Raw genomic sequence first — 288,358 nt, 5'->3', positions numbered from 1 at the left:
GCAGCCAAGAAGAGGAAAACCCTGCCATGTGCTTAGAAGCTTCCCAGCAGCTCTTTCATGAGAAGCAGACTTGTTGCCAGCTGTTGGGTGCACATTTTTCTCGCTCATAAGAGAGGGACTTGCCCTTTGTGTGGACTCTCTGCTTTACCTGGCTCACTGCCTTCCAGCTGCTGAAGGGTTCTGCTCCTCACAAGCTGATCTGCAGGGGAACAGCCACCTGCCCTTCCCTAAAGTCAGAAAACAAGGCACCACATACACCTCGTTAGGAAAGAGGCTCTGAACAGGCTTTTCTGATCCTTTTGTAGATTGAGGCCTCATATTGTGGATGGCCAAGGAGACCAATGTGCTGCTCAAACCTTGAGATAATTTCTCTACTCTCCTTGCCACGTAAACCTGCATGGCCACCATGGAATACCTGCACAATGACCCTGCCAGCTGCACCCAAAGTGCTTATTCCACTCTCCCAGCAAATTCTCTTCATCCATTCCGTGCATTTGCTATTTAAATACCTGATGATTGGAGATTCAGTGTGCTGAAACTACCTTATCTAAAAAATAATAAAAATATCCCTAGTAGTGAGGTGCCACATTTGTTTACTCTCAGAGAATTTTCTTTTGAACATTATTTTGTTCAATACAATTAAGCTGATGCATTTAAAAGTGAAACCAACAAAAGCATATAGAAACAGAATGCTAATAATTCGCCACACAGAAGAGAGGTCTTTGAGAGATTTCCAAACTTACAGGAAAGCAACTTTCCCCTTTAAAGTATAAAAAGTTTTCAGGTCAGCCCCTCCAACTCAGGTTTGCACAAAGTCACTCCTGCTGCAGTTTAAATCTTACTCAGCTGCCTTCTGGACCAGTGATTCCCCAGAGCTGTGGGAAGAAAGTGAGTAAATTTTTCTGTAGATCCTAAAACTGAAGATTTCAAAAGCCTGAATCTCTTCAGTGGACACACTATTAATTGCCAACTGACCACTTGGTGATAACCATTTTTCAAGGTATCTGCACACAACTTCAGGGTTTATTTTTAGACAACCACATTCTAGAAGGTTTTGGATACAATACGTCAAGAATATGAAACCAATCCCAGCAAAAATAAAAAGCAAAGCAAACGTTACTGAGCACAACAATACTAATGATTGTGTATTGCATGGTGATGGGTCAGAACATACAATACCCTGGGCAAGATCTTCCTCGATTCTTTTAAAAGAACAAGCTATCCCTCTTGAATAGAACATTCAATACATTCCCTGCAAAATCTGTGGGATTCATGGGATATGTCCTGCATCTCCAATGTGTCTGCAGAGCCTCTGGATTCTTCCTTGGATGTTTTTCATGGTTAAATCCCTAGTGCCAGACTCTTCAACTAATCAGATCATCACTTCCTAGTGTGCCTATTTCTGGAAATCAGAACAATTCTGTCTCTGAAATGCCAAGCTCCTCTCTCAGATGTTATGCCTCCTACTAAAACAAACAGAGATATTTATGGCAGACACCACTGAAATACAGCACAGACAAAAAAAAACCCAGAAAGATTTAAAAACGTGATTTAAAACTAAAATCCATTTTAGGAAGACAAAGCCATGCAGTGTAAGTGTCCTTTTCTTATTTCTGCTTTTTTAAGACTGCAGATGCCATGCATAATACAGATTTTTGGTTCTGTGCAGTTGATGGCATTTAAGAAAACAAAAATCTCAGAAAACTAAGAAATTCTTTAGATTTGAAATTCTGGGAAACTCACCAGATGGATGCCTTAGTGTGTGAGAGAAATATTCTGAGTATAAATGTCACCATTTGAGATTTGCCTCAAATTGAAAGTTTAGAAGCAATTGAATCCCTCTGCTTCCCTCTTCCAATCTCTGCTTCCAAAAAATAAACAAGGACTCATCAGTCCCCGTGGTTCCAAGGACAGTGGATTATTTCAAGAGTGGTGAATGCCAATGGCACAAATTCTTTCATTGTCAAGTGACTTAAAATACATGGAATACGAATAAACCCAGTGAATATCTGGATTGTGCAGGAACAGATTCCCTTGCACGATAAAGGCCAATATTCACTAAAAATGTGAGAGAGTAAGATTCTCAGCTAGCAACAATGAATTTGAAAATGAGAGAAGTGTAGGAGCAGTTTTAAATTCAGAGTCACGGGCATGGCTTGGTTGCTGTGTAACTTTAGGCTGGTGTTTTGGAAGTGTACATGGCAAAGGGTGCAATATTCCTTGTCTTGACAAAGGTGCAGAACTTTAAATTCTTCTGCTCAGCTCCCAGAAGGTTTCTCCAAAATCAGTCAGAGCAATCAGTGCCCAAGTGTCAGGGCAGGCTGGAGGCTGATAGCAGCTCCAGAGGTACTGCGAGGAGCACAGGGTCACCAGGGAGAGTGAATGTGCCTCAAACAGGACATCAGGAACATCCAGGACAGTGCTGGAGGCCTTCCCAGTCCCCAGAGCGCTTTGCAATCAAGAGTGAGGGAGGCAGTTTAAAGATACATAACCTTCTCTTCCACTGGGCTTCCAGTCCTTACAGCACAGGACAGAGCCAAGCCTGTTCAGCTCAAAATTCAGTGTTTAATTCATGTCTCACTTCAGACAAACAGTTACTTTAGCAAGTCATTCTTGCAACTTCTAAATAGATTTAAAGGCACCTCAACCATAAAGTCTGAAAATTAATGAGTTCAGGCAAAACCCCTTTTTTTTAAAAAAAAAAGTTTGTTTTTTTTTTTTTTTAAAAAAAACTTGAGCAAGGAGGCAAAAATTAAATGTGTTTCATGTACTTATTATTTTAAAACTTCACTAGCCTACTGTATTGAAATATCCCCCTCACTCTCTTTGATTTGGTTACATAATAATCATTCCACTGTTACCTAATACAAACATGAGTTCATCTTTATAATCCAGGTCCTTTTTCCAGGTATTCTGTAAAGTGAACAGTGACACAACACCTCAGAGTGTTGTCTAAGGCCCTTGATCTTCATTTCAGAGACTCAAAGTTCTATATTTGGATTTAATAATGGTTAATTATTACACATAACACTGTAGTTTTTTAACAGTCATGAATTAATTTACTTTAATAGGAAAAAAAAAAAAAGAAAAAATTCAATTACCCAGAAAATGACTATTGAGGTGGCAGGTTGTCATGGTTTAACCTGGCTGAAACCACTTTTCAGCTCTGCATCCATCATGGATTTGATGCAGCACATCCACCAGCCCAGCCCTGATGCCAGCACTGAGGCTGTGTCAGAGAGCAGGATGAGAGCCTGAGACTCTGCTCCTACTCCTGCTTTCTAAAGGCTCTCTGTACTGCAGCTCCCCATCTCTTCGGCAGGATAATACAGTGAGGAGAGCTGGGGAGTGCAGCTACTGTGGAAAACATGAGAGCAGAAACATCAGTGACACCAAGGACAACCTCTGATCCCAGCAACCCAGGGAGCTGCTGTCCACGAGCGCTGAGTGTCCTGTTAAGAGAAACCACGCTGAAAGAAAGCAAGAAAGCACTGTCCTTTACTGGCCCCTTTGATTTTATCACCTGCCACAGCATCAAGTGCTCCTTTCAAAATTTGTGAGACTTGAAATGTTATGGCCACACAACACTAGACTAAGAAAAGGACCTTTTACCTTTTTTTTTTTTTTTTCCCCCAGGTAAGCAGGATATCAGGAGCAAAAAAAGTATCACATTTGTGAAATCCTTATCAACACTAATTCTGAGGACAGAGATACTACAAGGAAAAAGTATTTGTCTCTGCTGATTTGATATGTTTTTGACACTGCTTCATTCTCTTTGAAGCTAATTTTAGGTATTAAATACACCAGTCTGCTGTCTTTTCAGGACTCTAATTTTGCCATTGACATGGGGAAAAAAAAATTGAGTTTCAATTAGTTTCTATTAAGAACCCAGACTCGAAGGAACAAAGATTAAGAATTTAAAGCCATGATAATATTAGGTTTTGCTTTATGCCTTTTCACTTATAAGCACCAGGCTTTTCATGAGACCCTTCAAGGGTATGTAAGAACAATCTTTTTTTTTTTTTTTTTGAGGTCTGTCTGATGCAATATGTATCTCCACAGAACTGCAATGTGAATTATGTGAAGAAGTTACTAAACCTGGGGTTGTGCAGTCAGCCTCCTTCAGGATTTATGAAAAAGCAGTGACTTTTCTCTATGGGCATTTTTGAACGCTGCTCATTTGCAGAGAAAACTTGCTTGTGGATCAGAATTCTGCAGTGCCAAGCCCAGAACAAAAGACAGCCACCATTCCACCACCCCAAAGACAGGCTGTGTTCCCCCTGCGCCCGAGCTGCTTGTCCTGAAACACGTTTCAAATAAAGCACTGGCTATTTGGAACTGTAGAAATGGGAGACAGAGAACAGTTGCAGTAAAAGAAACAAAAAAAATGCAGTGGAAGAAGCCCAGACACAGATGAAGACTTTGTTGTGAGAATGTGAAAGAACTGGACAGGAATTTTGGATAAAGAACTGCCTGGAAAGGTGTCAGCTGTGCATACAAGACATGAACCTCTGAGCAGTTCTCATCAATAATCAGGTTAGCTAGTCCTGTGCAACAAACACATTAGGTGCAACCTGGATGCTTTTCAGTGTTTCCACCAAGGAAAAGGAACTCAGAAGACCTCGTGTTTCATCTTAAATTTGAGGAGAAAAGGTTTTTTGACAGAACAAAACACACCTGAACAAAAGCCCACTCAGTCCATCTCAAGAGTTACATAAAGCAGAAATACTGTCTTCTAAGAAGCTGATTTCCATTTAATATATATACAAATATATATTTACATATATTTATATATTTGGTGAGAACAAGGACTGCCATCCCAATGGGACTACTGGCAATCCAGAAGTATCAGTATGTTCATGAGGGTGCCACTTCCAAGGAGCTGGTCTCCATAAGCACAATGCTTGTTATTTTATTAACATTTTGAAGACTTAAAGGCACATCACAAGAGCATATACTCACATTGGAAAGATGCTTCCTTTCCTAGCTTAAAATCAAATGATTCACCTGATAGATCTCCAAGCCTTTTACAGTACTTCAGAAATTCAGTTCTCTTAATGAGGATCAGTAATTGTAGATTCAAAGACTGCCCAAACCAGTCAGCAGGAGATAATATGTAATATGTAACCACAGGAAAAGCAAACTGGAAAAAGAAAGACCACTGGCTTTCATAAATCATTTTTTGACAGGAAGGTTATTTATCATGGGAAATAAGCTTAATCAATAATAGAGTGAAACAACCTTAATAAAAAAGGGAATCAAGCTCTGTTCTGTTAGAGCATTATAATTAATGTGGGTAGGGGGAGCGAGAAGAGGCAGAAAGAATTGTTACAGAGAATTGTTATTATCCTGTCAAATGGATTCTGGATTGTTTCTAAAAGTTCATTTTCATCTAGCAGCTTTGAATGAGAAAGGATCAAGGATTGCATTTTGTTTTCCTAGAAGTAATGAGAAATTTTGAGGGAGGTGCCCAACAAAGGAAGAGTTATTCAAAGGATGAATATATTTTTATTTGCTCTCAAGGGAATGATGTAACCAATGGTGACTATATAAAAAATCAGCTTCCTTAAAAGGTGTGGGAGACCATGTTTTTCTCAATTTATTTTCATATACAAACCAAGCATTACTTTTTCCTAAAGTCATCTTTTTTGTTCTGGGTTGATTAATTTTACAAATAGGGGAGGAAAGGAAAAGCACTCTAGAGAAATTTCAGAAGGTTGATGAAAAGAAAGGATTTCATCTACATTAAAACACAAACACTTGTGCATTATAGTTATTGTTTTGTTCAGTCACTTTTCATTTATCTTTCCAACTATTTTTACAGATAGATGATAATTCCATCAGATTTTGAAAACATTTAGCAAATTTTCTGAAAAATATTGCACAACTTCCTCTGCAAAAGGAGAAACCTACATGTAAGTGCAGTGGTCACAGGCATTCCAGAGGGAATATATCTCCTAACCATAAAACATTTCTCTCAATCCACATCATCAACATAACTATATAAAGGAATAGTGTTGTTAATGCTTAATTAAAAAATTTAACACAAAACTTCTATTTGAAGCAAAATCAAAAAGTGAAAGAAATACCAGTCCCTAAAGGAAGTTAACAAAGAAGCTGCTGTTTTCTGTGGAGGATATACAGTTACATTAACTTCAAAAATACATTCAGAGGGAGAAAGAAAATATGTGTAAAGGTAAAAATGATGAAAATGGGAATGGAGGAATGAACAACAAATTTGCTAGATTGACTCAGATTCTGTATTTCAGTTATGATATCCAAAATTCCTGAAACATGGAAGTAACTGTCTACCAACAAAAACCAAACAACAACAACAAAACAACAAAAACCAACAACGAAACAAAAAAAAAAACCCAAACAAAACAAAAAGAAAAAAAACCAAAAAAACTCCCCCCCCAAAAAAACCCCCACCCCAACACTGCAGAGGTTTTAATAATTTAATAATCAATATAATTATTAGCATGCCTAGCCTAAACTTTTGAATTTCAGGAGAGCGGTTCTTTTGCCTCTAAAGCAGACATTTTGTTCCTGCTCCCAAAGCCCTTCCGAGCTCCACTCAGTATTCCACTGACTGTTCACACACAATCTACAGACAAGCCAGAGGTCAGGGAAAGCAGCGTAGCAAAATAATTCTTATCCAGGAGATCATTTGAAAGCCTCCTAAAGTGTTCCCAGACAATTTGTGAAGGGAGAGAAAAAGATTATGAGCTATCCTACCTGTTACAAATTATTCAGCAGCTCAGAAAATCCCTCATTTTCAGAAGACAGTTGTTGAAAACAACAGAATTTTTGATGATTTATTGTGAAATTCTTTTTATTTTATCAGAGGATCAAAAAAAATTTTTTTTTTCAGGTAACTTTTTACACAAACCCCACTCTATACTAATTTCAGCTTTTATTCTGCTTGATCCCACCAGGATTAAACTGGCAATGTTCCTGAGAACATGGAACAAGCTGGATCAGGACCCCTCTTCATCAGGAACTCCTTATTTTTCCCACTTATGTCAATAAGGTATCTCAAAACTGGAGTGACTTAGACATAAAGTGTCAGGAAGGAAGTATAAATATTAGGTTTTCAAAGTGTTGTACCCTAGGCTAAATTCTTCTTCAGGTTCCACTGGGAGAGGGAATAACCCAGTATATGAAACCAGCTCAGAGTTCAGCCTGCTCCTGCTTCCCTATCCAGCATTTCCATCCAGCCATAGCTTCTCACCTGAAAGGAAACACTCAGCATTCCTTCCTTCATATTCGGTTCTGGTGCACACCATCAGTGAGGCAGAGCTGGGCCACTGTTAATTTAATTGCCTGGGGGAATGGAGAAGGGAACACCTCTCTCCAGTGTTACTGACCACCAGCAGCAGCACCTACTGGTCCCTCCTCCATTCCCTCGGGAGAATGTACCACTCCAGTCATGCTCACTGCTGCACTGCAAATGTGCTTCCTGCTCTTTTTACAGCTCCACATTCAGGTGTGTTCTCTCTGTCTCTTCCAGAAAGCATGCCTTGCTCTCCTCATTGCAAATGTGGGCCACACAGGATTGGAACTCAGTACTGTATTGATATGTACTTTTTTACAGAAGTCATTAGAGCTGCAGAAGAGGAATCCTTTTTCTGCTGGCAAAGACATGGCGATAGTGATTGACCATTCTTTTTCCTTGCTTGCAATAAAACATTTATTCATAATACATGTTTAGTGCTGCAGGTGGCATTGTAACTGTTCAAAGAACCCTACTCAGCACATAATGTGGTCGGCACTTCATCTTCCTGAAAATGAATCTTGAAAACTTCTTGAATTATATATCTCCTCCTGCTTTTCAGTAGATCCATAATTTCCTTCAGAAGATGGATTGCAGATAGCAGCACTGATGAGAATTAAACTAGCAAGGTTCATGTTAAGAACATAGTCAGTAAATCAAAAACTGAAAGTAATGTCAGAGATTCAAAATTGTAGACTGACAATATCCTGAGATGCTGCTCATGATGGAGTCTGGTAATGAAGTCATGAGGTTAAACATCAGCCTTTCATAGATACCCTCCTGTTCAAGTACCAGAAACCTGCACTCCCCTCCTAGGAACTGTGAAATCACTCTTGCTGCTTATATAGAGGAGAAGGACGCCTCAGTCAACTAATTCTAAAAGGAAGAGCCTGTATGCAGCAAAAGCCATGGAGCTGCTCCCTCCAAATGCCAATAAACTACGCCAATAACCACAAAGAGCTTTAGGAAGTTATTCTCCCGCATCACAAAACTATGCATTCAACCAATGGAAAAACAAAACCTTTATCTTTGGAATTTTAACTTTTTTTTTAATACCCCTAAAAACTGTCACTCCAAAACAATCATATTCACCTTTAAGAGTAATTGTATTGATCCTGAAAATTTAATTGACGTTCAACCGAAATAATTAGTTAGTGATACTTGGCACCCATATCAAGTATTGGATAAGCCCGTTCCTAACCCCTTCTGTTTTGCTGGTGAATAACCCTGCCAAAATATGTTTCATACCAATCCCTCCAGCTATGGATGTGAAGAAGATATTCTGCTCCAGGGCTTGTTTCCTTATCATATCTGTAGGATAGTAAAGACCTCCAAGAGAGGTAGAAAAGAGGATTCACATCCCATACATTTTATATTTCTGACATCAATTGCATGCCCACTCCCTTCCTTGTATCATAAACTGTTCTACTTCTCTGAACCACAGATAGGGTAAATACTTGTTTCAATAATCAGGCTGTTGATGTCAATGGGATCCTTGCAGCTCTGCCTCTGAGCATGCACAGACTCTTCACCTCTGTGCAGGCCTTTAGGCTTTCCGGAGTGTCAGGCTCAGGAAATTGATGGGCTGTATTCCCATCTCAGTGCATCCACATCTCCCTCTAAGGGATTGATGTGCAGAAACCAACATGTGGCAGGATAAGACACTATCTTTAGTTTATGGAAGCAACCACGTTAGCTCATGTAATGCTCAGCATTAGAAAGCTCACATCTACATGCAACAAGTTTCCTTTTTTAAAAATGACATGTCTGTATTTTCACATGAATTTAGTCCTTGTGGAAGCAGCTCTAAGCATCCCATTTCTTGTTTACCTGTGAGTGTCCTCCACAGAGTCCACCCAAACCTCTCAACCTTGGCCAGGATGAGAGGGTAATTCAAACTTTGTGTCAATAAAATCATCACAGGGCTCGCCGAAGTTTCCCAGTGCAGTGGTGAATTCTGGGGCATATCAAATAGGGGCTAAATCAAATCCAGCAATTTTCCACTGCTCTGATACATGCTTCCAAAAGAGGAAAAATTTAACAAACCAGAGCTTCAGTTGATATAAATCAGCACCATTCCACTGAAGCTAATGCAGCTGCATTGATTCACAGCCACTGAAGTCTTGGACTCTGGTCTCAGAAATATGATAGAGAGTTCCATTTGCTAATGTAAATGTATATTGATGGTTTATCGCGTAAATTTGTTCAGGAAAATGCATGAATCAGTGCTGCTTTTTTAGTAATAAATCGCTATAACAAGTAGGAATAAGTTTTGAGCTTTTAAAGAACCCGATATAGGTACTTCAGTCACGCAGTAATTCTGCAAGTACGCTCTCGCTTTGTAAAACACCTTTTTCCTTAGTGCCCCTCTCTTGCTGCAAGCCCAGAAATTGCACCACCACTCCTATGGCTGTAGACAACAAATTTAAAATACCCTTAATTGGAAGCTGAAAAAACTAAGCGTGCTGCACAATGGCTGAGACACAAGACTTATGGTTGTTTACTGTAACACTAAGACAGTCCCATTAACAAGAATGATGGGAAACTGCATCCTGGCATTATTCTTAGCAAAGGACTTGACAAATATGTTTTGTAAATGAAGGAACTACAACAGAGAAAACATATAATACACTTTTCCCCCTTTTTTCCCAGCGAAATGGTTGCATGTTTAATGCTTTATACATTATTCAAGGCTCCATTTTCCAGGGTTCATCAATACCCTAGTCTGCAGCAGCTAGAAGCTTGTAACAACTGACAAATGTAGACAAACATGCTGCTTAACCCAGGAACAGTGGGTCAGAGAACAAACAGGAAAATTTATTGTCTTTGCTATATTACTGTTGGAATGGAGAAGTAAATGAATACCATACGTTATAGCTTATCACTTACAGTATGAGTGTATCATGAACAGCCCAGCATGTCCTACTTAAATAATACTGATGGATAACATGCAGGCAGCTTTTGTTCGCTGCTGAGGTTTTGTCTTGTCTACATGTTGTTTATACTTATTTAGGGCTGGAGGAAGAGACAAAAGAATAGCAGGAGCCATGCTAGAGGCTCCTACAATCCCCTTCCTCCACGTAGCCATAATGAATCCAGGCTGTGCCTACCATGGAAAGCTATTGCAGAGAAATATAGAAGTCTTCTTGGGGTAAAAAGCAGATTCCACAATATATCCTTAGAGCAGACATTATATTATTTCCCAGCTGCACTTGTAAGCAGCTCTGCAGAGGACAAAGGAGAAAAAGCAGGGGAAAGAAGGTGGTGGCAGGGAAGAATATCAACCTGAGTTTTATTGCCTCTGCCTGCTGGAGAACTGTAGGGAGATTAGCAATAATTTTTATATTCAGCACTGTACCTCTGAAGGTGACTCAAGAACTTGTGTGAACTAGAATTCTAGCAGAGCATAAGCAAACCCCCAAACCTTTGCTGCTGTTTCTCTCCTGCCCTCAGCCTGTTGTTTGGCCAGACCATTCCAGCTGTGCAAGGCAGGCCTGCTGCACCTCTGGATTTCTGCATTAACATCTGCAGCACGATTTCTCGGGTGTCTGGTGCGAGGGGATCGCTGCCTGAGGATCTCATCCCGCACTGCCATCACACTATTTCAGACTTTATGTCAGCGCTGTGTGAATGGCAAATGGGGAGGAAAAGGCACAGCACACTCAAAGAATGGAATTCAGAGCCATTTGGTATTCATCCTGCTGTTGTGCCACAGAAACTGCTCGGCAATGTGGAATCAAGCCCCACATGAAGGAAATAATTTAACATCATCAGGGATCCTTTTAAATTAGGATTAAGCTTTTTGCTATTCAATGGAAAAAATAGATATCAAGCACACCCCCATTCCTGCCTGCCACCCCCATCCCCAAAAAATCTCAGTAATTTTTCCTAAATAATTGAAGGTAGTTGTGACTGAAGGGTTAGATTTATAATTTTTGGTAATTTAAGTCACTTATATTAACCACAGGAATTAATTTGGTCTGACACCTTTGCAAGCAGGTTTTTACCAAAAGAAAAAAGATATTCCCAGCCCAACACGAATTAAGGAGTGCTTGTCTACTCACAAAACTGTATCATTTTAATTAAGATTTTGCAGTCACCACTTATTAATTTAAACCTGACCTATATCTCAGTAAGGGAATTTAAACTAACAAGTCAGGTTCCAATAGATTGGAGCTCCTTACACAAATCACAGGGATTTTAATGAAGCAGCTCAATATTCCATCTGTATTTACTCTGGCATGATTTTGTGATGCACGACAAGCCTCCCATGAAAAGGATTTTAAAAAGAAACCCTGCTTCAAAAAGGAAACAAGATGGGATGAGCTCCAAATGGGACTCTGCTCTCTAGTTCTCAGTGGTCCAAATCTCATATTGGTCAAGATAAGCCTACTCAGCAAAATATCACATGGTGGTGATTGCTGTGTGTGAGTGAATCCGGTCTTTAATACCCACTGCTCATTTTAATTGGTTGATTTACGCTTGGTATAAATGAAGAATGCTGATATTTACTCAGATACAGAAAAAAAAATAACAAAGAATCCCCACAAAAACCAAAACAATCCAATCCTTGGAGCTTGTTTAGGTAAAGAGATTTTTCTTTCTTCTCACTACCACTTTCCAACATTAATTTTCATCCCAGTATCCCAGAAATCTGTGGTTCTTTAAGGCTGCCATTTGCTTATGCAGACCATGGTAAAATTCAGGAGCTGTTCTGGGATGTACTCAGCCTGGCTGAACATGGTTTTCCTTTTCAATATAAAAACTTAATTAGCAGGGCTGGCCAACTGGGCTCTATGGAATGACATGAGGAAACTGAGGCTATGTGCTGACCAGCATGGAGAACGGCTATTGGTGCTAAAAATTTTTGTTTACTTTGCTGTAAACTGAGAATAGGAACCACCAAAGCTGTTTCCTAATCTTGGGCTGATGATCCAACAACCACTGAATGAAAACCTCCAAAAAAGACTCTTAATCCAAAACCTGTTTCCCAAATTTTGGCAGATTTGTTTGGGCATCTTAGATATACTTCTACCTGAGATTTGTGCACGTGGTACCTAATGTGGCATTTCTTTGCACTGCAGCTCTCTCAGTGCAGTGTCTGTGATTAGGCTGACTATGACAAAACTCTAACTCCAGCTTTGCATTCCAGAAAGTCACCAGCCAGCAGTCCTGGGATATGACTGCTAATCAAGAGGCTGGTGACATCTGTAGCAGAGCAGATGGTGACGTTCCACAGGTCCTGCTGCAGGGGCTCTCAGTTTTCAAGGCAGTTCTTGTAAATTTAGAAACTTTGATCTATAGTCTTGGCCATCCTCTAGCACTTGGGAAGATGACACAGACAACTAAGCACAAAAAAGACCCTTCAAGCACAAAGGGCATGTAACAATCCCTGCAAAATAACCAAGTGATAAACCCCACACCATGCCCTAACGCAGGACCATTGCCCCTGGCTGGTCAAACTGAGTTTGGCTCTGCTGTGTTTGCTTGCCTCCAGTTAATGGTTATCAGATTTATACCAATTTAAACCCACTCATGTCCCTCATCCTGCATACACAGCTCATGCACCAGGCTCCTGGATAACTCTCTTCAGAACCCTGTCCAGTCTCTCAGCATCCCCCTACACCTGTGGGAATCAAATCATGCTCTGGCTAGGGAGACCAGCACCACCAAGAAGGCTGGGACAACTTTCCTGAACCTGTTTGCCACACTCCAGATGTGTCCATTACGTGGTTGGAAACCCAATATGACACTCCAGCTGGCAGTGTCAGACCTTGCAGGTTTACATGGCTACATTATCTTCTGCTATTAAATACTGCTCATGTTTCCCCCATGATGTGCAGCCACTGTCAGTGCACCTCATCTCTCTGCAAGTTCCATCTAGCTCAGCACTAAGAGCACCAAAATAGCAGCTCGAAAATAAACCAGCATCAATTTGGTTCAAAGAGCTGGCAAGCTTGACAGTGACCCAGGTAAATTCCCTTCTGCCCCTTATGACATTCTGATACTACCTCTGGCTTCTGCAATTCATTTGCCTCCTACTTGGAAGCATTTACTGAGAAATAACCTTGATCTTGACTTCTCACCATTCCCCAGGCAAATTATTATGTTTTCTTACTGTTCCTTCACCCCACGGTATTTAACAATTTTGGTTTCTTGCCTGGGTTCATGCAAAGCTTCAAAGTGCAAAACAAAAATAACCCCAGAAATGTACAAGTAATGTAATAATTTTTCAAAGATGTCCTATGTGGAACCCAGCTGGAGCAGGGTAGAGGAGGGAAAATTGAGAATGACATAAAACAGACAATGCTAAATGTAAAATAATAGTAAGAATACAGCTTTGCTTTATGCAATAATTCCTGGTCATTGAAAAACATGAATAATTTACAGGGTTAAACACATTTTCAGTTTAGAGGTTCTGAGGCTCAGAAGCATCTGCAACACCTAACCTTGCACAGAGAAAGAACCAGGAGACTGAGAGCACAGGGAGGTTCTGCTTTCTTGCTGAAATTCCTTTTTGAAGGGAAGTTCCTGCTCAGGATTGGGAGTCTGTTCTACATGGTGTTTGTGCCAGACAAGAGCCATCCTTTTGTTCATTAGATATCCAAAAGAGAGACGGAAAACCTTGGACTGTATCACACACAAGTGGACAGCAGGAAATCTCACACAATTCCTATGAAAAGGATTGGCTACGTGAAATAGAGGGTGGGGGAAATGCCAGGTGGATGATGGACACCAAAACCCCACACAATATCTGCTCACCAGCCAAGAGAAAGTAATGGCCAATCTCCTGCAGAACTGTAACGTTTCCTCTGATCCCATTAATCAAAGACAAGGGATATAATGAAAGCAAAAGTCCTTAAAATGAAACTGCTTGTTGGCTGAGAACCACAGCCAGATTCAGACATTCTCTGCTATGGAGATGTTTAATAAAACAACTATTTTGCATTAATTGCTATTTTAAAGTTAATTTATTCAATTATTTTGGTCCTTACAAATTTATTTGCTGTAATGTATATCTGGACAGTTTGAGAAGTGAGGAAAAAACAGAAGTATAACCTTAAGTTGCCTGAAGTTATGATTCACTATATTTTTGCCTCACTTTTTTACTGCACGTAAGTGCAGCCTTACTGTTGCTCATAAACAGGTGTGAATCTGTCCCTACTATCACACCTAACTATTCCAGGGAAAATAATAGAACCTCTGTAACAGCAGTTGCAGTAATACACCATTTGTTCAGCCTACCTAGTCCTGAGTCAGTTCAAGGGCTGCTATGAACAAAGCTAAAACCACTGAATATTGCACCACAGGACACTCTAGCCAGGTCACAATTGGAAGCCATGACTATTTACGCCTCCAGTTATGCATTAACAGAAGTGCTGTTGTTTCAAAAAGGAGCACTGGCTTCTCCTGCTTGCTCTCACATGATCCAAAAGCCCACCAGATGTTTTGCCTCTGTTTCCTCTGGCTCTCCAATAATTCTACAACTCTTCAATGCTCTCACAGTCCCTTAAAACCACTCCTGTGGACCTGCAGCTTGCGACGTACTTTACCTCTTAAATAATCCTGAAACCTTAACAGTCACAGCAGGTACCCAAGGCTTGCATCCTGCTAAGACACCTCCACCAAGCTGCAACAGGTTCCTTATGTCCTGAGGTGAAGAAAGCACTGAAACATTGCCCTGCTGCTCTCCCTCACCCCCAGGATGCTGTCAGGTGATGACTGAATGCAAGCCTTTGGCCACTATCCACTTAAAAAAACCCAAAAAATAAAGAGCATAAGTCACTAATTAATTTTTCAGTAGAAGTCATTCTCTTGCCTTCATTCAATTCTCTCATTCAAATCAAGTGAAATTCTTAAAACCAGAAAACTGTAGCTTAATTTTCCTGTTTTTCTGCCCTCATGACCTCTCCAGGCAGTGCCCCTGGAGCTGCATTCTGAACACATTGTGGTTGCCTGGTCTCTCCTTGATGAACCTTAGGCTGCTGCTGTCTCCAGACCTTGTTCAGAGGAACGCCAACAGGAGATCTGGTTTGGATATGCGAACATCAATAATCACAGGTCTGAGGGTTGAAAAACATTCATTACCCTTTTGGTCATGAGACTCTGCCAGTTTGATATCTGAAATTAATTTTTCTGGGACCTTATCATACCTTTGGATGGTATGCCACCCAAAGCCAGGGCTCCAGATGACATTATGCACTGATGAAAATAAACTTACTTTCTGCTAAGGATGCTAGAGACAGCCCAGGGCCTTTGCCTGGACACGGTGTTGTTTGGCACTTACTTCAGTACTTTAACCACCTGAACCTACCTGACTTTGCTGGTCCCAAAGCAACAGCCATGCTTCGTTTCCAAATATTCTGCTGCCTATGTGCACATGTGTCCAGGGAGTCTGGAAACTCCAGGGGTCAGATCCAGATTTCAGTAACACCAGGGTAAATGAAGAAGGAGCTCCATGGAATTATTGCACTGTTTGGGATTACTCTAAGTAACTCTAGAATAATTCAGTTCAAAAATGGTTTATTAAACACCAAAAGATCCCACAAAAAAGGGAAGATTATATGAGATGACTTGGAAGATGTGCTGTGGTCTTAGCACTGTGTACACGTGGTATACAGAAGTGTTTACCTTCATTAGCAAGAATCCTTACCCCAGCTTTGATTAGTTATTCTCTAAATGCAACATTCATTTTCCAAATTAATCTTCTGCAAATACAAGGGGCAGAACAGAAAAATTATTGGTCTGAGAGCTCCACTGAAGGCTATATGAAGGAACAAACTGATAAATATTTTATTAGAAAAAAAGAAAAAGGAAAATAAAATTGAATCAGAAAAAAAAGGGCCACCCCCAAAATCACAGGATAAACTCTTCATATCATGAGCTAAAATTCTACTCTAGCTTTTGACGGCTGCTGTTTTTGTTATTAAAGGTTTTGTTGAGAGTCTACATTTTGATGTTAACATCTGAAAATACGATGACTGGCACAGAAAAACAAACTCATAAATTTCTACTTTAAGTATCTGTTTTAATGTATTATTGTACTTCATTGGTAATATTCCTCTAGCAAAAGCCTTTTTATTATTGTATCCCCTCTTTGCAATAAAGAGGAATGCTGTTGACTGGCTTCCATTTTGGGAAATATGAAATCATTGTTTCTTGCTAGCTGTGGGCAAGAAGTAGTTTTCAAACCGTGCTAAAGTTGCAAAAGTGTGCTCACAAGAAATATACAGCAAGAAATATGTTAGTACCTTTCATAAATTTTCAATACAGGGATATAGCGAGATCATTTCCAAGCATAAACAGACCCAGCAAAGAAAATATATTATCTTAAATAAGGTATCATTCCCTGGTATGACAAAAGATCGGTTGTTTAACAGCATAAAACAAGCAGACTTCAGCCTAGTACAATATGATAGCTGAGAAAGTTTTAATATTTTACATAAGTAGCCAACCATCTCTGGCTAAATCTTTTATCCCTAACAGAAACAAAAGGCACATTGGCTTCTGAGAAATATTTGTCTGTCTGCGGGGGAGGTTGTTGAATTAATTCAAAACTTTTTCAGTAGCTGACAAAAAATGTTGAAGAGGGAATTGATGCATTTATCCTAAACTGCATAAATAGGACACAGCTGTGAAGCCTACAGACTTAGTGGAAGAAAGGAAGCAGGAAGGGCCAAGCATGGCCCCAAAACTCGTGTCACCCACGCAGGTGGCAGCAGAGCGTGGGGCACACAACAGGAGCTCACCCAGCAGCCAAGGGCCCCTGCTTTCCTTTCTGTCCTTTCTCCAGTTAATAATACACAGCCCCATCTTGTATTTCACCAAGCCAACCAATCAATGAAAAAGCTCATCAGAGAAATTCTGTCATGCCGGGCAATAACACCATTAACACAGGTGAGCAAACTCATTGGACAAATTCTATTGTCACAATGGTGTTTGTGAGTTGCTCCCTTGCACCAGCACCTCACACCTGCCTGTGTTCTGGTGAGCCACAACCTGCAGAAACCCACCTTTGAGCAGAGGGAAGACCAAGCACTGAGTTCTGACACAAAGCCAGCCTTTGAGCAAAGCAATAATCCAGGGCTCCCTGGAAAACAAGGTTTTACCTGGTGAGGAGCAGTCCTGCCGTCAGTCTGCATCCATGTCCCCAAACCCTTGGAAGCTGAAAAATACAAGACGAGCCTGCAATCAATGAGTTAGCAGTCCTACTGCTACAGATAGTCAGTAAACAGGTGGTTGAAACCCAGCAATTTCAGATAGTTGTGCCCTCTTCCAGCTGGTACTAAGGTCCATAATGGAATTGTGTTAATATTTCATATACAGGTCTAAGTTAAAGCCTAGATTCCTTTATAGGTAATATTTGCATCATTTTTAAGGCAGTACCTTTAATTTTTCATATGCAGTGGTTGGTATGAATAATTTAATTACATCCAAAGATCCTCTATAAAACTCAGTGATTTAATGACATACTGAAAATTGATTGTAGAAGGTGGCACTGTCCTACTCTAAGCAACAATTGATGGTTTCAGTCTGTTCCCAGTGGATTTGGGTCAATTGTGCCATAAAGATCTTTGACACCACCTGGTAAGCCTCAAGGTTTGCTTACAAGAGTCACCTATGAGGGAATTTGTTTTTTCTGGTGCTATGCTTGCTCTGTGGTCAGATAAAAACCTACATTTCGGAGGCTTGTAAATCAATGAAAGTTGAAATTCATAGGCTTGAAATACAAGCCTAAATTCAGACATAAATTAAGAGATGTGGCTGTAAAGATGAACTAATGGGAATTAGCTGTATTTATTCCTGCTACAGTCATTCCTTGGGGTTTTTGTGTACAAACTTTGCCTGCTGCTCAGGTCCTGATCCAAGGTCTGTGAAAGTAATTGGAGGCATCCAATTGACATGAGCAGATATAGGTATTGCTCATAGAAAACACATGCCATATTACTTTTTTGACACCTGCTTTGAAAATCGTTTCTCTTAAGTCTCCAGTGACACCATAACAATGAATGATAGAATAAGACAATTGTATCAAAAACAGGAATGAATTTTATATTTAATTTTTTTACAGGCAGGTATGTGGTCCACCACACATATAACATATAACAGTCAGTGATAAATTTGCGTGCATACATATGTGTGTGCACACATAAATTCTTAGCAAATACAATCTTACAGCAGAAGAGCTCCTTGTTTCCCAAGAATTAGGAACCAACAAGGAATTAAGGTCTAAAAATACAGTTTTTTAAAAATCTGAGAGCAGTAGGCAAATTCTGAGCCAGTCCTAATGTATATATCTTGATTTCAGCCATTTCAGATCCTAATCGTGTAATTCTAAGGAAATATAGACACAACATTCAATTTTGCAACACACATTTTTGGCACATTTGTAAAGTTTCAATTTTATCTACAATCTCAATAACAAGTGCTTTTATAATGCCAGCTGAAATCAAGAGAGAGCACTGGGGAGCTCCCACAGTGGTCGCTTATTACCTACTTTACACAAGCACCTTATCCCATGGTCTGGGATTTCTAACAAGCAATGTGACAGTACCTACAGGAGATGCAATATTTGACAAATTGGTAAAATGGTAATTTTAATGTTGTCTCAGGGAGTAGATGAAGAGTAAAAAAATCTCTACTTACAGCAGCCACTGGGAGGCATTGAGAATGGGGTGGAATCACAGATATAAACATCAAGGACTAGGGAGGATATTTGTTTAGGCACTGGGTTAGTCTGATTAGTGCTCCACTCATTTGCCCTCTCCAATTAGCAGGTCCTGTCCCAGGTTGTGATCCTGACAAAATCCTCTGTAATTCCATTCTGGGATCTCCCTTCTCTCCCTAGTCCAACATCTGATTATACACTAGGAAACAATCAATACATCCACACAACATTTTTGTGCATCTCCTTTTCTTACTGACTGACTTTCCTTACTGACTTTCTGAGGAGCACATCTCCAGCCTGCCTTAGCAATATGTGTTATTCATTAGCAAGAAGTAAAAAAGCCTTGTTATTCTACTATTTGCATTCAATGTGAACATCAATATCAGTGCTCAGAGCCATCATTAATTTTTTTTTAACTCTAGCCTGTAATAAAAATCTAATTACAGTACTACCATGCAAACACGTAAAAAAAGCCCTCACATAGTCCTTACTCCCTAAAACCTCACAGTCCAAACATGGGACTGTAATGAAGCATAAATAACCGAGTCTTGATCAGAAGCAGCTCTGAATTGTAGCTTCAGTGGGAATAGATAATAATAAACACATGGTAAGTACCTCAAGAAAATTTACATCTCCACCAGACATTAGCATAAGAGGCACAGCTGAAAAGACATGGCTAAACTCTCAACTCCTTGCATTTGCTTGTAAATCTGGAATTTGAAAAATGAGATTTGCCCTGACTTCTGAGGCATCCTTCTTTTCTAAATGGAAAGTCTCATCAGTTAACACTGTATCTGAGAGACACGAAATCCCTGCTCCCCACTCACACTCAGTTACACGCATTACTCCCACCACTTCAAAAGTGTTCTGAATCCAGATCCAATCCTGATGACTTCAGATCAATCATGTTATTCCCTGCTATTCGTTTTCCCAGTATTTTCAACACTCCAAGAGTCCCCATGTGACCACTGGGGGGAAAAGCAGCTGCTTTTTTGCTTGAGACCCATTTGGAAACGTGGATCTGCTTAGCAGGAAGAAGTGATCCACTTGTTACAGGCTGGAACAGTGCATAGGCTTAGCCTGCCTGGTGGTCTTCTCTTCCTGGCATTAATGAGAGAATCCTCCAGGCAAACCTCTTCTCCTCACAAAGAAAGTAAAAATACCCAGTCCTTCTTGGCTGGAATGTGTTATTTTCTGTCTGTGAGGGCTGAATGCACAATGACCTGCCTACATGGAAAAAAGGCTCAGACAAGTTTGCTCAAGTCTGTTCACTCAAAGGGCTTCACCTTGAGCTAACATTGTCCTCAGGAATTAAGGTTACAATTTTTTTTCCTTTCTATGCCCTTATTACAAAGGAGGAAGGCAAGGTCACATTAAAGAATAAATAAGTGAAAAAGAAACACACAAAAATCCCACTCAAATTCGATTTGCAAAAAGCCCAATTTTTAAGTGGACAGTTGCTGAAAAGACAAGCAGTTTATCCATTAGAAACTTCTAGTTTCATTAAAATTACTTCAACAGTAAGGATTGAGGTGGGGGCAATCTTAAATCCTGAACAATATACAGACTGCTTCCTTTCTGATCTGGCACATCCCACAGATGAAGGAACAATTTTGATGAAACTCTTTGCATGGTTAGATTCTGTGTTTGTCTGCTCTCTCCAACATTTTGGTTTTTAACAGACAGATGAATGGGATGACTTTATTTGATTCATTGGCACTGTAAAGCACTGACTTCTTTAACAGCAATCATAAATGGTTTCGAGATATGAAACAAGTGTTGCAGCATGGTCCGTTGAGCAGAATGGAGAGCAGTGCCTTCCCCAGTGTCACTGCACATGATATATTTAATGACTGCTACCCTATGTTTGGACCAAAAGTGCTTTTAGACATGGGATTCCATCTTGTTCATACTTTTTGAAAAGGCTACAAAGACAGTCGCAATTTGATTTTCTGTATTCAAAACTCTGAAATGCTTCTTTATACATCAAATCTTCTTAGCTTCTTTAATTTTCCTTTTAATATCTCTGTACAAATATATGATAATAATAAAGTGCAATGCTTAAGCATTAAAAAAATGTTAATTTTTGGCTGGAAAAGAACATTGAGTCTGCAACAATTTAAGTTTACTATAGCTATAAATGCATTACACCACCATTCTGCTTGCAGCTGCTCATGAAAGCCACAATATTCTACTGTCGTTCTCAATATCTTGAAACATTTTTCAACAAGCAGCGTTTAGAGCTGATAAAGAAAAATGGACTTTTGTTTACCAGAACATTTCAAAATTTTGGTTTCATTTGTTCAGAGATGAAAGCCAGTATTTTTTAAATTCCTAGAAAAATAGTTTTAATAAATTTTTACTTGTTTGGAGTGTTGCATTTGACTGTGTCGTAACATTTTTAAGGAACATGATTCATTCTGAAAATGTTAAGTTCTTCAGTACTGTATCAAGAAGATATTTATCTAAATAAATAAATTGATCTGTGGAGGTGTTACAATATCATGTTGCTTTCCTTGAGCAAATTGTTGGACTTTTTTTCCTTTAATATCTTCATTGGGCTAATGTAGCTGAACCAAAGCTGAACCCCAAAGTTTAAAATAGTAGTGAGATTTTAAATGTAATCTTTGCCCGCTAAGGAATATTAGGATAATTTCTCATCTGCAGGAAACAGTATCTTACCCAATACTCTGAGGGCTTCTTTGAAGAAATTCAGTAAGTAATTAATAGGAGGAGAGGACAAGAGAAAACAACCTCAGTTGCATCAGGGGCAGTCTAGATTGGATATTTAGAAAAAGGTTCTTTACCAAAAGGACTGTCCAGCAGTGGCACAGCTGCTCAGGGATGTGGTGGAGTCCCCATTCCTAGAGAGATGTAGAAGTGTGGAAGTGGCATTTAGGAGCATGGTTTAGTGCTGGATTCATGGTTGGACTCCATGGTCTTAAAGGGCTTTTTCCATGGTTCTATGACTTGATTGAATAATTGAAAACTGACCAGGAGGCAACAGTGTGGGGTAAAGATGTCTCACAGTGACCAAGACCTGACCAAGAGCTCTCCCTGTGCTGTCCATCTCCTGCCTCCCTGTCTCTAAACTTCACTGAGTTCTGTCTGCTGTTACTCCTGCACACCTGAGGCACAACTACAGAAAGAATTCATCCATCTCCCTCCTCTGTTTCCATGATCCTGGACTGTGTCTTGCAGCCTTGAAGCCAGAATCATCTACCAAACCATTTGGACTGCGACAATCCTAACCAGCCTCACCACTGGGTGACAGAAGGCGCCTCTCTGAACCCCTGGGGAGATGTTAAAAGTAGATTGGTTTTAAAATTGCTCACAGAAATAGGGAACAGCTTTAACAGAGCCACTTTACACCCCAGACTGCTTGGATTCCAAACCTTTCTCAGAGTTCTGTGCTCAACACAGGGTATAATCCAGAGTCTTACTCTTTTGAAACAGATCACGATCCAGTTTAAATCCCCTCCTCTGAGCAGCCATTTTCAGACTATTTCATGACTTTTAGAAAAAAAATTCCTCATTCCAAGTGAAGCAGATCACTTATTCCTGAATGATGGTTTCTGTTCCCAGATTATGTACTGTACCCTTAATTGTGCAGTTTCGTAAAGGTAGTTGATATCCCCAGGATTTCTCTAACCTTTATTTTAGCACACTCCAGGATAGTAACACTCTAATCAATTATAGCATGCTGATGGCACATGGGGAGCCCTAAATCTCCTATTGACAGCTCATCAGGGAAGTCAGCACTTTTTTTGTAATTTTCCATTTAAACAATTCCTTGGTACAAAGCCATCTCAAAGAATCTACACTGTTTGTTCACTGTCCCATGATCCTGACATGGAGGATACAGAATTTCATATAATTTTATGCCTTATTTATATATTTTTAGCTTGCTTGGTTCAGAATTTTAGGTATTTTGACTTCACAGAGATACACAGGCTCATTTTTAGACAAGAAAAACACTCAAAAGAAAGATAAAGGGGAATAGTACTCATTTTTTATTCCGCTCTTCAGCTTTGTACTATATTCTCCATGTTCAGGGAACTGATGGGAAACACAATTTACTCCTTTAAAAGAATTTCATTTCACGGGATGCAACCTATAGCAGCAATTCATACACAGATATACTGCATGAATTCAGCCAACAATCCATTTCAGTGACCAAATTAATTATATTTAAGCTTTCCAAACCATTAGGTAGTACCTGTGAAACCAGTTACACGACTTCCTCTTGATCAATGCTAAGTTATAGCAAATGTCAAATGAATTAGTTAAAGAAAAAAAATTCAGCAAAATTTAAATTATCAAAACCGCAAGCAAGGCACATTAACATAAGAAAAATGGCTGTGAGAGTGCATTCCAAATGCTGAACAGCATCGTGCAGAACACAGATTTTCCCCTATGAGGAAACCCCATCTCTGTGTATCAGATATACTTGGAAATAAAAAATGCTGTTGTATTGGATATTTATTACAATGTATTGTATGGAGAAAGAAAAGAAAGGTGAAGCCTTTTATTAGCTAAGATTCACTTTCCATGCAACTGTAGAGCTGTGACATTTGCAACAAAGCATAAGAACACAATAAACGTGATATACTGAGAGAGCTTTCAGACATACCTTTTCTATCCTTGAACTCTAAACAAGGATTTCTGCCTCCCTCTCTCCCATTATAGAAACCCTCTAAGTATTAAAATACAGCAATTTCAGATGGATTTAGATCATTGTCCAACTATGAATTGGTATTCTTTGGAAATAGCTATACTTATTTCAGAGCGAGGAATGTGAACTATCAATCCAGAGCATCTGCTGAACCTTATGTAAAGGTCAGTCAGTCCTGTTGTAAATGCAAACATTCATGGCACCCAAGCTTCCCTCTCACAACTGAAAATAACATGTTGGGCAGACAAGGAGGTTTCATTAAGTGAGAAAGGGAAGGAACCATTACAAAGAGAGCTGATATAGTAAGTGCTTTTTAAGACAGAAGAAGTCATTTAAAAAAATCATACAAATGCTGAATCCTTATTTCTTGTCTCCTTATGTCCAATGAAGTCTATAAACAGTCTGGGGTCAAAATGGTAGCTTCTTAAAATAGGTCCTGAAGGTTTGATTTTTCATATAGAGAGACTTAAGTGAATAAGATCTTGATTTCAGAATAGCCAATAGCTATGAATGAAAGAATTAAGGTGCAAACTGTACCAAGAGAGAAAAAATTGACCCAAATAAAAAATCATCTGACATCCCTAAGTCTTTCTCAGTTGAGGATTTTGGCACAGATTGCCTCTGTTTGTTTGTTTTTTTTTTTTGGTTTTTTTTTTTGTTTTTTTTACATCCAAAGATAAAAATTGCAGCCACTTCTGTAAAATTGGATGTTTGAAACATTTTGTCTGTTCTTCTGCTGTATTTGTAGCACTTTTAGCTGCTTCTGGTACACAAAAAGGTAAAAGAAATAAGGGGACATTTACAGACTGGGGCCAGCTCAGTGCATCTCATAAATTCACTGCTGTCCATAATTCTGATTAGTGAGGATATAGCCCAGTTTAATTCTGGGCAATTTCATTCGCAGCAGACTCCAGGGTGATGATGTCTGAGTTGTTACTCAATGGCTCTGCTGTAGCTCTGGGTAAAATACCCTGGAGGTAGAACAGTCCCAGTGATCCCATAGTCAGGATGTAAAGCCTGTAGATACATAGCTGCCACACCAGCACTGCCACAGCTGCTGCCAACACCACTCTACAAACTTTATTTTGAATCTCTAAAATATTCACAAATGTTCCAAATGTCCTTGCTACTCAGGCATCAAAAAATGCCCTTTCTGAGAGCTCTGAACATTCTAAGAGTTTGCCCAACTCTTGCTCTTAATCGCCATACAGTGTTTTCTGCCTCAAAACAGCTGTGTCAAATCTCTTAATCAAAACACACAAATTGTTACTAACTTCTTCACTATCAGGTATTTATGTTTTACCTTATAAATGTTGCCTCCAATTATTTACACAGCACTATCTGACACAAACAAGATGCTATCTGTGGAGCATACATTTTACCATGTGAAAATCCATTATAGCAATTTTTCAGAGAACAGTTTAAATATACTGTTCCCAAGGTAAACTTCTTTGCTGTAACATAAATATGAGTTTGTAAAAGCTCCCAATGATTTACTACCTTGCAAGGTTGGGGTGGTACACAGTTGTGCAGCAGTTGTAGCTGAAACACATTTAATTCCAAACCTACATGATGACATTATCAATGAGTTTTGTCCTTAACTCATGGCCTCAACTTCTGAAGACAAGCTTGCCAAGTTCCTGCTACGTATTCAGCAGACTGGAAGGAAAAGTAACATGGAAAAAGGAAATATCTAGGCATATATACTGACAAGGTACTAATAAAAGAAACATGGGTTCTTTGGGGTTCTGAACTGAGGGATCTACAAGCTGTTCATCAGTTATGAGCAGGAAAATCTCTACCAGCTTCTGGTGCTATTTTGGAAAACAAACGGGGAAGGAAGGGCCATAAAGAAGTGCATGTTAAAAAGCAGAGAGGCAAACAAATATAGCTTTTTAAAATGCTGTGGACTTTAACTCATGATTTCTTAGTTTCTGAAGCTCAGCAGTATGGGCTCCTTTGCCAGGAGTGGGAGAAGAAGAAGAGCAAACCTCTCCAAGCCCTGTCTCAGGAGGGTCAGCACAGACAACCTGCACACACAGCTCCCTTAGGGAAGAGAACAGTTCTCTCTGCTCCTTGATTCATTCCCCAGGCTCTTCCCTGCAGCACATCAGGAGCTCCCTCAGTCCCCAGTGGTCACTGAGCCCTGCTTTGTACAGTAAAGTACATGTTTTGCTTAGCAAAAGGAGGAAACAATGTTCACAGAGATGCCTGTTCCAGATTAGTGCCATAAATAAGAATAAAAGCTTGTTCCTTTTCTTTCTGGTCTGCAGGAAGCTGAACTGATAGAATACATTTGGTGAGTCTCTCTGCAGAAATCACAACATGAGCAAACGCACCAGTTCTTTGAAAACTGCAACCACCTTTGATGGTGCAAGCAGTAAATAACAAAGAATTCTCAGTCTCCTAATTAACATGAGAAATGTTTGCCTTTCTTCAGATATGCTATTGCAACGTGCCTCACAGAATCAGGAGATGAAGACTGAGTGGTTGAATATTCTGACAGTTTAATAGGAATTTATTACGAGAAAGTACTGCTGCATCATCCAGAGAATTCATCACAGACTGAAAACATGAAAGTGCCCAAGTTCTAAGTGTATTCTGAGATCAGTTAATTTCCCTATTTCTTTTCTTCCTGCAAATAAAAGTAATACTTATAGCAGCTACTTCCAACACAGATTAATCTGTATATTTGTCTATCAATTTTGCAGCACTGTGTTCACACAAGCAATAACACTTCTCATGTAGCCAGGGGTTCCTTATCATCATCAGGTAAGTTTTGCACAACACTTTTATGTGAATACCTATTGTTAAAGGCTGACCACTGTAAGTGACTAATAGCTTCACAACAACAAAAAATCTATATAACCTATTTAATAATATAAACTCATAGGGATAGAGAAATTTTATCTTGAGGCAAAAACACAGGTTTGGTTGTTTGGTTTTTTTTTAATTATATGAAACTTTATTCCTAGACCAATTTTGAGATTGAAACATTCAGTCTTTTTGATCACTGGAAATAACAGTCTTAGAAACAATATCAGATGAACAAAAGTAAACTAAATTTTAATGACATTCTGATTTGCAGATTTTTTTTTTTTTTAATCCTAACCTACTACTTTTAGTACTGTGGAGGAAGGACAGTCCATGCAGCAGTGCCTCTTTGTAGTTTTGCCACTGTAGTAATATCTTAACCAAACAAATTAATTCCACTGAACTGCATCTTAAAACCTTACTGCAAAACACAAGTAAGACGATGACAGAGGAATATTACTGACACACGAGGAGAAGCCCTTCAGGTCTCCAGGATGTTGAACCTGGGCTCCACATCCAAATCAAGCTCCAGCGATCAGGCCACAACTCAATTAAATTTGTCCCCATCAGCACAAAGAAAAAGCCCAAACAATCAACACAAACTGTTCTCCTTTATACCAATGTTTTGATCCTTAATTCTTTTAATCTGCCTGGTATTTCCCCCCCTTTTTATGAGGGATGGGATGGCAAAACCTTCTCCTTTCATGAATTGCAGACAATAGTCTTTCCCAGAGGCAGAACTGAGCGTGAAGCAGAGTTTTAGACTCTGAAGAATATTAAGGATGTCCAAACAGGGTCACTCAACTCATCGGTCACCCGGGCCCAAACAGCATTAGGGAAGTGCATTCTGTTAATTTGGTTAAGTAGCTTGAGCTGCAGGACACAGAATTCACAATATTGAGCCACTGGCATTAATGTGATAAAAGAGTTAAAGGCTAGCATGGTAGAAAGAAGAGAAAGCAAAGCTTATAAACCTCATTTAATGGATAAAAGAAAACCATCTTTAACATTCCACTTGTCTTTGCTTCATTGTATTGATTTAAAAAAAGACAAGATTTTGACTTGAGGTCTCTGATGGTATAAATAAATGCTGAGCTCTCAAAACATTTTCAGGAAAAAGCTTCTATGTGAGAGGGAGGTAACACATCCTAAGTTTGACAACAGCTTTGTCATTAAGTAAAAGCTAGTGAAATTTTTCATTTGAGTAGGCTTTTTCATTGTTTTACCATTTGCAATGAGGATTCAATGCCGGGCTAGCTTCTAAGAAAATTTCAAATTCTTAAAAACCCCCAACAAAATACCCTTTTTTTTTTTTCTCCTGGGTTATGCAGGTGTTCTCACACTTCTTTAAATTTTATGAAGATCACAGACATAATTTTCAACCAAACTGCAGTTATATCTCCTTCCTCACTGTAATCACAGAGGATCACTGCAGCCACACCACTGCCTTTGTATTACAATTTTTAAGTACCTCCATGCAGTATTTATTTTTAAGTCTTATTTTTCTCTCTTTCACCTACACATTAATTCACATCCCATTAAAATAAATGTAGTTAGGAAGTTCAGCCACCAAAGGCAGGACCATCAGGCTTCAGCAGGGTCAAAATTTTACCCAATGTGCTTGTTAAGTGAATTTCCAACAGGAATGGACTTATGCAGGTTAAATGAGTATTTAAAGATTTTGCTGAAGAGGGACCATTAAACAGGATAAGGAAGGAGTAAAGACTTCAGTAAGCTTTCAAAATTATAGTCTATCAAGATCTCCCCTCCTAATGATGTACATAAAATTATACAAAATAATAAAAGATAAAAAAAAATATGGGCCACCCTCAGAAATACCTCAGAATTAATATGTATGATAGTCAACAATTTTTTTTAAGCAGATGAGAAATGGAGTTTGATTTAAAGATGAAGGGTCCCCTTTGCACGTCTGTCCTGCTCCTCAAAGCAGCTGGCAAGTGATGCTGCATCCTGGAAGGGCTGAGACAACAAACACCAGCCCAGCAAAGGAGGAACAGGGCTGAGAGAAAAATCCATCCAAGCTGCCCCAACCATGGCGATGAAGCACCCAGGGGCAACACTAAAGAAAAGCATTCTCTCTGGGTGTTATGAGTTCCAAAATGATTTTTTGAGGAGGAACCATCACCTCTCTAGAGAGGAATCTATTTTCCTCATCACAGAGAACAGGGGCCAGCATGCAACTGCTGTCTCAGTGAAATCAATCCCATTTATGATGTGGACCACCCCTCAGTAGTTCAGCTTATAAGCTTTTTAGTACTATGAACCCAAAATCTTCTCACAACACTTAAAACAAGTTTATCTCTACTGTATGGCTAAAAGTGCAGTCACAATCAGATTTTAACTCATTCCTGAATATTTAATGGTATAAGGTGATTAAGGATTAGCTTGCAAGATACTGTCCAAGTGTGAGAGATTATTGTTGATGACCATTATTATATTTCAAATGAGTCACAATTTAAAATTACCTACATGAATCTCCCCTTAAAAACTTCAGCATCAAGCTAGCCTAGCTTAAACCTCTTCACTAAATAAGAACTATTTTCCTATTTCAAAATTAGTAACTGGAACATTGTTTTTCCTGGTCAGAAAGGTAAGGACTTCTGCATTTCTCACTTTCCCAAGTTTGCCTAGCTACATTTCCACACTTTATTGCTATGTAAGGTTCTTCTAGGAGGAAATGCTCAGACTGCTTAAAGGCTTTGAACTTAGTACACTTTCTTCCCTCTTTAGTGATAAATAAATACATACCAGGGTGGCAGCTGTTAAAGGAGGTGCCAGGTACATAAATCAAACAGACAGAGCCTAGAGGGGAAAAAGTCTCAAATGATAAATAATTACCAATTCTACAGAGCTTGATTACTGCAGAAGTAATGGCAAAGTAAAAAAGACCAGGATTAAGGCAGGGACCTGAGCCAAGTGCCTGAGTGCCACTGGGGCAGGAGGAGTCACCCTTCTGCTCAGTGGAGACACAAACCAGGTCCCTGAACTGCCCTGGGAACCTTTTGCCATCAGAGACCCCCTATGAGCAGCTGGGTGCTTCAGCAAAGGTCTCGAATGTTAAAGTTTCAGGGTGGCAGTTATTTCACAGATTTTCCACACCCCCTTTATTGCTCTGGTTCCCAAACTCTCTCCACTAACACACTGAGAGGCCCAACACTGAACATACTTGTAGCTCAGTCTCTGTGGGACTATCCTAACTCTTAAAATTTGCTTTTGAGGTGTGTTCGTTAGCAGCTGTTTTGTAGGGATTTTTTCCTTCCTTCTTTTCCCTGTTAAAAGAAGTAATTTCACAGTGAATACTGATATAGATGAAATTGTTTTCTACTCCATGATTTAATGAGAACACATTTTCTTGCAGGTTCTTCAGCATTTAAACTTATCCAAGTGATAATTTATTGTAATTACTTAGAGTTAAATCAGAGCATATCTTTCCAAATTCAGTATCTTTTTTAACTGTCAGAAGCTTAGTATTTTAGTTTTCAAGAAATGAATCTGTAGCATTCAACTTTATTTGGCTTTTCCAACACTGAACCAATAAAGCAAAATTATGACCCCATGATATTTTTGGTCAGGAAGGGCTCTGAATAACTCAGGTGTGTTTTAGGATGACAAAGAGTTAGCTAAAAGGCTGAATGGAATTGCTGATCTTAAAGAGAAAGACAGATACCACAATTCAAAACACGATCTAGAAGCTTTGGCTGCTGAATAGAATTTTCAACAACAATTAATGCTAAAAAAGCAAGTAGTCAAAAGCTACTCTGTGATCAGCTTTTTCACTCCTGACTATTTATGGAGATTCTTTAAACTAATCTTCAGTTATTATGCTCTTGACCAAAACTCCAGGGAAAGCTGGTGAGGGACAGCTGATGAAGCTAGACATATCAATTCACATAAGGACGCATAATTACCCCAAATTAATGTTACTGAAGATAATCATACAGACAGTGGATCATGAACTTTATGTCCATGTTTAGAAAAAACAGTGTGTTGATTTTCATGCCCATGTTGCCACAGCTGTAGGAGTGAGATAGAATCACATATTTTGAACTTGAAGAAGTCATACAAACCTCCCAAGCCTGCAGGTAAATTTGAACTATGCTTAATCAAACAAGAGATTGTAGTTCAGCACAATATTTCAGGCAGGCATTGGAGGAAAAAAATACCCCAAAGCAGCAAATTATGGAAGGGCTCATGAGCTGCCACGAGCAAATGAATGGATTGTTTCAAGAGCTGTGTCCAAGAGTCTGATACCCTCAGTCTGCTGTCTTGAAAGACAAGACAGTTCTACAGAAGGAAAAGAAAAATGCTGAAAGCCAAATAAATATTTAATGAGCCTACCTCCCTCTACATTTGAAATTTTCACCCCATTTATTTGCAGAGCTCTCTGGCCTTAAGAAATCTAGTATGGAGTTTACTGGGAAAGGCTGCCTAGAGCCTGGCCCAAGCATTCTGCTCTCCAGCTGGAATAAATCTATTTGCTGGAACATCTTGGTTGCATCTCTCTGCTACTAAATCCAGGCCCAATACCAATACAGGGGCATTACAGACATCCCAGCAGCCCTCTTTGTGTTATGTTGTAAATGCAGACTTTTTTACTAGTGGCTTTATAGATATTTGAGTATCCAACATAAAATATTCCATTACAAAGGGGAAGGCTAATAAGAAGCTATAACACAGCACAGCAAGGGCAGTCATCGGGCAAACGGAGAGAATTATGAAAGATATATAAATAAATTTGCTTTTTCACTCTGAAAGGTTACAGCACATACATGCAGACGATCTATAATTCTCCCATTTGCAGCACTGACTGCAACATTTACTGATCTGTGTTACTGCTGCACTCGTTTTAGGAAAGATGAGCTAAACTCATCCCTATTACAGGTAAAGCACAGTCTGTGTGCCAAAGATCCAGAGACTTGTCATCTATTTTGATACTGTTGTGTTAATGCTGGACTGGCAGAGTTTTCACTTCACAGGAATGGGTTACAGTGAAGCTCCTTCCTGTGATGCTTTGCCTGGAGTCTCAGCAGAATGGAAATCTTTATAACCCCATAAGGATTTTATGACAGATGCCTACAGGAATATGCACACATATACGGTGTGAGCTAAAGCAAAGCAGCCTCACGGTACCTTCAAATTCTGATCAGCTTTAAATGCTAACATATTCTTGTCTGGTAAAAAAGCAGATAGAAAACATATTTCCCCAGAATTAGCTGATATATTTCTAAAATTTTTAACAACAAAATTAGATACCTTTAGGCAGCTAAACCATGCTTTGTCAGTAGTCTTCCATGGTAAGAAAAAAAAAAAAAAGCTCAGCATTGACAGAGAATCATAGAGTAGTGGGAAAAGACCTTTCATTCTCATCTGCAATTTGGAGCCTCAGAGTACAGAAGCCCAGGAGGAACAATGTGTGCCATGGAACAGGCTTTGCCCCCCTGTGTCCAGCATGCACCCTCATGATGGGATTTATCATGGGAACATTACTGGATTGGTAAAGTTGGTAAAAACATAAACCCCATGTTAGAGGGGAACAAAAAAAAAAACCTGCCTTCAGCTCTTCTGTACATTTTCATCCCAAATGCCACCAGACTGACTTGCAAAAAGGACACATGGGACAAAACTTGTTCTGTATTATAATGAGGCAAAGAGTTGCAATGGATCCATGAAACAGAGCAGTAAAACAGCAGGAAAAGGAGCACCAAATTCTCCAGTGGAGCAGAAATCCAAATCCTTCCAGAGTTACACCCAAATGTAATTTGGTCAAAATCAGCATTCTGAGGTTCAGTAGTAATTCCCGCTGTATCTTTAATTAAAATGAAACCCAAGCAAGCACAATCTGTGAGCACAAAGTGAAATGAACCTATTAGTTTACAACGCAACTAAACTCAGTAGCCACGTTATCCTGAAGGCAGGCTGCCGACTCAGGAAGGGTCGGAAGTAAATAAATCATCTCTGACTGTGATAAATGATCAGTGCAGGATGTGTCAGAGTGCAGGCCTGATCAGCCATCGTGCTGAAATGCTCTCAGCTACCACGGGAGGTTTGGGGGCCTGCAAATATGAAATAGGCTCTTGTTAGTGTCAGAACTGGGCAAATGATTTGCCATGAATTAATATAAAAGCAGAGCTTAGCCCTCTTCCCATTTCTGAACAGTGAAAAAAGCAGGTAGTGTTCTTTAATAATGTGCTTGCAGAGGTTGTTCCACTTTCTTTCCCCAGAATTGTAAATTCCAGTATTTTTTTCCCATGGTTATCTATTAACAATATGTCATGAATGGTTTAACTCAAGACACATCATTTATCCTCAAAATCCCAATGCTTCATGCCAGTGTTAACAAAAATTCATGCTGAAAATGTTCTCAATCCAAAATAAAACATCATTAAGATGCCTATATGTCACAAAGAGCTATTAAGCAGGGGAACAGATCCCATTCCTTTTACGTTCCCAAGCTCAGTAATGATTGTGTCACATTTTGGTTCTTTGTCACCTATTGTATAGCCCTGACAGGTGCAGAGACATATGACACTCAGTTCCATGCTTGGAGGCATGTGCAGAAAACCATTTTGCTTTGTTTTGTTTTTTAATTAAAAAGAGATTAACAAGAAAAACTGTCAAACCAGAAAAAAACATACCATCAATATGAACGCTGAAAAACCCCAAACAGGTGACATTTCACAAAAATCCCATAAACATCAATAACAGAAGTAGATTGCAGAAGTGGACTGCATTTGTCTCAGCAAATACCAGGACAGCAGCAGTGGCACACTGCACTGGGGAGAGCTCAGCAGCCTGAGGGCCATGGGAAGCCACAGCAGTCACCCAGGGCTGTGCTGCTGCAGGAACTGGTCTGTCCCACCCTCTCAGGCGTGTGACAGCACCTGCTGCAGGTTACATGACACTCAGAGACTGTGAGAGGCATCTGAGTTTCTGAGAGGGTCAGGTTTCCCAGGACAATATCCCCAAGGTTGTGCAGAGAACACAACAGCAGCTCTCACAGAACCCTGGCAAGGTCAGCCTTTCCCTGAGTTTCCCTTTTCTCCCTCTCCGAAGCCAACATGAAAGCCAAACCTACTGGCAATGCCAATGCCAGACAGAAAACCCTACACAGGTACTAACTCTGCTGCTCCTGTGGGGTTTGCACCAATCTTTTTCAGAACCCTAATTTTGAGAAAGATCACATATTCAGGAGGACAAACCCAGTCCTCTAACACAAAGAGTCAAACCAGTTATGGGCTGTGGCTTTTCTTCACCTGTAGTAATGCATTTATGTGATGTCCAAGGCTAAGACTGTACAGTGGTTATTTCTAGAAGTAACTCATACTTGACTATTCAAAACATCTCTCAAGTCTCTTTCTTTCTACAGGGGTTCTCTGAACCTTCAGCCCAGCTGGGCTCTGAACTGGAGGCAGCCAGCCCTGCAGGGCTCTCACTGAGGGATCACACAGACAGCCACCTGTCAGCTCCTCTCTGCCTCTGTGACTCTGTTTCCTCCTCAAACACCAAATCTCCCTCTAGGATGAGACAACAGCCATGGGACTTCCCAGAGCCTGAAGTTAATTGTTTCACAGAGTGGCCTGGCTGCACCCTTGCTCCTCTGCAGCAGCATCCCCTGTTCCCTGCTCTCAGTGTGTACCTGAGATTTATTGTCCCCAGAAGCCTTGCTCTGGTCTCGTCCCCGAGCACAGCCTGAGCCCCAGGCCAGCAGCAGAAGCTGTCCCAGCAGCTCTGAGTGCACAGCCCCACTGACAGCTGGCACATGGCCCTGCCAGCCCTTCCCAGCCCCGCTGGATCACTGCTTCTCAGCGCCTCCACTGGCTTTGCTCCTCTGCTGCTCTCTCTACCTCATGCCTCCTTGGGACTCCGGAAAAACCAGCTCTGGTTTGGATGTGAATACATCCATAATGCCTTACTCTGAAATAACAGTTAGAAGATGTCATGTTTTTATTTTTAATGAGGTGAAAATACCCAAATTCTGTTAAAATTCCTCCTCCAATCAGCCTTTTTCAGGGTACCAGACAAAAAGCCACAAATAGATCTGTCAAGATCTCTTCCTGACTAATAATAATTAGACTAAAGGTTTCTCAACAGTTTGTCAAACTTACTATTATCGTTTGACTGTAAATTTCTCCCTTCTCTTTGATATTATTGGCACAATGAAAAAGTTAGAGCCACAAAATTAATTAAAATTTCAATTATGTGGAGTCTCCCTTGCATTCTGCAATTATATAAAGCAGCAAGTTATCATAATTCCATAAAAAAAGAAAAGAAGCAAAACCAAGAGAGAAACACCAAGGAAATGATGGGAAAAGATAAAGGATTTGATTTTTATGTTAGATACGTGGGCATGCAGAGCTGTATATCTTGTAGAATCAGCTAATGTAAATGCATTACCAATTTGACAAGACATAGCATAAAAAAAAGGTATGAATCCATTTGTCTTAGATGCCATCACTGATCCTGGGCTCTTTTTATCTATCCCTGAAGTTCCAAATTATTTAGACCTGGGGTACTGAAATGTATGAAATGTATCAGTGAAACAACATCCCCAACCTTTCCTTCTAAGTTAATATGAAAGAGGTTTTCCTAATCCTTTTGGGAACAGAGCAGACAGTCAAAACACATCAGAATATTTTTTCTATTTCTCACCTGGGCAAAAAATTGAAAATGCTACAACAAATAGTTTTGCCATCTCCTGTGACCAAACTGAAAGTCTCATTACTCTTGTTGCTGTCTAAAACTATCATTTTCAGATGCTAGTGATAACATGAGAACCTCAGTTTTCATTATTAGAAAATAAAAACTTTCCCAGCTATCCTATCGAGTACAGATCCATGATAACACGATCAATGGTTAAAACATAATGAGAAAAAGAATTATTAAAAACAAAATGGTGACTTCGATGAAGAATATTAATATTAAATGTTTATTAAGTATTGCTTGAGAACACTGAACTAAATCCTCAATGCAGTATCCAATATTCAAGAAATAGCATCAGAATAGTTAAAATTGCATAGAAATCGTAAAATATCAAAGGGTGGAGGTAGGAACAAAGCTACCCCCAGGGTTTTAGCTTCCTGTAACAGCAGGGGATTTGTTAGGCAAAGCTTCCAGGTCATGTCCTGTTGCCCACTTTTTCTGTAGAAGAATGGAAAAACCTGCAGCAAGTCCAGCTGCTCTGAGGGAGGGAAAATTCCTGTGCATTTCACATGCAGGTGTAAGCTTGAGCTCACCATTACACCCTTCAAATGGAGAGCACATCACACCATTTTCTTTGATTCTAATTTGTCTTTTGCTACCGTGTTTGGTGTTTCAGAGTTAGACGGAGAGGAACAAAAAACTCAGCCCAAGAACTCTGAGAGGCAAAACAGTTTGTTGCCCATTTATTCAAGTGTACGCTGCAAACCTCAAAAGCTTAGTGCAATATATGTGGTGCAGACAAATGGAATTTTATTTAAACCCCACGGGAGACACCAGCATGCTGAGTGCCCAAAGATTCCTATCCCACCCTCAGTTTTCTCCTTCCAAAAGCATACATTTTGTGCTATATAATCCTTTCTATACACTTGCCAAAATGTCTGTGGGATGAAACACCACAGTACATTGCCAAGGCAGTGGCAAGGTGAGATGCTGTTTGTTTTTTTTTCCATCACATCAAATCGACAATGAAAAGAATGAGAAAAGTGACAAAATGAAAATTAAAGGGAGCAGCTTACAGACAATTAAGAAAACATGTTCAGCTGTCATTTTGAACAACATTAATGCACAAACAGGCAGATCTTGGGGACTGCAAGGCAGCACTAAACTGAGCCCCAGTCACCCGCTAACAGCTCACCCTGCTCTGAACCTCAGTGGGTTTACAGGCCACTAACTAATATTCAGCTAAGAGGCTTTAGTAATGTAGATTAATGTTTCATGCTCTAGGGAACAAGCTTATCACAAACTGTGTTGAGAAACTCTCTTTCCCCCTCCAGGGAACAGAATTACATAATCTGTTAAGTACATTATGGTTTCTGGGTTCTTTCCAAGCCTTGGTCCAGCAAAAACTTCTGCTGGGGTAGGTGGGCAAAGGGTCTCTGTTCCAATACCCATTACCCACCAGGATGACACAAAATAAATACATTAGCAGCATTCCATCCATGTTGGCATTATTCTGTTTAATTCCATCCATTAGAACACAGCTCCTATTTTCTATCTGTGCTCCTTGACAATTGGCAAATGACCATGAAAGAGCCCATGTTTGCAATCACACAGCCCAGTGCTCCCCCAACCAACCAATGAACCCAGGAGCAAAGGCATATTTGTGGACTCCTACCAGCACCTTCCCTTTCTCATACAGGGGTGGAAAACAGAAAGAGAATTAGGTTCCAAAGCAACATTCATTATTAAGGTCATATCTTACAGCAGGCATGGCAACTGCAGCCAATTCTTGTTGCAACTTAAACTGAACGTGCAGCCATGTGATAAGAGATATAATGAGATTTTTAACACAGGGCTGCATCTGAGTGTTTGACAAAAAAGAATTCAGCTGGGGTACAATGAACTGTTATTTATTTCCATTTGAGTTTAGCAAAGGTTGTCCTACACAACTGTGAAACAATTTTACACTTTTTAAATGTATTAGCTTTGAACTGAAACAGTAAATAAACTATCTATTTGGATTTTTTTTTAGTATCTCAAAATGGATTAAGAAGGGTGTGTAGAGAGTATAACCACCACAGAGAACAATTTTTTGATGGCAGGCTAATGGGATTGCAAAGGGTTATTTTGCTGGAGAAGATATTTTCAGACGCTTTCTCTCTAATGAAGGTTTTGTTCCTCACTTACAAAGTGTTTTTTGCCTTGCTTTTTCACCCTTTTACTTCTTCTTCTTTTAAACAAGTCAGGGAAAGGTGAATTGCCTTGGAGAACCATGTTGTCATTGGACTAAATTAAACCTTAAAAGATCAAAGCTTTCAAAATCATGCTGAGATCAAACTGGGATCTTTGGAAGATTTAGAGGGAAGGCAAAACACTGATCTTTATGGTTTGTCTGAAAACATATTGCTCTTCAGCTTCTCAAATATGCAAGAGGAACTTTTCCATGTAAAAAACCTCCCAATCTTCAGTGATAGAAGTGCAGCTTTTTAGATAAATCAGTCTCTCTTGAGAATAGGTGAAATTCACCTTTGTTCCAAGAGTCCACAGGTCCTTTCCTTGTCATGTTCATTTAACTCTCTACTGGCTCAGTGATTTTGCCATATATTTTCTCTCATGTGACCTTCTAAATCTCGCACCTCCCACCAAAGACTTCTTAAGATAAAATAATGTTTAAATAAATTTTTAAAAATATATAAATCTTTCACCGCAGCAGAGAAAACCATTTTTAAGTCAAATACCTGCTTTCTTCAGAAAGCTTTAGGGACTAAAATGGCCTTTAATGTCCATGGGGCCTGATATAGTTTTTCTCAGGTTGAAAAAGTCCTGTTCCTGCTGCTCCTGGTAGTGGTCCATCTGTCAGCAGTGGCTGCCCCAGCCAGCCAACACCAGGGCTGCACTGTGCTCTGGGGGCAGGGGAGATGGGCACACACCTGCTGGGCAGCCCCATGGAAAAGAAGCAATTGCAAAGGTCACCTGTTTGGGATTTTGCTCTCAGGGCTGTTTTGATTAGCTTTTCCCCAGCGCCAGAGAAGGACACTGACACAGTGTCAGAGGCTGGTCTTGCAGTAAGAGCTGGTTCCTCCTACAGCCATTTCTCACACGCTTGACAGACTCAGAATTGCTGTGTGTGTCCTGTGGCACAGCTGTGATGGTTAAACCCACATTTTAAAGCTCATTCCCTCTCACCAAGGTCTCAAGGACTCCACCTGCCACATGCTTGTCTCAAACTTGCAACCAGCCAAGCCCAACCCACAGACACCACTCTGAACCCATTCCTGCTTTGGATGGTGAGCAGCAGTCCCTGAGGAAAGTGGGACACTGATCACAGCCCCTGCTCATCATACAACCTCAATATTTCCAAACTTTGGTGAGAAAGTGCCTGGGAAAGCCGCTGCAGCATGTAAAGGCACTAGATGTAAAGAGTAAAGTGTTTAGCTTTCCAAATGAATCAGGTTTCAATATTGTACAGATGCACAAATAGCACTGAGCCAAATTTAAATGTTTGCCGCCACCATATCCATCAGAATTTTCCCTCAAAAAACTCCATCCCTTTATGAATAGAATTAATGCTTCTGTGTGAACATTCAAAGATAATTTTCCCTGGGATTTCCTTTAAAGAACTGATGATGGCACACATTCCTGGAAAAAGCCAATTCTGAGGAGAAAGAAGAACAGCAAGAAATGTATTCATTTAAATCATCAACTTTTGACTATTAGTACTCACAAATCACTTTAAACCATTTACAAATGAGTATTTAGACTTTAAGATAACAAAGATCAATCTGACAGTTTATGCTGGAAAAAATATCTACATCAAATTATTTCAGCAATATCCTCAGTGGATTTAAATTGCCATGAAATTCAATACAGTGTGTGGAAGGATCACATTTTACAATACTGCAGCATATATTCTAAAAGGAATTCAGAGTTCTAGCAGTAGCAATAAAGAATTAAAAGTCTACATGGTATTAAAAAGAGCAATTCACTTATCTGTGTTAAGAATAGGACAGCAGTTCTACGCTATTTCAAAAGGCATAATCTGTAATATTAACCAGATTGAATCACAGCTTAATTCAAACTGATTGTGTCAGATGGGGTTACACCACACAATCACATTGTATTTGTTTCATTTCTAGAATGTTTTCATGTCACTTATAGAAAATTTTAGCTCAGTACCCTCCATAAGCAAAATGGAAATCCACATTATTTCTGGCAGATTAAGAGAGGGCAGAGCAGGGGACAAGTGGATCAACTGAGTATTTTTGAGATTTCAGCAGCCAGATCTTCTGCTTCCAAAAGCATCACAACTGTATTATGCTTTATTACAATGAATTCACAAATGAGTCCAACAGAAAGATAAATCCAAGTATCACTCATGCACGAACACGACTGCGAAACAGGATGAGAAAGCATTTGGCCTTCAAAATACAAAGATGGAGCATATAGAAAAGCAGGTTTACACTGTGATTTTCTCACAGTCCCTCTGAACCATGGCGCAAGCAGCGAGGCAAAAATGAACAAACAAAAACATCCTAGAAGCTGCTAAGGAATATTCAGCTTGTTCTTTAGTATACACAGAAATGCACTATTGTTAATACCAAAGAAAGCAGAGCTTACACTCCCAAATGCAGATTTATCAAACTAGAACAGTAGAAGAGACAATTTTCCTCACTCTGATTTTCAAGGAAATTTGCTTTGCTTCAAAATGTACACCTCGTTCAGAGTTTCCATCCATCTCCTGATGTATCCAACAGATCATGTTTTTCTTCCACCACCTTTAACAAAATGGCCCTGTTGTTGCAGCAAAACATGCAACAGAGCTCTCCTGTGCAGTATCACCTCCTTTCTAGGACGTGTTGTCAAATTGAAGTGACAAATGAGAACCATGCTGTATTTTACCCAAGGCTTCTGAACTCCCTGAGAAACATTCATTTATGTTCAGAAGTGTGACTTGAAACACTTGCACAGGACTTCAGCAACCCCCTTTAGGAAAAGTCCAACCAAGCCTTTAAACACATGCATGGTACATTTTATGCGAACATGAACATCTCCACCAATGCCATCAACTCTTCAGCAGCCTTAAAATTAAATATGGGCTTAAAGCATTTTCCAGATTAGGCCCTCTCTCCTTACTTCATTAAAATGGGACAGTGGCTATAAGCCAGCAAGAACTCTAGTGATAAAGTAGAAGACATAAAGTTGGAGAGAGATGTGATAAAATTCACTTCTATACATGAGGAAATGACTCCCATAACTCATTTCAGGCTTTACTTCTTGTAAATAGCCTGGCCCTGTAAAAAAGCCGCCTCCGTATCGTCTCTGGATGCACACCACACTGATTGCTGACTAGCTCTAATTCCACAGAGCAGGGACCATTCCTAAGGGCTTTTTGCCTTTTGTTTCATTATCTTTACTGGATTTGGTTTTTTTTTCCCCTTTGGATTAAAGAAGTGAATATAGAAAAGAAAGAAAGGGAAAAAAAAAAAAAAAGTAAAATTTAGAAGGAAGACAGATCTACTGAAGAGGCAAAATTCACACTGCAATTTCTCTTCTGTTCCACAGGCTGGATGGATGATCTACCTTTCTTTCAACTTGCCTTTGCTGGAGGCAAGAATAGTGACAGTATGTTATAGGACTAGCCAAGGTGCAGAGCAGCTGGATTCCCCAGCCTTCTATAAAAAGCCCAACAGGATGAATTTTGGTACGGTCTAAAACTATCAATTACCTTTACACAGCTCTTGCAACATTGACTGCTGAGATGTATAATCTGGAGGAAGTTCTGCTGGCCAAACACACGTTCTCCATTTTACTGTATTGTGTAGCTGTCAAAGAAGTATCTATCCAAATCTTTGAAACACATAGCTGTGAACAGATTTTCATAGGGTGCACAAAATCCCAAGGCCACAGTGACTTCTGTTAGTTTGGGGTCATTAATTATCTGCCATCCCCTCATATCAGACACTGCTAAAACAGAGGAAAAAAAACTACTACTTGGAGGGATCAAGTCTTTAGTGACAAAAAAGGCACGGAAGATAACTGGAACAAATTTATTTCTGCAATAAAAGACAGTGGGGACCTTACATTTAAAAGTGTGGTGCTCTGAAAACAAAGCTTTAAAAATTAAGAAAACAAAACAGCAACAAAAGTACTGTGTTTACAGAAAAGTCTCCTAAAAGCACATTTTACATTGCAGAACAATGGGAATGCACCCAGTACAGCACTATAATGTACTTTCAGTCTTGGTCATTTGTTAGGAGTATAAAATTTATATTCCCTGTGCTGAAATAGATAAGAAAGGTAAGCAAATCAGACACTACACAACACTCTGGTTTGAACTTGGCTCTTGCAATTATTGCAACTCAGTAGAAACTTCCTCACCTTATTATAGGTCTATCCCATAAATATTCAGGATAGAGGAGCTTGGTGTGCATCCGGCTTTACAGAGGAAATATGAAGATACAGTGAAATACAAAAAATGCCCATGTGTCCTTGGGGGATCTTAAAATGTCACAAAGCCTGAAGATTGTCCCCAGGAGAGGCCTCACATTTGCTGTGGAGGGCAGGTCTGAGAGAGGCTGGGGTGTGAGAGCTCCTGGCTGGATGTGCCTGTCCCATAAAGTACAGCACTGTGGAACAAACAATCCTCACTCCCAGTCAGAGAGAGCCTTTAAATCAGGAGCCAGAGAGCAACTCAAAATGAGCAGGACTGAGGATCACTTAAATTATTGGAACCCTCTGCTAGTCAGCATGCAAATTCTCAGTTGGTGCTTTAGGAGGATCTTCTGCAGGAAGCAGAGCCTGAACAGCAAGGAGAGACAGAAATACAGCCCAGGGCTGAGGACCAGCAGCCTTTTACACACCCACACTTTGCTATTTGGGTAATGTCCTGGGCAAATTTACCTGAATTTACAACAGCACTGGATTGGTAATAGATTGGGTACGAATCTTTTTGTCAGTTTAATGCTAATACAGCATTATAGATGTAAAATCCTTTATATTTTTAATATTTTTAAATAATTATTCTGGTAATTTTATTTTAAATAAAATTAAATAAAAAAAATTAATTTTAAATATTGTAGTTTATGCATACAGTCATGTTAACAAAACCTAACAGGATCCAGGAAATGTCTTGGTATTTATTATATTTATTATCAAAGCCTCTTGAATTTTTTAAGTCTACTACTAAATAATCATAATTATCACACTTCTTTTAATGTCAGAATTCATGATACATTTTTTAAGAGAGATATTCCCAGCAAGTCCCAGTTCCCTTCCTTCTCCTAGGCACCATTATTAAACTAAAAAGGAAACATGATGAGAAAGAATATGCATCTTCAGAACTGAATCACCGACATGAAAAGTTTTCTATTTTCAGGATATTACCCAGTGGAATACACTGACTTGAATTCAAGTAAAAATTGTCTTGTTGATTTTTATTTTAAAATTTCATTAATTTGATTTTTTTAACTATCTTGTCCCGATATCAGACGTGAGAGGCTGTTTTCTCATTCTACGGACTGCTGGTGTATCTGATGAGTTCAATGCATGCTTCTGTTAACCTCCCAGAAAAGACAAATAAATACCTGTTCCACGATGAAGATTCACCCTAGGAGACCCACACTTGTCATGAAGGATGCCTCCTGAGACAGTGCTTAGTCTTGGAGTGTCTTATGAGGGTCAGTGAACATATTGCTACTTAAGCAAAGACCCAGAAAATCTTTGTGTTAATCAAGAAATAATTGCTCTAAATATTGTAGTTTTATTATACATTTGCCTGGCTAAAGGTAACCCCGCAGAATGAACCAGCTGAGGAACCATAGCAGCCACAGATTCAGATACTGCTTCTTAAGAAAGAGAAAAGGAGAAATTTAGATAGATGAATCTACCTTGTTGATAGATGGCAAAGCTGGTTTTTTGATAGCCAGAATTTACTTTGAAAATAGATGGTCTGAATCCATCTTCACTACCAAAGAGCAGCCCTTTGCCAAACAGCTGAAGTCACAGCCTGATGGAGTGGCTGTGCCTCTGCAGGAATGCAAAAAAAAAAATATGGATAATGTGAAACTTCTGAGAGGGAAGAGATGAAGAGAGGATTCGGTTGTAGACATGTTGCAATTATTAACAGTAACAGGAAAAAGTTCTGCCCTGACCTCCAAACTAGCACAGCCTTTCAGACAGTGACACTGCAGACACAAACCTACTGTTGTTCAGTCAGACCAAAGCCCCAGCTGGAAGTGAGACACACAGAGCACTTGCTGTTATCCATCCTGCGCCTCACCACTAACAAGTCTGGGAAGAAAAGTTCCTTTCTGGATGCACACAAATCACCAGAAGTGCACACAATGGAAATGAAATCCAGACATAACAGCCCATTTTCTGTTAATGAAAATTTCATGTATAATTACTTGTATAATCAAAATCCCATTGATTTTAATGGGAGTCTCGGAATAAGCAAATGCCCTCTAATCACCTTCAAGGTATGCAGGTATGTATAAGAAAACACACATTGCCAGAATTTCAATGTGGGTATGAAGACAGTGTTCAACACCAGTTGTGTTTTTTGTGCGTTTAGTTGGCTATGAGATAGTGAGATTATTATTATTATCATCCAGATGACTTCCCCCACAACAATATCAATGAAAACCATTTCTTCCTGTCAGCCATGAAAGTGAGGAGTTGAGGAGTCGAGTCAATGCACCTGGGAAGAACTGATTGCCTGAAACCTTTGCCACGTTTGTGAGAACCTAGAAGTTGATGTTCATCAAACTCTCTTTTAAATGAGGCTATCTTATATGAATTTGTTTTTAAAAAACATCTTTTCAGTCTTGCCCTTGATATTTCATTACACTTTATATCAGTTCTAACTAGCGTATGATTTTCTTTTTCCAATTAATGCTCCTTACATCATCTGGCAGTCTTTACTATTCATCTTAAGAACTCCTTTTGGCATTTGGTGGAGCCAGTTGTGCCTGCCAGACCATTTTTAATTCAATAATAAAACCATGTGCTAAGGCAGTCAATTGACAACTGTTAATATTCAGTCCTTGTTCTTGATTTCTGCATTCTTAAATGGCCCTGAAATATCAGTGCAGCTCTGAGGGGGCAGGTTCTGGCTACCTCACCTGCAGACATTAGAAGCAACTTTCCATTAAAGTATTAATTGAACAAAGTTTAACTATGAGGTGTTTGCTCAGACTGAAATGACAGCTCCTCAAATCCTGCCACACCAGCCCATTCACTTGGATCTCCAGCACAGGTGGAAAAATCACCTCAGCTGGACCCTGGGAGGGCTGGGCAGTGCCCCAGAGGGAGGATGCTGCTGTCAAAGTGGGGGCTCAGGGAGTGAGGCCTCCACCATCAAAGACCTAAAGAACAGTAGTTTAATCTCCAATTTTTAAACCCAAATGTATCAGTAGAACATTTAAGCACTCAACCAGTTTTAGTCACTTTTCTCTATAGTAAGACTTAGAATTAAGGCCAAGTGCTTTAGGATTAGAAACAGACTTAAGCATGTCCTCAGAAGTTTGAATAAATAAAAGCCTTGACACTGATATATATATATATATATATATATATATAGATAGATAGATAGATATAGATATAGATATATATAGTTATATATAGATATATATAGTTTTATATATATAGATATAGATATATTGATAGATATATATTTAGATAGATAGATAGATATATAAAGTAATTCGCTTTATATATGACATTTTCATCACAGCCTCACAATAGATTTCAGAATAAACTTTAGAATTCCTCTCCTTTCATATTTGTCATCATAAGTCTGGTCACACTGCAGAAAGACTGATTTTAAAGATTATCCACATGCAGAAGCTCCCATTCCAACATCAAAAATAACAACTGCTACCATCTTTTTCTGCCGCTTTAGAAGGACTGAGTAGATGGAGTAAGGATTTTTTTGCATCTGACTGAAGTTTCCAGATTGCTTCTGACTAAGCAGTAACCCCTGTCACTCACCACACTCCACAGAGCAGCATGGGGAAATGTACCAGCTGAATTCTCTAGACTTGCTTAACACTGTCCATTATGAGAATACCCTCTTCAGACACGGGGAAAATGTTTATTTATCAGAAGGAACAGAGGCTTGCACCACAGTGCTGTGGAAAGGGGAGTTTAGGCCCAGAGCTGCCAGAGACTGCCAAAGGTAAAGGGGGACCACTCATGAAGCCTCTGCCTGGAAAAGTATCCAAGAAGAGGTCTCCTGTGTTGGAAGAACTTCATTCAGATTAGAAACTGGAACATGACTGAGTATCCAGAGCACACAACCAAATCCCACATTTGTGGTAAGTTATACCATACAGCATTAATAAAACACTCTCCAGAACACACAGCCACCGGTGCAACACATGGGAAAATGCTGTCTCCCTCCCTGGATCCCAGGCAATTTCTCTGCCTTTTCTTGTCTCAATCTACCATCCTGGGACTCCTTTTCCCACCAGCTCATGTTGACAGGAGCTGAGGTGAGCTGCTGGCTCTCTGGAATGAGGTGGTAACTTTGAGAATCGTCCCCCATATCCCTTGGCTCTCTGTTGGCATGAAGAGCCACTAGAATAAATAACTTTATTAATGTCTCTTGAAGTTCCAACTTGACCTGCCTTTTTTTTTATCAGTTCAACCTCCTCTGTTACAGAAAAAAATTGGCCTGAATAATTAGATAAAAGACTGCCAAGCAGTGATAATGCATAGTGATTTTTCTGTTTAAATTACAGGGCCAGTGAATAACAGAAACATTTGTGGCTCTCTTTAAATCCCAGCAGGAAATGAATGAAGCCCTCAACTTATACCTAGGGGATACAAAGGAGCCAGAAATTGCTTTCATGACAATAAATATCTGCATTGCCTTGTAGTTCTACTGCATTTGGAATTGATTTTCGGTCATCTCTTAGGTGCACTTTAAAAAGTCTGAATTTGAATCAATTTACATACTCCCTAATAGAGTGCAGATGAGCATAATTTCATTAAAAATAAAAGTGACTGTGGCAGTCCTCAGTCTTTGCCTGACATTCTCAACTATTCTATCCATCACAGGATATGTATAATCTAAATGTTATTACATTTGTAGAACTCCACTTAGGGGACTCTGGAAACATTTGTTATTTTGGAATTTTTTTTTTTGGGGGGGGGGGTGGGGGGGGTGGAGCAGGGGAGATATTTGGAGTTTTTTTCCCGTTCTTTTTCAATACTGGAAATACATTAAGGTAAGTATAAGTTTTGTTTTAAAACAGTACAGAGAGTGCAAACCTAACAGAACTTCACCTGAGACAATGAATACCATGGGTTCTGTAGGGCCTAGAAAGTCTCCTCCTGGATATTCCAAAAAAAAATTAAAGCACCTTTGTAGAGCAGAAAACAACCAACCCCCAAGACTCCAGACATGCCCAAATACATTGTAATTTATATTTCATTGGTAGAATAATTTGGTTCATCAGTTTTCCTGTGCCTGCCTCTAGTTAGAGGCTTTCAAGGATTTTTAGATGGGTTTGACACATCCATTGGAGAGCCCAAGGAGCAGATCCTCCCCAGGAAAGCTCAAGGCTGCAGAGTCTCTGTGCAGTGACAAAACCCTCAAGGTCTGCAGGCAACACCAGCAGATGCCTCACTCAAGAACAGAGTGCCTTGCCCAAGGCAAGTGGAACAGGGATGCTTTCTCCTTGCATTTTCTCATTCCTCCAATCCTCTGATTGCCACTAAATCTTCTTAGCCACACAAGCAAAGTAGCAATTTGTCCTTCCCCTGTCATTTTGCCACGTGGCTGACAACACATCGGTGCATTGAGAACCTCAACACGTGCAATGAAGGGGTCTCATACCCCTCTAGTCTTGCCCAATTTCTTTTCCTTTTTCAAACTGAAGGACATTTTGGGAAGCTTAGATAAATACTCTAGCAGAGCTAGTGGGTAAGGTTTTTTTCCCCCCATATTTCTGATTAATAATTGAATGCTTTTACTAACAGGACTAAATCAAAACCAGACCACCTAATTAACAGAATCATACAAGAGCTCTGGAGTATCATGACTGTACATTTTGGAAACAAGTTGGAGTTTCCTATCTGAAAGCTTGATGCAAATTCCAGCCTAAATCCAGCAAAAAAATGTGTTTATTTTAAGAGCCTAAAAACCCGTTAGATGTTTCATGCAGCATACTTCAGTAAGAAAAACTGTTGCTTTCATACTGCCTTTTTGCTGATATTTCAGAATACTCAGAAACTAATAACCAGCTTTGGGCTGTCAGGCAGATTCAGAGATAATTTAATGAGAAGTACTGTTAATCCAGAAGAAAACTTGACAGTTATGCAGATCTGGCATTCATTATTAGTTTATTAATATTTGATTAATCTTGTAACAGGAAGTAATCAGTAGTGCAGGAGGATATGTCTAGAGCAGCGCAAATTGCATTTTGGTAATATTTGAGCTGGGGTGTTTTTGTGGGTTTTTTTCCAGAAAGAAAAGCCAAGAAATGTTAACTTGGGAAAGAACGTACAAGACTTTTATGGTCCAAAGACATAGCGAAAGGAAAGAGTACTAATCACAATCAGAGCATCTATGAGATAAATTTTAGCATTCACTACCTGTAATGATGTGTGCACCTTTACCACATCAAATATCCACACAGTGCTGGCAGCAATCCTAAAACAAATTAAGTGCCCACTCTTTTCTAATTATTATTAACATTAGGATCTAAATGATCTGTAAAACCTGAGATACAAAAAGGAAAAAAAAAAAAAACCAAAAAACTACTCTGTGACTTCAAAGCATCAAAACTAAAATGCTGTGTTATGAAATTTTCATCTTTCCCTGACTCAGAGGTCTGTGCTTTCCTCACAAGCCTTAAGAAGCCTTTTACAATATTTAGCTGCCTGGAGGTGAAGCTCCACCTTTCTGATACTTTCAGATAATTAATACTAAAATCACAAGAATATTAGAAATGGTGCAGAAAAGCTACTGTCTTATACAGGAGGCACAGTGTTTCCTGCCATGTTTTATTACCAAGTCTTGCATTCTCTTCCAAAGCATTTTATAGGAAGCACTGCAGAGGAAGAAACAAACTAAAAGACAATATACTATTAATTAAATAAATAAATAATATGATCAGTTTGACAGCAAACTAATGCTGTGCCTGAAACTATCAAGACAAGAAGCATCTGTTAATAGCAGCAGGGTTTAAATGAAAACCAGGAAAAAATGAGAGTATATGATGGAGAAGAAAAAGCCCCTCTCTAAACAACTGTCTTTTCCATTTAGTATGAAGGATACAAAGGGCAAACAGAGTGTTTTAGATGAGATTTTTCAAAGCTTTCTTGGAAATCACACATTCATAGATTTTCAGAGCTGACAGAGGCCACCACAACCCTAACTTCCCATTCAACAAGCCAAAACTCATGCTCCACATTCACACACCCCAAAAATCTTTCGGAACTCCTGGAAGTTCTTCAGTCTTCCCTTCCCGTTCACTTCCACTTCAATAAAACCTTGCAAATGCATAAATGGTGAGCCAGCTCTGCTGCCTGTACCTGCATCCCCTGAGTGTCTAACATCTGGTTTGACCATCTCCTTCAGTGTACCAGTTGCCTGTGCCTTAATTGTTTTTTGAGGGCTCCCCATTTGTACAAGCATATTTTCCCTTTCCCTCGGGGTTTTCTCTCTCCTGCCACTGCTGCACATGCTCTCAGCAATATCATGGAAAGTGCACATGACTTTCAGAAGTCACCTATTCCATTCCTCCTATTCCAAGCCAGGGTATTCTGTATCTTCGTTTTAAAAACACCCAACTTAGAGAAGCACCATAACCTTCATGAACCTGCTGGCATCCTGCTGTGTCAAAGTAAATCTCTGTAGGTGCAGATTCAAATCTTTTGTCTTGCTTGTTTTATATGGATTGCTGTGCTTTCTTTTCCAGCCCTCCGATCCTTCTCATTACTCTGCTCCAACCTCTGTGCTCCACAGAAAGCCAGCTCCTCCTTCACCTGATCACACCAGGAAAGCCTCAGAGTCTCTTTCCCACCAGACCCACTGGGGCATTGTGCTGATCTTCCTCCACTTTAACTGATTAGTGGTAATTCCACACCACAGAACCCAACCCTACAGATGGATCTCCATCAGGGATGTTGATCTGTATCAATGACATTTAGAATTCTTCAAAAGCCCATCACACACACTGACACAATCTGTTTTTCATAAAGCTGTTCTGGCCTGCTTTACCACCTTCAATTCCATATTTATCCATATTTAGGCCTTGTATAATTCAAACCATTATTAACTTTGGAGTCAATGCTCAAGACAACTGTGTGTGTTGTTACAGGCTGTGATCTGGCCACCATGGCTGTAAAGCCTGGCTGGTAGAGCCCAGGGAAGGCCAGCTCCAGCACAGTGACCTTCCCAGCAACAGAGCCAAGGACAAGCAATGACAGACCCAGGGCAGGATCTGAAATGTCCTGAGCAAGAAGGGGACAGCAGCCAGGGAGGCTGCTCCACACATCCCACACTCTTTGAGAATTCACTTGAAACAAGTACATGACAAACAGTGGCCCCTGAATTAATTTCTTTGGGTAGTTTCTTGAACAGCATCTCATAAATCTTTCAATGAGCAACTTATTTTGCTATGCTGATCATGGGTAGTCTTTTATTAAATTTTGGTATAGATTTTTGTATGATTTTTGTATGATTTAGTCCATTTAGACCAAATTTCAGCTTTGTCCTTGCAAGAACAGAATTAAAACTCTGGCTGAAGCTGCCTCTGGCTTTCACAGCACTTTTTTAATGTGCAGATACAAAGTGCCCAAGAAAAGTGGCATATTGAACTGTTTTCTATTATTTTGTCAATGAGTGTGACTGTATCCCCCATGGAATTCTTCCATAGCCAACTAGAGTTCCTTTTCATGCAGCAATAAAAATGAAAAGTTTCTAAAGCTGGACATGCAAGAACCTTTTTCTGTCATGTTGGCAATTTACATTTCAATTCAAAATAAGAATTCCTTGGGAGCTTTTCCCCTCCCCCTGCCCCAGATACTGTACTCTAAGATACAACACTAAATTCCACTGATTCATTATTCCTATTAAAACAAACAATAACCTCCAATTGTTTAGCAAACCAAAAAATTGCAAACAGTAAATTTAAACAGTAAAACAGGGAGCACGTTGGGTAAATGTTATTTCCCTGAACAAGGAAAGCTTTCGGCAAAGTGCTTAACTTGAATACAACAAAAGGCAATTTAATTTAGTAATACAGCTGGATGAAAAATGGAAACCTCAGGTTTAATAAGAAGGGGAAAAAAGACAAGCATATATCATCCAAAAGGATAATTATGAGAAACTATTTTGTATGATCCAGCTAAATCAGAGCTTTTAATGCTTTCTTACTCCTGTCAAAGGAGGGAGATTTAGTGCTTTAAAAATGGGGATTTTGCAGACTCCACTGCCCAGAAAAAATGATTTGTCCCTTGATAAATTACTATTGGGTTTTCTACTTGAAAAAAAAAATACACTTACATTGAAATAAATGCCAAGGAATGGCTAGAGAATTTATATTATTCACTCGTATCTGTCACTGGATTGGTTGAAAAGCGACAGTGCTATTACAAATGTCTTCTTGTCTCTCGACAGAATGGCACAGAGGGGCCATGCCAGCATTTCCTGAATGGGAAGGAAATGTATATGGTAGGAAGAGCAAGCAAATCTTTATTCCCCTCCACTATCCTGACACACAAGACTCCAAAGAGTGACTCTGGGTGTCCCTCTGTGTATTTTATGTTTAGAAGCTGTCAATTCCAATGAAAATCCCCCTCCCACTGGGATGGAAATTGCTCATTCATTTTCCTAAGGATTTTCAAGGGCTCTTAAATGAATCCTAGAAAATTTCTCTCTCTTCTGACAGAGGAGAAGAACATACATGCATATATGATGATAACTGAAGAGCTGCAGTGCAGGAAAAGCAATCTTTCCCCAAAGAAACCCCTCTCAGGATCTGTGCCTTTCTCCCCAGTCTTGGACAAGAACTGTGGTTGTCATCAGGAAGCAGAAACACGGGGCAGTCACAGCCCCTGAGAAGGGAGTGGGACACTCTCTGGGGAGCAGATGTCTCTGGTGGGACAATCCAAAGGGATGGTTCCTGTGATGCATTTTGATACCCAAAAACAGAGGCCAGACAAAATTAAGGGAATAAAAAGAAGTCCTTCAGGTACATTTTTGGCAGATGAAGCCCCCCTCAGAGGGGCTACACCCAAAAATGTACAACGAGGTCGCAAGTTTTCACACTTTTATAAGTTTGGTCCATTTGCATATTGGGGGTTAATCTTCCAATTACAGCTTCAGCTAATGAAGTAATTAACCCCAAGTTTGCTCCCCCAGCTCACTTTTGTTTCCACCCCTCAGGCCTGAGGCAGTGAGGAGTCCTTGACTCCCAGGCCTGCAGAGGAATTGTTGTGTCTGCCCAAAATGGGGAAGCAGGAGCTGACACTCAATATGGAGTTTAGAGTTATTCACTAAAAACTGCAGGATTACAAATAGATGAAAAAATAGAAAGGCATCACCTGCAGGAATCAGTGCCTGGTAGTGGCTCCAGGTGACATTCCAGAAACACCTCTCTTCTCCAGGGCATGGCTGGGGACAGGAACATTCCTGAAGCCACCTGAGCTCTTTTCTGTCAGACTTCAAGAGCTGAAGTCCCTGTCAACAGGCTGCCTGTTTGCCACCAGGGCCAAAGCAGAACTTAGAGAGTGTGTGCAGATGGCAAAGAAAAAAAAAAAAAAAGATGGAACTGGGGTGCCATGGGCAAGGTTCATAGAGCCACACAGGTTTGCAGGGTGGATTTTAGCTGGACTGAGCACTCAGCTCATTGATTAGTGATAATTTTACATGGACTTTTCATTACAGTCTGAGAAGCTCCTAAGAATTACTTCATTCATTTCTGAGTTTAATGTGATCTCCATACACTTTCTGTTATTCTGCTCTATTTATAAGATTTCCTCTTTTTTTAATTATTTGTAACATCAAGTTTCTAGCACATGCAAGAAAACTTTTGCGTATTTAATCACTGACTGACGTTGACATTCATCTGTCTCCTGAGAGCAGTAGCAGCTACATGTTTTAATGTTTCTTTGGGCCCTGGACAACTTTTATGCCTACTAATGAAATGAGTATCAGTGGTAGAGCTCTGAATGCACAGCACATCAACAATCAAAAAGCAAGAATAAAAGCTTTCCCATGCCTGCACAAAGTTATAGTTCTTTGCAATCATTCAACGCTAAAATGCAAAACAGAGAACAAGCTGGAGAGAAATAAGAGAGGAGTTTTACTTAAATGCCACAGTTTTTCATTTAGAGTGCTTAGTCTATAAAATCTTTGCAACAGAAACAAACTTCTTTCTCCTTCACTCCCAGGAACCTGCCATCCCTGCCCTGACTCGTGAGCCCACCATTTAGAAACTGCCAGAATATGACGACAACAGCAAAAAAGGAAATTCTAACTTTAAAAGACAGTTTAGAAAATTTCCATCTAAACAAGGAAAACAGACTCTAGAAACCATCACTACAAATTAGCCAAAGTTAGAGGGATTTTATGCAGTAATTTCAAAACCATCTGGCTTACAGTCTTAAAGTGTCTACTGTTTAAAACCATATGGGGCAATGCCACCAAACCTGACCTCCAGCTTTTTAAGTATATTTTACATAGGTGTGCAACATTATCCCAGGTACTAGAGTACAAGAGTTTTCACTTTTACTTTCTTCTATCAAAATCTCAAGATGGTTTCACTGGAAAGCTGCCATTTGCTCCAGGGTTGTCTCACTTTTAAATGCAGGAAGAACCATTTTATTTTATTTTTGTTTTCACTTCAGAAAATGTAGTTCAGTTTTGCAGTTCGGCAAATGCAGCATTTGTTAACATCTACTGAGTTACAAAGAATATCCAAGCCTCTCTTGGTAAGAAAATAAAAAAAAACCAAACCAACCAAACAAACCATAATCAAATAACTGAAAGTCACAGAAAGTATGAATCATTGTCATTCTGATGTCTCAATTCTTTTTTTCATATGGATTATGCTAACAAAGCAAAATAAAAATTCAATCTATATTTTTCTTCTGACAAGGTCTTCTCACAGAATTCATAATTATATCATCTCTAGCCATTTATCTTAAGTTAATAATTCCACTGCCCTTCTAGAACTGGCATTTTGCAAATACACTACAGAAGCTACTTGAGGCAGTAATTTATTTTCAAATAACATCTTTATGTTATCCTCTGGTATGTAGGCTTAAGTAGATTGCCTATCTCTAAAAAATGAATGTAGTAGAAAGTGTACTTGCCAAAACAAGTTTCATGAGAAAAACAAATTTCTTCCTAAAAATTCAGTTCTAATCACTAATTAGCATGCAAATACTAATATTACATGGAGAAACAAAAGAATAAGTAGGGATTATATCAGAATAATCCTTCCAGAGTTTTTTTTCCTAGGCTATTGTTTTAATGTTCTTAAATCTTTGAAGAATTAAAGAATAAAGCAAGTCATTCTGTCTCTGTCTTTCCAAGGTGCTCCCTTACAGCAGTTTTTCCTTAGAACTGCTTCCAAAGAAACATCCCTCACTACTGGAGCCCAGCACTCCTTTCAGCCCGGCAGCCACAGCTTTGGTGGAGGGCACTTCAACAGGATACCTCTCAAAATGAGATTCAGGTGGTGAAAACTGAGAGCAAAAATTAAACAATTTTCAACTGTTAGCATTATTAACCTCTGGGAATTCTTTAAGATGAGATAGACTCTCCATCGCACCGTGTCTTTAACAAGCAAAGATGAAAGAGCACAGAACAAGGCCTCAGTTGGAATTACAAGCTGTGGTTGTTTGGTCCTTGTCATGGCAGGTCATGGAATCATGAAGAGCTGGGGAAGGGACCTTTAAGACCCTTTAGGCCCCTCAAGACCCTTTAGGCACCTCAAGACCCTGTGGTCCTTCAAAGACCTTTGGTCCCAGCTGTCCTTTCCGGGACACCTGCCACTAGACCAGGTTGCTTAAGGGCTAATGCAGCTGAGTCTCATTCATTTGCTTTTCTGGCTACACCAAACACCAGATCCACGTCCTTGGCACCCCTTGATCCAGGCACAGGGATGAGATCAGTGTCACCACGAGACTCCTGTGAGGTGTTGTGGTGACAGATCCCAGAGCTCTGTGCCACTGGGATCCCTCTGGCTGAAAGCACGTCCTGTGCAGCCAATCCTGCTTGTGCACAGCCCCACGAGGAGCATCTGCAAGGCTGGTCCAGACACTACAGGATGCTTGGGTGGGATCCCTGACAGGGCTCTATCACTTTTGGTAGAGGGACAGAGCTCACAGCACTTTGAAGGTTTCGATCAGTGCATCATTAATACAAATCAGCTGATGATTGCACTCTCGATTTAGTGATCTCTGCTGGAATTTATGGGGCTGCAGGACATTTTCAGTTCAAAGATGTTTAATCTTCAAACCTCTTCCCCTTTGATCTTAAACTGCTATGTCTTCTGACAGCCGGGACAAAGGATAAATCCACAAAATCAAAATGGTTTTCTGAAGCTATCTTTGTCAAAGGAGTTAAGAACAGAGGACATCGTCAGAGTTTCTCTCTTACAATCCAAGATCAATTCTGCAGGCCAAATCCTCAGCCAGAATAAATCAGTGCAACTTCATTCAGATAAAGTTGACAGGAGTTTTTACTACCTGTGGAACTGGTATTGAGAGTTCCACAACTTTGTGAGCCTCTTTAATGTCTGCAAAGGCCTTAATAAAAAAATAGCCAATAAACAAATGCTAATAATCTAGCCTGATATGCATGCAAACAAAGTAATCAGGTAAAGCAGGCTAGAATTACAGCTTTACAATGTAATGTAAGTCCAAGAAGAGATAGAAGATGGGTCTACCACTTGCCTGATTTTTGTTTGAAATTATAGCCTTGTAAATTTTTCTGGACTGTTTATTCAACATGCAAACAAGGCAGCCTGTGCATGAAGTAGCCATTGTGAATCTCCTCATTTCTATACCCATTAGCTGAAAGTATACAGCCAATTCTCAGCCTTGTATTTCAGGTCATAAATCTGCTCCCTCTGTTCCATGGGCAAATTAAAACCTATATATCTTTTGTCAAAGTCTTTCTGACACAGAGCTCCTACCTTCACAGCCTAAGGCTAGCTGTGTGTCTGGGAAAATTATATACAATAGGCACTGACAGCCATGGAGACCAGCATTTAGGCGCTAGTCAACATATTTTTATACATGTAAAAATCATTCTACCTTATAACCTGAGCACAATCTATACATATTTAAAAGGATTATGGAGGTATGAAATAAGAAAAATGCTTTCAAAAGGATAGGAAGGTGGTCTGAATTCAACACCCCAGCAATCTTTAAAACTGTTCTGCATTAAGCATATGCATTAGCCCCTGCATTGCACTGACACAGGCTGCACTGTCACAGCCATAACCTATTTCCTTGTGCTCTAACCATGGCCATGCTTCATTTTCTGATCAATGTGTGGGCACCTCTTTTGATTTCAGCCCAATGTGCAAACAGTGTATATATTTTAATTAAATGCATACCAAATTATGTTGTTTGGGAATGCCACTTTGTCATGTGTCACAGCAATGGCTTGTCTAGTTATATTGGAGTTTTATGGCCTTGAAATGAGCCACTGCAAAATGGCAATAGTTAAGATTCCCCACATGAGTTTTGGCATTATGGAAAATTTTCTAAACAGTGGGCTCCTGCACATCTTTTATAAGGTGCAAGAAGCTCACAAAGAAGTCATTTTAACTGTAAGACAGAGAAAGAAGAAACTGAGGGTTTCATCTACTTATTTGTCCAACATTTCTGCCCCTCTGCCCAAGGCAGCAGCTCTTCAGTGTGTCATTCTCCTTACACTGCAAGTAACCCTTGTTTCACACTTTTATCTGAAACACTGCTTGCCCTCTTTAGACCTCTTTGGTTTATAGCTGCCATTTTCACAATGTCATATCTCTTACACTGTGATCAGAGATGTTCATCTTTATCCTTTCCTAAGTGATATTGTTGTCACATAATTTACTTCCTCAGTTATTCTTTCTGGCAAACCTGGAAGGCTTCTTTCCATTTAACACACAGCCACAACATCAATGGAGTTGGTAGATTTGATCTGCAGTTTCCATTTACTGCTCATTCTGAAACAAACACAAACTAGTGCTACTAGCCAAAAATATCTCTTACTCCTGTTTTTGAATATGTGGTTTATATTCCTTAGGAGAACAGTTCACTTTCCAACTGTCATCTTTTGTCCTAAAGCAACCAGCTTTAGGATGCTTTTATGGGCCATGCAATTTTTCCTTCTCAATGCTGATGATGGTACTTAAATTCGAGGATGCGATGGTGCTGTCATCTCATTTCATGCAGCACTACAGGAAGGGAAGTCATACCTCACTTCAGAACAAAAGTCATTTACAGAATAAAAAGTGATAGAGAACAGCATTAGAACTGTTTGCAGAGAGTCTTGTAGTCAGGTTCCTCTGACTTCCCATGCTAGTTAAATACATGCCCAGGCCTTGCCAGTCTTCAACTACTTACAGACCTTTATTTTGTATTTCACACCAATTCAATTTCAAATCCCCAAGTCTGATTTAATTAGAAAGGCAACAAAATCTGGGAAAGCAACCAGGAATCTAAAACTGCTGCACTCTGTAAGTGAAGTAGATGATGTTTATTGGGCTCTCAGAACATATAAACTCCTCAGCATCTCTGGCACTCCCAAACTGATGGCAGCTTCCCTAAAGGATCAAACAGCACACTTTTAATAATCTAAGTCCCCAATAAATGAGGCTTCCCTGGCCCAAGTCATTCCCACACCTGCAAGGACGTGGGAGCATCACACAGGCAGAACAACTCTTAAACAAATCAACGCCTGCAGCGAGGATGGACAAATCCACAGCTCCCCCCAGAAAAAAAAATTAAAAATCATTGTAGTGCCAAGGATTCATCCTGAAATCCACCTCTGCATACACAGATGGAAGGCTTTAATTTGCTTTACAAAACCTGGTTATTTTATGCTCTTGCATCTTGTGCTGCACTGGAGGAATTTTATGCATTTCTTGTGAAAGTGGCATTTTACAATAAATGCCTTTCTGACTGCATTGTTTAGTGACCTGACATTGCTAATAAGCCTTGAGTGTGCTGGCCCTGTGACTTCCCTTGTCTGACCCACACTTTGTGTCTTCAGTAAACACATTGATCTGGGCAGGAACATTTAAGTAATAAACCATTGCTCTGTGTGAGGAGGCCTATCACATTGCAATCCCAAGCAAACAGAAATTGTTCTCTTTTTAAGCTGCTTGAAATGAAAAATACCACAACACTGGCATATCTGCTTGCATTGTTATTTTAAATTATATACACAACAGCATCTTAATAGAAGAAATTATATGCTCCCAAGATGACACATTTCACAGTTAGAAATAGATGTTAAAACATTTTCGGATAACAAATTGACAATCTTAGTCCTGTTTTCCATGTGTGTGCATTCCTTAAAACCACAACCAGAAGGGGGAGTAAAAAATCGGATTTATAATCCACTGCTTACAGAATTTGCAATAGTTGTTTTTGGTTTTGTTTTTTGTTTGTTTGTTTGTTTTGGTTTATTATTATTTTTTAATAATTCAGTTGAGAGAAACACTTTTTCCAATTTTTTTTTAAACTTCTCTTAAAAATCACAAAACTGAAGATAGGAAACTACAGGAAATACACAGAGGTGTTTATGCAGTTTAACCACATAAAAAAACCCCAACAAACATATTTGTGCTTCTAAATAGCTTCCCAATTTCAAATTTTTTTTTTCTAAAAGATTGCAATTCACATTCAGACAGAGTGAAAGTCTTCAGTGCAGCTCCACTAGCTTTAAGATCTCCAAGTGGAAAGGCTGTCAGCTATAGTAGTAAAAAACGCTAGGTCAGGAGCTGTCTTTGTGGAATAATTTCAGCTTAATATTGGAAAAGGAGTAAATAGATCTCAGAAGAAATGCAGTATACTGAATATCTTTCACGGGGAGGGAAGAAACCCTCATAAAGAGTGAGGTAAGTGGCTGAGGAATCCTGCAATTACAAGATGTAGTCCTACTTATTTTTGTTTTAATCTGTTCATACACAAGACACTCTTCCTCTGTCAGGAATGGAAAGTTTTCTTCTATCTTTTTTCCTTCCGTGTATTTCTATTTTCAGAGAATAGTATTCTCCTTTTTCTACCACAGCCACACTGCACACTCAAACCACTCACAGGAGGGACAGTGCATCCTCCAACTGCAATGTTAGTGTTAAAAAATCAACTCCTTTTGCAACACCACGGGAATTATCTCTGTCCTAACACCAACCATTTACATTAAACCCTGGAACGCTTCAGTGCCATTAATAATTTTGTTCTTATTTAGCAGCTATCAATATCCCTCAGCCAAGGAGTTGACTACAACTGTGCCAAGCACCAAGTGTATCACTCACAACCTATCACAGAGCTGAATTAAACAGAAGAGCTTTCTTGAAACAAGATTAATCTTCCCTTCCTCATAGATCAAATATGTCTCAAAGATCAATATATATTGAAATACTGAATAGTTATGATTAATCAGGGAGGAAAAACCAGATTCAGGTCGCATAATGTTAGGAACAGAAATGCAGTACTTCCTCGTGTACTCATAGGCACTATCCATTACTCCTGTTAGCCATATTTATATTTGATATAACACCACATACTGAACTATAAAATGATGATTTCCTCTACAAATTCTGCATAGAAATACTCCAGAAAGAAATCAGAACTGCTCCTGACTTATAATTCTTGTTACAGGAAGGAAGGAATGAATGAAAACAGAACTGGGGTACCTTCTCTTATCTCCAGTCTGAGGCGCTGAGGCCTATTCAAAGAACAAACAATAGCAAAATTCCCTCTGTCTTGCAGAAGTCCAGAAAAGAACAGCAGAGAAGGCAATTAGCTTAGGGAGCAATTATCTTCCCTGAATGTCTTTACAGGACGGAACTGTGAGACAAGGCTTGGAAAAAATCAGACTTTGATAAAGGTCAGTGGCATATAACCTATTTTGGCAATTACTTGTCAAATATAAGAATGGTTTAAAATACATTGAAGCAACTCAGGAAATCTGGTGACAGGGCTGTTTTAAGCAATGTACTTGTTACTCTTCAAAGGAAATTCTGAATTTAACACTGACAATACTGAAATAAAATTGGGTGTGGGAGAACAAGGAGAGAAGCAATATGCCATGCCCCTGAGTCTGAGGGGTTTCTGGCACAGCTGTGTGTGTGATCTAATGCCATTTGGGTTCTTGTGCCATCAGCCACTCCAGGCTCTGCTCCTCATCCTTCCCCGCTCCCAGACACGCGTCAGGCACCAGTGACCTGCTGGCACATGAAGAGGGCTGGCCAGCCCTTGTGTGCTCCAGGGCAGCTGGAAGCTTCCAGGAGTTCTGCTGCACACTCAACACCCCACTATCATGCATCCTTATTGTCTTCCACATTGACTTACAATTTTTCCCCCTGGAGATTCACCCCTCCTAGATCCCCATGAAAGGTGGGGGATGTTTGGGGTCAGATTTGAAATGCTGGACCCACCTGCTGTTCCAAAGCTACACAGGCTCTGTTCCCCCACCAGTTCTGACACTGTGTGATTTCGTCTGTGCCAGTGGTGGAGGCTGCTTGAACATCAGGAGGGAGAGAGAACATTCCATAAAACTGCAGGCGGAAAAGGTTTGCCAATTATTTTTCTTCTCATGACTTTTAGGATGCACAGATTCCTTTTGGCAGTTCCCCTTGTTTTGTGCCCATAAAATAAAGTTTAATAGCTGAATTTTCCTTAAGATAATCAGAGGCTGTATAATTTATGCATCTGAATAGCATTGTAGCCAGATGTAATTTTGCTTGAAGTTTCAGCATTACAGTTAGTAATGACTCTGCTGGCTGTGTTTTGTAGAATTTGCAATTTATTTAACAGTTGACTGAACACTGACCCCATTTAATATCGCCATAATCAAAATGTGGCAAAAATTAAAAATTAAAATCTAAAAAGAAATCTGTGCCTTCTGGGAAACAAGCAGCCTACAAGTGGACGGGGTAGAGAAGCAATCTCTAAAATGACAGGTAACTAACATGTCTTTAAAGTTTATAGCAGAGACAAACAAGCCAATCAGAGATTGAGCTGAATTAAGATTTAAAACATTCTCTAAGTAATAGTTATGGCTTGAGGCATTTGTTTTGTCAGCCTTTCTGCCATTCAAGTCTCTCTCCCTGATTTGCAAGAGTTGGTTGTTTTGCGATCAGGCAAGGGAAATATCAGAGGGTATCCTGTGCTTCCAAAGAGCCTGAAGTGGAGAAGAGCTAAATTCCAATTCCTGTCTGTTTCTGCCATGGCTTCCCAAAGAGCAGTGCCAGGTGTGAAGCTGGGACTCTCTGAAGCACACTGCACACAGCAAGGGAACCCCCTTGTTTTCCAGAACTCCTTCCCACTCTGCTGGGCTGTTCCAGCCTTCCCCAAGGGCTGTCCCAGACACTGACCATGTCCTGTTCACCTCTTCCACTACCTCCCTCATCAGATCTACAAGTCTGTTTGGGTCATTACTTTATTTTGGCCCTGTTTATAACAAGGTTTGCAGTTAATCCACCTTTTAGCCCACCCACCGGGTGACATTTAATAAATTGTATTCTTCATTAACATATCCTTCTCAAGCTTTATAGATGATTAATGGTGATAGAGAAATACAGTGTCATCAGCATAAACCAATGATTTATGGTGATAAAGAAAACAGCATCATCAGCATAAAAAAATATTAAGTTATTTGAAGAACTAAAATTAAGATGGGAAAAAGCAGATCCAGAATTTGCTGCGAGTTCAGTCTGGCTCTGCTGCATTCAATGTGTCCCAGGTTTGTCCCGTGGAAATAAGTGTGGCTGGCACTTTTCAGTGTCCCCAGCAAGGGTGACAGAGCCTGCTGGGAGACACTGCACTGCAGCCACAGCAAACAGAATGCACAGGCATGGAGGTTTCCTCTCAGACTCCCCCGCACTGCCTGTGAATCCTCACTGCATTCCTAAGCCAATTTAGATCACAGGCCAATATTACACACAGCTTGCAGCAGGCTGCACTACAGTTTGTGTGCTGTGTGGGATACAAAGAGCCATGAAAGATTTCCTTTCAAAGCACTCAAAAGGCTGAAAAGATTTCCCAGCCGGTTGCCATTTACACTAATAATCCAATTGGAGTGAGAGTGTTTCTAACAAAGTTAAAAAATGGAGGACAGCAATCAAGGACAGCAGCCCAAGATAGGAACAGCGCTTTAAAAATGGAAAAATAAGTGGGGAAAAAAAAGAAAAGAAAAAGCCTTGTGGTTCACAGACACAGGACACTTGATCCAGAGTGGAACATGCATTCATGACTACAGAGGTTTAAACCCCATACAACTTCCCAAAGTTTCTCACAGCAGTGATTTTTTTTCCCCAAAGGAAAAAAATCCTAATAACAACAAAAAACCCCAAAGAAAACTGTGCTAAAAAGTCATATTAATTTGGTAGTCCATTGGGAATGGTCATCTGACCCTCAGGATTCTCTGAAACAGGGATGGCTATACAGCATGATAGCTGGTTACATCTAGGCCTCAATGAAAAGCTAACAGCACAAGTTTATCACCACAAGTCTTTGTACTCTTCTCTAAGTGTCACTCATTCATAATAAAGTTTAAAAAAAAAAAGAAAAAAATCAAACACTTTCATAGTTTGGGGGAGGAGGGTGGTGGGGGGAGCTGAATGAAAGATAATCTACTCCTATTTTCATTCTATAGTAACATTCACTGCAGCTACAAAATCAGGTATGCCAACAGTCTAAGCAGTTACCTACTTGATAGCATTGTTCCTAATTATTTGCTGTTCCTTCCCATTAATTTTCAAACTTGATTATCTTGATTTCAACACTACTAAAAGAGTCATTTAGGGAAATAATGGAAAAGAATGGTTCCAGTGCCAATTCATGCTGTCCTCTTCCATAAATTGCTCTCCAACTTTAAACACTCCCATTTATAGCTACGATATTTTTGACCTTTATGATGTTTCCAAGCTTCTTTAACCATCAGCAGCTGACTGACTACTGGGAGATTTTTCCTCCTGCATAGTCTGAGTGTCCATATAGAAGAGCCACTGGCAGAGGAAATAAATCTGGAACAATTCTCCCCTCCTGCAAAAGTGAAAACCCCATGATTGTGTCGTTAGCATTAACACGGCATATTTAAAGCTACAGACTAAATGTGCAGTATGCAGCACTCTGACAAAAACATGCAAATTTGAGGCCAAAGAAGCAAGGATCCTGCTGTGCCCTCTGCTCAGGTACCAGCCCACAGGGAGGAGCCTCTCCTGAGAGGGGAGGAGGATATGGGGAGCAATGACCACCACACACACAGATGGATTCCCTACTTGCAGATGCACCTATCCACAGTGTCAGCAAACAGCTTTTAAACAGAAATGTCTCCTAGAGGCTTTCTGTATTTGGTTTTGCATGTCACAAAGACAAGATTTTCTCTTCTGATACAAATTATAAAACTCTCCATTCAAGTCAGGCAGCAGCCAGGGTCTTTCTACCAAGATGAGGAAATGCTCCCTGAAGAGACAGGATGAGTTTAGGACAGTATCAATAACAGAAGGGGAAGGGTAGTAAGAACTGCCAACTATTTTCTATACATTTGTATTTAAATATTTGAAACAACTTACTTTGACCAAGTTCATAGTGTTTAAACTGGAATATTAATGAGAGCAGAGAATTCTAAATGAATTATGGAAAGCGTGTGCACACCAAAAGTCATTCACTTCAAGAGTACATGATAGTACAGAATATGTGAAGAAACATTTCAGGTTGCTTCTGCATACAATAAAATGAACCAAGTTTCCAGATCAGGCACTGCCTTGTAGAATTGCTTTGAACAAAAAATTAAACTCCATTCTCTGTCCCACTGCTGTGTGGACTGTCTTGCGTGATCTGATATTTCTTAACTATTTTTTTTCCCTAAGCTGAGTTAAAGTATATTGCTCCCAAACCCACAGCTTTTACAGGTGAAGCGGAAAGAGAAAAAAAAAACTAAAGGCTGAAAAAACTTATTTGTTATTCAGCTGGGAAAGGCAGAATTGTTTTACTCTGCCTATCTCACTTGCTGGCTGTTTTCCTTTTCACCTGTGAAAGCAGTTTCTGTAATAGCAATTCAGTTCTTGTTCCTCAGACTATGTAGAGATTTGTTTGGGCTTGGATAAGTGCCCAAAACATGCTCCTAACTATTCCAGTTCTATCGAGTCCCTGAGAAAGCGCTACATGTATCTTTTCAGAATTTAGGTCTTTTTATTTCAGTCTCAGATGAAAGCACACAAAGCTAAACAAGGGGAAAGGGAGGAAAGTGATCTCAACTACACAGAGATAAAGAATGGCTCATTTAGAGCCTGGCTGGAGTTCTGGATGAATGACCACCTTAGCTTTTGCCTTATTCCAACAATTCTTCCAACAATATTTTAACCCTGGGTAACTGAAATTCTAACTTTTGCCAAGTAAATGTGGATTACGATGATACTACATTTTAAGGTAGAAGATGTATGTAAAATTGTTATTTTTTCACTGAAAGTCAACAGCAGCATATTAACATCAGTGCCATGAGAGATGGGAGCAGTCTCATCAAACAGAAAAGTTTTCACCTTGAACTTGATGTAAAACTTAAACCACTACAACATAATTCAAACTTTTTAAAATAAGAAGTCTCTCAACAGCTAGCATTTTAAAACACCAATAAGATTTTTTTTTTGTTGTTCCTTCATGGGGCCCTTCTCACTGAAGATATTTGGTGGGTGATCTGGGCTATCCCCAGTGCCAAGCCGTCTGTGAATGCAAGGCAAATGTCACAGGAGTCAGCAGCAAGCCAGCAGGTAGAGCAGTACATCATGGTCACAAACAATCACTCCAATATCAATCATTCTTCAAAAAGCAGGAAAAAATGCCTTGTTGCCATTAATAAACATGAGTTGGTTTTCAGATGAAATCCCCCCTTATTGCCTCAAAACAGCTTTCTAAGAGCCCCAGCCTGCTGTTCAGGTTAGCAGGCATGTCCTGGCTGTGAAACAGAGAGGTCTGCACTGTGATTGCTTGCATTTGAAACAGCTGAAGAGCAAAAGAGACCAGGCTTCGAGGACCATTCACCTTTTGGTAATGTTCATTCATGCTTTAAATTTAAAGTTCAGTTTGTTCTTGTACATCTTTCAGGTTCTCTTTTCACAAAATATCAGAGTGGTCATTTTTTCTGGATTTTAAATTATCTACTGCTGAGCAGGAGGCTCATAAAATCCCCATTCTCCATTTCCATGCCTCTACAATAATGGGGAGCAGAGGCCTACCTCCCCAGGATACCTGCTCCAGCACTTGTGATGGGAATAGAATAAAATACTCTGCTGCAGCAAAGGCTGGGCTTGAAAAATGCTCCTTTAACAGCCTCTTATACTTTGCTTGCTTTAATTGTTTCAAGTGGAAGTTCCACTGTATCATTTTCCAGAAACAGCAAATCCAACAACATTTGAATAGTCCTGTGTGACATTAGAAATCAGCAAGTGGAATAATAATGCATTTTATGCACCTCATTCACTGTATAAAAGTCATAGGAGGGAGTCGAGAATTTTAAAGCTCTTAAAGGTTTTTCTGAGCAAGTCAGCCACAAGCTCTACCTCATGCAATCACCACGCACAGGAATCTACTCAATTATGCTGAGACATCTGAAGCAAACATTTGACTCGTGTCATGTTTATGCCATGATTGAGAATGTGTTTGAGCATGGACCTGGAGCACTCCACCCCACTGAAACGTTAGTTTTTATAGCTTTGGTCAGCCCAAAGCTGCTTTCTCCAGCCTGAGCCCCTGGCAGCACAGCCATGAGCTACAGGAGCCACCCAGCCCTTTTCTTTCTTGCAGAAGGCACAGCTTTGCTATTGCCAAAACTAGCATTTTTAAAAGGCCTGTGAGGTGAAATAGTCACCTTTCTCCCTCAACTCCCTGCTATTCTGTCTTTTGAGAGCACCATAAGGTCATATTCACCTCTGCAGCCCAAAGTATCTCAAGTATCCTCAGGTGTTTTGGCTGGGCTCAGGTAACTCTGCTGCACCAGAAAGCCCCATAACCTCCAGCAGAGTGACCTGCTGGGGCCCTTTTAGGTTGGCACAAGGTTAAGTTCAAGGTGTCCATCATCTCTCCAGCCAATTTTCCTGTATGCCCTTCCCTGCTCAGTCTCCACCCCTCATGATCTTTTACAGGAGCTCACCCAGGGCTTGGTTTAACAGTGTTATTTGCTTTATACGGAACAGCCCATACCTTCATCTAACACAGACAACCAAGAGTTGTGCCAGCTTCATGTGTAAGGGAACCCAGTACAAGAGAGTCGATCAGCTGTAGGAATAGAAGGGAAAACCCAGAGCAGCTCTGACAGTTGCCTTTCTAATAGCTGGCAAATTCAAATGTAACACAATCCTCCAGGTGGTGTTCCAAGAGCTAAATTTGAGAAGAAGTTGCAACCAGAAATGTATTTACTGCTAATTGTGAATCCTGCCAAGGTACCAAAGATTGAGCAGAGACCTCAGGGAAGCAATGTAACCTTTGTTTCAAGTGCTGTGGGTGTATTGCAAGTCACTGAATGGGTGCCAAGGAGAGGAATGTTTTCAGGCAAAATGACAGGAAATCCCAACAGTGTTAGGTATTTGGTTGATTTGGAAAATTAGATCATTAAAAACTCGGGTGGTTTGAGTGATTTAAATATGAAAAGAAGAGAGGAAGAAATTAAATGCAAGAGGACACAAGAGCAATGACAGATACTGGAAAGGAGCAAGGAAAAGCAGATGCAATAGTTCAAAATCACACAAAATTGAAACAGGAACAGATGGATTTCCATAAAGAATAGAAAAATCTCTTTTTATTTTCATTTGAAGCCAATGGAAGAAAGAAGTCCTAAAGGCATTGGAATAGTTTAATTTTCAGAGCTGGTGTGGTTGGCATTTTCTTTTGAAAACCAGATTAAATAACACAACTCAGCTAACAGCATCTTTGCTATAAATGCTATGGGGCTAAAGACCAGATAAGCAGCAGCATTTAAAGGCTTTTCCCCTATGCAAATAAGTGCTGGTAAATACGATCAACATACACATATTGTGATGAAAATAAAAAAATTGTTGACTGCTCAAGTCCTAATCCTGATGCCAACACCTGACATACACCTGAGATTCATGAGATGATGATTCCAAAGGTGTCCTAAAAGAGACAAACAGAAACCTGCAAACACATTTAACTAACTACCTGCCGTTACTCATGACTTGCAGTAGTATTTGAATTTCTCTATGGTTTTCTCTAGGTTTTTTTCCTATGAAACATGAATACACTGACACAGCCATCAGGGTACTTGAATTTCTTCACCCAGAGCTTCCATTCTCAAAGGCAACACATTGATAAGAACATCAGTTCCCATACTAAGGTTGGACTACAGGCCTCAAAGTAATAAACAAAACCTTCAGAAAATACTCCAAAATTCAAGGTTCCTCAATTCTTCACAGGGAAGCATCAACACTGAAAATTTAGATGCACATTTCGTCCTTTATACATTTTTGTCTTTTAAATTATTTAAAGTTGCATTATTTTACCTTCTGAAGTTTGCAGTAATATAAGAGTGCACATATTGAACAACGTTTTCTGATTCGAAACCAAAATAAAATGTTAAGAAAAAAAGAGACCAAAATCAATCCACCAAACAAAAACAGTAAAAAAGAGCAAGGCCTGAAAGAGATTTTGGGAATGTCAAGCAGGATGTCAGAGCAGCACCGAGATCACCCCTTTGGGTACACCTATGCTGTACATTTGCAGCCTGGAACCAGAATATATCCAGCACCACACGTCTGGACACTAATGAAGCCCTGAAGAAGCTGTGGATATTCCATTGGGAAAACAGGTCCATAAAGAGCCAGTTCCATGGAAAAGGATCTCAATTTTATTACCATTTTTGAGTCCAGACAAGTTTTATACTCTAATATGTCTGCAATAATGTCTGATGTATCTGACTTAAAGGACAGAATTGTAATAAAGTTAGAAGCGTACAAAATTGCAGAAAGGACAATTTAAACTGAAGCTCTCAACATTAACATCCAGGTTTTGAGCATTCAAAAGTGAGCTATGAAACACCAGAAAATTGAGGCCTTTGGTAAATGTCAACCAGGGGAAATGTGACTTAGATTATTAGAGAGTCAAAGAATATAATCCACAGTAGATCACTTCAGCCCTGGCTAATTACTAAAGGCACCAGTTCATTACACTGCTCTAAGTGTATCTAATTCAGTTTGCTCTGCAGTTCATCTATTATGTCTTTTTTATGTGTTCCTGCCCTGGCTGTTGCCTGCACAACCTGCTCTGAAGGTGCTTCTCAACTCCTGCCATTTCCACTCAGTAAGTCCAGAAACCGTGGCTGAGGTTTGCTCAGTTTCAAGCTGATTTCTAATTAGCAAGAACAAGTAAGAGAGAAAAAAAAAATAAAAAAAGAAACCCACGGGTGAGGGATAAACTCATGTTTAAAAATCAGGACCACATTTGAGACATTTTGTGTAATAAGTTAAGCAACTGGAGTTGGTTAATAGGAAACCAGTGTCAGATGCAAATTTGAAATTCAAAAGAACAAAGCTATTTAACCTATGATCAGACCATTTAAAAGATACATTTCATTATAAAGAGCTACTGAAATTTATTCCCATGAGATTCTGTTGGTGTTGAAATTTTACATGTATTCAAGACTTAAGTATATTCATATATTCAGAGGAAAAAAAAATCTTATTCAGGGTTAACAACTACAAGTATCCAAAAATCTGTAAGTCACAGATGATTGGGGAAGTATCTTAAAAGGTGTTTGTTTTTTTTTTTCTCTCATGTATTTTTCTTGTTGTTTGCCCTGGACACCATTTATTGACCAGTGCTGGTTAGCTGAAGCTTTAGTATGGCTTAATATGTTCACTCAGGCAAACTCCTATCCCCTCAATCACTTAGCAAATGTTCTAAACACAACACTCAGTTTTTGCACAATTTGTACCTTTTCACAGAGCAAGCATAAGGTAGTCATAGCTACACAGACCTCACAAACCTCTACAGCATTTAAAAATATTTTAGGGACTTCGGAGCAGCAGCAAAACACTTTTTGACAGGAAAAAATATTTTAAGTTGGGAAATTTGAAGTGTCAGTTCATGAAAAGCTGTACTCCATATCCAAGAATATTTACTATCTATATCTGACTTTCCAGCAGTTAATAATAGTAAAAACATTTTTTTAAGTGACCATAACAAATTTCTTTTACACAGTGCATGCCATTCTTGTCACTTTTATGGTTTGGAAATACAGCAACATAATGGATGTTAAAACTGACATTCTCCCATATTTTAAATAGGTCTCATCTGCTCGTATTTTTTGTTTAATAGGGTTCTCAAAAGTCATTCACAGCTAATTGGTATTAGTTTTAATTGAGTTTTGTGTAGGTAATAGAAGGAAAACTGAAAAACCAGCTTGTAGTAATTTCCTATACAATGAATCAAAAAATGCATTATATGTGAAAACAGTGAATAAATTAAAAATTATTGAAAGGCACAAGAAACTGTCAGACAAATATGATCTGTGAGTGAAATGGGACCTGTTTTCTTTTGTTTGTGCAGTGGGTGGACAGTCCAGCTCTCTCTGGCACAGATGAACAAGACAGTCAAACAGCTTAAACCTTCCCTTGCAACAAGAAAAGCCCAGGCTGTTCTAGGGTCATGCTGGTCATACTGGCAGGGAGCAGCCTCTGATGACAGCTTCAGAAAGTTACCTAAAATCTACATTACCTGCAGCTGCCTGTTGATGCCTATGGCCTGCCACTACTCAACCTTCAGCAGCAAACTGCCAAAAATAACGTTTCCTAAATCCACAAGTTATCAATAACACAACCTGTTCCCAGCACCACACTTATCACATCAGGTGCAAATATGTCCAATTCCAAATTTTTTTATACACTTGGATTATGGAGGCAGTCAGAGCCTTTAATCTAGACAAGTCCTTCCTTCCAAAGCCAGCTCTGCCTGTTTTGACTTCGCAAGAGCTGCCAAGGCACATTTCCAGGGGGATGATTTGTACCTGCTGGCAGGATCTGCTCTGAGACATCATGATGGCTCCCTGGCTCTGCCCTCCCCAGATCTGCACATGGTCTGTTGATAAGTGAGGACAGCATTTTCAGGAATGTGATGGCAAATGACTGACCGAGCTTTAACTTGTGCAAGGACATTAATAGGTTCCCTGAGCTGCTTGCAGCCCCTAGGGGTTGCACAGCTGATGCTCCTGCTCTTGGGTTTTGCCTCCTTTTTAATCTGTATCAGCTGCAGGAGGGCAAGCTGACATGTGCCTGCTTGCTCTTCAGTTGCTCCTTTACCCAACGCACCACAGACGCATCTCTGTGCAGCAGCAAATACATCAAGCCTTCTTGTGCCTCAGAGCCTCTTAATCCAAAGGAGAGATAAAAAACCTGAAAAACCGACTGCGTGATACAGAGCAATACAGCAGAGTATTGGCTGTTATCACTTCCTCTCTCACTACAGCTGACTTTCATGGCTGTGATCACTTTTCCTCCCTTTAAGCCCCAAACCTTCACACTAAAGAAGATAAGGAACCAGGGAACATGGAAGAAAAAACGGAAAAAAAAGCATTTCATAGCCTTATTCTAGACCTTCTGCACTGCTAGCAAGCCAAATGCAACCATTGCTACCTGTGCTGGGAACCAAACCCCAGCAGCACCAGGCAGTGACCTCCCTCCCCTGCCCCAGCAAAACCAGACCTCACAGAGGCATCCACTGGTGTGCCACCAGCACCACAAGTCTGGGCTCCAACAGCCCTCTGTCCTGTCCCAAAGGCAGCCTACAAGCCCCCAGCAGTCACATTGCTTCCTGAGGGGGATGTCCCTGGAAATACCTCTGCAGCTGACATCTGGAAAAAAGCTGCATGGTCCAGGTATCCCCCTCACACTTCAGTATATAAAGAACAAATTACCTTATTATCTTCATTAATACTCCCCCAGTACATCATACAAGAGCAACACAGACACCATCGCACTGATTCCTGTTGTCCCCTTCGCCTTCATAAAGCTGCCCCTGTAGTCTGCAGGTAACTCATGGAGTTATTGATGGCTGTATATTAAATACAGCAGGATCATTTGTCCTCCAGGCCCTCCATTCAACACAGCAGGTAAAGCTCTGTTTTCGAAAGGCATAACTGTTGAGATGATGAAATAAAGACTTTTTATTAAGGCAAAATACAAAAACCACACTGACAGCTGAGGGTTGTGTTGCGAAAATAAAGAAATGCTCAAACCCTGGTGTTTGCACCAGACAGTTCTTTTACCTGTGATCTCAGTCCAGATTCCACACACTAGAGAAAGTAATTAGTTTATTGGAGTAATTTCTGCTAAAATATTAGCTTTCTGAAATAAAAACCTTGAAAAACTTTAGGGAGGCTCTATATCTTTCAATCCTCACAGGGAGAGGGGGTTTGCTTTCATGTCTTTTTTGAGTTTAATGTCATCTTTACCTTCATTTTTACTTTTGAAACAAATGTAATATTTCCTTTTAAAATTGAAAAACCCAATAACTTGCTTTCCACAGTGTTTGTCTCCTTCAGAGCTCCTGCAATCTTGCAAAATAGTTTTAGTGAGTAGATGATGGGTCATCACTAAGTCACTTAACAATCAGAGGACACGTGAGCTGGTGCATGTCCTATAAACTATGCAGCAATACTGCCCTTCCCACTTGAAAACTACCCAAATGCTACAAACCCTTGCTTTCCCAGGGTGGATATTTATCCACATATTTTTCTCAAGTCCTTCAGCTGCAAGACCACAGCAGCTTTAGTTCTTCACTTCTGTGGACTAAGGGAAACTCAGCTGGAAAGCACTGAGTTTCTGAAAATGACTGCAATTACAGGTCAGAATTAGAAACCTACTGAGGACAGGTTGCCCTGGAGCCTGCCATACCTGGATTTGGCACAGATTTTGACTGATGTCACCTCCCAGCAACAATGTTTACTGCTTCAAGGTAAAAAGGTGAAGGAAATCTGCTGTCCTTCCATTTACCATTCTAGCAGGTCTAGGGAAAAAGCCTTTTGACACATGGCCCCTTACAAAGAAATTGAATAAAGGTGCAATCTGTTAGAGGCATGTTACAGCACACTACTACTTGCAAAGGATAATTTTGTTTCTTTTCTTTTCTGACTTATGTGCTTGAATGACTGATCTCTCAGTGCTCAGAATTTTTATCAGAACTGTAAAACTGGGAAAGGCAGTGGCCTTTGCTCAGCAGCACAGCCCTTGTTCAGGAGCCCCAGTGCAGCTACAGGGCTTGTGACAAAAACCAGACATTTCCAGTGACCTCTCCTCCCTGCCCATTCCTAAATGTGCTGCCCCTGAGCCTGTGACAGGTGAGGAACTGCTCAAAAGGAACAAACTGGCAGGGCAGGTGGAAGGCAAGAAGGGAGATGGGGAGGCTGTGCACTGAATTAAATACACTGGAAAGGAAAGAGTGCAGGAGAGGGGAGAGCCAGGCAGGCCAATGCCCAGCAGGGCAGGGCAGCTCAGAGGCTCCCAGCCTTGGAAGTGAGCTAAGGCACAGCCTCACTCAGCATTTCCCTGCTCTCCATACAAGCAGGGATCAAATCCAAGGAAAAAAAAGTTAAAGCAGCTCTGAAACAACATTTCCCCAAACATAAAATATCCCATTTCTTCTCAAAGAACTATTTTTCCTCCCATTCAGGCATCAAAAAGGCAGATAAAAGGCAAAGAAAGTATTGAGAGCAGCCCTGAGGAGATGGGTTTGGACATTGGGGCTTGGAGCAACCTGGGATAGTGAAGGTGTCCCTGCCCATGGCAGGGGGTGGGATAAGCTTTAAGATCCCTTCCAACCCAAACAATCTGTGATCCCACAACAGAGAGAGAAAAAGGAGATGGGAGAAGACAGAATTTTGAAATCAAATTCGCACCAAAGAAACTTCAAACTCTCTGACTCTCTCCCATTAACTTTCACATAGTAAGTTTGATATTGGTCAAGCTGGTGAGCAGGGAAAAACGTAAATACAACATGAAGAAAGCTCATTCAACATGTGATTCACCCAATATCACCCAATCCCTAAACAGTCCTATTTTCAGCTGAAAATCATTTGTATACCAGCCATCTCTTTCCTCTTCAAGGAAGTTTTTTAATTACAGGTAGATGCCACAAGACAATATTTGAATTTAGTTTAATTTATAAATTAGCTTGAAGCAGATTTGTCTCTGCTGAATTTAAAACATTATCTAAAATTTCATGTTTTATCCACAGCTGTCAAGTGAGCAATTTCCCTACCTTGAAATATATATAAGGAAAAGTGCTAACCCTGAAGAGAAGGAAAAAATTAATCAAAATCTCTGTCCTCAAGAAAAAAGAAACCTGGTGATACACCTTTCCATCCCATACAATTGTGATATATTACTAATTCAAACTGTACCCAGTGCCAAGCATACGGGGTGGGTAACACAGATGTAACCATTCTGGAATGTGCATATTGCAATTAGCCACCTACAGCAAAGTGGTCATGGGATAAAGGATTGTTCCCTTACCATGAAATCTCCTACAAAGTGCAAGTTTGGGAGGAAGATCCAGCTGGAATTTAGCTAGTGCTAGCTCAGCTTTGGTCCCCTTTTTGCCTTAGGAACTGGGGAAAACTCCTGCCCTTGTCTCAGGAAGACTTTTTGTTACAGGTGCCTGACCTCAGAAGCGCTGGGGCAGGAAGTGCAAAATGTTAGTGTGGTTTTGGTATTAAAAAAACCTCAGGAATGGTGGAGAGACCAGGGAAATGGGTGGTGCCCAGAGCTTTGGAGTGTGTGAAATGCTCTGCTGGTGAGCACTGTTAAGTTAAAAATTGAGGAAGGCACAAGGATTTGCCAGCTACCTCCAACAGGAAATATCCCACCAAGTTAAAATAACAGAAAAGGCTGTTCATTCTATGTTTATAGAGATGAAAGTCTTAGTTTATGATTAGGACTTGATAGTAAAAGTAGGTGTATAAGGCAGTTGATAACGTTGGTAATGTGAAGTAATATTTGCAGTAGGAATCAGGGGATTTTGGTACTTAATTCTGCCATTGATTCAGTCTGTCAGACTTTGTCAGCACAGTGTCTTCATTTCTACTGTGATAAAATATGGCTGATAAATGTGCTCCTAAAGATCTAGTGGATTTTTAAAGATTTTGGGACTGTAAAATTTGCAGATGATCAGAGCGGTATGATCATTTGCAGCAGTATTTTTGATTTTTTTTCCCCTCTTCATAAGGAATTCCACTTCTTTTTCTTCTTTTGGAAGTTAATTTAATTAGGAGTAAATGTTTCATGATGCACCCACAGGAGATGTTTATTTACTTCTCAAGGTTTCATTAAACCCCAAACTGTTATGTCTTCTGTGCTGATGAGACAGCTTGTCTCATTCATGGTCAGCCACTAAATCATTCATGTCAACCCTTATGTTTATGTAACACCACTGCACACAGGACTGAAGTTGGAGTCTAAAGCAGCTCTCCAGTAACTTTTGTGTGAGTTGCTCTTGGGTTATTTCAGGGGTTTGGCACTACTGGCATAAATTACTGGGATTAACAGAGGTAGCAGCAGGGAGCATGGACCCAGCTGTGCGTTCCCCAGGCACGTGTTCCACAGGTTGGGGTTGCCAGCCTGCCCTCAGAGGTGCAGGGGCCCATGGTCTTATCCCTTGTCCTGAAACAGCTTCAAATGTTTCATTTAAAAGGAAAAACTAGAAATTGTGTGAAGGCTGTGGAGAGGAGGAGCAATAAAGATCTGCACGTGGGCTCAGACAGCCTGGATAGGCAGGCAGGAGTCCCCAGGATGAGGGAGGCTGGATCTGTGGGCAAAGTGTTAAGCTGGGGTTGAGACACAGGTTCCTCCCCTGGCAGGAGCTCTGGCAGGGCAGCAGCTCACGCTCTGTGCTCAGGGGGCCTCTGCAAAGCTGAGATAATAAAATTCATCTGCACTCACCCACTGCTGGCATGGTCTGGGAGGAGGCTGAGCTCTCTCAGAGACAAGCTGCTGTTCTCTGTGCCTCCTAAAGTGCCACACATCTCTATAAACATAGAATGAACAGCCTTTTCTGTTATTTTAACTTGGTGGGATATTTCCTGTTGGAGGTAGCTGGCAAATCCTTGTGCCTTCCTCAACTTTTAACTTTACAGTGCTCACCAGCAGAGCATTTCACACACTCCAAAGCTCTGGGCACCACCCATTTCCCTGGTCTCTCCACCATTCCTGAGGTTTTTTTAATACCAAAACCACACAAGCATTTTGCACTCCTTGCCCCAGCACTTCTGAGGTCAGGCACCTGTAACAAAAAGTCTTCCTGAGACAAGGGCAGGAGTTTTCCCCAGTTCCTAAGGCAAAAAGGGGACCAAAGCTGAGCTAGCACTAGCTAAATTCCAGCTGGATCTTCCTCCCAAACTTGCACTTTGTAGGAGATTTCATGGTAAGGGAACAATCCTTTATCCCATGACCACTTAGGTGGCTAATTGCAATATGCATGAAGAAATAATAAACAGTCCTTCTGTTGGCACAAAGACTTGAATCTGGACACCCACAAATTCATCTGAAATTCACTGGGGTTTGGGTGTTCTATGTGTTTGCTTTTTTTTTTTTTTCAATAAAACACTCAAAAAGGGGAATATTTGATTTGATGGAGTAGAACCAGAGGATATAAAACCCACAATATCTGATATTTCTTTTGCAATATGTTCACATACAGTGCTTTAAAGTGCTAAAAAACACTTGATGTGCCTCAAGGACTAGAAAACCTCTTTACTACAAATTCTCTGTATTGGAGAGAGCTGGCCTGTGCAATGCATCACATTATAGCTGGTGCACAAGTGAATGGACTGTCACTTTTCAAAAGTTTATCATCCAAGTAATAAAACATTACAATTCCATACAAACTCATTGCAGATGATGCAAAATATACCGATCAAACACAAATAAATATTCTATTCCATCCATGCCCATTCACAATTCAGATGAGAAAAACTCTAATATATATTCCAACTTCAGTCTGACTGGCCTAAAAATTCAATATTGGAGAAGAGGCCAGGGGAATCTCATGTGAGGGAGCAGCAGCATTCCCTGAAATACATGTTTTCTCAGCACACAAAAAATTGGCTAATATTACCTACAGTCAGCTGAGAAAAAATAACTGGGGAGAATATTAACTCAAGTACAATAAACTCAGTCATCCAAAAGCTGTTGGAGAGGACCTGGGACAACCAAGATGATCAAGACTTTGTTCTTGGCAGAGTTAGACAGGCAAAACAAATCTTGGCACCCATTGGTACTGATGGTGCTTTTTGTTCACGACGATTCCCTCTGTGAGCAAGGGGAGCAGTGCTGCAAAGCTCCTCCCTGCAGCTCACCCTCCTCACACCCCTGCCAGGGTTTCTTCCCTGGGCTGTGGTGGCCTCTGCTTGGGCATTTAGCATTGCCCCAAGCAGTGTTTGCTCCGCTGTCTGATGCTCAGCTAAAGTGACAACTCCTCTACCCCATTTCCACATCCCAGCTGCACCACGACTGCACAGACCTTGCAGTTATCACTGCAGTGAAATGGAAGGGGACAGTGATGCATCACCAGGAAAATCACATCAAATATTCCTTTCTGACTCGAACAAGTTTGAAAAAGTGCCTTATTTCTCCCCTGATCATGATCATTTCTCCCCTTATCAGTGCTTTAGACAAATTTACAAAGCACCCCAAAAAACATTGTTAGCAACAAATGCTGCTTCTATCCTCAGTACAGCTACACAAGCTTGGGGGCTTATTTTTCTCTCCAGTCTAAAGGCAAAAGCTATAAATTGATAAAGAAAATAAATGATTGTAATGGCTCCCATAGGCGTCAGTGGCAGAGGAAGATTTTAAAAAATGAAGTGGCCTGTTTGCTCCTTGGTATTCTCTCGTTATTTCACTGTCTATATATATTTTTTTAAATTAGTATTTTCATTAAATAAAAATTCCTAGTGCATAGCGTTAATGCTTCTGATTTTAGATCTGAGTGCTGATACTTCAATATGTTAGACCCATAAATGCAAATTGAAGCAATCGCACAAACATGGGAGCTGTGAGAAAACAGAGCTGAAAGGTTTTTAATCCAAACAAACCCAGTCACTTGATTGCAGTTCTTGAATAATTTGCCCTACGTGAAGTGTTGGGGAAATCTACTGATAACCAGGATATAAATTCTCTTTTCTTTGGGGTACCACCTATTCCCATGTTTACAATACAGTGGAAATACTTCCAAGCTCCCTGAAGCCTTGCTGGCTGTACTCAAGCTCACCTCATTTTGGGAGCTGTAGAACCAGATTATCACTAAGATAATCACTGAGCTAAGCCCAGCCTATTTTGGCCGCCTCACAGCAGCCTGCCACGTGTGCTGCAGGGGAATGTCCCTGCTGTTATGGCACAGTGTCCTCAGCAGCCACAGCAGCGGCCCTTCAGCCCCACACTGGGGGTGAGAAGCAAAGCAGCTGCCCTGTGGTGATGTGGGACACACAAACTGCTTCCTGTGTGTCTGCAGGAATACGGGTGCATATCCATGGACCACAGCCAATGCAAGCTGAAAGAGCATCCTATCCACGGAGAATTCCTACTGATCCCATCCACTGAGCATGGCTAGTGATCCCATCCACTGAGCATTCCACCACTGTTCACATCCACACAGCATTCCTGCTGATCCCCATCCGCTGAGCATTCCCGCTGATCCCCATCCGCTGAGCATTCCTGCTGATCCCCATCCGCTGAGCATTCCCGCTGATCCCCATCCACTGAGCATTCCACCACTGTTCACATCCACGCAGCATTCCTGCTGATCCCATCCACCGAGCATTCCCGCTGATCCCATCCACTGGCTTACACTGGAGCCCACACACCGGATGGAACTGCTCCTGCAATTTCTGTCCTGAGAACCTTGGACCTGACTCTTCTCACACGTTCCTAGTGATTAGCCTTTCCAAAACACTCACCCCATGAACAAAGTGCAATAAATTCTTCCAAGTCATCTTCCAGTGCAAGGTGCCGTTAATTCTAAGTGTATCTTGCAGACACAGGTGTTCACATATTATCATATAAACTTGTCACACTATACATTACCACCCTAAATCACTTGGAGTCTGCATATTAAGCTTCCTTTATTTTTTATTTTTTTCTCCTCAAAGCAAACACACCAAGAAACACTATGGGTTTATATTAGAGCAGGCTTTGCAGGACCACTAACTACTGACTTAAAATAAGTCAGTAGCGACTTAAAATACAGAGAGCTCAGATGTACTGGGGGAAACAGGTTAATACAAATTGCAAACAAAGCCACCAAGAGCCTATGATACCCCTACAGGGCCAGCCCTTTTCTTAAATCTTTCTTCCTGGAGGCTTCCAGTAGCCTTTTGAGTTAAATATTGTGAGGTCCTTTCCCTGTCCAGGGAAACCTCAAGCCTACAGGTTTGTTTTCTGTTCAGAAGTACCCTGCCTGCGCAGTTCTGGGAGCTCTGTCTGCCCAGATCCGTCCCATCCTTCCCCAGCAGGAATCCACCCTGCTGCCAGCTAAAAATGACTTATTGTTTTGGAGAAATACCAATTCCACCTCCTGTCCTACCCACCAACAGGGCCAGCATCAGAGAAAACTAATTCTCAAGAATATCAAATTTGGATAAAACAAATCTGGGGGGTTTGTAGGGCCTTTGCCATAACTTTCAAGCTGCAATAGAAACCAGGAGTCTTTTATGGCTGTCTGTAAAACACAAAGCAGACCTTCTGTCAAAAGCAAAGTAGTGGGCACCACTTTCTAAATCCAGCTCTTTTCTGTATTGACAAACCTAGAGAATACACACAAATGACTTGCAGGAATAGTTACACAGGTTTTGGAATTACCAATGCTCATAATTTTGCTTCTCTGGGATTTTTTTGGGGTTTGGGTTTGGTTTCTTGGGGTTTTTTTTTTTTGCTAACATTAATGCTAAAAGATTCTGTGATTGTCAAGGGTATTTCAAGACTATTTCAAAATGCATTACTATTGAATATTACCTGGAGAACTAGCCATCACTTCCTTCTCTGGTTGGCAGTACACAAGGCATTTCATGTTATACTGGGACACTATCAAAACCAAAAAGAATCACACAGGAGTGCTTTCATACCACGCAGATGCTGTTGCAAATCTATTATTTACTTAATCTGCTTATTTAAGAAAATTTGGATCAGTTATAGGGGCAGCTACATTGATACCGTGGCTTTTAATTCTACTTTTCATTAAGAACTTCTCTGTAAAATACAAACAAGACTTGGATTCAAAATGTAGATGTTAATAAGAAATGAGAACTGGTCTCTTTTCAGTCTTAGGTCAAAGCAAGAGCTTGGTCCCATATTATTGTGGATTTTTGTCCACAGTAAGACCACGTTGTGATTTTTATGCTGGTACAATTTTTTGCTGCTGCAAATCTTCGTGGAGTAGTAAATAGCAGAGGCAGGTTACTTTTACTCTTGCAGAGAGATGTGAATCACTTGCAACCTAAAAAATGCATTTTAATACAGCCAAATGCAACATCATACAACTGGGAGCACAGTGAGTCTACTAAATCTACAAACAAATCTGCAAAGTAAATCTGCAGGCTGAGAAAGCCTGTCTGGGAAAGCAGCAACACAAGAAGATTTAAAGGTCACTCTTTAGGAAAGTTTTGCAATTTTTGTGACAAATAGTTTATTTGCTGAAAAATACACCTAACTGCACTTTAGGGAAGGCAGAATTTGTTGGGTAATTAAAGTGAAATTTGCAATAGCTTTGAAAGGTGAAAATTCAGATTTTTTTTTTCCGTTGAATATCACTTCTGTGCAGGGTAATAATGAAATGTGTGCATGCCATGTCTGTGGTGATAAGTACACATTTAACAACACCTGAGTGCTCCCCTGCACACGCTGCAGCTCCCAGTGAATGTCCCCATGCTTGGAGCTGAGCTCTGAAGGACGCCACACTCTCGCCACAGCAGGACTCACCAGGACAAGCTCCTTTCTGAGGTGCTTTGGAAAGGGATTTCCGAGTTCTCATACAACTCCTCTTACATTTCAGCAATTTCCCAGGCATGCACATGCTGGGTTTTTTTTTTTTTTTTTTTTTTTTTTTTCAGTGACCTTAAATAATCTGTTTGTTCACATCTGACTTCCCTGGTATCACCCTTATATTGTCCCAAAGGATGGAATGCAAGATTCACTGTCTGCCCCTTAAAGAGAGACAGAGTTTCCTATCCACTCCCCAGCTCCAGTCAGGAGTTATTAGTGTTTGATGATCTTTTGTTTCAAGACCTCAGTCTCTTGTACTTTGAAATTGAAATTCCTTTGCCTGTAAGGCCCCCAGAATCTGATAGCTGACTTCTTGAACTTTCCTAAACTGCAACAGCAAAGAAACTAAATCTATCAGCTCTGCTTCTTACAGTAATAGCATTTGCTAGGGGAGGGATAAAGAAAAAAAAAAAAAGCAAGCAGTGCTGGCAGTGTCTACTAAAACTACTGTCCTCACCTTTTTTTTTTTCCCCTCCATTAGTTGAATTAAATCTTATCTATTTACAGACTCTATTGAACAGATCTGTAGAAGTACTGGTGTATCTTGCTTGGATTCAGCAACTCCAGATGTCAGAAAGATTAGAGGAGGAAAAGCACTTTAGCAGCTGCATCAGTTGTGGGAGGGGTTTTTTTCTCAGAGAAAGAAATCTCTGGCTTTGTTCTGTTTTGTCTTCTTCACACCATCTCTATGTAGCCCAAGCTGTGCTAATCCACTCCAAGAGAGGGAAAATAATCAACCAAACAAAGAGGAATGATCCAGTAAGGAAAAGTAAATATTCTTAGAATACAGAACCCTGATGCAATGAAGAGTTGTACTACGAGATCATTTCCTTCTAGGTTCAAAATTCACCTACCCCTTTCCATTGGTGGCACAGAATAAGGACAGATATTTACAGACACCAAACACTTTTAAAAGTGTCAAATCGCTTCTCCTTACATGTATTTGTCCTAACTGTACCACGAGCCTAAGAGAAGATCTTCTCTAGGAATTGTAGCTGAGGTAGGTGAGGATTAAAGGGGTCAGTATTCCCAGAGGTCCTAATGACACATGGCAACATTTCTGTGGCCACATCTAACAAGCAGTACCTTCCTTTTTCCCCTTCATTTGAGTGGCAGCATTGCATTCTCACATTAACATTCCCTTAGAAAAGCCCCTCTCCTTGTGTTCCAGGAATTACCAAATCTCCCTTCATCCAACAAAATAACAGAGTATTAAAGAAATCACATTTTTTCAACCAGAGAAAACATTAATTCAAGGGAATATTCAAGGGAATACCTAAGCTTGAGACTCTCCAGTGTTTTTCTTTCCCCTAAAGTGTTCAGCAGTATTTAAACTAATAAAGACTTGATAAAAATAAATAAATAATGAAATAAAAGCTCAGTGAGTGATACCTTTTAAAATATTTACCTTAAGTTAATACTGATTTACCTTAACCTTTTAAATATTTACCTCAAACTGGAGAGATATGCCTGTGTTAAGAGTTGTTAAAGAAAGATTCAGGCATCTAAAGGGTTTAGGATTTGATAGAAGAGGAAGGTTTTACTGTTCACAGAAGCAGTTATTGAGTTTTCAACACTAGTTAAAGTTAAAGAATAGTTAAAGTTTGGGAAAAAAAACAGAAACATATCTTGGAGAACAAAGAAAAGGTTGGGAAGTCCAGGAAGAAAAAAGCATCAAGGCAAAATAAATAGAAAAAGATAAGATTTTATGTCAACCCACAGATTTCTATTATTAGGCCAATTTCAACTATCCTGTCCCATTCAGAGTATCTCTGAAAACAATTACCCATAGTAACCAGAAAGGAAAGAGGCAACTCTAAGTCTAAAGCCCTCTAGCCAGCCTTCTTGCAGCACAGAAAATGTTAATATCTGACACACCAACAGGGAGCTGCACTCCTGTATTCTGGGAAAAAGATGATGGCTTTTAACATAAAACAACAGATCACCAAAATTTCCAGTACCTACAGTTTGTAAAATACCAGTACTTTTCTCTTTTAGTCACAAAGCTCATTGCTTTGAATCCGTCCAAGCACAGGCAGGATGCTCAGCCTGCCCTGAACACTCCCTCCTGTGCTGTGTGGGAGACAGAACAGTCCCAGCCCAGAGCCAGGAGCCCCTGCTAAAGCTCAGAGCAATTCCTTGGCTCTTGCATGTACCTGCCCCATCCCAAGCCTTTCCACAAAAGGATCTGCAGCTGTACAAAGGTTTAGGATATGAATTCTCCAACCCAAGTGGGAAGCCTCCCTCAGCTGAGAGCCAGGGAGCTTTCTGTTCCTGTATCCAGCACTTACTGTGTTCCTGTGTAGCAAATTCAAGAAGCTTATGCTGTATAACAGACAGCAACAAATAAAAATACAGGTACTTCTTTTGGGCTGGGCTTGAAGCCCATCTATTTCAATAAGATGGCTCTTAACAGCCCTCAGCACTAAATACTTCAGGAGAAGCAGCAAAATCTGTATTAGGCAGATAGCAGATAATCCTCCCGCAGTGGATCTCTTCTAAATTCTCAGAAGAACCAGAGAAAAATCCCTGAACAGTGGAGTTTAAAATCCTCAGGGTTAAATAAAATGGTTTTCAGGAAGCTCAGAGTTTGAAAAAAATATATTTACCAAATAAAAACAGTTTTTATTTAAAAAACAATCAGATTGTCTTGGGGGAGAGGAAGGAGGAAGGAGAGGGAAAACACATTACCTGTCTACTGATTCATGAGATCTACTGCTGATTTTTTTATTGTAGTGACAATAAGATAGAAAATTGGAAATTCTTTCCTTCAGTGCTAGTGTTTCTGTGTGTTCTGCATTGGTGTGTTGAGCCTAAACATATCAAATATGTTTGAATCATTAACATCATACCCTAAGCCACTAAGAACTGTTGCATGCCAAGCATAGGAGCACCAGTAGCCAACTCATTCATAAGCTGAAAGATTTTTTCTTCTCCCACAGATGCAATCAAAAGCTAGCAAGACAGCTAATTGTAAGTTAATCTTGTCAATTCTATGTGCAAAAGCAATTTTAGGTACGGCTGGAAAATGTGCAGAAGGAATAACAACAGGGTATATCTGTCCCCCTCTGGGATTTAAAAGCCAGATTCAGTGGTATTAAGTACCATAGCTACATTTGCTAAATCAGATAATTGGGCTAATAAGGACATCTGGAAACGGTTGGTATCAAACAACACTCAATTTGTGTTTCATTCATGACCTCAATGCATGGCTGAAACAGGGGCACTGCTGTTTGCAGCACTGGTGCCAAGCGCTGGACACTCGAGGGAACTTGGGGAGAAGAAGTGAGGGATAGAAGTGGCAAATGTATCTAAGCAATAATAATAACACTGATTCAAGGTCGGGACATTATTTAATGAGAAAAGATAGTTTTGTCTTTATTAGCCTATTAATTCTATATTCTCATATTTGACTTGATGGTTGGTGTTGCTCAGGGTCATTAAAGCCTCTTGGTGCTCTCAGGGTCCTGGCAATGGAACCCCTCTGGCTGGATTTGCACTGTTTTCTTATTATTTTGGGGGGGTGTGGGTTTTTTTTTATTTGGAGACAGATTCAGCTCCTAGGGTGTTACTGTTAAAACAAGCTTTATTCAGTTCAGTTTTGCTGACTGACTTACCATGGCCAAAAACTCTTAAAATTGAACACATCTCTTTCAATTCAGAAGTGCTTTGGTGGAATCTCAACAATTGCCAGATACTGCAAGATTAACCAATGGACTATTAAACAAGGACTCAAAGGACATGGGGTTTAGTGCACAGATCTGTTAATTAAAACCAAAAAAGCTGGATATGTAACAAATATATTTCTCCCTCATCTACTATATAAAAGGCTACTGTTCTTTGGAGTCTGTTTCTGAGGGCCTTTACAAAGGGAATAAAATATCCATGGAAGTAATAGCAGCAGAAGTCAGCTGAAGCTGGCTTTTATACAATGGGATCTAAGAAGAAATGGATAAACTTCAAAAGCAACTAAATTTAAGACAAGTAATTTAGTACACTTTGTTGTTCCTGTACTGATTTTCACAACATGCAATTTATTCCTTTTCCTCACAAGATAAAAAATAGGCACCTGTTAGTAGCCTGAATTTTCACAATTTCATTGCCCTGGGGTACCAGACTGCTCCTTGACAACTTTTCCATTAGTGTTCATAGGATTCTCTCCTTTTCTGCACAGAAAGGATCAGAACTCCAGCTAAAAGATCAGACTTGTTTTCTAAGAGAGCTCCCACAGATCACCTAATCCTGTCAGCAGTAACACTCAAGAGCATACAGAGAACATTCTGCATGTTATTTTTACATGATCTCTCCCAGCATCCAAACTAAATTTATGCAAGGGGAGAAGAACTGAAAATCCACAGGCAAAAGGAAAAGTCATGTTCTGCAACACATTGATAGCTCAAGTGCTACTTGAAGATGATTCAGTCACCTTGAGTTTTGACTTTACATTCTTTAGAGCTGTTAAAGAGACTGCAGTCTACATTGAGACTCATCTAAAAAGATTTCAACAGCTGCTTGAGAAAAAAAAAGATGAAAAAATGCAACCAATGCTTCCCTGTTAGTAAAGCAGATCAGTCTTTTGTAAGATTACTTTATCCCATATGCCCAGCCTTGTCAGATTGATAATCCTCTCTTTGTTAGGTACAGGATAACATCTGCTTACATTGCCAAATTCCAGGGCAGTGCCATGAGACTGGGGCTCCTCTCCTGCAGCCCTCAAACCTGATTAAGGGCACGAGCAGGTACAACTCCTATGGCTCTGCTCAGCCACCTCCCCTCTCCTGGGGCTGCCTCCCACACTGTCCCCACACACAGGTGTTAAACAGCTCCAATACCAACACATCTGAGGCAGCTGACTTTTAGATCACATCTATTTCTGATCTCAGCTTTGCTCACTCATTCCAATTCTGCCTGCATGTGCTGGTGTTCTTGCAAGCACGCTCTGTGCTTTGATGACACTCGGGGCTCTAGAGCACTGAAATAAAAGAGAGCATTTCCCCTCTGAGGATGTCGGGGATCCTGCCCGTGGCCACTCACAGCAACCTGTCCTGCATCTTGGCCCTGACACCATGGAAAAGTACACAAGGGAGGGATTCTTATCAAGGCCTGTGACGTGCAGCTTTCATTAGCAAGATACTGAAGGAGTTTAAGAGATTTAACAATTTCCATAGCATGTGATTTAAACCTGTGCACTCAATTCACCTTAGAAAGGAGAGACACCATAACTGTACAGCCTAGAGACACAGGCTGGATCAAACAATGTCAGGGAACATAGTATTGCTTAAGTAAAATTTAATGAAAAATATGAGCCTCAAGCTAAACACAGGAACCTGTTATCTCCTCAAAAAAATGGAATGCTAGGAGTTAAAACACAGTGAGGTAGAGATTTTCTGGTTGTTGCTTGTTTTAAATGTAACAAAAGACAGAAGAATGCAAAAGTGGCATCAAATTGCATGAAAAGAAGAAGAAATTAAGCAGAAATAATTTCACTTCTTTCCTGTGGAAGAACAGGCCAGTAAGACAGAGTTTTCAGTAAAGAATTGCATGGTGAAATCTTGGGGGACCAGCCTTACATTTGGGCTTGATAGTAAAGAACTGCAGTCTAGACAGCTGACTCCATTACCAAGGCTTCCCCAAAACTGAGAAGCTTGCAAAAACTCTGGCTTTGTCTACACAAAATGACTAATGATAAAGAAAATGAGGTGCCAGAGCAAAACAGCAAAATGGAACAGTTCAAGCCTGGAAAGGCAAATACTGAGGCTACTGACAGAAGAAAGGAGTTAACTTGGGATTCTTTCAGCTCTTTTGCTGCCTCATAATACACAAAGCCAGCCCCTTTGTCCACGTAGCCTTGACTGTGCACACGAGATCTGTTAGCTTCAACTCTTTACACTATAAACTCACATTAACTTCAACAGGGCATTTATCTCCACAGATGTATTCTGGCAATAAAGATTGCAATTCAGAGTTCCGGAGTTCTGATGACTCCAATAATGTATGTATTAAGTTTAGGAGTGGTGTAATTCTTTGTAGGATTGGGACCCAATATTAAAATCTCTTCGTGAAAAAGACAGTTCCTTCCTGTGTTTTTATACCAGAGCCACGGTCTTTATTGCAGCTTTTATGAGCCACTATAATTCAAATTTCAACTTCCCTAGATTGCAGCTTTTGCTTTTTCCTATTTTACTTTTGCATTTCATTTCACATGCCCTGCACAATCTACAGTGAATATGAACGACCGCGTTTGCCCTAACAAAGGAAAACAGAAAAGCACCCTTGTCTGCAGAGGCAACCATTTCTGCCTGGATTGCCATTGATCCAGTGATATTTTTTCGCATCCGTCCCCTGAGATTTATTCTTGAAAAAGCGATAACCAGTCAGAAGAGTTATCACCTTGTCTCCTTGTGGAAATGCATTGCCACCCGAGCCACAACTCATACAGCAAATATCAAGGCCAGCAGTGGAATATCTCTGAAACTAAAGGGTAGGAACATTTCACCTAATGACAAAACAAAATCCACAACAAAATCCCATTACATGTTTCTTGCTGAGATAGGTTTTTTCCTAATAATTTTTGCTCCAAAGGCAGTCGGAGTCCATGTTGCTCACACCTGCATAATGAAACAAATGAGACAAAAACTACTCTTTCCTGTGGCCATTATTCACCCACAACTTGTATTATGGATCACCACGTTTCAGCAATCAGCAATGTGCTCTGTGTTGAACATTTGTTTCAAATGGAAATAGCTAAACCAAAATCAAAGGAGAGTGTTATGTCTTTGATGTAGTTCCATACATTTGTTATGCTGCGAGGGCTGAGGCTGCTAGACCCAGCTGATGTCAAGGATTGGTTAAATCCTCTTTCAGACTTTGTGGAAGGAACAATTAAATCCCTGTAGATACGGCCACAAACGCTTTAGTGATGCCACATTTTTTCAGCTATTCCATTGCCCGGTTTGTTCCCATTGTGTTTCTGGGAGAAGGCCTAAGGAAACAAGCTGAGACCAGGATCCAGAGATGAGACAAAGTGAGTTCTTCCAAGGTAGATGGTTAATCACTGTGTCAAACTGAGGTACCTGGGCAAGGTGATTTCCGGATTGGTCTTTCCTCCTGTGACCAAAAAAACATCCTCACATGCTGTCCGTGGGAAGAAACCTCACCGTATCTGACTCCTAGATATCAAATTTTGGTGACGACTTCAGACAAATAACGAAGTTTTTAAACTACTAACCTTGTAATACAGCACAGCTCACCTAAAACTTACAGAATGAGACCAAAATATTTGCCAGCTCGTATCTGACATAGCAAACATGACTGTTTTCCTGGGCAGAAGGAGCGCGAAGCTTGGGAACCTGTAAATTCTTCAAAGGCAGACGAGTTCCTGTCAGTCACTCAGCATTATGATGGGGTAGAAAAAACAAAGAAAAAAACCCAAACAAACCAACAAATAACCCCAGCAAGCTGTGTAGGCTTTTCTAGGGAAAATAAAAAATCACACAAGTGGCATAATTGTGTATAATATGTGTAACCACAGGAAATAACTACTTGACCATGTTCATCCATTCAGAAAGGAGAAAATGGAAGGAAGGAAAAGCTAATCCTCTTCAGGCTTGCACAGGCTGCCTCCTGCTACAGCAGCTCTGGTTTTGTGCTGCCAGCTATGAGCACTGCTAAAGCACAGCCCTGAAAGCTGGGTTTGACTCAGGCACATGGGGCCTGTGCACACTGAAAAATGCAAAATGCCTTTCCCACACGGTGCTGCATTCACAGGGCTGGAAATATTCCAGCTCCAATGTGAGAATCACTCGTGTTTCCTCAGAAAGGAACTCCATAGGGGTATGTGCTATAATGAATGGTTTAGTTCAAGTTGATTAGGCTCCCCTGGTCATCCTGGAAAATGATAGCAGAATAAAGGGGAAACTCGAGCACATGAGCTGCACAGCAAAACAGGAAGAAAAGTGAAAGCATAAAAATAAATATGTATTGTGGAGCTTTAAAACCATTGACAACCCAGAAAAATATTTGAAAGAGGTTAATATATATAAATACAACTTCATTTTTTGTTTGGGTTGTTTGGACCTTTTGTTTTTGTTGCGTGAGTTTATTTGTTTGGTTTGGGTTGTTTGGGTTTTTTAATACAACTTCAGGGATATTTTGTTTCATTCCAACACAGAAGCAAGCCAATTTTGAAGCATAAAAATCTTTCATATATGGAACTTCCTCTACCACAGAGCTCTTGTCTGGAGTACCACATCACATCACAGTGCTTCAGAGCTTGGGATATCACTAGAGCATCCAGTAAATGGATTAAATGCATCCATTAAACAGAGATGGTTTTGGTGCTTCATAATCCTATCTAGGCAATCAATACACACTTGCTTCTGACACAACTACTTCATTACAGAGCCTGCAGCTGCTTTTGCACCAGGGCAGTGTTACCTACGAAGCCTCACTCACTGAAGCGTTTCTGCAACTCAGGCATAGCTTGTTAGGAGGGCCTTGATCCTGGCCCACAGGCTGCAGAAAATCCTGCCAGTAGCTGAAGCTTTCTCTACGAGATTTAAAGCCAGAAATCACTGAGCAACACGCCAAGAAACTCAGTCAGGATCAGCTTGAAGGTCTAGATTGCCAAGGGTTTTATTATTTTTTGTGCAATTTTAAAAGGGGAATTTATTATATAGTATTTTTAAGCCTTTTGTTTGTTTGGATGGGTTTTTTTTAAACAGCTTTTTTAGAAAAATGAAATTATAGCAGAGGAAAATAACTTGCAAAAGAAGTTAAAGAAATAATAATTTGAGTTTATGTGATACTATGATTTATAATAAAATTTAAAAAGTCTTCTTGACATGGGAGCAGTTGAGCATGCCATAACAGCCACACACTTTCTCAATTGAGTCAGCATGGTCTGATAAAAACAAGTCCTTTACACACAGAAAGAATGAGCTCAGGAAAACAGCTAGGCAAAATAATAACCTTTAAGATATGTACCCACAGGAGAAGTAGGAGGAAAAAAACAGACACAATCTCTCAGATAGTTGAGAAACAATTTGATTGTATTGCAGATCATTTGCAATACTTTGAAGAGAAGGTCATTTGGGCAATAGCTCTGTCAATGTATTGAAAGAATTAAGATGAACAAAGAATGCTGTTTTGCTATTCTTGTAATGCACAGTTCTCCATTTGAAACTCCATCTGAAAAACATTCACTTGTAGCTGTTCACAGCTAATGCATCAGCAAAATCCTGCAACAATAAATAACATGGAAGAGAAGATCAACTTCCCTCCCTTGAGAAACGTTTTTGGTGGGTGCAGGGGAGGAGTCCCTTCAAAGGCTATTTAATACTCCAGTGCATTTATCACTTTGAAGAGGATTTTGTTTCTAATTTTCTAACTGTGGAGGTGCAGCTTTTTTCAAGCTGGGGATCTTCTTACTTAGCTGTCTTCTCTGCTACATATTTCATCCAGAAATTTTGACTAGGCTACATCCTCAAGCCCCCTAAACGTGGCAGCACTCACGTGTCAATTCCTGTTGCATAATCTGAAAGCAAAGTTGGTTCCCATAAGAGGAGGTAGATCCATGAGAATCTGGATTTTTATGAGCTCTGCTAATGCACACTGGGAAGATGCCTGCTTTTCTGGTTTGGGAGTTCTCAGTGTGTGCATGCACACCAAGAAACAGGACTATTTCCAGCTTCCCTTTCCAAACCTATTTTCTTCCCCATGGCCACGTCAAAGAAGAAAGCAGCACTTTAAGTGTCAGTAGCACAAGGAGTAGCTCTCCAAACATGGATTCATTCCATGATTGACATAAACAAGTTCCTAGTGGTCATTATAACACATTTTACCTAGCAAGTGGATGACTTGTAATCACAAGGTTAGTTACTGTGGTTCACAAAAGTGATCAATGCCTATTTACCCTTAAATCTGAATCCAGAAAATAACATCTTGAATTAAGAACATATTAAAGTTAACCAGAGAATCATAATGTAACTCAGACTGGAGGGGACCCTCAAGATCTCGTCATGATCCAATCTCCTGCTCAAAGCAGAGGTAACTTCACTGTTGGATAAAACTGTTCAGCTTTCTTTCAGTTCAGTTTTAACTCCTCTGAGGATGAAGATAATTTCTAAGTATCCTAATAAAGTACATCAAGTGTATAAACAGCCAGGGGATTTTAACTAGAATTTATAAGTCAGAAGGTTTTTTCTATGTAGTAGAAAAGTCTTTTTGACTAAAGGAATTGACACCATCCTACACTTTGTTTTAGATGTCTGTATTGTGCTTACAGTCATTAACAACAGGAGAAAAAGAAAATCACATCCTGTCTTAAGTTTCCAAATCTGTGCACACCTATAATAATCTTATTTAATCAGATTTTCTTTATTGAGCTTTTAAAATTAGAGTAGTAAATGGTAGTAAATTATTGCATAAATCAGAGGTATCTATTTTTTCCTTTTACAATTAATCAACAATTGGGTAAATCTGATGAAAATAGGTTGGTCTTGTCATTTTTCTTTAGAAAATTATTTTGTAGACAAAGAAGCACAAACCTTCTGCCATGCCATGAGTCTCTTTCCTAGAAAATGGAAGAAGGTCCTATTGAAGCTGCATAGAAATGATCCCATTATATGTGAACCGTTTAGAGCACAGTGGTTTTCCTAACAATTAGAGCTTTATGTGTTTTGTTCACAGCTTATATAAAAATCCTCAATAGACTATTTGCCCTCGCCTTCTCCCACAGAAAGTTTGAAAAGACATCAGTAAAGATTCTTTATGGCATCTAATTTATTCTCTTGAAATTACCTGCAATTCCTTAGTAAAAGAGACATTTCCAAATGAATTATCACTCTGCCAATTACAACCTCTCTCATCATGTTCTGGCTCTGCAAGAGCACCAACACGACAACTTCTCCTAGCTAGGAAAAAAGGCAATGTGTTTTTTTTTTCTTATGGCAGTTTGATTTTGTTTCTAAATTCACAAGTCAGCCTTTGTGAACTGTATTCAGAACTCGGGTAGAAGTGCTTTGTTTTGCAGTCCTCTGTAATACACCTTTGAAGACCACAGAAGCGTGGAAATAGGGAGATGGTGGTGATCTCTCTCCCATAAAGCAGCTAATTACATGATCATCTTGAACTCTCTGAAGTCAATTACTGTAATTACTGCAACTGTTGTGTTGTCATATTTCATTTGGAACAAAACTGTAGCATGAGAGAAAGCTGCCAAATGTGGTGCTCCAGACTCTTCCCACTTCACGAAATGCGTTTAAAGGGAAAGCTGTGTCCAGCCCCTAAAGCACCCGGAAGCTCAAGAGGCACAGGCCCCTGTGACAGTGACCCTGCTGATGGGGACCCCTGTGAAATGGAGTAAATTCAGTACAGGGACAAGGCTGCAGCAAGAACAGCTTTGCACAGAATCACCTCACCCATTCCCTTCCACACCCTCCTGCCAGAGCCCAGTGCAAACAGGACACACTCAGCCATCACTGCAGGCAACCACTGATCCCCAAAACAGAAAACCCCACTGGAGAGAAACTTCTCCATCCTCAAGATGCTTTCAGGAGTTTGCTTGGCTTGAATAAGAAAAACATTATAATACAAGGTTAAGCTCAGCTTCATCCTGATGGAACTATTTATCTGTCATCCAAAGATAGGTATATTCTCCGTGGACTGCTTTTTTAAGGGCACATACACAAGCTATTTTCTCACTACAGTAAGGATGTCCAAATAAATCTCTTACAGGCAAGTAATAGGAAATATTTCAGCTCCAGATGACTACACTCGACTATTTCCCAACCTTCAGGAAAGCCAGTGAATGTCTGAAAGTATTAGCACTTGGAAAAGAACAGAGAGAGAGAAGTTTACAAAACACAGCAGTAACAACCTTTGCATTAGCCCTGTGTTCTAACTTCAAGCACAAACTTCTCTAATACTCATTATCACACAAAATGTGCCACACTCTATTGCAATTCTGAGTTTTGCTTCCTTGAAACAGGATACAGATGGTGATATAGGCAGTAATTTTTCTGTGCTTTAAGGCGCCATAAATATTTAAGCCTCTCTTCTGTAACTGCCTACGCCAGGAAAGGCTGAGCAGATTCTCCAAGGAGCAATACTGAAACAGATAAACTGTGAGCCCTGCTGAGGGACCTGCAAGCTGCATTTTGATTTTAACACAGCTGTGGTCACTGAAGTTTGCTGGGACAATGTACGTAGGGCCTGGCAAAAATTCTTTGGAAAACTGTTGCACAGAGCATCCTCTGTGCCCCATCAAGCCTTCTAAGCACTGATCCTTATTCAGGAATAACATGAGCTCCCAGGACAACTGTGTCAGACCAGCACAGGCTAGGCCAGGGCAGACACTTGGATTTGACACTGTTCACCTTCAGCATGTCAGACTGCTCCAGTCAATGTAAAGAGAGAGCAGGGCTGAAACCCTTCTTGTGTCACAGTTCACTTCCTATTCCTGTCTTCATGTGCAGCAGGTGTGTCAGACAGGCAGGATGAGGCAAGAGATGTCAGCAGGGCTTCACTTGCAGATGGCACTGTCCAAGACTAATGAAGAACATTGTTTTGTAAAGAATTATTTAAGGAAACCTCAAAACAGATAAGGATTTTTTTGTGCTGACACCAAGTGATTCAGGATTTCGTGCCTAAAGTCTCAAAGATAACATAAAATATTGAGAAAAAAAAATCAGAACAATTGCAAATTAAAAAATTCTGTCTGTAATTTAAGTGAGGAAGGCAGCATGATCACTTTTCCCAAGAAAACTCAGGAACTTCATCTGGTTTTTTTCTACTATGTCCTGATACTGTCCTTTTCCATATCACTCTTGACATCACCTAACTGCTAAAGAGAGCATGAGAACAGCTAAGGACAATGCAGCACCTTTATACTGATATGCATGATAAAATAAATAGTTTTCATTCCACAGAGTTAAACGTATTCCATGTTCTCACAATGCCTGCTTAATAGTTTTGGGACTGTGTGTGTGTTTCCCTTAAAAGAGAAAAGCAGAATGCACTACACCATTTTTTCTCCTCCTGGATCTAATTATTCTCTAATTTAAATGCAAAGGCCAATCCAGGTTGCTCCTGAGACACTGTGGGACTCTATTAGGATCTTTTACATTAAGACTTTTTATGATAACGATTATATGATAAAGAGCATCTGGAGTCTAACACAATATTAACACTATTTCTTAAAGGTATAACCCTACTTTTTTTCCCAATTTAACACTCACCTTGGCTGCACTTACACAGCCTGGCTTAAGGGAACAGGATTATTTCTTCCAAGGAGAATGTATCAGTTATGGCAATATCAGAAAAGCCTGGTGCAGGGACAACACCAACTTGAACATCCACTAAACGCCAAGTTCTGCATCCTCAGACTCACTTGAGCTAATTCCCTGCTGTTCCAGCATCTCCTACAGAGAAATGACCTCCTATTTTGCTTATGTAATTTGAAAGCTGATACCATTAAAACCTGGAGACATCCCCAAAGAGAATTCCCCAGCACATGTGCTGGAGCATAGCATTATATTGCAGCCCTCCCTAAAACCTCCACGCCAAGCAGGGAGACACTGATGACAACTGTCAAGTGGACATGGCAGAGCATCCTTTGTGAGAACCTTCCAGCTGTCCTGAGGAAAGCTGAGCATATCCACAACCTCAGAAATCAAGGAGACAGCTAGAATGAGGGAAAGGCGAGGTCCTGCTTTCATTAAGCAGATTTCCCTGAGCCTGAGACCTGAAAGGCCACACTTTGTTGCTGACTATCAGCTGAGCTTTCACTCTGCTGTACTGTATTACAATTCAATGGAAATGGATTCTGCTACATTAAGAACAATCTCAATTTTTTATTTATAAGTAGGAAAAACGCCAGAATTATGATAAGGTTATGATCTTCTTCTGCACACAAGTAGCTTACAGATAAAGAAACAAAACATTCAAAGAAGGCAATGAAAGACAAAACCCAGGATTTTCACCTGTAGTGTTCAAAGTCCCAAAGGCTCATTGATTTATCCACAATTTGCTTCTTTCCATAATTCTCTCATATATTTCATGCCATTTCCCAGGTACCTATCTATGTACCTACCCAATTAACGGAGACGAACACTTAGAAGATTAGATTTTGAAAGATCCCACTTCAAAAAGAGCTTGAAACACACAGTTTTTGCTCTAGATAATTGAAAAGAGCTAACCCTTACTCTTTTTTCAAGTGTAGTACAAACTTTTTGTTTCTCTTTTTGATGAAATATTAAACACACATATGAAGGAAAGTATCAGGAATATGAAAATGCTTTCAGAATTTTTTCTAATTATTAGATTATACAACTTTAATAATTTTATTACACTACCACACTACTGCAACTGCACCACAGCTGTAAAGAAATCAGCAGGCTAAAAGAAAACAAAGCCACCTTGCATTTTCCCATGCTGAGCTATTTGTTAAAACGTTTCATTTGAGTCTTTTTGTTTTACCACTAAACCAGAAACCTACACACCTATACCCTACCTGTTATATCAACATAGATTTATCACAAACAGAATAATTCCAATGATTACTAAGTGCAGTGTCCATATAGGAAAGCAAAGTGCTTTTCTCATCACTGTAGCTCTCAGATGAGCTCCACAGCCCACAGGCTGCACTACAAAGAAAAAAAGACACTTTCCAGTGTTATGTAGAGTTTCAATCTATAATTAATGTACACATGAATGCCTCATTATTTCTGGACAGACTTGCAGAAGACATTTTAACTGCACATTTTTAACCAAGTAGAGCCAACAAGCCACCAAACTGAAGCACAACAGCAAGCAACTTTTATCCTCAGTGTTCTGAAAACGCTCACTGAGGCCACCCCCAACAAAGGAGCCAAGCTGAGTGTTTCCTGCCACGAGTCTCTTGTCTCATGCTGCCTTTTCCAGTTCTCTTGGTGTAAAGCTAATCATACAGTCTCAGGTTCAAGTGCTATATTTGCACTTCTTATGTTCAGCGAGTGAAACCAATAATACCCATTTTGGTTGTTCTAATGTTTTGTGAGTCTTTTCATCTCTTCCCAAGAAATTACATGTAACTGGAGAGGAGCAAGACCAGTAATCTCTTAGGAATGCTTTCAGAAGGTATAAGCTATCACATGAGACCAAAGACTATAAAAGATTACTGAAATAAAATCTAAAATTCTGCTATCTTTTCATTTAAATCAGCAGAATAAATTTTATTGGTTGATAGGTCTAACTTATTCACTCAGTTCAGAGTATTTCCATAGTCCAAGACAGTGCCAGGAAAGAAAAAAAAAATAAAACAAAACTTTAAGCATCCTGACAATATCTGACCATCATTTAGATGCAGCCATTCTCTAGAGAAATTAATGTAGCCTCAAGAAAAACAAGAGTGCTCAAATTTATGTTGTAGGTATTCTTTGCTTGCCAAAGTGAGAGCAGACCATTAAATGTGACTCTATAAAACCAACAGCCAAAGTTGCATTGCTTCTTAAAAAACAAAGATGGAATTTTGCACTGGAAAAGGAAAAAACCCCACTTTTATACCTTCCAATTTTCCATTCCATTAGATGTCAAAATGAATATAGGAATCTTTCAGAAGCCAGTTTTAACATATAACTAAATTGAAGCCCTGGGGGTAGAAGTAGGCCAAGGACCAGCATTATTAGTTTTATTTTTAGTTAAATCACATTTTTAATAGGATTTCCTGACACTGAAAATTTGGATTCTTAGATAAGCTTTGTATGTGACCTGTCTGTTCACTGTGATATTTACATAAACTACTTAAAAAAAAAAAAATTAGAGACACTAGAATACGTAATTGATCTATTTATATTGTACTATTAAACCAGTCTTTATAAAGATTATAAGAAATATATTGAGAATAATTACCCATTTTTCTCAATATGTCCATTATAATCCAGGTGAATAAGGATTTACTATTCCACTGCCACCTATAGTTATAGACAATCTGCTTCCCTGCATTGTCCAGGAGCTGGCTGATGCTCTTTGACAGCATTCCTACCCTTAGGATTGATGAAACACCTGACACAAAACAGATCGAGTTAATTTAACCAACTGCTTCCTGATTTTGTGTTTATTGTTGTTTTTATACTGTGCCGTTTCATGAAACAAAACAAACCTATGTTTGTGTGATTTTGGTTCAGGATTTTTGAGTGAAGGAGAATCATAGAAGTCAGAATGTCAGCTCTGTCATTCAGGATTCAAAACTGCCAGTGCAAAGCATCTGAAACTCTTTCTATGGTATGGTGATATTCTCAGGCAGAAAATCTCAGGGAATTTTAGATATGCTTTTACTTGAAATGCTCATTATTTTTAACGTTATCTTTTTCAACAGTTTGTTCTTTCCTGCATACAATAAACTGCAAGGTCATCCAATTTAAGAATCAATTCTCAATGTTCTTGAAAAATTTTAAGGAGCTTTTTTTATGTCTTCACTTTAATCCTGCCTGCATAGGGAAGAATGACAAAACCTAGAGAGTCCCTTCCCAAAGGAAGCCAAAACAACAAGAAGTGCTGTGAAAGGCAGAGCCTCTGGCTCAGAGTCTGGTACATCCTACAGGCAACCAAGGGAAACCACATTCCAGTGCCACGTGTGTGACTGGGGACAGCCAGGCACAGCCTTGACTTTCTCTGCCAGTCAAGGTAGGAGGCAGCCCAAAGCAAAATCTTGTTCCAATTTCACACCATTAGGAGTGGGGCCAGTGCTATATCTTTGCAGTGCCCTACACAAGGCATTCTCCAGGTTTTGTCATTTCCGACAGTTTCACATCACAGGTGGCATGTGGACAGAGTTCTAGGTTGTGAGGAGGCAAGATCAACACTACATTAGGGAGCTAAATCTAAGTCCATGTTTAAGGAGTGATTATATTGTATTTAAGGTAGAGCCAAAAGTATCTCTGTTTTTTTTTCAGCAAGTTACCAGTTGATTTCACAGGATCAGCCCTCAGAATTTCAAGACAATCCCTCTCTCACATTCCTGTCTCCACGACCCTTCACAGCCCACAGCATTCTGGAAAAACAATCACAGATTTGCTCAGGTTGGAAAAGCCCTCTGAGGCCACGAGCTGACCTGTTCCCCAGCACTGCCAAGGCCATCACACACCCGTGTCTCTCAGTGCCACATCTACAGTTCTTTTAAAACTCTGCAGGGATGACAACTCCACCACTTCCTTGGGCAGCCTGTGCCAATGATTGATAATCTGCTTGGTGAGGAAATATTTCCTAACAGCCAATCTAAACCTTCCCAGGGAAATCTTGAGGCCATTTCCTCTTGTCCTATCATTTGTTACTACGTACAAGAGTCAGACCTACACACCTTACCTACCACCTCATCTCAGGGAGTTTTAGGGAGTGATAAGGCCTCCCCCAGCCTCCTTTTCCCCAGGCTAAAGAGCTCCAACCTGCTCAGCCACTCCTCATTAAACTTGTGCTCCAGACCCTTCACTGGCAGCATTGCGCTTATGGAACAAGAAACTGTGAAAAAAGACACATGCTTATTAAAACCAAAAGGGATCATTAGACCATTTTAGTCTGACCTTTCATAAGCCATGTCAAATATTTTTCACCAGTTGCTCCTGCACTGGGGCTTAATAACTTGGTTTTGATTAAAACAGGCCATCTAGCAAGTACACACATGGAAAAAAACTGACCAGCTCTATGAAGTGATAGCAGTGCTTGAACAGTTAGTGAGCCTCGTTGTTACAGCTATGATTTATTTCTACTCAGAGTCTTTCCAGCTTTAATGACAACTCCAGTTTCCATGGCTCTGTGCTTCAGTGTAAGTAGAGGTTTCCAGAACAAAAATTCATTTAGGACCACAAAGTAAATGGTACTGCAGTAAAATTGAACATCTTCTGACATGTGGTTAAAAGTACCAGTGGGATGGAGAAGCTTTGGGAAGTAGCAGTCAACTCCTGGCCTCTTCATTCCTTACTACGTGATTACATGTAGTAAGAAATGATTACATGTAGTAATTACATTTAGTAATTACATGTAGAAATTACATTTCTTACTACAAGGATTACACATATGTATGGCAAATGCCTAATGAGCCTCTAAGGAAACAAGCTGAACATGCATGCATAGCCCTCATGCACTAAGCAGGGCTTATGCTGGTGGACACCATCAGTCTGATACAGATTTAAGCAATTTATGCTGTGGGACATTTCCAAAGCTGCTGGAGACCATCACACAGACCCATTCTCATTGCCCTATAATCCTATCAGAACTACTCTACCTTCTAACAATGCTACAGAAAATCCTGTTGTTGTTTGGTCTTGCCTTTATTAGACCCTAAAGTACAAAACCATTTTTGGTATTGAGAAAACTTTCTTCTTTGTATTTTGTTTATTCAGTTCTTAAATAAATGAAAACTAGGTTAGAGTAGTGTGGTGCACTTCTTTATTTTCTGGTTGGGCAGCTATTTTCACAGCTATCAAGACTTTATTTCATATTAGCACAGAAAACAGCTCTCATGCAGTCAGTGCTCTGCAAAATTGAGTAACAGATTTTTTTTAAGCATGGTCAGGCAAAGTCCAAAACCCAAGACTGCTGCACATTTTCCATATGAGGATTTATCACTTGTGTGTGTGCCTTTCCATGCCAGTGGTAGGAAAAAAGGGTAAAGAGCAGCAATCATGTAAAGGAAGTACTTGCACTAAACAATGCTCCATAAAGACCACACACAGGGCTTTATGTGAAGCAAGGTTTTACAGATAAGAGCTAAATATCCAACAACCTAAAAACTTTCAACTTTTTAGGCTTTTAAAATGAAAACCAAACAAATACAAACCCAACATCAAGTTCATGAACTTCTTTTCCTCAGTGAAACTAACAACCAGTTGATCCAGTGCAGCTATTTCCCTTCCCTTTTGGACACAGTGGCTGTTCTCCCACAGCTGAACACAGCTCCTCAACTGCCTCTAACCCACTAGTTAGACTGGCATGGGGGATTAATGAACAAAGGTGTGATCAAAGAGCTGTTGTTACATCCACAGAGCTTTCCTACAGACATCTGAAGGGTTTGCTACAGGTACTACAAAAAGCACTGCTAACAGAAGTACTTGTCCCTCTCCAAGCCAGTCACTACCAAAGCACTGCGGAGTGGAAGATTAGAGAGGACAGCAGAGCACTTTCCTCAAAGGCCCAGGTGTGGGGTTTCCAGCCCCAGATTGGGGTGACCCCGAAAGATGGAAAAGTCTCTCCTCCAACCCGTGCCTTTAAAGAAAGACTCAGTAGTCCTCTGTTGTCTGGTCTCAAGGTTGTTTATTGTTGGTTATCTAAAAGATTCTTTTCCCTGAGCTGCTGTGGCCCGTTCAGCAGGTCAGACAAAGGCACACTGCTCTCCCACGGGGCTGGTGCCATCTTTTATATCATACATTACGTGTTAGATGTTTATACCTTTTCCCCAATGCCTACTATCTATATTGAATGGTGACTTTCTACTCTAAATCAATCTGTGAGTGCCAACATCACCAAAGACATGGAGGCTAGGAAGGAGAAAGAAGGAGCACAGGGCACACCCAAATCCCTCCATCTTAGAACCCCCTGACCCCCATGTACAAAACCTGGACCCCTGCATACAAGGCTTAAAACCCCCCCTGTGCAGCACTCAGAAATCCTTCCTTTCATTTCGTGACTACTTCTACCACAATACCTAAACTTGTGTGTGTGGCTTGTAATTCTTCATACAGAGTTGGTAATTTGCTCCATGGGCTAAGATTGAAACCCCACATGTGTCTTTAGCTGCATGCCAGGGTCTCAGAGCCCCCTGCCAGCAGCTCTGGCCATCCAGGGCACCCAGAGGGATGTCCTGGGTTCCCACACCCAGGGAACAGCAACATCTGTAAGGAAGAAATCTAGTCAGAAAGGGAAAATATTTGTTCGTCACAGGGAGTTGAAGAGGAATCATCAAAGCTGCTTGAACCAATTTCTCAGTGTTAACGAACTATACTCAGGAAATAAAGGTTTTTGGATACCATGGACATCCAAAGAATATGGGGTTTGACTGGACATTCAGAGGTCCTGCAAGCACTCCACTTCTCCCTGACATTTTCTATTCCTGTAGGACTTGTAATGACAGAGAATTCCTGCCTGGTAACCTATTTCATTGCTTCTTTATCCTTAAAATTAGGGGGTTTCCCCAATATCTGGGCTGATACTTTCTTGCAAAAATTTACTTCTTTGCCATCCAAGTACAACTGAGACTATTCCCTTCCCTTTCCAGCACCTTGTTATCTATTTGAACACTGTTTTTATGTACTCTTCAGACTTGACAGTTCAAAATAAAAGCAGTCCTTGCTTTCTCAAACAAGCTCCCATAAAGGCAACTCAGCATTCTGGTGCAGCACATGTGGCCAAAGAATAAATAAATAAATAATAAAGACATTTGCCCAGCCAGGTCTTCTGGTGATTCTGCAGGGACGTGCTGCCCTCATGCACCTTGGAGGGTGAGGTTTTATTGTGGCATCAGGCATGTAACTCAGAATTATTGATACCAACAAGATGCTAAAGCCATTGGGTGCTGAAGGTACCTGGAAACGTCTATGACAGCAACATGTGCCCTTCACACCTCGGCTCTGCTGGCTGTCCTGTCCCTTTGCTTGAACGTGGACAACAAAACAGAAAGGTCTTTTCTGCTCACCCACAGCAGGGGCTACAAGCAAAGCATGCTCCTCCTTGCCCTGCTCTTCCCACTGTCTGCTCCCATAGGGCAGGAGCACATCCCCGCAGCTCCAGGGAAATGAGGGAACCACGCTGGGGCCAGGGAGAAGCTGTGACCCTGGCTGGTGGCTCTACCAAGGGGTGGCACCAAAATCATGAATTATTCAAATGCTTTGTCCATCAGGGCCTAACATCAACTCATTTTTTTCTCTAACACCAAGCTTGTCAGACTACCCATTACTTAAAATATTCCCAGAGCTTACAGAATTACTAAAAATGTCTCTGATTGAATGCCACTACTAGATTATTCATTCTCCAGTTGAAAAAATATTTTAAAAGTACCCTTATGACCAAAATCAAAACTTTTTTTTTTTCTTTCCATGCTTTACATCTAAAAATTTCATTGAAAATAGCATTTGTTTTCTGCTTATGTTTATTTGCTCTTTTGCTTAAGATTTTGTTTCCATTTCACTTTCTATCAAGATGAACGTAAAAATGTGGTCTGAGGTAAAATTTAATATGCACAATAAAATTTATCATGTACCTGAACAAAAAGTCACTGCACCAAAAATGGTCCAGTCCAGCAGTTTTCTAAATGATGTAGGAGAAAAATAATGGGGCAGAGTAGCAGAAGCCTGACCCTATTCCCATAAGACTGTAAGATTTATCACCTACATAAGCAGAATGCTACAGAAAAGAGATCTATTGACCACAGCAATAACTCACAGCCCAGTAAAGCTAGCTGAGATGCTAGGCTGGTATTTGCTGATAGTACCTTTATAATGTGGCACTCAGATTCTTTTTTTAAATAGCTCTGCTCAACAAGTTACTGTTTTTAATATTATGCACCACCTACTCTTTTTTAGACCAGCCACTTATTTACAGTACTGTTATTCAGGAGAGGGGGGAGCTGCAGGGAAGGATTTATAGGAGTGGGGATTTACTGTTTGAATTAAAAACTGTGTTGTCGCAGTTGTGGATTTCAGGAGAGGGGGAGCTACAGGCACATGCTATCCTGGCATAACAGAAATATTACTCAGACAGAAATATGTTTGCATAATACCCTGTATTTGAATAGAATATTTACTGGGGAAATGGGAAAAAAAAAAAAGGCAGAAAACTGCTATCACTGGCAACGCATGGGTTGAATTTTTGCCCTTTTGTGTAGATGCAGGGAAATGCTCAGCTGGCTCTGTTTAGCAGAGCATTTCTTCAAGGGCCTGCAGAGCAAGGGTCCAAGGTCCTTAAGCCATGCTCCAACACTAGAAGATGACATGGGGGCACTGTCACAGGAGAAGTTTGTGACAGAGCCCTGAGTGCAGTGCTCCAGGGACTGCTGCTGCCAGGCTGGCCCCCAGTGCTGTGAGAGGAGCTGTGAGAAGCTGGCACTGGCCACCTTTAACTCAGGCCATCAGCCCCTGACTGCCACCTGAGCTCCTCCTGTGCCTGCCCCTGGGGACCCCCACCAAGCCAGACCCCAGCCACAGGCTATGCACCCTAACCCATCCCTAGGATTACCCTAGAGAAAGGTGATTTTCTTCCCTCAGCCTTCACCTCCAGTGTAGCTATTTTAGCCTGGCAAGAGAATAAAACATACACCATGGACTGAAGAAACAGCCCAACTCTCCATTCCCTTCTCCATCTTCAGATGTGCTCCCTGTATTCTCTCAGGATTTAAAAGAAAATGTAATATCATTTTGAAGTCCTAACCAATCCCAAGTTGCAAACAAAACATCTGTTTATGTTTCTTTAAAAGCTATTTAAATTATTTGTGCAAGTACCAAATACTACAGAATCCTAACAGAAAGAGCAGCAGCTTTATTTATCCAAAAGGATTCTTAGAGTTAGCTGCATGAAAATATGCTGTCACCAAAGCACAGCTGAGGACACAGTCTAAGTGAGGACAAAGACAGAAGTGTCAGCAGTTCAGTGGAAGCTGAGTCCTGGATCTATTCCTCAGCTCATGCTCTGGTCTGAAATTATTTTGCTTTCCTACACGAAGCTCTACTTTCACTTTCCTCTGAAAGAAAGAAAAGCAGAGCAACAGGATGAAATAAGGAAAGCTCCTGGCTATCAAAGGTAGACTGCTTTCTAAATTAGGAACAACACCATTTTCATTTCTAGCGTGGCCTTGTTACAGACATTTTGAATTGCTCACAAATGTTCTGTACAGTTATCTTTACTATACACCAGGAATCCTCATCAAGAAACAAACCCCGGGCTCTGTTCTCTGGAACTCTGAAGATCCACTTGACAACCCAAGTCAGGTATGTGAAAAGATCGATGCTCCCTAAAGGGTGCAGCAGAGTAATGGCCCAGTTTTATTTGGGCCTATAACAAGGTTTGAGACCAAAATTTCGTTCAGTGTAGATGTTCATATTTCACACCAAGGAAAAAAAAAAAAAAAAGGAAAACAAAACAAAACCCCAAAAATCCAAAAATCAGCAACCGATCTTTGCTCATGAACATGTAATTGCCTCAGGTAAAATCAAGTTACGTAATTAGAATAACAGAGGAAAATTCTAGCACACAGGTTCCATCTGTTGCCACGTGCATAAATTCTCTATGACTTGCCAAAGTAATTTATCCACCCAGAACACACATCCAAGCCGGCCAATATCTAGTACTGAGCAGAAAGGAAATTTAAAGAAAGGCACATCATTTATCATTACAGACAGCTCAGCAATATTGTGAACAGGGAGCACAATTTCAGTGGAGGGGGAAGAGGGAGTGGGAGAATGAAGATTGGAAATGCTTGCTGAGTTCAGAGCCTGCTGTAACAGCCACCTGACATCAGGATCTCAAGGGCTACTTCCTCTGAGAAAAGAGGAGCACAGAAAGCCATGTCTTAACCATTCAACCCTGTCCCAACACATTTTGTAATTCAATGAATTGCTATTTTGTGATGGGAAAACTTGCTGTCGGAAAATTTTCGACTGCCCTTGCGTAGCTTGCAGTAGAATTTAATGTGAAGAATAAACAAACTCACCACTCTATGGCAGTCTTACATTAGGCCTGAAAACTTCCAGAACCAACAGCTACAGAAAGCTCACTTCCACATGCTGAACGTAAAATCCTACCCTTTCCTCACTTAGAGGAAAACCTTGATGCGGTTATCAAATACAAAAGCCTCTCTGCTAAATTTTTAACATATTATTCAGCTTTTGAGGCTCCAAAATGCCACAGAAAGGGTATATTATTAGTGCAAATTTCACTGCTTGCTTCACCCCCATTTTGATCAACAATTCAAGTTTAGATTAGAGACTATAACAACACAGGGGTACAGACTTCACCCTCCAAAATCTCATTTTACTTTAAAATGACAGGTGGTTTTAGCTCCTGGTATCACAAAAGCAGTTGTGAAGCCCTGAACAGGCTGTAAATAGTGTCTTTGTGAGGCTTCAGGCTCCCCAGGGCTTACACACAAGACAGCATTCTGTTGTTCTTGATGGCGCATCAGCAGCGATGCCCAGTGAGATACTTGGAGGCAAGGAGGACGTAAGGCAGCTCCAGACAGAAGAGGTAATAGGAGCTGTGGGGAGTAAATTTTACTGGAGGCAGATTTTAAACAAGTAGTTTGGGAGATGTCTGTATTTTCAGGAGCTATTTCAACTGAACTGCCTCCAGCAGTCCTGGATGAAAGCACGGTTACAAAGCTGCTGGATGTGAGCCCTGGTTAGTCTGTTCTTAACACACTTCACAAGTTTTATTCAACTTCCTAAGTGAGCACAGACCCTTCTGCTTCCCCCTTCTTTTGGAGATGCTCTGGCAGAAACCACCCTTGTGCAGTGAGCCACTTTCACCTATCCTGGGCTTGGGAGGAAGAACCAGCAATGGTGAAACTGTGTGCACAGTCAGGGATGCAACAACAGAGTTCTGTCCTCCTGCACGTGTGCCAAAGGAGCATGTTTGCAGTTCATTTCTGGGAACTCCTTGACTGAGACACAGCAATGACACAGTCATTTCTCTACCACAGAGCTAAGTGCAGAAAAATCAGCCAGCTGCACAAGAAAAACTAGATTATTAAAATGCATGTCTTCAGTCATGCTGGAAAACTTAAATAACTCCACAGTAAATATTTTAACTATCATGAGATCTTGAAAGCCTACAGTACCACAGTGAAAAAGAGACAACAAATTAAGGACCAGAAAAAGAAGAGGAGGAAAGAAAAGCAGAACCCAAAAATATTCTAACAGTGGAACAACAAGTGACATACTGCTAATCAAATGTTTCAGTACAAGGCAAAATAAAAGGGCAAAGACTGAGTAGGGTCCTGATTGTTCCCAAACCAAGACTTACATCTGCCATTGCTGAAAGGTAAGATCCATTCTGCCTCATCCCTCACAGGCCAGAAGTATCTCAGGAACCAAGATGCTCCTAGCTACCATCAACCTGCATCCAGCAAAATGCAACGCTGCTGCTTATTTCTGATCAAGAAGGCACATTAAGGCACTTTTCTACCTAAAGTTAAAGGAATTCCACTCTTAAGATCAGAAAGATGTGATTGTACAGAAAATGTTCCCTTGCTAAGGGCAGTTTATCAGAGCACATTTGACTAGTGAGACTTGAGTCAATCTGATTTAAACAGAAACAAAAAAAAAAATCACCAAAAATCCACAAATAAATGAAAAACCCAACCAAAAAAAAGCCCCAAAGCAAAAACAACCTAAAAACCCCAATCGAACAAAAAAACCCCCCAAAAACAAAAACAGAAAAAAGAATCCATAAAACCCAAAACACTATAAAAATTTTAAAACAAAAAACAGCAAAGCACTCCCCCACTACCAAAAAATGTAAAACAAATCCCAACCAAAGGAAAAAATAAAAACAACTTCAAGTCAGAAAAAAGAACCTATAGCTCTTTTCCTTACACCTTGATTCCTTTTTCAATGGGATACTCACAAAGCTGGTTAATTTAGAAAAAAACAAGCTCAGAATACTGCTACTGGCATACAAATAAAACTGCTCCAGAGTCAAAGGAACATTTAACATGATGGAGGCAGAAAAGGCCTACCAAAAAGAGAAAAAAAAGAAGGAAATATTTGTTTGTCAGTGGCTTTCATAGAGAGTCAGAGATCAGCCTGGCTTTCCTGAAATAGGCTGTAAGTTTTCACACCACTGACACTCTGTTAAAGAACACATGGAAGGGTTCAAAGTGAAATAACGCCTGGAATGAAATAACTTGACACCATGTCTGGCCGGTGTTTTAAATAGTTTGCACAGTTCTAGTTAGGACTCTTTCAGCCATGTTTGCTGTCTGAGGGCTGATTAAATGACATGTTTTTAAAACATGGAGCATTGGCCATTTTGTGTTTCTGGTGCCATCCTTTTCAATTTCATGAAAATGGAGTGAAAACAACCCAGACTGGGTTTGAAATTCCTATCACCACCTGTACTTCAGTTACCCAACATATTCATGCTATAGTTAAATGGGATAATTTTCATCAGGGATTGTCAGAGAACTATAATTAAGGGAGCGAAGAGGTGAGACTCACAGCTCATATGACACCTACCCCAAGGAAAGGGTCATTTTACAAGGGGAAATTGTGCACGGCTTCATGAAACAACCATTCCAAGGGCTGACTGCACCAGAGCTCTTGTCCACTGGCAGGGCAGATCTGAAAAGGTTCAGGGAGAAAAGGCTCCTGTCAGAAATCAGATTTACTTTAAAGAATCACACTGTGGGCCAGCAGGCTGGAGGCACATCAGTGCTCATTATGGCTGAGTCTCTCCCAGAAACATGTGTAAAATGTGGGTTTTTTTCACCCCTATTAAAGCTAACTCATTTATTTTGTGTATATCAAAGCAGGTCTTGGCCTTTTGGACCTTGTCAATAGTGCAACTTGCACTGTGCTCTCCAAAAGCCACACAGAGCCAGCATCCTTTTTTTATTATTAGAGGGAAACTGGTGCCAGTCAAACACAGACATTGCAGAGGCTGATCTCCAGCTCAGGAATTTCTCAGCCACTGACACTTCTATAACAGAATTAATTACAGCTCTATACAGTCCAATTGACAGAAACCCTGGGCCCTTTGACAGTGACATGTCAAAACACAATTCAGCGTGGATGTAGTAACACATTCTGAAACTGGCCTCAACTAGAAGTAGATCAAACATCAACTTAAAAAAAAAAAAAAAAGTAAGCCTTCTCTCTCTTGGGCTGAGTCACATTTTTATCTTTATAAAAGAACAGTCCACTGAACGTCACCTAAAATAAATTGTCAAACGAATCATTAATCTATTCTAATGAAAAATGCACAAGTCTAAACCAATGAGTATTTGAAATAAAGAGAGCGAATTTAAATCATTCCTCCAGAACCTACAGATGTAGCGAGGCTTAAGCATATCTGCTCACTTGAGTCATTTTACAGAGTGCACAGCCATAGACTGTCTTAGCTGGAAAGTTAATTTTTATTTATTATGTTTAGCCCTAACATATTTGAGCACAGGCTCATTCTTTGCTTTGGATATAACTGAAATCATAAATGGAGATGAAGAAACTTTGTTCTTTATAAGGTTCCTAGGAACAAACTCAAGAAGCTGTTCTGCAGGGAAGACTCAGACTCTTAACAAGAACAGCTTTTGCACAGTAATGTCTAAAAGCTCGAAATGAACGAGGGGCAGTATTTTAACATATTTTCAGAACAGATTCCTTCTATAAATCTGAATTGCTGCAGTTATCTGAGACAAACTTTGGCAGATTTTTAGCAGACCAGATGTCCACAATAAAATGTTATTCAATGTATCAATGAACAGTTTCCAATATGCAAATCACTCAGTTTCTGCAAACATCTTATGGACAACTGCCAATATGATGGGTGTTCTTTTCAGTGGAGCAGAAGTGGCTGTAGAGAGTCCTGGGTTTCTGACAAAAGCACCACTAAAAATTATTCATTTCAGAATAGTGCATAAGGAACATGTTTATTTCTAGCAACTAGTCTAAAACCATAATAAAGTTACAATAAAATTGGGAATAAAATCAACAATGCCTTCAGCAGCAGGAAGTTGAAGCAAGAAAAAGCAAATTATCCACAGGACTCTTAGCAATTGCTTTCCACATAAATTGTGTGAGGTGGCAGATTGCTAAATGCCCTGGAAATTTGCAGTGCTTGGTTTTAATGCTGCTTTCTGTGACCCCCCGTTGCTGACAGGCCCAGTGACCCGGGCCAGCAGAGCAGCATTGGCCTGGTGACAAACTTGGTTTCAGGAACAAGAAAGCGCCTGGGCGTGCTACACCCCATGGGCACGGCACTCCTCAGGGCTAGGAGAAGTAGCCAGCCTGGAAATCCTTTCCTCCACAGCCTCCAAAACATCAGCAGCCGCCCCATCTTCCCCACATTTCAGGACATAAAGCCAACACATCTTTGATCCTGAGGTGAAGCACAAGGATTTACAGCTCCATCCCTCTGTCCAGGCTCTTCCACTTGAGTTACTATTTCCTCATTTCCTTAAACCATTGAAAAAAAACCACTCAGCTGAAGGGCCTTTTCAGCTTGTGGTAATTTGATTTTTAAATAACCATCTTGCTGACATATTAAATTATCTATGGATTGTTTTTTTTAATCTTATAAGAACATTACAAAATCAGTTAGGTATGGTATTTACTACTGTAAATCAGGAGCGTGTTCTAATTTATGAGAAAGCCCCTTTCCCTCTGACTCCAAAGGAAACATGATTGACCCTGACACAGTTATGTGCTCCAGAGGGGAGACAGTCTGTCATGTTCAATCATTTCTTGATCATATCCAAAATGGCAAGTTAATTGTTTAATTAAGGCAACAAGGCCCTTAGAAACTTTCACTTTCTGCATAATTTTATAATGGGTCTATGTAAATAAAATAAATAAGATCTGATGGAACAGAGAGAAATTTCATAAGAAAAAACAGTGCTAAATATCTGTGCTACTAACAAAAAGCTATCAACAGCTAACCTCCAGTGACTAAGCCCAACAAAATAACTTCATCTTTTAAGTATTTTGGAATTTGCTCGAAAAATAACTGGCACATTTGAACACAATTGTAGCACACTCAAGTTATACCATGTTTAAGACAAGAATGAACCACAAAGCCAGAAATAAATCTTCACTTTGAGGCAAAACTGAAAAAAAACCCCCAGGAGCAACAGAAATAAAATCAATTTGTGGGAGATTGCGCTACCAATGTTACATCATTTAGTGTCTTTTGCATCTTAGGAGATTTTTGCCATCAAAATTGCTGTTGCTTGTATGGAGAGGTCACTTGTCACAGCCAATCAAAGCTTACTTTTATAATGCAAAACTCCGCATTTGGAACTGCACCAGCTCCTCAACCATGCACTGATTTATTTATCTGTGAATGGGCCCCCACACGTGATAAACCCCATTATTTATAAGGCAATGTGAAAAGCACTGGTTCTTTTTGATACATTATTCATTGGGAACAGCATACCTGAGCTTCTCATTAGTGGGATTTCTTCCAGCATTCTGTGTTCTGAGGAGTTTTCAAAAGTCTCCTTCTCTTTCCCAAGATTCTGCCATGATATTTTTTCTCTTTCTTTAGCTTAAACTATCATGATTTGATTGAAACTCAAAACTAACTTCATCATGAACTTCTGAAGAACCAGAGTTTTGAATTCTGACCACAGCATGGCTAAAACATTTCTACAGTTCTGGCAGCATGACGCATTTGAGGTTTCCAATCATGTTTCTAAATACTCAGGTATTTGGTAGCAAATTCAGACAGATTAAAGCTGGCTTTTCAGGAAGATTTAAGCTTTTACATTTCACATCATCTGTGAAACGTCAGTTAATGGATGTTAAACAAGAACTGTTTAAGATCCCAAGTGTTAAAAGTGCTCTGAGACTGCCCATAAGTCACAGCCATGGATTGGAGGAGACAGGGCAGCCACAGAAATGTTGGTGCTGGGACCCTATTTTGTGTGTGTTGGGTTTAAATTCATCGAAGCCGCATCTACATCCAATAGCTCTACCAAACACAGAGGATTATTTTTATTTTTTTAAAGCAAGGCATGGGATGGGATGCTTGTCCCTTGTTTTAGATTGACAATTGTTTTAGGAGAGGGGGGGAGGAAAAGAAAAATGGGAAATTAAAGAGAAAGGAAAGGAAAAACACAGAGGAAAAGATGTTAAAAAACCAAAACAAAACAAGGATAGAAAAAGAAGATAGAAGAAGGTAGAAAGCAAGGAGAAAGAATAAAAAAAATTAAGTCAGATACATGAGTTAATTACCAAGCCCCAGGGATTATAGGGAAGGCAGCTGTCAGCTCAGGAATAACAGGGTACACAGAACATTTCCCCCCCCCCATTTTACTTTTTAGTAGAATCTGAATTGTAAGATTCACTCAAAAACTTGAACATTGCATAATGGGCTCCCTAAACTTCTCTAGTGGAAGCTGTGTGCTTTCCAAAACAACAACAGTTAAATTCTCATACTCTTACATTCTTTTCATTGTGATATAAGTATCTTGTCTTCTTATCTTAATTACATGTGAGAAAGTTTCTAAACTTTTAGCATTAACTCAGTTTTATGAAGAGAGAACTTGAAAAAGACAAACCATAAATAGTTTTAAATTCACGAAGAAATAAGTTTAACAAACTTCACCACACACAGATATCTAAATTCTCTTTTTTTTTTAAGGCAATCAGCTTAAAACCACATGACTAAAATGCCCCTGTTGTAAAGGGGGCCAGATGGGGTAAGAAAGCAGCAGGAACACAGAGCGTGCTCTACCAGTCCTGGCTCACACAGCGCAGAGGGAAATGAAATAATCCTGCCTGGATTCATCAGCATTTAATCAAAACCTTCCTTTCCCCTCCCATCAATTAAAAGATTTGCAGAAAGCAGCAGAGAGGAAAAGGTAATAAGTCAAAAAGTGATGAGGGAACCGGAGGGTCACATCAATAGACACATTTTTGTAACAATTGTCTTTGCTCCAGAATGAACAGAGAAGCACAAAGAATCTGCTTTCTCCAGCCATGCTGAGGAGCTGTGTTAAATCTCTGATGAGACAAAGATTTTCTTTAAACTTTTATAGGAATGAGAAGGTCTTCACTAATGAGAGTTTAAGGGAATTTCTTAAATCTAAAGTGAAGGATACCAGGAGTTGAACATAACCTGAGGGTTTTCCTGTGCATGTTCGCTAATATTACAAAGAGCTTTCAGAAAACCCTCTGAAGATCCTGTTTCCTGCAGGAAGAAAAAGAAGCAGGGCAGAACGGCTTCAGGGAGCTGAAAAGGAAGGAATACGGCAGAAAAGGTACATACACAGGGTGTTGCTAGAGGAGGGAGAGCCATCCAAATGCCACGGTATAATTCCGGCATCTGGGAGGTAATTTGAAATGATTTAAGAAGTTCTGTCCTCATCTCTTCCTACAACAAACTGCTCAAACCCACAGAACCAGTGCATCCTGAACAGAAATACTGTACTTTGACTGGGATAGCAGCTCCACTCATGCATAGTGCTTGTGAAAACCTACAAAGTTTCATTTCACAATCAATAACAGAACCCAGGCCTTTCGGGATTATGCCCAAGGAAGAGTTGTGGAAGTACACAAGAGGATTTTTCTCTCTTCCAGAGATGCCAAAGTCTTCTGTCCTATTGCAATGAAGAGTAAGACAAGCCCCATTCACACCTAGACTACAAGTGAGCCACTTGACACTGCTGCCTGACAGGTGTCCCCTTGGTGATAGGGAACATAAAAAACAAAACACCCATTAGATCATTTGAAAGATGTAACTTTCCCCCCCTTTTTGATGGGCATATCTCTAAATACAGCAGACTCGCACTGTGCTGATCCTCCTGGGTCTCCCCTGTTGCAGGGGTAATTGTAGCATGTCAGAACATGAAACGTTTAAGTTGCACCTACTCCATGACCTATTGCCGAGGGGAAGAAAAATAAAATAAAAGAAACCCCAAAAGCCCCGACAGCTATGCCAGATGTGCCTGCCTTTATTGTATTCAATGGAAGCACTGTTTTCTAAATAGCATATTGCTCTAAAGCACAGACAGAGGGGAAGATTTAACCTTTGTATAAATGGAGAGCAGTCAAGGGCAATAAAAGCTCACGTCAGGTACGGGAGGCTTATCGATGCTGACAGGGGGAGGAATGAGGAGTCGGAGCACTTGCTCCTGAGCACGAGGTGTCAGCCTCACCGAGACCTTTACAAAGCTCTGCCCTGCTTCTGTTTCATTACAGAAAACTCCTTTTATGCTGGAAGACCTGCCAGGGAAGGGAGCCACCTTTCCAAATCCTAAGGAAGGCAGTAGCTCACCCTTCCAAAACAAGGAGGCTGAAGTAGAAGATGCTGCTGTGCCAGCTGCCACAGCCCAGGAACTAACAAGGGCAGCAGTCAGAAGTTTTCTTTGGAAGACAAGGCAATCACACAGCAGCTTTTGGGGTCTGTAGAGAGCTGGTGTGAGGTCTGCTCCGATGGATGGGAGCATCCCTGGGGCAGTACACACAAAGGATGGACCATGGGCACAGAAGAGATGCAAGAAATCCTCACTGAGGTAGAAAACTGGCAAGAAGAGAACCACATGACAGCCAGGTGAATGAACAGCTACCAGAAATAAAGCATATGAAGGGCTGCTGTGACCAGTTGGACCTGAAAGCTTCATAACTGTCCTTAAGGAAACACATTTAAGTTTAGTGCAGGAACTTTAAAGCTCAGGTGATCAGAAGGTTACAACAGAAATAAAGTAGAAAGAACAGCTGGGGAATTGTGTGGCATGTGGGGGAGAGACAGAAAAACTTTCAACGTAGTGAACTTTTCAAAAAAAAGCTACCCAAACGCCCAATAATAAGTTTTTAAACCTTGAGGGAACTCCTGGGGCATCAAAAAGTATTGACCTATAGAAATTAGAGTGAAGAGGTCAAAGGCAAACAGCTGGGACAGCCTGCCAGGAGCACCCCCTGCAGCAGCTGAAGGGAGCATGCTGTAGCAGAGGAGCAATGGTGGATGTGCAGCTGGATTATCTAGGGGCTTTCCGAGGCCAGGATTTCTTCCTTCATCACTGGCTCTTCTCCTTCATTTGGCGTCAGCTTTCCTAAGCCCCAAGTCAGTGGCTGACACAAGATTAATTTATGAAAATAATCCTGTCCCCAGTGCTTTTCTTCCCCACAGACACTCAGTTCCAGACCCTCGTTAGCATCTACTGTGCTGCTGTGCTACTTATCCTGAATCACATTTAAAGTTCTCTGTTTCCTCCCAAACTGAATTCTGTTTTCTCATCACAAAATACAGGAATAAAATTTTGTTCAATATTCAAATAGCAGCACAAGTGTTGTAGGTTAAAAAAAAAAAAATTAAATACTTGGAATAATATTAGTTGCTGGGAGGATTGTATTTGTGGACTGTTTGTTATTATGCTACATGAATTGCAGGAAGCTGCTCCAGTGAATATTTGTACTCGTGCAATCTTATTTGCTCTGTATATAGTGGCTCTTGCAACGTGGGCATTTGTGCAGCCTTGGTATTTTACATGACTTCCCAAGAGGAGAAGCAGTAGTGAAACCAATAAAGCAGGCAATAAAGCAGTATTAATAATGTATGCAGAGCTATAGATGTCTATTTATATGATACAATATTAAAGTGTAAACGCTTTTTGTTTTTTAAGATGAACATGAATGACCAAACCAATGTTCTTAGTTTTTTTTTCCAACAAAGACATCACCACACTGCTGCATGTTAAGGAACTCTTTCTATACACACACACAAAAGCCCCCAAAGTTTTACTACTTTGTATCTAATTATAATATTCATTTTAAAAAAATTGAAACACGGGAAATATAGACATTCATGTGCTTATTGGTTAGGAAGATTAACTGATTATACTAGTTCAGTGATTTAAAAACAAAATTACTGAAATATGCTGATCTTTGTAAAATTCAAATCTAGCCACCAAGACTTCTAAGAACTTGGTTTTATTACTTTGCTATTTCTCATCTAAGTGATGATGTTGACACTGAACAACAAACAATGAAATCTATCATTTCTTCTTTGAAACTGCAGCAGAAATAGTCTTATTTATACCTTAGGCAAAGATAATTTTAGTTTGTTTTTTGTTTGTTTTTTTTTTTTTTGTGACAAACATCAGTAAAACCTATTTTTGAGGCTCTTGTTCACATCACATGAGTCCTTTTAGGTCTTTACAGTGGCTTGGAGTGACACCTTTTATTCACACTTTACTGAGGTGGTTTGTGACTTGCCTCTCAACAAGGAGGAGGTGGTGGGGCCACTGCCAAAGAAGACATCAGATTTCACTCCAGAACTTCAAAATTTCATCTTGCTGAGAGCCTCTTTGGCTGCATATTTTGTTAACTGATAGATCTGAAATATCAATACTAATGGATGCAGTAAGTACTTTAATTGTAAAGCAGTAGGTATCATTGTTACCATTTCTTATTCAACCCAAGGTATTCCCAAATACTTTAGCAAGCCTCAGATGCCCCAAATTTTTTAACTCAAAGACAGAAAAAAGTAGAACAAGCAAAGCTTTCTTTTCTTCTGTTGTGACAAGACTACAAAGTAGTTTCCTCCTCTGCTGGGGCTTTGGTGTGTATGAAGAGAGACCAGAGGTATTTCTGTTTGATCAAGTGCTTAATATCATAATAGGATCTCAGTTTCTCTTTTTACCATTTTTTGCAGGTGACAACTGCGCACCCAGATCAGCAGTGTAGAAACCAAATTAAACTTAATTCTCTGACTGGAGTTACCTGCATGCTTGCAAGCTCTCCTGGAACTGGAAGCTGCTCTGGCTTTGCTGTGTGTCCAGCCAGCCTGAAGGACACAGGTCCCAACCCCAGCATGTCCATGTCACCACATGCCCGTCCCTACAGCTGATTTCTCACCAGCACTATTATAAAGTAATACTTCCCCATCTATTTCAAACCAAATTCTCAAGGTACACTGAGGACAGCCTGAATAAGAGTGTTTTAGCTTTGTGATTCATGCCCCAGCATAGATCCAGTGTTTTATTCCACACATGCCCAGTGACAAAGGTCTCTGCTGCCCCTCACCTGGAAGGAGGACACCTTTGCTCTCTGCTGCACCAGGTGCTGTTCAGTGCTTGGCATAGCTGGGAACTCCACCAGAGCTCAACACTGAAAACAAGATCTCTGCACTGGAGCTTCACTGGAGCTTTGTGTCTTCACAGCCTCCCGAGCAAGCCAAGGCCACCTTGTCCTCTAATCACCCCTATTTCCATCACTGCCTCAGCTCTCACCTGCACTTCTTCCCTCACTCATTGCAAAGGTTGGAGGAGAGAAGCTTTACCTGCTGCTCTCAGACAGGAGAGCTGGGAAGTTTGCAGGTACAAAGGAAATGCAGGATTTCAGTGACTGTGATTTAAAACACATTCTTTAAAAAAAAAAAAAAAAAAAAAGAGAGACCTGTCTTGGTCTTTGGGAATGACAGAGCACAATTTTCTTATTTTTGCAGAGAGGACTGCACACAGCAAGGGAGAGCAATATCCACCTGAGATTTTTGGTGTAGACACATCTTCGAAGAAGCAGCTTCTGGCATAAATTCTACACGTTACCAGGGGACAGACAGGTAGTGTTTCACAGGAGGAGAAAGAAGAGGCAAAAAAGAGTAATAAACAGAAAAAGTCAAGTAGTTAGAGAATAGAAACAAGACAAGAACAACAAAACAAAAAAACCCAAAAAACCCCCACCCAAAAATAGGAAAAAAAAAGGAGAGAGACTGACAAAATAACCTGTCTAATGTTCAGAAAGTTCCTATATTTTTGATGGATGCTTGCAGGATTGCTGAAAATATTTGCACCTCTCTGCAGTGAGAGATAGGTCCATGAAGAATTAGATATTCATGTTGGATGAAGAGACAGGCTTTCAAGCTCTCTAGGGCTCAGCACTGTGACAGGCAGAGTGAGGTGAGTAACTGCTCAGTCCTACAACACTAAAGTACCTTCAATTTAACAGAAACCTTCTATTCAGGAAAGGCACTGAAAACATACTGGGTTTGAGCAATATCAGGATTAAAACACATTCTGATAAGTAGAACTGAATCAGGTTCCAAGGAAAGAACAAAAACATTTATGCTATTTCACCCATCCTAACTGAGATGATATAACTTGAACTTTATAGCTTTCATTAATACAGAAGATTGTAAATAAATGTGAAAAGGTGATGACTACAAGAAGAGATGCATCAGAATTTTGAAGTAAAGTTCTTAGTAAATATAAAAGAAGCTGCACCAGAGAAGTAAAATGTAAGCTGTTTGACCTGCAGAAAAAAACAATCAGCGAGAACCTGAGGCTCTCCCATCTCTGGCTGTTTATCTTTGTACAAATCACACCATTGCTCTCGGCTCTTACTTCCCTCCTAACCTTTGTCATTCTTGTCAAATTGGCCTGTAAAGATCTCCAGGCCCAGGCTTGTTTCTTACTATGCTGGACCAAGCACAGCCTCTATCAGGCCTTGTGGCAGCCTGGTACAGAAATACAGATAAATACCCTGTTGGATGTATCTGAGAACATAAAAATGTCTCTACAGGGTCAGACCAAAACCCAGTGCAGGGTTCAGTGACCTCCCTGTTGCCGAGGAATGCTCCAGAAAAAGGTGTAAGCACAGGGATATGTCCTTAAATACTCTCTTCCCAACTCAGCTTTGTCACTCTCAGTTTTTCAGCCTGCAGCAGTGGTAGCAGTGCTGGTTGTTTGGATGCTGCAGGGCCCACGTGCAACACTCCAGCAGGAATTCAGGGCCCTCCTCCAGGTGGGGAGTTAACTGATAAAAACTCTTGCTTCCTAAGCATGTAAGAAGTAGCAGAGTTCGTGTCCTGAGGAGATTACACGATGACTGGTACATGTAGCCAGTGAATCTGTGGGGAGAAGTTTCTTCCATGATGTGGGAGTGATGTGGAATTGGTACCAAAACTCCTCAGAGCCATGAAGGGGTATTATCTATTGCTTTTCTATTAGGAGCTCTGTGTCAGTCCTGATGACTTCCTGGTAACCCAGACTCATATATAAACTACTTTTTTGCTACTTTATGTCTTCCCTATAATCCTTTCATTCCAAATAAATAGGATTTTGCTTTATGGAAGCTGGTTAACCTTATGCTGAACTAAAAATCAGACTTGCAGTTAATTACCAGGATCTGCAGTATAAAGCCCTTCAATCTGAGCATTTTGTATAGAGAAGCACAAAAATTGAAGCACAAAGAAATGACTTAGGCCAAACCAGAAAATCTAATCAGACTTTGGCAGAGTTCAAAACAACATTAAATCTCTTATTGTAATTGCAAAACATATTCCAGCAAAAACTGATCATCAAATAGCAATAGGAAATAGCAAAGGTATTAAGAACTAGATAAACAGTATGGCATTTGAGATGCTGTATTTCAAAACTTCATCAAGTCATTAACATACCTGGTAATAGACTACCAATTATTTCTTCTTTATAGGTCAAAACTTAACAATATACCCTAGAAAAAAACTCTTGGTTAGGAAATGGGGACATAAAAACGTCTGAGAAACATACACAGTATGTCTTGAATGAATAACAAAAGCTGCTATTGGAGTGCAGCTTTCCCAAATGCCAGAATAACAGACCCCTTTCTCCTCTCACTGCCATCATTTTAATTCTATACTGACCACCTTGCCAAGACTGATAAAACAATATTCAAACACTTAGCCAATTGCTCTTACATGACCATGTTTTGTCCAAGCTGATTGTACCCCACAAGTTTGGATTCATGTCTGGTCAGTCATTTGCTGCTTTTGAGAGCAGTCATTTATTTATTATATTCCACATAGCACCCCTCTTTGGTAAACTGTGCCAGCATAGACAGCTGATCCAGAGACAGAAGATCTAGACATAACATACTATTTCTTCATTTGGAGATGTTCCAAAATTTCCTGGGAAACACTAGAATCCTTTGAGATATTGCTGCAAATGTAGTGTGAAACTTTTCCATTATATGTCAGGTCAGCCTGCACATAAGTTGAAACTGCACAAATGGGGATCTGAAGTCCCACAGAAAACTTCAACATTTACTGGACAAAGACATCAAACTCTTAGAACATTCTTACTCACATGAGCTTTACCTACATTTTCCAGGCTTTAGTACTGCAAAGTGTTTTTAGGGTGAAATACACACTCAGGTGCTTCAGCCTCCTTTCAGTCTCAACAAGAGAGTCCCAAAAAGATGTTCAGACTTATATTGCCAGGCACAGTGATTCTTCACTTGCAGTGCCACTGCTTGGACTCATCCCTTGTCTGAGGGATCCTGCAATGTCTCTGTCCCCACACACTGGATCAGCACCAGCTACAGCACTTCAGTCTCACACCTCTTGGGGAAAAGGGGTATGAGGTAAACAGCCAAGACTTGCAAGGTTAAAGGAACAGAGTCTCCAGAGTCCATATCTCTACATGAACTGCTCACTGAAACCAATTTGGAATTCTCTTTAATTGATTTAGCACCGTGCCCTTTACAGAGCAGCCAAGGAGGAGCGATGCCAGCTGTTGATTAACTGTCAGCTCAACCCACTCCCCCCAGTCACCTGTGCAAACCAACAGCCCCTGCCAACAAAAAGGGGGGGAAACAGCCTCTGCTCAAGCTAAGAAAATGAATGAGAGAAGAATCTATCTCAAAAATATCCATGACAGAAAGCATTCAGCAAAGCGACCAACAAAAGTTTGCTACCAGATTACTTGGGACAACTGAGAAAAAAGTGTTACAGGTGTGGGTTGGCTGAACTCCTAGGGCAAATGATAAATAGCTCTTTGTGACTCTGAAAGCAGCTTCTAACTTGCAATCTTGTGTTAGTCTGTGTTTTTTACTGATAAACGAGTTAAAGCCTTTATACTATTAATTTCTGAACAGGCCAATAGAGCAATCTGCTTGCAGGGCTCCTCCTCCTGGCCTCAGCCTCACCACACAAGGCATTTTAAAAGTGACTTGACAATATTCTTCTCTAAAGTGCTACAACACAGGATCTGCCATGGTTTGAAAAGGCCCCAAAACCTTCCCTGTGATATGCAAAAGCAGTTTCACATACTCTTCCCTCTGTTGAACTATCAGTGACATCTGAGGCACCAATCCTGTAAAACAGAGTGGCAGAATCCACAATCCTGAACACAAAGTAAATAGATGGTGTTCTTGGGAACATCTTAATAATTCCCTTCCCTCTAGTTCCATGGGTTTTCTGGTTTTGCTCCACTCAGCAAATTTTCAGTGCAGGGGGGCACTGAACATGACCTTACAGAATTAGCTACCTGCACAATTCCAACATAAACTGTTCTCTCTGCGGAGCGATCAAAGACACTTTCTTATTCATCAAAACTGAACATGTTAACTAAACCACCATGACAAACTCTGTGCTATTGCAGTCAAATCTGAATAGCTGTTCAGTGATGCACAACAACCTCTTCTTTTAAATCCTAGCCTACTCTGGCTCCCTAACACAACCAGTTACAGTTAGATTTTCCATTCTTGCCACATCCCTTCCAACCACCTGCAGCCAGAGCATGTATTTCTTATCCCATCAGTTTGTGCTTTGTACCTGCCAGTGTGGAGATGACCTCAAGTAAATGGATAACAGAACCCACCTGCTGCCTGATTCCTGTCCTGGGGAAGCCTTAGGAAGGGTTTAAAGCACTTAAGGATGGCAATAAAGAGCTGCCTTTGGAAGTACATAGAAGTAAAATATAAGTAAGGATCATTTATGGCCTGATTTTAACTATTAGTGGCCTAGATTTTCTGACTCTACACTTCAGTTCCTTTACCTCAGTTAGAACTTGTCAGCACTTCACAATCAGACTCAAATTTGCTAATATTGCAAAAAGCTAGCCCAAAATTTAGCCCAGCAGTGGTCCTTAATGGAACCTCAACATTGGATTAAACAGATCCTTAGGAAGTAGAGCAAAGTGAAAATATGGCAGATGCAATTCTAGCATAGCATCTGTCCATGATGTGGCTTGAGTGACTCACTCTGGGTAAAATAGGAGCTACCTTTAATTATCTTGAACCCAAATAAAGTCATTTTTGGAAATGCCCATCACAGTCTGTTTTCTCCAGGACTGCTCAAATTCCTCCAATGTTTTCAATACCCAAGAAAATAATGGGGTTTTTTATGTAGTTGTCTAAATTTGCAATCTATTCCTTTCCTTATGCCTGTGCATATATTATCAATATCTACACATAGTGGGGATTTACAACTCTAATTTAGCACTGCTCAGTTTTCAGAGAAAACTGAATAACAAAGGACTATCTGACAATACTGGGTGGTGCTGGATAGTATTACTCAGCTTTGTAATTATCTTATCTCCACTTGCACAGCCATAGTTTCAATCAAAAAAAACCCTCAGTCATTTCCACTCCTATTGCAGATAACGTGGGCCAACAGATCACTTAATCTATGCCTGTTTCTCCACAGAGATGATAACAGAAATTCAAACTTCCCTGGGACATTCCTGCATCAGACTCATCTCACTGCTGCACCATTCCACCTCAAACCAGGTTTCCTCAAGGCCAGAAGTTACAACTCAGAGTAGATGGGGCTCCTATCTAATTATACATTATTGTATTCACTTCTCCATAGACATTGAATCAGTCAGAGTTTGGTTCCCTCATTGTGGCTTTACAAGGAATGGAAATTGCTCTGAAAGCCTTTTCAGTGCTGTCACGCAGCCCTGAGGAGAAGGACTTGGGGGATGTTTGTGGGTGAGAAGCTCAGCACGGGCACTGGCAGCCCAGAACTCCCCTGTGTGCTGGCCTGCATCAGAGGAGGGAGGGGATTTTCCCTGTGCTCACACCCACCGGGGGCATCCAGGCTCCCAACCCCAGGATGTGGAGCTGCTGCAGTGAGTCCTGAGGAGGCCACAGGGCTGCTCCAAGGCTGGAGCCAGGCTGGGAGAGCTGGGGGATGCTCACCTGGACAAGAAAAGGCTCCAGGGGGACCTCAGAGCCCCTTCCTGTGCCTAAAGGGGCTCCAGGAGAGCTGGAGAGGGACTCTTGTGTAGTGAAGGGGGAATGGCTTTAAAATGAAGGGTACATTTAGAGCAGATGCTGGGAAGAAATTGCTCCCTGTTGAGTGTGCTGAGGCCTTGGCACACGGTGTCCAGAGCAGCTGTGACTGCCCCTGGATCCCTGGAAGTGTCCCAGGCCAGGTTGGACACGGGCTTGGAGCAGCCTGGGACAGTGGAAAGGGTCCCTGCCCATGGCAGGGGGGTTAAAATAACACGAGCTTTAAGGTCCCTCCCAACACAAACCATTCCATGAGAAGAGATTTTGTGCTTCTCCATAACAACTGTGGGGGGGAACACAAGGGCAGAAGGACACACAGGAGAGCTCTGAACACTCATTGCCCACTGAGTCTCAGGGAAGAGCCACATTCAGCTCTTCAACGCTAATTTAGGCTTCCAATATTTCACTATTTAATTGCCATTTAAAGTTCCCTTCCTACCAGCCAGGGAGAAGCAAAGCTTTTCCTTTTTGTAAGGAAAAAACAAAAAAAACCAAAAAAAACCCCAAAAACCAAGCAAGCAAAGAAAGCAGCCACAAATCCCTCTCCAGCCCCAAGCAAACAAATTCAGCTCCACCAAAGAATCTTTTGGACACAGTTCTGTTCAGTAGCAAAATGAAATTACCCACAATTACTTTGCCAAGGCTGTGACATATGTCAATTGCAACCATTGCTACAATAGCATATACTTAATTTAAATCTTTTACAGAGTATTTTCAGCTCTAATCATGCTTCTCTCACACTATTTAAATTTATTTTAAAAAAGCAAAACAAAGAACCCTGTAACACACATTCCCTAATGCACATTTGCAAGCAAAGCATCTATGGTCTCAAATCCAGCATGACTCACGTTACAGAGCAAAAAGAGTAAGATGATTAAATAGACTGGCTCACCCAGCTTGTTTTTACACATCAATAAATAACCTCAACACAGCAGAAATAGAGATGTGGTTTTCTGTTTGGAGGTAATTCAAACACTGGCTCTTCTTCAGACCTTCCACACTATGTAAAATAGAGCTGGGCAAATAATTCATTATGAATTATTCATTCAATTAATTTAATTTCTCCTGCTCACTAATTAACTATCTTGACTTTTTTGAATGTTTTCATTATCTGAAAATTATTTACTCAACAGTTTCTATGAATAACTCCTTGCCTCTAGATTGTTCACAAGCAGATTACTGCAAGAAATCAAAATTGTAAATTCAAGCTGTGCTGAATAGTTTTAATTAGATATGCAAGTCACATGAAATTTTTCTGGTTCCTTATTGGCTATATGGAGAGAAAAAAAAAATACAAGAAACCCCACAACCAACACTGCAGATTTCTCCTGCAAACAAACCCAATAGAAGAGGAAAATTTATTTGCCATGAAAATTCACGAATATATTAATTTTATAGCAGAGGATGATCCATTTGAAGGAAAAAAAACAAACAAACAAAAAAACAAACAAAAAAACCCCACCCAGTCAACTAAGCACTTTAATTTCGAAAGTGAAACACCTTACATGTGTCTAACCACTCCAGCTTCCCCTGCAAGTCTGGGCCCCCTTCCAGGCTGAACCCTGCACTACATTTCCCTACAGCAGCAAGGCAGGCTGCACTGCCACCAGTATCACTGGGGTGATGGGGATGTCCCAAGTCTCCTCTTTATTCCCCACCAAGGAGAAGCTCACCTCATGGCCAGTTTAGCTGGCTCTAGAGAAGCTCTTACAGAGGTTGTGTAGTTCTTTTTCTGCTTTTCAGAGGAAATTTAGACAGCTATGGGACAATCAAAGAGACCACGTGGAATAACTCTTGTCTTGTGGTTCAAATGCTACCCCAGCACTGGGTGCTGATCCCTTACAGCAGAACCAGGCTGTGCTTGCACCCCCAGCTACAGACACAGGCATTAAACCACGTCCTTGCTTGTTCATGCAATTGTAAGAAGCACAGAAAGGGATGATGGAATGAATGTCATAACTTCAAGTGACCAGAACATGGTCAAGAGCAGCAAATGTGGCTGGGGAACCATCTACATACACAACGTGTATAAAAAGCCTTTCAGCTTTTCAGCACAGCAAAAGAAAATTTTCTCTGCCTCATCTAATAATAATACCAACAAAAATATCCTCCCCAAACCTACCTTGGACACATCTTCCTACAGCTGGTGCTGCTTGTAAACAGGAGTTCACTTCCCCTTCCTCCACGGTGAGAGGAAAAGGAGAAGTAAAGATGGCAAACAATCATCTCTCAGAGCACAGAGAGCTTCAAAAGGAAGCGGAGGGACAGCAGCCCCTCTCGTGGAAGGTGTTGCTGACCATCCCCTGCTCTGCCCGAGGACACTCAGCAGCTGCAGCTAGTTACTGCAGCGGGCAATTCTCGTGCCAATTTACAGGCACCCCTTATATCTGCTCCCCGGCCACCTGCGGTGGAGGCATTGCGTTGTGGAGCCTCTCCAGGTGTCAGCAATCAACCCTGATGGAGCTCCTGACACACAGGTGATGTGAGTTGCTCCAAGTTAGAGTTCAAACCGGGGCGATAATTAACAAAGCATGGATTTTCATGAGAAACGTGCCAGATTTGGATGTATTCACCCCCAAGAACAAATCTTTGCCTTATCTACGTGCAGGTGATAAATTATTTTGGTTTAAATCCTGAAGTGTCAGTTTGACCTTTTCCTTCAGCACATTAAAGACCCTGTACTCACAGCTGAAGGCCTTGAAACACAAGTCTATGCCCAGGGTTTGCCAAGTGGAACGCTTAACATGCCTTACAAATAAGACTGTCTTTAAAAAAACATTTGCAGATAATCCATGTTACAAATAGATTAATTATTATTTCTGTTAAAATAATTCCTATCTCTGTCTTTAATGTAATATAGAGTGTTTCCAGCCAACTAAATTTAGTTAAAATTAGTGTCCTACAGTATTGTTATTCACACAAAACCGTTTTCCTAGAATACCACACAGACCTGTGTTGACAAAAATCCTTGAAGACTTCCTTAGGGCCAAACACCAATTCTGCTCACAAAAACACCCTGAACTCATTTCTCGACTACTGGAATTCCACTTATTAAGTCTCCAGCATACGTGTTACAGCAAACAGATGAAACTGTTGGTGACAATGTGCATAATGAAGAGACCCCATTCCTTACAGAGAAGGCTAATTAATCATTAGGTGAGTGCTAGTAAATTTTCTGAATCACCAAGTTTCTGACAGACACGCTGTTAAGCCAGCAAAATGCCCGCAGATGTTACTTGCCCATCAGAGGGGAACATATTCTCTTGAGGGCTTTGAGCATCTTGTCACCATTTATTTTTTATTTCTGAACAAAACAAAAAATTACCAAACCCATGTAATGATTAATGTATATATGCAAGCAAGTGATAATAGCATGAAGCCTATTAATAATTAAAGCCAGTGCTGGATTTTAAGATACTAAAGTTGAAATGTGAATTGCTTTCCAGCAGCTCTAGAATGGTACAGTTAATGAATCCATTGCACTGCCTCCCTAATAGCTTCAGCATAACTTAATTCCGAGAAAACAATCCTGAATTTTCACAGCAGGAGTCTCAGTTTTACTTTACTTTCTCCCTATGCCTTTTAGTACTTTACTAGAGCAGTCTCCCCACGAAGGCTCCATCACCAGGTTCAGTGACCTGTGTCATTGTCCCCCACTGGATGCAAAAGCCAGAGCCTTGGAACAGCTCTGTGTTTGCCAGGAGCCCCCCACTGCTCCCACAGGGTGCTGGCCAGGATGTGGCCAAATGTGCCACAAACCCGACGGCAAAATCAGACCAACACCAAACAGCCTTTGTGGGACACCAGAAAGGTGGGTCAGGTTTCTGCAGGATTAGGACAGGGTACTCCTCAAGGACACCTTAGGTCTGCAGTTTCATTTAAATCATCCTTCTCCTTCACAGATGTTACAAGAACGGTCTCAGAAAAGCATTAATGAGTATTTTTTAAAAGTATTTCTGTAATGACAGGGATATTTTTCAGGTGCAGAATTCTAGGCAGGGTCTCAGCAGGACTCATGTTTGAAACCTCTCTTCCTCACTAAACGTTTTCCTTTCAACAATCTTGAAGTCTTTTCCCCCCTGCCATTACAAAAGAGGCTGGCATATATGAAAACTACCATTTCTTTTATTCCTCCCCCTCCCTCCCCAGGTATTAATTACATTATAGTTCATTAGCTCAGCTCATTAAGACCACAGTACAGGTAGGAAATAGGTAATTGGCTAGGTACAATTATTACATTAATTTAATTAGCTGTTTTGTGCTTTTATCAAAAAGGTGACCTCTATGGAGTCTGAAATAGGTTTTCCTCCCTTTACTGCTTGCTGGGTTGCAGCCTTGGGTCTGTGATTACCTACGAGGATGAAAAGCAACATTCAAATTGCTTTTGGAGGGGGGTTCAGACTGAGGAGAAGAGGCAGCTGCATCCAGGCACTGCTGTCCAGGAGTGTGGCATTTTGACATGGCTTACTCAGACACCACTGCTGCTTTATTGTGTCCAGGCGAAGCACAAGCCTGGATGTGGGGAATGTGGGATTGCAGTGCTCTAGACAAGCCAGATCCCTTCAGAGTCCGTGAAAGCCAGAGCAAAAGGGTTAAAACCCATGGAAAATACAGAAAATATTCACACTTCTGCACATAAGCATGGGCTGGCTTGGTGGCAGTGCCACAGGGAGCACAGCAGCCCTTTCACCCCGTGTCACTGTGAATGCCTGCACAGGGCTCAGCAGAAGCTGCCCCCAGCCACTCCTAAAGGAGGTTTTATTTCAATATTGCCTTAATTAAACAACGAGAATGATTTGTTCCCAAGAACACCACACAAATGAACACCCTTGATGGAAGCAGCTCTAGGGATGCTTTCAATTAAAACAGCAATTGGTGGGGGTGGCAAGGCATGGTCCAGTTCCTAATTAAGTAAATGTGACATCTCCCACTGACTAAGGTGGGAGCTGGACAAAGCCCAGAACAGAGAGGGAGGGGAGGAAGCAGCAGGTTCAAGCGAGTTCAAAACAACACTAAGAGGTTTATTTGTCACTGTTATAGGAAAATAGCTGTTTAGTCTACAAAGGAGTTTCCAAAGACTCTTCTAGCTAAATAAAACCTATGTTTAGGTAAAAAAAACCAAAGCAAAATTTTAAGTAAAAAAGGGGATTAAAAAAAAATCACCCCTGTGTTCATTTGGGAAAAAAAAATTCTCTTCAAAAATAAAATATCCATGAGTATTCTGAGATTTAACATTTTTGTTGTATCACAGACACATCTTAATCTCACATTGCTAAAATCTAGGTTTGTATACTTACTGCTTCAATATTATGTCGCTTCCCAATGCTGATAAACAGCACAAATGATACCTGTCTGTGCAATCACACAAGGGATGAAGCTGGGATTGTAAATTATCTCCAGAGAAATAAGAGGCGCAAAACAAAAGCTTGTCAAGTCAACTGGAGCAAATTGGTATTGTGCTGGAACAAACTGGAGAACTAACAAGCAATACAAATGAAATCATGGACAGCTAGAGCAGATCCATAGTTTATCTTCCAGAGTCAGTTAATGTCAATGTCAGTGGAATTTGCACAAGCAACAAACCCTCAACCTCAGCTCTACACTAGCTGACATTTCCTTCCTTTTAAAATTGGCAGTGGAACCTAAATTTAACCTCTGGAGAATATGCCACATGACATCTGTGTTCTTTACATGTTCAGCTTAAGACTTTGAAAGCTAATTTATCCAAGCAGCACCTCAATAAGTGACTCTCCTAGCAACTGCTGAACCCCTGTCACTTGTTGGCTTCTGGCAGCAGAGCCTTTTTCTCTTGAGAACTCATTCTTTAATAATGACCGTCTTAGACCCCTGAGGAAGACACTAATGAGCATTTGAAAATGCCAAAAAAAAAAAAAAATCTAACAGCGTTCAGTGATTTTTGAAGAAACAACACCTGTTAAAAGTGATCATTGTACCAATAGATTTTTGCAACAAATTGTGCCAGGCTGTGTTATTAGATTCATATTGAATCTCACGGCCAAAATACAAACACTGAAACAGACGCTTGAAGTACTGAAAGCCAAATTAAAGATTTCTTACAAAGTGCTGCTTCTGTTACATGCTTAAGAAAACAGCATGTGAGAAGAATTCTGAAACAAATATGCCCTCCAAAGCAAAACAGCTTCGAAAGAATAAAGTCCAATGACAAAAGTGCTTTCCCAAGATCCCCTGGATCCAGATGTAAGTCAGTGGAGAAGGGTATGGAGAAATGGCTTTTCCAAGGGACAATGGCCTGTCCTTGCCCTGAGGGGAGGCAGCAGCCCCTCAGACACAGATGAGGCACTGCACATCTTGCCAACATTCCTGCAGAGTTTCTGTAGCTCTACAGAGAAAACACAAATTGTGCAGCCACATGTTTACTGAATTTCCCTCCTCAGTGGAAGCAGGTTTTCTCATTCTACCACAGGACAATGGAATATAATTCCAGAACTGCAAAATAAACCGTGTTGAGAAGGCAAATACAAAATGCGGGCACACATTGGTCTGGTGTCATGGGAGCTTGTCACCCTGATTTTCTAAGACCTTGCTAAACCTTCTGATGTTTGCATTCTTGTAACAAACTTTCTCACACACAGTTCTGTAAACAACTTATGTTTTGCATTCTTTCATGGAGGAGGAGAGAATTGATGGACTCTTGGTCTGTCCAGTGTCATTGGAGAGGTGGCACTGTCACCCTCCAATCCACTGTCACTTTTGGAAAACTATAAATGTTAGAGTCAGAAAATAAAGGGCTTTCTTTTTTGTTCACCTGGAGAGCAGCAGTGTCCGTGTCGTCTTCTCGTGTCGTATTACGACAGGAGCTCTGCCCCAAACACCCCGCTCTCCATCTGTCCAGAAGGTTTGGGTGCTGTAGGGGGGTGACAGTGACAAAGCAAGGCAAGTCTGCAACATATTTACATGAGTTTGAAATGGAGACTCTGAGTACCAAATAAAAGCAGGTACTTCTACCACTTCATAGATATTTTAACATTCTTCCCCTAAAGAAATAAAGTGGTGTTGTACCCAGCTGTATTAGCAACAAATCAAATGTTCTGCAAACACCATGAGACCAGGAGAAAATGAGTTTGAGATATTATCCTTGCTCTTTACTCACACGCCCCCATTTGCAGAAACACTCAACTCTATCCTCCCTTTATATTAGAGGAAAATTAATTAAATGGGTAATAATTTAGAACAAAAAAGGAGAAATAACCTGTAGCACAAAGACATTATTAATGAAGAACTGTTACTTGAGAATAGATGGATAGATGCATTAAAAGAAAAACAACAAGGAATAATTTAACAGGTAAAAAACTGTGCCTTTCAGATAGTCGTGGTCATTTCAGTAAAATGATGTGCTTGTTTTGGGGGAATCCAGCTCTCCTGAAAGCTAGGTAAGAGTTTAAATTACCCCATCTATTTACAGTTTATGAATAGCAAAGTGCTAAAGGAAGATGTGCCAGAGAATAGGTAGATATATGCTGATATATCTTGTCACCAACCTGAGATGGGCTCTTGCACTTGAATATTCAAGCAACTTTACAGAGGGAGAAAGAACTATTCATGTGCATTACTGAACCATTGTACAAATGCCATCTGAATCAAAGTCCTACATTGGCTTCTCTGTAAAATAGGAACAATTTTAAAAGTCTCCTGATTCCTGTCTGTAGACTGGAAGCATCAGATAAAGCACTGGGAAAAAACCCCCACATATCCAAATTTGTTTGCTCTGCCAAAATTCACACACCCACATGTGCTCATGTGCACAGGAGTTTGTGCACTTTGCCCACTCTTCAAGGAACTGAATGAGCTTGGGGTACTGGAAACTAGCAGAAAAATAGTCCAGATCAAATACAAACTGTGGCTACAGAGAACAGCCTTCATTCCAAATTCTTAATTCCAGAAAAAAATGCCATCCAACCCACCAGAACATCTGTGAGAAAAGAAGCTTTTGCAGTCCCACGAGTTTGGTGTGCAGCCACTGGCAGACCTTAAGGACAGAGCATGGCAAATGGCCAGGGGGGTCAGGGCAGCCATTCCCTCACTTTGGTTATTGAGGGTTCTTTTTCTGCTTACTAATTTCCTCTTTCATTTAATTCAACAGAAATAAACACAAAGCTGAATCTCAGTTGCACGTGGTAAAAATTAATCTCTTCAAATTCTACAGACCCCCAAATCCTCTTGGTACAACTTAATTTTTAAGGGATGCCCAGCAATGATTTGCTGTGAGATGAATAATGCATTTATATCACATACTAGTTGTAGCAAAAATAATCTATAAATGTTTAATAAATATCCTGTAATGCTTTTGGTGAGCATGTTATAAATAAGTAACAATAGATTTGCAATGAAATATTTATATGCATTTTGGCTATTGTTATGCTTTAAGTGTTGAAGGAGCCATTACTAACAAAGTGAATGGAGTTATCAAGGTTATAGATATGTTCTGCAAGCCATTTATAATGAAATGTTCAACACTTAAAGTAAATGCATTGTAGAGCTTGTTGACAAAGTGTAAGTGTCTAACAAACCATTCATACTAAACTCCACGCAGATATAAATGATACGTAGGCATTTGATAAGTCATTTATAGTGGGCCATGAAACTCTTCTCTGCTGGGAATATATTGCAAGATCCCTGTATCCCATCCCTGCAGCATGCTTACAAACGCATGGGTAGAGCTTGACAAATCCCTTACAACTCATATTATTAGGCTGCAGCTCAGCTGTTACATCCAGATAACCTGGAGGGTCAGCAGCACGGATAACTTCCAGACAAGCACTGGGGTCCAAAAGCAGCCTGAGGCTTCCTCCCACACTGCTCAAGGCACTGCTGTGGGGGACACAGGGAATGCTGAGCTATCCACTCATCCATGGCAGCGTGGAGAACAGCCCTGGGACCTGTACCCCTTCAGCCTGACAAATTCTGAGTGCTCCTGGTGCTGTTTAAAAAGCCAGGCATGAGCTATTGCTGGGGATATCAGTGATGGGTTTGCACCACACGCTGTGATCACACACTGACCCTTCAGATTTCACAGCACCTGTCCCCATGGGGACCACCTGAGGCTGCCTTGGGCTCTCACAGCTGCCCTAGGTGTTGCTGCTTTGTACTCTGGCCTTCCTGAGCACTTTCACAGCTCCTATAAAGCACCCTGGGCTCTGCAGCAACTGCTGCTCACAGCTCTCACTGACCCTCAAAGGCTGAGATGCCCAGGACAGCAACATTGTTCTCATGACAGGAAATCATCCTGATTCCTCACTTAGTGAAAAGAGCACTACAAATAGCTGGAAAGGTTTAAAACCTGTCTGAAATAATACCATTAAAGGTGGAAGGATTTAACTTGCTCTCACACAGCTACTCAGCCAGGGCTTAACAGTAGGGGATTTGGCTTGGAAAACTGCAGCAATATCAGAGCAACTAGTTGAATACAGGAAAAAAGTAATACTCATTTCTGTATTTCAGTTAATCTCCTAAAACATAGGTCTATTATAGTCTGCTGGAACATGCATATGGTCACAACAGAACTGAAAAAGAAATGAAGATTTCCTTTGAATCCCCCACAAAGGTGACCAAGTGGATGCCATCTGAAGGAAGAGGACATCAATGTGAGATAAATTAGCCAAATCACTTGCTGAAAATGTGGGATTATATTAGGTTAAACTTCAGAGGAAATAAATAGAATTTTAAATTCAATAACTTCCGATGACATTATGAGCTATTGTATATAAAGTGTAATGCAAATTTAATTGCTACACTATCTTGTGTGTTCCACAGCACTGATTCATTCCAGGGTCAATATGGGGTTTGCTCCCTTTGTGTCTCCACCAGGAGTGTCAGGAACATGTGAGAAGTATTAGATTTTGCTCTTCGCTTATCCCCTTTCAAATTGCAAAATCAGTCTATGAAAATAACCTTCACTCTGTCTTTAGCTAGCTGCAAAGGTAAATTCTTATCTCAACTTTATCCATATCCTCAGTTTTATATCAACACTAAAACATTAGAGGGAAATACTTTCTAATAATGATACATTAATGAGCAATAAATTACAGGGGAAATACTACTTAGAACACCCATATTAACACTAAATGAGTTCTTCATTATTAATATAGTATCATAAATATAAAAAGGGAATTATAAATAATTAGGTTATGATTTTATATTGTTAAACGCTAGAAATTATCTTTTTATTTCAAATAATTTCCATAGATGTTAGAAAATCTATCCACCCTTTGGCACAGACTTTCATGCCAAGTGAAGCAATCTGAGAAGGAATGGGTGCTCCAGGTGCACCAGCCCTGCCATGCCTGAATCCTGAGCTTATTTCACTAACAGGAAAAGTTTGCTTGGCTGAGGATTAGAAAATTTGAACTAGCACAGATTCTAGGAAAAGGAAGTAATTACAATTTTTACTTGTATGGGATAACATCTTTCCTGTTGTGATTATAAGCATTTTATAAGCATAGGAGTCAAATGAAAGCCACCAATACAAAGTGTGTCCCGGTGACCTTGTGGCAAATACCCACAACAGTGACAATGGCAGCTTTTGTCTAGAGTTCATCCTCCCATGTTTTCAGATTTCAGACTCTGAGAGTGATAAAGAACAACATGGACTTTTAGCAACAAAATATATTACAACAAGACAAACTCAGATTTACTTTCTCATAGTTATTTTCCTTTTCTTCTCTCATTTCCTAAGTTGCCCTGATAAAAGTCCTCTGATACGTCTACTAAAAACTGCTGATGGTGATGCTGCTTCACACAAAAAATGAGGTGAGAAGAAATAGTGTTTAGGAGGCAGTGCATGAAACAATAAAAAAGATAAGTTTCTGTGACTTTTCTGGCAGCTGACTAGTACCAGGGTAAAGGAATCAAGTACTTTGTGTTTAAGTGAGAAAATGGGGGCTGCATATTGCTGCACATGGCTGCATACTTTCTATTTTTCTATTATGAAAATGGGGGCTGCCATTTTCTATTACACCATGTATAATAATGATACTTCGTGCAGAAAAACCATACTAGGGTGCTAGAGGGCTTTGGGCAGTTTAAACTTATCTAGGTGATAGAACTGGGAGAAGGGACCTACAGAAATGCTCCTTATTTCTCTGCATTCTCAATATTTAAGGAGGCCCTTCTGTACAAAGATGAATTTGCACAACCCATCATTAATACAAGCTTTGGAAACTTATCACTTAATAATTTTACTTTGTCACAGATCTAAAAGAAAAAAAATGACATGTACACAGCGAGTGACAAACTGCAATCTCACAAGCACCATGTCTATGCAAATGCTGTCAATAAGGTTCTAAACAGCTCATTCATTGCCAGGCTCCTGCCCAAAATTGAAACTATTCTCACCAAGCTCTTGCAGGCTGGAGGTTATTTTTCATTTAGCTATGACTGCCTAAAATATAACTATGTTGCTGAGATGTCATTTGTCTTGGCCATCCTTTGAAAAAGCACAATTCAGAATTTTGCTTGCCAGCCTCACAGGGAGGTAGGTGAGTGTCACAGCTGCCTTCCTGTGGCCCTGCCCCTCTTCCCATCCCCTCTCTGTGCTCCACAGGATCCTCTGTGGGCCACCAGCACTGGAGTGACTCTGGAGCAGCCAGATCAGTGAAACAGCCGCACACACGCAGTTTTTGCATTCTTACTGGGGTCGGATATTTTTGATACTGGGCTGTCCCTGAGGTCACAGAGGGGCAGGAGGTGAGAGCCAGCACAAGGAGAGCAGTGGAAGTGCCAGTCAGGAGGACAGGAATGGCATCACCCCACCAGGCTGCTGTGACCTGTGAGCTCAACTTCTGCCTCTCATGGGAAACTGGATGAGAAAAACATCTGAGCCTGACTGTCCAAAAAGTGTTTTTGTGAGGGAGTTCTCTGTGGCCACTCCAAGGAGACTGAGGAGCCTTGCAAGTGCCACTGAGGTGTGTATTCTGCTCCTCCATCCTCTTCATGGAAAGAACAACCTCACACAGGGACAGAAAATGTGGTCAGATGAAAAAAAACATGACTGCAGAGGTGTCTCAAAATGAAAACCAGTAAGAAAGGAAGGAGGAACATGGATACATAATTATTTAATGAGGTTTGTGTTTTCATGTGACTATCTTAATGTCATAGTTGTGCTCCAAAATAATAACTGTATGAAGAAGATCTATAATTAGGGGACATGAAGAGCTTCACTGTAAACTGGAATAGCCTGTCAGGTTGAGATTTCTCTTTCAAAACCTCTTGGAATTGCAATGACAGGAGTTCATTTAATGGATAAAAGATAGTGATACTGCTGCTTTCTTGTGTTACTGATCTTGCTTTTAATGAGAAATAGTGGGGTTTTTTTCCCTTTTTCTGTTGGAAATTATACATTGAGCCTCCAGCCTGCTCAGATGCATCCAGTGCAGTTGAAAAGGTTCTCCCAGTTTCTGTGGCTGTATATTCAATTAATGTAATATGTCACAACATTTTCAAAATGCAAGTTTCTTAGGAAAAGAGACATTACTGTGAAAAACGGAATTTAAAATACATGTAAAACACATTTTCTTGGGAAAGTATTTGATTCAATTTGTTAGAAGACAAAAACCCATAAAGGTCTCTCTTATGCCTTCGTTCTTAATCTTCAGCCAAAGTTTCAGGACCATAAACTGGCATCAATAGAAGCTGCATCTCAGGAATGAAAGGAATATATGGCCTTTAGAGAAAGAAATTTTTACACTTAAAAGGGAGAGAGGGAACATTTCTATGCTTTGCAGTCATTCAGCATAAAATTACTTACTTATTATTCATGACTATCTTTAAATGCTTTATTGAAGCATAATGCAAAAAAGTACCTGCTCGAACTTAAACCCCAGAATTTCACCTATCCATTCTACATTTGGGCTTTGGCTTCAACATCTGTTAAACAATTCCATTATTTCCCCTATTTTTTGACATTTACAGGTCAGTGTAGTGTACCAGTCATTGTTTTGGTTGTGACAAGATCAACTGCCCACCAAAAAAAAAAAAAAAAAAAAGCCACAGCAAATGCAGTTGTACAATTTGCAAAGTAGAGCTAAAGATGGGGTTGCTAAGTAGGAGTAAAAAAGAGTCAGGTGCAGCATGGCTTGCTTTGGGTATTCAGTGCCCTGGGACCTTGACACTGGATGTTCTCCTTAAGGCTTGCTAGGAGTGTTTGGTTCCTTGAACCCAAAATCTTCACATGCCTCCACTAAGCTTTCTCATTCCACATTCTCACTCCAAGGACTTATTCCTCTCGTGTGTGCTCAGGATATAAAAGTTGTGCTCTCTGGTATTTTTGGGACTAGGGGAATGGAGGCTCCTGCTTTCCTCCTGCAGCCTGTCTCAGACTGTGCTTCTGCAAATCCTGGTGTATCAGTAAGCCTTTAGTCCTACCTGGGGCTGCATCCCAGGGGAGAAATCAGCTTGGGTTTCTACAGAAAGAATGAACTTCTGAGGAGCAGGCAGCTATCCTCCTGAATCTGGCTGAAGAACAACAAAGCAGAGAAAGTATCTGCCAGTGCCTGACTCAAGCCCAGTGTGCATTCAGATCAATTCCATTGAAGCGTTAAGAAGACAGATATTAAGCATTTATTTAAAATTTACAAAGATTATGAAGAACTGTGTTAGTGAAGGAAAAACAGTGGTTTTATTTAGCAAACGGTTTCATCTGTTAATGTTTGCAGATTTTCTGAAGTCAGGAACTGTTGTCTGTTTTATTTCCAACTTCAGGTTTATGCAAGTCCTTCTCAGGTAGAAAATGTGAGAGGTGTGACTTCCTCTCCTGCCCTCTCCAGCTTTATTCAACAGAGCTGACATTTCAGGGATAGCCCAGAAGCACCTTCTGCCCACCTGCACTTCACATTCCCTGTCACCACTGTGCATCCTCAAGAGCCCTGGACTAGCACACATTACTCACCATCCCTCTAATTTCTTCAGAGTGCAGCCTGAGCTATGCTATTTCACTCAGCTGTAAAGCAATGGCTGAAGCACTGACACTCCTTTTCTTTGCAGCTGCTACAGATCATCCTTCTAGGGTGGGTTTTTTGCCACACAAAGCTTTGATCCCCTATAATAAAGAGAGACTTAGGCCATTCTAGTTGCCATCACCCTCTCCCTTCAGGTTTAGCCTGGCTGGGAATCTGGCAGCAGGAAGCCATGGAATACAGTGACCTCATTCCCATTCCAGAAAGAAGTCAGGATGTCCAAAAGGCCTTTTCCCTTTGTTTAACATGAACCCACGGTACACACCTTGCACCGTCATATTTTCTGAAAAATCCCCTTGCCCAGGATTTTGCTCCTGGGAAGCTGAGAAGCCTCAGAAAAAAAGGAAAACAATATTATCTCATTTGCTTCTCCTGTGTTTTGCTGCTTTGGAACGTGGTTGGAGATTGTTTATCCAACATGTGAATTGTTTTTACTAGTGGCCAATCATGGTCAGGCTGTGTTGGACTCTGGAAGGATTCACGGGTGTTCATTAGTATCTTGTTAAGCCTTCTGTCTGTATCCTTTCTCTATCCTTTAGTATAGTTTTAGTATAGCATTCTTTTATATAATATAGTATCATAAAATAATAAATTAACCTTCTAAGAGCATGGAGTCAGATTCTCAATTCCTCCTCCATTTGGGGAACCCCTAAAATGCCACACACACCTGAGGCCCTTCTGCAAATGAATGGACTTCTCATCCCACTGCCACGGCCTCCCTGCCTGCTGCAAGTTTGCTCTTTGGGCAGTGATTCTGGTGGAATGCAATCATTTAAGTGTGATTTATGGCAGGGCTCTGTGCAGCTGGCTTAGTGCAAGGTGAGTGCACAGCAGTGCTTTAATAGTCCTTTTCCATTAGCAGGTATGTTTTTCAGTTGGCTTCCCTGCGATTGGAAGAGTTATAAACGTAACATATAAAACACTGTTGGTAAATGTCTGCAGGCTGAGAGAGAGTTTACTGCTTGCCTCTCTGAAGGTGAGATAACTATATGCCTCTGGAAAATAACCTTCCAGGTGATAGCTGTGACTAAAAACTTGACGGGGAGAAGGAAAGAGTGTTTACTGCAGTGAGCTTAAAAGGAACATCTATTCAGAAGCAGATCTAGAGGGGGGAAAACAATCTTCTCTTTGCTTGCACTGCTCTTCTTGCTTATAGGCTACCTGTCTGAATATCCACATCGATGCTAAATGGAATTAATAATTGCTAAGTTGTATTAAATTGCATATCAATCAAATTAATAATGTCTACCATACTTGAGGCATTTAGGTTCTTCAAAATCACTAGCATCTGCTCCTATTAAAAATGCCAGATGATTTGCAAATCCAAACTTTTGGTGAAAAACGTTAGCTAACAAGGTGAAATTAAAATTTACATCTTATTCCAGCATAATGAATATAATTAAAAAGAGTGATAAAATCCTTTGATTAACCCTCATCCCATTTTGCACAGCACTATTATGCAAATTAAACACTGAAAACTTAGTACCAGAAAAAGATTCTAATATAAATAGGCTCTAATTTTAAAATTAAGAAAATATAAAAACATGCCACTGGATCTGTGACTGAACCCTTTGTCACTGCTGAGTTAAAAAGCATAACTGGGGGCATATGCCACAGTGAGATAACTCATGTCTTGAGTTACTGAGGGATTAGAGCTTGTTCCTGCTTCTTCTACCAGGCATCATATTATTCCCATAATTATTTTGGTGTATAATTTAATTAGCCTCCCTACTATAATCAAGCTGCATTCTGTCATCAGAAATATTCAAACCCTGCAAAATATGCATCAGAATTGCTGTGTTCTGAGTTGCTGGGTTTTGTTTTGGTGCTTGCATGGCTCATCTGATTTTTCTAGCGGTAAAGTCCTGACAAAAGCATTCATTTTAAGTTCTGCCTGAACAAATGATGTCCAGCATGGCTCTGAGCATTTCAAATCTTTGTTCAAAGTCCTCTCAGCTGGCTCCCCAAGGGTCCCTCCTGTGGTCCCCATGAAGGCCTCAGCTGATGACAAAAGCACTGCAGCAGTTCTGAGGTTCTGTGTGGATGTTTGGTTTGCAGGACAAGTCCTGGGTTCCTGCCTGCAGTTTTTCAGGTGGGTAAGCCTGCTTGTCTAGCACAGGGCTTGGACAGCTAACAAGTGTTCAAAATAGAAACTTCTTTAAATTCACAATATCCGTGTTGCAGAGAAAACTCTCTCTGTGCAGGGGCACAGATGAGGTGGCACAGAGGTTGTCGCCTATCTCTCAAATCCCAGCTGCTGCTCAGAAATACTGTATACAATGCTCCTACCAAATCTACAGCAAGTCATTGACCAAACTACTTGTCTGCTTCTCCCCCTCCCATCCAAATTAGAGTAGCTAACTTAATGAAAAATGATTTTTTTTTTTCTTTTTGTCGCTTAGGAGGGTCTGAACATAAAGCTCTTATCACCAAGCCACAGCTGTAGGAGGAATCCTTTAATCACAGCCTTCCTCCTTAAAGAAGAATATAGATTTATGACCGGACTTTGGTTACTGAGCGAGAAAGAAATATTGCCAGCAGCCACCATACTACTTCCCATAGGCTGTAAACAGCTTTAATCTGCTTTAGCTGTCATTTTGAAGTCGAGAGATATTAGAGTACAATGTAATTATGTAGTTGTGGGCAGAAGCACAGTTTATTTTCTTTAAACCAAAGTGGCAGAGGTAAATTCGTAGCCTGTGCCTAAACAAACAAATCCTCCCTCTTTGCTCTGGCTGCCACCATGGGTGCAGCAGTCCCAGCCTTTGGGTGATGCTTTGCTCCTCCTTTCCTGGGGACCCCAGGTCCCCATCATGCTGGGATTAATTTGTTCTTCTCTCCCAGACACACAAAAAGGAGAATATTTTCTTGACTGGTACCAAAAGCTACTGGAAATGCTGTTTTTGTTAGGGGCACCCCAGTCACATGTTCACCTCTGAGCTTCCCGGGGTGAGAATCTGCTCCCAAAAGCACACACACTTATTTTGTTACTTGCTTCAATATAACATATGTCTGTTGCTATAGAGAGAGTATTGGAATAGCCTGGTTAGTTATTATTTATCTTTGCTTTTGTATGTAATAGGGCCTCTCAGGAAAGAAAACTCCTATTTAATTATTGAACACCAATAAAAGGGTGTTTAGATTTTTTTTTCCCCATCTATAGGAAAAAAAAAAAAGAAAGCAGCTCCCTTTGAATTTTTTTTTTCTTTTTTTTTTTACTTTTTTTCAGGAAAGACTGCCAAGTTCAAGTCTGGAATATGCAGGCTCCAGGTACAGCACTTACTGGAAGAGTTTCCTATGTTCTAGGTGAGTGCTGTAAACACTCAGTCACAGTTACCAGATGTTCTGGTTTGCATGCCAGGTGAAATTTCTTCAACAGAAAATAAAACCAACTCTCTATCACAGTACCGCCATTGTCAGCCAACAAAATACCCATTCCCCAAAGTTTTGCAGCCTTTAATTCCATCCTGTCCTTGAGAAATCTTTACAGTCACTTTCTACCAATATTCTGAAAAGATTGACCTGCAAAGCCGAGTCCTATGTGCTTAATTCAACATATAATAAAAGCACCCAGTTTTACTGGAATCTGACATTTATGAAACTGCAATAAGCATATAGATATGTTTCCTCACCTTATTTATTAGGTGAGCATAATGAATTTACATGGGCTGCTGTCTTTAAAGAACAGCTGCCTCTCGGTCTGAAATTCCAGGGAAGAAAATTCTAAACCATACTTTCCTCTTTATGTGATCGAATACTGCTGTTTTTTCATGAGTTAAGACAACAAAGTACAGATAAATTGCCGTTTTCCTGGATATATATTGTTTTATGCTTCATATTGCATTTTAAAATTCATAGATTGGGGGATCTATTTGCCATCAGCTACATCCTATTGCCTTTGCAAGGAGCTGCTGTGACTGTTATGCAGGACACTGCAGCCTCTCTGGGTTTTCATACCAATAATCTCCTCCTGATGGAGTTTGTCCAGCCCCCACATTCTATCAGAAACTGCTTAAAATATCTGAGCCTGATCTGTGCTGTATCTCATCAGTTCAACTGCTTTTAGGTAGCGCACAGACAAGATGTCATTAATTAATACCAGAGTGACCTAAAGAAAATATATTTGTTCATTCATTAGCAAAAAGAATGGGAAAAGAAATTAAAGGCAATGCATGGTTTATTGGGCAAATTAAAAGGAGTGATGTGCTATAGCACCAGGAGCAGTAATTATCAATTCTGTCTGAAAAGGGGATAAACAGTCCTGCAGGGCTCTTTGCAGCATCATTTTGCCTCTGAATTCCAGCCAGGCATCAGTCTCCATGGAATCCAAGCACTTACCCAAGCAAATCATTCCTGCTAAGAGCAGGACTTCTCCTGGCAGCACCAAAGATCTGGGTGCTGTGGGCCTAGCAGGAAGGAATGTTGGGCTGAACTGCTAATTTCAGAAGCTGAGGAAGGCACATCTGTGGTAAATATGAAGAAGGAAAACACAGTGGCATGTACACTTCAAGAGCAGCTCCCTCAGTTCTTTATTCACAGCACAAAAAGGAAAGGCAATTTTAGGTCACTTCAGAGGTTTAAAAAATGAAGATGCAGAGCAAAGAGGACAGGAAAACTCCAGCACAACCTCAAAATGAAACCACTCAGCTTCAAAGATTGCAAAGTCTTCTCAGTAAGGATTAACATTTTCAATTAATAACTTTTATGATAAATTGTTGTGGTAATTAAATGAGAATAGAGACTGGGTGTGTAGCAAATGTTCTGGATAGTCAGTGACTGCAAATTTCTCCTTTGTTTTCTCCATCAGCATTCACCAGTCATCCCAGACATTAAAATGAACAGTTAAACATAATCCTGTACAAAACAGCACCATGGTCATAAAAAAAAGGGTGGAGAGGGAAGAAAAAGAAAAACCTAAAAAGCAGTCCTGCAATTTCTACTGAAATAGACAGTGATGTTCATTCAAAACTGGCATCTTCTAGAGGGACATACCAAGACAAAGATAACCATCAAGAATATCTTTGCTGGATTAATGCTGTAGGTGGGGTCACACTGACACTTTTTTGTAGTAAACTCTATGATTAATAAAAGGGCTTGGAGAGTGGTTCTTTTAATGACAGACAGATATATATTGTATGACCCAAGTTCTTCCTAAATGCCATCTTACTGTCAAAATGCTGAGAGAGAAATTTGATATGATTAATGTCCTCCCTCTCTCCCTCTCCCCCACACTGATCAAACACGAGAAGGCTAATCCAGTTGCCAACACTGAAGCAATGAGCAATAAAGGGGTGGTTTCTGCAAAATTCAGTCCTCTTAAGAGAAACCTTTAATTTTACTAATTTTGCATTACAAATAATTAAGGGATATGAGTCAGAGGGCTGGCAGTGATCCCCAGAGATCTGTTAAATCTGATTCCCTTCTTGCAGGCAGAGAAATCCTTTGTGGTGTTCCCCAACACAAGTGTGTCTATCTGAGCCTTTTAAAGACCCACACTCAGGGTCTCCTGCAGCATCCCCAGCCACCCTGCTCCAACATTCCATGGTCAAGGAAAAACTTTCTCCAACAGCTGAGCTAAGTTTTCACTTCCATTGTTAGAATTTCTGACCCCATCTACCACCAGCATGGAAAATCTGCAGCTTCATCGTTATTTTAAACTTACCCAGGGTGACATTTTTGCCAAAAGGTGTGATCCCAGTGACTGGCTGCATGGCCCTGCTGATGGCTCCAGTGACACTGTCAGCTGAGCTGCTGGTCCAGCTGAAAATGAATGGAGAAAAACAAGAGGGTAGTTTTGAAGCAGATCCATGGCTGAGAGGTAGCAGAAGATCAGCTTGAAGGTTGAAACACTTGATGTTGCTGCCACAAAGAAAAACCTCCCTGGAGCACCAGCCCAAGATCCATTCCCATTGAATTGAAACATTCCCAGCTGTTTTCCATCCCAGGTTTAGGCACTTGGTGATTCCTGTGTAAGCCCAGTACTTTTCTCTTTTCTCTCTTTATTAGAGCCATTTAGCTGGAATAGTGCTACATATCTGTAAGAAAACCATACATCCAATCATCCTCAATCTCCTGCCATCCAGCATTCAGGTTCCTCCAAGCTGGTAACATCTGAAAGTTTAATAAACCTCCCCCTCAGCACATCCTCCTGATCACAGTTAAAAAAAAAAAAATAGCATCAATATTACACCCAGATAAAACGGTGAGCTAGTTAATGCCTCTGTAATTGAGGACACCTGATAAACACTTTAATAAAAAGTAAAAAAAAAAAGGAAGAGAGAGCTGTTGATGCATCACTCAATTAGAAATTAGGCCTCACTCCTAACTCATCAGCTGAAATATCAGAACAACTGGAAAGCAAGCATGGCAAACACAGCAGTCGTGTGTGATAATGAGCCCTGGTTCTCAAGAGAATTGGTTTATTGGTTCCTTTCTCAGACTGGCCACAATGGATCTTCAGAGAGATGCAAAAAAGTACAGTGTCTACTCTTATTATCTTACTGCAGCTACAAGCCACAACTTGCAAAGCAAAAAGAAGGATCACCTTTCAGGAGGGGCAAAACCAACAAATACTTGATAGAAAAGCCCTGCAGTTATTTATGGACTAAAGAAAATCATCTTTCAGCCACTTCATGAGTATTGCTGTTTACATTCAGTGGTGAACTCTAAGCTGTTACAACCTCTGTGATTTTTGACACAATATGTTATTAGGGCCAAAAGCTACAGAAAACCTAAGAAAATTTTCTTCATGCTAACACCAGCAAGGCCCTCTGTGGTTTCCACAGGCAAGATGGAAACTCCAGAGAAAATTTTCAGACACTACACAAATTCATTTCTAGCAAAAGCAAAACAGCTATTAGAACTGTTAATTGTGGCTACTAGGAGCTGGCTTGTGAAGAAGAAATTTGTTTAAAAATCCAGTAGTACTTATATAAGGTTTGTTTGTGTTTTTTATTTGTGAAAAGCTTCCTGATATGGAATCAGGGAGGTAAAAGAGGGAAGGTGAGGGAGACCCTATCCAAACCAACTATTGTTATCCAAACAGCAATGTTAGGAATGCACATTTGCTCCTTTCCATCCAAATAACCCAACCACTGGGATCAGCAGTCACGTTGTTCCTCCCTCCCCCCACAACCAATATCTATCCTTTCTTCACTTGCTTCATAAACCAGAATTATTTTTTCTTCCCTAAGCCCTGAGAAATGGGACACCAAATTAGATAGACTACTGGCTAATCTGTTAAGGTGTTTCTTGTATTCCTCATGGAGACCAGTTCTTGGAGAGTTCAACTCATGAAGTTAAAATTCATTCCCTGTGGAGAGAACAAATATGAGGCTTCTGTGGCATTTCTCAGCCCTACAGCTGTTGTGCTGCACAGATATATCTTTAACCCATTCATATTAGTGAGCAGCAGCTTCAAGATTTTGTTCAGTCATTAAATAGACTCTAGAGCAGGTTACAAGAAGAAAGACAGAAAGACAGAAAGAAAGAAAGAAAGAAAGACAGAAAGAAAGAAAGAAAGAAAGAAAGAAAGAAAGAAAGAAAGAAAGAAAGAAAGAAAGAAAGAAAGAAAGAAAGAGAAAGAAAGAAAACACTTGTTTCACCTATACATGTTAAAATCCTACAGGATGTTTTCTACTAATAGGAATTTTAAAACTAAGTTCAGGCATGTAATTTGCTGTTCACAGGGGTGCAGTGCTACCTCTATCCACTTCTTCATGTCCCTTCCTCTTCCTCAGAGATTGCAAATCAAACACTTCTTGAATATAACAAAATTGTTAAAGTACAACAATTTCATTTTAACACAAGAAAAAAAAATTGTGATTAGAGCATTATGTGCTAATATAACGTTCAACAATTAAAATTACTTGCATCCAAATTTTATTGCTAGTTAATGGCATCTAAAATAATATTGATAACAAATGACGCAGAATATCTTCCCAGAAGTCTAATTCTGATTCATAAAATTGTTTCCTGTACTGGCTTGAGTAATGATACAATATATAATGGGAATAATACATCCCAGTTGTTGACAATTTTCTGCAAGTTCTACATTAGTGTTTTCCATAAACTTACACAGAAAGCTCAAGAAAGTAAATTCCATATGAAATCGATAAGAGGTTCCAAAAGGGTGTCTGGAACCAACTGGTCTTCACTGTAGCTTAACAATACAACAGAGAACACCAAAACTGACCCCAAAATCGACAGGACTTTCACATTTACAAGGGTTTTCAATGAACTCCAGTCCAAGCACATACAAAGATGGCCCCATTGCAGCCATCCCAGTGCTGCGAGGAGTTCTCCCAACCCTGATGGGCAGAGTGAGGAGCAATCAAAAGAAACCCTGGCTCCCAAAAAGAAAGGAAGAAATCAACAAGACCCCAGGTTGTTGTTTATTAGCCAGGTTTCCCCCTAGCTCTGAGAGCCTTCAGAAGTGAGGATTCAGCTCGTTTATGTGTGCTAAAAGGTGAGCATTCCCTGCTGACTCCTGAAAGCAGTAGGTGTTGGTGAAACCCAAGCACCAAACTTGCTCTTTTTGGTGCTCACCAAACTTTACAATTGCAGGAAGTTTATGGAGTACAGCACACACACTCCTCCAGTGGGGGATTTTTTTTTTTTTTTCAGCTGCTCTTCATTCTCTGCTCACAGAACTCTTAAGAAGGAGTACAGGAGAGGCTGTAACTCCTTTTCAGAGCCAAGTCATTCTGAGCCTGCTGTGCATATCAAATGCTCTGTGGTTGCCCTCTCCTACTGCACCAATTCTCCCTGGATGCTACAGACAGGGCTCTGTGCAGTCTCTTTGGCTACATTTGGCAGAAATTAGGGTCATCAATAAAACAAGTCATAGGCACAGTGCAGACTCCCTTGATTCACATCAGGAGGGAATGCTACATCTTAAAGCAAGTGCTGTCATTTCAAATGTCACCCAGTATGTCACCAAATGTCACCTTCCTGGATTTTTTTCTGTAATGACAGTTTAAAGCTATGTGTGATGTTTGCTGAACTCCCTGGTAGATCATCTATTATGTTCCACTTCAAAATCAGATGTTGGACCTTCCTGACATCTGGCAAGCAATTGCCCTGTAGTTACAGCAGTGCAAAATGAAAAGAAACCCCAAACACCTCGTCGCACACACACATGCGCACACACATGCTCACCAAGCTTTTACCTTTCAAAAACACCTTAGAAATGTCTTCTAACCCACACGTGCACTTAAATATCACAGCAGCACCTTCACCTTTCACTGCACATCTTCTATTGATTTGTCTGTTTGTGGTCTTGAGGGGTCACTTCTCTGGGAAGGTGAGCATTTCTCCAAAACCAGAGTTTACAAACTACCTTTTCTTTTTTTAAATGAAAATTCCAAGTAGGCCTGCTAAATACCCAGGGAAAGGTGGACATCCAAATTCTCTTTTTAGGCTATACTGATGTTTGTAAACAGACACACATGGAAATAAGTCTTAAGTATAAACTTTTAGTAGAATTAGTACAGGAAAGTTTGCCCCACTTGGCCACTATTTTTCATCAGTTTGCCGTCATGGTAAGTTCTATTACATGTTTTTGAAGTGTGAGTGTTCTTTCCAGTTTACACTGGAACGTTCTGAACATCAGTCACACAGCATCAGTTACACCTGGATTATAAGGAAGAAAAAAGAGTGGTTTATGCACATTTTCACAGGAACTCCAGTAGAATTAAAGACTAGATAAAACTCTCATATCTGTCAAGTATCACACCCCAATACCATCCAACTTTTGTGCAGTTTTTTTGCTAGCCCCTGTGCTCTGATATTCCTTATTTTTAGTAATCTGGGCTTCTAAAAGTAATCTAATCTCTTACCCACCTAAGAAAATCTTAAACTGATGCAGGGACATCTTCAATTGCATTAGTTATTTTTAGGATAGTTTCTAAAATACCTGCAGAAGAAATGGGAAGTTTTATTCATGACACTCTCTGGCTTTATTTCCCAATTAGCACACTGTCTATTAATGTTTGCTTTTTTTATTTCCCTTCAACTTCCCCTCTTCTCTTTACTCCTAAAATTCTTAACACTTGGTGCTTCTCCAGAGCTGCCTGTGCTGTGTTTCTGGCTCTGGCCAGTGTAGGGCTCCTGTCTCCCTGCACTACCCTCAGTGATCAGTGGATCAGTGCAGCCTATCAGTCTGGCTGCTGACATTGAGCCCCTTGGAGCCTCTGTTTTCCTGTTCTATTTTTGTATCATTCAGCAACATGCATTTTGCTCTGAGGTCACCCTTAAAGGTCCATGTGTCATGTTTTTCATTTCTGCCTTGTCAGGAAAATCTTGCCACTGCATCTATCAAAGTAATCATCAGGCCTTGATGTAAGAGTGTGGTTCCCCTCACATTTTTCATTACTAGATAATTTATTAATATCCTCCTGAGCAAGACTAGATTCAGCTTGATAAAACCGCTATCAGCGGTGACACAGTAACACAGCTCTGAGTGTTCAGTTTGGCAAATGCTGAGAGAAGAGGTGTCCTTCAACCTCTCCCACCCCTTAATTCCTCAGCAAGCTAAAAGATTTTGGATCCTGTGGCTCTGGAGGCTTTTGGCTTTGTGCCACTTCAGCAAGGATGACCCGGGTCAGCCTCCTGAGACCAGCCCTCACAGCACATCTGGCTCTCCCTCCCTGGTGCTCTCACTGGCCTGGAATACACACCCATTAAATGAAAATAAAGTAAGCTAAGGATAAAGGATAAACACAGCAGCAAAATCTTTAGTGTTTGGAGTGTTGTTGGGTATCAAAAAAACTGCAGGCAGTCGTTTTACATCTCAGGCTGAGCCACTGACACTGCTCTGGATATTTGCTACCTGGGCTCTGCTCTGTTCCAGCCACTACACCCTGCCCACACACCCTTGCAGCCCCAGCATGCTGCTCCTGTGCCAGCCATTCCTCCTGTACATTCTGTTTCCTGGGGGAAAAAAAGCCTCCTCTCCTGTGCCAGCCATTCCTCCTGTACATTCTATTTCCTGGGAACAGCCTCCTATCCTGTACCAGCCATTCCTCCTGTACATTCTATTTCCTGGGAAAAGCCTCCTATCCTGTACCAGCCATTCCTCCTGTACATTCTGTTTCCTGGGAACAGCCTCCTATCCTGTACCAGCCATTCCTCCTGTACATTCTATTTCCTGGGAAAGCTGTCTCCTCCTGTGCCAGCCATTCCTCCTGTACATTCTATTTGCTGGGAAGAGCATCCTAAAGCCTGTCAGGCAGCTCCCTGCTCCATTACAGCCCGAAATGGGAGCACAGGAGGCCCTCCACAGAAGCGGCTGGCTAATGGCTCTCCGGGTGGACATTAGGGGAGAGATGCATTTGTGACATGAGTGGCAGCTGTGCAGACACCAGTTTATGTGATTCAGCACAGCTATTTCATTAATTGTGTTCCATGGTTCATTTCCTCAGATTACACTCAAAATAAATAAATAAATAAGAGTACAAAGCTGCTGTGTTCTCTGAACCATCTACCCAACAAAAAAAAAAAGGAAAAAAGGTTCTTATTTTAATTGGCTTCCTACATATTTCTCTGTCTTAGGTACTTTTTAAACTGTAAAGTAAAAAAATAAAGAAGATTGCAGTTATATTCCACTGTCTAATTATCTCTTCAGATTTCCACAGAGACTTGGTAACTTAGAGGGAGCCCTGCTATGAGGAAGCATGCTCTAACAAAAGTGAAAATGTAGAGAATTACCTACAAACGTGATGTATCTCTATCTGCTGCTTTATATGTTTCTATTTCGTGACTTAAATTTAAAACAGAAAAACTGTGTGTGAAGTCTTTGTTAATCAACAGCTTTGCTTAAAAACAGATCCTTTATGTATCTTCATAACTATATTCATAATGAAAAATTAATTACAAGAAACAATGAAAAATGCAAATGCAGAAATGGAGAAAATTTGCTTTGATTCAAATCAGTAATGAGAGGGCTTTAAAAAAGACAGGCAGCCCGTGTTTGAGCAGGGGGTGACAGGTGACTTCTGCACCACAAAAACCAACCAGAGCAGCCAACATGGTCATGAATTGATAAGACTAAATGTCATGGGAGACTGTCCTAAAGAATATTATTTCATAAACTAGCAGCTTTCACACCAGTAATTTACAAAAATATCATCAGTGAGGAGCTTTTGATTGAAACACTGAAATTAGTGTGGATCCCTGACCCAGCTCCTGTGGTTGTTGCCAGAATCTGTGTCACTCGTGGTCAAAAATTGAGCTGAACCAGATACAGCAACCTTCTAAAATCGACAATTTCTATAGATTCTTTTTTTTCCAAAAACCTTTCCTTAGGAAGTTTTTCAGGTTTCCAGAGGAAAAGCTGCACCCAGGAACAGCCTTCAGCCTTGCTGTTGAGAAATCATGTGGGACTGTAGGCTGAAATCCTCATTCAAATGTAATCAGAGCACGTTCCAGCTAAAAGCCTTGTAAAGAGAACAACTCTTCATGAGAAAATGCACATCCCCTCAGAAAACAGCTACTTTTGACAGGGAAAATACCCAGTGCTTCTCTTTGCTTGCTTGTACAAAATATGCAAATACAGAAGGCTCGATGTTTGCAAAAAAAGAAATTGAGAGGGAACGTATTTAGAAAAATATGGGGCAGGGAGTCCAGGCAAATGCTGAGTTATAATCACCAGCCTACTATAAACACCCGCGGTGTGAGAAAGGCTCTCTCCCCCTGTGTTTTAGTGCTGCTGCTAAGCACGAAGCTTTTTTGTGGTTTCATTTTAGTAATCAGGATCTCTCGTACTTCCCGGACAGATGGCCATTCACACTTCAGTGCTCGCTTAAACACATACGTCAATGATAACAGAACGTTGCAGCTCAGAACAGGCCAATGCAATCTTCCAAATCCAAGGCTATCTGTCATTTTTGTTAGTTATATAAAACCAGAGTCAAAAGAAAGTAGGACTGCTCCTATTTGGAAGGATAGAAAGAAAATGGAAAATTCCACCTGGCTTGCTGTCAACATGAAACTCCAGCAAGGCTATTTAAAATGATTTGAGAAGGTTTGAATGTGTAGCCTCTGCTGATCCATTGGCACTGGCTCGTGGGGCCTGCTAAGAAGTGGGAGCAGCAAATATCAGATTAGAGAATGAATGTTGGGCCTGGCAGGCTGCTCAGAGCCCCCACCAGCGCATTCATTCTGGATATCCTCACCAAATCCATCCCATGCTCATCATGTAATGGTCCTGGGTTTGTCTCTTGAGGTTCTAGATGAGCACCAGCACATTGCAGCTGCACTCCCCAGCACAAGAGGGACAAACTGGGACGGAGGGGAAGGATGTCCCTGGCTCAGACACCGATCCCATGTCTGCTCAGAGTGGATTCAGTCTCTGTACAGGGATAAAGAGACAAAATCATTTTCTGCTGCTGCCAAGGCAGCATCTTAGACAAGAAGGAAAACATTTAAATTTAATAACACTCTCTTTAGCTTCAGGGTGGTCTCTGTGTGAGAAATGGAAATCTGAAATGAGGGAGGGAAAAAATCTATTTGTGACATTTCTGGGTCCTGCCAGTCCCAGGAAGATCCTGTATGCTGCTGAGAACCTCTCCTTAACTGAGCCTGTCAGCAACTGGTCTTTTTTTTTTTTTTTTTTTTTTTTAAGTTAAAAATGAACTTTGCAGGTTTGCAGGCAATCTTTTGGGAACTTTGCCAAACCTAAACCAACCTATGAGTCATTTAATGTTCAATTAATTAGCAATTAGGAGGACAGAATTAACACAGGGGAGCACTTAGGAGAGTGTATATGTAATCAGCCAATAATTGCCAACACAGAAACGGACCTGTGACACGGTATGAGTTTCCAGCACATCCACCTAAGTTTTAAAACATAATCACATAGCAGTGGTTAAATATTTTAGGTTGCCATCCAGGGGAATGTTTGGTAAGTCTACTTTTTCATTTTGCACCTAAGCTACTCACCATAAAGCTAAAGAGGCTCAACTGGCACTAGAAACTTGCATAAATTTACAATGTTGTTTATTAACTGGGTCTAAAATCTGTCTTTTTCAGAGGACTGCCCATAATGGAGACATTCACTGTACCACACCTTTGTCATGTGGGTTTGCAAAAGGAGATTTCTCATCAATAACCAAAGCACACAGTGAATCAACAGTCCAGCCAGAGCCACCAGACAAATCAGTCTTAGAGGTGAAAAACAAAAGTCATGAAAATCAGCTTGACCCTGAATTGTTATATCATTCTGCAAGTAAAAACTGTGCAAACTGCAGAATTTAAGGAACATTTTACAAGGGAGTTAACTGAATTTATGCTGCAGTGGTTTACACAGTCAGGACAAGCACTGCCATCCCTCTGTGACAGCATGACACTGGTGGTACTGGAAGCTGCCAGTGCACTGCAGAGAACAGTCACAATCCTTACATATGGATCATAAAAGATCAAAGAGTTATCAAAAGCCTTCAGTATTTTCTGCCATTCCCAGTACAAAAGATAAAAAAATCTTTGAGATAGCACAAGCACAACTCCTTCCCAAGGCATAAAACACAGCCCTGAGTAGCTGGATTTAACCTTAGCCACGTGGCTAGCACTGGAAAAGTCCCCTTAAACAAACTTGTCTTGTCAAACACATTGTGAAATAAAAGAAGGTGACCCAGAAGATCCTTCCAGGCACAACAGAGGAGTGACTTTACAGATCAGCAGCTTTGACAAAGTAGAGGAGCTGACCCAGGATAGGATTAGCTGGGCAGGCAAGCAGTGTGTTGTGAGCACCTGATTGAGCTGGAACAAGACAGAAGATGAGAATAAAACACCCTTCAGCTCCTCACAGAAACCACTGCTAAACTTTGAGGGGGACAAGATAAATTTGAAGGAAGACAATAATTAGCTTAGCTCCTGGAGTGTAGTTCGTAATTCATTCTGACTGAAGAAAAAGGAGTGTTTTCTTTGTGGAGGAGGCTGAAGGTATCTGAAAATCTCTGTGCCTCACCTTTCTGCTTTTTCTGATTTAAGCTTTCTTTTGTAGCTGGTGGGAGCCTTTAAAGTTGACTGAATGCAGATAAGAAGGCAGGATGGTCAAGATGCATGTTCTTTTTACAAATTGTTTGTCTGTGTTTTATAATCCTCTGTGGTTGAGACATATGATGAGATCTGCCACAGCTGGTTGACAGTCCTCCACGGGAGTGCCAGCAAAGCAGAAATTGCTTCTGGGTGAACAATACTAATTTAAAATACCATTTATTTATAGAAAGCATTAATCTAAAATTAATTTTGTCATAACTATGTGGAAATAACATCATTCTTCCTGAAATAACTGATGAATCACTGTGCCTCCTACTGTAAGTTTTGTGCATTTTTCTCATGCAATCTCTGGGAAAAATTGGTTAATAGTCACTATAGGCTTGTGTAGAATGGACCCCAAGTACTACAGCTCTCCTTTGAAAAGATCAAACTGATTACCCTCTCTAGAATAGATATTATTTACGTAAAGATTTACTGAATGCTTAGTTTGAATTTCTGCGTTTGGGGTCTGTTTGCCTGTTTTTCACTTACATGTGATTTGCCACTCCCATGTGTTTTAAGATGTTTATGAAAGCTTTACATTTCCTTTCTGCAAACTGCTGTTACCTGTAAACATGGATTGTGACATCCAGATGAACAAAACCAGATTAAAAAATAATAATTATTATTACAGCACTTAAAAATGCCGTTTCAACATTCCTCCTATAAGCAGTAAGCACAGTCCAAAGCCTGTTGGCCTCATCTGAATTTTTCAAAAAGTACACTTTCAGCCAAAGAGAAAGCTCTAACTGCTTGGTAACATAAATCTAAGGATGAATGGGCATCTTTATGGATCTTGCTCTCCATACAATTACTCAGTTCACCACGTACCATCTCAGCACATTCCTCCATCAGCTGCAGGAATTTTTTTGTCTCAGTTTTTTTTTGTTCTACTTGATCACATAATTGCTACTAATGCCTCCTCACTGGGTGCACATCCAGGTCTGTGTCAGTGACACAGGATTCGTAGGACACATGGCTTTTGGGACACATGGCGTAGGGACTGCAGCAAAAGGAGCCCCAGCTCCTTTTGCTGCAGTCCCTGAGCCCATGGGGAAGGGGCAGACTGTTCCCCCTGCAGTCAGAGCTGTGCTGTTTGTTGGTCACATGCCTGTTGCCCGGGTTTTTTAAGTTTTTCTAAGCCTTCTGATGTTTACATTCTTGTAAAGAACTTTCTCACACACTTTCTGTAAATAACTCATTGTTTTGTACCCTTTTATGGAGGAGGTGAAATTTGATGGACTGTTGGTTTGTCCAGTGTCATTGGAGAGGTGGCACTGTCACCCTCCAATCCACCGTCACTATAAATGCTGGAGTCAGAATTAAAATTCCCTTTTTTTACCTTGTAAAATCAGTGTCCGCATCTTTCTGTTTCGTGTCCTAGAGTGACACCTGCCTGCTCCAGCCCCTGCAGCCCCACACTCACGCAGCCTGTGCTGCTCTCAAGCCATCCTGTGTGCCACTTCAAACCTTCACTTCAGCAGCACTGCTTTGCCTGAAGCAGCCAGCAGCAACAGCAAGAATTTGCTTGGGCTATCAAATTATTCTTCGTGGAGCAGCTCTGTTCAGTAATATTAATGACTGTATAAATAACAAACTAACTTCTTATGGTTCTGCAAGATGTAATTCTCTTTTAATACCTGACCTCCTTATGTTTTAATAAACTTATTGAAATTCCTTTTTTAATAATTAAACATTGCAACTATAAAAAGGGAGGAAAAGCTTTGGATATTGCCTGCAGTTTAAATATCATAAACAAGAATTTTGCCTTTCAAATGTCAGTTGTCAAACATTTTGCTGAACATATGCCACTCATTTAAAGAGGAGGCTACCTGCCTGAGCTGCTTTAAAAATATCAAGCTTTAGATATCACCAGTGCAGCCCACTTTTTAAACCTTTACTTATTTAGGTAATAGGATGTGGAAGACATCCAGGTGAAATAAGAAAGGACAGTCCCTTTGGAGCTGGACATTTTCTGTATTATTGATTTTATATTTGTATTCTGTTAGTGTCCAGGAGATTTACCCCTCAAAACAACACTAGCACCCAGAATTTCCCCTATGTCCTACCACCAAAGGAGTTACAATCTAAAATCTTCACCTTGCACGCTCCTCAAATATTTCTCATGGCTAAATACAGAAACTGCATGTTTCTAAGAACATTTCTGAGCAAATGGATCATTCCCCCTGTTTCCTCCAAGCACACATCACTCCCCAGAAAGCTGAATGGCAGCTTGGTTCCAGGACTGTGAAGCTGACTGATGAACACAATGAAAGCAGCAGAGGTGGAAGCGCTGCCCGTGACTCACTGGGGGAAGACAGACCCATTTCTCCTGGAGAAAGGAGTTTGTCTGACATACCCACAGGAGCCCTGGAACCACAAGGAAGAAAGACTCCGAGGGCTAATGAATCTTTTATGGGGAAAAAAAAAAATTAAATAATGAGGTTGTCCACGCACAAGCTAAATTAGCTTTGAAAAATCTGTAAGCTCTATTTCTTCAGGTAAATCAGAACTCCCAAGTAAACTAATAACAAATGCCAGTATAACATTTTCACATAATCACTTTCATTGTAAATGGAGCAGGAAAATAAGACTGGTTTTAATAAGATAGAGACTGGTTGGAAAAAAAATTACCTCAAATTTCCAGACCACTTGTCTAAATTTTATGCAAATAGCTGTAGAAACTCCAAGTTTTTTCTTGCTTATGTTTTCTGAAATTATGTTATGCTTACCTTTATTAGACTGCTTGAATAACATTTTTTGCTACCACATACCCCAAGACAACAGCCTGGAAAACTGTGAAATGCTATTTCAGATGGAGGAGTCTCCAATATCCAATGTACATCCATCTTAGCTCCCTAAAACAGATCATTATTTGATTATCAGACACACATGCCAAGTCATAAATTAATATTAAAGTCACTGATGGGACCTGAACCTTGATCTGGTGGCTTCCCAGGTGAGTGCTCTGCACTTGAGGTAATAGAGTAATTAGACAGCTTTTCCTCTGAAGGATAATTGCTAATACATGTTAGCTGTTGGAGAGAAGCCCTCCTGAGGAGCAAAGATGGGTTTCCTTTTTCATTAAAAAAGAAACTTCACTTTTTCAGTGTTTAACCTTCAGCATATTAAAATGTTTAGTGCCTAAGTTAGATAGAAGTGTTCCTCTGAGTAACAAACAATTAAACATAGTGGAGAGGGGGGAAAGTAGGACTATGTTTCTGAGACAAACCCACCGTGACAATTAACTCAAAGCTGCCCTGCCAGCCGTTCTTTAACACACAGGACTGCAAACCAGCACACAATCTGTGTGGGGGTTGATAAAGGCAATAAATCCTGTGATGCACAAGGAGCTCTAGCAGCCTCACCCACAACTGAAGTTTTTCAGAGATGATCTCTGACGTGTGCCACACCCCATGTGTACAAACCTCCCTGCTCACAAAGGGCAAGATTTCTGTTTCATCATTTTCTTGAACTCTGCCCTTAGTTTTGGACAGTCATAAAAACCTGCTTAAATAAATGCATATGCATCTATTAAATAGATCAGAGTCACACATGTCATTTGAGCTGAACCCGTACTAATCTTAATAAATTAAGATTACATTGACCCATATGAACACAGAAATATCACACATGCTGAGTCTTTAGATTGTAGATACAATTTCTGACAGAGGAAAGAGAACTGCACATCTTGTGAATACAAATCTAATACCATGTGAGAAGCTCAGTTTGGTTGAGTGTGCATTGAAGTGTGCATAAGTTTTCCTATTGACATGAATTAAACCAGGTTTGGAGTCTAAATCATTGAGGTCTGATCTTGTCTTCCCTTATATCTCCTGTGATCATTAGCATTTTAAAGACCCAATGTCCAGTGGGTATGAAATGCTGCTAATCTAGTGAGTCTCAGAATACAAATACCAAGATTTCAATTTCTTTTTAGGTATTTTTATTTCCAGAAAGCATTTTTACTTTGAGAAGCACAACGTAAGATATATCTATCTCAATATATTACAGGTGAGTGCCTCATATTGTTTGATGGTTTCCATGGGTGTCATTTATCTGGTAACTCTGAATGAGGGTTACAAACATCCCTGCACCTGGATTTCAGTTCTAATGTGAGATTTGAGCAGCAGAGCATCCTTTCCCTAATGCCAATTTTGGTTTTGTTTGTTTTTTCTTGTTTCTTTTGTTTTACCTTCTCTCGGGAGTTTTCTGTAGCTTCTCTTTCTTTCCTTCTACATCTTTCCAGGCTGAACTGGCATTCCTGGAACTCAGCAATTCCTGTCAATCACTAAGAGTTAAGGCCACTTCCAGAAAATTTGAACTATCAGCATGGCAGCATTAGTGCTGCAGGGACAAGTGGCATGTCAGCAGTAGTGGATGGAGCCATTTACAAATTGCATTAAGAAAGAAGAGAGGGTAAGATTACTGACCCCTGGAAACAGAGTGAAAACCCATTATAGCATTTTTGGTTATCATCCCAGACTGCACAGTAATTTTTGACTCTATACAATAATAGAGCAGCTCTTTGTTTGCAGGCTCCACTTGCCCAGGGCACTGCTTTGCAGTCAGCACCAGCAGTGTGCTGGTCACTGTCTTCTGCAGGGGATGGGAAGTCAAGGTCTGTCCACAAAGGCTTATTGAGGGCTGCTCCGGGCTTTTTGCACATTTGGAAATGTTCAGAAATGTCCACTTGTGTGTTTAAACTTCTGTTGGAATGGCCATAGGTGCCTGACACTCATCTTAGACTCTCAAAAGAGACTGGTGATTTCCTTGAACTTTTTTAGATAAATAAATACTCACACATACAGAAACCTGATGTGTCATTCTGACAACAAGACATGATTTACTATTTCTATTTGTGAGCTTCTTTCATGATGCACTACCACTCATCCCCATAGACAATCCCTGGATATCCATCCACCCCCTTGGAGGGCAGCACAAGTGTGAGGTAAGGCCGTGCCATTGCACCCCTGCAGTTGGGAATTGGAGAGACAAAAACACTAAAAGCCCACATCTCCAAAATTATGTATACACCTGACTACATTGATCTCAAATACATGAATGGATTTGAAAACAATACACTCATAACAAAACAGAAAATGGGACCACACTTTCCAGAATCCTGTCCTGTTCCCAGCTGAGCAGGTCTGTGCATGCCAAAGGTGCAGGTCCTGTGCAGGAGCTCCCAGCCCCTGCACTGGCACACACAGGCAGCACACGTGCAAGCACTCAAACCTCACCACAGCCAGGGCACTCGGGATTTTATGGATTAAAAGCTTCAGAGATGATTTCCATTACAACATAAATCAAACAAAGGTGAGAACTCTTGCTCTGCCACCTCATTTCCAATGTACCTCAGGAAGGACAATTAAAGGAGGCCTTGTGTCTGCATATTCATCAGTCCTTTTGCTGAGGCTGCCAGCATGAATAGCTGTGCAAGCCACTTGTGGTGCTGGCTGACAACTGTCCTCTGAGAACCTGACCAAGAGCACTGTGACCTACAAAGCCTCGTTTCACAGGTGGGAGATTTTGGGTTCACTCTGGGCCTTTGGAACTAAACTGGCTTCAGCTCAAGTTCAGCTTTGGGGCTGGGCTGGCTGTGGTTGCTGCAGCTCGGTGGGAAGGCTCTCAGGGATAGGAGCTGTTCCTGGGCAGGATGGTGCTATTGAACATGCTGTGTGAATGTTTTGGAGTGGGAGACTATTTAACAAATTCTGCATCTTTGTCTGTTGGCAGGTTAAAATTCTATAATTTATTCACCCCTGCTTTATCTGCCAAACTCTCTCCAATTTTTAGTCTATTAATTGAGCACCAACAGTGTACATTATGACTATCTGCTATCCTATTGTTTCTGGTTCTCCTCCGGGTGAGGAGAGTTCTTGGCAGCCAGTTTCCACTGTGAGCATTCAGGCTTCCAAGTTCCACATTAACTTTCTGATGAGCATTCTCTAATAGTCACTAAAAATTTACAGTTTCGGCAGCATTACTGCCATTAAATTTACTTGCCTGAATATTCACAGGAGTCAGCCCAAACAATATAAATCCAATATGTTGCTGAATATGAGGTTAAAATGTGTATTAATCTGATAATTTTTTTTGTTATCAGAATATGATGGATAACTCTTCAGTCTGTCCTACTGCTGATGTTGGGGTACTGATAATATTTTAGTTGGGCAGGCACTGTTTTCAAGGATTTGCAGTCACTGTCCTTAATGCTCCAATTGGCATGCACACCATGGTTTTATTACAGTTAATTTATTGACCTGGATTTGAAGAACCTATTGGTTAACATATTAAAACTGCAATAACAATACTGACATATTTCTTCTTAAACCTGAAATTTACCTTACTGCTAAAATTAAAATTTTTCCAGCATCTAGGATCCAAAAATTAGTTTACAGAGCATAATTTGGTTGGGTTTGCCATGATTTGCTTCACCCATGTGCATTTTCTGGTGCTATTACTAAGCATTCCATTTGGCTGACATTTTAATCTACCTGGCACAGAAAGAGACTCCTCTCTGATTTTATTTCAGAATTGCTGAAAACAGTACATTTAGATGAACTCAATATTTATTAGAGGAGCACACTGTGTTATGATGCTGGCCTAAGAGTTTGCTTTTAAATTTATCTGCCTTTTAAATTCCAAAAGATGTACTGGTAGGGAATGACCATAGTGACCATTCCATAGGCAAAGTGAGAGGTGCTGGCTGGGTGTGAGTGAGGAGCTGAGGATGGCAGCAGGACAGGATGAAACAGAACAGATCCTGCAGGAAGGGCAGGGCTCTGCTCTGATTTGTGCTCGTTCCATTAATCTGAAATCAGACCCAACAGATCCAGGAGTGAGGACACCAGACATCCTCTAGCTAATGTTGGTGGGGCTGTTGAATAGAGAGCTCTCATGTGGGGATTAGAGGTGGGACTTTTTCAAACTCTTATCTGAATGATTATGCAGTAGAAATGAGCCTTTGGGGTACCCAGCTCCCAGCCAGTTTTCTCAGCTTTGACAGGGGGAAAAAGCCCAAACCAGTGTTTTGTACTCACTGTGACTTTCTGAATATTATTATTCCTCTAGGGTTGTTCTGGTTTTACATGATTTCACATTTCCCTAAATTTTCTTCACTGCCTTTAAATATTACTGTAAATCCCTTCACCCATTTGCAGCTTGGCAAATCAGCTTTTTGTTTAACCCTTTGTGACAAACCTATTTTGAAGACGCTCTCCTTCCTTCCTCTTGCTTTCTAAGTTATCAAACAAGACCCTGGGGATCACTAGGGATACAAGGGAATATTTCACACGAGGAGCCTAATGCCTGATCACATTCAGGGTTGAGTAATTGCATTTCATGCATAGTGCATGAACACGTGGCAGAATCTCCTCTTTGCACTGTCAGCTAGACACAGCACCATGGATCAAGCTGTTATTTTTCAGATTGCTGGGAATGCTTTGTGGAGAGAAATATATATCTGCCAGCAAAGCATTTTCCAAATGAAGACAGAGCATAAAACCAGGCTGCAAGGAACACAGCCTGGTGATGGTGACATTTTGCAGTTTAACTGCGTTTGCCAGCGCAGTGATTCCAGGTGAGGAGCGAGGCTTTCACATGCATGCAGCAAAGCTGACAGCATCAGCACCCTGCTGGAAACATCCAGGGCAGGTCTCAGCAGTGCCAGGAGGAATTCCTGCTGGCAAACAGAGCAGCTCCCCCTTTCCAGATCGTGCCAGGGTGAGCGGAGCAGTGAGCACCCAGAGCAGCAGCAGCACCTGCCCTCAGTCTGTCTGTCCTGCTCCTCTCCCTGCCCCTCCGAGCATTCCTCATCTTCTCCTCAAGAAAACAACACCCAGTTCTACCAGGAGCAGCACATGTGAGCCACTGTCGAGTTATTTTTTTCCTTTTTTTTTCCCAGAAAAGAGCAGATAATACCATCACTGATGCAACTGGAAAAAAAAAAAAAGAGTAAAAAATGTGTGTGTGTTTTTTTAAAACAAAATCTGCTGCTAAAAGGGAAAGGGAATAAGGGACCTTGCTACAATGAATGTTTTACTTTATACATCAAATGCTTTAAACCACTTACCCTTTTTTCCTGCAACTTTAAAGGGAGGTTAGAAGTATTTCTAGAGGTGATTGCTTGCCATGGAAGTAAGTGGGTCAAAGACTTTATACTTGAAAAACCTGGATCTTTTCTCATTATTTAACTGCTCACACTGGCAAAACAGAAATTTCTAAACTCCCTTATTTTGTTTATATTAATGTAAGAATCCTCATATTATCAATTTTTTTCCCCTAGATTGAAAAGAATTAAAGGCATTTAGGTACCTAGGAGGAACACAGCATGGTATTCACATGCCTGTGATATCAAATTTTAAATTTTTGCAATACTTAGAGAGATAGAAAAGCAATGCCAGTTTAAACCAGTGAGAAATGCCAAAGGATGCTCACATTAGGAAAACAAGCATTTGTGCAAATCTAGCTCTCAGAGGATAACAGTTCTGTTTTCAGTCTGGAGACTGCAAATGTTGGCTGTCAGAGGGCTAAGTTCACTTCAGAAACTAAAACACTCATGGCTGTTCACATGGAATCAGAAGTCAGTTGGTGGCTGAATTGAGACAGGGTTTCTCTGTTTCTCACTGAAACATTTAAATGTCTTTTTCATGTATGGGAAAGTTTTGAGATGCCTGTCTGATTACAGCAAGTGTATAAAATCCCTATATCAGAGCATTTATGTACCCCAGTATAGAATTTGGTTTTCCCCCCAAACACCTTCTCAGAACTGTAGAGCTGTCCTTGCTTACCTAATCTTTCCTCATGTGGGTATTTTCTGTTGTATTCTCTTTTGATTTCCTAGCAATTTCTAATGTCCTACTTAGTGTTTTGGCAGCAAATCAGCACTAACCTGACGTCTTAAGAGAACAATTTACAATGACTTTAAAATGTCTTCTGTGAGTGGCAATACTTAATTTGGAGCCCATAATGACATAAGAAAAGTTAGAATTACTTTCCTTTCTATAAACAATACTTTGAAGTAATTGCCCAATAACTCAATATTAAGTGATCCTTCTGTAACTTTTCCATGTCTGCTATAGATTAAATTGTCCTACATAAATTTACACCAAGCAAACTTTCTCTGAGAAACTCTCTTTAAATACACAGCACAAAGTTTAGCACAGAGCCCTGTGAGACCTCTTTAATAACCTCCTTACAGCATGAAAATTTATCATTTATGTCCATCTTTTGTTTCTCTCTTTTAACCAGTTGTTAGTTCACAGAATGATCTCACCCATCTTAGAAACACCTCTTTTGACAAAACCTTTGGGAATTGAGGATTGCGCTGTTGCTCAGATTCAGCTTACCCATGGAGCATCTTTCTGCTGGCACTTGTGGATTTGCTCAGTCACCTATGAGGGGGCATGGCAGGTCCCAAGTGCTGTCATGCACCCCAAATTCCCTCTGCATAAAAATTAGAGGGGAAAAGTGCTGAGCTGTGCCAAACACACACACACGTTTGTGGCCATAATCCTTTCATCAGGTGTCCTGGCTCCAGCTCAGGTAGATTTAATTTCTACTCAGTAGCTGTTGCAGTGCTGTGTTTTGGATTTGGAATGGAAATAGTGTTGATAACACAGTGAGGTTTTGGGGTTTGACTGCATCATGTTTATCCTGAGTCAGGGCTTTGTTTCCTTTGTCTCATGCTCTGCCCTAAGGTTTCCAAAAAAAACCCCAAAACTGGGAGGAAGGACAGTTGGGACAGGTGACCCAAACTGGTCCAAGGGTCATTCCATACCGTAGAGCCCGGGATACCATCATGCCCAGTATACAAACTGGGGGGAGCTACCTGGCAGGTCTGACCAGGGTTTGGGAAGGAGGGTCTGGCACTGGTCACCAGGTGGTGAGTAATAGCATTGTACATCACCTGTTTGGTTTGAGGTTTTTTCCCTTTTTTTCATCATCAGTATTATTATTTACTATCATTGTTGTATTTCACTTTATTTTCAGCTGTTAAACTGTTCTTATCTCGACATACAGGTTTTACTTCAATTCTCCTCCCAGTCTCACCGGGGCCAGGGGGAAGAGAAAGGGGGTTGAGTGAGCAGCTCTGTGGTGTTCCATTGTTTCATCTCTAGCTGGGCTAAAAACCACCTCAGTCCACATCAGATGAGCCACCCTGTGCTCACAGAGCAGCCTAATCCAAGAAAGGGAGAAGACAGAGAGGTTTTTGTTGTCCTCCCAAAATGAATGCCTCACATCAAGTGCTGATGCAGATGTGTTTGAAAGCATGGTCTGTGACAGTTTTTAGCTGGAGATGGTACAACAGGGCCGGGTGTGTCCTGTGGCTGTCAGAGCCCCAGGGAGCTGGCTGGCACTGTGGCCCTGCTGTGAGAGCTGCCAAGCGGGATGCTGCTGCAGCAGGCCCTGGTTACCCACGTTTTGTTTGTAGCTTTGAGATCCTGCTCGGCCCCAGGACAGGGAGCAGTGCTTCCCTGGCAGAGGGTAGAGGCCAGTACTCGATCCAGTGACACTGTGGTCCCTGAGCTGTGCTTCTCAGACACTCTCTGTACTTCTAGCACCTCCCTGATCAGCTTTAGCCAGGCCTGTCATCCGGGCAGAGAACAGAGACCTTGTTACATCCTGCCAAAGCAGAGACAGGACAGTTCATCTTTGTCAGGAGCAGCTGGCTCCCAATCAATACCCAGGCAGCTTTTCCCCAAACACTGGACACAAGTCGGGGGAGGCAGGGGAATGGCAGGACCACAGACAGGGACAGACGTGGAGGGGAAACACTGGGAGAACAAGTGGGTCCCTGAGGGAAGCAGGGGTGAACAGGGCACTGCTGGAAGGAATTGGAAAAGGAGGTTACAACACAGGGCAAATGCACACGTGGAAAGTGTTTGTAATAGAGACATGCAAGGGATTTAAGATGCCAAAAAAAAAAAAAAAAGTGTAGGAAACCAGACTTCATTTTCCACTGTTCACAAGAAAAAATAATTTCTAATAAGGTCTCCTTGTTAACAATCTTCTCAGATACCAGACATTTTCAAAGAACTAATGGTCTCTTCATCTGCTGCAGATGATTCTTTTTTATGCAGCTGATTGTTAATTCCTACAACTCTTGTAATTCCAGATTCTGAATTAATCTCCATTCACTTTCAGGACATAACTATCCTATTACTCCTTGAAGTTACTCATTAAATTCACCCTATCTCATTCAAGAAGCACACTGAAATCCTGATGGACACTTTTGTTACTCCTTAGTTTAAGTACTTTAATGTGCTTGAGCATTTCTGTGTGAGCTGTTTTGCAGTGATCTAGAATCCAGCACATTCTTCTCCTTGAACTCTCCACTTCGGCAGCTGCTCTGATGCTGTGTCTGCTATCAGACTGTACACAAAAAGCCAGTGTTAGCCTCAGTGCACACCAGTCATGTCACTGATAGCATCTCCCACCCCACTTAGCTCGTGGTCATCATCCAAGCCACTGGTTAAATCTGGCTGCCTTTAAAGGCTGGAAACCACAGCAAGATCTGGCCAAAGTGAAAGCATTCAATGATTACTTTTTCTTTCCTCATTGATCACCAGTACTGAGCCTTGCAAAAGCATTTGCATCACTCCATAGATGGCTGATTTTCAGCAGAAAATATAACTGTAATAACCGTAAAAGGATGTGCTCCATACTGACACTTCTTTATAGCATTCATTATGTATATAATTACAAATAATGGTATATATTAAAAAATAATAGGAGAATATATACACTGTTTCTCTAAAAGTAAAAATTCCTCATCTTCCCAGACTTTCTGCAATAGTTTATGACAGACAATGGCAGATTCAGGATTTACCAGACCACAGGAGAAAGCTAACTGCAGATTAATGTAATCAATACCAAAATATTATCTTGAGATATTTTATGGAAACCCCAAAGGCTTGACTGTTGCAGTTGAGGGATCAGGCAGGTAGCTGCACCCATATATTGCTGCTGACTTTCAGCTCAATTAGGACTCCAGCCAGACTCAGAAACACACCTGCTTTAATTTTAGGAGCAGTCTCTGTTACTAAGCCATGCACTGAATTTTCCTATATAATCAGGGAGAGCTGATTTCTCCTGCCACCATGTTCCTGCAAGGCAGAGCAAGGCCAAACCAGGACTCTGCCTCCTCTGCACTCCCCACCACGATTTGCAGCTGAGCCCAGTCCCATGGAAGCCCTCCACGGCTCCAAAGCTGAGACAGAAGGGATGAAGAGCTGCTGCTCTCCCGTTCGTCACACCAGGGTGTTTTGTGAGAGCTTCACATGGGGCTGCAAAAAACAGAGTTATGGATGAAGAATCCATTTCAAGCCACACTCGCTGGTTTTGGAATCTAAACATGACATACTCTCCACAGAAGGCAGTTTAATAGCCTTGCATTTGTACAGGTGGCTTATAAAACAAATATGTCTCTCCTCCAGCAAGTGGCTGTTAAAGAGCGGGTAATACACAAACATGATCAAGCCTACTGCCTGAAAATGTGGGGCAATTAAGATATTTTATTACATGCCCTTCTTAGCTCAATTCCAGTATAGTTACAAAGTTATAATCAGAAGTTCCCTAAAGCGTAAAACAAAATTAGCGTTCCTCTCACCTGAAGAAAAGTGTATTCTTCAATGATTCCTTTCAATGGTCTGAAAAATAAACTAACTAAACCCAAAGTTTCCATAAAGTAACAATAGCCAGCTTGAATATTCCAATTTTCACTGAATGGTTAATGCAGCAGAGGGCAATCTTCAGATAAGTAAATGTAAAAATATTATCACAAGAACACAGCATATAGGAATAGACAGAAGAAAAAGGCTGTGTGACTGTTTATTCTGTTCTCTCTAGTTATTTCTTGCCTTTCAGCTAGCTGAAGGTACCTGCAGGAAAGGCTGAAGGGGTAAGGGCAAGAATGAGTCAAGGCAGCTTGGTTAGAAACATTCATATTGATTTCAGCTGCTATTAGGGAGAGGAAAAAAATTTTTCCTGTTTTAGTTTTGAAACCTAAAGCCAAAACAGTTTCATTTACTTAATGAAAAAAACAATCACAGCAAAAAAAATTAATTTTTTGTTGAACTACTTTGCAATATAAGGAGAGTTTTGGCAAGTTTCAAAATAATTGCATGACATTGCTGCTTTTTCCCCTTCTCTCTCGTGTCATAAACAGATATCAGTACAGGAAAATGTTCCTGTATTTTGACAAAGACTTAAAAATATGGATGGAAAGGTGATGGCAAAATCTATGCAGTGATAGATGACTAAACATACCACTGACTCTCAGAACTGCTGTCTAAGTTGGTTCCATTCTTGCAAACACTCCAGAATTTTGTATTCAGTCGTGGGTTTGGAGATCGTGTTCCCTTAAAGCATCTTGGACCTTACAAGACTACAGGGCCTTCCCATCCTCATATCCAAATACAGACTGACCCAGTGTCTGATGCTGCTCATCTGACTCATGTAGCACAACAGCTTCAATATTTCAACTTGAATATTTCTCGATTTTTTAAATTAACAATCCACACAATTGTACTCTTGATACCAAGCAAGTCTGTGAAAGTTCACCATCCCACACACTCCATGTGAAAACAAAATTGTTCCAGCAAACCACAGCCTGTTGAGCTTGACCATCAGTCTTTGCTGAGGGAAGATCAAGGAAAAGACCTGGGGTACACTTACAAGTCAAATAAGCCTGAAACTTTAAAGTTCTTTAAACAAATATAATAAAACCTGCAAAAGCAATTTCAAAGAAAGAGGAATTAGACAGCAGAGGTAATCGGGTATATTCCAATGCAGAGTTCCACCAGCATAAGCAATGCCATACTGAAGACACCAGAAAAAAAAAAGAAACTCCCTAAGTAAGCAGATAAAAAATAAAAAAAAAAGTCTTTAAACATAATGGCCTTGAGAGCATGCTAAAATATTCTGGCTCCTTGGTTGGAAAGGTGATGTGCAGATAACACTGAAAAATTTGTGAATTTAAAGCTGCCTGTGCTTTCAGGGTTGGAATAGCACAGCCCCAGGAACACAGCTGTTGCTCAGAGCCTAGGCAGAAGATGTCTTCTTTGTAGCTTTATAAATCAATCTAGTTGAGGCTTTCCTGCTTTGACACAACGTTCTAACCTCAGAGAGGGAGTTTTGTGTTTGGGTGAGAGATGGAGGGTAACAGATTTGCTGAACATTCTGCATAGCAAAAGAGAAGACCTGGCTGCCTTCGGAGGGTGCTCCCTGAAGCTGAACAGGTTTCTGTGAAAATAAATGGCAAAGGGAGCTGACAGAACAGGCAGAAACCCTGAGCTGTGAGAGCAGAGCAGAGCACAAGGCTTTGTTCTGCAATTGCTTTAGCAACCCACTGCAGAGCATCCTGAACTTCCATTTTCATTTGCAATGGCTGCAAAGCAGCTGATGCATCACAAGGCTGCTCTGTAGCAGCCCAAACCCTTGCAAAGTTCCCTGGAGTGCATTTTTTAAATACATACTTGTGCCCCATGGCCTTCCTAATGCATTATCCCATACTGCATGAAAAATTGCAAACTAGCATGTGAAGATAGGGACTTGATAAACACCCACACTTGTCCAAGAGAAGTATTCAGCTATAGAAGACTTCACTGTAGCTACAATCATGCTTTATCACAGTCAGTATGCCCACAAAGCACCATGGAAGAGAAAAATCCATCATTGCCAACAAATCCAGCATGGCGCAGCTGTGTAATGTGAAATATGTAAAGTTCTCCTGGAGCAGTGAGAGAGACACTTTTACCTTACCAGAACCAAAGTTTTAACCTGACTGGCCTTTATTATGTTTGCTTGCATACTTACATTCCAAAAAATCCTGTTTTCATTTAATTTAGAGGAGAAAGTATTGGAAGGAAGAAAGCAGCAAAGAACAAAGTGACATCAGGCTTAGATCTAGAAAACTGGGCAGCAGGTTCATAACTGGTGTTCAGAGCAAGAATGAATGAATGGCCAGGCTATGATTTATACTTTCATGGTAAGGAAAGGATTTGGGGTTTCAGAGGGTAAAACTGAGGTCAGGGAGGCCTCGGCATTCACAAAAGCATTGCCCTTGCTTATGAGCAGGAAAGGGATTGGTGAAAATGTGTATTTCACCCTCAGAGCAGAATTATACAAGCTCAGGGGAGCGCTTTTAGACCCAAGTGCTGTGGATATTAGCAGAGTCAGATACACAGAAAACACTGTGGAGGATTTAAAAATATGAAAGGCATAAGGATTATATAGACTTGAACTGTGAATGAGGTTGAAGTGCATTCAGGAAAGCCAAAAAGACTAGTGAACCAGAAACGCCTTGCTCACTTATGATAAAATATCTAGTTAATACCAAAGAAAAGCTTCAAATAGACTTGTCTAGTTCTTTAGAAAGTCGCTATAAAATAATGCTGGTATTCTTTGTATAAATACTTTCACAAATAAAGACTCTCTTTTAGAAAGAAGATTGAACTTGGTAAGTAAGCAGCTTAAGCAGTAAGGAAAAGCACATTAAAATTATTTCTTAACTTGCAGAAATGTTGAATAATGGTCCGTGGCCATGTTCTGTAATGACTACAGACTGTGCACTGTTCCCACAGTAATGTAGCTTCCACATTTTACATAGGAGACACACAGCAAAAGGTTAATTTGATCCACTATGGCAATACAAACCAGGTAATTAGCACAAGTGCACCAGCTCCTTACACTCTAAGCCCTTTAGATTTGCTCTTTTCTTGAGAAGTGGGGAATTCACCAGCTAACCTACTCTCTGCACTCCCTTTCACAATTTTAGTGTGAAGGATAATTCAGATTTAGTGGGTTAAATTACTTAGACTAACCAAAATAAGTAATGAAAAGCATGAAATACTTTCATCTTAATTAGCTCATCTTTCATTTGAACAGAGTCAGACTTGCTGTTTTTTAGAGGAGGATATCAGTAGACACTGTAAACTCTAGAATTGCCTTGTTTTGTTTATGGGGGATCTTACCAGAATTATAAGACTCAAGTGAACTATGCTAAGAAATAAAAACACATTCTTGCATAAGAAGCATTATAGACACTAAGACAAAGCTCAGCACTTCTCCATCTGTTCCCAATTCAAAGTGTGATCCTCATCAATTTTGAATGTGAGACTAATTTTGTTAAATCAGGCATTCTCATACTCTCGGGTGAGGGTTTTGTTTTCTCTTTTCAGCTGCAGAACTAAGCAACGTTACCTGCAGGACTCCTGCTCTCGGTAGGGTCCCCAAAGCGGTGCTGGTGGAACACAGCACTCGGAGCCAGCAATGTTCCTAATTCCCTCACAGCGCTGGGCACTGGAGCTGCACGGGGAGAAGTGCAGGGGGTGAGGCAATCACTGAACTCTCGGAAGTGCCAAATCCTGGCTCCCCAAATCTGCTCCGGATCAGCCTCCTATCGCCACCACCTCATTGTGCCTCCTCGTTTGCAAACCTCATTAGCAACTCATTAGGAGCGCTACAGATGTGACACACAGACTTGCTCTAGGAGAGGGAATTAGGGAATCCAAGGAACCTAAATGATTGTTCAGAGAACGTGCTGATCGTTATGTGAAAAATAATAAATCACTACTTTTGGCAAACATAGAGTGGGGAAAAAGATAGACCCTTTAAGGGTCTAAAAGGTTAAAACAAAAGGAATTGCTGTCTGGGTCAATTCCCAATTTATACCTGGAGTTGCAGTAATAACAGAAAGAAGTTATAGCCTTTAGTGCCTTTAGGAAGGACTGAGTTTATTTAAAGGCAGTCAGTGTCTTTTTACAATAATGAACAGGACCTTTCTTTCTACCCTGCTGTTAGCACCAACAGCTCCTAAATAATTCTGACAGTTTCTTCTTTCTTCTCTGTTAAAAGAAAAAAAAGAAAAAGAAAGAATAAAAAATAAAAAAGAGGCAGCTCTGTTATTTATTATGTTAGAACAAATAGCAGTTATCTTATTTCACACCTTGTTCCATCTAAAATCAGGTATTTGGAACAGACTCAGTCCTTCTCAGGAAAACTCATAGCAAAATTCCGTCTTGACTCTATGACAGCAGCTGCAGCACAGCTTAATTCACAGCCCTTGTCTGGAAGCAAAATACCTTTTGGGGACGAAACACCTGTAAACAAATAGTTAAAAAGATGAAAATATTGTGACCTGCACTTATTAAAGTAAACTCAAGTCCCTCTGTAGTACTTCTGCCTGATGATGTGTGATGGGGATACCTGTGTTAAGATTGTGATGGGGAAAAGGTAGAAATGAGGCTAAAAGTAAATGACTGCCATAGCTCTGGTGTAACTTTGAGTAGTGATCCTTGAACGTTGGGTAAAAAAATTAATTCTTAGTAGAAATATCTCAAAAATTGAGGACTCAGATATGCTATTATACATTACACCATTTCACCCCACCAACATCAGTGTTATAGGCTATAAAACTCACTTCAGTGGCATGTATCAAGCACATTTGGGGATAAAGGGACTATTTTAAGGCTGAATTTTACACAAAAAATACAAATACCAGCAGGTTTCCCTCTGGATACATCAAAACAAGCAATCACCAAAGTCATTACAGACACAGTGTTCTCTCTTCTGCTCTTTTCTACTATTCTTCCTTTCCAATGTCATTTAAGCAGGATTAATTTAGCCAAAGTTTTGTGTTTAAAACATTTATCCTGATAAAGTAGAGAAATGCAAAATAAATATTGAAAGGGAAGGAACTTCTGAGAGTGTTCATGGAGTTCCTGTTGCCATGGGAATGCTGTTGCTGCTCTTCCCAGGCTCTGGCTGTGTCCCTGCTCCTGGACAGGCACCAGCTGCTCCCAGCTCTGGGGTCAGGAAAAGGCAAACTTAGCAAAGATTTCAGAAATATTCATGGACATGAATTCTAAAGGTTATTGATTAAAATGCACCTGTGAGAGCTTCAAACTCTCTCTTGCTCAGAGTAGTGTGAACATGAAAATCTTCTGCTCTCCTCCCATGGCAACCCCATTCCTTCAGGGAACTCCATTTCTGTATCCTTCACCTTTCAGAGATTGTATCCTAATTAATATGAAAATTTTTTATGCACTAAGGATGGTTTGTGTAAGATAAATTAGGTTTTTGTCAAGAGCTCCCAGGAAAGTAAGGGATAAACCAGACAATGAATACAGGTAACAGTCTGAACCACCAAAAGAGGCCACACTGTCCCTTCCTTTCTGCCAGTGAATTCTAGAGTAGACCCTTTAGAGACATGTGAAAACATCAGTTGTGGTTGTACATGCCCAGTGTCTCCTTGAGGGTGATGGTTTGACCCTGGCTGGACCAGGGGCTTCACGACGGGCTGCACATCCTCCCCCTCCTTCTGCTCTGATCTCTCTCCAGCTGCAGTTGCCAGGGGTTTTTGTGCCCCTTCTTAAATCTCTTATCCAGTGGCATTACCACCTTCACTGCTGGGCTCAGCCTTGGCCAGTGGTGTGTCCATCCTGGAGCTGCTGCACTGGCTCTGTGGGACAGGGGAAGCTTCTGACAGCTTCTCACTGAAGGCACCCCCACAGCCTCCCCTCTACCCAAACCTTGTCATGAAACCCAAATAAATCAGGGAATAAAGAACTCCTCAATATTTCAAAGGGTGGTCACATCATGCAGACTGCTCATCATTTATTCTGGGGCTGCTTGCTCTGTTTAAATTGAACACCAAAAATCTGGCAGGACTTAGTACATGAAAAGTAGAGTCACAACATTATGTTTAGACTTTTGTTTAGACATTATGTTTAGAGTCACAACATTATGTTTAGACTTTTGTTTAGACATTATGTTTAGAGTCACAACATTATGTTTAGACTTTTGTTATCCAGGTGACTTTCTAGGCCAAAGGAGCATTCATCTGCCACTGAAAAGAACAATTTCAGAGCCTCAATTTTACTTTTTTTTAATAAATCCCTAGGAAATACTCAAAAACCTAATGGCTGCTCTGTATGCTCACCAAATGGACTTCATGCATGGCCAGTTCATAAACTTGAGCACTCCTGGAGCAAACCAATATCACCAATATTAGAATAATTGCTAAGCACACAGTAGTAAAAGAACTACATGTGTAGTAATTAGACATAACTACAACAGAAAAAAAGTCTTTTCAGATTCCTGTTAGTATCATTTTGTCCAAAGGTTCTATGTTACAGCATTATGGAATCCCAGAATGGATTGTGTTGGAAGGGACACTAAGAGCACCTCATTCCACCCCCCTGCCATGGGCAGGGACACCTTCCACTAGCCCAGGTTATTCAGAGCTCTGTCCAGCCTGGCCTGGAACTCTTCCATGGGTGTGGGTAGGTTTCCAGCACAAGAAAATGCCATGTATATCACCACAGTGGATAACTCTGTAGATATAAGCCCGTTCCTGACACGTCCAGATTAGTCACAATTCCTGTACGTATCCTGGCCACTTAAGTCACCATCTCCACCTGTTTCTGCATGCAAACATTGGAATGTCTCCTGTGATTGCAGTTTGGGCCATCACCTGCTGCCAGGCTGGGGCTGTGTCCATTTCTGAGCAGCGGATGCAAAGCAGAAACATCAGGACAGCTTCTTGTAGAATTTCTTACACTGAGCAATCAACTAGCACATCAAGCAATCAGTCTGTACTCAGAAGACTAACGTCCAGACCCAAACCAAAAATAGGTTGCTGGGAGCTGAAACAAGCCTGGTAATTCACAAGCTCATCCCTGGCTGAATACAGAAGCAGAGGTACTAAATCAAGGTTCTAAAATCCCATGAATTCTAACACTCAGCTGAGTAAAAGGAGTGGGTTAAAAAGAAGTCCTGAACAGTTAGAGAGAGCATAATCTTCCCATCTCTGTAACCCAACCTCTCACTGAGTAGGAAAGAACAACATTTTTGTGTAGGCAAGCTATATCCTAATTATCCTATTCAGGGTTCCTTATATTGCCTTCCAAGCACCTCACCTCAGGTGAAGAATTCCAGTCTAACTCAAGATGGCAATTTTCATTTACCTACGGTAATACTGAGCGATTTTATGAAGGCAGATTTAATTTTGGATTGGTTGACTATCAGACTGTGGACTTCCCAGAATAAAACTTTGTGAAAATTAAAATGCAAAGTTCCTAAGCTCTCTTTGGAAAGAGCTATAGGATTTATAATGTATCCTTCTCTTCAGTTTGTTTAAAATCTGTGGTTACCCATAACGAAAACACACGTTTTTATTAACATACATACTTTCCTTTCTGTTTATTTCCTTAAATTTAATAAAGCCTTCTAGCTATCAGGGTAATTCAGTCTCAAATCTCCACTTTCCAGCTTGGTTTTCATTATTCCACATTATTCTTTTACCCTTATTATAGGAGCTGGCTTTATTCCCATCTCATAAAGTGACCCGAATTCTCCAGGAGATATTTTCTAGCATTGATTTTTCTTCGTCCATAATGTTAATGGCATGACTGCTCCTATCTTTACTTCCTCTACTTTCTTAACTTTTATTATTTTTATAATCCCACACTATTACACTATTTTTTCCCTCGTTCTTTGCGCATTTCATTTTCCTCTCACCACCCCTTACACATTTTGAAGATATTTTTGTGGGAATTTGGGTGCTTATCTGTTTTTAAAATAACCTCAAACAAGAACACCAAACAGCAAAAAAATTACAATATATTCTTACTTTTTAATCTCTGAGTCCCTACGTGACACCTGTTATTCATTTGACCAAGAAGTCCTTCTGAATATACTCCAAAAACTTTTTATCTGGACAGCTTTTCATCTCAAGCACTATCAGCACTATGGAAACATGTTTTTGGGGATGTCATAGCCACTTTCTGGTTAATGGCATTTATGACATTCACAATATTTTTCGTGATAAGCTTTAGAAGTAAATATGAATTATTTGGATGAAATATTTTGTCCCCAGGATATAGTTGGCCTCTTTAATACAAGTGCCTGCACATGGAAAACCAAATACTTACCTTTTCTCTCTAAAACCTCACACTTCAAATTATAACTGAGGGCTTTTCTTAATCTCCATGTTCTTTTAGTTGCTTAGATTTCTTCATGTAATCTGTCAGGTTTTCTGAGAGAGCTTTTTAACCTGCTTTCTTAACAGGACATTAGACAACCACAAACAAGTCTTTCCAAAACTCATTAAATCAAAACTTCTTGACTCTGAACTTCTTGACTCTGAACTTCTAACCCTTCCCCAAAAAGGATAAAATTTTTAATTCCTCCAAAGCCTACTTCACCTTCCTTTACAAAAGACTCTCTCCTACTTAAGAAAAAAATGACGACAAAATATCATCTCTGTTAAATTACTTTTTCAATAGTAGATGATTTATAGTTGATTAGGTAATTAAATCAAATACAAGTGGCTGAAAGTAAATCTATTTTTATCATCCCTGTAAATTAAAAGTTCCGCATCATAAAAAATCATGACCATCTTGAAAATGACTAGTCAAGTGCTTTTTATAGGCAAGCAGGATTTATTGTCAATTAACGTATTGAACTGGATAGTCAGCATAACCCTGTGCTCAAGACTTTTTAAATTATTGGCTTCCGCTATCAAGCTGCTCCATATCACAGTAATGAAATGTATCTTGCTATTCACATATTGAACAATTCCTTGGGTTGGGTTTATATCTCACTATAACAACATTTCATTTTATTATTATCTCCGATCCCCTGTAATGAATACAAATACATTCCTTTTTTCCATCATGGGTTTATCAATTTTCATTGATTTGCCTGTAATGAATGCAGACAGGATGGTGAGAGAAAAATTTAAAGAGATCATATCCTTAAAAATATCTGTAAATTCAAAGGTTTTTCACTTGCAGTCACATCAATTAAAAGAAGCCATTTGGATGAACAATTGAAAGGAAATATTAGTTTAAAACTTTAAAAAAAAACTGTAAAAAGGAACTTGGTCTTTTTTTGAAAGAAAATTTGTTTTTGCAATTTTCTGTCTATAGACTTTCAAGAAAAAATGAAAGTATAAATTCTCTTTATAGCTTTGCATTTCACCTTCAGCTTTTCATAATGCACCACATTTTTCTTTTCCAATAATGGTCAGTTTTGACAGATGAAAATGCAGTTTATGGTGCAGTGATTTGCTGGACACAAAGTGCATTTTGAAAGTTACTCAATGACCTCTCTCATTCCCATTGGGAAATTGCCCCAGCCCAAACCAGTCCTCACTGAGGAACTCACTCCAACTCTTGGAGTGGAGACCTCTGCAGTATTTTTGACACTTGGGGCACTGATACCTAAAATTATTTTCTAAAAATACATTGAAGACAAGTGCAGACATCCTGAAACTCATATTCCAACTGTGTTACAAAGTCTCAAACACAAACTTTTAAATGAAATTATAAACAGTGTTCTCAGTTGTGACATTTTATTGCACTATAACATTTGCATCTGCTTGCGTTCTGCAATTATATCATTATGTGACAATGTAATTTGATATGAAGTGATACAATAACATCCTGGCTTTCATTCAGCCACCAGAAAAAACAAAACAAACAAACAAAAAAAATCTCCATGGAACATATAATGTCCAGCCTACCCAGCAAATGCATTCTGACAGTAGAACCTGACATAATGTATTTGTGTTGAGTGGCAGAATGGGACGAGGTTGGCTTCACAAAGCAAAATAACAAACTGTTGGGCAAAAACAGTCATTCTACTTTTTATACACATTTTATTAGGTAGAAAACTTGTTTGAAACAGATGCACAGATAAGTTTTGGTGGGTTTTTTAAATGAGGAAATGCGCTTTAACTGTGTAGAAGATATCTGTAGGTTTTAATGTCCCAGGAGATCATAACTGAACACTATAGTCAGAGTTTCACTGGATACTATGACCAACAGCAAAAACACACTTTGAGGGGAAAAAACCCAGACTGCTGCACATCAAAATAGAAGTTTCTTATTATTCCATATGTACTGATTTCTTGTCTAAAAAAGCCAGCAGTGTTTAGTCGGAGCACAGAATACCCCTTTTCTCTATGGAGAAAATGCACCGCTGGTCTTCTTCAGCCCCACCTGAAACCTCTGCTAACTTCCTGTTAACGGGAGAAGAGACAGAAAACTACATCCAGACAGGGAGTCCTAAGAGGAGCAGGGAAGAAAAAGCAACCTGTTTCCAGACAACTCTTCTCTGTCTCTTGTATGCATATCTGTTGTGCAGAACAAAAATACCCTCCACCCTCCTCTTCTGTTTATCCACTAATTCCTCTAAAAATACCACACAGCATCTCAGTCCAAGTGACAAATAACCAAGGTAACCCTGACTGCTGTTGTGGGTCACTTCCTCTGGAATAAAACATAGAAAAGATGTGGGAGAAAGAAAAGATGAAGCCAGTGCCCTTCTGTCAGTGAGCAGAAGAGGTGCAGGAAACCAGCAGCCAGTGCTGTTAGAGGAATTTCCAAATCGCAAGTACCCTGGTTCTTCTTCCCTGGTAAAAGGATGTTCAGACACTGCCAGAATGATTCCCTCTAGACCTAGTGAATCCCCATTTTCCAGAGATATTCTCACACTCATCTCTTTAGACCACCCTACTGAAATGCAATGAGAGCCTGATGTCTGACTTCTCTGTGCTGCTTTGAAAATTCCAGCCTACAGCATTGCAATCATGCCTCAAATAAGGTATTTCAAAATAAAATTGTTCTTAAAAAATGTCCTTATCTTCTAGAACTTTAACAGCTTCAGGAGGCTCTCAGTGTTACTCTTGTCAGTAAATAAGCTAGATATTTAATTTTCATGGCTGATTTGTTTGTTTGTGTGGGTTTGTTTTTTTTTTTTTGCCACATATAAGTCACAAGTGTTGCATTTAATACTTTCCTAATCAGCATGGTCTAAAGCTTGAGAATGTTATACATGAGGAAAATGCTGCGTGCTGAACTCAGTGGGGCTATTTGCAAACTGTGCCAGATGGAAGAGACTCTCCTTAAAGTCTTAAGTGACACAAAATTTGCAGAATCAAAGAACCTAAGAAGACAACACCTATTATAAAACACACTGATGAATAATTATGTTCCTTTCAGAAGTAACCAATTCTACTTTGATCCAAAAATTTTGGTGGGGAATAGAAGTAGATAAAATTATTTAAAGAACCTTAAAGGGACTAAAAGCACGTAAAAAACCATTTATTACAAGAGGGTTGTGCTGTAGATTCATCATTTCTTAGGAAATTTAAAACACATTGTATTGAAGGTCAACATGGATACAGCATTGAATGAAAAGTAAAAATGAAAATTAAGAGACTGTCATCTAGCAAGATTTTTGTACCAATGGTAAAGCCACCAGGATCATTTTCTAATGTGTTTTTTCTCTCCCTCCAGAGAACAACCAGTGCTTTCTAACACAGAGCACTTCCCTAAACGGCTCTTTAAACATACAGTCTCACTTCTGTGCATCACTGATATAGTTATGTTAAATATAATTATTCACATACTGTAATATTTGCCACCAAATCCAAACTTCTCTAGCAGCCCCCTGCCTGGGAGTTTTGCTCAGGTTCTCTGATGGAAACCCCTTATTCACCTGTCAGAGCCAACCCGTGGTGAGAGAGGTCAGTGTGTCACAAAAACAGCCCTTCTGAAGGAGAAGGTACTCTGTCTGCATAGCAAGATTGGAAAAATTAATGGTCTTCCTCAGAAAACACAAAGAAAGCTGAAGAATGCAGTGTTTGGCCTAAAAGTTTGCCCATCAGTCAAATTGCAATGTTTTGGAAAAGGTTTAGTGCCCTTTCAGTGTGCCCTGGCCCCACCACCAAACATTTCGCATCTCTCCCAGCCTCCACCATTACTATTAGAAAATCCATTACTAACGGCAGCACACAATCTCCAGTGGGGATTAAATCCCCAAGAACGTGGCAGAAATGGAGCTGTTCAGAGGGATGCTGGGCATTTATGATTTACTGAACTGCCAGATCTGATGGCTAAAGGCCAGGGGCTTCATGGTTTCATTGGAATTCTGACTTTTCATTACCGAAAGAAAGATGCAAAACTGAGGTAAGAGACAGGGAAAGTCACTGGGTTATTTGTGACTCAGAGGATCCTGATTCAAGCTCAGAGCCTAAGAGAAAGAAGCAAAGGGCAGAAAATAACAGCTTGTTAAATGAGTGGACTGTGGTTCCAGCTCACTTTTTTTCAACTTGGTAAACAGGAGGATGAACACCCTTTTTTATCAAAGGCATTCTCCTCTCATTGTGCTGCCAGCTGTTATTTGGTGATTCTCTACCTCTTCCCACTTCATTTCTGGACCAGCTGAGGAGGTGAGAGGCCTGTTTGCCCAGGGTCTCCCCAGACACAGAGGCTGTGCAGAGGCACACCCTGCCACGCTGGCTTTGGGCAGCACCAACAGCCCACCTTGTTTGTGGGGTTTGTTAGCACACACTCACCAGATGTCTGAAACCCCGTGATAACAGTCTCCTCCAGTGGCACAGCACTGTTTGACACAGACAATCCCCAAAAAATCTACCAGAAGGTGCTCAGGACAAGCACAGGGGTAGAGTTAAACCTCAGTGACCTCACCCTGCAGACACAACATCAGCTCCCACACCCAGAGCAGCCTCTCCACCTTCAAACACTTTACAAGACACCTCAGGAAAAGAACGTCTTCAATCTCTTCATTTAAAAATCGATAACCTTCAAGTTTCCACAGCTTCCTTTGAGACTAAGGTAAATAAAATTGAGGGAAGGCTGGAGGGATTTGAAAAGCAATGGAGTCAGTTGAAACTCAAACAACAAAGAGAGGAATTCTGCAATTAAAAAAAAAATCACAAAGGAGAGAAAACTGTATTTAAGAATTATGGAGCTCCTGAAAGAAGTTTAAAATATTGGGAAAAATCAACAGCCTAGTCATTGTCTTTAATGTTCTGAGCATCTTCTCTGAAAGATGGATGGAAATTAATGGAAAATCCAAAGGAGACATAATGAAGAAAAACCCATTATCTGGAGTAACAAAAGTAATACATCTGCATGAATGTTCAAGTCTCAAAGTGCTGCATAGGAAGAAAATAATCATAGAGAGCTGGACTGAAGGCAGGGTTTGAGCAGTGGCCAAAGAATTAGAATAAAAATCAGCTATCTTACAAACTCCATAAACCCTTGGCAATGGATAGGAAGTAACTTCATTTGGAAAAAAAGAAAAATTTTTCCTAAACAACCCTGCATCGATCTTCTGTCCTGCCAGATTGCGGTTGCTGCTCCTGAGAGAAGAAACACGACACTGCTGGGAAGCAGGAGCAGCACAATGCTTCACACAGAACTGAAAAACAGACAGCAGGAAGAACTGAGATTGCTAAATCTATCAAAAAATCTCCCACCTACTTCCTTCACTCCTTTCCCCCAGAAGATGCATGTGAGGATGATTGTTCTGGAAAAATCTACTTGCCCTCTCACCCAGGATGTGGGGCATTGGTGAATTTGCTCTCACGTGCTGCCATAAAGGAATAAGTTCAACTAAAATAATGCAAACAATAAACATAAATCATTTTAAGGCTGGTGTGCTATTCTTGGTAAATTAATCTGCTTCCTAAGCCACCCTTTCAGAGGACCAGTTTTTATATTTGACTTATGGGAGCATTTGCAGATTGCTGCTAGCACCAAGTACCTCAACATTACCAGTAGCTATAAATCAATATTTATACTATTACAGTACAATAAATAAATACATGAAAATTACCTTTACTAAGTTTTCTCCTACTACTGAGAAACAGACAGGAAAAGAGAAAGATTAATAGAAGGAAGCTCAAAATTCAGCTTTCCTATTTCAAGGAGCACCTTAGGACACCTTCACTTTAACCTACGGAGAGCGGCTTAAGTAAAACCTAAAGTTTGGGTACTCTGGAGTGGAAATGCCCTTGCATATCTGAGCTAGATGTATTGATTTCTGGTGAACTGAGATGAACTGGTGCATTGTGCCCAAAGGGAAGGTATGAAGCATGTGTGACAGTGACATTGCTGAGAGGGAAATGTCCCTGGGCCAGAGAGCAGACACGACAAGGAGCCATTGCTCAAAGTTGAGCATTGGCCGAAGAGAAAGCAGGCAGAGAAATTGATGAGAAACATAGATTTATCACAAATAATCCAACCAGGTGCTAGGGTTCTGGCACCAAGAGATCATCCTGTCCCTGAGCAGTGTCACCAGGGCCTCCCTCACAGCCCCTGCCCACAGGCAAGAACAGCGGAGCTCAGGCTGCGCCCCAGCCTTGCTTGGGACACGGTGTAGGCAGGGAGAAACATCTTACAAAGTGTGCTCTAAGCCAAACCACTGCATCCTACAGATTTCCTTCACTTTCTCCCTGAGTATTGTTGTTTGTATGACCCAAACACAAAGTAGAAACAGATGTAAATATTTTGAGGCACAGAAATTAAAACAGCCACTTTCCCTTCTCAATGAGCCAAATGTGAAGAGTAGCATCTTCTCTAAGTAAAAATTCAGAGGTTCACTCTAAAGATTTCCCTACAGTTAAGAAAATATTCTTAAATTCTCTACATTGAGGCTAAAACTATATGGTTCTCCTGATATCCTTACTCCAAAACACTGTATTGAAACAGAAAGGACCTAGAAATAGAATTCAAATATTGTTAAAGCATTTACTGTCTAGCTCAGGCTCATGTTTTTGACTTGGCTTGCTTTCAGTTTTTTGACTTATGCATTTATGAAGGCTTCTGTGGCTAACTAGTTTGCTTGTGGTTCTTTGTTGCAATGTTTTGTTAACCTTCCTTTATGTATTTTTAATGAATACTACAAATAAGAAATGTGTAAACTCATCCTGAGAAGAGGCTATAATGTCTGCCTGTGCTTTTGATTCACTGCCTCATTTGCAAGATTGCTGCTTATTCACAAATTAATTATGCAATGGCATCTTTAGCTAATAAAGTCTAAACAAAAAACATTTAATCCAATTCATAGTTTTCTCTCAATCAAACCAAGTCTGTCAAACATAATTACATTACACATGCAAAGCAGGAACGAGCCAAACATGTGCCACACCTGCTTAGTGCTTCTTCAGGCAGACGATATACAGTAGAAGAACAGTTGGCAGCACAGATGGCACAGCAAAGAATACTTGTGAAAAATGCAGTTATGGAGTGTGGCTTTGTGCCTTTTATTGATGGGAAGGGTCAGATAGTGATCTCAGTTGATGTCAAACACACCTTTCTGGTACCTTTCGGCTTTGACAATTCTATTTCTGGAGCTTCCAACTCCAGCCACCTTCTGCTTTCTGAATGGAGGCACCTCTGCAGCTCGGAGGAGTCCTTGCAGGCTTCCTACCACAGCCAGGAGCTCTAGGGACACTTGTGTTCTCACTTATGATCATGTGTTTCAGGGCTATTCTAAATATTATACCCCCCACCAACTTCATTGTATATCTATACAATGAAACCTATTTGCCAATTCCAGGGACCCTGCACATTTCAGTGCACCCAGTTCACAAGCTTGGGAAGGAGCAGGTATTTCACTTGTGATCACAGAACCAAAAGATAACTCAAGCAGTCCTGGGAGGCTTTTCAATTTGTGAATATGCTTAATTGAAAAAAAAAAAAAGGAAAAAACTCTGTATGATTTATTATTAACATGCATTTATAGTAATTTCTTCTTAAGACTATGTAATTATACAGAGTGGTAGAGTTCCTGAAAATTACTTTAACTAGAGATTTTGTAATGTCTTCTGATACCACTGAAACCATCTCTACCACAACATTTCAAAAGGCAGCATTTTCAGGAGGCAAGATGCCCAAACCCTATCACAGCACCACTTGTTTCTTAAAAGACCTAATACCTAACCTTTGTCTTCCTGTACACACAGGAAATAAAAGAAACAAAAAACAAACCTCAAAATGTTCCCATTCAAAAAAACTTCGGTCTTACCTCCATTACCATTATCTGCCTCTTCTCATCAACACCAACCTGTACTCTGCAAGTTTTGCACAGCTGTTGCTCCTGTGCTCTGTTTGCACCCCTTTTAGGAAAGCTGAGTGTGAAACCACCACTGTCCTGTGACCACCTGCCCTGCCTTTGAGGTTCTTCATAACTTTCCCCAGTTCTGCCAAGCTCTGAGGAAACATTATTTCCCCAACCCAGGAAGAAGACCTTGGGTTACCTCCATAAAGGAATTATGAGGATGTGAGGGCAAGTGGGTTTTATAAACCTTAATCATTCCTTATGGAATGTTTTCTCTCATTTCCTTCATTCTAGTGGTTTATCAAAGATACCACCCAGGGTAAGGTTTAGCATAAACTTACACCAACCACGTAAAGCCCAGAAGGACGGAATTCCTTTTCTCACCACAGAAGCAATGTGCCCCTGCAGTCCTGCAGCCCCACAGCCGAGTGGTCCATGGTGACTGGGAGAGCTGGGAGCACAGAGGGGATCTGCCTCTGCATCCCTGAAGGGGGTAATCCAGGGAGAAATAAGAAGAGACCAGGTTACAAGTGAGCAAAGTTGACTGGAGCCTCTCCACTTACATTCAACACACATCTGGCTGCAAGATTTTAGCAACTGGAACATAATTTTGTAGCCAAATTTGATTATTAACAACATTTTCTAATAACAGTATTAATACTCCCTTTAAAGTTCACTGTTGGCACACCTGCATCAAAGCAGACACGGGGTCAAACACATGCAGAATTTTTTTACAGCAGGGAGAATAGAGCTGTCCTGACTGCTGTGTTTCAAATAAGTTATACATTAGAGGAGCTCTTTCTCCAGTGAAGTCTTCCTCCTGCTTGCAAAATTGTCTCTCACCTACGTGACCAAAATGCTAACAGAGCATTCCCACAGTATTGCCCACCAGTGTAGGTGCACTAAATGGGGACTCTGCAGCATCAAGGACTTGGAAAATGGTATTGAGAACAGAGCATTTTCAGATAACTTCTGCAGGAGTCATTCCCTAGAATGCTAAATTTTCAAATCTATTTGTGTGCTTCCAGATTCAAAAATATTCTAGTGCAGAATACTTGGTTTGCTTTTCTCCAAGGACACTTGACCAGGGGGCTATTAGCAAGAGCTGGGAAGCTGTCAGTGGAACTAAACAGATAGCAATAAATAAATAAATAAAATCCCAAATGTTTTTTGGGGATTGAGTGCAAAAAAATTATTCAGAGGAAAATACACTGGGATTTAACTTAAACAAAGTTTAAAGAAATTCACAAAGTTTAAATTACTGAGTGAACAACAAATGTCCTGGGAAAATCCTTATGACAGCAGAAGTTAGAAATAAATCAGCAAAAAGGAATACGTGTGCTTTTCTGAGAAGAAAAATCTCAGTGCCATCATAAGTATTAAAAATAAAAATAAAAAAAAAACCTAACCAGACAGTCTTATTCAGAAAGTGTATCTGTTCCAGAGCCTCAGCTCCACTGAAAGGCACCAAGATGAGCCAGCAAGCAAAGCTATAAAAGCAGAATCCCAAACGAATAAATAAAAAGGCCATCCTCTGTTTCAGAAATCAGCAGTCCCATAACACACTGCTCTATAAATCTCTTCCCCCACAGACTGCAAAGAGAATGTTCTTGACTAACAGATCTTTCTTGCTGAAATATCACCTGGGATGGGTAGCACTCGCTGGCAGGTCTGCACCATCTGCTTACTGAGGCTCCAGTAAAGGAAGCAGCACAAGTGTTTCATGTTTGCATAGCCCTGACTTGAAGGAAATCATATTCATTTTTACTTTGTCACACAGGGACGTTTATGAAAAGCCCAAGTTTTTACTGCATTATTTTCTCAACTATTCCAAATTAAACTTAATGGATTCTTTCCCAAATCTAAGAAATGCTGTTTTGCTGGTATTTGTATTTCAGTATGAAGTACTGGTGAATAAATTTTAACACTCTCCATAGATGGCTGTAGATTCATGGATATGCTGGCAGCTATTTGAAAGGTGGGCTGCAATCTGGGCACCAAAATCCTTCCCTCCCCTGTCCTCTCTTTCCAAGTACATGAAGACTTGGGGCATTTCTGCCGGGTACAATGGAGCACAGCACAGTCAGCACCAAAAGGGTCATTTTAGAGCCAGAAGCAGCACAAATATGGAGCTTTGCAGCCTTCATGAGGCAAGAGGATCCTCAGCAAGGGGTGCAGTCCTGCTGTGCTGAAGCAGCTGAGAAAGTATTGGTGGGTTTTGCTGCAGATACAGTCTGGGAACACCACGGGTGACATTTCCCAGTGCTGTGCCAGGCAGGCACAGTCAGTGCAGGCAGCAAAAAGTCAAATTAGATTTTTAAAAACTAAGCTTAGTTCACCATCTCTTCCACACTTTTCATGAGTTCAATAGAAATCTCATATGCCATTGTTATACCTGCAGATAGAAAGCAAGATGTGTTCAACTTTTAGAGTTTTCTTCCAGCTTTCCACCTTTAGATTTTACAGGAGACCTAAAGTTCTTCCCCTCTTTCTCCTCTCCCAATCTGCCATGAAGTGATGTGACATTTCATGTTTCCATTTTTCATTTAAAAATCTGAAGTAATTCCAGTTATTAATTCCTTTGCCTTTATTATCAAAATTTAAATAAAAATGCTCAGCATAGAATGTGTGATATGTGAAATATCCACATTTGTCATCTGACATCATTATGGCAATTTTCACAACAGTTGAGTTTCACTCCAAGGTTAGATACTGCACAACTGTGAACTTTCATTAAAAAGTGCCTGTTCTCAGAGAATGACAATATACACATATGATTAAACCACTCAAAAAATATACAGAAAGTAACATCTGCTTCTTTATTCTTCACTAAGCTTTTTTGTTTCTCTATCCATTTAATGATTTTTGTTTGAATGTCTGAAATTTGCTATCAAGTTACTCTGTCTTGCACAAATGCATGTCGCAAATATTTATGTATGATTCAGCCTAAGTACCCAGCCCCAGTGGTGATGTTTACGTGCACAGCCATAATCACATGCATAATGTCAGACAAGTACCTGTTTAATTTCAGAACTGATTTTTAATAATTTATGTTTTTATGTGGAAACAAGATTATTGGAAAATGACTCCTTAAAAACTGCCCTGTTTTATATGCAGGGAAACATTCCAGACTAGAAAAACAAATAAAATGTAAAAAGCCAGACTGGATTGACAAGCTTGCAACAAAAGGGGGAAGTGTCTCTCCAAAGCTCTTTGATTCTCTAGTAATTAACATTATTGCAGCAAAAGGGATTTTTGGCAACATTTCAAGTCTAAAGGTAGCCAAAAGCAGTTTCCACTGCAGTAATACAACCTAAAGATCCAGGGAAAAAAGGAAATGGATTTTCACCTGGCCCATGAAGGACTGACATCACCCCTCTGCTCCGGGTTGAGGTGTCAGAGTCTTTTACCCTCCCACAGATGAGGCTCTTCCACTCATCACTGAAACTCAGAAATTTCTCCTGCATAATTGGGCAGCTCTTCAACAATAAAAAGAAAAACTTTTCTATGTCTATGTCCTGCTGACGATCCACTGATGGGAAATATTTCATTGTACAACTACGGAATTTTACTAAGTATTGATTTTATTGCCATCATGAAGAGAGAGAATGGTGAATCTTGTCCAGCCACACAAGCACAGGTTAATGCAGGGTTCTAAATTGATCCATTTCACCAAGACTATTTATTCCTCCACTAGCAGATAAGTACCAAAGGATGCAAGCATATTCCAAACATTTGTAAATAATAAATGCCTAATCTGACTCGCTGTTTGCAGTGGAATAAAATTCTTGACACCTGTGCCTTGTTTATGTTAGACTGTGAAAATTTAAACCAGCAGGCACTTGCAAATACAGAGGATGCCAAGGAAAAGTGGAAAAGGATTTGGCCATTCCTAAATCTATACAAACCTTTTGCTGTGGAAGATCTCTGTCAGGTGGGATTCATGTGCTATTCATGGAGCTTATAGGCAGGTCTGCAAACCTGCTCAATAGCCCTGTATGCAAAAGGAACACAGTGGCAGCTGAAAAAGATGTTTGTGCTCAGGATTAAGGCCAGTATTTATCTTCTTGGCAAAGGTGTCTACGTGAAAGCCTAGAGTAATGATACCATACTCTACAGACTACTACAAAAACAAGATCAAGAAGAATTGCATAAATACACCTATGTAACATCCATCACGTTAATGAGAATGTAGAGACAAATGCAGCTTGCTGCTAAACTTGGCATCTATTGACTGCAGAAGAAAGTTAGACACTGCAGAGACAAATACTATCCTAAAGCCATTGCAGGAGCACGGATCCAAAATGAGTTGACACACAAAAGTTTCTCTCTCACACTGAGAGCTATCTTTCAGGCCTTGCAGCCCACCAAAAGCAAACCTTAATGCTGTTATCAGTTTAACAATGGGCTTTTCAGCCTGGCCTCTGATAGACCTGCTTGGGAGGCAGAGCTAGAGGGAAGGATGGCAGAGCACTGGGAAGATCTCACTTGCTCAAAGTTTAGCTGAACACTATTTGAATATCTGAAACTAAGTAAAGAGGAAACAATGGCTGGGCTAGATTGATGGAATAGAAATCCGAAAATAGGACCATTGGTTTAGGATCAGATGGGGTGGAAGGAAAAGGTCCTTTATTTCTGACCACACCGAGTCACAGGGATATTTGCACAGTATTTTGCTGGACAGAATGCCAGGCTTTGCAACGCTGGTAGGGGGAAGTTGGCATTAACTTTCAAAGACGGATAAGAAAATCTAAGCTGGTGAAAAAAGTGTCCCTGTTCTGTTTAGTCATATAGATCTAAATTTTTAAAGTGTCCTTCTTCTGTTTAGTCATATAGATCTAAATTTTTAAAAGTATCAAGTAATAACTTAATTTTTAAGCTTTTTCAGCTTAGTGAACTGCAATGCTTTACTCTTTGTTTTCCACCTGTAATTATGAACTGTTTTTTTAAAAGAAAGAAAAAATCATAATTCCCATGGAAGTGAGGCGGAACTGTGAGATTACTGTTTCTTTTTTTCCTTTTATAATTCCAGAGTTCTGTTAAGCAATTTTTCACCCTAAACCAGATTTGATGGCTTTATGGTTAAGTAATCAGTTGTTGAATCCTGCAGGTAAAAATAAAAATACCACTTCATGTAATTAGCTCAGGACTAATTTAATCACCCACTTGTTATTTTTCTTCCACAGTAGTTGGTCAAAAAAGCTCTTTAGCCAAGAGCTATGTACAGGGGATAAGTGGGATTTTTCTTCTGCTAAATTTATGAGACAAAAGATACAAAAAGTTCAGGCTGCACAAGAAGTTAGAAGAAATGTGCATTAATGATTGCAAGGGTGAGTACAAAGAGCTAAAATGGGCTGTGAGATGCCTGTATCCTGCTCAGAAAACAAACCAAAGGAGGTGAAATCCTGCAGAGAATGATACCATTGTGAGCTGCAGGCAGCAGATGGTTCTGGGTGCACCCTGAGTCCCACAAATGTGAGTCAGAGCCATGATTGTACAGCCTGCCTCAAGTCCTCACAACAGAGAGAGAAAACATCCCCAGAGGCAGTTAAAATCCCTTCTGTAGGGGAACATTATTGTTTGGCACGAGCTCCCAGAGTTTGCCGCTGCTGGCGGGTGCCAAAGGCCGCCTGCATCTGCCTCACCTTCCATCAGCAAACCACCGGCCATTCCTGCCCTGCCTGACGAGCACTGGAGAAGGCACTGGGAAAATAGATGCCTTTCAAATGCCTCCTGCAAATTGTAACCACCAGAGCTGAAAACAGATCAGCTCCAAGGGCAGCAGCTCCAGCCCAGGAGAGCGAACCGAAGCGAGCGCTGCCGCAGGTGGGTGGCGGTGGCAGCTCTGTCCCCAGCTCCGTCCCCAGCTCTGTGCAGCTGTTTTCTGTCAGAGCACAGAGCACGAGCCCTGGCACTTCTCCTCCCTGCTGGCCCCTGGATGGCTGCTCAGCACATCGAGGTAATTGACTCATCTTGGCTCAGCCATAACCTCAATCAGCTGGACCATCTCATTTTCCCCACAGCCAAGGAATCCTGCCGCTCTTAATATTAGGGCAGCAGCCAACCTCTTTTTGGAGGGAAGCTTATTGCAGAATATCCCTCTGTATCCCTGGGAATTAGCTGAAAGCTTAAATGTTTCTTCTGAAAGAAAACACTTTTTCCAAGAAGGGAAAAAAAAAAAAAAGCTCGCTTTCTACTGCCTTTGTGACCAAAAGAAATCTCGGAACAAAAAGCCAAACCTCAAAACAACACTGGGAAAAAGTGAAAGAAAAAAACGTTCTGGGTTAAACATAACCCTCACACTGGCTGAATTCACATCAAAATACTTGTTCATCGGATTTGAAATCCACTGCAGCTCACTCTCATCTGATAGCAGAAATTGCAACCTGGAAATCTCCAACTTAGACATCTGCAGGGCTTGAGACACAGGGATTCAAGGAATCCATGTCAATAAAAGTGAGAGTCTTTGCCTTTCTCTCTGGAAAAGCTACTGTAACCCCACTGCCCCACACCCAGACTGTGGTTCTGAATGCAGTGAACCTTAATCAAACCTTAAATAGTGAAGTGAGCAAGTACTTTTATAAACTTCACAGTCACCTCAGTTATAACTATCTACACTTGGGAATTCTGTGGCACATTATTTTATTTTGGATTTTCATTTAATTCCATAAACAGAAGTTCAACAAAATCAGACAATTTAATTTTAGGAATTTATATTGTTGCCAAACCATAATTTTACCTGAAGATCAGATTATCACAGGGAATTTGAAGGGCTAACACTAGTCCCTAAGCAAAGGCAAGTTTTCAAGCAATCCCTGCCCTTTCCTTTGTACTTTTCTGGTGTGGTTTTGACAGCAAAATGGTGCCACAGCAAGGGTCGCAGCAATTCTCCATGGGCCAAAGGCAGGGAAGCAGCAGGGACACCACTGTAAGGTTGGACCATCCCAGTTCAACCAATTTCTGTCAAAAGTTGCTCTTCCAGAAGGAGAGAAAGCTCTTCCCTCTGAGCAGGGCAGAGATCTCTGCTCTGGACCTTTCATTTCTCTCTCAGGAGCAGGTACCCATGAGTTACCCTGGGCATTCTGGGGCGTGCTGGCCCCTCCCAGAGGTGCTGGGCCAAGCCCCCATTTCTCTGAAGGACATGTGCAGCACCCACCGGTCCCCCCTCGGCACGGAGCAGGTGCTGAGCAGTGGGGTGGCCACATCCCGGCCCTGCTGTGCCCAGGAGTGCCCCAGCCCCACAGCTCTGGCCCCAGCCTGGTTGGAAGGAGCACAGAGCCTGCCAAACTGACATCCTGTCACGCTGCTTGGTGCCAAAACATTTCAGTCAGGCTCTGGAATGTGCTGTAACACTGGCATGCATAATTACAACTTAGAGAAGAAAAACAGCTTTTCAGCTGGTGCATTACAGGAAGGAAAATAATATTTTCCTCCAGAGCACTGAGCCTGGGGAAGATTTTCTGCTCCCTCTGCTGCTGGCTTTTGTATTTGGGAAAGAAGAGAAAGGAGAAACCCTGCTGATGGTTCTGCAGGTTGTGATGCTCCTCACAAGCCTTTACCCACATGGGCTCTGGCCCTTCCACAGCTGCTTCCACTGCCCCCCCCTCCCAATTTGCCTCTTGGAATTTCCAACTAAGATGAACGTGGTTCCTGGATGCAGTTGTGGGTGGTGGTGGTTCAGTTCCTGCCCCTTTTCATCTGTCCTTTTGTGTTTGTTTTCATCTTGCCAGACCCCCTCCTCTTTATGCTCATCCTTCTGCAAAACTTTCTAATTCAAGTCCACCTGAAGTGGGGGCAAAGAGATAAACGCATTCAGACTTTTACTCTGGAAAATGTCCTTTTCATCGTGTCTTTTTTCCCTTGACTTTCACATATTTGCAGTAAATTGTTGGCAGCTTTTTCCTTCCAGTCTTCCTCACTTATAGTCTTATAAGATGAAGATAACTCCCATAAACATACACATCACACTGATTAAATTTAAATTCTGAAAATATCTTGTGGTATGCTGAATCCAGCCTTTGGGCTGGAGGACCTAATTTCTTGCTGTGACACATGGAATTTCTCCTTGTTGAGTCACCTCTGCAATGTGAGATGCACATCCAGATTTATCAGAGCATGTTTCTTCAGTTATGAGGCAAAGTTCTGGAACTGAGCATGCAAAGTGGCCACTCAGAGATACTGAAATCTTGCAAGGGGATTATCAGAGATACCAAACGGTATCATTGTTCTGCAGCTCACAGAATTTCCCTCTGAGGCATCTCACACTTTATCACAGAAAAGGCTCACTAAATGATGATTACTTTCACTTCGGTTCTGCAAGAGAATCTAACTGAGTGGAGAAAAAAAAGAAAGAAAAAAGGAAAAAAAAATACTGGAAACCTTCCAGTGGGTTTTCTGATGGAAAAACACTCCACATGTAAAAATCAAAACATTTGGTGGGAATGTGTTGATTTCAATGTATTTTTGATGGGTTTCTCCTGTAAACGTGCCCAATTCCTCTCTGATGTACTGCCAGCCTGGCTGTCTGTTGTGCAAGTCCAACAGCTGTCTACCTGGTGGCCTTCCAGAGCCTGCAGGGTGTGTGGGGAGCCAGCAGCACCGGGACTCCTCACACACAGGGAACAGAGCACATTGCTCCTCCTTGATCCTCCTGGGCACAGCACACAGACCTGCCCTGCTCCGGGCCCTGCCAGGAACTGTGCTGAGAACTTGCACAGCAGAAAGGGGTGCTCATGCTCATGGTGCAGGAGATCACATCACTAATTACCATCAGCAACCCACAGCAACTACCTGAGTACTCCAGCCTGCATGTGTACTGTGCAAATACTGCTCAAAACATGTGCCAATATGCACACCCTCTTACATGTGTGCTCATGAGTTTAAGAAACACATTTCATCCTCTTTTACATAAAATGAGATATTTGTAGTGCAGCATCCTGAAATCTGAGCAAAGAAGCTCCAGAATTTGGCATTATTTCCACTTAATCAGTATGAAATCATTATAGCTTTGCTATGAAAATGAAACAACCCTAGTCATACAAGATACATCATGACACAGAAAAATTAGAAAACACTGTGAGCTCTGCACAGCAAGATTTGTAAGCCTGCCAGCAGAATCACAAACTCGCACAGCTCTAATTTGTCTAGGAAAAAGGGGTGTTTAATTGCTGTGCATAATAAACACACAAACGTCAGAAAGCAGCCCCAGATAACATGCACGAGTAGATTCCAGCTGTACTGCTAAGGAAACATAAAAGTGATTTATTTTATATCTTGATCTTAAGTCCGATAAATCAAATTAAAATAAAATGACCACATTTCCCTAAGTGCTCAGCACTCAGCAGCTCTGGCTGGCCTGGCCCTTGAGCTCTTTTGGAAACACATTGATTTTGGTCAGGTGTCTGCAGGGTACAGTGCCATGCAGCAGAACCTGAGCTTCCAGGGGCTCCACAAACAATAGCTGTTCAGTTGTCCAGCTCCCCCACACAAAGCCAAGCACCTGAACTCCTTTACTGAGAGCTAACTCTGGTCAATCTTATCTCTGCTCCGTGGGCAATCCCCTAAGCATCAGCTGATTGCTTCCCAAAGCCTGCCCGAGCTGTGTGGCCTGACCAGGGACCAACCCTTGTGTGAATACCCAGCCAGAACTTCAGCCTTGCTCTAGCCCCCAGCACCAGACACCCACTGTGTGCATGAATCATGAAATCATGTTTATGCCTCAGAGTTACTTTTTTCTTTCCCTGCAGAGGCTGATGTGGAATACAAAGGAACTGGTCTGCTGGAAAGGAGATTTCTTTGAGGGGCTGGGTCAGGGTGACACCAGCCTGAAACTGGCCTAACATCAAACTCTTCATAGCCATTTCTTCTCAATCTCATCTTTTATTGATAGCTGGAGAGGAGAGGAGATGTACATGCAAACCATTCTAGCAGGCTGGGATGTGATCCAATCACAATTTAACCCTTTGCGAGTGCCCATCTCAGTGGACACTTCAGGTTACGTTGGATCAGAGCTCCAAGTCTGTGCTTTGCAGTGTTTGAGTTTAAATTGTTTTTCTGTTTGCAATCATTAAACCTTATTTTACTGATAATGAAGTTGTCTGAGATTTTATTGAATCTGGAATTCAGAAATTACAAGCCTCTCCAAAGTGCTGATTTTTTTTTCCTCCAAGACAACTTTTAATTGAATAATCACTTCCTCATTACCTTTCTTTTTCTGCCCGACTGGCTCCAAGAAAGAAAATAAGAACTATTCCTTTCTGTACTGAGATGACAAACCACTTTTGTTCAAGTTCTTAGACACCTTAGGGTTTATCACTTTTCACAGAAGTCCTGCTTTGTACATGGCATTCTTATTACCTGCAACTATCCTTTCTGTACTGCAAAACATTCCTATTATAATCAACACAAAAATTCATCTCCATTCCCCTAAAAAGTGATGGGGCACCCAATAAAGTTGAATATCTTGTGATTTTTTTTTCTACTTATTCACTGTACAGGATTTATGTGAGAATTAGACCACTGTTTACTTGATTCAGGAAGAAATCTGTGGACTTGCAGGGTCTCCTAAAAGAAAAATATTTAAAATTATCTGGCTGCTATGTGCTTGAAATCAATAGCAGAGATGAGAACTTGGCTTGCTTTTGTGGTCAAGTGCATCAGGTCCAGCCTCATCCTCACTGCCATTTGTCTAAATATGAATAACACATATAAGAACTTCCAACTCTTTCAGAATTTACATCAATCTAAGCAAAAATAACAGCAGAAAATCTCAAAATCTCAGTGCTTTAATTGTTTCTTCCCTTTAAAGTTGTGGGGTCCAGAGTTTGAATAACAAACTGTGCACAACAGCAAGGCCATTTCTCTCTATGATCACAGTGATGAAAAAAGCTTTACCTGAACATGAAAAAGATATCGCCGTCGTAAATACAGATAATAAATAAATTCGTCCTTTGTTCTAGTGGAAGGTGCACAGTTGGAGAAAGGAGAGGCTTGGGACTCTGTTATTTAGTGCAGGGGACTGCTGAGCCATCTGTCCATGAACAGATAGCATCCTCTCCCATTTGGGCTGGAATAATCTCTCTGCGACATCTTGCTAGATCAAGGTTGGTAATGAAAAACTGACTGGAAGAACTGAACATGAAAGTTAGGTTGGGAAAAGTTATAAAGAGAAAATCTGAATAGAGAAAACACTCACATGAGAGAATATTATGATGCTAAGGATGTAGAGACAGATACAAATGGTGCCTCCCTAATCTATTGCATACTCAGCAAGTGAGAACATATTTATATGAGACAGTACAGCTGGAAATTAGGCTTTGACCACAGAAAAAAGTACTTTATCTCATATTGACTAGCCAATGGGCAAAATATTAAAAATAAACCTCAAATGAAAATATAGTATTATTTATGCTTTGATAACTTTTCAAAATTTTATAAGACCTGATAAGAAAAGCTGAGTACAGTATTTGCCAGAAACACTCGTTAAAAAACTGTCATCAGCTATTGCCATGTCACAAAGCAGAATAAGAGAAGGCAGCAATGTTAAACTACTTCTAAGCATATTTTAAAAACATGAAACAAAAAACAAACATTACAAAATTTAACTCTATTGCTAAAATAGGTGTTAAGTTGCCACAAGTAATATAACAAATGTAGAAAATAGATAATTGTTATGGAGCCAGATTTCTTTCAAACTTAGATTTGGAACTGGGAACTTAGATTTTTCCCTGGGAATTGGCAAGCAGTTAAAGCATTAGGGTGAGAGGATTCAGGCACTGGAAGTGAGAAGTCTGTGTTTAAGCTTATAACCTGTGATTCAACCTTCTATCTTCCTGGCACTATTTATACGGCAAATAGATCATTGTTATGGGATTTACATAACTGATCTGTGTATGAGCAGCAAGCCGAAATAAAATGTTGCACTGCCTTTGTAAGAAATGGGAGAACACACACTTCCCTTTGCAAACCAGGGAGCAAACAGATTTAAAGCTGCATCTCAGAGTCCAAATGAATCACAGCAGGTTGTGCAGTCAAACACATAAAGGGCTAGAAGTCTTCTAATGACTTTACAAGTCATCTTAAAGCCATTCAATTTAGATAACCTTTTCAGAATAATGGCTTCTAAAGCTGCAATTCAGCACAAATCTGGCAATTTTACTGTACAGCACATCCACATCTTTGAGAAATGATCAAGGAAAGATTAAACCACTTCACAATAGGATAAACTATTGCTTCAACTTGCAGTTTTAAGTGAAGTATTATCAAGACCATCTTGAAGAACCCCACTTTACTATTTAGATTCTCTAGTACCCAGAATGCTTCTTTAGGTTTATCAGATTTACAATAAGAGGGAGAAGGGAGATTTAGTAAGTCAATAGTGCTTGCTAAACTACATTTCTCAGGCTGAGTTACAAGCACATTATGCTTTATAAATTAAACTGGACTGTCAAGATAAATGCATAGGCAATACGGTGCTATTTGTAAGTAAATGCCTCTTTATGTTTAAACAGGTTCTTATAGACCAAGAGGCTGAATCTCTTTTTCCTAACAACATTATAAATCTAAAAGCCAAAGGAATAAAATGAAAAGGAAGTGGGCCCTGGGTCTTTGTGAAGGATTGATGACTCAGGCAGTACTAAGTCTACCAGAAATGATTCTTTTTTTTTGCCTTTAGTTGGCTTTTGTCTAATCATCACGGGGAGCAGGGGGAGGGAAGACAGAGAGAAGGGGAATAAAGAAAAAGCAATTTTAGCTTTTTACTCCTTCTTTTAGGAAAAATTGCCTTACTTACCTGCATATCATGAGCTACAGATAGCACTAAGTCAGCAAATTACTTGTTCTGCTGGATATGCTGTACTTATCATGATTCACCCTGCCACTTACAGAGAAATGACACCCTATTGTAGCAGCAGAATGACTACACTCTGAGGCTGCAGAAACATTCAGCAATTATCACCAGTGAGAAGGGTGCATCTGTTGGTAAACCACATAATAGCAGTCTCCCACCCCAGCCCCAAAAACCTGTCATCCATCTCTGCCCATTAAGGGGAATGCTTCTGCATGGAGACCTGGCAGGGAATGAATCAGAGCCCATAAACAGTGAGCAGGATGCAGCACCTCAGACCCTACAGGGCTGGGGCAGCTCTCTGCAGCCTGCTCTTGTGCCTGCATCATGGGGCAGCACCTTTCCATTTCTGCATTAACCCACCCAGTTAATGCCTGGAACAGTTATTTCTGTCATCTGTCTGAAGGTGCTGCAGCAATTCAAACAGACAAGCAGTAAAAAGCATCTCTGTAGCAATAAAGCACAATAAAAGGCACTAATACTCTTATTCAACACAAAGAAAAGAGTCAGATTTGGTTTCAGATCCTTGTTTTGAATGTGGTGGGCTCTGCTGTTAAGGTTGGTGACTCCTCTGGCACTCAAGAGCAAACCTACAAAGCTTGCTGACAAGCTCTGCACAAGCCACAGAAACATTAAATGTCAGCAGGAGGGCTGGGGGCTCTGTGAGGGGAGCCTGGAGCTGCTCTGTGCCAGGCACAGCCCATCCTGCTCACCTCTGCCAGGCTGGGCCCACCTCAGGGGGAACGTGCTGCAGAGAGGACAGAACCTGCCCAGGCCCAGCAGCCTTTCCATCCTCTTCTCTCCCCCACCCTGCTGAGGGGAATGGAGTGCATGGTTGTGTGGGCAGCTGGCAGAGAGCTCAAGTCATCCCACCACATCACTGATAAGCTGCAGCTGAACGGGAACATTTGGTGCAGAGCTTGGTATTTGTAACTGTCATTATTTAGCAGGGAAAACGGCCAGAGATGGCCCCAAACCCACTACACTTGCAGGATTTAGGCTGTGTCTCTTTCCTCCCCACCACAATGCACATATTCTAACCCATACAGCCCAAAATACTGTCCCTCCTCTAAATCAGTGTTTTATCCCAATATTAGTTGAATTGCAGACACCACAGTTTGCAGATGTCTGAATGTCCAATTCTAACAGCAAAGATGTGATGCAAATGTTCAGATTTGTGTTGGAACAGAATAGCCACAGGCAGTAGTTCTGCAATACAGTTTATGCCTCTGAGAAGATGAAGTTTTCATTTTAAAGATCTCTCTCTTCCTTCATCAATTAAATATTTCATCTCCTAGTGAGAAAGAAAAGAATCATTCCTTACTGGAACAAGTGCACAGATTGCATTAACAGGGTGTTTTTGTAATTGCATGGACTGTTTGGACATCCGGAACCACGAAGTTTCCATGCAGTGCCTATAAAAACAGATTTGTTTTGTCATTTTGAACTATTCATCAGGAAGTTCAGCTTTTTTTCCCACTGTTTTGCTTCACTTTACATGCTTTCTATGAAAACCAATGAATAGAAACCATTTCTGCATCCCCCTCAATATCTGTGTTTAGGTTTCAGTCTGTTTTAATCGAGGCATTTTCACCCAGTACCTAACTCACTCAGAAGCAGTTCCAGTTCCAAAGAGAGCAGGTGAGTGGTCCCTTCTTAACAATCTGTAGAGGTGTCACTTTTTATCTAGTGCCCTTTGATAAGAAAGCCAAGATTTCCCACTCAGCTGATTAAAACTGAGTGGCTGCATAAGATTATTATAATCTCATCTATTAAACAAAATGGTTACCTGCTGCATCATAGTGGCTAAGAAGGAAAAAAAAAAAAGGCTCCTTTCCATTTTGAAACTTGGTAAATTGTCAGCTTTCCCATATTTAGTTGATCATTAAGTCACACAAGGAGGTGTCTCTGCTGTCATGTGTTTCCACCACCCAGTGGAAACATTTTGTGCTGTCTACAGCTGGTGCTACAGTTTGATGAAGATGAAATATGATTCAAGATCACTTCAGTACTGCAAGATACCTGTGGGCAGCCTGTCCTCTACTGCATTGCTTTTGGAAGCCCAGGAAAAACTTCAAACCAATAAAAACATTGTAGCATTTTCTAAAGACACCATATTATCATTCTCTCATGATCAAGTTCTCCCACAGAAGTCACTGGAAAGTTTCAGGGTGCACAATACAAGACAAAAATAGCAAGGTCGTGGGGGCTCAGCCACTGCACAGCAACGAGACCTATCATTGTCCTTCTCCATGCCCAGGATGCCATCTGGATCTTCTGGCAGAATCTGGGCCATATTTCTGGTCTGAAAATGAAGATGTATTTTTTCTTATTTTTTTTCCCCTGACAAACTCTTTCCATTTCCAGACTTCAAAGGCAGAAAGGTACATTTCCTCTCCTTTCCTGCAGGATGATGAAATGTACCTTTCAGCTCTCCTGTACCATGCTGTACCCCCGTACAGTGGCCATGGGAGGAGCTGCCAGGATCACACTCAGAGGGTGAGATCACCCTCACAGCTGCTCATCTGCAGCCTGCTCCAAAGGTCCTGCTGGGAGGTGCTCCATTTCCCTCCAATGTAGCTCTACCTCACACCTGATGTAAAGATACACTCCTGGCATGTATGGATGGCCACACAAAAGTCAGTCATGAGTATCAGTTTGTCTGGGGTTCTCTTTTTCCTCAAAGTGTCCACGATTCCCCATCTCTAGCATGCTGATAACTTTCACAAGGTTTGGAAAGTGAGAACTGATGATGTGATAGCATTATTCATACAGTTCATGCTGTATGCAGTTTCTAACAATTTGAAACTGCAGGCTTGAACCACGATTTCTGTGAGACTCGGAAATCAGGGGAATAATTGGTTTCCATTTTCTGTCACATTAAGACATCAGAGTAGCTGGAGAAGAAGGAGTGTCCTTATTCCATCCAGCTCAAGTTCCGCACTTTAGTTCTGCAGACAGAAAGATAGGGCTTGACTGAGAACAAACGTTTTGTAGTCAGATCTGAAATGTTTCTATATTGCTCTTTATATATTAGTGGAGATGCTTGCATAACAAAAATCCCTCTTTAAATTCCATGGTCAGAAAGTGATGCTCTTCCAGAGAGCATGACTTCACTTTGACCCGGACATTACACAGCAACCCAGACATTCAAATTCCTGATCCTTGCTACGGAATCATCTAGCGGTGCTGCTCAGATGGCAGCTTGGCTTTCTCTTAGACCTCAAAGGAGATAAACAAAACGCAATTCCTGATGAAGTTGAAGATGTTAAACAATTTTTAACTATTGACTAATAGAAGCAGAAATGGAATCTGTAAAAGAGTAGCCATAAAACTTCAGTTTGCATCTAGTAGGAGATCACTTCCATAATGTCACTTCCTGCAGTGCCCAGGGCATCTTTCCAAGGGGTAGAAAAATGATATTCTGAAACAAAGAGCCGTGATTTTTCTTTTTCTTATAAAAGTTAATATTTATTACCAGGCTTTTGCTGACAGAATGCTCTTTCTTGAGCTTGTCTTCTTGCTTAAAAATAAAATAACAATAGGTGATATCTTGAGGCGATATAAATAAATCCATTCATCATCTAGTACCAATTTCCAAAACTTCAACTGGCTCACAGCAAGAATGCTGGGATGCACCTGGAAAGGCTCAATCTAAGGCAGGTGTGACTGCAGGACCACTGAGATCTCCAGACTGCACAGCTTCTTTCCAATGTGGGCAGCTGAGCAGCCTTTATAGAAGCACTTAGAAGAACAGCCTGAACTGTCCTAAGGACATCTCAAACAATGACAGAAAGCCATGGGGTTTCTTCCAGCCCCATGTCTGGATCTTCTTTAGATAAGAAATGGGGCCTCTTTCTCTGCATATTTTCTAGAGTAGTTTAAAAACCTGGGATTTTTTTTTATTCTTTATTTTTAAGCGTCAAATTCTGTCAAAAGCATTTTTAGTGTCTCTCCTGTTACAGCCTGAGATGTGTTCTTCTAATACACTTTTTTTTTTTCTTTCTGGCTGCTGTATTGACAGCTATTCAAATAGTGCCAAAACTTCTCAAGTTTCCAAGTTATTGTTTTGTAACCAGGTGCAGAAGTTGTCACAAAGTAACATTTAAACACCAAGGCTACAAAACAATTTTTTTTTTGTTTATTGTACATAGATTTAAAGAGCACAATCATCCTTTTGTTCTGTAGAGTGCTGAACCACTCTGAGTTGCAATGAACCTTTAACTGTTCTTGTGCTGCAAAGAGCCATCTGAGTGTAACACCACTCCATTTGCATGGAAGTGATCCCAAAATTCAAACTCTTTTCTTGTCATCTGCTTCATTAAACTGACACTGAGAGGAACTGTTTACAGTTTTAAAACACTTCACAAGTAAAAGCTGGTAAACGAGCCACCCTTTTCTACTCTGTAAGTGAAAAAGATATCTTTTTAAAAAGAGCAAAGTTCTGAAGAATTAGTTAAATTATTTAATCTCATAGAGTTACTGACATGACTCTTTACTAAAATGAATCATTTAGCCTCGAGCAGTTCTGATATTGGGGAACTAAAGAAATTGATATTGTTAACTGAAGAAAAATTGCACTCAATATCTGGGCTCCAGCTCCACTGATAAGAGGAAGACGAAAGCATTCAGGCATTGCAGCAGAAGCAGGGAATGTTTTAAAATCTGATGTTGGCACAGTGCAGGCTGTGCTGTGTCCCCTTCTGCTGACACTCCCCAGGCAGCAGGAGAAGCTCTGGTCCAAACTCTGCTATCAAATGGGCAGCACTGCCACATCTGGGCTTCCACCACCCCAAACCCCAGCCCTGCACTTCCAAAGAATTCACCTGAAGTCCCAGGTTTACAAATAGCAGGAAATCAAACTGCACTGTATTTATCTTGCATGGCATTTTGGCTTTATTTTACTTCATCTGTTTAATTCCCATCTGAATAATAGTTTCGCAACTCAATCACAACCCAGATTAATTGAATTAAAAAGTGAAAGTATCACGCTGTGTATCAAAAGCACATTGCCACCAAGATACTTATCTTGAAAGCAAACTATTTAAAACAAAGTCTGAAAATTAAAATACAAAGTAAAAAAAAAAAAAAAAATCACTTATCCTCATTTGCTCAGATACCACATCAATAAATGATGCAACACAATGATCTCTTACTTTCCCAGCCAAAATACCAGAGGTCTTTTCAAGGCCTGCTTGGTAAAACTACAAGAATATCACTGATAGAAAAGAAACTCAAGAGAAATCTGTTCATCTGATCTCTCGGAGTTCATTCCTGTTTCCTTCTGCACCTTTTGGCAGAATGGAATCAGCAGGGAACACACATCACCTTAATTAGGTCTGTTCCTAAATCTACAAAGGTGACTGGCATGTTTTTCAAAAGCAGCAGCTTTAAATACATAAAGTAGTGTATAGCTGGGAAAAAAATGAAAGAGGAGAAAAAAAAAAAAAAACCAACCCTGTGAGGAAATTTGACAGATGAATGTATCTCTCAAATAATTATGGAGACTTTAAATGATGGTTTGAACCAGAGTTCACTCAAACCATTACCTGGCCTACACACAGATATGTTTGACCATGTAACTGATCAGAGAACTGAATGCAAAAGGAGGTCATGGTATTTATTTTGAGTTGCACAGGAGAATTTTCATGATGATTTCACGGCTTCATTGACAGATCTGTAATTACCTTCCAAAAGATGTCATGAAAGTAATGAATCAAAGGGGAGAAACACTGTTGAAAGCACCTTGGAAAAAACATCTGAGACTCGGGTAACTGGGTCAGGCAAGCCACGTGGGTGGTGCTCCCCACAGTCTCAAAACCTTAAGGGCTGATACTGCCAAAATTTAACTGATGAGCATTTCTTCCTGAGCTGATGGAGGATCAGACTTCATTATTATTAGGGGAAATCAGATTTCTTTTTAGGGTTAAAGACTGCCTTTATCCAACTTAGTGGTAGCAATAAGGAGTCATTCCTTTGTGAATTGTCAATTAACATCCTCTTTATGTAAATGTCTCTCCAAATTAGAAAATAATTTTTCTAATGTATTAGAAAATAAATATCCCCTTGCCTCAACATCAGGCTCTTTCTTCCTATCAGAGACAAATTGTCCTGAGCTCCGGAAAAATCATCTGGTTTAGAATACAGGAACTGCAGCACACTTTCCTATTTTCCCTGCCCTTTGACCTCAAATCCTGGCAGAATAATTCATATTAAAAATCTTTCAGTCTTCCACAAAGCATGTTGGCCACAGGTAGCAATGGAAAAGAAACACCACTGCACTTAACTAAAATGAAAATGCTTTGTTTGCAGTGTTACCAGACAATCATTACGTTAAAAGCATTAAATTTGAAGCTTTTGTTATATATATTTCTGTGTTCACAAAGAAAATTAAAAAACAAAATAAAAAAAAAAGAGAGAGAGAGAGAAAATCACCACTCATTTTTTGGCACAGACATTCTGTATGAACTGGTGAAAGTTCTGTTATTTTTCAACATCCTTTTTTCCTTTTTCTTGCTGTAAATTTCACTCCAATGCTTCTCTCAAAGAGGTTTCCTACTAAGAGGTCCACTGCCATTCAATCTGCATGAAACTGTAAATGCATTACTAATTGAGACAAACTTTCAAGTGACGGTTTACAAATTAATTTGCACTTTTCTATGATAATTTTATATTAATTAAATGCATCATATTAATTAAGTCACAATTAAATTAGCTCTTAGAAGGAAAAGTTAAAATTAATTACTTTGTGGCATGTTCCATAAAATTCATCAAGGAACTCTGGACTGAACTCGAACCATATTACATCATATTATACTGTTAATAAAGATGAAGAAATATCTGGTAATAAGTAGGAGGTTTTTATCATAGAAGGCATGGTAAAGTCCATGTGACAAAAAGAGTTAGGGCTTAATTCCTGGTTGACACAAACATGGTTATTTGCTCAATGAAATACCAGTGAGAAATTTAGTAGATTAGGTAGGCTTAGGTAAAGGGTCAAGGAGATTTAATCCAAAGCCTCACTGCTTCCTTACAAGACAGCTCACCTACTAAATCTGGAGGTTTTCTGCTTGTTAGTACAAACTACAGAAAGCTCCTCAGGTATTTACATTCCCACAAAACTAAGAAATATCCATTGTGGATAGTTCCATGGAATAAAATGCTATAAGAGGAAGAAAAGTAATCAGGAGGAAAAAACCCAGCAATATCTGATATGAGGCATGAGAGTATCATACCAAGAGAACAGAGGGAAAATGAGTAAAAGTATAATTATTTCAAAGATAACTCCAACCCACAGGGGCTGGAGATTGCTGTTGACATGCAGGACTGCATCTTCCCAACACTTTTTTCTGCTCCAGCACTGAACAGGGAGCTCCACTGGCAGCCACCAAAACATTTCCCCTGCACACTCAGATTAACTGGCCAGCACCTCTGATCATTGCTGCCCCTTGTATGCTGATGGTTTCACTGCACTTTTAGCTCATTTAAATTCTGTTCCCCCCAAAATATCACAAGCAATAATCCTGTTTCAAGTGTGATTCTTTAATTCAGAGGTTTGAGAATTCTTGTCCCTCAAAATTTCTAACATCATGCAGGTTCGAGTCTCAAATTTCAAGTTTTGCATTGGAGCTGATATGATGACATTCTCAGTGGATAACTTTAAATGTCTTTCAAAGAGCAGAAAAAAATTCAGAGATCCACTTCCCTCCTTACAGTGGAACATGCCAGAAGAAAATCTGCTGAAGTGAATGGAGTTGCAGTGGTGAACTTGAAAGGGAAGTCAGGGAGAATGGCACACAGGATTTTAACTGACTTCGCTTTCAGAACAAACATGATCCAAACTTAATCAAGAGCATTTTCCAAAGTAAGAGCCATAAAATTTAGGACATAAACATTTTGGACAGTACTCAGTGTACTTATAAAGCCTCATTTATTGCCTAATCTTTCAGTACTTGAGTTCTACAGGTTATTGAAAAGAAAAAAAATAAAACAAACCAAACAAAACCAAAGTGAATCCCACAGAACTGAAAAGCCCTTAGGATTTCAAAAAGAGCTGAAATATGTCAGGACTTGCCAAAAATCACAATGATTTGACATCACAATGGATTCACAATGAAAATCATTTTCTATCACAACGTGATAGAAAAGGACAGGGCATGGGAGCCAGGGAGCATCTTGCTCACATTTGATCTCTACCTTCCCACCCCAGTGATGAACAAACTGCATCACCTTCACTCTGGACAGCAGTCACCAAGCTCAATGAGCTCAGTGCTACATCCTGGATTCTCTTTGGCCAGTGCACAGGAAAACTGCTGACCCTCCTGGCACAGAGCACCGGGGGGCCAGGAATGAACCCAGGAATTATTCATAGACAGTGCTTCAGAGGAGGAAAAGGCAAAGCAGGCCCAGCTGCCTGTCACTGTCAGCCCCTGCCCAGTCCTGCTGGCTGCCTGGCCAGTTGGTTTAAATGTAGATTAGTTACATTACAATTTCTATTCCTCTCCTAGCAGATGCATATGCATTTGCCCTGTGTGACCAGAGGAAGATGAGACCATCCTATTGCAAACTAATCTGGTGCTGCGTACACACGTCTGCAGAGGAAAATAAATCACTGAAGTGTGACTTCTGGGTAATACAGATGTGTTGTTCCCCTTAAAGAACAGAAGTACAAACACTTCACATTCTGGGTGATCGAATGATACCCTTGAAAAGAAAACTGCAGCAGAGGATATCCAGCTGAACTAAGTATGCTGAATGTTAAGTGCTGTTCCATCTAAATACAGGTAAAGGAACAGTTGCTTGGCAGCAAAAATTCATTTTTAAAAGGTAACTGAGATATCTTCTACAATTTTTAACAATGTATTTTCTCACTTCTTATGACAAAGGATTTTTCAGAAGCTCAGGCATCCATTTTTCTGATGTATTTCCTGTCCATCACAGGTACCTTTTCTATGTTGACAGTGGAAAACTGATTACAAATGATGGACCTCTGACATCTATATATCTGTTATAAAACAAAACAGGCAACCTCCCATATGTGTATTGCAAATATTGCTATTCCTCACACATTAATACAGCTAGGGATATATGTGAAGTTAACAATAAAAAACCTTATAATCCTTAAGAGTACAGTGAGCATTGCTGACAAATCACATGTTGCTCCGAGAATACCAAAAGGCTTCAAATCAATATTCATAAAAATGCCTCCTTTGCCTCTTTAAAATACACCTTTAAATAGTCCAGACACAGAGCCTGTAAATAAATTCAATTTTCTTCCATTCAGACAAATGAAAAACTTGAATTACTTTGTTCTTCATCTTCCCACCCAACTACTTAATTTTGTTTTTTTCTTTGTATCTTACAAAAACCCAACTATTTCTACTGAGCTTTCCTCCAAACTGAAGATAAGCCCTTTTTGGGGCTGACTTTTTGCTTAAGCTGATGATAAGGTGAAAAGTGCAATTAGAATGCAATCATGTCTGGAAACAATATATGGTGATCAGAGGATTAAAAAACTGTGCTCCCCCAGTTTATCCAGGAGACAGCTAAAGGCTGGGCTGATCACCTTTGCCATTTTCTGTGTAAGATGTTTATAGTAGCAGCTCTCACTGTGGCACAGAGGGGCACAATCTTTGTATTTCCTGAATCCAGCAAGGGGTGTAGCTCTTAAACTGCACTCATTGGCTAAAAGGCTGGGGTGCTTGAAATCAGCTGCAAGCATAGAAAGAAGCAACTTTGAAATTGTCAGCCGGAGGTCAAAGCAGTTTGATTAAGGAGTGCAATTATTATTTCCTGTTATCCTGCAAACAACAGAATTTACCAGAGCACTTTGTCATCAACACATGTACTACAAACAATAGGAAATGAATCTATCTATCCATCACTGATAAACAGATGTAGTGCAGATCTGTTTTGTCTTGCTCGTAATTACAATGCTCAGAACATCCTCCCCTTTTGCACATGCCATTATTCCATTTGCCTCACTGAATTCTGTGCTTTGCTTGGAAATTAAATCAGGTCTTGAATTTGAAACCAGGACAATATTGAATCCCAAATCTATCAAAAAGTGCTGTCTCCTTAACTGAGCAAAAATTTCCATTTTCCCCTCAAACTATTAATATTAAGATACAATCACAAGAAAGAAAAAAAAAAAAGGCTGAGCTGAGCTTTAGAATATATCTCTTCGCTGAATAAGTGACAAAAAGTTAAAAGCAGTAATTTAGGAAACTTAAATGTGACAGTGTGTGATAGATGTGAGTTGGCAAGGCAAGAAAATGAGAAACATTAAAATCATATATTAGAATAGATCAAGCTTTACATACCAGTTTATGTCAGCAAATTTCTTTTGATATGTCAAGTCCCTATAGGGCTGGGATTCAAGTATACTTTGAAGATTTATTTTAAAAGGAATATGTTTATGTTTAGAAACTTAATAAGATCACGCATGTATGGAAGACAAAGAAAAATAAAATTGAATGGAATGTTGTTAAGTTCACTGCAAGGTTTCCCACTGTGTGGCATTTCTGATGTTTTTCATGTTCTTCAGAACATTTCAAATTCTTTTACTGATGTAGTCTTCTGCTTTCCTAGGTACCAATGTGAATGCTGTAAAAGGCCATGTGGGATTTTATCCCCAGCCATTGCCTATCAAAAATTATACCAAGTCAATGAATTGCAGCTTGGTCAAAGGACATCAAGCAAATTGAATTCAGGCATGCACCAGCTCCCCCAGGATGCTGTCAAAGGTTTTGTCACTACTAGCAGGGGAACAAAAGCCATGTTCTAGTCAACACTGAGCCAGACATTTGCAGGCGGGCTGGATCCTTCTCCCTAGTGCTGCAATCCATAATATCATTGAACAGAAGGTCACTCAGCTATAAATAAATAGATTTGTACATTGAATCCTTGCCACCACTCCATTTTAAATACCACAGCCTGGACTGGCAATTAGAGGTAATAGCAATGGTTCTGCATCTGAGCTGGTCTCATTAAAATCAGAACAACACTGTCACACATCAACATCACTATGGGGGGTGCCTTCTTGGCACCAGTCACGCAGGCCAAATGAAAGGAGGGATGGAGCATGAGCAGAAACTTGGTAGTCCCAAGTCTGAAAAAGAAAAGGAGAGTGAAGTGCTGTCAGCCATGTGCAGCTGAGTTTCTCCAGCAGCGTCAGGGCAGAAACACAATCCTACTGTTCCAGCCGGAGAGAGGCCTCTACCAGCAGGAGGAGGCTCCAGAATTTGTGTCTGCTCTGTACAATATTGTTTACAGCACCAGTGGTGCTACCAGTGCTGCTGTAAAGTGCCTCCAAGATGTTTGATAAGATGCAAAGAGGGAAGCAAAATGCAGTGAATGAGATGGTCATTCCCCTAACACAGCACACCAGGTTGGCAGCTGCAGCCAGAGAACCATTTTATTGACCACTACAGAGCTGCTTGTGCTTTGGATCATTCTGGAGGGTACTTGGCATCCCAGGAAACTGTAAAACACTGGCAAAGCCTTCAGCCAGCCCTAGATGGTGCCTGCCAGATCCAAGGGGTGCAGGTGCTCCCAGATGGAGGGCTGTGCCTCCGTGGCACACAGTGGCACCAGCAGGGTTTCCACACAATGCTCCAGCCTCCTGCATCTTTGGCTGTGCTGCATAATCAGGTGCGATCACATGTTTGCAGTCACAGCAAGATTATTGGATTCCCTCTCTTGTCTTTCCCTCGAAATGAAGGGCTCGATTCCCCTGCTGGCAGTACACAAACAAACCTCCTGCTGGTGCACAAGAAGGTTTGGCCTTTGCGTGGACACGCAGAGAACCAGGGACGCTGGGAAATGGCTTTCTTCCTCCTGACTGTGAGCAGATCCACACAAAGCCGTTCCAAAGACTGATGTTTGATAGCAATAGAGAAAGGCACAAATGCTTAAATGATTCTGAATCAAAGGTGAGCCAAAGGTAAATAGCATCTAGAATGACAGGGTGGACCATCGACTCCCTCAGCAGCCACCCAGCCCCAGCTGCATCTCCAAAGCCATCAACACAAGTGCCTGTGGACTCTGCCAGGAAGCCAGATGCCATTTGCTGGAAAAGTGTGTTCTATAGCTTGGCATCTGGTAATTGTGATGTCCAGCCAGAAACTTAGAGAGGAGGAAAATATATTTTCTTCAGTAAATGTTACTTCAGTGAACAAAAAGCAACTGATCATCCCCATTTAAAAATGTCACTCTAAAGAAAGAAACATAAAAAGGCAGGAGGAAAGAAAAAAAAACAAACCACCATCCAACCCACAGAGATTTTATTAACACACAAAATGAAATATTTCCTTGCACAACAAATATGATAAACGCAAGCTTTCATTTATGAGCTCTCATAAATGATACATTTTTAGGAAGGTTTTTTTCAAGCATCTGTAGAATTTGTTCAGTTCTTTGTTTTCATCCAAATAGTCTATTGGCAATAGGGGGGAAGGTTATCAGACAGTTCTGCTTACCACTTTCATGGACCATCACCTCCCCCTGCCAACCCCTCCCCAGCTTTGATCTAAAAATGTTGCAATCAGCAGACCACTAGGAAGCCTTCCAAACTCCACAGTTGGAAAACAACCAACCCTCCCTCATCTGCTGCATGTTGAAATCTCACAGATTCAGGAGACCAGCATTTTTCTGTGGTGTGGCTGGAAATCAGACAATTCTATGCAAAAAAGCCAAAGGGGAGGATTCTCTTCTTCAAGTTTCACTGACTGAAAAATTAGCCTGTTTCCAAGCCTGAAAGCAACCCTACAGTTACTGATAATCCTTTACTGCAAATGAAGTGTCCCTCAGTGTATGCCACCACCACAGGATCACAACAAGCCTTCATCCATCACTGATAAATGATAAAAATTAGACGATCATAAAATTTTCCTATGAACTCCATCAACAGTGAATCCCAGATTTGCTTAGAAAAACTTCCAACTCCACCGTAATATTAAAATTTAGGTTAAAACATAAATCTTACTGCGCTCTGTCTGGGAACACACTCCCTACAAAGCAGTCAAAACCTTGAACAACTAACAGCTATTTCCTCATGTTTAATCAATAAGTATTTCTGTAAATTTTGAGAGCAAAACTGTAGCTCTGGCAGCAGCATCGTGCAACATCAAAATCTGCTTTGTCTCAGGAGCAGACTGGGCTGTGAATCAGCGCCATAATTTTATTTCCAGTGTTGGTCTAGCTAGTGGAAAAGCAACCTAAGCCAGCTCTGCTTCTGGTGTGTGTTGTGCTCAGGTCACCTTGGCTTGATAAAGCATCTGCAAGGAAGGGGAGTCCAGGGCCAGGCCTGCCCCCTGGGGGAAGGACACTGATTTCTACTCCAGCTCCTAAGCCCTGAGGAGCAAATGGCTGCACTGCCTCTCTCTGCCCTCATGAACCACAAGATTTCTCAATATCAGAATGGAAATCATCTCCCATCTCTTCTCTCCTAACTGACATTTCAAATCTTTGTTCAAAGCCTTATAGAAAGTGTTGTTGATCTCTTCAATCTTTGAATCAAGCAAGGGTATTTTCAGTTATAAATATTTCTGTCTAAAATATTTTAAGTAAAAGTACCAGATCAGTAAGACTAGCCCTTCATAAAGTTATTAATGTAGAACATGAAGCATGTTCTCCTTAATTTGAAAAAAAAAGGTGAAATTCTTTTCTGATCTTTCTGTATTTTCCACATAGTTTGCTGCACTTGCATACAGAAAGAAATCTGTACATCACTGCTGTAAAATATAAAATATTAGGAAAACAAAGATAGCCTTTAAACTGGGACTGTAGCTCATGTCATTTCTTAAACAGCCAGAGCCAAACTACACCCTGGGGAACCATCAAAATTATTAAAACTTATCAAAACATATCTCTCTGCAAAATAAGTGCATTTCTATATGTAGGGTTTCACAAATCATTCAGAAAGAACAGCTAGCACCACACCAGAGCCTGTTATACACAGACACACAGAGGCTGCAGAGCCACCAAACATTTCTGCCATCAGCAACCAGGCAAGCACAGCTCTTACAGAGTGAAGCCTAACACAGGACACCAAGTTTAACTCAAGGACCTCTTGTTGCTCAGTTATTGAGAAATAAAATTGAATTTAAGCATTCATCTCACTCCAAGTGTAAAAGTTCTAGTTCTGTCATTTGTAATGAAGTTGCCTAACAAGGGATAAAAGATTACTGGCAGGAAAAGACAACTGCAGTGCATTAAAAGCAGATTAAGGTTGTAAGAAAAAGCAGTGGCAGGAAGAAAATTCACAGTTAAGGGGAAAAGGCTCCATATGTCTTCTAACACCAAGATACAACTGGGGGCACCGAGGAAGTCATTAAGGAGAGACCCCATTGTGTGCTGGAATTACCAGACATATGGCACGTTTTCCCTAAACTGTGGATTTTCTTGATTATCTACCATCAGCACACAATTCTAATGTTTTCCAAAAGCCAGTTTTTAAGGAGCAAAAACAATAACCTACAGCTACACTAGAAGTAGTTTGCTTGTGCAAGGAGCACTGCATTGTCTGCCTGTCTCCCCGAGACAAGCCAAGCATGGGAAAATTCAATAATATCCATGCAACTGTGGGGTGCCAGAGCTCAAGCCACACTGCCAGGAAACGACAGAGCAGTAACAAATTTTGCTCCATTCCATGCTTCCCATCCAATTTAGGATAAATTCCAAGTTTTAAGCAGTCTGTGGAGGTATAAGTCCCTGATGGTGAAACCATCATCATCTGCCTGGCAAGGACACACCCTAAATTGAGAGGGAGCCAAAGCTTGAATTGGTCACCTAAACCCCTGATAACCCCCTAGGAAGTGCTGGAAACATCCACTGCCCTTAAATGCTGACATAATCACTTAAAAACAATTAAAATTCCATGCTCTGGAGAGGCACGTTTATTAAGTAACCATCTAGCCTTTGTTGGATCTCCCAACTCAAGCCACGCCGGCTTTTCCAAGGAGCTCAGTTTTTGTACTACAGCACCAAATGTGCAGGGGGATATCTCACCTGGAGTCAATGTGTCATGGTAAAACAGGTGCTTGGCCACCATTCAGGGACTCCTCTGGATTCAGTGTTTCACATGGTGATTGTGCCACAAATCCCAGTAAGATCACACAGAGAGGATACCTGGGATGGAGATGGCCCACCCATGGCAAATGACCTGGTTAGCAACACCCAGTAAAATCAGAATTCACAGCTGCACTAATGAGTGTCCAAACCAATTGTCCATAAATACCACCTATTTCATTTTATCCTATCTTTTTTTGTATGAATTCCTTTTACAGCATTTATTATTTTCTACTCATTTGGGCAAAATCTATTTCCATCTCTTCCACTAATATTGGATTAATAATCTTTTAGCACCATTTTAATTTTTAAGCAAATTAACATAATGGACTACACTTAAAAACTATTCACAATTTCATTAAGATATTTATTTCAATTTCGTAATTGAATTCATAATAAGTCTACAAAAAATCTATTAAAAAAACCCATTGTATTTCCTGGCATGTCCTTCTTACTCAAATAATCTTATTGAAGTGAAAGGTTCACCCTAAGGACTGTGAGTCACTCTAAGGATCTGACCTGAGGATGAAAAACAATATTTCAGACTGTAAACCAGCCATAATCTGTGGCACAGGAGCCTTTAAATAACATGGCATGTCAGACCTTCCTAAGGCAACCACACCACCAGAATAACTTCCAGCCCCTCAACATAGAAGCTGAAATGCTGATTTAACTTTTTTTTTCTGTATGACTAATGCCAAGTTGGCTCCTAGAGAGGCACTGCTGATCCAAGCAGAATTACTATGTTTTAACTGAATTTGAGCTGAATTTCTTCCATGCCTTTGAAAAGCTGTGTCTGTGTGCGAGTTTCTCCTCTTTCAGGTGTGTGTGATGTTGGGGCATGGTCTGAGTCCAGCACTCCCTGACCAGGTTCCTTTAAGCTGTTCCACACACGGAAGGTGTAATGTTGCAAATCAATTGCACTCTCCTGATGTCACACAGGACTCTGCTTCCAGCCAGTCCAAAACCCTCGTTAAGTGTTGAGGTTTTATACTCTCTGTTGGCCTGAGCTCCTGATTCACTCTCCCCACGCTGGTCTGGCCAGCCCTGGGTGGAACAGTTACACCTCCTGCTCCCACCCAGCTGTGCAGAGCTAAAGAAAAACCACATTTTGGCAGCTCCTGTGTGGCAGCTGTGGTCAGTCACACCCTGCCTTGTTCTCCAAGATCTACGGGCACATCACCCCCTCCTTTGCTGGTAAGGTTTATTCAGTGAGTCACATTCACCCCCGGAGGGTTTAGTCAGTCAGAGGCACTAAAACATTACTTTTAATGTCCTATTCATACTTACCAAATGTTAATTGAAGGTGACACGAGAAGTTAGAAAATAGAAAGACAGAAAGAAGAAAAGAAGATAGAAAATTTTGGTCATCATTTCTTTGGGAGGTCAAAAGTGGCCTGAAAATCCTTTCTTTTCATGTAACCATCTATGCACACCCTAATTTAGAAATGTCAAGTGCATTATGCTTTTTTTCATGGTTTTGCTGAAGACACTTTGGAGGACTAAAATCTAGGAGATGAAAATTTCCTTATCTTTACCAGGTTTTAAAACAGCATAAAATAGCCTATATAAAGTGACTCTATACCATCTCAGTTTAAAAAGCTTATTGGGGGAAGAAAAAAAAATCAAACCCTAGGTTCAGATTTTTTAATCTTACTGAAAAATTTCCCTCTTAAATGGAATCACAAGATTCAGGTTTTAGTTACTGATATCTCTCACAGTCTTACCTGTTCTTTAAATGTAACTGTTTTCAAAGATAAACACAATGAGACACAATACCTTATAAACAAAACAGAAATGAAAAATTTTGCAAATAGATCTTGGAACTTCAATATTATGAGGAGACAAAAAAAATCAACACCTCCCCATCTCTCTGGTTGGGAACACACATCTCAGTTCCTGAAATAAGCCTGAATAAGAATTACTGCTCTGAAACCCCGGTAACTTTGTGGCAGTTTTGACTTGGATTCACACATTTGTAAGTCATCAGGCTCCTGCAGACGCTGCATGTGATTAGCTGGATTTAAAGCAGCTTAAACTCCCCAACCACAGAATCCTTCTGAGTCTTCACAGGTATAGAACCTTACAGGTACCAAATCACATCTCAGATCCTCTGGTGGTGGCTGTCTTACGCCACACAAGGAAATCTTATGGAAAAGTAAGACTAAAAGAAAGATTTTGTTTGTCTGTCCTACCAAACATTATAAAAAGGATAAAAGTAAATTGTTAATTAAGGACAAGATTGATGATATTTGCCCAGAAGAAGGTATCTGTAAGCAACACTGACCAAGAGGGGAAATTTAAAAAAACCACAAGCCTATGTTTATGGTAATTTATTTTCTAAATGTAATGTCCTAATGAAGCATTAGTTTGTCATATAAATTACATTCTTGTGACAATCTTTCACTGGGGACTTAAACTCTAACCAAAATGTGTGGTCACTTTTTAATGTTCCTTTCTCTATCTTATTTGAAGTCTCACTTTCTCCACCCCAGCAAGGGGTTGTTCTCCTTCTGCTAGCTTCAACAATGCTGGTGTAACAAAAAAAATATAAATAAATTTCTTAATCAATCGTGAAGCCCATAGCTTAGGTAATACAATAATGACAATTGATGACAACATAGTCAAAGTGACTTCATAATATTAAAAGCCAATTTCTGTAAACTACCATTCCCTCAGTTTCTTTAGATACCTGATAATATGGAAGGTTGGGGGTTCATTGAGTGTTTTTTTTTTTTTTTTAATATGAAAAAGCATTGAAGTGTTCAAAAAATTAGTGGAACAGAGTGAAATAATTTGATATTCATCTCTCTGCTCTCACTACCCATCTCACAAGGTCATGATATAAACCAGCAACTCCAATCCAATGAGATGCAGAAATTTGTCTCCTGAGCCCAATCAAGGATGTGAAAAGCAACTTCAAAGATATTCTCGAGCTGAAGACCCTTACTTACTTTACTAAAAGGAAGAGAAAAAACTCCAAACTTTTCAAGTTGAATGGTAATAGGGAAAAAGAAAGGCAGAGGCTAAATGAAGTAGTGCAATATTCTTTTTCTATGACAAGTTTAAGTCCAGTCATCTTAGTTTTGACCATAAAAAAACCTACAAAAGAATCTTTTAATTGTTTGTAAGCTACTAATTAATAACTGATTGAACTTGCAAGGGTATATCTGGTGGGAAAAAAACAAACAAGCCAAAAACCCAAACCGTTCAAAAGCCTGGTACTGTTTGAGTAGCAAGCAGAGGTGAAAAGAGGTAACATTTTATCCACCAATGACACAAAAAGCCTCAAATATCTCTTTCTTTACCCCTTTTCTAAGCACCAAAATAAGAACAGTGAAACTGTTGAATGGCACATCTCAAGACACAGATCTACGGAATGTGAAAGTTCACCTCCGTGATAACAGCTGTTTTCAAGGTGAAGTTATTGAAGGAAAACAAACCTAAAAACAGGTTAGAAACTGCAGGTAGAGCTGCCCCACAATTTACCTAAAGGCTTCTCTCTAACGCCATATCTACTTATTATAGTTTTCCTTACATATTTATTTAAGGACACCGTGCCATAGAAATAAAGCAACAACTATACTCTTGAAGGAAAAAAAATAAGAAAACAAGCAAAACCTTACCAGTTTAGTTGTAGGTCATGAAAAGTCTGGACTGGAGGAGGTGAGTCCAGCTATTTACACTTCCATTAAACTGAATAAAGCCAGAGAAGAGATCTTGCCTGCTATTGAATTTCCCCAAGTCTTCAGTGCTCTCGCTCCTGACCTTTCCTTAAGCTCACCTGACTTCCTAAACAACCTTGTGCTGAAATTAATATCTAGTTACAAATCTCTGAAAAACTGTAAAAAGATAAAAGCAGCCATTTCTCTGAAGAGCTGGGTCAAGAGTTCAGAGGGAGCAGGAGACAAATAAGCTCCTGCTCAGACAAGGTGCTCTTGATTATCATCAGACAATGGCAGCAGCCTCTTCTGATAAGCCACACCTGAATGCAGCCTTATCTCTTTGCAAGTATAATCTCTTCCAAAACCTTTTTCCCACAGACAGAAAACTGGCAAGTGTCTCTCATTGTTGGATATCAGGAGAAACAGGTGCCCACACACAGAGGGATCCACAAGTTAACCTTAAACTTCGATACCCATCTTTTCCACTAGGACTTTCTCAAAGCACAACAAAATCACAGCATCTTGCTCTTGAATAAATTACGGCAGGGTAGAATAGGAGTAGTAAACTAAGAGAAAAAGGGACAGAAGGAGAGCTGGGCTAGTCAAAATGACACAAAAACGTCACGTCTTGCATAAAAACATTTCACTCATTGTTTGATGTTATCCCAGTCTTGGAAGGAAAATTTTCAAATGTTTTAAATCACTAATATTCTATGGAGAGGCGTATCCATTTCCATGATCATAGTCCATGATTTCATCCAGCAATAAAACAGACCTCTGCTTCCCTCTTAAGAATTGAATTTCTCTCATTGCAAAGAGCAAACCCACCTTTTTACCTAATATTCAATAACTATGGGCAATCTGGTCTCAGAATGCCATGCTGCCTGGGACTAAACATCTGATAGCTGAAGCGAAATGACATTTCAATATTCCAAAAGAGTTTCCTCACTTAGAATCCTTGAATTAAAACAATTAATGTTTTCACTTGTCCAATTACATTATTCAAAAAAATATTAAGAATTTATCTGGAATTTTGAAACTTCTTGTGCCTTCATTCCTCAATTCCTCCCCTTCTCTGCCAAATGTTACCATTTTCATGGCTTCAGTCTGGGGTAGCATAAAGAAACTGAATTTGTGACAGACAAGGTGAGAGCAGTAACAATTTCACACACCCTCTTTTCACTCTGCTGCCACATGTCTGGCAGAGCCCGAAGGCTCTAAGACACCCCGAGTATTTCTTAACAAAAAACATCTGTCTCAGCTAAGACACCTTTTTAGAGGGATGACAAAACAGACTTTGGCATTTATAAACCAAACACGTGTATTAATGCTAAAGTTCAAGAGAAAAAAGCCACCAAGCTGGGTTGGCCACACTGGGAACTCAACATACAGGAGCACTTTTAGTAAGAGGGGGAAAAAAGGAGTATCACAAGTAGCCTCTGTGTGTGGCTATTGACTAGTTGACAAAACAGGCTAAAAATCAATAGCATTTTCTATGGGAAGTTAGCTAACTTCCCAATAGTATAAAACAAAGGTCTGCTGAGGAATAGATGTCATTTCTGTTGATGGCTTAACTGCAAATTTTCCATTTATTTATTTCTGCTTCTTGAAGAGCTCACTAAGTTCAGCCCTGGTACCAGCACTCCAGGGAATAAAAGAAAATAGTATTCCTCTATAAAAAGAAAAGGGAAGCTTCAAGCCATGGGCAATGCTGAACACTCAACACTTCCCTTGCTGTAAATACCAGAAAAATTACCTAAAACCTTTGAGAAATATTTACTGGTGCAAAATTGATCTGATGACATAAAGGGAACAAGCTCCTGGATTTCCTATAGGATTGAAATCCTGTTATGCTTCGCCTCTTGTTATGGGCAAAATGGAAAGCACCTTATAAGCTACTAACAAAATAGTAGTTGTCATCCCATTTCTGTACACAGTCTGCTCATGACAATGACAAATTTCAACAGATAACTAAGAAGGGGGAAAAAAACCCAAATCTCGTTTAGCCAGCAAGATTTAAAATGTTTAAACCAAGATTTAGAAAGGGTAGGTACAGTCTGGAAAACAGCCTCTGCTGGAAGGGAGGGTTGGGGGGACTTTCTGCTGCAAACACACCACAGATATTAGTCAGGTGCATTTTTACTTTCCAAACAGCCAAGTGGAAAATTGCCCTGTGCATTCGTGTACTCACATGCAGCTCATATTACTAAAAATAGATTACAGGGTTTTTTCCAACATGAAATGGGCATTTGGAGGAGGGGGTTAATTTAAAAGTTGTAATAAAAATGCAGCATCTTTTTGTCAATACCAGTTATCCTACTTTGGCTATCTAACAAATAATTAGTTATAATAATTTCTAGGAGAAAAGTGGATCATTTTCCTCTCTTATTAGCACATGCTTTGCCCTTTGTCATGGTTTAATTTGAATACAACTGCAAATTTAAAAGCATTTTATTTTTACTGCAGCAAAAATAATTAAATCAGTGTTGTATTTGTGGAGCTGCTTTAAAGTATTAAAGTAACTTGATCCCAAATGAACTTAAAATTTTAATTCATTTTACCTTATGCTGGCTGTGGAAGAAGTCAAATTTTTAAATGCAATATGACATATGGCTGTTCATTATTTATACATTCTGTAGCAGACTATAAATTTCACTTTGGACATATATCGAAGCACTGAAACCATTTCAGTTGCAAACACATAAATCATAGTTACAGTTATTAGTCTAAATGTAATGCCACCCAGGTTCTAGATCAAAACCTTTAAAATCCATTATAATTGACGTCTGCTGCATAACTTATGTCTGATTTTATTAAAGGAGCTCATTATTATTTATATCTTTGAAACATTATATTCATAGCTGTGTAACCAGTTAAATGTGAAAGATTTGAGGAAAGGAGGGAAAAAGAAGGGAACAATAGTCTATAAACCAGAAAGAATAAGGCTATAACACAGGACAAAAGGTTCTGAAATGGAATTTCCTAATCCAAGGTATGGATTTGCCAGCCTGCACTAGCAACATTTGGGACAAATGGGAATTCTGTTTTACTCAACTCGCATCTCAGTGAGAAGGCTGCAAACCAAAATGCGTCCCCCTTGCCACACACTGCTTTACAAGAGGGGAGGGGCGGAGGCTTCAGACAGTTCCTATAGCTTGAAAAATCACTGAAACCAACCAGAAAGGGCTGTGAGGCCCTTATAGATTTATTAGGAGGCTTTTTGCTGGTGAGCTGTTTGCTTTGTGCAGTCAGGATGAGAGGCACTCTGGGATGTACATCCTGTAAACATGGGCAAGTCCTTGGCTTTTTTTCTTTTCCCCGAGTGGCCGAGCCTCAAAGCCAGGATCCTGTCTTTGCTGGACCATGGAGGCTTTATCATTCTCTTCCTCTTTTTTGCTTTTGTGTTCAAGATTGGCTTTCACTTGGCTCTAAAACATAGCCAGAAGAAATAAATGTGAGAGGAGCTATGTCAGTGAGATGTCTGCTGAGGAACTGACACTGCTATCCTAAAATCAATGGCAAGACTTCAAAAGACAAAGGATCAGACTTTCAGGTGGTTTGAAGTTGTCAGTGAAGGAAACCAATCTCTCAAACACTGTAAATTAACTATACGTGGGTAATTGACACTTCCCCATCAGGGACAAGGAAATCCTTGGAAAGGATCCCAGAGTGACCCTGGGTGGGCACCAAAAATCACCTTTTTGATTGATTTCCCTGGAACAATAGAGTTCTTTATCACCTAGTCCACCTCAGCCTTGTCTACTTTTAAACTACATTTAGCATAACACATTTCTACATTACACTGAAATTTACATTGTGCTTATATTACTTCTAAATGATACCAATATATTTAACTGTATTTCAACACCGCTTTACCTTCTTCTCATTAGCTGAAGAGAAAAATAATCAAGCATATGAACATTACTCTCTGTATCCAGCTTTAGTTTCACATCAATAGGCAAAAAAAGGTGATGATAAAAGCAAAGACAGCATTTGTAGAGCTGGTGATATGACTGCAGAATTTGAGATCTTCCTTGAGTTATTCTTCGAGTTTGTCATACCTGGCCTACATACAATAAAATGTAATTTCTGGAGATGCTGTGCACATTTCGTTGACTGTTGAACTTCACCAGCCCTTATTTTATTTATCCCTTAATACTTCATATTTTACTTAAAGTTTCACAACCTGAGCCAGAGAGAGCTCTGATTTTAGGAGGAGGATGCCAGGTTGATCCGTAGTAGTACCAAGAGCATATTGATCAGCAGGTGCAAGAGTGCAGGAAATGCTGCCTTCTGGTACAAACAGAAAGGGCATGGACTCATCTTGTGGAGGGCCTAGACAACTTTTGTGTATTGAAAACAAGAAAAACTCCAGGAACAGGAGTAAGGGAACAGAAATTTGCTTTGCTTGCTTAAAAATGCCGGAAAATATTGAATCTCAAACTTATATTTTCAATGGAAATTAAAAGATAAAGGTGTTGCTAATAAAGATTTTGTGAGTATGAAATGCTCAAAAATAAATCTTGAAATCCAACAGCAGTTGGATATTAAGAATTTTCACTTGAAAATAGATACAATGGTATTGAGAGTTTTTTCCCTTAGGGTTAATCCCATCATACAGAATTGCTTAATGAAAAATACACCTTTTCTTCTGATTAAAAAACCTGCACTTCTTGTAGAATCCTTTTCATTGAATATATTGTCCATTCTCAAGTTTTACACCACGCTCTTTTATGTTTTCCTTTGTCCCTAAATGCTCACGTTGGTTTCTATTCAAATAATCTTCATATTTCAGATAAAGGAAAATTTGAGTGCTGACATAAAGCGCATGAGGAACTGGCCACCTAGACCTTGAATCTGGATAATTTGTAGATCTGCTTGTGTAGGCTGGCAATAATAATAAAAACTCATTAATCACGTAAGGCTGAGGTGCACACTCCTCTACAATAGCCCTGCAGCATTTCTTTGCTGTGGGGACAACATGCTTCATAAACTCAAATTAGTGAGCTGCAAAAGCTAATTGAATGCACGTGTGAGGCTTTGCCTGGGGATAACACAGAAAGGTCAGGTGCTTTTCCAGTTTTATTTCTTGGTTAAGAGCAGCTGAGGTGTTCCTGTGCAGCCCAGGAAGTCCGTGTAGAAATTATCTGATTTTCTGTTTCTTTTCTACAACGGCCTCATTTTTCTATTTCAGTGTGCAAATTTTCAGCCAAAGGAAAAAGAGCAGTCCACAGGTTGTTGGCCAAACTGGGGCTGAGTGTGAATTTGTGAAATGGAGGAACTGGCACTCTTTGGTTTCCCCAGGTTTGTGTTACAGGAGACACAAAGATCAACCAACAAAGAGTGACTGATTTCTTGCTCTCAGTTATTTAGATTACATCTGCCCAGGGGAAATTTGGGGCCAAAAACTGTCAAAAATCCTACAAGACCCTTTACATACTTTCCCCACGCTCCCTCTCTGAGAGGCTGAGAAGAGATTTAAGGTCCAAAATGAAAACAGATCCTTTACCTAATGAATATCACAGAGCTAATCATCTGTATCTTAGTGCCCATGGAAACGATCTTGTTGCTGGATGAGTGGTTCACTGAGCCTTAGTTTTGATTTTATATTAAATAAGTTCATTATAAGATTGGGAACCTGTTGAAGGCTTTATGGCTACTATATTTACTGATATAAGTCAAAATATACAGAGCGCAACAAAACACTGATGTGGCACAACCATATTAATGTTTTCTTCTGGTTTTGTACTACCACAATAAGTTAAATGGACTGTGTACTAGATTAAAGATTAAAACTCCTTCCCCCCCTAAAAATTAGCCAAATTAGACTAGCAGAATTCCAATTTGGGGAAAAATTATGCTGATTTTACTCTATTGTCAGCATAAGTGCACTGTGAAGATAACACAACCTAGAATGTTCTAAAGAAAAAGAGGCTGTATTTCAAATTTTGGTGATTTGTCTGTGTGGCATCTGCTCACTGGAGGAGAGGCCTGTTTTTGATGTCATTGTTCAAGAAGATTTCCTCCCCAGTGTATTGTTCCATACCTCACTAGAAATTTGAAGTGGAAGAGCCCATGTGTATCATTACCATATTTTAGAGAAAAAGCAGAGAAATCACAGAAAGCATTGTTCAGATCACTGATGATGATCCAGACCACACCTCTTTAGCTCAGCAATTGCAGTTGAGTCACAACAAATTAGAGACCCAGGGTAAGAAATCAGCAAGATTTTATTTTCATTTCAGAAATGCCATCAAATACAGTCACTCCATTTTCAAAGGCTAACAGGGTATGTGGAAGAAAAAATAAATAAAATTTTAACCTCCAGCTACAAATATTGATCAAGATGATCAATAAGGGTGTAAATCTCAGAGTGGCTAGAATTATGTCAAGCTCCTCCAGCAGAAAAGGGATGCTGGCAAAATACTGTGCAGCCTTTTCCCTCTACCCTGACGGGTTTCCTGATTTCACATGGTTAAATCCAACTCCAGCTATTTCAGCCCTCCAGGTTCAGCATGGAAGAGTTGACTTCTTTCTGCATAATCAAAAATAAAACTAATTCCACAGTGCTCTTTATGGCTGGTCATTAGCAGCGTATCTAGAGCAGGGAAAAGGAGATGCAATGTGACTTCAAAAAGTGCCTTGATCCAGCAACTTCAGCAGCAAATTGCCTTTGACCACACGTTCACTCAGGTGCTCCTCCGCCCTGAAATCCAAGAACATTTCACTTCCTAATGTGAATAAATTGGTATGTATTTTAAATTAGTTCCTTCAGTTTTGATATCTACTGCAAGCTCTGATGTTGGTGGCAGATATTTTCTCTGAAGGGTGGTTTTGCTCACTATTTTTTTCCCGCTCCTTAGGTTAGACAGCTATTTAGGCATTTAGCTTGTCCTCAGCTACCAAACACAAGTGTAGGAAATTACATTAATTTGGCAGTTATTAGATTTGTTAGTGCTTTTTCATCTCTTACTATTAAATAATTGGATCTGAGTGTTATTTTAAAAGGCAAATGTCTTGCTGTTCCTTGGAAGGGTATTAAGAGAAAGAAATAGCTGAGATTTGATTTCATGAAGGCTTAACTTCAGCTTTCTACAGCTAGAACTCTTGTCCTGTGTCTCTTACTTGTCCTAACAGCTGCAAGCTGTGGGCAAATACAAACATGAATCTTGCAGGGTATCTGAATTATATTTTTTTTTGTCAGACATTTTTTAATTTTAATTTCTCTGGTAAAACCAGACTTAGTTTGTGTGGTTCCCCCTCTCATTACCGTCCAGGCTGCTAATTTGTTTCAGGACTCTGAAATCTATTGCAATTCTGTTGACAAAGAATAATTCTACGAAACACCTTTAGTTACACACAGAATCAGTTTTCTTAAATAAGAGGGAAAGGACAAAATTCATCATTGTCCTACTCGATGTGCAGCACGCAGGGTGGCAGTGAATGCGTGAACATTTTCCCTTTGAAATGGATTTCCATCAGAGGCCCTCACTTGGGGCTCCCTGAATGTGTGGCACCTTTGTTTAGGACATGAGGAGAGAGTATTTGTTCTTCACTTCAGTTTGCTGGAACACTAATACAGATAATTGGCAAAAGGACTGTGGCCCAGCACTTAAAGAATTTGTCCTGATGTTAGATTATAATCGTCAGAGCAGCAGAGGAGCAGAGCAAGGTAGGGGAGGAATACAAATACACAAATAGGCTGTGCACAGCAGAGCAGTCATGACAAACCAAGCAGCCTGATTTTCCTATGAGCAAGGCAAACCCCTCTTCAGGTCTTCATCTCCCTCAAATTCTTACATTGGAGACTTTTCCTTCCTGGTCCACCTTCAAACACAGCTAATTGCAGGACTGGCCTCTTCTGTCTGTAAATTCTTTGTGCCTGGAGCCACAGTCTTTCTCAATATATCTCCTCTACGTCCTCAAACGCCTCACAAATAGTTTGGAGGATCTGAGCAGAGTTTCAACACAGTTTGTTTGGAGTGTCTGACTCAGATTTCCAGGTCTGAGGTATCAAATGGTCTTTATGAGTCCCTTCCAACCTGAGGTTCTCTGGGATTCTGTGAAGTCTATATACCAGGACAGGCTCTCTGTCCACATAATTCAGTGGCAAAGAACCTCACAGAGAGAACTGGGAAATGAAGCACTGATATTAATCAAATGTTAAAAGAAGCCCTGTACACAAGAAAGTCCTACAGTTCCACATGGCAAAAGTGCAGATGTATTACTGCCATAACTCTAGACATTGCTGCCATAGATTCCAGGCATTTTATATTCATTTTTCTACTTTTTTATCTCAGCCAAACAAAGATCATTCCTTTCTCAGTGACAACAGAACACTGTAATTCTTTACTCTAATGCGCCATTTCTTTCTAATACCTCACTGTGACACCGAACACCTGCAGGATATTAGGGCTCAGTGTAGGAAATGCACATGGCAAATCCCACAACATGTTACATTTTGGAAAATACAACCGTGTGCCAAAGTGAGCCACATGGAAACCAAAAGCTTTTTATCAGCAGCACTGAAACTGGGATGGCAAAGAAGACAACAGATTCAGCAATTGACACCCCGTGCCCTCTGTCCTGCCTCAGGGGAATGGACTCTCTGGCCTCCCGAGTCCCATTTTCTGTGGCCAGCATTCAGGGTCAGAGCTTGCTCGCTCTTCCAGGGAGCGCATGGTGGGGCACAGCAACCTCCTGCCTTTTGCTCTGGTTTCTGCTACCCACAGCAGTCAGAGGTCTGCTGGTGACCCGAATTACACTTCTGGCAGCTGGAGACAGCCAAACCTGAAGCTCAGACTGGTAAAGGAACATGGACTGCCTTCCACAAGTAAAGCCATATAGAAAGGTAGCCTGCATTTTACATCCCATTTGATAAACTGCAAACAAACTTGGCGTGAAAAGTTTTTAATCAGTGAAGCTTGCTGCAGTGTATTCATTACTGTTACAAAATGGGATTACAGTTATTCGGGATAGAGTTGTACGCTTCATATATTTTTATTGTTATTTATTTTAAGGAATATTTTTACACTGAGGCATAAAAGATTATATGCTATTACTTGTTTAACAGTTAAATATGACACTGGCAATATTCATCAACATTTCCCTACCATCATTCCTCAAATTAGTTTTCTAGCAGACATTTGGGTATCTGGACCAATTTTCAGAAATGATGGACATCTCCAGTTTCCACTAGCAACTCATTCTATTTGCTGTACCAGTGTATACTTCTAAGCACAAATTTCAGAAATTACTTTTAGCTATCTGTGTTCACAAAACTTGGATATCATGTTGCTCAGTATTTAGGTTTTGTGGTTCTCCTCCCCCCACACACATTTTTTTTTTCCTCTGTTAACTCACTGGCAGTGGGTACATAATGATTTCTATTAAAAACACCTCTCTTACAATTTTCATCTATACTGAAAACACACAAAGATTATGAGGATGAACTGTAAGTAGTTTTCAGCTGTGATTCCTACGTTTTCCATACTTCTACTACATGTGAATAGAAAAGAAGGGTAGCTGGAAAATTTCAATTTTATTTTCTTCTCACACCTCATTTTTCCATCTCTAAAATCCGAGTGAATCTTCCTCTGCCCTCTGTGTAGGTCAAGAAACTGTGTAAACGTGACACCTTTTCAAATAAAGCCATAAAATCCTCTGTAGGAGAAATATCTCTGCCTTTACAGCTGCATCTTCTGGTTCCTCTAAAATTCATAAAACTTGAAATACTGAGAAGTCTGGTGCTGTACATTTGTAAGAGTTTATACCAAGAATAATTCTTTTATACATCGTGAAAAAACTTAAATAAAACTTAAAGATTTACTTCCGTCGTATTTCCTACCCATTTTTCGCCACCTTAGGAATAAATTTTGAAGGAAAGTACACATTACCTGTAGTAATCTGTGTATTCCTCCTCTCCCCTGGTCACAGGGAGCCACACAAGTTATGCTTTTAATAAGTCTTTCTTAATCTAAGCATTGTCAGACAGCACAGTTCTGCTACAGAGAGATCTTTCAAAGTGGTATGACAGAGGGAGAGGTTTATGAGTGCCTTTGCTAAGCAGGGAAGATGCAGTAATTGAAAGTGCCCAAGGGCTTGGAGATTTATTGTGAAGGGAAGTGTGCTGTAAACAAGAGTAACATTAAGGATTTGACTGTAATAATTCAATCTATCTTAGTTTACAAAAAAAACCCAAAACAAACAAAAAAAACAAACACAAGTCTCAGTTTTCAAGTAGTAAGGTCTTATTTACCAATAATTTGCAGCCTTCATGATGGTGGCTGCTTTTAAAACCTCCCAGATGAAAGCATTTTATAAAATATAAGATATTACCACTTAAGCACTGGTCACAGGTGTGTAATTTGAACCAAGTGCATCTTTTATTGAGGGGTTCAACCTCTCTGCACTTGAGTGTGTGGGACTGGGACTAAAGCAGAGCAATCTTCCTTTGTGGCTGAGCAAACAGATCCAGGTGGGATTGCTGGATTAGGGTTGGGAGGGTGCAGGATCTGCTGAGGTTGAAGATGACTCTGTTTGGCAGCAGCAATCACATCATCCTGCACTAAATTCTCCAGTACACCTGGGCAGTTCCAGGCTCCCTAAATTGGGTCCTTTTCCTTCTGGAGCCAAGCACAGGCTGGTGCTGCCAGCTGGGCAGGCCATACTGGGAAGGAGCACACAGGCTCTCCTCTGGGCTGAGCAAGGCTCACCTCGCAGAAAGTGATCATCATTTTGATAAAACAGCATTAAAAACTGCACAAACCACTCAAATAGACCAAAGGAATTTGCCTAGAAAGGGAAAGCATATAGATTGGGAAGAGCAGTGTCACAGAAATGTGTATTTTTTAAGAATCTAATTTGCTTTGCCCAGAACTTTTCCCTGTTACATTGCAAATGTTGGGAAAGAGCACTAAATTTACAAATTTAAGAACACATATGACTGTAAGGCTGAACTTCTATTCTCAGGAATTAAAGGTGCTTCCTTCGATACATAAAATTAATCTTAAATTGATCCTAATGGGCAAGGAGAGTGGGAGAGCTCCCTTAGCAAAATGCTAAATCCTCCTGACAGAGTAACTGCCCAGGTGCCGTACCCTACCTGGTGTGATGGCAGGGCTCTTCCTGTCCCTCCTGCTGGCACTGCTGGGGGACACAGCTGCCCTGCCCTCCCGGGCACTGACATCACATTTGTTCTGAGAGGGGAACAATTTTTTACTCCTGTCCCAGAACAAAAAATTGACAACTTCACCATCAGCAGTGGGGTTCACAGACTGTAATTTTTTCAGAAAGAGCACAGGTCTTCCATTTCTACACACAGCACTCCATAAAAATATTGTAAAAATACTGTAAAATACATACATAAAAATACATAATAATACATAAATCAATACATAAATACATAAAAATACTGTGAAATTGGTCTTGAATCAGACAAGGAAAGGAAAATATTAGATAGTCCACTTGATCTCATATGGAAGCAGATGCTGCTCCAGAGGAATTATTAGAATCTATCTGGATCTTAAGGACAAAACTGTTAAGCCAGTTCTTAACTGACAGAATTATTTTACTATTACCTTTTAAGATGGCAGGAATTACATTGCTGCTATCTACAATCTGCTCTCCAGCACATCACTCGGTACAAAGACAAGTAAAGCACGGGATTTTGGGGTATGTATAAAAAAATGAAAGCAGGTATTTAAAAAGACCTTGAATATTTAGAGTTATCAAAATATAAAGTTTAATTAGAGAAATATAAAAGAAGCATGAAGAGAATTATTTTCAAGGTTCTTATAATATCACTATCTTATCTGGGTCTCCCAATGTTCTTGCTTACAGAACTCATTTATTTCTCTACTTAGAAGTACCCCAGTTGTTCAGAGAATGAAAAGTATCTCAATTCTGATGCTGCCATTATGCAGAGGTAGTTAATAAGATGTACTAAGTAGCCTTTTACACCTCAAAAGCACATTACAATAGTGATAGATGGATCTGTGTGCCAGTGTGATGAGGAAAAAAAAAGGAAGTGAACTGAAGACTGTTCCAATTTCATGGCAATTCCTTTCTTAAGTGCCAAGAAAGAAAAAAAAAAAAGCAAAAAGATTCAATCTCTGCAGTGGAGATGGTGACAATTAAAAGAAAAGACTACACCAGTCATCTATTGATTCACTGCTCCACAACAGGCTTTATCACCAACCAAAAGCACTGAAAAATGTGGATGCCTAAGAAGGAGGAACAATCCCTAGAAACATTTTAATTTCCTCCTTTGTGAATAATAATGTCCTTATAAAATAAGACCTTAAGTACTTCTGAGATGGAGAACAAGATAGGCAGATACTGAGCAGGCCCTTTAATGCAAAGATACAAATATATTTTGTACCTATTAATTAATCAATTCACACTATTCCCTGTTCAAATATTAGACCAAATCTTTAAAAGAAAACATTAGGGCATAAAGAAATTTAGATTCTTCAGCATTTAAAGCTAAAAGGTAAGTTTTCTACTTAGCTGTGCCAGAATTGAGCAATAGATTGGCTTTCAGATCACACGATGATGAACCCTTTCAGCAGTGTTGAGTTCTCAATGTAAAAGTGTTGTTATCTAAGTGCAAAAGTCCCATACCTTCTTGGTGATTTCTCACAGGTAGTTCTCAACACTGCTCCTTCTTCTTCAAAGCCCAGACAGCAACTGGCTCTAGGTCCCAGCTCTCCCTGTCTTATAGGACTGGTCTTCCTTATTGGTTACAGCTTTGAGTCAAGCCTGTTTCTGATCTTGGATAATTGGCCTGGCTGCAACTCTTTGGGGGTAAAACTGCTTTTTACACATTTCTTATACTCTATTCCCACCACACAGCAGTGGGTACTTATTGAGTGAATGCATTACTGCAGGATCAGATACAACTAATCAACAGAAAGTTGGCCAAAATTTGCCACACTCACCTGACATTTAAAACTTACATAGATAGAATTTATCCCATTCCTTTAATTTTATCACATGATTCTATGTAATTAAAAGAACACGATTTTGTATTAGTTGTTCTTCCAAACTAAGCACTTCTACTATATAATTATTTATATTTAAGAACAGCCATAAGACTTTTGTTGTCATATTTCTGTTTTCCTCTAATTCCCACTAGGTTGTTTGGATTTTTTTGGTAATGGAACAAAGCTAAATAAGTTTCAACTTTCAAATCTTTGTCTACAAAGTAGTTCTTACAGTAGTTACATAGCCAAAAGCTATAAGGACAGCACATGCTGACCCTCAGGGCACATCAAAGCATGAGGGAACAAAGTTGGGAGGTGAAGTAGAGCTCATCTGGGAAAGAGACTGTTTCTTTGTGGTCTCAACCTTTTGGATGGGACAGTTTATAACCTGCAAGTCTGATACCAGTGAGCCATCAGTTCTCCCATTTCCCACATCCCTTGTTACCTGCTTTAATAAATGCAAGATTTAGTCAACATTGCACTTTCTCAGTGAAGCCATACAAAAAAGGCCACTTGAAACAACCATTTAGGCAAAAACTGCCAGCAGGTTGTCTGAGCATAGTTTTGAATGCTCACTGAAGAGGGAACGCAAAAGTCGCTTAAAATGTGCAAGCCTTAAGAAGTCAGAAAGGAGGAAAATCCAAAGCTGAAGTGCAAGGAAAGCGGTCTTGAAAAGGCAATGGTTCCTGGCTGTAGAATTTCATGAACGTGTGAGCTGTGCTCCCCATCTTTCTCCAGTGGATAAACATGTACTTTAATGCAATTTGCAATGGGGTTTGGGACTTATTACCAGCTGTCAAGAGATCAGTTATTGAGGGCTTAATTGACAGTGGATAATTAGCTTCTCTATGAACGGTGATTGTGTTTCACTCTGAAGATAGTGTAGTAAGAAAATGAAGCATATGGCAAAGTCAATTATGATTTTTTCTCAAAACTGTTTTTAATGGTATTTAACTATTGATCTGTTGGGTTCCAGTTTACTTTGATGGGTGTGCAATATCTTAAGAAGCTATTGGATTTAGGCTGTTTTCCGTTTTAACTACTTATACCCTATGTAAACATCGAGAAATTACTATATTGTTATTCCAAAAAAAGCTATTCTTCAGCACAATTTATGGAGCAAATGAGAACACTTCGCAGGGCTGCAGAACTATCAGCAAACAGATTAGAGTTTTGTCATGGCCTTAAGGCAGGCTGAGTGATCCCTATTACTTTCCCTATTCAGCAGAGTTAATGCTGTCTCAGAACTAAAGATATTGAAAAAGGCCTTCTAAAGTGTTTTTGGAAAGTATTCATTCTGCCTTTGCCAAGTCACACAATGAGAAATTGTCACAGCATTTTAGGGAGCCATCCCAGCTGAGGAGCAGAGGGCTGTCCCAGGAGGAAGAGGAGCATTCAGCCTGGTGCTCCTGCCTGCAGAGTTACATTTGCATAAAAAAATCAATTGTTTGCAGATATGTAAACGCCTCCTGGATTAATAATCTCAATGGAGCTGTATCATTTTTGTACAGATAACTGACTACAGATAACTCAATAGCAATGCAAAATGAAATTCTAGGGGAAAAAAAATCACCTGTGTCCCCATATCTGAAAGTATTAAGACAATGTCAGCTTTCCTCAGTTTTCCCGTATCAGGAATTTGACACAATATGTTTTAAACAAAAACTGTCTTCTGTTTTCTAACAATATTAAAGTGGTTTGAAGACAAGTAAGATTATAATGTCCCTCATCAGTCTGGCCCTTAATTTTCTCAACAATATTGGCCTAATCGATGCTTTAGCATCTAGAGGTTTAATTTATAGACATGATAAAAGTTCGGAATTACGCAAGGCAGGAGAATGGAAATTTATTGCAAGGAGTCGTCAAAAGTTAAGGATCTAAAATTCCAAATCTCAGGAGTTTAAAATTTTTATTAAGTCTTAGTGTTCTGGTTTCTCTAATAAAACTAGACAGAAATAAAGTGATTTACAAAACAGAAAGTCATCCAGAAAGAGGGTCATAAAAATGCTGCAAGTCTATATCTATTAATGTAAGAAATTAATTCTTAACAGATTCAAGTTAAGTCTTTAAAGAAAAAAAAGAACATAATTGGATGGATTAAAAAAACCCCTCCTGTCTCATACACCCTGTGCCTGTTGATGCAGTCACTGAAGGTCTGGGATGACATAACATTTCATCTTTTGTATGCACATACTCTCTTTTGGGAAGCAATCTCAAACCTCCGAAGAAACTGTACAAAGATTTAGGCTTCTGGAACTGATAGATTTATGGGGCACTAAATCACTTCACTGAAGGCTTTTAATATAAAATTGTAAAGTTCAGAGGCGTCTGATCCAGTGTCTTGATAACAGCTGCTTTCCAGGACTGATAATTTAGCCTGGATTTAATTCAGAGATCTGAGAAGTCAAAATTGGGCAGATAAACCACCAAAAGAGTATTTCACAATGTAATAAAAGCCAAGCCAAAAGTGATAATATCCAATTCCTCTCTAATGGCTTTTATCTGTACATCTCAAGATGCTACTGATATTCCACCAGCCAAGTACTCTGCATTCAGCTCAGGAGGAGGTCAAGGGCAGAACACCCATGGTCTTTAAAAGTTTGCTGGACTGAGGCAGATGTATCAAAACATATTACTGCAGTTTCTGTCTTACATAATAAATCGTGGGCCAAAGGAGCAGTAAACCACCAACCACCAGCCTGATAATTGCCTTTCTAATGAAAATGTGTGCCCCTTTTGTGTCATTTCTACTGTAAAACAGCATGCCAGTGCTCACCAGTGAACAGTGCACTCAGCAGAAGCATAACTAATAGGAGAAATAAAAATTATGTCCCTGATGGTGTATTTTTTAATGTATTAAATAATGATTAGGGGCAAAGGGCAAATATTCAGCAATCAGCAAGCAACCAACAGGGAGAAAAGGATACTGAATCAGTAAGTAAAGACCATTAAAAAAATCAGAGTGTAGCCCTTCTCTGAAATCTCCCACTTGTCAGGAAAGTACTGAAAAAGATCATCCTTTATTTTGATTGAAGGTAGACTCTTCTTCAGATGTTAAGGCTATTCTGTTATCTGTTACTATGTAATATATATTCCTGCAAATATCATGTCAAAAAGACATCCTTGCAGGCTGACAGCTAAGATATTAAAAGGCAATTCCAGTTACAGCTGGGCAAATTTTTGATTAGCTCTTCAGTAAACAAAGGGCATTATTACTGACAGTGGGTGATTTCAGACAAGATAGGTCTGTGTCATGGCTCGGCTTGCGAGCCTCTGCTGTGTGTTATGGCATGTCAGGAGACAGCAGAATCATCTCCAAGAGCATTGTTGCCAGGCTTAAACAGAGGCAAGGGTAATAATCCAATCTGCTCGACAGAATTTCTCAGTTGCACTCCTCTTTCGTATCGAACATATTGAAATACTTTTACGTACAACCACAAATTGTTGTTGGGTAAACCTAGCTGGAATAGGATATCATTAAGGGACTTAATACTTCTGATCCTTGCAAAGGTTGGCTGGGAAAAAAAAAGCTGTACACAGAAAAAAAATGACAATTATTTCTTCTATAAAAGGAACAGCATAATACAGACAAATAGACATGGCAGGAGAATTGCCAATTATACTTGGCCTGGTTCAAAAGGTTAATGATGAAATATATCTCTGGCTTATATTTCAAGAAGAAAACTAGCAGCAAGGCAAAATTATTCATTGTGAATCAAGTAGAAATGTTTTCTTTGGTCATTCTCTGGCTGTTGCTAACAATTTACTTCTACAAAATGCTTTTTGTTGTTGAAGCAGGTATGCTTAATCTTCTAAATTAAATTTAAATACTTTCAGATAGAATGACCTAGTTTTTTTTTTTCTTTATTTGCTACTTATATACTTTTAATGATGTAAACAGAACTGAAGGACATGGGAATGATCCTCATTAATCCAATAATACTTTGTGGTTAGACCAGGTCATGGGAATATTTACAATAAAAAACTTCATTTGCTCTATGGGTTGGTTTGGAAAAAGGCAGTAAAAGACAACAACTTTGATGAACGTAGATTAAAAAAATCTACTGGTAAGCAAGATTTAAAAACAGTATTTACCCCATTAATTGTGGTAAAGTTAAGGCAGTTGGCCAGACAGAGCAGAGTGAAACCAGTGGAACACTCTCCTCCTGCCTAGGCAATGGAAGAAGCCCATGAAGTTATTTGAGGAGCCAGCCAACCCAGACTTACTGCCTCCCCACAACACACACAGAGTGTGAACTGCACAGCAATTAACTCTTTGAACTTCTAGGGGAAACATCAACTTGATATTTGGTATTATTTAAGCATTCAGCCTGTACATCCTGCTCTGCTGGTTCTTATTTCTGCTGATCCTTCTGAGAAGAGGGATCCCACACACGGAGACACCCATCACAGGCTGCTGTAAAACTCAGCTAGCCCCAGACTCCCTCCAAGGGCAGGAGAGCTGCTAAACCTCAAAGGCCAGGCCCCTAAACGCCCAAAACCTATTGTCAGTACTCTGTAAATGATTTGATTTGCTGAGAATATATCCCAGTGGAAATAAAACTCATTTAAGATAAAAGTTAGATATGCACTTGAAGTTAGATATTTACAAGTCTACAGGTACTTTTAAAGGCCCTGGCTTTCAGTAAGTATCCATCTGAAGGGCACCTAGTAGTTTTACACTTAAACAGAGACTTCATAAACAAAGCAACCCTATTGAGCCTTGCACATTTCCTCCTGTTTCCCTATTGGATTTCTCTTGAAGTTTGATACAGCTTGGTAATTTAATTACTTTAAAAAATACCTAAGCACAGTCTGACTTCTACAATGAGAGTGTTTGTCATGCATCTTGCCCCAGACAAAATCCTCAGTCAAAAAAAACCTCACCAAACAACAACAAAAGCTCCATTCCTTGACCAGGATCAAAACCCTGTCAGAACTCATGTGCTGACGCAAAAGCAGAGAGCAAACCTCAAAAGGGAATCTGACAGAAACAATAAGAAGTTACCATTAACAATGAAACAAATCAAGTCATTGCAGTTAAATGCCAGAAACCATATTCTGAATAATACAGACTGCAGGACAAACTTTTGGATCTGTTCTAACCCAACTCCGAAGATCTGCATTTAGAAGGGAACCGAGGTTTGCCCCGGGTCACAGAGGTGATCTGTGTCATCTGGAGACACGGAAAGGCAATTGCTCACTTTGACCTGCCAGCCCTATTGACACCAAAGGTATCAAGAAAAACAGAAGAGGGTGAAGAGGAGAGCAAAGCAAAAAGGTGAGGTAATGTATGAAGAAAAGGGATGCAGAGTCCTCAGGCAGGTGCAAAGGAGAGCCACCTCATTAGGCTAAAGGCTAATGAGGCTAAAGGCTAAAAGGCTAAAACCAGGCCTTTTTAAGCAGTCAGGCCTTTATCACTCACATAGTTTTAAATCATGACAAATAAAATCCAACCAACCACCATACACCATGATGTGAACATGTAATGGTTCTATAACTTGTTTTTCTACCTTTAATTCAGCTGAGTCACTTTCCCATATTCCTGCTCTACTTAGCCCAAGTAGCAGGCTTGGCCCATGATTTTACAAGGGCAACAAAGTCCTTATTTGATAAGGTTTACCTACATGCAAAAAAGTAACAAAATGGAAAGCCTGAAAAAAAAATGAAATCTTGTCATAGAGGATCTTTCTGCTCAGGTCACGAACAGATGTCACATCCTCAATAAAACTGACAATACCTATCTGTTACCCTCAAACAGAAACAAAACAAGCAGGATTGTCAATATTAATTGCTGAAATACAACATTCCAATGCGAAACTAAAGGCTGTACAACAATTAAATTATACCACTGATGATAAACTGCATAGAGATGTGGGGAGCCATGAGCTCCTGAATTTTAACATCAGTTGTGAGAGTTGTTTGGGTGACCTTGGCAAGTCACTTGTCCCCGATTGCTCCACAGGAGCACACAGAAATTGGGAGCAGCATTTACAGATTTGGATACACAGCACTGTGCAACTGATCCTCTACCCACTGCTGTAGGAGTGCAGCTCATAAATCCTTGTATTCGATGGTGACCAAGTAAGGATTCATATGTACCATTATTCACAATTTTCAGAAGTGTAGGCTCACTCAGGAAAGGAAAGGAATCCCTGGCAAAACCAGATGAGAGCTTGCAGGACTGTGGCTCTTGAATGAGAGCAGATGACAGAGCTCATGGAGCAGCAGCGCAGGGCACTGCAGTCACCAGGCTCGTCCTGAATGATGGGCATTCCATTCCTGGCTGCTTTAAAAGATGCAGGAGTAGCAATACTTGCTAGGGAGGCAAAAAAGGAGGAGAAGAAAATCAGTGAATACTTCATGACTATAATAGCAAATCATAAAAGTTCAGAATCTGTGAAACTACCATGAGTTCCTATTTAGAAAACTTAACGTTGGGAATTGAGATTTAGTCCACAACATCTATTTGGCTCGATAATTATGCTCAAAATAAATGTTATCAAGATGCAGTTACTAAATTAAATCTCTTATTTTGTAATCTAGTTTCATGGAAAATAAACCCAGACATCCTAAAACTGTTCCAATCAATTAAAATTTTACAGGAAGAAGTTTGATTTATAGCTGGCATGGTATCTTGATGCTTTGTGAATTGGCTGAATTGTTCTATTGTCACATGTTGTATCAACTTTTTGGTTTTAATATTAGTTGCTGATGAAAGCAGAACACTCTCAAATGCATCCTTCTTCCCCCCAACTAACTTGAGGATATATCACATACTAGAGACTGATAACTAAATATTGTTTTCAAGAACCAAGTTAAACAGTGCTTAAGAATACACAGAGATGAAAGATTAGGAATTTTTTTTTTTTTATGTTTCAGGGATCAGTAACACTGAAAAGAACAACAGATTAATTATTCCTGTTATCTTGTTTGATTTCCCAAGAAAAAGAAATTAATCCTTACTGAGGGATTATCACTGTGACAGTCAACACCAAAATCAAAAGCTCTGATGTATCACCAGTTTCAGCCCCCGTAGTTGAGAGATCTGAATGCAAAATGTTATTATTTCCTTTGAGGGTTTCCCACATTGAATAGCCCCTATCAGATAGAACAAATCTTTAAATTGTTAAACTACCATAGGAGATGAGTGCACAGAAATGGAATAAATAAACTGCCACAGCTCCAAGATTCACTTTTATCTTTCACAGAGCCAGACTTATTATACAAATACATGATCATACAATGCACCTTACACTTTTTAGCTGCACAATATATTCTGATAATAGTTATTTACATAATTATTCTTTCTGCAGGCAAAGTATGGAGCACTCTGAAAAACGCTCTGGAAAAGTCATTAGGCAATTAGTCATACAATACTCTGGAGCTAAATCCACACAACTGTGCAAGTCAGTAACTTCCTCCATGTGCTTCTGTGAAGGAAGGTTATTCTGAGTTATCAGTTTTAAACTCAAATCTCCCTAGCTGTAGAGGGAGACAGTAAATTTAATAGAACTTACAAATCAATTTTGCATTGCCATTAAAAACAGCATTACTCCTTTGTTATTTTTTTTCTCTCTTTCTACTATCTTTCCTGCTAATATGCTTCTCAAGAAATAGGAAAGAATCCCAAGTCCATTTCTCAGACCTCAACCTTGGAGTTCTTTGGAATTCAGACAAATGAACATTGTACTAACAGCATGACAACTTTGGGGTTTGCTTTTTCATCCTCTTGATCCTAAATAATTTTTATTCTTGAAAGACTTAAGCAATTTACACACATCAAGAAAAAGACACATGGGTGGTTAACAAACATGGTGAAGTAATAGATCCACATTGTACCGGATTATGCATATGTTCTAAGACAGACCAAATTGAGTTTACTTCTATAATGACAATTTGGAGTACATAAACAAAAAAATAAATGATGCTGTTTGCTGCAAGGCAGCGTAGAGGGTGACCTTTGTGGCCCATTGCATAAGAGTGCTTTTTAAAAGGCAATTCAGGGCAGATAAAGGAGCTGGAACTTTGTAGCTACTGTGCAATACCTCCTTTTCTGAGTCCTCCTCCTCTCCAATAACAGTGAGTGCATGGGGCCTATATTATTTATAAGTTCATAATTATTTCTTACAAAGAAGGATGAGTCAAGAAACTCATATTCTCATAATCATTAAAAGATTTCCCCAGAGAATTCCAGTGAGCTAAACAGGCCCACTTAGCTGCAAAGGAACCACTTATGCAATCCAGGACCTGGGGAGCCTTCCCTGGTAAATAAGCCCCACGGACCCAGAGTGAAGCTGCTGCATACAAATCCTGTAGGGGTGTTGGGCTGAGACTTCATCAGACCTGGCGCTGCTGTGCAGCCCCAATGACCTCTTTACTCTCCCATAATGGCCTGTCCTGCTTTATCAATTTGAGTCATTCTTCTGGGAGAAGCTGTCTCTCATTTTCTCCACATCCACCTGGGGCCCCAGGCTTTGCTGCTGTTTCTAGAGAGCAGTGGAAGAGAGACCAAAACAATAGGCAGACAGGGTATATGTCCTGACTTGGAGAACTATCCTGTGGCAGCAAACAGTAGCTCTTCCTCAGGCTGACAACAAACAGGTGGAAAACACACCTCGGAATGGTCTGTGAACATAATGCTTAGCTTTAAATAAACGTTGATGCTGCTAATAACTAAATATCATTGCCCTGAGCCAGCAGGTTTGGATACAGTTCTGTATATTCCTTACAGTTATTTGCCCCCCAGTCGTGCTTGTTTTCTTTTGAAGAATAATTAAGATTTAATGGCATATTTTCACAGGTTTTTTCTGCTTGCTTTCCTGCTGCCTACTGTGCTGATTGCTTGTGTCTGATCCCGGTCATTATAAGAACTGTACAGTAATTGCCTATCTGGTGACTCGTTAATGAAGGTCCCCAGAGAGATGAGAAGCTGTTCTTTTGAAGTTCATCATGCTTGCTGCTGGCCTTCTAGTTTAATCTATACATTCACGACACCTTATTCAATTATTGGAAACTCCTTTTTTTCTAAGGATATAGACACCTTGTAAACAAGGCCCTTTATCTCTTCTAACAGCAGGGCTTACCTCTGATAAATCAAAGCATTTTACACACCAGACACATTCTTTTCATCTCGGAAAAGGCAGGATGGTTGCAAAAAGAAAAGAAACCCAAAACATTCTGGTACAAGCAGGTGTTTTGAATCAGGGAATTACCTCCAAAATGTAGCATTACAAACATCTAAAATTCAGCAACATATTGTAACAAAGAGCTGCGCTTATCAACACACATTTTCCAATTCTCAAGAGTTGTTCTTTCTCTTTTAAACTGAGCTTTGTAAGAGAAAGAATCACATTTAAGAATTTTTTGTGAAAGAAAAGTTTGAAACTGCTTAAGGAAGGAGTGTTATATTTGGCAGCAAGCCATCCAAACACTCCTAGCTATGTATTTTCAGGCATCCAACCTGCTCATGCAGACAGACGGAGACACCATCCATGATTTATGCTTTATCCTCCCCTAGCCCACATCTAGGAATGCTACATCCCCCAAACACTTAGCTGCCCCCCTGCACCAGCAGTAACCTGAGGGGTCTGCAGAGCATCTCACCTGGTACCCGCTGAATGGATTTTTGAGAGACCTACCCTCATGTCACCAGGAACTTAGCAAAATGTTTTACAACACATGTTCGGGTTTTGACAAATGAACCTGCCAGGGAAAGGACTGTTTCAACTGAACATTCCTGCGACTGCAGCACTGGAAATACTCAGCATCAGTTCAGATAATTAGATTTTTGTAGGGTTTGTTTGTATGGTGGATGGCAGTACACAGAGGTGGAGGGCAGCTCTTTGCCTTCGGTGAAGGGCACGCTGAAGGTGATTAACTGCTTTGGGTTTATTATCTGTGTCCTTTACTCGATTGTTTGGCTGCAGTTGTGCTCTCCTTGCAGGAGAGCTATCAGCCTGCATGGGGCTCCACTGTTTGTAGTCAAGGATGCTTCATTTTCTCAATTGGTTTACACAGAATTTAACAGGAAAAGAACCAGCTGTGAGCAAAAGGAAGTCTCCAGAATGAGGGCTCAGAGCAAGGAGCTCTTACCTCCAACAAGTGCAAACACATTCTCTGGAAGTCTCAGTCACCTGAAAGATCCATGCAAAAAAGTCTCTCTGCTTGCTCTCAAAAGGAGAACGTGGGAAAGGATGGATCCCTTCTGGTTTGAGGTTTGATGGCGATGGTAAACAAGCACGAGAGGACTGATGTCAAGTCGAGCAATCAGGCTGGCAGAAGTTAAAAATAAATTTTGCATAAAAGCAATTATGAGCAGATGTGTATGGGAGAACTTAACAGCTCACAACAAACTAGAGGTAGCCCAAAGCACGATGATGCTGCAGCCTCCCTGGCACCTGAAGGACTGGGGTTGTCTACTCTGGAGCAGACAGGCTCAGGGGAGACCTCATAGCTCTCTACAGCTGCCTGAAAGAGGGTCAGAGAGAAGTAGGGTCAGAGAGAAGTTGGTCTCTTCTCCCAGGGAATAAGAGGAAGGTTAAGAAGAAATGGCCTCAGGCTGTGCCAGGGGAGGTAAAGGTAGGATATCAGGAAAAATTCCTTCACTGAAAGGGTTGTCAAACACTGGCAGGGGCTGCCCATGGAGGTGATGATGCTCCCGTCCCTGGAGGCGTCCCAGGAATGACTGGATGTGGCACTCAGTGCTCTGGGCTGGCTGACAAGGTGGGGATAGGGCACAATTTGGACTTAATGATGTTGCAGGTCTTTTCCAGCCTTTATGATTCCATGATTCTATTCTGATTCTATCTGCATACAGCCTGAAATTTTGCAGAGCACCAGTCCAACAGGTCTCCTCAGCACAACACGAGAAATCCCATCTTAAAATCTAAGCGACATCAACCTTAAGTTACCTTACAGTCTGATTTTTCCTTCCAGACACCAAACAGAAGGCTGTACAAAGCCATTTATGTCTCTTTTGTAGGTCAGGAGGACTAAACAGGAATGGGATATCCTCTATGATTCAAAGCTGCTCTTTGTGACTCCTCCTTGCTTGCACAAACCAAGCGTGGAAAAGCAAGATGCCTCCCACCCCCTCGCCCCACAGAAAACTCTCTCAAGTTCTCTTTTCCTCACCACCTCGTGCTCTTGCAAATTACACACAGGACTGAACAGCATTAAATAAAGATAAGCTTTAGCACTTCTTCTAGGATGATGCACAAGTGAGGAAGACAGTGGGGCTGTCCATAAACTCTGCATTTTAACATCTCACGAGTACCATCACTCCCTGCGGCCACAACTCCTCCTTCTCTGCTTGCTTTTGTGGCCTTGTATTTAACAGAACTAAGTTGGCAGTCAACCGCCATTGTTCACATAAAATGTAGGTTCTGCTGCTAATTCTTTGCATTTTTGACATTGAAGCAGAACTCTTTCTCAAATATTTGAAATCCATAGAGTTTAATAAAAAATGCCTACTGTCCAATTTTCATCCAACACCTCTTGAATATTTTACAATGTTAAGCAAGCTTCAGGGTTACTGATACTTTCTGGATTCACATATTAAATGTTTTGGAGTAAAATGAACATCATGTTAGCTGGAGATCAAATTCAAAGAGTCTTGTGTGGAAAGACCTACCAGTCAGTGTGGAAAAGCTGAGGGTTTGTACGTTTTATTTGCAGCCACACAATGTCAGCCCCTCCTTCATCATCCCTGCTCTGTTCTCCTGGAATATGACACGTGCAAACCACAGCTCTCCCAAATTCAAGGCAGAAATCCACACGTTCACACACCTCCTGTGCTTTTACAGCTGTTCTGTCCCAGCTGAACTTCACCCTCACAGAAAAGATCCCAGACTGCAAATGCCAGACACAACACAGGACAGGTCACTTGTTACCCAGGTGTTTGGCCACCTTCACCACCCAGAGTTGGCCTTTTAATCCAAAAATGATGCAAACTTGATGGGAAGTTTTCTCCAGTAAACAGAACATGAACTGCCAAGGGGACTTAAAACTAAGCTCACCTTTTTAATAGTTAATCAGAGAATGATGAGAAAATGTAAAAGCAGCTTTAATTGAGACATTTGTTCATAGCAAATTAATGATTCCACTGAGATTGCTTTGGAGGTATTTTAGCTTGGTATGAATGAAAATATCTTTACCTCATTCACCCTTACAGTATTCTACATGCAAAAATGCTGACTTTAGGAGGATTTTTAAAAAAAAGGAAAAAAAAAGAAAACAAAAAAATCAACCCAAACCTCAAATACACAGCATTTATATGGCTAACAAACAATAGCCACTTACTGGCTCTCATATCATTAAAGTACTAACACAATATAAATTAATAGATATTGCAATTAAGATTAAGTAATGAGAAAGCTAAAAACTGTTCCTGGTGGCTTCTCAATTAAATGGGGAATGAAAAAAGCAAAGCAAATCACACACATGACAGTTACAGTGCATGATTTTCCAGATCTGAAAGTTTTATTTGCTGAGACTGGAGATACTAGGCTAGGAAAAAAATTAAAAACAATATTTATGCAAACACAACATTGAAAATTTGTTATATTAAGCAGTCTGTAACCTTGCAACACAAGTTAAACCTGGGTTGAAATAAAATGTGATTGAAATACAATGAGATTGCAGGATGAACAGAATTGCTGTAGCCATTGCCAAGCACGTTTTGAGCACAGGGCAAAATAAGGGGTCATATAACACTGGGAAGAGGGAATTAAATTCAGTGATAGCATGGCAGAGCTTCCACTGTGGCATCAGACACTGTCATTGCACAGCCCCGGAAAACTGCTACTTGCAAAGCAATCTGATGCCCAATAAAGAATGTAGTGAAGAGATAAATCAAAGTATTAGCATGATCCACAGCTGCCATTCCCACAATGGAGTTGAAGAAGAAAAAAAAAAATTATTCCTCCCCATAGTTCTTGTATCTATTTCTTATTCAAAACATGACCTTCCTGCCATGAAACTGAGTTTACAGGAGAAAGATGCAAACTAAAACAGTGTTTTAAGAAAGGCTGCCTGGTGTCCTGGGTTTCATGGTGTGCCCTGGTGCCCTGTCACATGTTCATGTGAAAGGATGCTTTTTTGATCTCTGAGCCAAAGGATAATTTCTCCAAAGGGGATGGAATGTGACACACCCCTTTCCATGCTTCCCTACAAGGCCTTCTAAGAATGATGAGAGTTCTTATGCTGGTGTTATTATAACAGTAAGAGGTAAGGGTTTCTCAGGTTGTAATCAAATGGAAGTAAAACTACTACAGCTGATGGTTTGGTCAAGTTTGCTGTTTTCATGTTCCAATATAAAATTATTTTTTGTCCAGGTCCTAAGGGTAACATCAAGAGGAAGATTTTTTTTTTTAATCTCTTCCTAGAGTAGATAGATGTTTAATGAGCACTTGATGATTCATCTAGAGTATAAAATTTCATCTGAGAGCCGGGTGTTATTATTCAAGCCCATTTCACAGTCAGACAGCTCCCACTCTTCTATAAAGTTTTTTTTACTCTGTGAAAAACAAGGCCTTGGAGGCAAGTCAGGGGATACATAGTGGCATATTGAATTTACTGGCTTTGTCTGGAACAATATGCAGAAATATTTCAGTGATGCAAGACCATATCTATAAATAACTCAACAACATGGTGAAAGACTGTGCCAACAGATTGCTGAAATCCCCAGTGGTTTGAATGGGAGTTTACTAGAGAGAATTCCTAAAGGATTACAGTTTCAAGTAGAATGGAACCAAATAAAAATAAAATCAGGGAATCTAAAATGTCGCCGCATAAAGGAATCATCGAATATTGCAAGGGAGCAACACTTGGTCAGTGTTCAGAGTTTTATAATTTCAAATGTTGAATTTCGTTAAAGTGATTCATTTTCCTCTCCTTTCTTTCCCCAGACTCCCTTTTAAAATTGGAATTCACATTAAATGTGTGTGCTTCAGAGGCCAGGAGTGGGGAAACACAGACAGGGTACCAAAGAGTGGCCCAAAATGCAGACAGCCAGATGAGCCACCAGGGCATGAAATTCGGCTTTTCCCTTCCCCATCTGCTTGCTGATCTTGATTTGCTAACTCTCTTTGCTCTGATTTGGCAGATGCAGCCAGAAGCAGAAAAGAAGAGGTTGTGTCCAACCTGGGAGGAGCTGCAGAGCTGCACCTCAGACCTGGCAGGGCAGCCCCTCTCCCAAACCTGGAGCTGCACTGGGATCACTGCCCCTCTTCCCAAAACCTGGAGCTGCACTGGGATCACTGCCCCTCTTCCCAAAACCTGGAGCTGCACTGGGATCACTGCCCCTCTTCCCAAAACCTGGAGCTGCACTGGGATCACTGCCCCACTCCCAAACCTGGAGCTGCACTGGGATCACTGCCCCTCTCCCAGAGCTGGAGCTGCACTGGGATCACTGCCCCTCTTCCCAAACCTGGAGCTGCACTGGGATCACTGCCCCTCTTCCCAAACCTGGAGCTGCACTGGGATCACAGCACACAGGCACCACTGAATGCAGCTCAGTGCAGAGAGAAACTTGAGGGAAAATTCATTTTCCCCCAATTAACCCTTCCTTTACATCAAGAAAGCTGAACTGACACCTTCAACCATGTGCAAGTCAAGCAGGCAGCCTTTGCAATCCTATAGAAGTGAATCACACCTACTTGGAAAAAAAAATCTTTGGAGTGACCACTATTGCATAAACTTGTCACCTTCCTCTCCTTTCTGTGACACAGCAGTGTCATCAGGAGAAACAGAAAATGACTCAGGGCTCACACTGCATCCAATTTAAATCATACAAAATTTTAACATTTGCGTCAAAATTGTAATGCAAAGCTTGTTCCTCTTAAGGGAACAGGTGAAATCAATAGGCAGATTAAATGTTTAAAAAATCAAAAAAAAAAAAAACATTTAAAAGAAATTCAAGATGATGAAGATAATTTTTAGCTACCCCGAGATTCAGTTCTGTCCTGGTTCAGGCCCTCTTATAGACAGAGGTTTGTTGTTGTACTTGACTTTCCCTCTTCCACACACACTCTTCCTGCTGGTCTTTGAGGAGGGCTCAATTCAGGTAGGGAAATCCTGCCCTCTTAAGATGTTCTCAGACTTTCACATCAATTAAACTAATTGGCAGCAAGTACCACACATACCTTAATCGTAACTGCAAACACCCTGTGATTATGCCAAATCCTTTCTGAAAAGGAGATTGTTATTTTTATAGGGCTCTGAAATAAATATTTAAAAAGAAAAATAGATGTCTGTGTTAGCATATTTCACTGTTTTACTTTCAAAGGCTGAAGTGTCCAAATAAATAATCTTGCCCCAAAAAGCCTACCTGTTTCAAAAATATAAACTAACATTTTTATTTTGTAACCATGATGTCCTTTTTTCACCAATTTACACCTTTACTAAAGTCTTGTTTCAATCAGCCCCCAGCCCCACAAAATCTCTCCTATTAAATTCTGGGGTTTGAACTTCCACAGGGAATGTAGCATGATTTAATGATCTTCATTATATTTTTAATTAAAAAGACCAGCAACTAAAATGAGGGGATCAATATCACGCAAACACGAGCCCATTGTGAAGTGTTATTTTAAATATAAGGGTCAAATAGGGCTGCACCAGAAACTCAGACTGCAGGGGCTCTAAAGAGGAGCCTGAAAGTGCCTTAAATCAGTGCCCAAAGGCTGCTCCTGCCAAAGGGCTGGGCAAGACTCCTCCAGCCACCACCAACAACCCCCAGGGAACAGGATGCAGGAGGAGCTCATCTGCAGCAGCTGCCCTGCCTGGGGCCACAGATAGCCCAGGGGACATTCTCATCATCCTCCCACCACTGCTGGTACAGATCCAGCTTCACTCAGGCTCCCAGTGGCAGTTCAGACATCACTTGGATTTAGATCCATTTTTGACTCCATGGAATGAAACTGATGCCCTGTCTGGGACAGGACTCCCAGTGTTACTGGCATTAGAAAGGCTGAACATCATTTGTAGGACAGACAGGTGAGGCTCCTTCAGGAGACATTGAGGAGAAGAATCAGGTAAGCAAAGGCATGTTGATGGCATATTATTCCTCCAACAACAAAACTGGGTCAGGACTCTTGTGACAGCAGACAGACTAGAGGGACAATGCTTACTCTGAAGTACAGCCTCCAAGGAAGCTGTTAACTGCAGCATCCATCCCTGCTTTTACACATAACTCCTTCTCATGCCTGAAACAGCCAGTGTTGCTTGCTTAGAGTCTTGGGAAAGAAGAAGGAATTATTTCCAAAGAGAGATCAGTGCACCCCAATACAAACAGCAGCTGTAACTGGTTCTGTGCAGAGCCTGAATGGAAGCAGGGAGAGAGTGGGAATAGTCAGTCCTCAATTACCAAGCTGGCAGTTCACACTAAATCACACTGCTCTGCCTTCAGACATCCCTTCTGAGCCTTCACAGTTCTACCACAGATATCTGGAGTATGTGGGAAAAGGACTTTGTTTATTTGGTTCTTTTCATCTCTACTAACCAAAAGCTATTCTCAGGAAGAGCCGTTTGGTATCCGAGCCTTTTTCATCTTGCTGCACTCTCAGAAGCCAGGGAGGTTTGACAGGGTGGTGTGCCTGCTCTAATTTTGCTGGACAGTGTCATTCACTTGCTAAGGACATCACATAAACTTTGAATCTCAACATGCAATGCCACAGCTTTGGGCAGGAAGTCTATGCTGATTATGAAAGCCTGGGGATTTTCATAAATGCAAATTTTCAGACATCCTATGCTTAGGGCAAATTTATTTTAATGCTACAGACATTGAAAGAGGAGCCATTCAAGATATCGCCTACCAAGTTTTGAAACAAAGTAGCCTGGTTGGTTTTTTTTTTTTGGTTTTGTTTTGTTTTGAGCAGTAGGTGAGGAGGAGAGCAGACATGTAACATTGAGGATACCACCCAGGAGGAGCCCCTTGGGAGCTCAGCTGGAGAAATGTCTGCTCCAATCAGATCTGACTGCCTCAGTCTCCAAAACACTCAGCCCTGTGCAAGTATTTTGGTGTGTACAAAAGCAAAACGTTCAGACTGACAGCAGTCACTTGAAGGTGTCAGGATTCCCACTTCGACACACTTGAGTCCACAATACTCCCCGTTACACCCTTCTTTGACATTTTTAACTGAGCAGGTTTCAGCCACCACTGAAAGAAACAATTAATGCAGAAGAACACATCACAAAAATTCAGTGTATGTGAGTGGTTCATGGGATGATCCTCTCAATTAATGTGATACTCTGTGCTCGATTAAAACTTAGAAGGTTGCTGGTTCAAAGAACATTACACACAGCGTGAGCAACTCCTGCAACTTCTGAGCTCGACCTTCCTCTGAACATTTTTATTTCTGTGCCATTGCAAAAGAGTCCTCCCAAGTAATGAAGATTCACAGGAAGGTATTTCAAATAACTTAGAGATTGCAACCACTTCAGCTTTTACTTATTTAGTAAAATATCAATACAAAATTAAATGAAATCATTAACATTAGTTTGAACCTATCACACGAGGAAAAGCAATTGGAGCTCCAGGCATTCAAGACTTGTAAAAAGGAACAGTAAGAAGAAAAATTGTTATGGTTTTTACTAGAATAGCAACAGTCTGCTTCAATCTAAATAGCTTCGAAAGGGAATGCCCTGAGATACTGTGTGGAAGATTCAAGCATAAAAAGGAGGAAACTTCATTATCTTACTTCCTCTCATGCCAAAGTCATCTCTGCTGGGCAGAGCAGCACATACCCACTTTCTGTCCCCAGTGGCCAGGATTTATCCTTTAGGATGCAGCTTTGGGAAAGCAAATATTGCTTCAGCATCCCTGACAACCATAGGGAATAGATAAAAGTGTAACTGCAACTTAGAGGGAATTAGAATAAAACAGGAAAGGTTAGAGGGCAGTGTGAAATCCCACTAATACCTCACCTAACTCATCAAGAGATGCAGCTTGGAGGATTTTTGATGATCTTGTCTACTGGTCTTGGGATGGGTTTTTTTGGGGGGGATAATTCTGAGTGATAATTATGTATATTCTCATTCAACTGGAAGCAGCAAAAAAGGTAAATTACAACTTATAGCTCACAACTCAAAGGGTTTTTAAATAGCAATAATTTGCACATACATATAAATAACAATTTGAATGATGAGAGTATCATGAGCAACAATGAATGAGGTCCAATTAGAAATGATGTCAGGCATTCAAGAGACATTTTCACTGTAATTAAGAGATGATGGTGGAAGAAAAGCAGCCTTCAGAAATTGAGACCTCTTGCACAATGAAGTTCAAGCAATTTAGATTTGTTTCTTGTTAAAGGATTCTCTTCCATTGTTTTCCATTTTAATTTTTTTTCCTTCTATCTAGGAAGTTTCACCATTCATTTTTCTTGCAGGATCTTTATAGATTAAGGTTTTGCAGTGGCAGTATTTCATTAGAATTCCTCCATGGAGAATTTTTTTTTTTTTTATGGAATATTAGGAGACAGCCTACCAATGAAATGTCCTGGCTGTAGTACAATCTCACAAGGAAAGTACCAAATGTCTTAACACCAAAGACACTTAAAACCCGACTGTAGAAAATCAAAGAGAGTGTTCCATAGGAAAACAAACTTGCCTTGGTGAGAGATTACATGAGACTAGAAACCTAACAATCCACCATGTTCCTCTGATTTTTATATCCCCTCTTGTCTGAAATGTGTAGGATATGCCAGTAACTCACGTGCCTCTCCAGTCAGCCTCTGTGAACAAGAATAACTCCTTCTCCCTGTTTCATATGCAGCTTCTTCCTGGCATTCACGTCTGAAAATAGAGTTTGTATATCCTCTGAGGAAAGTTTATTGCAGTCAGGCAGCCACAATGAACAGAAATGTCAAGTCTTAATGACAAGAAAGGAGTTTACTCAAAAGATACTGATCTTTGTGTATAGGAGTGTATGCATGGCTTAGACTGTAGGAATTCAACCGTGTAGCAAAGAGGCTCTTAAAGACCCCAAAATGTGGTTGCATGAAAAGGCCATTTATTGAGTATATCCTTTTCATTTCTCTCAGCTTTCAGGCTTGTATTTTCTGGGATTTTTAATTAAAAGATAATACCAAAAGATCTTTGGGTTTTAAATTAAATTCTTGTATTTGCCTGCTTCCTCCAGAAGTGTTTAGCCTTTTGCATCGAATGTCTCTCAACTGCCAGTGAAAGACACCAATGTACTCAACAGGAAGAGTGAAATGCCTTTCCCTGGGATGGGGACCTGTTGTGTCATGGATTGATCACAACAACAGACAGGGCTGCAGGTCCTCTGGGATATTCTCACACAATACAAGCAGTTTTGCAACATTTGCAGGAAAATGAAGCCATAATAACAAAAACCAATCCAAACCCACAAAACAAACAAACAAACAAAAAAAAAGTCTTGCACAGCCCTGGACCTGAGCTTTACATCTAAAACTTGCCTTGTAACTGAAATTGTTTTTACACCAGATATCTGTCTAGCTTACAGCCTTTTAAATATCTTACTCATCTCTGTACTTCCTAAGAGGTAATAGAAAGAATGAAATAGGTAATAGAAAAAATGTGATAGGCATATATTCATTTCTATGACATTCCCTTAAATGTTAATATTTTAGTCTGCATTTTAAAGATAATCAAAACACCATTTGCCAAAGATGAAGACACAAAACTTTGCAAAAAAAAACCCCAAAAAAACCAAAAAAGGCAGATTATTCAGTGAAGATTAAAATTGCTTTGACTCCAGTACTGTAATTTAAGGCAGAACATGGTCAGATAAAATGCTTCTCTATAAGTTTATTTCCTCTCTCTCTGCCCATCTTCCCCTTGCAAGTTGTTACTTCATTTCACCGAGAAGGCTGAAATCAATATAATGAGTAGAAAAGCACTCAAATTAGAGAAGTGTGTGTCAAGTGGCAGCATAAAAAGAACAAGTGAGAATTCTGTTCCAGCAGAAAATCTCCAAAAAGTCTTATACACCATCAACGTGGATTCATTTCCATAAGAAACAAATTGGCGGCTGATGCTGATGAAGGCTGCCCTACACTTTACTGCTAATAAGTGACACCAGAGGCCTTATTACAAAGTATTTCTAAACATAAGAAATTCAGTAATGGGGCCCCCAAGGGCCACGTCCACCAACTGCGGCCCTGCTCCGTGCCCATGTGCACAGCCTCTGGTTTCCAAGGCAACTAACCCGAGCACAGGAGCCGTGTCAGACACTTGTGAAGGGAAGTTAGGCAAAGCTTTCCCAGGGTTTTCATTTTGCCATGGGGCCAGAGTGTTAGGAAGCATTGCTTTTTCTTGTCTTGGACTAGAGTCAGCCTGGGTTTAGGTATCACCTGCTGGCATCATCTGAAGACGTAATGCAATCAGAGAAACAACACAGTGTGTCACAGCTGAGAATGCTCAGGGTATATTCCTCTCTTCTTTTTTTACTTTCTAATAGTTCAAAAAGAAGGCAGCTCATGAATGAGGACCACCAAGCAGCCATGTCCCCTTCCTGGACCTTCAGGTAGCAGAAGAGTATCAAGTGTTTGGTTTGTTCACTCCTACCTTTGATTCTGCTCATGCTGCTGATAACATCAGCAATATCCTCTCAAGTATGGGGTCAGCTCTGTCTTCTCATCTGCCTGTCAGCTGTTAGACTGCAACTTTTCCAAACACATCTAAAGTAGAGGGGAAATAACTATAGACCTCCTAAAACATGCCCAAACCCATTGTCCATTTTCGTGCCAGTTGAAGAATCACTTCGTTCATTTGGAAATTTCCAGGCTTTCTGTAAACACCAGGGTTGTTTATAACATTAACCTTAGAAAGCCTGGAAAGACAGAACACCAGGATTCCATTTTAAAGTGCAGCTCTTTAAGCTAGAAGTAAACAAATCCTGCATTATACTACTTGAGCATTCATGCCATAACAGGACAAACCTTAAGAGTAACTTTTCTTGGTATTCCCAGGCCAAGCCTCTGCAGAAAACAAAGTTGTCTTTCCTGCACAAATATGCAAACTACCCTCTCCTGAGCTCACAACTGCACAGGAGTTAACAATGCACATTTCTGCTTTAACTGTAAGGCTATATTTAATTAATTAGGAAAGCACTGACTTGTCCCAGGGGAAAGAGCAGAAACATCAGTTCTTTACCCTCTGGCTAGCAGTTTTGGAGGTAACATGCTCTCTACCACACACCATTGCCACCACCTGAGAGCCACCAGCAGCACAGACCTGGCACAGGCACCTGCTTGCAGGGTGATTTCCAAGGCCAGTGTCCTTAAAGGACAGATGGGAAAGGACTCCCCATGCTTCCTCCCAGAGCAGCCTCATGGCATCACTCTTGTAAGCTCAAAAAGCACATTACCTACATTTCATTAAAAACAAATCCTGGGAGAGGTTATTTTCCTTTCAGGAAACCAAGCAAGAAATAAGGTTATAGGTACTAAAACACCTGCAGTGTATATTAAATTCACTGAAGTTTTGATTAAACATCAGCTCTGCTTCATAGCAGAAGGGAAAAAAACTCACTCATGTACAAAGAGCCCCCCCTTTTGTCTTTTCCTCACCTCAGAATCTCATGATTTGTTTTTTTCAGTACAGCATTTTGGATATCTTGAAAACAATATGCCTCATGTTTATAGCCACAAACCTGTTATTCACTGGGGTTCTTCAAGCTAGGCATCTCATTTTTATAGTCTCTGGGGAGGCAGCTGCCTTTTCCATGGATCAGTGTATTGGAAACCATCCCAAACCAAACAGGAGGAGGCTTCTCATCCTTGCAGCAGAAGGAGCCAGTCTCAGATCTGGGATACACCTGGTGACTTGCAACGCCACTGTCTTGCACTTACACTGCAGGAGTACAAACCCTCAGCACTGCCTGGGCAATTTAATTACTGCAGGTGGCTTTGTACCAGTGATGCCCCAGATATTACTGATAACTTTGCCCAGAAAGGCAGTTGTCTTTCCCTCTTAAAGATCATCTGCAAACCAGAATCTGAATAATGAAAGCTGATCCAGACAGCTAAGACAGAGCTCCAAGAGTGTGGCAGTCAGATTTTCTGGAAAAATCCCTTTGCCGATGGAAGCTGAGAAACCTTAGAGAAAAAGGAAAACAATAACTACCTGATTGCTTCTCCTGTGTTGTGCTCATGTGGAATGTGGTTGGAGATTGTTTACCCACAGGTGATTGTTCCATTGGGTTCTGCTGTGAGTTGTTTTCACTCTTTGGCCAATCAGGGCCAAGCTGTGTCGGGACTCTGGAGAGAGTCACGAGTTTTCATTATTATCTTTTTAGCCTTCTATAAGTATCCTTTCTGTATTCTTTAGTATAGTATAGTTTAGTATTCTTTAATATAATATAGTATCTTAAAATAATAAATTAGCCTTCTGTGAACATGGAGTCAGATTCATCATTCCTTCCTCATCTGGGGAACCCCACAAATACAATACAAGACCTCTCTGTACAGTGGAGAAGCAGAGGCACAATGAAATATGGAAATAACTCAGAAAATGCAGGCTCAGGCCCCTCGTGGCCCCATCACCTCAGGACCAGCAGCATCCAACACCCCAGTGTCACAGCATGCTGGTCCCCGTTACCAGAGCAGCTGTTCCAGCGAGGCAGGAACAAACTGCACTCTGCTTTTCCACATCCCCCAAAGCCCACAGGGCTGCCAATGAACCAGCAGAGCTGCAGAAACAAATCAATGCCTGGCTCTCCTCCCAAAGACAATTCCTAGCTGCGTTACCATCGACAAGGTACCCGCTGCTGTCACAGCCTGTCAGGTGACAAATTCACACAGGGCTTCTGCCACCCAGCCACCAGCGGGGGGATCCTTTGCCTAACGAGGAGAGCAGAGAAACTTTGGAATAAGCACTTTCTTATTCCCTGGAAACTTCTTATTCCAGAGTTTCTTAGAGCCCTCTGTCTTCTCAGCTTCTAAATGAAGGTCCGTGAATCCTCTGGCACTGAAAGAGGGGTATAAAACCTCAAATTTCTTTGTGGGAATTGGCAGCTAAATGGGAGCTGTCTCCTCTTATCTACAGTATGAAAGAAATCCTAACCTCTTTTTTTTTTCTCCTGAATAGAAATATAAAATAGCATCATGTAGTCTTATAGTTGTGAGGAAACTGAACTTTAATGGCTTCAGCACTTGACATTATTCATAGTTAGAAAGGTCAATTTTTATCCATCACCTGAGGAAGATTTCTTTGCTTCCAGCCAGTGATATTGTTGAGAATTTGCTACCTTTAAAACAAAGTTTCCTTCAAAGCCAAGAGTGTTTGCTGCTGAAGTATTATGTAAAACTCCAATCTACTGCATATGCTGACAATACCAGCTGCAAAGGTCTTTGAAAACACTGTTCACACAGCATGAAAATTCTGAACAAATGGAAAGTTTTATAGCAATTCTATACACATAACCCTTGCTTTCACAATTCCACTTGACACTTAAATATTTAAAAACAACAAGGGACATATGGGTTATTTATTCTCTTTTTTATTTTTAATTCTAGCTCTGAAAATAGTTCCTAACTTAGTTATTTTAAAACAGAAATGGCACCATTTTAGCACTGAACTTGTGGGCAATTCATCAGGTTGTGAATCCTAACCTGACACTTACAATACACCAAATGCTTTTTCAATGCTGCTGTTGCACCATCTGCTTTGATATTGCTTCAGAATTATACTTAAAAATATGTAGCTAGAAGCGAAATGAGGTTTATGGAATTTGACTACAATCTTTATCTTTCTGGGGGGGAGGATTAATCTTCAGTGCTTGAAAGCTTTTATGCTTTATAATTTTTGACAACATTTGAAAAAGAGAACACAATTGGCACTGCCACAAGGATGTAAAAGTTTGCTCTTTTTAAGTTGTAAAATAGTTGTGTTCTTGTTGTGTTCTAAAGAATATTTTGAGTGGTGTCATTTTTCTCTTCAAAGTCTAACCTAGAGATATTGCTGGAATTTGTTTTAATTTTTCTTCCATGTGGGTATGACAAAAAATTAAGTAACTTTGAAGTAACAGGGTACAGTAAAACAGATCTCCAAGGGATAAAGTCTGTGTTATTTTCTTACAGACTCTAAAGAGCAAAATTTACTCAAAATCTCACTTTTGTAGATGGACATGTGTGAATGGAGAGGTTTCACATCATTACAGCTTCATGTCATGGTATAAATATTGCAGATTTTACAGTTTCAGTTGAAAATTTATACAGAATAATCAAGTTGCAGAGTAGGGAGGCAGACAGTTTTATGAGATGTACTGTAATTGTTCTGACCTGCTCCTGCTACTGATGAAATAGGGGCCATAAAGTGAAAATCTTACTGTTTCTTTGTCCTTGGTCTAAGTATGACCTAAATGTTGCAAATCTTATGACAAAAAATGAAGCAATTTCTCTATGTTAGCTGGCTCTATTGTTGAAAATATTTATTTGGAAAACAGATTTTACTAGAACTGTTAAGTGGGAGGCTCTCAGACTCTCCCCAGTGCTGGCCTCTGTCACAAAAAAACATCCAAGACTAGGTGGATATGGAGTATAAATTGCGCTGTAAATCTCATTCTAATTCCTCATTGTTCCAAGGGAAAAAGCCAAAACAAAACACTCGATTTTATCTTCCTGAACTTTTCTCAATAGTGGAACATAAATAAAGATGAAGTAGTTAAGTGTATTCATGCCTTCAAAAAACATTTATAAAATACAAAAGAGAAAGAAGAACCATGGAGACACCACCTGTGCTAACACATTACTACCTGTCATGGTATGTTTCTTTATCTTGGTCTATTTTAAATGTACAGGATGAAGAATTTTATCACTACTCAAGGGGATTTATTCCTTAAACCTGATGTAAAAATTATTTGGTAGACCAAAGGCAGAACTGCGACTTGGAGCATTCCACCATTTCTACAGAGGGTGCTCTATGGCTTCAGCTTTTCAAGAGGGAGGCTTACAATTCTCAGAAATCACAACTGAACCCATTTGGATTTTAGTCCAAGTGCAATGAATTCACTTGAGCTTGGGAAGAGAAGCCCGAGGGAGCATCAGACCCCACTCTGCAAGAGGATGTGCCCTTTAATAGGAAACAGTGATTTTGTTCACGGAACAGTTGTTCATTCTGCCCTTCATTTTTATTTTTTTTTTCCCCAACATGGTTTTGTGCTTCAGAAGTTTTTCCTCAGTGTTAAGAGGGCAATAAGGACAGTTAAGTATCTCTGTCTGAGATACCAGTTCCTTTACACTGCTGCTCTAACTCTGACACTTCCTCCCATTATCCCAGCCTCTCTTCATTTTCTTCATTTCCTATCCATTGCACTTTTCCTCACACTCCTCCAACCTTGTTTTACCCATTTCACTAACACTTTTAAACAAGCACCTTGGAACACTCACCATTTTGTGCTTCTCTCTTAGGGGTGGCTAATGCTGACAAGGCTCGTTATTTGTTCTGTAATTATCTCCTGAAACTTCCCATTTGCTGGGGAAAAAAAGAAGAGCAAAATGCACTAAGATTGCTGACACGTTAAGGCTTCTGCCTACCGTGCACTTGCACTTCCTTGCTTTTCTATTTATCTATTTCTCTTTCAGAGCTCTTTGCAAGAAGGATTTTTCTATGGGCCATAACCAGGGCTCTCAGATAAGAGAGCAATAGTGATAACACTGCTTCCAAAGCAGGGGGTGGTTTATGCTCATTAAAAACCAAATTTCACATCCATTGAAATGTGTGATGCTAATTCAACTGGAAGCACTCACATCATCTTTCAAAAACTAACACTGCAATGACTGAGGATGGCTCAGCTTGATGGATTAAAAACGTTACACAAACTTCAGAACTCAGCTGTGTAGGTGAGAGTTATTCTCATTTGATGAGCAGCGAGCTGGTGTGCAGAGATGATGTGGTTTATAAAGTTTCTGTGCTAACCCACCAGTATCACACTACATCTGGGTCTGGAAATCACTGAGAGAAGTGATTTCTCTCCCTGGCCACTAAGCCCAGCAAGAACTCACAGACCCTTGGACACAGCAAAAGTGCCACTCCTCTGAGCCTTCCACTTTTAATGCTAAATACCAACAGTCTGCTGCACAGGACTACTCTGATGACTCAAGACTTACCCCCGAGTATCCCCAAATTATATTTTACCTTTTCTTGTTTGTTCTTAAAATGTAAAAGCTTCTGTTAATGCTGCAACATGCATGCAGCTGTCTGGTATATTCTGCCTCACTCTTTGGGAAGGCCCAGAGTAACATATTTATGTTTTCTCCAATACATGTGAAACTGTGCTAATTATTGCATCGATGACAAAATTATCTGAAATGTCTTTGGCCAAGCAGAAGCAAACTACATAACATCCACTGCGTATATAAACAAAAAGGACTAATCCAAAACATTCTCCCATCAACTGAGGCTCTTGAATATTTGTTAGATTTTAAAAATTTAAAAAAAAATTTTAAATCTCACCATTTTGTTCCCCTAGTACAGACAAAATAAATGGCAGTCAATTCACTTCAACAACGTTCCTGCCACAAAGCTGGTGACATAATTAAGAAATGTATTCAAGCTATTACTAATTTAACATAGCTCATCAATACTTCCATCAGAAACCTGTTTATGGCCAACAGTGTCACAACTGAATTTATGCATTGTAAATACAAATATATTTTATTCATAGAAAATTCTTGTGACTTCAATTATGCAATAAGTATTTATTTGGAATTCATTATTTTTTGTTTGATAACCATCATTAATTCATGTCCAACTGATTAAGCCTGCTGTAAAGCTTTAGTGAACATTATACAGGGTAAAACATAGATTTGTAGAGCTCTGTATTTCCCTACTGCTTCAAGTGGAATGTGTGGACAATGACATAATACTGTTTCACACAACCACTGAGTTTTATGTTACAAAAAATATTGCAAGGCTATCTATTAAAAACAATGTAACTGTCTAGCAAACAATTATTGATTTCAGAGAGCTTTAGCTTCTTGCTGCTTTTAGGCAGCAGAAAGTTTCTCTGTTCTCAGTCCCCTTTTGCATTTCTGCCTGAGATTCACTTGCAGGGTGTTCCCTGCACCGCCCCTCACTTTGCAGGCAGGCAAATGCTTCCCAAACAACCAAGCTCTCAGCACCACTGCCTGCCTTAGAAAGGGTGGGATGTTTAGGAATACATAGTAAATTTAATCTTCCTCCACAGTTTTTCTTAAGCAGAGTGCTAAAATTTGTGTTGGAATATAAAATAAGGTTCATATATTCCTGAACTGGCTTTTTTTTTATATATATTGTTCTTGCTGCAGTTTCCTGAAGTTCACCAAGAAATCAGCAGCAAAAAGCACAAATTAAAACAGCAAATACGTGACAGAAAAATAAAGACTACAGGGGTACAGTTTTCTGTACCTCCTGTTCCACAGACAAATCTAGTTATGCAAGGAATCCAAAGTTCAGATTGATGCATAAAACCATTTCACCAAAATTAAAAGCACAAGGCAGAAAGAATTAAGTAGTCCAAACCAAAAAGTGCCTACTCATAAAACCAAACAGCTGTGTTGAGATAATTTCTGGTAAACAAGGGGAGCATGAAGCCAGAATTAATGGACCAAACTAGCTATGCTGGAAATTAAGGCCAATTAGTGAATAAAATAATAACTGAAGTAGTTCTTTCCCTTCCCTTTTTTTCCCTTCTATATGCTGAGTTTGAGATCCTAATTTCAAGCTGACACCAACAAAAGGCATGAACCAGAAGGAGTTGCAGTGCTGCACATCCAGGACCTGCAATTTCCCTTTCATTCCAATTTGGCCACAGTTACAGAGAGACAAAGCCCAAGAGCCCAAGACAGCAGTGAGCCCAGCTGAGCTCCCGTGGCCAGAGCTCCTCTGCTCTTGGCCTCTTCCTTTGGGACCTTTTTGGGGCTTGCCACTCATCCAAAGAGCCCAGCTTTTCTGGCCAGCACTCAGTCTTTTGTTTTGCGAGCCCTTCACCAAAAAAGCAGCTACAAATGACATTTTAATCCAACACTGAGTATCTGCCAGCCTCCAAACAGCAAGAACCACTGACTTATGAGTTCACACCACTGTTGGCAGACTCATTCATGAAGCTGGCTTTGAAAATTTCTAGTACCACTGATAGCTACGTCAAACACTCCAAGAATTTACTTTGAATTTTTCAAAACTGCAGGTTCACTTTGCAATGTGCCTGTGAACTTATCTATATGATAAAAGACAAAGTGAAATATTTAGAACTGTAATTTATGTGTTTATATTTTTAAACAGCTAATATAACTTAACATGCAGAGTGAAGGCTTTTATGTGGTAAAGAAAATCCAGAATATCAAATACTACAGTATTAGTCATTGCTTTTGATGGTAAAATATATTATTCATAATAATTCCTGCTAAATTCAATTAGAATATTTATACTAAAAGATGTTATTCATAAAACAAAGATTGATTATCAGTCAGCAGTACCAAAAATCTAGATAAAAAAATTTACGTGTGCCTCATAAAGGAACCCTTCATGAAAGGAAAGATATTGCTTGTTTCAATGAAAATCAACCCAGTGGAATAAACAAATTAAAGCCAGGAAGAACGGAGTCCCTGTGCTTTAGTGGTGACACTGAATTCTAAAATGAAAGCCAGGAGGTAGGAAGATGTTAAGTGGATTTAAAGAGCTCTCCTGTTTTCCTGTAGTGCTTAAATACAAAACCACATTTTTTTTTTAAAAAATGCATTGCAGGTCTCTCCCATTAAGTTTTTTCTTGATGGGCTGTGGTTTTTGGGGAGTTGTTTGTTTTTAAGAAATCCAACTGGAAATGCACTGTGATTATCTCTCTCTGAAGATAAGCACTTCTCTTTTCAATAAACTCTCATTGCTCACTGGTAATAATTCATTTTTCACATACTGTCAGCCCATGCAGACACAAATATTCTCTATCCTAAAACAGCAGCAAGGAGAGCATCTGCAATTCTTATTCTTTAGGATTTTACCTAAACTGAAGCAGCAGCACAGTCATCCTAGGGAACATCACCACCTAGAAAATGGTAACAGTACCTGGTTCCCTTCTACTGGGTTGAAATGAGATGTGAAACAAAAAGGGCTACTGCCATTTCTATTAATCCAAGTCAGTTTCCTCACCACTTCCTTTTTAGTTAAGGAGAGAATTTCTTTTTGTTGAGAACTGAAGTGAGCAGATGGACATCATATTCTACTGCAATAACACTGCTTTACATCTCTTTGACAATATAACAGCACTGTATATTAGTGTAATTTACTCCCACTTTAAGTCTCCTTTTCAGTGACAGAACAGCATGAAGACATCTTCATGTAAGTGAAAAGAAGTCCCCTGTGAATTCCAGGAAGAAATTATGACGTAGTGAATGCAAAACAGTGAACAAAACTTGGATGCTGATGGAAACCATACAATTAAAATATCATTCTGACTTAAGGGCTTTCCAAGTATTGCAAAGTAAATAGGGATTATCTATTTAGATCACACTTAAACAACAAATCATATGTTCCCTGATCTCCAGAGATGATGGCACTGAGGCACATGATTGATCCATTATGGTACATTAATCACCAGTGATGGTGTGCCTGTACTGCACGAGAACTGCCTGGGAGGGGGTTCAGTCTCACGCAACATCCGCCCAACACCTCCCTGGCAGTCCTGACTTCTGTGGGGATCATTCTCAGAAAAACTACGAAACTAAATCCTGTGTCTTGAAGGGTGACACCAAATGGCATTCTTAGATATTGAGCACCTTCACCATGCCAAAGGTCCTGGGGTATGAGAGCCTGCTCTGCTTTGTTCACACAGGGCATAGTTGCACACGTTTAGAACCAGTGCTGCTGTCTGTGCTATGAGCTCACAAACTGCTCAGATTTAGCAGAGAAATTTTATTGAGGTAGACAAATGTCCAAAAGTTGCTGCCTTCCCACCCTCCAGTTGTCCCTCAGGCAGCTGGGAGGAGGAGGCTGTGCCAAGGGAGCCTCTCCCTGCCCTGCAGCCTGTGCTGGAGGATGCAGTGTGCTCTGGAAATGATGCAGCTCGGGATGCTAACTCACCTGGGGCAGCCCAGAGATGTGGGATTTATTAAATTCCATTGCTAACAAGACTGCGTGTAGTACACACTCTCAAGGGATGTGATCACCTCACAGGCATACCAGCATATGTTTTACTAACCACTGCAAGGAGGAGCTTCATACAAATGAAGAGAGTTGCACAAGCACAGCACCTCATGCTTTTCCCACACAGAGTTGATTACACATGGGCAAGTAAACTTGAGCTTTAAGATGCAGTTACACTCCCAGATATACCCATCTTAATCTCTAGAGGCTTTCCCTCTGCCACTTCTTAAAACTACAAGTAATAATCCTCCTCTCTGATGTGGCATCTGGTCTACTTCCTGAGGCAAGTCCTTGTCTCCTTTCTGAAAACACTGAGCTAAACCCCAGTTCATCTGCATGGCTCTCCCTGCCTCATCCCAGTCTTACTTCAAAAGTGAGAGCAAAAAAACTAGAATTCCCATCACGATGAAAGTTTAAGGCTGACAAACACATATCCCAGGCATTCAAAATTACCTTTCACATCCAGACAAAATTCATAACCTATCTTTGCAGCATGCCCATCAACTGGATTATCAGTGTGAGATCTGGCAAATGGTGCTAAAGTATCTTGAGTAGACCTAAATGGCAGAAGGGGCAATGTACAGGAAGCAAAATCAAAACTACAGAACAAAAGATAACAAGCACATGCAGTTTTAAATAACCAACCTCTGTTTCTTCTCCTTCTACAGTTTTCTCTTGATTCCTTACCTGTCCACTCCACCTAGGAAAAAGGACAGTTATAGAAATTTATAGCCTTTGCCAAAAATAAAAACCTTCTGCATATAGGAAGTGGCCAGCTAAAGAACTTTATTTTGCCATTTGCCATTTACTTTGTGCAGCATTTCTACCTCAGTCTGTATTTTACAGAATTGTGATAGGAATATAGTTTAATTTCAATCCAAACTTTACCATTTCCAATATTGTTTTTTTCAGTTGAAGGCACCTGCATCATTAAGTCACCGCAAAAATTCTTCCCATTGTGTTTTTAACAGGATACTCAAACAATTCACAGTGAAGCGAATTATGAGAATGAATCCTTGCTCTCATCACAGTACTTTAAAAATGGGACATCTGATTTTATTTCTTTCCCATATTCTGTAGCAAAAATGTTGCTGCATGTGAGTGATTAGGGCTAAGAAGGGGTGGTAAGGCAGGGCTTACAGTAGGTTGTCAAAAAAAGCTGTTTAAATTGCAGGGAATGGAGTGCCTCGGTGCCTTTGACAAATATTCCAACACTGAAATGATCAACTAACTTGGTTTTTGCATGCGTTCTATCGGTGTGTTTTATTAATAAGTCCTCAAAAACCTTGCATGGCATTTGCAGGATTTATCTCAGCTGCTTGCTCGCTGTTTTTTCCCCACAATTGGAAGGCCACCTACTTGAGTTCCTCATGGCTGATTTCTTTCTCCACTAATGTTCAGTAGCTATTGTTTTATTGCAATGTATTTACAAGAAACAGGCAATTTTTTAAGGTGCCAAGAGCTTCAAGCTTTGTTTGTTTATAGCTCCTCTGTGCACTGCTACATTTTTTCTTGGATTCAACTGCCAATGTAAGGGATTAAGGGGCTAAGCGAGTTTGACTGGTGCAGGAATCTTTCAAATATGTTCTTCTAGCTCAACTCTTTCTCTGGCAGTTTTTACTTAACGATAACTGCCAAAATAAAAATCCCCTGGTGCAGCGGGAGTGACAAAACAATCACACTTTTCAGGCACAATTCAATATCTATTCACACCTCTGAAAAAAATGAAATAAAATAAAAGTTGACAAAATTATAAAGCCCTGGCCTGTTGGTTTGCCTTTGCTGGGGTTTTTATTTAGGTTTTTTTTTTACGTCCCAAGTAATCTTCAGATTGTTAGAAAGGGCTGGAGTGTTTGCTGACTTGTGCTCTACCCACAGGGCAATAATTATTCAATTAAGCTCTTGTAAGTCAAAATAACTTTTCTTCAGGCTATCCTACAGAAACCTTGCACAAACACTCTCTTCAGTTACTGCCTTTTTCTTTCAGGCTACCTGAAATTTTTCTTTGTGTCCTGGACCCCATATTCCAGTGATGCTTCCGGAGTTTTGTCTCTAGAAATGGAAATTATTCCTTGCATGACAGCTTTCTCTATGTCTTTCTAGGGAGGGCTGAGATGTCAGTGTTGATTAAAAGAGTTATTTAGTAACAACAGAAACTAAATCCAGGGCCGGCCCCAAACCCTCCTCTGTGCTCATTCTTGACCAGTCCTGATGTTCTGCTCCTTGTTTTGTGGACGCGGAGATTAAAGTTGTAAAAAAGCTTCAAGGGTTTTTCTTTAGCAAGGATGGAAATGGGTCCCTCTTGCTCTTACATGCTTTTTAGCTCCTGGTCCTCAAAGTGAAGCACAATTGCGTTCATCTAATCCTAGGCAAGTATGTTTTTTAAATAATTAAACAGATATTTCTTACAAGGCATTTTTCAATAGTAAAATGAAGACAACAGTACTGATGCTCATTCTCATACTCTTTTGTTTTGTTCATTAGATTTAAGCCTTTCAACTACAACTACAAACTGTTTGGTGGGCTTTTTTAAAATTCTGAATAGCCCTACATCTAGATTTTTTTTATACACACACACACACACAAAGTTATTTGTTAAAAGATGACTGGTGGGTTGTAATGTAATTGTGAAACAGCAGGAAGCAGAAATAAAAGAATCACCAGAATGAGATTCATTTTGATCACACAATTGAATGCCCATAAAAATACTCTTATTAGAATCTGTAGATGACACAGTGACAAAAAAACATATGGAAAGCCTTTAACTCTTGAGAAAGTTGTGCTGAAACAAGTACTGAGCAGAGTTATAGACCAGGGAGCACAGAGTACAGGTCCTGCCAAGGGAACGACAGCTTGAAGGCAAAAAAGCTGCAATTGTGACAAGGAAGTGTAGATGAAGTGGAAAGGTAATTCAGATACTCTGTCATGATGCTGGGTACAAACCAAAATAAACCCCAAGTCATTATCTGACAAAAAATGAGCAAATTGTAAGAACAAGACAATGTTACAGACCGTGTGACTGCACAGTGTAATCAAAGAGAGATGAGAAATTAGAAGAAAAGTGTAAACATATGACAAGTAAGGTTTCAAGGTTAGAAAAATGTGTCTTATTAGTGGTAGACAAAGGCTTGATCTCTTCAGCCTATCTGAAAGGGATCTCCAGTGTAATTCCAGCACCTAGGCATCTCCACAGAGGAAAGAGTGAGAGCAATGAGAACAAGACAGAGAACCTCAGCTCTGAGGCAAACCTTGCTGACGCTGAGGGTGGCTGACCACTACAAAAATCTTCAAAGATCAATCTCAGATTGTCCCATCTCTTGGCATTGAAGGCTTTCTGAAATGCATACTCATTAAACAGTGACCTCCCCTCCTCCTCCAGTTACACTGGAGTGATGTGTGTGGCATGACATTCATAACCCGTGTCACACCACACCATCTGCGTCACAGAATGACGCTCGGCATATTTAAAACTGTCAGAGAAAACACCCCATGTATTTTACCTCTGTAACATGTGGAAATGACAATATCTCAGTAAACTCTGCATCTACATCTCTTTCTTACTTTGTCTAAAATATATCTATGTATTTCTTAGAACCGGTCCCTCTTGGCATGAGGGGAGCTTGATAGCACTTGGCATGAAAGAACATGTGATTAACACGTGTGGGCTCAGTGTTCCTCATTTGAGAATACTGCCTTCATTTGTATGGAATACAAATATGTCACATTTCCTCAGTATCTGAAACAGAACATTTATATTTATGAGGATATAAACTCATTTTCTCAAGTCTCCGATATTTGTTGAAAATTAATCATCCCCTTGCGAAACACATTCACTAGAATATTCATAGGAAGCAAACATAATGAATAATCATATTCAACTTTCATAATCAAAAGTTCCCAAAGCAATTTACAGGAGATAAGTATCATTATCCCCATTTATGGCCAGGGAAACTGAGGCTTAACATTAACTTGCTCAACATTAAATAGCAGAAATGCGCTACACCTTAGATTTCTGGCAAAACCCTGGAATTGTTATTCCTCTAATGCATAAAGATAGTCAAAGCAAAAAAAGTTTTAATTTCAATGAATATTAATATGTTTCTGTGATCTCCAGCAAGATTTCCCTCAAGCAGCTGATAGTTTTCCACAGTTTCAGTGTGTCTGTTTTCTTCAAGGCCTACCCATTTCCACTTGAGTTCCTCAACTATTATACTAAAAATCTGTGAAAACTTAAGACAGGTTTCTTGACTTTATTTGCAGCAATGTTGAGCCATCAGAAATATTATGCACGATCTCCCCAATAATTTTTACCTTCCTTCTGCTCTAAAACTTTTTTTTTTGTTTATACAAAAAGATTTAATAATGATACAGGGCCACCCTAACCAAAGTTTGCTTAATCTAGAAGTTATCACTTCAAATTATAAAGGCAAAACACCTTCGTTTTAAATCTGAAATGTTTCAAATTCATAAGATACCCTTCTTCTATTAAACATTATAATTTTAATGAAGGCTAAAGAATTCAATCTGCACAAAAAAAGAATTTTATCCTCATTTCACCAAGGGGGGGAAAAATCAGATTTGCTCTGCTAAGAGAAATGAGAACTCTGAAATTGTAAAATATTTCACAGGCATATCCTTTCCATTTATGTACCTCAAGTTTGATGATGAAGTCAGTTCACAGCCCTACTTAACGAGCAGAACTGTATATATACATATTCTCTCCCCTTACTGCTGAGTTTAGTAGTTCCTTTTAAAATGATATATACCAATGTAAATATAGTTAACATAAAATAATTATATTCACAAAATATTTATTAAATTTACTTCTCCACATAAAGAGTGAAAAATAAAATCTCCATGCTCTGCTCAGTGATTTTAATGTGGAGCTGCCGGTGAAGTCGTCAACACATTCTCAGTGTAATACATTAAGCCAGCATGTGTGGGTGTCACATAATTGTAGACAATTTAGTGACTGAATTCCTTTAGGGTTTTAGAGTCCTACTATGTTTTTGCTTGGATACCTCTTTTCTGGGTCATTAAGACATGGTTGTCAAAAGAATAGATGAAACAAGCTTTTAATGCTTTATTGCTGAATAAGAGTTTGAAGGAGTTGCTCAGCCTCAGCATCCAGGGTTTACAGCTGCAAAGCTGTATTTTAGCTCTCGCACACCCCCTCTGAAGCTGCATGCTGAGGGTGAAATTCATTTTGGAGAAAACAACGCACAGTTTTCCGGATTTTGATGACAGATCTTACATTGCTGTATTATCTGACATGATCCCCTTCTTTAATGCACACACTGCTTCCTCTGCACCAGGAGCTGCTCACCACCAAGGCTGACCCTCAAGGAGGCCTGGGGCAGCTGCTCTGACTACAAAAATGGAGCAAATCTCATTCTCCTACACTCCTGGAACAAACACACCCCAAATCACATTGTGCCCTGCTCCTAGGGGAAACACACCCCAAATCACATTGTGCCCTGCTCCCAGGAAAAACACACCCCAAATCACATTGTGCCCTGCTCCCAGGAAAAACACACTCCAAATCACATTGTGCCCTGCTCCCAGGAGAAACACACCCCAAATCACATTGTGCCCTGCTCCCAGGAGAAACACACCCCAAATCACATTGTGCCCTGCTCCGAGGGGAAATACACCCCAAATCACATTGTGCCCTGCTCCGAGGGGAAACACACCCCAAATCACATTGTGCCCTGCTCCCAGGAGAAACACACCCCAAATCACATTGTGCCCTGCTCCCAGGGGAAACACACCCCAAATCACATTGTGCCCTGCTCCTAGGGGAAACACACCCCAAATCACATTGTGCCCTGCTCCCAAGTTGTGCTTCTGGGGCAAATATGCCGCACATACACCGAGCTTAGAGACATGTGACTGGCAAGGGATGGGAAGGTGATGAGGAAGGTACAGCAGCAGCAAAAGGAAAACCAAGTGAAATGTGGGCCCAGGGCTCAGTAAGGTGAAGGGTGAAGTGCTGAGGGATACAAGAAGGGCTGGTAAGGGTTAGGGAAGGACTCAGGGAAATAAATGTGCCAAGGTTTGCTCACAGACATCCTGGGGCACAGCAGAACTGCCCATAACAGAAGATGACTGGACCACATTTGAGCAAACTGGGCACACACACACGACTTCATGCAGTGAGACTGGACAGATCCAAGACCTTGGGTACACCAAAGACGCTGTCAAACCAGGTAAAGCCCAGTGGAGAGCTGCCAGCACAGGCAGTGACTGGTGCTCACAATCCTACAGAGAGGCTGAGGGCTTCTTTTCTTCTACCTGGAGAAGACACACAAGGCTCAGAGGGAAAGGGGCAGGAAGGGACCTCTGCTTTGTATAACTGCCTGCTAGGAGAGGTAAAGATGCCAAAGCCTGGTTGAAGGGAGTGGAAAAGGAAAATCGCTACCCTTGGAGATATTCCATACTCATCTTCAAGGCCATGAGAAACCTGATTCAATTTTCAAACAACATAATGAAAACTTGTTGATTTTAAACATCAATATGACTCTGCTTTCATCACCCACATGTGACCTCATGAAATATAATATCAAGAAAACGATAATCTATTGTTTGTAATAATCAACCTGATTAGGATTTCAAAATGAACACATAACATCAACATAACTATAACTTGTTGATGAGGACTGTCAGCTTTTTTTTCTCTATATGACAGCTGCTGTTAAAACCTTAGAAGAAAGAATCTCTAGTACTTTTCCTACTTTGCAAATAACCTAAAACTTGGAGACCATATTCTAAGGTCTGTCATTCTCAAACCTATTCCCTGAATTCCTTACCTTTAAGGACACACCTGTGTTCAAGTTTTACTGACCTTGTTTGGATGATCCAAAATGAGGAGGAGTTTGGGAAGGCACAGAAGATGGCAATGAAAGAGTTTCAGAGGAATCAAATAAGTGAAACCAAAGCCATTTTAAAACATGTCATACTAGCCCAGCTGCCACAAAACCTCAAATTCTATAATATTCTCCACGTTAAAGTAAATATCCAAGAACCCGGGGGAAAATCCCATGGGCTTAAGCTGGTGCAGGTGAAGTGTAAAAATAGAAACACCTCAATGGAGGAAACAGTCTGGAAGGCTGAGTGAGAAGTCAGTCTACTGCAAATTTACTGTATGATTGTGAGGCAAATAAAAGGTTAGGAAAATCTTGGGTGATTTAGAAATGAAAAGTCAAGGTGCTGAGAACAACTCCTCTATACTTCTGGGAGTTATGCATCAATTCTTGACAGTTCAGTGCAGGAAGACAGGTGCATCTGACAGATGTACTTTTTCTGCAAGACTGAATGAGGAAAATTCCAGACGATTGCAATAAAACACTCATTTCATCCTCCAGAACTGAACAGAGGAGTGTGTTGAAACCCTAGCAACACAGAGAGCTGCAAGATAGCACTAAAACATGTAAACAGCTGAAAAAAGAGAAGACAGGAAATGCTACTGAAACTTTCATCTGATCGTGCACCGAAACAAAACACAATCATTTTACCTAAACTGATCAATGACCATTCCTTCATTCACTGCTCAGGGCTGGTCAGACTATTGTTTTCCCTACACAGTCCAGTGAGGGTGCAGGACAGGACAGGGACAGAACAAGACATGGACATGACCTCCCTCAGTCACAGAGTTGTGTTTGCCTTGGGTTTTTCCCCCAAATTACGTTAAACTAGCTGGGGCTCTAAATCCAGCTAGCTGCCTGACTGCTGCCTGGCAGAATCAGCCCACAGGCTTGCATAAACTGCATGTAAGACCGTAATTACTTACCTTTTTTAAAAATAAACAAACCTAATTTTTTGGCCATTCCTTACTTTTTCCTGCCAGAAAATGGACTCCAGAGTTTTTTTTCCTATCCTGCAAATATCTGTGAGCAGTGAGAAGCAACAGGATATAGAAGAAGGAAGTCAGAGTACACCTGAGATCACTTGAAGAGGTAGCTGCTATAACAGAAAAAGCAGCAAAAATGACCACAGGCCATCAATTCTAAAGTGCTCTGCTGAGCATGCAAAAGCAAGAAGGGCAAGGGCTCAATGAAGAAAATATATGTTTTGATTAATATGAAGAAACAAACTGATTGCGGGATTAATTAGAGAACAATTCATCTCCCAAAGGAAGAACTGAAATTTTCATCATTTGAAACTTTAGGAAAAGACTGAATGAAAGTGAGGAGCATCCACAGCAGAACAGCCACCTCATGGCTTGGTAAAGCAGAACAGAAGACATTTCCACAACCAGCCTGCTGTGTTTTCTGCCCAAATAAAACCCACTCCTGCTCAACCTGCAGCCTATTTCCCTGCAGCTTTCTATTGCCTGTCACTCCCTTTCTCTTTGCTCTTTTAAGCCTTGCAATTCAGCACCTTCACACAATGAACAAGTCCTCTGGAGCAGAAGCACCACCACCAAGCAAGTAAACCCCAAACTGTTTGCCATGACAGAACCTTCTACATTTTCAAATATTTAATGTCCAACACAGCCCAGCTATTTGAAGAAGCTTAGAAACTAAAAGGCTTATAGACACTGAGCAACTGTGAAGATGCAAGCCTTGCTCAAAGAAACCCTTGCAAATATTATCATTGCTTACCACTTACATTACAGCCATACTTTAGATTTGAAGCAAGTGAGATCATACTGAAACAGAACAGATGCAACAAAACTCTTCTTATTCTTACCACTTTCCTTAAACAGATCTTAGTGCAAATCCCCTGCTATTAATGAAACCTGAATTATGACTTAAGTTTCTTTCAAGCATCTGATTATTTAGTCATTTAACTAGTAGAGCCTGACAAATTCTAAAAGATCATACATAACATCTGCTGCTTCTTCTAGGGTCCTCACATTTTCTGCAGAGAGGAAGAAAGGCAGTCAGTGCTTGGAACAGCTTCCAATAAACTTATTTTTTGATACCAGCGAAATTTATTTTTGCTGGATAAGAATTTCAGCTGCAAACCCAAAATATATGTGCTTTACAAACCATGACTTATATTAGAAGGATTTGTGAAAAACAGCAGACTTGTCACACCAATGCACTTGGTAAATGCAAGCCTCCTCTCTGTGTGTACAGTATTGTGGAAGGAAGGAATTGCTAAACAAATTACTGCATTTCACTACCCAGCAGGGTAATAACCATAGCAACATCTCATGGAAGAGGAGGAAGGTTGAGAAATTGTAGCTCTGGGATTAAATATTTGTAGACTCCATTTTGAAGAGAAAATCTTTATTTAATTAAAAGTTTATTTAACTTTGGAGGGGGGAAAAACCCCCCTCTTTTCAGTCTGCAATAGATTAGAAAATATAGTAGAAAGTATATAACCTTACAGAAATTATACAACTCTACTTTCATATTTTATAGCATTTTACAAAAAAAATATACATCTATACAAGTAGCTGTGCAGATATTAATCAAGCACATAAAGGGAAAAAGTGAATATCCAGAAGTTAGACAACACAATTTTCAAGATGCAGCTCCTTTTGAGACTCATCACCATGTAACAAATGCATCCACTAATATGGTTATGAGCACAGTCTGGCTCATTTTCTATTTCTGAGCTTAGAAGTCAGGTTTACCATTTAAAATTCATTTTATAAGCTGGTGGGCCATTTAAAAGGTGAGTTCAGAAACACTTAGACACACTGCAGAAGTGTAGGAGTTGAGGTTTGTTTGGGTTTTAGAAGAACTAAAAAGTTTGCCTATCTGAAATTCTTCAGGCTTTTGACTGAGAAACCTTCCTAAATATTTCGTTCCCAAGGTCTTGGGAGATGCTCTTTCCAGTGCCAGCTGAATTTACCAAGGCAAAGATGTGACCACACTGAATGAATTGTGTTGGACTGTGACACCCAGAGCCACAGAAAGGCAGAAGGGATCTCCTGAGGTCTCCAAACCCTCCTGCAAAGTAAGTGCAGTTAAGGCAGGTTGCCCAAGTCTGTGTCCAGGAGAGTTTTAGACGTCTCCGTTCTTCTGCGAGCCTCATCCCCAAAATTCACCCATCCTACAGTGATTGCTTTCTCCTTGCATTCAGTTGGAATGTGCCGTATTCCCGCTCCGGCCCTGTTGCTGCACACCCAGGCCAGCTCCATCAGGACGTGCCACCCTCCTCAGGCACTGCAGGGCACAGGAGGCGCTGCCCTGGCCCTTCTCTGCCCACGTGTGTCAGCCCCTGCTCCCCTGCAGCCTGTGCTGCACCCCCGTAACCCTGCCCTGCACCCACGGCGGGCAGTGTCATCCTTGCCTGGTCCCAAACCCACATCAAGAGCCCCAAAACCTCCAGCAAAGTTTGAATTCCTGCTACATTCATATCAAGTTAAGGGTTATTTGAATTAATGACTGACTCAAATCCATTTCTGGTAAAAAATACACAGAATTTTGAGATGTTTTCAGCACATTATTGTTCAGGCTATGTTCTGGATTAGCAATTTAGCTTCCATTTTGTTCTAGAAGAGGTTTTCAATTCCAGTTTTTCTTTCCATTTTTTTTAAACTTTGCTTCTCCAAAATATAAATTCTTATAAAAGATTGGTATTCCTCCAGTTCTGTAAGTATATCAAGGTAGGTAAATTGGTCTTTTTTTTTTTTTTTTTTTTTTTTTGCTGCTGCCTAGCCTCTGCAATGTAATTGCTTTATAGAATGCCATCACAACTGAGAAAAAAAATTCCTTGAATTCTCTGAGAGCAAAATGACCCTTACAGAGAACAGACAGGTAAAAGAGCTTTTTTAAAAGAGCAGAAACACCCAACACAGGCCTGTTCTATCAGAATAATACAGCTAATTTAACAAACTTCCAAAGTATGAGATAACTAGCTAAAGAAATGTCACCACAGGATTTTTTGCATTCACATTTTTAACATATTAGTATGTGAAAAGTTGCTTATTTTTTGAAACTAGAATAAATTACTGTCAATAGAAGGATCCAGTGCAGAGTACTGAGTACTTCGCAAGCTTATCTTGATGCATCTTGAACCTGTCTTTGCCACAAACAAGAAATAAAACTCCTACTGTGGATGCTGTAAGTATTTTTCAATGGATGAAGATCCATACCCAAACTATTTTATACAAAGCACAAAGTGAAGTGGCAGCAGCAAACAAATGTATCAGAGCATTTACCAAGAGGTGTTATTAACTTATTTGAGACAGATGGTTTGTTAATATTTTATGCTTCTAAAACCACACAAGATGGTGCATTTCCATTACAGCTGATCTTCCCAGTTATGGGCACTGACTTTTTTCAGATGTTGATAATCTCCTTTGCTGTGAAAGCTATTGCAGGCATCTAAAATATGCATAAAACCCATTTTTGTCACTTCTTTGATGCACGTAGCACTTGAGGACAAAACAAAAAATTCATTGATCTAAAGATTATACAGGACATAGTGCACAGACAAACATGACAAGCAAGATATCATTGTGAAATTAAAATATGAGATCTCTTTCAGTTTTGCAGTTAATAAAAAATAAAGGAAAAAATATGTGCCATTCCCTCCTTCTCCCTGTGTGAAGCAAGAAGTCTGTGAAATACCTGTGATATCCATCAAACTCCCTGAGTTTATCAATTGCTTTTACTATATGCCAATGATAAGCAACGACAGAATTAGTCCTTTCTGGAATTTTCTGTCATTGAAATAACTTCATAACCCTCTGCAGATGCCGGCAAGAAATAAGATTGAGGAACAAAGGGGCAATCTCCAACTGAGACTTTTAAAATTATATTTCATTAAAAAAAAAATCAAGAATATCTACTTCACATAAAACATTCAAAACCCCCTATACTCCTGTGACAGAAACCTTCAGCTTTTATGGAGAACATCTACTGTTTTATCCTAAAACTCCTAAATACAAGTAATGGTCAAAATGGGTGTGTTCTCAGCGGCCTCTCTGTAGTAATTTTGCCAACTCATTTACCCATCTAATTGAACATATCTAACAGAAACTTCAATGGGAAAGGAACAGAATTGTTCTGAGGCAAGAAAATTTAAATTATGCACTTATACATGGAAAATCAGCATGTGTAATCTTTTTTTGGCAAGATCCTGGAATGAAAGGCTTCTTCAAGTGAAAATATCAGTCCTGGTTTTTGCCTCCAGACTTTCCAGGAGAAGTTCCTCTGTAATGTGGGATATTAGTTCAATTATGTAATATGATGTTGGGTGAGATGTAGCAGCAATCTTCAAAAGAATACCTTGAAAAAATCCAATTCCACCTTAAAACGTGTTCAGATCAGTCACACAATTAACAGCCACAACTTAGTAGTTTTTCCCATAGAAGTAGGTACTGTTTTGATAATTTCCCTTCAACCCTTCCTTTGCAGTTTCCTCTATGATACCATGCCAACTCAGTGGTTTCTGCAGAAGAATCATGTTTCTCAAAGAAGGAAAACACACTCAGATGAAATATTATTAACTTCCAAGGAAAAGAAAGAATCTCCCAAGAGAAACTCAATATAAAACTTACATCTCTTTTTGATTTGGTGATACAAACAGATCTCAGTTTTTAAGCTCTGTCACATCATGAGCACTGCCTAAGTTTGTCTGTAGGATCCTTCTCTCCTGAACCCTTTTCCATTTCTACAGGAATCACTTCACTAACATTTTTCCCTCGAGTCCACACAGGCCTCCAGTTGCTTGAGTCAGAGAAAATTATTAATAATCTCCTTATTAGTAATAACTCTCCTCTTTACCCATAAATCACCAAAAAAGGTAGTTGACAGTCACATTGAAATGAAAAGACAATACTACCAAATGAAACCAAAGACAGCATGAAAGCAGAATTCTATATGCTTTGAATCTATTTAGAGTGAGAGAAAAATGTAAAGCTAAAGGAGAACCAAAAGTTTCTGTACTAAAATAGGACAGTTAAAGACAGATCATCTGAGTGTGAAACAGATGATCATCAAGATGCCACTTCACTAAGGCACAAATTTATTTATTCACTTCAAAGGCCAGAAATTGGAAAAGGTTTTTAATTACCAGGGATAAGTAGAAGGAATAGCACAAGTACATAGACAAAATGTAAAACCGAAGAGCAAACAGACACAACAGGCTGACTGAAGTGACTCTGAAAGTATATTAGTAATATGAGAAGGGAGAAAAAATAAATAATAATGAAACTGATCTAACTGCATGAGAAGAAAATCTAGCGAGAGGAAAATCAAGAAGGTCGAAAACTTAATATAATTTTGCTTCAGTCTAGTGATATAATGGCAAGCAGGCTGCCAGCACAGTTATTACCAGTGAATCAGGGTAAAAACAATCTTGGACTTTTTGGAGAAGTTAAATATAATTTCCAAACAGCTAAGGTAGATTTACTTCATTACAGATCTGAGTGAGGCAATGTCAAAGTCAATTACCAGTTGCAATTTATGACAATGGTGCAGTACTGGACAGGCAGAAAAGGGAAAAATGTTGTTTCTATCTGCGTTTAAAAACCAGAAGTCAAAAATAAGGGTCAGACAGCTGCAGAAAAGTGGGATTACTTTCCTGGAAAAGTACGGAGATAAATAATCAAACTAGTTATTGACTTCCAGATGATGAGGTTTGGCAAAAAAAAAAATTAGTCACCAGAAATACATTTAATTTCTTTCTGAAAATAAAACCAGGGAAAACCAAATTAAAAACATGAAAACCAGGGAAAAAAAAAAAAGGGAAAGAAGGGGAAAAAGAAAAAAGATAAATGGTACATCTCCTGATATTTCTAGGTTCATGTACACTCTTTTGAGCCAGCTTGGAAAAAAAAGGAAAATAAAAACAAGGCAACAAATAACAGTCACCAAACTTAAACAAACCCTTGTGGACTTGATTAATCTACTACTGAGGCAGTACTGATAAGGATGGAAAACAATTTTCTACACTTGTTAGGTGCCCACCATTAGAGAGGGAACATCAAGTCAAGTTCCATCAGTGGCTGCCTTGGTTGTTCCTGTTTGATGGTTTCAGTACAGGATTAGAGAGCACGCATCTTTTTGTGAAGAAAACAGAGGAGTGCAAGGTTCTACAAGAACACAAAAGTAGCTTGAACAAAACAAACGCCCCCAGAAAAATATGACTAATTGGAGAAGTAATCTAGAAAAGTGAAGGCAGTTCAAAAAGGAAAAAAGAAATGTAGAGGCAAAAAGAAAATATAGTGAGTAGTCAGCTAACTAGGAACCCTGAAGACCTGATCAGAAGGCTGTAGCAGATCATAAGTTGTTTATGACTCAGTCAATGTCATGGCCTTACAAGAACAGGAACAATTTTCTCAGAGGCATAAAAACATTCTGTCTTCCAGAAATAACAGTTCATCTAGATATCACCTGAAATACTGTACCCCCCTGCTGTCCAAGAAAAAAATAAACAATTTGCAAAAGCAATTTTTAAAAAATTAAAGACAAAAAAAAAGAGAATCATATTAAGTTTGTCCTATAAGAAGATCTTTAATGAACTGTTGAATCTTGCGCTATAGAAAAGCAGAAAGAGAGGAGATTTGATAAGTCTTAGTGTACTAAAAGGAAGGAAAGAATCCTTTCACCATTTTGACGAGGAATTAATGAGTTTAACTTACAGCTAAGGAGATTTAGGTGAGATATTAGGCCAATCTTTCTAATTGTAAGGACACTTAAGCTCAGGATAGATTTCCCTGAGGATGCTGCAGGGACTCCATAACTGGAGATCTCTCAGGAGCAGTTATGTCCTCATCTGCCAGGGATGAACAGAGCACAGCTGATTCTGCTCTGAAGCAGGATGACAGAGGAGATGACTGAGATCTTTACCTGCTCTTCTTCCTCTGAAACAGAAAATTAGTTTCCTGAGTAGGATCTCAAATGGACAGAATCCCAGTGTGGGAGGTGGTTTTAATTCCATGCATAAATTTCTGCTACCTACAGTGAAGGGAGTAAGAACTAATAGCACAAAAATTTACTGTGGGAAAGGTGTCCAGAAATTTTTAAACAAATGGAACAATCTCCTAGATACGCCTAAAGGCATTAAAAGAGAGGTCTTCCTATTTTGCCTAAATTATTTTCACACTTGTAGCTGTATAATGCTTCATGCACTCTATATTGCTCACATTTTTACAAGGCCATTATTGTCAAAAATTTTAATTTCAGATCAAGAGTATTCTTTCTTTTAGTATTCCAATATGATTTTTCCTTTCTCTGCCTACAAACCTATAACACAGTCCAAAATAGTAATCTACAAAGCTGCTTGCCTTTTTTTTCCCCGAGTTAAAATTTGTGCTGAGAATAAAGTGTTTTGCACCATCACAGCCGAGCTGATTGAATTTTTTGTCCAATAAACCCCATGAATATTTCTGAGCTGTATTCTGTTAAGAAGCTGGAAATAATGAAGGGATTAAAAAAAAGTAGGCAAAGTTTCTGCCATAGTCAGATCATAAAGTCACCTCTGGAAATCTCTCCTGGCTGAGCAGTAGATTGTCCTGATACCCTTAATAATCATTCTGATCTACATTAGCCTGGAAGTTTTCAACTGCCTTGGTGGTCCTTAGGTTGAAATTTGGTAAAAAGATACATAAGGGTTCCAGGCATTGATTGACAACAACTGTACAGGCATAACCTCCAACAGGCCTCATCATCCAAGCTGCCTGGTTTTAAACTCTCCCTCCTTTAGGAGAAACTACAAGAATTGGTGACATAAAAGTTGCGCCAGGTCTTGTAACTGAGGACAAGAAATCAGCCTACAGAAAAATCTAACCTAAGTCCTCATAAGACAGGGATGAAACCTAAACTGAATATTCTTTTGATGCTAGAAAAAGCTCTGAAACCACAGAAAATCTATTTTGACAACTGTAGGAGTTAAACTCTAATTTCAGATGCGTGGCTGTCAAAGAAAAAAACCCTGTTTCTATGCCTACAGAGATTAGAATCTGGCAGATGATCTAAAAACCCAGCTAAATATTCTTTTTATAGAGTCACCTCCTAGTCCCCTTATTCATATAAGGAGTCTTGCAACATTCAAGAACAATAAGGGGGATTTGGCTCATCTTGCTTTTGTGTTCAATAACATGCTGTAAGATAAAATCAATACAGACAAGCGCATATTAAGCTGAAGGTCACTCCTGTGGCAGGTAACTCCTCACTCTACAACAGCTCCTGTTTGTTCCTCTCTGCTGCTCCTGCCACTGCTGCTGATTGCTGAATGTCATTTGCCACGTCTGTCTTGAGGTTGACAGAAGAAATGGAGCAGCCCACTAGGACAGAACTGCCCTTTGCAAGGAAGAGTTTTGCACCTTCAAACACCAACATTGTACCCTACAATAGCACTTGGATGAACAAGTTTGCCACCGCCAGACTCTCCTTACAGATCAAAACCCCTTTCCATGATACACAGCCGTGTCTTTGAACAGAGGAAGGAATATTTCTCGTGGTTATATGGGCTATAACCACAGCACACTGCCTCTGTGAAACTGGAGGCTGAAAATATATTTATCTTCCAACATATTAGAGACCTAAACTTTTACACCAGCAAGCTTCAGCCTGAAGTTTGGAAGTCTCAGAAAGAAAAATTTATTTCCAGAAGTGCTAGGCATTTCCAGGCTTAACTGAAGCTCAACTAATTATTCTACTAAAGAACTATAAGCTAATGAACCCAGTAATGAAAATACTTCATTATGACTAATGCAATATTTAAAAAAAACCTTATTTTTTCATGACATTTCTTACCGAGTACCCAAAAAACAAGACAAAATTCATCACATGGAAGGCTGTTCACTTGCCTTTCAGTCTACTTAGAGGTGATAAAGAATTCAACAAGGTTTAAATAAGAATAAATATGATTCCGAATACTAATGGTGAAAGAAAAATATTTCTCCTATACGCAACCTTAGCTGAGTGAAACGCATGTCAAAATACAGGTACCTGCAATATAATTCACAATGCATAGAGGTGATTTAAGAAGTGAATTACACTGAAGAAGGTGTCATCCTCTGCTGTCAGCACAGAAGTAAAGCTCTAAAGCACCAGCAGTAAAGTGACTTAATACAAATATCTAATTACACAATCTGCACAAAGACACTGTGATGGTGTTGATATCCCTGTGCTACATTTTCAGGTAGGAAATTCATTGGACCACTTCTGAAGTAACTGTATTCTATAATGTCTTTGCCTGTATTCTTTGTATGAGAAGACAAGAGGAATTTTTTTCTTTTTTTAATTATACCATCTGATACACATTTCAAAATACAGTGTGGGTTATGAAATCTTCCAGTTCTAGAATGTGAAAGAGTCTAACCTAAAATACTCCTACCCTTTCCAAATAAAATCAGTCACTTGTGGAAGCTGAAACTGGCAAGCTGTACTATACAAATATATTTAGTTATTTTACACTTTCTTTTCTCAGGTACTTGCTGACATTGGGACTTTTTTTTTTCTTTTTGAACTGACACTATAGCAATAACTAAGTTTAAACTTATTTCAGATACAGAATTCCAGCCTCTCATTGCTTCTGACACTACATGGCATTCTTCATAAAAAATAATTAGGTTGGCCAAGGAACTAAGTCAGCCAAGACTTAGACATAATGCAGTTACATGGAACTATTCCTCATGCTGGAGCCTTCCTCTAAGAGCACTCCACTGTAAGAAGGCATCACACGTTGGCTAAAAACAAGCCTGGAGGATTTGAGATGTGTTAGTGCTCCCATGCTGATCCAAGCACAGCAGAACCATTCTTACTCCCATCGTAGCAGTGTGTGGGACATGCATTCCATCTTCCCCAGAACAACACAGCAAGGGTGGCAGTAGATGGGGCCTATTTAGGGATACACATGACACTGCTGAAAGCAAATGTTTACTTTGCAAAGTGCTACGGAATCCGTTTGCTTCGCTTCCGACAGCTCAAAAATTACGCTCATCCCCATCCCTGTGCTGCTTTCTCCTCCATTTCCACATCACTTTAAGGTTTTTCTCCTGAGTTGCTTTGAAAACAATCTAGAAACCCTCTCAGAAATCTTATCTTTTTAAGAGGTCTCATCTAGCCCATGTGCACATCTTTGGCTGCTGCATTCTCCAGAAACACTCCTGTCTCTCCAGAACTATATCCCTGCACCAGCGGGCAGCTACTGGATTCCACTCCCACGGGTGTTTCCAATGATACAGCAAAGCCACCAAATCAAAGTTTCACAGACAGTTCCCCACAACGTAACCAGTGAGAAGAAACCCGTCCTTTCTTCTCTCTTCCTTTTCTCATCCATAGCTGTTGATTCAACCCTTGCTCAGCACTCAGTGACTTTATTCCACCATGTGTCAGCAGCCCTACACCTGCCACGTGTCTGAGTAAGGCACAAGGAGCCAGAGCACGCACTGAGAGCCCTGTCCCTCCTCCCATTCCTGCTGCTGCTATCTTGCCTCATCTCAGGTTTGTGCAAAATATTGCCTCCAGCTTCTCTGCAGCACACAGCCAGCATCTTCACATTCCAGTTCCTTTTAATTCTTACTTTCTTCCTCCCTCTATTTCTCTCCTTTCAAGCAGCTGTGTTTCTGGCGTTTCCCTAGGGAAAACCTTAAACTTGAAAGGGCTTCTTAATAACCTTGCTCAGCCCTGCACACAGGAAATTAAGCCATTCTGCACATTCAGCATTTACCGCTGTGTTCTGCAACCCAAAGTTCTCCTACACACACAGTTTGCAGCCATTTGGGGATTGACTCCATCACCTTAGAGAAGTGCAGGTGAATTTCCATTTCTCTGTGTGAACTCTTTGCCTAAAGATGTGGGTAATAGTTCATATATGGAATACAAACTGCTCTAAACGTAGCAGAACCTCTTTGCATGGCTGCCAAAGAGACCTGTCAGACAAACAAAAATCATACCAAATGAAAACATAATTAAAGGCCTTTGACTCTCAGATTATTCTCCACTTGATTAAGTGCAATGAGTGCCTGCTCTCCTTAAAAAAACAAAATTAAAAAGACAACTTATTCTTTTCTCTCTTGCCCCCTTTTCTAGCGCACTGTGGTTTAGGGAATTCATTCATTAACCCCTCTTAGTTGTTTTCCCTCCAGTCTAGGGGGTTGATACTTAGGGACACAACCCTCCTTTATTTACATACCAAGACTGAGAAACTGGCTGTCTAATTTGGCTCCATCCCAGGCAGCCGGGCTGCAAAAAGCACAGTCAAATTGCTCAGCTGCTCTGCTAGCTTGGGAAGCTTGGAGCCTGGCCCTCGGCTCAGAGCTCACAGGAATTCCCAGCCAGGCTGTCCTGAGAGCTTGGGGAAGGCTCAGACCAAATTTATTTCTTCTGGTATATGAAGGAAATCAAGTACCAGCGCTGCTGTGTTTCCTGTCCTGTTTAAATCCACGTTTTCTTGCACGGGCACAATTGCCAGTAAGGAACCAAGTTCTGTGTGGACAGATTACATACAAGGAACACCTAAACATGCTGACATATTCCACATATAAAACCACAGAAAGAGATACAAAAGGTGAATGCAACCTTTGTTTGCTCCCCCAGTTTCTGCTCTCAAACTCCCATCCAGCACTTTTGCTACTCTAAGTCTCTGCACTTACTGCCATGAGCCATATTTCCCAGCTTCCCAAATGCCTGCAATTGAAATAACATCTCTGCCTTGACATTTGCAGCAAGCTGTGCCCCTCTGAAGTCACCCTTCCTTCCACTTCTCTGGATGACTGAGTGACCCCTGTGAAGCATGAGCACAAAGAGATGGAGTGCTGTGCACCCAGGCTGCTTCCTGATCTCCCAGACAGCACACACCAAATGCCCAGGGCTGCCTGGAGCTTTGTGCACACATTCCAGGCAGGTTTCCATCACTTGCAGCAGTCCACTGACAACTCCTGACTAAATTATTGCCCACTGACAACATCCCCTAAACAGAAACCACACGGGGTTCTTTAACCCTCTTTCTGCCTCCTTGCCCTCCCACAGCAGCAAGCACTGGTCAGAAGGCTGAAGCACCTCATCACAACAAGCTCTGGAGTTGCAGAGGTGGATTCACTCCAAATGTTTTTCTTGCTCAAGCAGCTACTCCAGCAGAGAGGCTGAGAAGACTGGCAAGACCCAGGAGGGGGAACTGGAAATTCTTTCCTCTGCTTGAAGCAGAGATACAGCAAGCACATGGCTCAAAGATGAATTAAGCACCCATGTGTCATCAAAACACTTGTCTGCTGGTCTGTGACTCCTATATAGCAAGCTCTCTCCATGAGATTTTTTTCACTTAGTTAACATGAATCCAATTCTTAAATAAAAATTATATATATATATATATATATATATATATATATATATATATATATATATATATATAAATATATATATATATATATATATATATATATAAAGGCTCTCAACTCTTAATAACTTAATAACTGCTGTGAAATAAGTGGGTATTACAACTGTTTCACAAATATACATAGAAGCCTATCATGGCTCCAACGGAACCCAGAAGAACCAGGCTAGTGAATTCTTGAGAACATCCCAATGGTTTGCAAGGAAATTTATTACAAGAGATTTCCGGCTGTCCTGGAAAAAATTAGTTCCAATCTGACACAAAGAAACTGCATTTTTCTCTTCTGGAAACCAGCTGAGCATGTGTTGACTTCACCATCCAGGAGGGGAGCACATCTCAGAATCCTCATCTATTCATTGATATCACCAGCTCCTGGCTTCTGATTTAGGACTTCAAAAAAATGAAGGGAGGCAAATTAAAATCTTACCCTAAAGAAAAAAATAATGACATTTTTTATGGAGGAGGCAATCACACTGGTGTACTGCACTCACAGAATGAGAAGCATGTGGGCCATAGCTCTGAGCAAAGAGTTTGCTGAAAGGATTGCTTAAGCGATTAGAGGACCACAGATTGTGTTCAATATTCATAGTAGTGAGTTTCAGGAATAATATCCAAATGCACAGCTAAATAAGTTATCACCTGGCAAGGAGCACAGACAAAGCACAAACCCAAAGTACCACTTAATGATACAGCCCATTATCAACCCCCTTTGCTCTCTATAATGCTTTGGAGCACTCACAAATCTGAGATTCAAAGGGAAAAGTTTCATTTTCAGACTCGACAAGCTTCTCCTAGCATGGAACTACCAACAGTGTTACTACAAACAGATGCCTGTTTTCCACATAAATACAGCTATCAAAAATTGTTTATGGATTAGGGAAAGAGTTCAACGCTTGTTTTTGTTCTGTCCTTAAAAAAAAAAAAACAAACCTGTGAGAGCACTGAGAAAAGCCTGCCATACCTCATTGCAGAGCCAGAAACAAATAACTTAAGTGTTCTTTTAACATTCTCTGAGACACTGCAAGTGCTGAAAGGCCAGTGCCTGCAGAACTGCTCCTGACATATAATTAAATGAAATATGAGCACTTCCTTAGAGTTGTGGGAATTCCCTCATCCTCCAGGAGGGGTGAGGATTTTATAAACACAGCAAATCCCTGTCTTTCTGTCAGTGGCTAGAGCAACAAAATTTCAAGTGCAAATTTGTTGTCTCCTTCACAACTGGGCATTCTTGTTTCAGTTACTTATTTTTTAAATAAGAACAATTATCTTGAAATATTATCTAAAGGAAAGAAGAATTAATTAGTTCAGATATCGAGTGCAGGTTCTACATAATCTTTACCTAAGAAATGCACTGCAAAGGAGTGATTAAAATGTTAAGTTGCCATGGCTACCTTTATATCACAAGGCAAGGAAAACTTGCACTCAAGATAAAGAAAGAAACAAGCCACTATTAATATAATTGTTTGCAGCATTATCAGAAGGAAAACCTACTTTGAAAGAAGTGTTATACAATTTCCTTTCTTTTGTTTGCAGGTAAAGCGATGGGTATCTTTACTTGCATTTGTAGTTAATAATTTTCACAAAGCACTGAACTCTTCACTTTTTTTTGTTTTCACATATTCAAGACTAAGAAAAACATGATTGAAGAGACTTCTTGAACATTGCTGTAATTGCAGCTCTACAGTTTTATAATATGTTTTAAAAGACACAGGGCTTTTTTCAAAATGAGATTTTGCGTCTCTGTTTCCTAAACAAGAATAAGATATAAAACTATAGAAGCCCTTTTTAATGAACCTGAGGTAAAATTAGTAGAAGCAAATGGTGATTTGTTGATTGTACCATGAGTTACAATAATTATGAAATTATCCTCATTTTCCATTGAAGTTTCTTGAATACTATGAACTACTACCAACAAAACCTGTTTCAATACATGAAAACTGTGGCAACATTGTCAGATGCTAAGATTTCAGTTCATGAAAGCAACACACTTGACAGGAATGTGGTTGTGTTTATGAAGGTGCCCTTTTTTCAATGTCTTAAAATAACTTTTTTTTATAGAGGCATAATAAAATAACTAGAAGCCTCTTAAGGATTGCAGTCTTTTCCTCATAGTATTCCAACTTGGTTTACTCGTTAAAGAATTGGTTGTATGGATACATTTAGTTGACCAAAAATAATTATTTGTTAAAACGAATTTTAAACTGTTACGCTGCAAACACAAAGAACCCTAAAGACTTGTGCATTCATCCTGCAATGGGAGAGCAAGAAACAAAGGCAAACAAGTTTTCTGCTCTATGCCCAGGCCTTGTGTGGCAGCACAAAAGCCTAACCTGGCGAGTTAAGCAGCAGCAAAGGAGATAAAGCAATAAAGTGAGAGCTGGAGGGGAGCAGGAAGGCAGGCTGGCTTGGGGCTGGTGGCTACAGAACCTCTTCCTCATCAGCAAGCGAGCTTTGAAATGCCTGTGATCTGTGAAACACAGCATGTGAACCAGCACTGATGAGATCTGTTAGGGCAATTACACCAGGAAGAAAGTTCTGACTTTTCAAAGTCTAAACTAGGGACAGCACGGATGTTTGTTCTCTGGGCTGTGTTTGAAAGCTGGGATCAGAGCACACGCTCATATTCCAGTTGTACTGCTTTTGATTATGTGAACCAACTAAAAACCTATTTGCTACGTGCTTTAAATTTAACATGAAACAAGCCATTATTATTAAAAAACAGAGTGCACAAAGTCTCATTAAAAGGGCTTTTTCCCCTTTCTCTGGGGCTTTTAAATGACAGCATAATGGCTTCCAAATAAATGAAGAAAACACATTTACTGGGAGCTACAATTGAAAGGACTGTACATGGTGATTGATGGCCAGTTGTTTCCAAAGCTTCAGCTGAGGGTTATGACATCCATTATTGCAAATCCCATACACTGGGGCAGAAACACAAAAACACTTACTGGGTGCAGCGCAAGAAGTGTCCAGCCAACAGAATCCTAACCACAATAGACTGTGGAAATATGCTGTCATTTTAAAAAATAAATTTAATGAGAATTTCTCAAACACCAGAAGTGGTTTATGGTCAGAATTCAGCTAAAAATGGCATATCAAGACTCAATTTCTTTTTCTGAGGTGTTAAATTATTAGAATTTAAAGGATTAGAGAGAGAAACTGATCTTTCAGCTTGCATTTTTCCCTTTACTTCATGTGCTATATTTCACGCATGAAACTTTCTTCCCCTCTTATTTGCTTCTTTAAAGTTGAGGCTGCAAGCCAAATGATGTTAGGTGATTAACATATTTAATAACAACTTTCTGTCTCTAACTTCTGCCAGTTACATATGCAAGCTGCACATGTAATGAAGTGCACTAAAGTCTACAGAAATTAAGCAAATGCCTAAAGTTTTGCAGGATTGGAAAAGCTAAGCATTACAGCTCGAGTTTTCTCTGATGCCTCACAAAGGAACCATCTCCTCCAGCTCCTGAAAAACTCCTGTACAGGTGCTCAAAGTACAACCCCCTGAGACTGCACACAGGTAACACTGTTGTACATAATATTGCAAAGATAAGGTGGGTAATTAAGACATTAAAACAAATGAAAAGTACAAGTCTTTCTCCAACAGCATTCATAAAACATACTGAGCTTTCAACAAAGTTTTCCAGACTGGTTGGTTTGCTTTTTATTCTATTGCAGAGATGACACTTCTCTACTTTCTGCACAAATTAAATGAGGACAAGTGTCTGTACACACTTCATAGGTGTGTATGCCACAGGAAAATCTTACAGGTGAATGAAGTTATGGAAACGCACGTATGCAGGATATCAGATAAAGAGCTGCTCATCTTGTGTAGCTGCTCCAGCTCCTGGATTTAACACTCAAGTTTTTGAAAATCAGAGGAACAAACCCACTGTTATTTGCACATATAAAGGCATAACCATAATTGTTTATGGTGACAAACAGAATTGAAGTTTTGTGGAGAACTGTAAGCTCTCCAGGACATTGAGAAATCCAAACTGGAGAGCATGATAAAAAGAGAAGAATATTTGTACGCCAGCACTTGGCTTCAGCAAAAGATGTACAGTGCTTCAGAAAAGTTTGGATTATCTTGTGAAGAGCTGCAGTTAAGGATTTATGACACCTTCATTCAGTCTTGTAAGTCTTGGACATGAGCCCTCAAAAGTCTTGGCTGTTCCATTTAAATGCTGCTCGTGGAAAAGCAAGACCTCCTGAAATAGAAATGTTAAATGACAGGAGTCCAGTTCCCTGCAAAATTCAGTAGCAAAGTACAAACAGCTCCTCTGAACTTCAGTTCATTTGAACAGTTTGTGCTTCCCCAAATCCCTCTAAAGATAGGAGAATCATATTATGGCCTCTCTGAATGTAGCCACTAGGGATCATAGGAAGTCTGAGTTCCCATCAGATAATTCTCTCATCATGAAACATATAAAAATAAAAACTGTTTTCAGCTGAGATACTTTTAAGAAATTAAGATGTCATGAAAGATGAACAGAGGATGAGCCTTAAGAACATTTAGCACATTGTGTAAAAATCCATGTACTGAATCACTGTCAATGAATTGGGGGGGTTTATTTGTCCTGACCCTCACACTAACTACCCACAGCCATCTCACATGCAGCTTCAAAAAAGAGTTATTAGCCACAAGTGTGATCCCAGAACAGCCCAGAAGAAAAGAATGCAGACATCATAAGCCTAATTTCATTCTGAACTGAGAATTTTCCAAGTCCTAAGGTCTATCTCTAGAAACTTTTCATTTTGATTTCTTGAAAAATGTAAGGGGGAAAGACAGACATATCTTCTCATGAAGGTCTTTCTTTTTTTTTTTTTTAAATTGAATTTCAGAGAGGAACATAAAATAAAAAAAGACTAAGTTTATCTTCTCCAGAGTCTGTGTTCACTCCAGCATATGGCAGTGCCTCAGTTTGGGTTTGGAGGTAGAGAAGACTAAGCTCTAATCTCATGGCAGCTGGCACAGAATTAGATCCTTTCCCCCCTTCTAGAGTGGGCTGCCTCAGCTATGTGCTGCAGAAAAGTGGTGATTTTTAACCATAGTCTGGTACAATACCCTTTCAGAGGAGGAATGGCACAAAACAGGCTCCATCAGCCATGAAGTCTTCCCTCCTGTTCCAGAAGAAATTGCCTCTGGGGAGAGTCTCTCACTTCCTTTCCCTCTCAGTTTGCTGGAAGCTGGACAGCCGTGGCTTTGCATAGTTTTAGTGGATTACCCATCTAACTCAACCCATTCAGAAATATTTCTAATTACTCCCAGCAGAGGTTTCTCATCTAATTATCTCCTCTTTTAATTAAATTTCCTTGCTAGAATCCAGGACTGCTGGACTCACAATTTTTCTAACATAGCGTTTCCTAAAATCAGTGCTCCAGGAGCTAAGATGTTTATAGGATTTAAGATTTATGAAGTTTGGGCCTTGAAGGGGTTTCTGATGCTGAGTACATCACGAGGCCTGCAGCAGCCATAAGTCAGATAAGGATATAAATCTTTCAACTTAAAGCCAAAGCCTTGGATGGAGGAGCCCCAAGGGCCTCAGCAGCAGCTCTGACTCCGTTTAGAGATCATGACCACACTAGAGAAGTGCAAAGGGCAATAAATAAATGTGACATGGAATCCCCTCTGCCACACGGGTCTGTCCTTACTGCTCATCTGCTCCAGGAGTCAGGAGGATCCCTCAGATCAACAAGAACATGCCCAAACACTCTTTCAAGCTGTCTCACCTTGCACCTGTGGGAAGACCTGTGGCTCTGTACATTAAACTGTGAGATAAATTAAAGACCTTTTCCTCCCATCTGGTTCCTCTGTTTCTTTGACATCATCAAAATCAAACATTCAGTAATAGAGATCTGTATTCCCTTTACCAAGGTAACCTTCTTCAAGTGGTTGCCCTCTCCAGATCCTGATTTGCTCTTTCCTCTTAAGTCAAAGGCTATTGCGCTGTTTTTCCTGTGCTTCCTTCCTGCAGCCCAGAGGAGCTGTAGAATGCTCCAGAGGAAAACAGCACACAGGAAAATGAAGAAACTGGGCAAAGTGATATTATTAATAGTTAAATTACAGAGCTTCTCTAATTCTCCACAAAGAAAGCAGGCTCCTATGCATTTACTGCAAAGGCAGGAACAAGAAGGCAAATCCTTGGCAGAAATTACCATGTGATTTCCCAGCTCCCAGTAAGATGATCACCTGTCAGTTCAGGAGCTGGGCTGGAACTGTGTGCTTGCAATTCCTCACAAAGCTTCACAGAGACCTTCCTGTGTCCACAAAGCCCAGTAACAATCAAATGGATTGCAAGTGGCAAAAGCAGTTTCAGGGAGTGTCAACAAAATCCTTTTGAAAAAGAGGAAAATATTTATTTTTGCTTTTCAAAAAAATTTACCAAAAAAAAGGAGCTTTCTGACCATGAGGGGATAAATCAGTTTTCGGCAGCCACGGACAGGTAATGAGGACCTGCTGTTGACACAGTTGTGGCAGGAAGATTCACTACCCACTTTTTATTCCTACTGCAGAGGCAGAAACTGGGTGCTGTTTGTTATTATTTGTGACAGTGTTTCATGCAGAACAGCAGGTCCTCATTAAGAAAGCCACATTTACCACAAACATTCACCTCTCATGCAGAGATCGAGACACAGTTTGAGCTCAGAAAAATCTACTTTCCCTTTTTCAGGATGCAAAAGACAATCAGAAGGAATTAACATACACAGGCTACCACAGGCAAACTTTCTTCTTTCCAAATTACATCTTTTTGATTTCAGGAACACAGAAGATCACTGTGCACCTAGGAAAGCTTCCCTACCTAGATTTCATTCAGGCATAAAATGCAATGGGGGGGGCTCAATAAAACAGTAAAAATCTTTGAAATCCTTGTTGCTTCAAAAGCACAAATATAGGAGTGCCTCTCCAGCCAGTGATTTGAAATTACACCATAAAGTAAATTCTGTAATTAAATGCAGACCAAAATTCAGGGCTGTTTATAAGTTGCAGATGCCAGTCACTAAATGAGAGCATATGGGGAAAACCCTTGAGTGATAAAAGTGGACTGGATAGGTCCACTAACCAAATTTCATAGAATTTTAATATTTAATGGCTAAAAATGTTAGATGATCAGAGGCAGGGTGCAGTCAAGGAGAAGATGCATTGGTTTTTGAACTTGCCTGTCTATGAATGAATGAAGGGGTTTTCAGGAGAAAAGTAATTAACTGGAAACCCTTGGATTTTTGTAGTCATAAACTTACATAACTAAAGTACTGCAGCTCCATCAAACTGTAGCTGAGCCATTAACACTACCTCACAGACTCAAGTTAAATGAAAAACAAAAAGGAGACAAGGTTAATGGGCATGTTTTGATTGCAGGAGAGGAAAAATAATCCAAACACCAAAAAACTAAACCAACAAGAAAACAACCATTTTTTTTAGGAAGCAGGGGTTCAACAAAATCTTTGGAGTAATGATATCAAGTTTGTTTTTTTTTTTTTCCTTTTCACCATCTAGAGATGTGGATCCTCTATGAAAACAGTTTAAATCTTTTTCCATTATTTTTTTCTGCATAAGGCAACCACTGAAAGTGCTAACCTAACACTCACTGAGTACTTAAAGATGAAATAATTTTCAGTTACAAAACCTATTTGTAAAAGATGTCTGGTTCTAATCAGTATTTTTAGTGATCCACATTTTGAAGGAATCACATCATCAAACACAAGTCCTCTAAAAGCTAAAATAAAACATTGTTCTTTGCTACATATTCTGGGCAGTCTGTATCAATTTTATTTTTTTAAATGTTGCACAATTTTACTAAAAAGTTCGTTTGGCCTCAGTGCAAATAATGCCATTAGATGAAAACACGAGGAAGAAGAAAACGCATTACACTTCTCCCAAAATCTCATGTCTATAATGAAGTTTCTAGAAACATTGTCTTGGACATGAAGGAAAGGCTTTTTTAATGTTGGACACAGCAGCAGCAGCAACACCAGCGTGAAAAAGCAATCAATATTCCAGCATTGTGCTGTTCTAATAAACAAAAGAACAATACAAGCAAAATTGTTTTGGCCACATCTGACAGTGCCAAATGGTTTGAGCAGGGCAGAGGTGTGGAGTAGTGGAAAGTTGTTTCCTCATAAAGACAGTGTAATTTAATAGGTAGCTCACAAATAACAAAGAAAACCAAATCTCTTAAACAGTAATTAACTTGCAATTAACCCAAATTAGTCAAGAGTCACACACACAATGGGTGAAGGAGTCCACAGTGGATTAGAGTGACACCAATTGCCATATAAAGTTGAAACTGAGAAGTTCAGAAAGAGGAAGCATAGTTGGAGAGATAAGGATTGAAAGCAAAGAATGAATGCCTAATAGGTTTGAGAAAATGGTTTGACTGATTAAGGGGAGAAAACAAAGTGCTGGGAAAGGATAAGGTGTTTAAAGTAGTCCAGAAAGTGAGAGAGAGCTGACAAGAGAAATCATCACAGGTTACAAGAACCTGACATGGACAAACCCATAGGAGAGTCTGTCTGATTACAAGTGATGTAGGAAACACCTAAACTGAAGAATTTCTCTCATTGATTAGGAGAACTCCTGAAGACCTGTGTAGTATTCCCCAGGGAGACACAGTCCTGACAATCCCCACTGCCCTGGTTTCAAGGGGTGAACAGTGTAATTGGATTGCAAGGAGCTTGTTAGAGAAGGTCTAAAAGGTGGCACCAACACACAGGATAAACCAAGCAGCAATATAATTGGTATAATTAGATGAAAAGCTATTGAGAAAACAAAACACAACTGGAAACCCTCAGAATTACTCAAGAGAGTGCTCAATTCAGTGTTGCAGGGAAAGGAAAGACATGTTGTCACGGGACTGAGAGGAATTTCCCCTATTTCCCTGCAAAGCTTGGAGACCTAAGCAAGATCTGCTTCAACAGAAATAATAAATAGTATATGAGGATCATAATAGTTACAAAATTCCAGGGAGAGTGAAGAGCTGTGAAGACAAGGCACAACAGCAGTGATAGATTTGATTTTGCCCCCACATAGTAAACGATGGTGATACATTTGGTGGACATTCTAAAACCTAAAGAACCACTTTTTGGAGCAGCTAATGAAAAAAACCACAAGATAAGAAGCAATGCCTGGATCAGCTCAAGACTTAAAATGAGGTTATCCAAGAAAACCTCTAGAAAAGATATTACTCCACACTCAGATACCAAACAACTTCTATGAGAGGGGAAAAAAAGCCAAAAAGAAGCCCAAAAGCAAACCCACAAGAGGAATAACTTGAAAGGTTAACTTGCTTAACTTGAAAAAGAAGAATGATACAAATATGAAAAAGCTAGTTAAAAATAAATTAAAAAGAGTCAGCTAAAATTTTAAAATATTCATATAAATATTTTAAAGCTTTCTTTTTATATAAACTGGCATAGAGAGGCTTTAAAGGCACCACTGTAAAAGCTCAGAGTACATGTATAATACCTTTCAAGAATAATTTTAAATGGGTTTCCAAAAAATACCAGTGTACTGAAAGAGCTGAGTAAAAGAGGCTATTAGACATGAAAAGACATCCTTCCAAAAGCAGAAGTTGCACGCACCTGAGCAAACTGAAAATAACAAACTGACAAAATTAACATCAAACCAGAATCAGGGGGAGTAAAAGTAATAAAATAAACCACCAGAGGATTTCAGGAAGTGACTTGCTAGAGATTAAAAATACCAAGTTTTCAAATCCCCATAAGAAGCAGCCAGCCTTTGAGCAGAGGGTGTATGAGGGGCTTAGAAGGAAGGAATGAATCCTACACATTTCCACAGAGAAATCCACATTTCCTACAGAGAACCTTATTGCTGCTTGGCACTGGAGAGATTCTCCCTATAGGATTACAAAATACTTCCTCAAACTGACCAGTCCAGGAGCTCTCAGAATAAATGGACAAAATGAATAGAAACACATAACGTGTACCCAGTGGTTTCAAGGCATCTCAGATATAAAATGTGTGATTATTTAATTGTGGTTTGCAGCCTACGATTTAAATTAGAGTGAACATGAATAGAACAAAAGATAATAAGCACAGTATCAAGAGCCCAGGGACTCTGACTTCTGGAATGGGAATATTGGTAGAAAGTTTAATGATGTTTACCTCACTGATCAAAGAATTTTGAAACAGTCAGCCTCTTGCAGGGAACTTGGGCTCCCCAGATCTCCCAGTGAAATCAGTGACTAAAGGAGCAGTCTACAAACACAGCGCACAGCTCTTCCCCCAGCCCAAAACTCGTGGCATAATCCTTCGTTGAACACTATCGTGGAACAGAAAGAAAAGCTCTCTCATAGGTTAATAAATGGTAAAAAGAGAGAAAATTAAGGTTGGGAAATGCCCTTCTGTGCATGCTGTTACCTGCACAGATTTTCAGATAGGCTTTATAAAAGCAAACCCAAAGTAAAGTGCTCCTCATTAGCAATTTGACTCTGACACTGGTATTTGAAGGCAATCCTTACAGAAGCAACCTACATGCTGACACGTGGCTCCAGAAAGGCAGCTGCTCACCTCCTAATCTGTCATTAGTTCTCTTCCACAAGACAATAAAAACTCAGCCCAAAAGAAAAACAAAGTAAATTCAGCATAAACAATTTCCCTCTGCACTTCTGCTGAATGGACGAGTCAGATCTGTTTGTTTTTAAGAAAAAATTATGCTAATTTAAACAAGAAAGCTCCAGTAAGAAATAAATTGTTGCACATCTTACTCAGAAACATCACATAACAAGGTCATTGTGGCTGAGGCAATTATTTTGGCAAATTGTTGTGGAGGGATAAGAGCTAATAACACAAGTTACAACTGGTGAATTGCACATGTGTGCATCAACACTCAATGGGGAAAGAAATTTATTTCTGTAAATTAGCAATAGGATAAACAAGGCTGTTTCCTATGCAGACATGACCAGCACTGCCAGATGATGACACAGTGCAGTTTGAGCAATAGGTTTTCCTTTGCCTTGTTACATGAATTAAACCCAGCATCAACACCTACAGCACAGCAGCCCCTCAGAGGATGGGACTCCGAAAATCCCCTCACCACACAGAGAGGATGCAAATCTACTAAGAAAAAAATCTATTTCTCTTCACACATAATTGTGTCAGCTTTGCAAAGGACAATGGTCAGTTTCCAAGAGCAAATATAGCTTTTGTCTGTGGTTCTCTGGATCTAAAGCCAGAAAGCTGGAGATCACAGTGCTGCCACCCTGGAGGTGCCCCAGCCCTGGGTCTAGGAGCCCAAGGTGCCCTACACATTTCTTAGGACTAAATGATCCCCAGGTTGTCATTTCTTGTCAGGTTACTTTCATCTGGGGGGAAAAAAAAAAAATTAATTCTAGAGTTAGGTTGGGTTTTGTGGTCGGTTTGTCAGAGGTTTTTTTTGGGGGAGAAACGAGGATTCTGCAAGCATTAGCAGCAGGAGGACTGCAGAATGATCAAGTAAATACAGCTTTTCTCCCAGAAGGGAGCCAGCCAGTGGCCAGCTCATTTCTCTGAGCCCTCTGTACACAAACCCCTGAACGCAGCCTGGGAACACAACCCTGGCCAAGAGACCAAAAGCCCCATTTCATCAGCCTGAGCTATAATAAAAAGTTTGAGGTGATGATTGCACCATAACACTGTCCTGCAGGTATCCTGAAGCAGACAACACGCCAGGCCTGCTCCCAGGAGAGCTGTTTTGCAGGGAGAGAAATGCACAATGTAAGCTCAATCAGCTGGGAAACGGGGCTGGGGAAAAGAGAGGGAGCTGAAAGTGCTTTGGCCACTGCAAAGAGCAAAAAAACCTCCTCCATCTAAGGACTCTGGGAAAGAAATACCAAGTTTTAAAGCAGAAAACAGTAAGAAGTAAAATGCTTGATCCACAGCTCAAGGGCACATTGGAAATGGTTCTTGTGCCTCATGCAGACATAAAATTGCTGGAAGGATGTTCTCATAAACAAAGTGCTGGAGGCCATGCCACCGTCCACCTCCTCCTGTTTCTCTCGACATCTAAGGGAGGCAAGTACATCTCATAAAACAGAAGATGCACACTTTTCAGGAATATCCCAGAGGCAAAAAGAAAGAAGAGTGAAACAGTAACAGCTTTCAAAGCTGGTGATACAGCCTGTTTTATTTAGGTTAAAAATCCTCCAGGGCCTGTTCCTACTTCTGATTTCCACATACTTGCTAGATTTTCCACAGCTTCATTATTCAAAGAAAATAGCTGGATTTTACTAAGGTTGGCCATTGGGGGCAAAATTTAGCAGCAGCAGAAAGTCAGATGAAGGAATTTGCACCTCCTAAGTCCCAGTCTCACTCTCTGAGGCACCACTGAGGTACCTATTAAAGCATCTGGGCTCAAACAGGATTTAAATTAGGGAACAGAGACCTAATCTTTTTCCCTCCTATTCTTTTATGCCCTGCAAAGTGTTTTACATGACAATTTATTCATGTTAACGTTTGTCTAGCTAATCATTGCAAACATTTTCACACTTTGTTTTTAAAAGGTCTAAATGTAGCCCGCTAGTGTTTTAAACAAACCTTGATGTTTCCATTGCCGTATATCAGCAGAACAAAGGGAATGAAAGGGAAGGAGGAAAATAACAGGACAACCTCATAAAAGAACTCACTCAAGATTTATGAGTAAGGTGGAAAACTGATAGAAAGGCTAAAGATCTCTACAAAAATTACAACTCTCTTGTCTTACCACCAATATGATTATGCAGCTTAACAGTAGTGCCTGCAAATAAATACTGAGATGTGCTCCTCATCCACACCGACACAGAACTTAGAGAATAATTTTTAAAAGGTCAGTTTCATCCATTAATTTATTCACACAATTGTCTGAGATTTAGCTGACAAAAGAAGCCGAGTAGACCCTGATGCTTTTTTAATATCCATATGAGATGGCTCTCAGACAGATTTAGTGCTTGATTTAAAGCAAACTGATGGCTAAGTTACACATTTAGATAGAGACACTGGGGTAAGGTCAAACCACTATCATTAACATCCCAAGGAGGAAGGCTGATAATTACTAATGCTTAAAAGCACCAGCAGTCTTACTGATTGCATGGATTTTCTCAGACTTTTGTTCAGTCAGTTTCTCAAGTAAAAAATAGCATTCAAAGACTTTTAGCTCATACAATGTAAGCCTCACTCATTAGTAATCCTTGGAGCTTGACTTCATTTGAGCCTGTTCTGGGTCTGGATAGCAATTAGTATTGCCCTCCAGGTAAGGGAGTGTAGATTTATCCCCCAGAGGTGGTTTAACTTCCTCAACCTACTTTAAAATTAGATTTACTCGGTTACAAATCGTAAGTGTTAAATGAGTAAAACTATTAAACCAGGAATACTGCTGGGCTAAAGCACTTAATGGTTTACCACAGTATTACCATTTTTATGGTCTATTAAAACAATTGTAAGAATATCAGCAGTATGAAGAATCAAGTAATTTATATACAAGTTTGATGAAGTACCATACATTTGAGCAAAAAGTGAGCTCATTTTCTTACCCTTCAAGAAAACTAGAAAAAAGGATGTTTTAAAAGAAAAGGTTCCTTTAAAGCTGAAGTACATTTTAAACTAAATTTCTGAAATGATATCATATATCTTACTGTCAAGATTTTGTTTGTTTCATGCGGCTTGTTCCACCCAAACTGAGATGGTTTAAACCAATACCACAAAACCAGTGCAAATAAAATAGTAAAAATATTACTCAAATCTAATTCACTTCTGTGTTGCTCCTCTTTTCCTCCCCTAGTTCATGGCATGGCTGGCACCAAGGTCATCACTACATAAAATTACCCTGCAGCATTCTGAGTCCCTGCATGACTGAAACCTGGTAGCAACAAAATCCTTGGTGCAATGGCTTCCCAGAAATTTAGAGTCCAAGAAATCACACAGCAAGCTACTACCAAAACTTTCCACAAGTGAATTCAAGATATGTTTTATTTAGTCTGTTTATCACTTGTTCTCTAGACTAAGCTTTCAGGCAAGCAACTGGTTTTGTCCATCTTCTTGAAAATACCCCCAGAAATAAAAAACCCTTGTGACAAGAGACTATAAAACAAATTCCTTTTTTACTAGTCTTGCAACAGAGTTTTGCAACTCCAAAGATGAATGCTTGTTTTGCTAATGAAGCTTGAGAAACTGCTTCAAAGAAGTTGTATTATTTGGTTAGTTTGCCACAACAAAATCACAGCAAAACGGACATGCACCTCAGCTCTAAAAAACTCAAAGCTTACAGAGCTGTTCGGGAAGGCAAAAAAAAGATATTAATATGAACAATACCACCAATGCCTAAGTAAAGGAGATAGCTGCATAAAAACCCACCTCTTTCTCCTAAGGATCCTCTGCTGAAACAAACATGAAAGTCTTTGTTTATGCACACAGAAACAAGAACTGGAACAATATGATTTCTACAAAGTAACAGCATGACCCAAGGAGCTCTGGAAGGTCACACTCTGCTCAAATACGCAGGCAGGTACTCACGGAAATACTGAGGCACAAACCACCACCAGATATGATGATGTTGTTTTTTCTTGGTTTTTTTTTTAAACAAAGAGCACAGGGGTGAAGGTCTCCATAACATCAAAGGACTTCCTAATAGAGATCATCAGCTACCTGGATCACTGCTGGCCACAAAATTACTAGGAACAGAACAGAGGCGTTGACCTGTGGTCAGACAATATCACTTATATAGTAAGAAAAAACATCGATTTAAAGGTAATTCTGTAGCTCTTAGAAATACTTTCTATTTTCCCATTTTAATTAGGTGTATTAAATATCTTGATAATACTGTCTCAAAGACCAATTACATGGTACACAGCACTCCTGGTTGAAGGGCTGCTCTATGCAGTGCTAACCCATGAAGGGTGATGAGCCTTCCCACACCAATCAGCCAGCTCAACACCCACACACACCTTGGATCCCCTTGCAGCACACCAAGAATTTGCACAATACCCGAGTAGTACTGAGCAGCACCAACTAAGCAAAAAGAATAAATCCCAGCTGGGAGAAAGGGATCCAGGGCTATCTAAGTGCTCTCATAGGGCTGGGTGGCAGGAACCAGGAGGCTGCTAGAGGTAGCCAGACAAACCTCATCCCCAGCATCACTGCCAGTTTAAGAAGTCATCTCATTGTGAGAAATTTGGAATCCTTACCTGAAAGATTTTCACCCTATCTTGCAAAGTGAGAGGAAAAACACAGAATGGGTTTTGGCAGATTTAAAGAGTGTATCTGCAGAGATCGCAGAGCTCCCAAAATTTTTCTGCCTTAGTTTTTCAATGAAGTATTTTTTTTTATCCATTTTCCTTATCCTCTAACTCAATCAATGTTTCTCAATTACAGCTCTAATGGATTTAAAAAGAACAAGAAATTAAAATTATAAAGTATATAAAGTAAGTTATTTACTTTCCAAACTGCAAACCATAGAACTCATTTTACTGCAATCTTAAGGAGTAAAATCAGATTGATACTAATTCTCACCATGTTCTCAAAGAATAATTACTAGTCAGGGCCTAAAAATAATGACAATTTTTGCCAAGTTAACA

The sequence above is a fragment of the Motacilla alba genome, chromosome 14, assembly GCF_015832195.1.
Source record: "Motacilla alba alba isolate MOTALB_02 chromosome 14, Motacilla_alba_V1.0_pri, whole genome shotgun sequence".
NCBI lineage: Eukaryota > Metazoa > Chordata > Aves > Passeriformes > Motacillidae > Motacilla > Motacilla alba.
This window is presented reverse-complemented; position numbering follows the sequence as displayed.